Raw genomic sequence first — 243,793 nt, 5'->3', positions numbered from 1 at the left:
AGTTCTTTTATTACTAGCAAAAAGTGATGGGCCAACAGCAGCACAAGGGGGAAAGCTCAGCTAATTGTTTTATGTGTGGGCTCCATAGCATAGGGTCTATGATGAACGTCCATTTTTGCATCCGATTTGCAGCCACCCTGTAACATGTAACAGAGAAAGGTCTCTCTGTGTGTATCTCCATCAATGCACAAAGGTTGCCTGCTCTTAAATAAATAATCCCATTAATGTTTCCCCGTGACATCTAACATCTATCAATCTGCCTTCTTCCTTTTTCATCCTCTTAGCTGCTCATTTTCCTAAAGCATTGTCCATTTTAATGTCATGTCTAATCTCCGAATCCATCTGAGATGGTCAGTAGTTGGAAGATGAGGCCTATATAATTTGATGCTGCTTCTCATTTCTGCAGGAGTTAGAATTGCTCTCAGATGCGACATTTATTTAACTGAAGAACTTTTACCCACTTTTCAGTCAAAAAAGGCTTCCAGAATGGGTTGCAAAGATGATGACAATGAATTAAACACACACACACACACCTCTCAATATAATGCATGGGATACAATAAAACAGCTGAAAAACAACAGGTAGAACAAAAGGTAGAACAGTTGTGTTTTTGTGCAGCTCTGAATCTGTTAGCTATCTACTATGACTTACACTAAAGTTCCTTAAAGAAGGCCGATGACTTTTCAAACCTTTTACTAAGGAGGGTTTTTTTAAAAGTGTGCTTTCAGAAGGGCATATCTTACCCATGAGTGACCAACTTCTATGGACCCCCACAAATATTTAGACCCCTTTATCCGCAGAGGGGAGAAAAAAGTTCCCTGCAGCAGCCCAATGCTGTCCACGTTTACTCGGAAGTAAACCCCACTTACTTTAACGGAACTTTATTGAAAGTAGGCGTGTAGAGGAATTGCAGCCATAGGCTGTATTAATCCTAGACGCTTACGCACTTACTAAGGAATAAGCCCCATTGACTACAGGGCGACTTAATTCAGAGCAGCCTTGCCCAGGATTGTGCTATACGTAATAAGAGCTAAACGGAGGTAGTTTCAAGCCGCGGAGCTCAAAGGAAACGAACGTGGCTTGAGTGGATGGGAGACTTCATTTCCCATGGTGCACCGAGGCTAGTTTCTCTAGACCACGGTTCCCACGAGGCAAGGCGGGAGCGGAGCGGCGCGTTGCCTGATGGGAGTTGTAGTCAAGAGCGGGGAGGCGTTAAAAGGCCTTTTAGGCTGCCGTCGGAGTTTGGGTAATGATGAAATCCGACGGGGACGTTTCCCAGGAACTGCGTTTGCTTTGGGCTTTATGGGCAAAAAGAAACATGGCTTGCATTGGACGGAGCGGCTGAGCGACAGCTTAGGGGAAGAGGGGGGGGGGTGGATAAACAGCATTTGGGGAAAGGGAGAAGATGTGGATGTAGGATTTTGGGGCGGGAGTTTTGGTCGAGGCAGAGAGAGAGAGCGAGCGAGGAGCAGAGGGGCTGGGAGCCCTTCGGCGGGGCTTAGAGCATTGGGGTGGCGCCCCATTTTGTGAGTGAGAAGCATGAAGAGCCCCCCGGGGAATTGAAGAGGATCGGGCAGTGGTCAGAGAGTAAACCCCACTTTGGACGGTAGGAAAACCAAGCGAGGATCTCGCGGCCTCTTAAGCACCTGGCAGAAATCTCTTGTCCAATAAAAGTGCATGCCACAATAATCCACAATACCCTTTCCAGAGAAGGGGCTGTCCCAAGTCTCTTGCAGCAACAACAGCGGGAGAGTGCTGTGGCACTTTAAAGGCTAACAAATTTGCACTGGACTTTTAGTTGTTATTAGCTGCAATAGTTTATCACAGCTGCTCCTCTTTGGAATGAGTTGTTGGGTGGCTGAAGTCTTAAGAGGTTCAGAACTCGTTTCTGCCTGAGCCCACTGGCAGGCGTGACCATCTGGTATTTGTGTCAAGGTGGTATTTGTGTCAAGAAGCTCTGCGCTTCAGTGGGTGAAATGTTTTGACTTTTAAAGCCTTCTGACTTAGACTGGAGACAGATGTTCTGTTTTTTTTCCGGAAAGCCGAAGTGGCTTGAAAGAGGGATGTCAGCTAAGAACTATTGGATGTCAGTAGCATTAGCATTGGCTTTTTTTTCAGTTGGAGCCTCTCAGGTGGGTGCCATTGCCATTCTAAGAGAACGAGGGAGGTGTTCATGGTGTTCATTGGCATCTCTTAGCACTGATTACGGGACGCGGGTGGTGCTGTGGGTTAAACCTCAGAGCCTAGGACTTGCCGATCAGAAGGTTGGCGGTTCGAATCCCCGCGACGGGGTGAGCTCCCGTTGCTCTGTCCCAGCTCCTGCCAACCTAGCAGTTTGAAAGCACATCAAAGTGCAAGTAGATAAATAGGTACCGCTCCGGCGGGAAGGTAAAACGGTGTTTCTGTGCGCTGCTCTGGTTCACCAGAAGCGGCTTAGTCATGCTGGCCACATGACCCAGAAGCTGTCTGCAGACAAACGCTGGCTCCCTTGGCCAATAAAGCGAGATGAGCACCGCAACCCCAGAGTAGGTCACGACTGGGTCAGCACTGATTAGCTAAAAGGTCGTACCTTGCGAAAACCCTGTTTGTGTCACCTGAATTGGATACTTTGTTGTTCTTATCTGTAAAAAGTTGTAGATAGCACTTTTGGGGTTGGCTAGCTGAAGTTGATGGTGGTGAATGGTGGGAAGCCACCTACAGTAAATTTTGCTTCTATTTGAGGCAGCCATCAGTGTTTCCAGTGCCTTTTGTCTCTAGCTAAGTCTTGTTGTCTCTAGTCTAATCCATCTGGAGCTATTGTTTAAGAAGCACCTGGATTCAGTGCTTCTTCTGTTGTTGTATCTTGTTTGGCACTTTAGGAAAGAGGTTTGGTTCATATTCCCCCTTTTTGAATTTGTTTCAATCTGTGAAAACTTTTTTCTTTAAAGGGCTGCATGATTTGATTTGGCATCTGAACAGATTGTGTGAAGAGGTTTGCCACGTATCCAAATGATGTCTCATTTCAATTGTTGTGTGTGGAAAGGTATGCAGTATTGATGGGGATGCTGGGAAATTTACATGCCAGGTCATTGTGAGAGATAATCCAGATTAGGTTGGCCAAGGGAAAATCAACCAGGTCTGATCTGACACGAAACCAATCACAACATTGTATGACTCAGCCCAGCATTTGGAGATAGAATTTAAGTAACTGTGCAAAGGATAACCAAGTACTTGAAACAAAACTTGGCAAGCACATACCTTACTTGTTTGAGCAGAAGAGGTAGAAACAACATGCTTATTGAATTACCTGGTTGGTGTGATTTCTGCCCATATTGTTTTCTGCTGAACATTATGAATGAATAATTCCCTTTCTTCACCTGGTATAAGTTTCAATATGCTAGTGTAGTACTCACACCTGTTCATGTACATGGCCAGTGTAGGTGACAGTTTAGGTTCATGTTTAGGCTTGCAGACCTCATGTGTCAGACTCCTTAAACTAGTGTTAAGATGCATCCCAGTGCTTGATTTCTATCATGGGAGTTCTAGTCTGCTCAGAAGTAAAATGTTCAGAACTAGGGGCCTTTTTCCTAATCTAAGATTCATGTGAAAAAGATAGTTGCGTTACTCAGGTTAGGCCAGATGTAATTATATCAGTTGTACCTGCAAGATGTGTTAAAATACAGATACATTTGAGTCCATCTTGGGCCCTTGGAATAGGAAAGGGAAGAAATGGAAATATATGATAAAATCTCATGAAATAGCTAAGTACCGTATTTTTCCATCTATAAGATGCCCCCATGTATAAGGCGCCACTTATTTTTGCGACAACAACCAATCGCCAGTCTACCCTCGGCACTATCTGTGTATAAGACGCCCCCTATTTTTTTGACATTATTTTTCAGGGGAAAAACCTAGTCCTATACACGGAAAAATACGGTATATCCTGTGTGTGTAGCTAAAAATTAAGTGGTCTTTGGTGGAACAAAAATGTTTAATTGCTTTTAGATTAATTGATTAAAATCCCCTCTTTTCAATCCTTTAGCAAGATTTCCCTAATTGATCTGTAGAGCTTTTTGTTGTTGTTGTTGTTAAAACAAAACGCCAACAACTGAGTTGGTTAGAACATGGTGCTGATAACACCAAGGTTGCAGTTTGATCCCCATATGGGACAGCTGCATATTCCAACTCTACAATTCTATGATTTATTATTTATTTCCTGCATTTATACCCTCTCTTTCCTCCAGGAAGCTCAAGGCATTTTACATGGTTCTCCTCCCCTTCATTTTATCCCCACAACAACCCTGAGAGATAGATTAGGTTAAGTGTAATGACTTGCTCAATATCACAGAGGGAGTATGGACTCTGGTCTCCCTGTTTCTAGTCCAGCACTTTTCTTACTATGACATACTGACTGTTTAATACAAGAATTTATAAGTATAGCAGATGGCAGGTACTTTCTGGGAAGAGGCACCTCCCATTTCTCTCACAAGCAAGAAGGGAATGACTCTTCTATGATTAGGTCTAGTATAATAACACACACACACACATTATCTAAAAGCCGCAAAATTTTTATTTCAGTGCAACTTTTAAACTTACCAGCCAGCTATAACTCCTTTGTTTTCCCCCACCCCCATCTCCAGGCAGTTATATAGACTTCCAGTGACTTCTTAACAGAAGATGTCATCTGGGCTCACAGAAGAACAGAAAAGGAAGATTGAGGAGAATAGGAAGAAGGCTTTGGCAAGGAGAGCAGAACGACTAGCAGCTCAGCAGGGTGTCGTTGCTAAGAAGCTGCCTGACCTGCAGGCGCTTGCTAGCTGTCAAGGAAAACTGCAGCAGCCTTTGAAGAAGGAAAACCACCACACCAGCCATCACCTTCAGGTTTCTGGCAACCATGCGGTGCTGGGGAATCTTCAAGTGCCACACAGTGTCTGTAGCTCAGACCCCCAGGCACCCATTTTGTGTGGTGCCCAGCTGAGGGGTTGTTCAGAGGACTCCAGCCAAAATCTAGACAGGCAGCTGAACAGTGCTAAGCAGCTCTCACCAGTGGGGAAAGACTCTCTGAGTCACCCTCATGGGCATTATTCTGGCCTGAGTGCTCAGGAGCAAGGTCAACCCATCCAGTGTAGTTCTGGCACATTGCAGCCACCAAAACATTGTGCAGAACAGCTTCAGTCTACATTAGACGCTAGTAGGACGCTTTGCAAAAATGAAGGCACCCTGATTCGGAAAATATCTCCCAGTGGCATTAAACATATGCCACCAGTGGACACCAGTGGCATTGTCACCAGTGGCAGTGAAATGCAGGCAAGTGCCAGAAATCCAGCCTGCGAACTCATTGCTGAAAAAGAAGGTAGTAGCACGCTGCTGTTCTATGGCACAAAAAACCTCCTAACTCCTGTCAGTCAACGGAAACTGCCCGTTTCGGAGGACACAAGCAACGTAGCTGAGACACAGAAAAAAGCGCATGATGGCCTCAGAGGGAAATGTGTCAAGCACTCTGATGACCGTTTCCGGGTTGAAATAGGATATAATGCCAAGCTGATTGAATTGTTCAGGAGTTTGCCAAGCAAAAAATACGGTAAGGCGACTGATTATTTCCTGTGCCTCTTGGGGTTGTGCTAGATCTTGTGGATAATGCAGAATTGCCTTTATTTGTATGTTCTGTCTCTCTTAAAAACAGCAAGGACCCTAGCCCTCGTGTGTGTGAGGAAGAACCTGAATGAACTGCAAGAATCAGGGAGACGTGAGGTTAGGGTGGGCTTCTGAAGTAACATCTGAATCCAGGAGCGTGTAAAGTAGGGCTGCCATAACCTTTGAGAGGTCTCTAGTCTCTGTAGGCCCATTGCTTCTCAGTTTCTCATTCGGTACTTATCTGGTCCTGATACTCCTTTAGACAACCCCCCACTCCCAATAGTGGAGTAGAGAAGAGTGGAGCTGGAACTTATTGTCCCTCTCCTTGCATGCTGAGTGAGAAAAGAACACAGGGGTTCAAGCTGGGAAGACAGCCTTTTCACCTTATCTGCCCCTTTCTCCAACGTTTTCTTCACTCAAGGGGACAGGCTGCAAATGGTGGTGGAGGAGGAAGCAGGAGCACCTTCAGATAATGGGTATGATCCCAGACTATTCCATCAGGACAGAGTTTTGGGAGCCATAGAATCCTGGGTTCAGTTCCAGTCTAGGCCACAGAGCTCTGCAGGTTCCTTAATGGGTTTCTTTCCCTAGAAAGTTCAAGGCATTTTTATTTCAACTGGCTTGTAATGTGTGACACCTAGTTTTATTGCTGCCAGTTTTGATGTGTAATATTGTTTACCCCTGCTGCTGCTGTCAGGTTATTGGTGTGCGTGTATGCGTTGAGTATTGATCGTATTGTATGTTCTTTGTAATCCTTTTAGAAATGGTTTGTCAGTTGTACTTGTATTGATTATATAACAATTTTCTTTTATTATGTTGTACAGTGCCCCGAGAACATCTAGTAGAAGAGCAAGTTATTATTTACTTATTTTTGGGTTCTGCCTGACGAAGTCATGCTTGGAACAGATCCACTGTAATAAACATAAATGGCTAACTTATATTCCAGTGGGTCTACTCATAGTATGAGTTTGTTGGATAGCAGGCTTCTCGGCCTTTTGCCTAAGGTCATGCAAAAAACATTCAACTTGTTAATTAATCTCTTAAGGCCATGGTGACGATGAATTTGATGTGGGGTGGCCATCACAAACCACTGAATTTGGGTGTCATGAAATGCCAGAATAGATTTATTATTACTTGTCTTCTTAATGCCAGAGAAGGGCAGAGGGGCTTGTGGGATGTTATGCCGCAGGTGGCAAAATGACTCCCATCAGACTTGGGTACTCTGCTTATGTGCCTTGCCTTGGTGAGAGGCAGGGAGGGCAACCTTTTACTGCTTTTCACAAGCAGTAAAATGTCTTGCGCCAACCCTGATTAGAACTCCTGTTTGAACATGAAAGAGAAATTGTTTCCCATTGCATTTGAAATCCCAGATCTTCTTTGGCTGTCACAGGCACGCATAGGCTATCATTCTGTGCTGTGTTGTGCACATGCTAAGTCTCCTTGGTGGTCTTGGCCTGCTGTAGTTCTGCTACAATTGTTTCCGCATGCAGAATCCCATGTATATCCTACCTCATGCTCCACATATGGTTCTCAGCCTGACCTGATCCTCCACATGTCAGCACTGCCAATGGGGCCAAAAAAATGAAACTTCTCAGTGGTGGTGTCAAGGATAGAACTTTGGGGCAGAGGTCCAGGATCTGACTCAGTAGAATGAGCAGGAGGGACTCAAAATGCAGCAAGACTAGCCTTCTCACAATTTGCAATAAGTGAAGTAATACAGTGGTACCGTGGTTCTCAAACTTAATCCGTTCTGGAAGTCTGTTTCAAAACCAAGGCACGCTTTCCCATAGAAAGCAATGCAAAATGGATTAATCCATTCCAGACTTTTAAAAACAACCCCTAAAACAGCAATTTAACATGAATTTTACTATCCAACGAGATCATTGATCCATAAAATGAAAGCAATAAACAATGTACTGCAGTCACACAATCAATCAGTAGCTGCACTGGTGACACAGTCACAAAAACAACAAAAAAGGAGCCACAAAAATGCAAAATAAATAGCAAAAACAGACAGCCCTCAGTGTAACACTCAAAATGGAAGTGTGGCACTCAAAATGGAAGTGTAACACTCAAAACGGAGCATGTTCGGCATCTGAAAAAAGTTTGCAAAGTGGAACACTTTCAGGTTTGCAGTGTTTGGGTTCCAAGTTGTTTGAGTACCAAGGTATTTGAGAACCAAGGTACCACTGTATACATTGCCATCTAAACAGGATATTCCCTGTCAGGCCATTAAGTCCTGGGGGTTAAATCACTTGACTGGACCAGTGGAAGTGCTGCATAGTGCAACATGTGCTGCTATGCTAGTGTTGGAATTCTGTGCGCAGGTGCGACTTGCCATTTCTGAATACATTAACAGAGCCATTTCTTCTCCAAAACGACTCTCTAAATCCTGCTTTGTTTTAGATCCTGCAACAAAGATGTGGAACTTCAGTCTGGAAGACTATAGCCATCTCAGTAAGTCATAAGAGAATTGACATGCATGTTGGGTACAGAATGAGTCGGCACAAAATCTGGGCCACAGAGCCTATGGCTTCTTTCTTAATATGATTTGCTTAATTCATAGCAGAGAAAAAGTAGTTTATATTAAAAATTTGGGCTCTAGATGTACAACAAGTGCATTATTATACTAAGTTCATTATTCAAAGCTAGTCCTACGCACAGTAGACCCACTGAAATTAATGGGCATTACTAACTTAGATTCCTTAATTTCAATGGATCTACTCAGAGTAGGATTTAGATAAGTACAACCCTAGATCTTTCTCATAAAAGAATTGTTCAAGAGCTGTTTGAAGAAAATTATTATTTCGAAAAGAAAAACATTGTTTACTAGAGTGCAGTTTGGGATTATTATTTTTTAAAGAAGTTTTTGTAGCACATCGGTAATTGAAATTTCAGAATGTCAGCAAAGTCTTTGCTCTCCAAGTGTAACTCAACTCACAGAGGGAACAGTCCCTGCTGAGTTAGGAGTAGGGAGAATAACTGAATGTCTTCTGAGCTTCCTGCTCTGCTTTTCTTCCGCATTTGAAAGTCTCTGGTGCTTTTTCTCTCAGCTGTCTTCGATTTTCTGCTTTCCACAGGCAGTTGATTCACCCCGTCCCATTATCCATTTGTTCTTTTTTTCTTTGGTCAACCTGTTTTCTCTATAGTGGAACAAGCAGAGCAACTTCCCTCTGTGACTTTGACACCCCTGGAAGGAATGAAAGCAACCTCGCGGGCCACTGAGTCATCTTCTGTTGGTAGAAGTCCTCCACTGAGGTCCCTCTTGCAGACATGCAGTGGCTGGCAGAAACCATCGGCAACCATCAGAGGGAAATGTGTGCTGATTTCATACTCTCGGTTTGAAGTAGACATTGGCTATGCTGACAGCGCCATAGGGGTGTTCAAGCAATTGAATTCCAGGAATTATGGTGAGTGATCTAAGCTGATGCCTTCACTTCAACAGTGTAGCCATGGTCGCTGAAGCTTGCACCTTGTCTTTCCAGGTGCTATTTTTCCCCTTATTACCTTCCCTACATAATTTGTCTCATGTACCGCTTGTAATAAAAGCAGGGAGCTAGCAGACATAGATACAGGATTGAATTAAAGCCATATGAAAGTATTAGGCAAGACATGTCAAATAGGGTATATTTTATACATGAATTATTTTTTAAAAATATACATTTTGTTGAAATCTGGTTGCTTTTTATGCAGTTCCTTTGGCTGTTCTTGATTAATTGCGTTTTGTTACTCACATTTATTCATAAGTCATTTTTAGTTTAATTGCAATGAAAATATAAAAAGCAAAGAACCAGGAGTTCTTAGGTTGATGGCATTTTCAAATAGCATGTTTGTATGCGGCCTCATTTACTCATCTGTAATCCTGGTTGTTGATGCCAGTGTTTTAAAGCCCTACCTTTGTGATCAGGTCAGCATCCAGGTTCCTTCTCTGTATCTCCTGTGTACAAAACTGAGGGATGAGAAATGGGGCTTTTTTGGTCATGGTGCTGTGACTGTCAAATGCCCTGTCTCCCAAGGGAAGCCTGCTTGTCTCAGTATCTACTTTATTTGGAGAGGACTGTTTTGCATGATGGTTTAGCATAACAAGGGTGAGACAGAGCTAGCCCAGATTCCACCACCCCTTTCTTATCTGGCCCAGCTACAAGGCGATCAGAAGTTTCTGTTTCTGTTTTTGATTAGCCACAGCTTAGTATGTTGCCCATACCCTAAAATACAGTGGTACCTTGGTACTCAAACAGCTTGGCTTCTGAACAAATCGGCTCCCGAAAGCTGCAAACCCGGAAGTGAGTGTTTCGGTTTGTGAATTCTATTCGGAAGCCGAATGTCCGATGTGGCTTCTGCAGCTTCTGATTGAGTGCAGGAAGCTCCTGCAGCCAATTGGAAGCTGTGCCTTGGTTTTCTAACCGTTTCGGGAGTCGAACGGACTCCCAGAATGGATTAAGTTCAAGAACCAAGGCACCCCTGTACGCTTATTTTTAAATACATTTAGTCGAGATCTTCAAACTGATTTATGAAGTTGCCCTGTCTCCATTAAAACATTTTTTTAAAAAGTCAGGACAAGAATTGTAAGTTGTACTAAAATTTATCCAAATGTGCCAAATATGCATATAAAATAGAACAAGGACTATGTAATAATAACACGAGGGGGGGGAATGACAGCCGAATGCATATAGCATTGTCCAGTTGTCAAAGTGAAAAATGAATCATCCTGTAAATAACAGGATATCAAATATTACACACAGTGAATATGGAGGACAGAAAAAAGAAATTTGGCATTGTAACCGATTTAAAAGAATCCACCTGCTTAGTCGTCACGAACAATTTGATGCTGGTGAATATATTCTTGATTGCTAGAATTTCATATAAGGTTGATGCACTTCGTACTTGCTTATTTCCATATTATGACTTACAGATATGAAGACTAGAAAATGGAATTTTCTCCTGGAGGACTATCTAAGACTAAGTAAGAAGCTGCCTCTCAGCAGGTTTTATTCTTTTGGAGGGGGGTTACTCACTTAAAACTAGGTTCTTAGAAATGGTCTCTTAAAGGTACTTGACATGGTCACGAGTTTCACTTTTGCCTCTTCTGATGCTTTGCAATGGGGATAATGCACTCACATTGAAACTTACTTATTGACTGTGTGAAAAGTAGACATGTTTATTAGTATTTGCAGCCTAATCTTTTGAGTATCTTCTACATTTGGAAAGGAGAATCTGTGGTCCTCCAGATGCTGCTGGCCTCCAACTCCCATCAGCTCTAACCAACAAAGTCAGCAGTCAGGGATAGCAACATCTAGAGGGCCACAGTTTCCCCATCCTTTTTGCACACCTTCAGTACTGAAGGCAGGTGCATCTAGTAGAGCAGCTGTTGTTCCTCTGTAGTAGCTCTCATGGGTAATTTGGCGCAGATTTATTCAGAGGTAGGAAAACTTCCATCCTCTTTGCTGGGGTGAAAGTGTTTGTGTGTATTTTAAAGCCATCCTATCAGGGTTTTCTCCTGGCCCAGAAAGATAGGAAGCTGTGCATCATCCTAAAACAAGTCTGGAAACAGAGAATGCAGTCAGATATTTCCTGTACCTTCGGACAAATGTTCAAGTTCTTAATGGATTAGTTGCAAGGAAATAGCAAGCAGGCCTTTGTAGATGGTCTCTTAGATGCTCTCAGCTCTGGTCTAAAAATCCAAGGCTCTACAGTGTGTGAATGAAGTAGCTGGCTCCATGCAAGCGGAGGCCTGCAAAATAGTGTGCCATCATGAAGGGTGCATTGCTTGGGTAACTGGGGGTGGGGGAGATTGCTTGGTGGGGGGCTGAATTCAACACTGCACTCTACCCCTGCTCACTATCTCCTGAACTATCTCACTATCTCTGCAATTACTTAGTTATTTACTTTTTCTATATGTCTCTGTGCATGTTGCTGGATTGTGCTGTGGAATGGGGGTGTGAAATGCCTATCTGGGCGCTCTTTTTCTTTTATTAAACCAGCTAGGGGTACAAATACAGAAGCTGGATTCCATGTGCATGGCTCTTGGTTTCATTAGTACTACTGTCACAAGGAGTCTTCAATCCCCTAATATGGACTTTTCTACCATAGCACAATTTCCTTTAAAAAAAGGATCTTGCTCCTTGTATCTTAACAGTTTTACCTGTTTACACACTTGCTCAGCTGTCTTAAGATAAAAGGTCACTTGGGGACAAGGGAGCGGGGGAAACGTTTTTTGGATGAATCACTCAAACTACTGAGACATCCTGATTTTCCAAGCTTGTCTGCAAAACAGCAGCGATGGCATAATTGCAGCAATTTGCTAGTTTATAATTCCAGCAAGTAACTTTCTGAGCGTAACAACAGGGTAGGACTCTGTTTCAGCAGGGAGAGGTTTCTTTCCTTGCTGGAGGAGCACAGATTAAACCAAAGGGTGCATACTGAATAGCCTATCCTACAAGCACAAATAGAAATTCTTTCACATATTTATATGCTTTCAGAATGAAGGATTTTGCCTGGGTAGCAGGGGTCTAATCTGCTGCCTCCGTTCTAGAGATAACCGAAATTAACTGTAGTTTGCAGTCAGTACCCAGGCTCTTATAACGCGAGTGCAAATCTGAGTCTGCTGAGTGTTTTGTTTTCACTGTCAGAATTATGTTCCAGTCTGTTGATTTCCATATTTTAGTGATTTTAGTTTTCTTTGAAAGGAAAGGCTGCTTGCAGGATTTTGTGTCTTTTTATTTGTTGCAGTGTCTAATACATCGTGGCAACATTTTGATTGCTGTGTCAAGAAAAAAATTAGTGTCATTGCTAGTTTAAGATGAACAGACAGTGCTTAATCCAGAGTCATTATATTCAGCATTTTTGAAATGAATCATTTCGTCATTTTATTTTTAGAAGAGGAATCATTTTAAGATATATAAACACTTGGTAATTCTCACTATTGTCCACTCCTGATATGATTCTGCTTAAAAAAAAAAAGTCTGAGAAAACGGTGGGAAGCAAAGGATGTAGGGGACTCTTTCTATTAGTGGGTTGCAGACTGAGATACTAGTGAATTATATTTCAGACTATTTCACTTTAGTACTGTGTTCAGTTCAAATAATTAGCTATATAGGTGTTTCGTAATATTTTTTTCTCTTTCACACTTGTGCGTGCAGTTCCGCACAAGTGAAATGTAATTATGAAGTTTGGTGCTCTGCATGGAGTTCAACATTATAGCGGGAGCCATTTTAGAAAATTGAAAGTTTCCAGTCCTTATTCATGTGAAGTTATGGGCAGTGACCTGTTAAATCTCAGCAGTCGGTGGAATGGATCAATAAGATTTCCAGTGATCGGTGTGTGCAGATTCAATAGCATAACTTTTCTGCATGCCAGAAAAATAATAAACTTTGCAAACTAAGCAAAGCTGTGCAAACATGCTTGATTTGCATAACAAACAACTTTGTTTTGTTATAGAACTTGCCAAAATAAACCTGAGCATTTTCTGAAAGTACTGCATCACTTTCTTTCTTTTCCTAGCTCTCTGTTTATATTATGTACTTGTACATGTGTCTATGCGCCTTGCTTAGATTGGCACAATTGTCAATTCTTTATTGGCTGATCGACTGCAATAAAGCATTTGATTGAAGAAGTCATTCTTGGGAAAAGTTGTCTTTTTCTGTCTCAAAATGAAAAAACCATAAAATATGTAAGTAAACGTGCAAAGGAGGGTGGTCTAGGACTCTGCATAAACAAGGCTTCTGTTTGTGTGCTTGTTCAAACTTAAGTGAAGGTGGTTTACAAATGCTCCTAGGGACACAAATCCTTCTTGTGTGTGTTCCTTTTAGTTGAACTGTTAAGGAGCCTTCCAGCAGTGGAAGTGGAGCCATTGCCTAAGCCAGTAATACAAGCCTTTGCTGCTCAGTTTGAGAAGTCTGCCTCGAAGGTTCCTGATATTCCAGAAGCAGACCTTTCAGGACTGGATCCTAAACTTGTGGCCAGCCTCATGCCATTTCAGAGAGAAGGTGTGAAGTAAGTCAAGCCCTGGGTCTTCTGAAAAACACACACCATTTATTTAAAATGTTGGCACTTGTATTTAGTTTGAGAGTTGTTCTCCATCGCTCCCCCACTTCCTTTGCTTTCTTGCTTTGCCAACACAATCTGGAAGAAGTAACTTGTATTTCTTGCTGTTGGACCCACATTGGCCCAACGGGGAGGCAGGGACTTCCAGGGATCCATAAAACGACACATGCACACACACACACAAAAAAGCCGTGAATGGCTGGTTTCCCCCTTGCTAATTCACCCCTGCTTTTATTACTTGAAGAGGATCCTTTGAGATATCGAAAGCTGACATTCTCAGGGAACAGACTCTTGTACCAGGAATGTGTGGAAGGCACATAACCTTGATTGCTAACTATTCTTGCTAGCTCCTCCTTCCCCCGTGTAGAGAGAACAGAGTCTGCTTCCTTTTCCACTCCTTGAGAAACAGGCTTACTAGAAACTGCAGTTGGGATCTTTTTCAAGGCACAAAGTAGTGGACTCGTTTGAGGCAAAGGCTTCTGCTAATCAGCTTGACATATATTTACAAGCTGTGGCTAGACTACAGTTCTCATCATCCCCGACTGCTGGTCCTGCTAGCTAGGCATGGTGGAAGTTGTAGTCCAACAACAGCTGGGGACCCAAGTTTGAGAAACACTGATTGAGATGGAAACTGTATTTCTGCTTGAATTAGAAGAATCTGGGATAAGAAAGTGGGTTTTTGGGGGGGTTTCTGGTATTTAACTTGCAACTAGATTATAGAACAGGGAGCAGGGAGCTGTGGCCCTTCAGATGTTGCTGGGATACAATCCCCATTATCCTTGAAGACTGGTGATGCTGGATGGGGATGGTATGAGTTGGAGTCAGCAACATCTGGAGAACCACAAGTACCTCAACCTTGTCTTAGAATTGAAGGAATGGGTTTCCCAAACCCAAAAACTGACTGTGCAGTCAATCTGAAATGGGCCTCCAAAATCCCCATTTTTCCTCCTCCAAGGGAGCATTTCTAAAATGCATTAACTTGAGCTTTTCAAGCTCGGGAAGCTTGAGCTTGAGTCAATGTATAAACAGATAGCCAGCTGTATAAACAAGTGCTCAAAGCCCTCTCCTTTATCAGTCCGTGACGGCAATGGATGGCTTTGTCCATTCCAAAGTGGAACAGGGATGGTACATCTGGGTCTTATCTTACGTCCTGACCACACTGATGTACAGACCTTGTCAGCTACCTGGGAATGGCGCCAGGAGAGCTCTTAGAGTTGGTGACCTCTTGCTCCAAGATAAGAGCATAGGAATAGGAACAGGAACAACCTTTTATGGTCAAGAGTGCTGGAACAGGAACAACTGTTTATGTTCAGGGATGTCAACTTACGTGTATAAGCTGACATGGTTAGATTCCTGGGGAAGGGGGGAGAGGGTGCCTGGAGGATATATATACTGCATGAAATTTCTCTTTTCTTTGGACTTGCTGTGGACTGACCATGCAAGTGGCTTCTGCTATCCGGAGAGCAGAATAAACTCTTTCTCTGAACCAAACCTCGGTTTCATTTGATTTCCTTTCTCCCTCCCGGGAGCAAAGCAGACCCCACCAGTCGGTATAGTCTAATAAGGCTACTGAATAACTGAATTCACTGTGGAAATGGAAAAAATAACCCATTGGTCTCTTTCCCTCCCTTCTCTTTCAGTTTTGCAATTGCCAAAGAAGGTCGTTTGCTCCTTGCAGATGACATGGGCTTAGGGAAAACAATCCAGGCAATCTGTATTGCTGAATACTATCGAAAAGAGTGGCCTCTGCTGGTGGTCACTCCTTCTTCAGTGAGATATACATGGGCGGAGGTAATGCCTGCATTTTCTCAACTCCTTTTTAGTCTTCTGTCTTGCTTGTCTTTCACATTCTGAGAGAGCCACCGCAGTCATTGGTGCCGATGAAAAATGAGACAGTGGGGGCAGAAAGGAATGGTTCTTCATGTTAGTCCTCAGCTTTGAGGAGTTACAGCAGTCCTGTCACTTGGCATCCCTCCTTCACTGTTGTTTGCGATTCTCATTCATAATTCCAAAAGGAGTCTTCAGAATGGAGATCATGGAGCTAAGAGCCCAGTTTAGGGGTGAAAATGGGCATATGGAAATACATGGAGATTCTTTAGTCTCTTAGACTATTGCATAAAACTCTTTACCTGCCAAATGCAGGGAGAACACTTATTTCCATCTTTATATATGAAAAGAGCAGCACAGGGATTCTGTTCAAATAGTTGCCTTGGCCTACTTTGTCTTGAAGTGGGTAGTAAAAGCCAGTCTGTGTTTTAATTTCAGAATAAATTGTGTTTGCATATTCAGTATATTTTTAAGCAGACTGATTTTGACCATTGCTTTGGATGTTTTGAGGCTTTTTTTGGGGGGGGAGATTCAGATAGCTGGGCTTAAATAGCTAAATATAATCATTTATAATCCTGGCAGGAGATAAGGATTGAGAAAGCCAACAGCTTTGTGAGATGCCTCTGGTCTGAGAATCAGGCTAATACTAATGTTCATTTATGATCTCATCATAGCTGTATTTATCTTAGTAGTGAAATGAATAGAACAGAACAGGGCTGTTTGAGTGGAAAGACTGCTGCGCACCATAATCGGCGGAAGCCATAAAGTACAACCGCTGTTTGTGGGTGAGCACCATAGCCAAGCCAACTGGACTGCAACTTCTTCAGGGACCTTGACAGGCTGGGCTCCAGCATGCTTTGTGCTTAAAATTCACCTGCCTGTGAATGCGTCCACCCACAACTTCGCTCCCTGTTTTGTCATTATGAGATAGGTGTCCATGGGGGGGACCATTCCTAGCATGACACCCATCCAGATGTCAACCTAGCTCTCTGTGAAGTGCTCATCCTTGTGGTTGTACCACCTCAGACTGCAGAGATGGATCACATAAAAGACTGCTTTGAAAGAAAGGAAAGGGGGAAAGACTGTTTTCTCTGAAACAAGGCTAAGTTGGGAATGCTCTAGTTTTTCTGTATGCTGGGGTTTGATTTTTTACGGATGAACTCGTACTTGCAGTCCAATGTCCCTTCAGCCCAAGCACAGACCACTTCATTGAAAATTCGGTTTCGGCAAGGAACATAATAGGGCGGGTGGATACCTTTTTATTTAGATACTTTCTTTTGGGGGTAGGGTGGGATCTGGAATTGAGTCCCCAATTGGGAAAGGCCTTAGCTCAGTGGCAGAGCATCTTCTTTGATGCAGAGCGTTCCAGGTTCAATCCCCTGCAACTCCAGGTAGGGCTGGGAGGGAACCACTCTTTGAACTATGGTGAGTTCCTGCCAACCAGTGGGTGCAATAGGGAGCTAGATGGATCAATGATCTGACTTGGTATAAGCAAAAGAAAACAGATTGCTGTAAGTCAAACACATGTTTCTTGGCACAAATGGCAACAGAATGCCTTTCAGGTATCTTTCAGGTCCAGCCAATTAACTTTGTGTGCTATTATAACTGAGATACAGTAGGATTTGGCATTAAGATCAGGGCACCAGGAAAGATTTTTTTTTTCTCCCAGTGAGGCTTGTATGATCACAAGATTGGTAAGCAATAATTATTCATGTGCTTTATTATCTCAAGCGATTATATTACAGCAATAGTAGCTTTTGGAGTATTTTTGATATAACTTTTATTGTATTAATGGAACTGATAATTTTAGCATAACCTTATGGTTTTAACATGTCTATAGACGGTATATTGAACAGATACTAATTATTGTTTCATGTGTTTGGCCTTAACTGGAATATGCATAGACACTGATGAAGAATGTATTTGGTAACGGGTCTCCGTCTGTTTTTGCTCATTAACATTTGATGCTGAATACACGACTTTTCACATAAATTGAATTTTAAAATCGGCCTTTTCGTGCACGTTTTGGTTTTCTTTTGCACGCCTTGTTTTTTTGTGCATTCTGACTTGGTATAAGGCAACTTCTTGTGTCTGTATCAGGCATATTACCTGAGATACAACGCAGGCTGACTAGTCCTTTGTGGAACTCATGTGAAAAACAGCAGATGCAATGTTTCCACAGAAAAACATTTCAAATGATGTGTGCTGGGGGGATGAATACAGTTAAGGATTGTATATCACTTAGCAAACTTTTCAAAAAGTGCCGTATGAGCGGTGTCAACTGTTTTTGAAAGGTGGCTGTAAGCTTTAGGCCATTTAGATATAAAAAGAATTTTTTCAGCTCACGTCGTTTTCTGTCTTCGTTCTTTTCGCTGCTTGAGGCTTTCCACAGGTGGCTTCCTTCCTTGAGCCCAGATGCCATCAGTGTCATAGCAACGGGCAAGGACTGCCTGTCGGCAAGATTGATAAACGTTGTCAGTTTTGACCTTCTCAGCAAGATGGAGAAGCAACTCAAAACCACCTTCCGAGTTGTGATTGTTGTAAGTAGGGCATCCTGTTGGGGGAGGCAGGTGGCACAGTTTCCCTGGGCCAGAAAAAGACAGAGATGGGGGGCGTGTTCACTGCAGGCGTGAGGGCATATTAGACGGTCTCAAGACATGGAAGGCTCTTAAGCTGTAAATAAAGCTTGTCTGAATTGAAAGTTGGTTCATGTTATGCTGCCATTTGCACAGTATGAAATTAGAAGTGGCTGCTTTTCTAATGCTTTCTAATAGCGACTGTGTCCTCTTAATTGCCATTTCATTTTACACTGTTCAGCAATTATAGCATACATTTGCTTCCAAAATGTATTGTTTAGGGCACCACTTAGTTGCAAGAGATTCTTCCTGTATTTCTGGAAATGTGGATGTTCTTGTCTGCTCTGATGGGTGACCAAGAGCTCTCTTACCTTTCTGATTCCCTGTATTTAAAGTAATGAGCAGCTTTTCAGGGCCAAGGAATGGGACCTGGAAACCCTACTTTCCAATCTCATGATTTATGTATCCATCTCATGGTCCAGAAGGACCAACTCATGCCAAATTCTGATTTGTTTTTTGTTTTGAGGTTTTAGGACAAGCTGTCATCACGATTTTCTCATGCCTTTCTGGGCAACAGTGAGTTCTAAGGGGCTTTATTATTTTTAATGAAATACTTTCTTCTGATTGCAGTAAGACCTTACTGAAGACTCCAGTGACCACATACTGTTTACCACTGCCTGGGGAAATTTGACCTTTTAGTTTCCGGAATTTGTACATGCAATTGGCTGGGGCAACCCAGTCAGATGGAAATAAATAATAAAAAATAATAAAAAAATAAAAAATAAAAAATAAAAATAAATAAAGGCAGTGACCTGGTAGTTCTAAACTATGAATCAGCATTATGGGAACAAACTGTGGAGAGCCTTGGCCTTATGTGTTCCTCCCCCCACCTCACTTGATGGACACAGGGAGAAGATTGAAAACTTCTCTCTTTTGGTTTCTGAGTAAACTAGAGATTCAATGTATGACCAAACTCAGAATCTGACATATTCAAAGCATGGTCATTTTAAACAAACCATGGTCAAACTGTGGTTTTGAATCCTGATTTGCTAGCTAACACAGTTAGAATAAACCAAAGCCAAGCCATCGTTTTCCCAGAAAAGACATTTTCCTAAGAGAATTTCTAAGAACATTCTTGTTGGCCACTGTTCCCTCTCCTTCCCCAGATGCCCCAGATGCTAGGTTTGTGGCATTATGGGGAATGTAAAATGGTGGCCAGGCTGCTGTTTCTACTTGAAAGCTTAACAGAGAAAACTATTTCAAACAAGGAAGGAGAATTAGCCATTGCTAATCCTGAGCTTCACCCCTGCTGAACTGTTGAAGAATTTCTCCTTCCGCTGGAGATGTTTGGTGAAGTGGTCCGCCCAATTTCTCTACACACAAATAGGGTGGAGAATTCCAGGGAGGCATTTTTGTGCACAGCTCTAAAACAAAACACAGTTTCCTCAGTTCAGTCGTACAACAGGAAACTGTGGTTTTTGCAAAATGAAAAGTGGAAGCTTTCAATCTTCCCTCATTCTTATGCACAAAGAAACAGGGAGAGTATGAGCCTGAGACTTGCCGCAGCTCGTTCTCATAATACTAAACCGCAGTTTAGTTATATTTCTTCAAGGCTGCTCTGGAATCTCAGTTCTTATTATTGTTTCTTAATGAGTCTTGTTGAAGTCATCATAACCCACAGTTCTAACACTTCAACTCTCTGTACTTATTTGGACATATCCTTTTCATCTCATCAGAAATTCCCTTTCAAGTAAATGTGTTCTGGGCTGCAGCCAAAGAATTTTCTGCACAGTTGAGTGCATCTGATGCTGAGAGGTCAGCAGATACCCAGATCACCTGCATCAATTAAGGTCCTGGAGCCAAGCAGCTTCTTAGATCTCATCCTTGCAGTTAAAAATATGTATATCGAGCTGCTAGGGTTTACTCTTCAGGAATAGTGCCCCTCAGGAATCCCTTGTACAAGTGTGCAATCTCTTGTCAAAGTGCCAGAGGTGAAAGTGCCATAATCCCAACACTTCCATTTCTGGTTGTCTACAAGGTACTAGTCTGTGAGGTCTTTTAAAAGTCTGCTGGGCTTATTCATATAGAGCAGGGGTGGGGAATCTCTGGCCAGTCTTGTCCTGCAACACTTTGCTCCCAAACCACACCCACCCACCCATCAGCTGATGTCACTGGTGACTTGCGTGGCTTGTGCAGTTTCTCAGTTTGTGTGTGGGACTTAAGAGGGATCTTTTCCCTTTCCCTGCCACTATGGGCAGCCCTGCGGCTATTGCAGCACTCAGTATCTTCACTGGTCATTCTGATGTTGCAATATTGTATTTAGATGCAATGCTAAACGATTCTCTGCTCCACTCCCTTCCTCTTGCACAACTGCGAGGAGGAAATCTGAAGCACCCGTTTCCATTTTCAACTAATTTCAGTTTGTCATTTTGTCTGAAGCAGGCTAGGCTCTTAATATAATAATAATAATAATATAATATTTTTGTATTTATACCCTGCCCATCTGGCTGGGTTTCCCTAGCCACTCTGGGCGGCTTCCAACAAAGATTAAAAATACATTAAAACATCAGTCATTAAAAACTTCCCTAAACAGGGCTGCCTTCAGATGTCTTCTAAACGTCAGATACAGTGGATCCTCCGGATACGAACTTAATTCGTTCCACGGGTCCGTTCACACCCCGAAAATTATGTAAATAGAGGCGCACTTCAGCACATTCATGCGGCGCGATTGAGTGCTTCTGCACATGCGCCTGTGGCGAAACCCGGAAGTATAAACTTCTGGGTTTGCCATGGCCGAAACCCAAAGATTCCGTATCCAGAGGGATATGTAAGTAGAGGTATGACTGTAGTTGTTTATCTCTTTGACATCTGATGGGAGGGCGTTCCACAGGGTGGGCGCTACTACTGAGAAGGCCCTCTGCCTGGTTCCCTGTAACCTTACTTCTCGCAGTGTGGGAACCGCCAGAAGGCCCTTGGACCTGGACCTCAGTGTCTGGGCAATATGTGGGATTTTTGGAAAATGCTGAAGGGGGCAGGGGGAATAGAATAATTCACTATGGAAACAATTCTGATGTCTTAGAGAGTGATCTAATTTACCACATTTTACTTGTGCTTAGTAAACACAGCTAACTTTGAAACTGCCAAGTTTGCCTAATATTTGAACCCATTCATTGTCACTAATGAACTTATGAAATGGGAAATTTTCTGCAGAAAAATAAAACACTGGAGTAAAAAAAAATCAAGGAAGTCCCATTTTAGAAAAAAATCCGCCTCACATCCCAAGGCCTAACCATGCTATGCTTTACATGGGAGAGGTAGGGGTGGATTTTCCTTACTGTGGATGTTGTTTATTGAAATACAGCAGAGAGGCTACCAAGTGCTTGGAGGGACAGTATCGATGAGTGGGCCATTCTTCCTAATCACCTTGTCCCTGTTTGCTGCGCAGGTGGAAAATACACCTTTAGTGTTTCCTCCATGGGGCAAACGGCAGCTATTTGTGTACACGTGCCAATTTGACTGAGAAGAATGGTATGACAGGACTGGGTAAAACCCCTCCCCTGCCATTGCTCCAAAGAAATAGGCAACTCCCTCACTCCTCAGTGGCTGTATTTTCGTTAAAAAAACCCACACACACAAAACCCATTGCGGATAATCACAGTCATTGATTTCCCACTTAGTGTGGTTTGGCCCTCATTCACGTTCTTACTAGATATGTTGTAGAATTCAGGTCCTGCGTTTTGCATCCAATAGCCTCTGCAGCGTGTTGTGCTTCCTCGCTTCCCTCTTCAATCCTCCCTCTGCTGGTGGCTGTTATTAGCATAACCTTATTGCTAACCAAGATTGAGAAAGCAGTTCCTTCCAGTTGAAGGGGGTATATTATCCTTTCTGTGCATGGCTGCTTACTCGTCCAAATATGACAAGATGAGCACATTCCCTGGGAGGGTGCCAATTTCCTTAGTGTCCCGAAGCTCGGTGTTGTAACAGCAATGGCAATAGAGCTCATTCCAGGAGGGGAAATTCTCAAATGGTAGGTCTGTTTCCTACCTGGCGAGCCTTTTAACAGCAAACCGGTTGGCTCCTAATTAGATTTTCTCCTTTCTGGTGGTTTTTCATTAACCCCTTCCTTTGGGGGAATCCGTGCAGGGCAGACTCGCAATTATCTGCATTTAAGAGGAAGCTGTGCAGCGGCAAAAAGAATATTAATAGTGAGAATCGTTTCTTCCCTTCCCTTTACTGGCTTGGTTATGGTTGTTGATAGATCAACAACGAAAGGATGTGCTTTCCTTTCACAGTGACTTCAGTTTCAAGCAAGCAATCCTACCTTACGTTGTGGAGGTTTGACATTCAGAGCGGTGCTGTACCCATCTAGGATTATCTAAGATAATCACACAAAATATCAGAACACCTTAATTTGGCCTTCCCCAGCCTTGGGTCTCCTGATGATGTTGGACTACAACTGCTGATATCTGTGAAAATCGGCCTTGCTGGCTGGGGTTGATAGGAGTTGTAGTCCAACAATATTTGGGGACCCACATTTGGAGGAATGCTGATATAAACTGCTTTTTGGTTGTTTGGCTATTGCTCTGGGTTTCACGTACTCTCCCCTTCTTCTGTTTCAGGATGAGTCCCACTTTCTGAAGAATGGGAAAACTGCTCGATGCCGGGCTGCGATGCCTCTTCTGAAGGTGAGCATACCAGGGATTTCAAAATTGGGCATTTGACTTTTAGGAGCTGTGTATTCAAGATGCCTGGTATACAGGCAAGAGCCAAAATAATTTTGCTAGGCTGCTACCAGTGCTGTAGTGACAAGTTGGGAGCCATACGAAATCCCAATATGAGGGACGTAATTAAATTCTGTGCTTTTTCACCTACCTATGATGCAGATTGGGCAATTTTGGTTTATCAGTTAAACTCTACAGCAGAATGCATGCAATAAGTTCAGAAATCCTAAGTGTAGTACAAGATTGAGTATTTAAATACAGAACAAATGCATAATCATTCCAAAGTATCTGAGATTTTGAGTATTTTAGGATTATATAAATGAATTTCAGGTCACAGAGTTGGCTTCAAAGTAATATTTCCAAGTGAAGCTGCCCTGAGAAATAATGATCTGTCTTTTATTTGCTATAAATTTTGATGTGTCAGTAACCACCAATTAAATTGATTTATCCCAAAGCTGATAGAGTCTTCCATAAGTATTTCACACAGACCTCATAAATCTGTTTTTCTGGTATGTAACCTGAAAATCCTTAAAGTGGCTTGGATGAAGGATATAGAATCAATAATGGATTAATAAGGAGCCTTTAAGTTTCATATTTATTCTGAAATTCTGTTGAAGAACAGGTCTGAATATAATACTTTTGAGAAAAAATAGGCATAATTATAATATTAAAAGCGTAATCTTTGATATCACTTAGGCATTGATTGCTTCTGAAGATAAAGTAGCATTTCTTAATATCCATTTTTTTGCTTCCTTATAAAAATTTCTGAGGAAATCGCTTTAAGGCAGTGATGTATGGAATCTTCAAGTAGGCCCATGTATAAAACATGGAGCTGAAGTTTGAAACTCCATGAGTTTTCAGAAGTAATTATTCATAGTAATGTACCTTGCGTCTTTACTGAGGAACCCTAAATTCTGCACAAAACGCTGTTGTTGCTCTGCAACCAGGTGTTGAGGATTGTGTAGGGGCACTTTTTGAACCTATAAAATGAATCAAGAAGTTTAATTTACATGATATTTAGATTAGCCTGATTTTCCAGGTGAACCTTTAACATCAGGTGTGCATTGGAACTGGCAGAATCTGGCACTGTCCTTTTTTATTATTATTTTAAAAAATGGAAATATGAATGCTGTTGGAAATATGAATCAGAATGAGCATGAATATGAAATATGGAAATATAAATCAGTTTGCTTTTGAGGAATGAATATAGTTGTAAAAGGTATTCTAGTCCTTAAGGTCTTCCAGAATTCTTCCTTTCTATGCTTAAGAATTTTTGAAAGCTCCGTTTTCCTAAAGGGTGGGTGTAGGAGCTCTGCTACTATCTAATGTCAAAACACTGCCATTTTCAAATTGTTCCCTTTTGGGTGTAATTTGAATGTCCCAGGTGTGATGGATATACTTTAGGTTGTTTGCATCCGTGATATTTAGTTAGATCCTAACCTTATTCCAAAGTTGCAGCAGGCATGAGTTATAATACTGTTTTATGACAGAAATGAAATTTCCCCAAACGTGCAGATGTTGTCTCCCCTCCAGTCCCATTTCATTCTCTCCCAAGAAGCAAACTTCTGCATTGAAATTACCATCAGATATTTCCATTTCGTGTCAGGCAGGGCAACACACACTTTAAATGTTAAACAGCTGACAAGGGCAGAATAAGAAGGAATCGGAAGGATGGTTATAATTGTATATCCAGCACAATGAGCATTTAAATAGTATCCATAATGCAAAGCATGCCAGGCCGCGTGCTGTAGGCCACAAGCTGTGAACATCATTAAAAATCCAGTAAATCACTGTAGGAGAATAAGACACTTTTGCATGTTGAATCATTTTTATTTTCTGGTATTTCCCCATCCTTCCTCCTGCTCTTTGAAGCCTTTTGATACCCAGTGCAGGGATCTGGCTATTGTATCATTGGCTCTGCATTTGAATATGCCTATGATTCTTGAATTTCTCTTTGGGGAAAGGTCTTCTCGGTGTCACCTTTTATCATACAAAGAACATTCTCATTGTGCTGCTGATGCTCATGGCGCCCCATAGCAGTTGGCTGGGTGGAACTGTACCACTTACCTGGCTTCCAGATGTCAGGAACATGGCTGGTCACTGGGAGGGAGGGGGGTGAGGTGGTAGGAGGCTGCCCTGGGGTCGGCAGAGCGGCAAAGCCAATCCAAAACTCTTGCTGGTGTGTCCACATTGCACCAACCTTGTGTATACCATACACAAATCCAGAGTGGAGTCCCTAAGATGGTTGGATGGTACAATGTACGCCTCCTTCTGGTGACTCCTGCAGCCATGTTGATGCCATACGTATTGCTCTGATTTCCTTTGGACCACATCAGCGAGGCCAAGAGGGGGGTCCAGCTGAGGATCCATACACACTACCCAGGCTTGCACCCAGGGGAGGTCACACATTGGTTTTACTTCACCCCAGGGGCACACTTCATTGTCTCTTGAGACAGATGGATATCAATCACCACCACCACTATGAGTGTCATCTAACAAAGCAAAATGGGAATGATTGTGTTACTTCTAATTACAATACAGTGGTACCTCTGGTTAAGAACTTAATTCGTTCTGGAGGTCCGTTCTTAACCTGAAACTGTTCTTAACCTGAGGTACCACTTTAGCTAATGGGGCCTCCCGCAGCTGCCGCCGCGCGATTTCTATTCTCATCCTGAAGCAAAGTTCTTAACCTGAGATACTACTTCTGGGTTAGCGGAGTCTGTAACCTAAAGCGTCTGTAACCCAAGGTACCACTGTACATGTTAGCATTTATACCGTGCTTTATTTGAGTGCTCCAAGTATGCCCTCTTCAGAGGGCTTCAACAACTCTTTCAGATAAACCATTATTGTTATCTCTACTACACTTGATCTTAGCCAAAAGGTCGAGGTTGTTGCTGATTTCTTGTTGTCTGATCTTGTGGTGTTTAGTGTCACTGGCTTTGGCCGCAATAAAACTTGACTTGATTGTTATCTCTGCATTGCAGATATAGGAGCTGAGGCCGAGAGCAACATGCCTAAGACCACCTAGTTAGTTGACAGCAGAGGCAAGAGTCTAACAGGGGACTTCTTGGGTCAGGCCAAGACATTTTGCTCCTTGAGGCGGAACAGCATATTTAACACCCATCACCACTATCACCAAATCAAGGTGTATGGTATCCAAGGCCAGCCAAGTTATTTTTGCCCCTGGAAGCCTCATAAGCATCTCTCCCTGGCAGAAAAACACACACAATCATAACACACTGTTGCTCTTTCTTGATACTCAAAATCTGCCGTCTGAGGAAGCCATGTCAGTCTGCCTAGCGGTGGGGTCTGCTAACCCACTGTGCTGTGTTAGCTCTGCTAGTTAGAGCCATGTTTACCTTTTTGGGTGTCCTCGAATCTCTATGTGTGATAGCAGCCACGTAATTAACCTTTTGCAACATTTATATCCCCAGGCTGCCAAACGAGTCATCTTGTTGTCCGGAACCCCTGCCATGTCCCGCCCTGCAGAGCTTTATACGCAGATTGCAGCTGTCAGACCATCCTTCTTCTCTCAGTTCCATGCCTTCGGGCTCCGCTACTGTGATGCTAAGCAGGTAACATGAGTCTCTATCCCTGGCAAAGCAGAAGCCACGAAATTATTATTTGGGAATAATAATAACCTTCCATTCCTTGAAGCGTTTTGTGCACTGCCATTCCCTTTACAATCTCTCAGTGAAGTCTTGCTGCGAAAGGGCAGATTTCTGTAGTGACAATTGGCCATAGCTCCATGGTTACTGTAAGATTTTCTGCTATTTCTCAAGCATCTCCAGTTAAAAGGCTCCTAGCCAAGTGTTAGGGCTGGGATTGACTTTTACCTGAGGCCTTGGATAGCTTTTGCCTAGCCTAGTTGTTCACCAACTAGATTGTTCACCAACTAAGAAAACCTGACTGAACTTGACCTCTGTGATTACCAATTAACTCATTAAATTGATCAGTGTGCAATGTCATAAATAGTGTTGTCATCAATCATATTGATAACTGGCCCCATATTATGAGGTGTAATATTGACAAGGAAAAAAATATGGAATTGGACATTACTATGAATCCATTAGTTCTGTATTCTTAAATGGAAAAAGGATTCAGTCTCCAATATGCTTTTTGATTAATGAGTTTTAAGCTACCAAAAATATGAGCATGATTAAATACTATTCTTTTTTCCTTTATATTTACCACTAAATCAGATGTTACAATGTGGTATGAAACAGAAGGTATAATTCTTCTAATTATGCTTATGATGTTTGCAAATATCAACAAGCTGTAACATCTCAAGGGATAATGCTTGCTTTTGCAGTGCATTCGTGATTGTATCATGTCTGCTTCTTTGCCTGCATTTATACCTTCATTAAAATTCCCTCCAGTTGCTATTTCACTTTCCCCTAAACAGAGTAGATCTTCAATTAGTTGATAAGAAACACTCATCTGACGACTGAGTGCTACATAAATATACACTGATATTAAACTCATCTGTCCAAGCTTCCTTTTATCATAATATATTGACCTTCTTTGTCTTTCCTGCTCTGAATAACTTCACACAAACACACTCCTTTCACTTTTGTACATGCGCCAGGCCCAGTCCTAATGGGTAATATCTATTTTGCTCAAATATAGACCCATTGAAATAAACGGGCAATGTTAACAGTTATTTCTAATGTTTCTCCTTGATGTGCATTTCCTGCATATACATAATATCACCTTGCCATTTTTTTCAGAAATTGTGGTACTTTTCTTGTTTTTAATGGGAGGCAAAAGGTTAACGGGCAAATACATACATACATACATACATACATACATACATACTTGATTATTGTTCTGGCCAAAGGCCATGACAAACCCCAGTTCTTTCAGACTTAGTATTTTACTTTCAGCCTTAAATTTCTTTCATATATATATATATATATATATATATATATATATATATATATATTCATCTTTATAATGCTATCTTATAATGGAAAGACATTGATTCTCTCTGCTTTATGGCATTCCTAATGTCTGAGCTACATGTGGTTATCACCATTCCTTCTTTACTGTTTTTTTCTTCCTTCTAACTTTTTCTTCATTCCTTTCTGTTGTGAATTCCCCTGTTTCAGGCCATCCTTCAAGGATTCTGTGGGCGCTCAACCCTTCTTGCACCACCAACGCTTCCCACAAACACCCTCCCCTTGCTGTTCCCCCCATTACCAGGCTTTCTCCAGCCCAGCTGATAGAGGTGCAGGATGGGAAGAGGAATTGGTGGGCAAGTGAAGGGTTAAAGTTCTTCTCCTACCTGCTCCCCTCCCCCTTTGCCAATGTTCCTTTCCCTGTTGTCTTTGTGATGTGTAATTCTTCCTTGAGTTGCTCAAAAATATGATTAAACATTGCTCTGGGATCCATAAGGATAGAAATTGCTATAATAAAAGTAGGATATAGTCTTAATATAAATTGTATTGTCTGGGTTAAACAGCAACAAGAAAATCTCAAACCTGAATACCTCAGTTTAAAAAAATAAGACCCCGAAAAATACTCCATTTTAAACGGAATTGATTTAGCTTCACGGCAGAAGACCACAAATCTCTGGCAGATGCAATAAGCAAAGATGGAATTAGTTTATTGGTTTATGATCCACAACTCCTTGGCACTTCTTGCTCATAAAAAAGTGCAACAAATGAAACGTCACCTGTTTTTATTTATGAGCCAAATTTTATAGTTGCCATCGAGCCATTTTTCAAAGCAGGTGATGTGAATAGTGAGCATTAAAAGACAGAAAAGTGCACGTAGGTTGTCACAGATGCTCAGCAAGAAAAAGTTCGGGAGCTTTGCTGAAACATGCGACTGAGAAATTTCTTCCACTGAGAATGGCCCAGGTCAAAACAAGCGGCTTCTTAACTTTGCTGTTTGATATCCTAGGAATCCAGGGCATGCGTGTTTTTAGCGGATGTAGTTTTACAAGGCCGTTGAAAGTTGTCAATATGATGATTATGCTTTGAGGCTCTCTTTAATTGCCAACAGGGTTCTGAATAAGCCGAAAGAGTGCAGATAATGAATGCGCTGCTAGCTGCAGAGTTTTATTTTCTGAAGATCTCCGCTTTCATTTAACTACCAAGCTCTTGTGGGATTCAAATATATATTTGAAAGTGCATGGGCCATGCTTGCTGAAACCTCACAAGCCACAAAGGGGGTGGACTAGTGGCTGGGGAAGGGCTTCAGTGCCCTGCCAAACAGAGACTATTTGTTTGGCTCATCTCTTGATTGCCAAGTTGATCATCCCTCAGTTGCTATGCCGAGAAGACTGTAAACACACTTTAGAGTTCCGTTGCAACTAGAGTTCCGTTGCAACGCTAGAAAGAAAGGGGGTTGATACAATTTTCATGATTCAGAGCTCCTTAGAAAAATAATTTATAAAATGCTCATGGATCATGGATTGGATGCACCTTAGTTGTCTTCACTGAAAAGTGCTGAAAAAGACTTGTGCTGATTGCTCTTATTCAGGCTTCCTCAACCTTGGCCCTCCTGATGTTTTGAGACTACAATTCCCATCATCCCTGACCACTGGCCCTGCTAGCTAGGGATCATGGGAGTTGTAGGCCAAAAACATCTGGAGGGCCGAGGTTGAGGAAGCCTGCTCTTATTTATTACTGACATACTGTCGGAAATCAAGCCTTTATCAGGAGAAACCGGCAACTCTCCCAGGCACCCGGCTTGGTCTCCTGGTGACCTCCCTGTCTGCTTTCCCGGCAAGATCCAGGCAGAGGTCGCGATAGGCGATCCTTCTCAGCGTGAGAAGAACACACCCCTCTTTCCTGCCTCCCCGGCAGGGGAAAGAGATAGACAGAAAACGTATTTACATGCCTTTATTTCTGTCTTTGCAGCGTTACAAAAAACATGACTGCTCTCTTCAAACTCCAGCAGTCGAGAGAGAAACACTTCCTGCACTTCTTGTACAGGAACAAAAGGAAGAGCTCATATTACACTCTGAGCTAATTCCGGTGCTTCGCCCTGTGAATTGACTGTTCCTCTGTTTCCCGCGGACAGTCCCAACATTCCCATCATGTTTTGTTTTCAAGCTAGCACTTTGCAGCCGCATTGCATCCATATCGTAACACATACCTGAGAAACAGACTCCAGATGTGTGCTCCTAAATGTCTCGTGCTGACATGCCCATGATTTGCTTTACTCCTCTAAGCAGACATCCTCCGGCAATATCTTCAACCCAGATACCTTCCTCTGCTCTGCTTCTGCTGTTGTTTCTTTCTCTGCTTCTACATTGTTCGTTTCAGCCATAGTAGATAATTGAGACTAACGTAATTCATGTAATAAAATAAATAAAATTTTAAAAAGGCATTTCAGTGGATGGGGAACATTAAAAAAATGCAGAAAACAACGTAATTATTTACATACCGGCATCTTTTGTGGACTAAAACAACCAAAAATAGTGAACACTTCTCATTCGCTTGTGTGATTTCTGTTCCTGACCTCAGATGAACATACAAATTACAGCACAGTTACAGTTGGAAAGGATGACAGGGATTAAAATCTTTGGGGAATTCTCTTTGCATATTGGTTATCACACTAATGCTCAGCCTGGAACTCCATTTGGTTTTTGGATCACTAGAACGCTTTTCCAAATGTTTCTTAGCACTCGTATAAGCTCAAACCTTCCTATTAGTATTATTTTAAAATTTCAAGTTCTGTTCTGTATCAGAATCCCAGTGCATAGATGTGCAGTATACTCACAGCTTCTTGCATGAGTGATGATGCTACTGATGATGTTTTAAAGTTTTTGCTTCCTCTTGTGTGTCTATTCCACCCAGCGGCCTTGGGGGTGGGATTATTCTGGTTCATCCAACCTTGGTGAACTGAAGCTTCTGCTGGAAGAATCCGTCATGATCCGTCGCCTGAAGTCTGACGTGCTCTCTCAGCTCCCTGCAAAGCAGCGCAGAATGGTGGTGGTAGCTCCTGAAGGCATTAATGCAAGGACGAAGGCCGAGCTGGCAGTGGCTGCAAAAGAAATGGCCAAGGGCTATAAGAGTGTGAGTCTGAAATATTGTTGGGCGAGAACATGGCTGCATTCCATCACAATGACGAACGGTTGCTTGAAAATCTAAATATACAGTGTGCTGTTTACATCTGAACCCTGTGCCAGTTTACAAACCTGGGTTTCCAAAGGGTTGCAAAGTCATAATATCAAACCGCAGTTTGTGCTCTGGTTTGCCATTCTACAAACTGTTGACAAAGCACAGTTATGGTTGTTGCTGTGCCCTGTCTCTAGAGGTTGCTGAACCATGGAGATTGGAGAGAGCAACAAATTTCTGAAGCTGCATGCTGAAGAGAGAGGAAACAAAAACAGACAATTGGCTGTAAACTGGCTGTACATTTGAAAGCTCAAACCATGTTACTGGTTCTTAACTGTGGTTAGTAAAACCATGGCTTGCTGTGATGTCTGAACTGAGTCTCTGTCTACATAGTTTGAGATACGATAGACAGGAGAAGGGTAGCTCTGTCTCCACTGCTTAGCTCTTGGTCCAGGCAGGTGGCAGGGACCAACTTTGGAACCTGTGTTGTTGACTCTGCATGTCCTCAGGGGAGAGGGAAAAGCGCCAACCTAGTGTTTGCTGGGGTAACTTCCATCAAGACCTAGCAAGGAACAGATGGTAGCTACCTCCTAATAAAACCTGCATATCCGTCAGTAAAGTTCTTCAGCAATGGCAACAAAAGTCAGAAGCCTGCAGGTTAGGTCCATTTCACACGTTATTGAAAGGGGAATCTGTCTTTGTCATTATGTGCATGCTTATCAGAGAGCTGGACATCCTCATAACTCCAATGACAGTACCTGTATGAAATATGTATGTTGCATTCACACAAGACATTTTTAGAGTTGCACTTAGTGGCCCAAGTCTGCTTTATACATTAGGCCTGTGCTAGATTTAGGATAAAAAGTTTAATCAAATAACAACACGTTGAGCTAGAGGGGGAATTCTCATTCCTACTCCTACTCCTGATAGAGCTGATTAAAGGTCCTTGCACCTCTTTTGGTTTCCATAGGGTGTTTATTTCTCACTTCACTTTTAATAATGGCACCTTTAATAATTTCACAGCAGAACAAATTATCCAGGTTTGGCAAAGCAAACAAAACATATGCAGGGGGAAGGGAGGTTTGTACTTGTATAAATATATTTTTAAAATTCAAGCATGTCATCTTTTAGAATTGTGGCTGCAGAAATCTGCCACATGTGAGTCCACTAGTCATTGAGCTGCTAGCTACAACCTTCTGGACCTAACTGACGGCTTTTTCAAATATCTGTTTGCAGAAACAAGAACAGAAGGAAGCTCTCTTTCTCTTTTACAACAGGACTGCTGAAGCCAAAATTCACTGTATCATGTAAGTTGCTGTTTCACAGTATCACACAAACCTACCTGACTAGGCGATTCTTGCTACAGTGGAAAGGAAACTGCAAGACAAGATTGGCAGCGAAATCAAGTTTGGGAAAAATGTTAATTAAAACATTTAAGCACTGTAGCATTGGCCTCGGTATTGAACCAGCCTGGCAAATATTTTACAGAAATGTTATCCTTAAAGTTATCCATTGTGCAGAAGGCTGAGATAAGATTTTCTGGTTCTGCTGAAAATAAGCAAATTGAGTCCTAATTGCTTTCATTTCAAATGTATTAAACCTATTTTGTACAAGGTGACGTGCAGATAGATCTTCAGTAGAAAACAACTGATCATATTTTGACGCAGAGATTTTGACGTAATATATTTGTTGCAGTTGGGAAAAGTCCTGGCCTTTATAGTCTTAAAAAATGGTCCGTAGTTTCAACTACATGTGAGAAACAGGTCCTTGGAACTGGGATTTGGCTGAATTGCCAGTTCTCGGAATAAAATAAAAGTTGAGGATCACTGATCTAGGACCATACACTGATTGCTTCTGGAACAACAATCAATGTGTATCTTCTGAGCCTCCTATCCCCCACTTCTCGTTCACTGTAGAGAATATATCTTTGATTTATTGGAAAGTGGAAGAGAAAAGTTTCTGGTATTTGCTCATCACAAACTCATCCTGGACACAATCAGTGAGAAACTGGAGAAAAAGGTAAATTGATCTGCATTTATTACTACTCCTTTTCCAGGACTTGGAGATCCTGGTAAACTATTGTATCATTGGCACAATACAAAGCTGCCTGGAACCTATTCACAATGGTGTATAAAAACCCACTGCGTACATTTTCTTACTGCCACCTTGTCTAGTGTTTTCCAGAATTCACAAAATACAAACCTGGCCACTGGGATTAATAACCTTGAAGTAAACCAGTCAACATCAGGAGGGATTAAATGTGTTAAAGATAATCTTCTGGCTGTCAGTTCTCATATTTCAAATCAATAGCATGTCATGAACTAAAGCTTTAAACCCCCCCCCCCCGACTTGTTAAAACGAAGCAGGCATGAAAAGTTGACCTGTATAAAGTTTAAACAGTATGAAGAGTATAAATAATTACATGTAAAACTGACTCATTAGCATTCCTCCCTGCCAACTGAATAGCCATCTGGCATAATCTCTGTAGCAAAATTCCCTGTAGCCAAAAATTCCCTGTGTGTTTGCTATTGACCCTGCCATTCCCCTGACTTGGAGTTTTGTTTCTGACATCCCAGTGAGCTTCAGAGAAGTCCCACTGGCTCTGGGTGCTTCCAAGTCTCAGAGCTAGGCCAGAGAGCAGCTCCTACCTTCTCCATAAATTGTGCTGGGGAGACGCTAATCAAATTGAAAGGTGTGGTCATCACTGGCGACCTGGCAGTGACATTTGTGGCACGCCTGTCCCTCATAAATACCACAGCTCACAGGCCTTCCCTGTACTGCATGTTCTAGCCTTCGTTGGAAGGGAAAGCATTTGGTTCCAGAAAGATAATAACCTTCCTCATCCGTGGCATCTGTATTTAGCCAAGATTTAATGCAGCTCTCCCAGATTCAAGTTCACTCAATGTCCTTGGTATCTATGGCCTTCATATGTCAGGGCTGCCTTAAATATGTGCTAAGGCAATTTAAAATAGGTTTTCCTAGATAATGTTCGTGCTCTTCAAAGATATCAGAAATTGTTTATTATAGTACTGGGCTAAGTGTCAGGATGAGAATCTTGTTACCTGTTCCAAGCAGAGGGGAGAAGGGTCAGAGAGAATGAAGGGCCAGATGGCATGAGGGAGCATTTGGGGGTAAATTACCGTATTTTTCGCTCTATAACACGCACGCGACCATAACACGCACGTAGTTTTTATTTTATTTTATTTTATTTTTATAAAATTTTTATTGGTTTTACAAAATTTTATAGAACAAACAAACACTTAAAAAGACAAACATACACGTATAATTTCATATCATAATTTCATAAACCTCTTTTCTGGGACTTCCCCATACCCCCCCTTTCTGCATCCCAATGTCCATAATTTTATAGCAACTCCCATTTGTTACTTTCCAACCTCTGTCATCTTAGTCATCTCCATATTCTGACCTTATATCACTGTATCCCTTTGTTCCTGAAAACCACAACACTCTAACATTCATTAAGTTTATAATAGTCCTTAAGATAACTTTAAAATTTTCTCCATTCTTCTTCCGCCGTCTCTTTTCCTTGGTCACGGATTCTGCCTGTCATCTCGGCCAATGTCATATAGTCCATCACTTTCATCTGCCATTCTTCCAGAGTGGGTAGATCTTGTGTCTTCCAATACTTTCCGATGTGTATTCTTGCTGCTGTTGTCGCGTACATAAAAAAAGTTCTATCCCTCTTTGACACCAATTGGCCGACAATGCCCAAGAGAAAGGCCTCTGGTTTTTTAGGAAAAGTACATTTAAGTACCTTTTTCATTTCATTATAGATCATTTCCCAGAAAGCCTTAATCTTCGGGCATGTCCACCAAAGGTGGTAGAAGGTACCTTCAATCTCTTTACATTTCCAACATTTGTTATCGGGCAAATGATAAATTTTTGCCAGCTTGACTGGGGTCATGTACCACCTATAGACCATTTTCATAATATTTTCCTTTAAGGCATTACATGCCGTGAATTTAATACCGGTGTTCCATAACCATTCCCAGTCAGCTGACATAATGTTATGACCAACATCCTGTGCCCACTTAATCATAGCCGATTTGACTGTTTCATCCTGTGTATTCCATTTCAGCAACAAGTTATACATTCTGGATAAATTCTTAGTATTGGGTTCTAACAGTTCAGTCTCTAGTTTTGATTTTTCCATCTGAAAGCCAATTTTCCTGTCCTGTTTGAAAAACTCCATTATTTGATGGTATTGAAACCAATTTTGTACTTTATGTTTCAATTTCTCATGACTTTGTAATTTCAACTTATCTCCATCCTGTTCCAAAATTTCCCAATACTTCGGCCATCCGACCTCCATATTGAGTTTCTTCACTGCCTTGGCCTCCACTGGTGACACCCATCTAGGGGTTTTGTTTTTAGAGGAGGAAAACGAGAAAAAAAATATTCTAAACGAAACAGTGGATGTATGATTTTTGTGGTTCATGCTGTGGCCACAGACATGTGATCTGACGGTGAGTTTGGGGTAGCCCAATGCAAAAATCCTGAGGATCCATGTGGATCCATGCTTTGTAACCACGTTTTTGCACCACTGCAGTCCCAGGCAACAGTAGGTGCGTGCTATATGATCTGATGGTGAGTTTGGGGTGACCCAGTGCAAAAATCCTGTGGATCCGTGCTTTGTAACCATGTTTTAAGTGGGGAGGGAAGGAAAAGCACTCAAGGGACAAGAAGCACGCGTGGGGTGTGTGGAGAAGGATGCTGCTAATAATGCAGAAGAGGGGTATAAGAGGAGAAGGCTCCTCTCCTCTCCCACTTTGCTCCTTTAAAGAAAGCAGGCTCTGCTTCTCTCCCTCCTCCCTGGCTCACTGAAAAACTGCTGCTATTTAGCCAGCTGAGTGGGGAGGAGAGAGGGACAGAGAGCCTGCTTGCTTTAAAGAAGCCAACCAGACAGGAGCCGCTTACACTCGTGTAAGCGGCTCCTCTCCTCTCCTCTCCTGCTTTGCTCCTTTAAAGCAAGCAGGCTTTCTGTCCCTCTCTCCTCCCCACTCAGCGGCTCTTCTCCCGCTTTGCTGTTTCAAAGCGAGCCACGGAGGAGGGAAGGAAGGGGAACCATGGATCCTCTGCTCACGACTGCAGCAGATCCCCCCCCCGCCATCCGTAGGCATTCGCTCCATAACACGCACAGACATTTCCCCTTACTTTCTAGGAGGAAAAAAGTGAGTGTTATGGAGCAAAAAATATGGTAGCTAACCAGCCAACAACTCCTGTTTATTGGGATTGGCTGGCAGGTATGAGATAACTGACGGCCAGCAAGCCTGGACAAGCACAACTACCTAGCAACTCTAACCTGCTTGGAGCAAGGCAGGTCAAAAATATAACAAATGTAAGTTAAATCATCTCCTTCGCAACTTGACTAGTGAAGGAGTGGGATCCCAGTGCTCCATTTGGCATGGCTCCAGTTTTCAGCCAAGTGAGGAGAGAGGAGCAAGCCCTGATGATAAGTGACCCCTTGTTTCCTCACCTTCCCTTTCAGCATATTGGGTACATTCGCATTGACGGCTCCACACCCTCAGCTGAGCGCCAGTCCCTCTGCCAAGAGTTCCAGTTCTCTGACAAGCACTCTGTGGCTGTCCTCTCCTTAACGGCAGCTAACATGGGGCTCACCTTATCGTCCGCTGATTTGGTTGTGTTTGCAGAGCTGTTCTGGAACCCTGGGGTAAGACAGCTTGGATACTGCCTGGGGTGCTCCTCCTGAAAGGACGCTGTTCAGAGTTTAAGATAAAACCATAAGAGGCTATTTGTGAGGGAACTGGATTGTGTACTTTATGTGTTACAGCACAATGACTTTGTAGCTATGGTTGTTAGACGAAACCTATAAAAATGAGTATCTGTCTGGTGGTGATACCTGTTTTGCATATAGTATTTAATGCTACTGCTGATCACTCAGCTCCCATTACAAATAAACATTGCTGATAGCCTGCTTGACTTGGCTCTGTTGAACCAAAACACACTCTTGCACCCTAATGACTACAAAACTGTTCAGTCAACTCTCCCTCCTGCTCCATTTCAGGTGTTTGCATGGCTAAGGTTTCCCTTTAACAATTACACCTATTTATCGTTTGTCAAGTCCTCTACAATCTTTACTGAGCAAAACCTAGTTAAAAAATGATGACATGGATGCAGCTAAGCTCCAGTTAACTGGATTTAGTCACGACTAACCTTTTTGGGATTTTGCCGATTGGGTTACACCAAGCACTATCACTTTGTTTGTACGACAGACCTCATCTGAACTCTCACCTTCCTCTGTTCTCCCTTCAGTGCCCCCCCATCACCCCTACCCCCCAATCTTCTCCTAAGGGTTGGGGGATCCTCAGGAGCAGGAGGGAGAGCAGAAGAAGTCATTTTTGTATGTGTGTAACTCTGTGTTCACTACTGTATGCAAGCCATTGTCCTTAAAGTCACAACTCGTGTGAGGTACACCACTCTTGCCCCTCTTTTGAAGATGGGTAGCTGGGGGTGAGAGAGAGAGTGGCTTTCCCTTAGTCACTTGTGCATCTATGTAAGAGGTTGAGCTTTAATTTGGGATTCCATTTTTACAGTCCAGCAGCCCCATCCCCAATTTTCTCCTCTCAGAATGAAGTTGGCAAGAATGCAGTAGAAGGCCTTTGCTCAAATAACCACATACTGAAATACATTGCAGTGCTTAGGTTAATATCATGATCTATACATTGTAAGTGCTCCATTGTCTCCCAAGACAGACAGATGCCAGCAACTTTGGTATCATAACTGTAATTTGGAATAAACTTTGTACACTTTTGTGCTGTTTTAATGGAACATCCTGACTCATTTCATGGAGGATTAGGTTTGCAGTGGTTACTGGCCATGAGTGTTATTGCAGTCTTATCTAGGCGTCTAGTTGACTACTGTGGGAACAGAATCCCATATGGGAATCTGGCCTGATTCTGCCGGGCTCTTCATTTGTTCTTACCATTGTGAAAATAGAAGTACACAAAGTGACAAGCATTTTGAGTCACCTTGTGAATGTTAGCTCCCTCTTGGATCCTCAGTGTTTCCTTTTTGTAAAATGCTTTCTTTTCAGTCCTTCGTTTTTTACATTTTAATAATTCTTGTCAGCAAGGAGAGGGCCACCTGCTCTGTGCCAAGCATAATGATTCATTGGTTTATTGCTAGGGGTTGTAGCAACAGTAATTGCTCTCCTCTCTCTCTTTTTGTTTTCTAATTCGCATATTTGGTTTTTAAATGCAGGTTTTGATCCAAGCAGAAGATCGGGCGCACCGAATTGGGCAAACAAATTCTGTGGATATTCACTACTTGGTAGCAAAAGGCACAGCTGATGATTACTTGTGGTAGGAAGCTGGTTGAGCATGAGACTGTTATTCTCGGGGTCATGGGTAGGGCTGGACTATACCTGGTTTTCAACATTGCAAAATATCACCAGCTAAACATTGCGATATACTTATATATCACAGTGCCCAAAATAAGGAATGGAACTATTTAGAGGCATTGACCGGCTTCACGGTTTTCCCCACATTGTGATTTTTGTACAGTGCAAAACCACCCACCCCCACCCCCACCCACCATGATTTGTAATATATTGTCAGGTCAAAAATTAGGAAACTGATATCATGATATGGACCTCAAACTCATTTTGGATGACAGATCTATATATCACCCAGCCGTAATCATGGGGTTGAGTTGGGCAAAAGATTCCCGCATTGTTGGAGGTTGGACTAGGTGACCCTCATGTTGTTGTTGTTTAGTCGTTTAGTCGTGTCTGATTCTTCGTGACCCCATGGACCAGAGCACACCAGGCACTTCTGTCTTCCACTGCCTCCCGCAGTTTAGTCAAACTCATGCTGGTAGCTTCGAGAACACTGTCCTCTGTCGTCCCCTTCTCCTTGTGCCCTCCATCTTTCCCAACATCAGGGTCTTTTCCAGGGAGTCTTCTCTTCTCATGAGGTGGCCAAAGTATTGGAGCCTCAGCTTCAGGATCTGTCCTTCCAATGAGCACTCAGGGCTGATTTCCTTAAGAATGGATAGGTTTGATCTTCTTGCAGTCCATGGGACAGGTGACCCTCATGGTCACTTCCAACTCTACAATTCTATGATTCTATTGGTCCTCTCCATCTCCCCCTTCCATGCTGTGGTTTATAACTTTGATCGTGAGAGGATGAAGGTCACCCAGTTAGAACCCTTTGATTGCACTTGGGGTCTATGAGTAGGGGTCCAAATGTTACGTCAGCACTGCTCAATGACTTTCCCCACAACCTGAGCATGCTAGACTATTACAAAAGCACCTGGAGCCAGGAAGCGCTCTGCTCTTGCAATCAGAATCAGTTTTGGAAAATCAGCATCTTTCCTGTTTATCACAAGTGTCATTCAAGTGCATGATGACTGGTACTTGATAGTTCCTTGGTTTTCAGCATTTTGCAAGGGTTTAAGTGAAGAAATGCAAGCCACCTCAGGTTATTGCCCACTCTGAGCTTGCAATGCACTCAAGAGGGGGTTTTTGGGGTGGAGGATCTGAAGACCAGAGCCAAGTAGTCGGGTTGGGTCTAGTCATGCTTAGCTGGCATCTTCCTTCTGTAACTTCTGTTACACCTCTCCAGCAGTCTGCATTCATGACTGAGAAGAAAAGTAGGATGAAGCGAGGAACGCCTATAGGCTTGGGAGGATTGTGTTACAAGGTGGAGGTGGGAAAATGGCCCACCGGCAGCAAGACAAGGCAAATCATCAGATGTTTTGTACTCCCTGGAGTCCTGAATATCAGCTTTGCAAATAATTATACCCTTCCCTCAGAAGAAACTAGGAGATGACATATCGCCCACACATGAAAGAAAGCTAATGACAGTCATTTCCCCATTTTACTTGTAAATTTCTGTCCACAAAATGGTTAGTGCGAGAGTGGAAGAAAATGTGCTGTTTGCCAGGGTGGGGGTTGTTCCCCTGTCTCTTTCCACGAGGCTCTGTGAGAACACTTGGGTAGCGGAAAGTTTGTGTTGTCGTATGAAGTGTTGCCTTCCGTTGAAAAGAAGCGATGTTCTGGGTTTTTTTTATCTTGAGGCTGATTTGCAGGACCGTATTTATTGCATAGCAATTGCAGCTGTCACAAATGAGCTGCTGCCTTATGTGAACATGGTGCTCGCCAGTGGGAGTGAGCTAAGTGAGCAGCGGCAAACTTGCTGCGTAGCAGAGCTCGCTTGGGCTGATGGTGGCAGCTAGGCTTTTCATGGGCATCACCTTAGCCACAGTGATAATAAGCATTAGATTACTGTAATGAGCTCTACATGGGGCTGCGTTTGAAAAGTGCTCAGAAATTTCATGTGGCTGGTTGACTGGGGCTGGTTATAGGAAGGTTATAGAGAGTGTGTCCATTGACAGAAAAAGAAGGACCCCTTGCTCTGTGCAGAATGTTTAAATATTTTCATAACACTTTTACTTAAAAACAAATTATTTTCTTTTTAATTAGTTGCACATTTTTTGTTTTTGTTTTGCTCCTTGTTGAATAGGCTGCAATCTTGTACAGTCAATGGGACTTACTCTTACACTTATAAGTTTGCACTGTTAATTGCTAGTCTCCCAACTTGGGCACTTTGCATATGGTCTTCTATCCACACACAGGCCTTATGTTCTTCCCTTAGCTGTAAAATCTGTCCATCTTCCTTTCATTTACATCTTTGCACCATCTGGGTTTCACTGCCTTTAATTTCTCCCGTATAGTCTGTTGCCTATCTGTGGTGTTAACCTTTCACCCCCAGTCTCAGAAATTTTCACGGCTTTAGACTATAATAATTTAATCTTTGCTGAAATCTACCCACTACCTTTTTGTTGTTGTTCTAAGCATGTCTTCATGTTTCTCTTCTCTGCTTCCAGCTCTCAGCCTGTGCATGTTCAAAAATTCAGACATACACACAGTGTATTTTCAGATAATGTTGTTCTTTCTTTCTGTCTCTAATCAGAAAACTTATCAGGTTGCATTATCATACCACACCCTGACTTTCATGAAATTAGAGTTTCAGGAGCTGACTAAGTAGAACACAGACTTTGCTTGTATTCCTTACAACAGGAGTAAATAATCCTGGATCCTCCATTGTTGGACTACAATTCCCATGATCCCTCACTATTGGCCATGCTAGCTGGGACTGATGGAAGTTGGAGTACAGCGACATCTGGAGGGCCCAGAGGTTCCTCATTCCTGTCTTACAGCCACTCTCTCCCCTTCAGATTGTTCACTGGGGTGGAGTTTAGTGCAAGTGAAGCTTGTTCATCTGGCACTGATGGTCATCTGAAGACTTTGGCTGTGCATGCAGACCCCAACAGTTTCCCCAGTGTTTGTTTTCTAAATGGCATGGGGGTTCATTCATTTTCAAAGCAATATTTCCCTGCAGGATTCTCCCCTCTCTCCCCCACCCCTCTCAGCAGGGATCCAGGCTTGCCCTCTTGCTAAGCCCATATTGGCAGCCAGCTTGTCTACACATGGGAATTAGTTTTTAACTTTAGGGATATGCGCAGCTGCAGTAATATACCAAACTGCTATTTTTCCAGAGCTCTTGGTATTTTCTATAGGTGCAAGTTCCCAGTCCTCCTAGGCTAGAAGGTGAGATGTGTCTATATAGCGATGTTTTGAAACCACAGAGGCAGAGGATGGACTTTGCTGGGCAGCACAAATGCTTGTCTCTATCTTTCCTGATATCCCTGTTACTCCTTGGTGTTTCCCACATTCCTACACTTCCAAGCAAAATATCCCAAATTCATTGTGAAGGAATTGGTATTTGGGGGGGATGGGGAGGGCGTGGAATTTAAAATGCAGATCTTTGACATCTTCACATAGAAATCTGAGAAGACATATAGGGAACTAGTGTGCAGCAAAGTAATGGAAAAAAATCCTCAGCTGTGATGTCCTCTGCTTACTGGCTGAGTAGTTCAATGCTTATAGTTAGTTCAGTGCTTTCACTAAGAAAGATGCTTGCTTGACTCTTCTTTGTAATTGTAATGCCTGTATTCTCCACTAGGCCAATGATTCAAGAGAAGATCAGAGTCTTAGGTGAAGCTGGCCTGTCTGAAGCCAAGTTCTCTGAGACAGCCGAAGCTAAAGATTACTTCTTCTACAAGGTAACTTTTAACATTCCTGGAGGTGCTTAGTTTCTCTCCAAGGTGCATGGTCTTTCGTGCAATAAAGCTGGGGTAGGAAACATGAGTCCCTCCAGATGGTGTTGGATTACAATTCCCATCATTCCATTACTGATGCTGGCAGGTGCTGATAGGCGTTGTAGTCCACCAGCATCTGGAGAGCCACAGATTCCCCACCCCTGCAATAAAAGAATAAAAAGGCAATTATTCAAGCATCTCCAAGCATGACTTATCACGTTCTGATTCCTTCTGTGGACAGCAGCCATGCCTGAATCAAAGGCACCTATTGGATGGTGTCACTCACTGCAATGACTTTGATAGAGAAGCTCCATCCTTTGCTCTTGAGAGATCCTCCTCCTATTTCAGGGTGTCCCATTTCTCTTTACCACTCAAATAGCAGGGAGAGGAAGGAAGGCTGATGGTCCAGTCTGCATCTTATTAACTTGGGGGACGCCTCCCTCCATCTCTCCTCTATTGACTGTTTTCTTAGTCTGTTCTCTGTTGACTAGCAGAGCTCTTTTGCCTGCTTGCCAGTGATGTCCCTCTTTAATTTCCCAGCAGGACCAAAATCAGGAGACCATCTTAAACCTTTTCCAGAGGACCTTCTCGCAGGATGCAGATGATATGGATGAAGCCCTGCTTGTGGAAATGGTTGATGCCTGTGAAGGTTCTGGACCACAGACTCCATCGAGTGAAACGGAATCAAGTCTGTGCAAGAAACGGCGTGTTGATGAATATTTTTGCAGACAGTAAACTCAGAAAATGTTGCGCTTTTTTTGTTAACTAAGATTGTATTTAAAGGAGGGCAAAAAGAATAATCAGTGAAAATTGCTTTGATTGTTAAAATAAATATCTATTTTTAAGATGGGTTAGCCTGTTTGCTGATTTGAACAGCTTTAGATGCCTTCTTTTTATTGCTTCTCTAGCTGGGAAATCAAGAATCTGTGGCTCTATCCCGACTCCAATAAAATCTGCAGTGATACAGATGAGTTTTACTACTTGAATCTTTGCTGCAGCTCTGCGTTTAATACCTCTCCACAGGATTTCTTGAGAGATGGAATACTCCTCCTCATGCAGCAAATAAATCCTGTTTGGCGAGTTTAGAGGCTTTCAACAATTCTATTCTCGTGGGACAGATTTAAATAATTAAGCAAGAAACTGCTAGAAAGAACTGTGGGATGCCTATTTTGAGGGCAGGCCTGTAAAATTCTATGAGAAAGGGAACACACCTGGTTACATTTTCTAAAATAAATATTTGTTTGTTTGCATAGTGGTATTGAAAAAGAAGGCATGCTTTAATTGTTTGTTTTCGTTGAATCCGTAAGTTACAACAAACTAGAACCAGATATAAGACTTGTTAGAGGTTCAGGGTGAGGTCGGTGGTTCGAATCCATGCAACAGGGTAAGCTCCTGTTGCTCTGTTCCAGCTTCTGCCAGCCTAGCAATTCGAAAGCACACCAGTGCAAGTAGATAAATAGGTACTGCTGTGGAGGGAAGGTAAACAGCTTTTCTGTGTGCTCTGGCTTCCGTCAGTATTCCGTTGCGCCAGAAGTGGTCTAGTCATGCTGGCCACAACTTGGAAAGCTGTGGACAAATGCCAGCTCCCTCAGTCTGAAAGTGAGATGAGTGCCGCAACCCCAGTCGCCTTTGACTGGACTTAACCGTCTAGGGGTCCTTTACCTTTACCTAAGGGTGAGAAACCCATGGTCTTCCAGGAGTTGCTGGACTGCAGCTCCCATAATCCATGACCATTGGCCATGCTGGTGGGGCTGATGGGAGCTGGAGTCCAACAACATCTGGAGTCCAGCAACATCTGGAGGGCCACAGGTTTTCCACCCTTGTCATAGATGGTGGGTAATTCCTTGTGGGGGAAGAGACTTGGCAACCTTCAGATTCTATTCCAGGTAGGCAACAGGAAACCTGTAGAGCATACTTTGCTCTTCCACCCATCCTCTGTCATTTAGCATCTTTGCTTTTACTCGAGCCCAGCAAGCCTTTTCTTACAGCCCTGTTTAGGGAAGCTTTTAATGTTTGATGTATTACAGTATTTTAATATTTTTTTGGAAGCTGCCCAGAGTGGCTGGGGAGGCCCAGCCAGATGGGCGGGGTATAAATTATTATTATTATTATTATTATTATTATTATTATTATTATTATTATTATTATTACAAGCACCAAAGCACAAGTCCAGGCCACATCTATATAGGGGATGGGATTTGCTCACACTTGGGTAAGGATGGAGCTTCTGCACTGACCAATTTGAATAGCGAGCCTATGTTGATTCCGTCCTTCCTGCATAACTTGGTTTAGAAAATAGGAAGCTGCCTTATACAGAATCAAAGCACTGGTCTGCTTGGTGTATTGTCTACAACTGACTTGGTAGCAGCTAGGGTTTTGGCAGTTGTCTTTTCTTGCCCCACCTGGAGGTGGTGGGAATTGAACAGACCTTTTCGCATGCAATTCATATACCCTTCCACCAAGCTACCTTTGTTTACCATTCATTGAACTGAGTCAGCTGCAGAATCAGGTTGTCTACACAGGCAGGACTCAGTGGATCTATATTCAAGGATTTTATTTGTTTCCTCCAGGCGATTTCACTTTGATTGAAAGAAACAAAATTATAAAACATTTTGAAATTGACCTTTATTGTATATGACTTTAATTCAAAACCTCATTCTCCCATAGAAGTAGTCCCATTTGCAGCTAATTTTCCAAGGCCCTTCTCTCTGTCCTCATCCCATCTGATGTGCAGTGGTGTAGCTGTGGAGACAGGACCTTTTTGGTAATGGTGCTTGAATTGGGAAATTGCCTTCAATGGGAGAGTTCCTTGGCCGTTTCATTTATGCTTTTGGGTTAAGATTTGGGATTATAGCAGCTAATTAATAGTGAAACTGGCATAAAAGTGGAATTACACTCCATACAACCGGCTCTGGTTAGTATGATTGGAGCTACATTTTGTGCCAGCTGACATTTCTGGATGTTCTTTGGAGGCAGCTCAATACAGCAGCCCAGTCTGGCTGTAACAAATCTCTGTGTGCATCACAACTGCATTTTCCTGCCAAAGCTGCCCAAAGGCATTCCTTTATACTGATGCTAAACTGCCCTGTGGATCCTTTAAGGCAGTTGTCTTCAGGAGCTACTTTTAACCCAAGCCTGCATATGGGCACCCATGTCTTAAGTATTTTAACCACATACAGTGGTACCTCGGGTTACATACGCTTCAGGTTACAGACTCCGCTAACCCAGAAATATTACCTCAGGTTAAGAACTTTGCTTCAGGATGAGAACAGAAATCATGCAGCGGCAGTGGGAGGCCCCATTAGCTAAAGTGGTGCTTCAGGTTAAGAACAGACCTCCAGAACGAATTAAGTTCTTAACCCGAGGTACCACTGTATTTCTTTAGTAATGCTGTTGCTGTGACCCGCCTTGCATCAGACCATTACCTAGTGGTAAGTCCCAGGCCTGTACAGGGGCGAGGGCACCCTGGGTACACTTGCCCTGGAGTTTGGAGGGTTAAGCGGGCTGGGGGCCCCCACCAGGGACCAGCTGCTTTTTTGTTTTGAGTTTGTAACTTTATTCTAACAAGACTCACGCCCAGACCCTCAGACAAGCTCTGCATGGACCTGGTAGGTCCTGACTCACCAGTTCAGGACTGATGCACACGTATTAAAAATGAATATAGCACATTGCATTTTCATATTATTTAGCCATTGCCCAGTGTCCCAGCCTTTTGACTCTGACCTCCCCTAGTATACTGACTTATTTTCTATTATGCTTGGGTCACAATGCAAGATTAGTATCCAAAGGGAGTTACTGTACGGTGCCTTAAGCACGATGCAGTTAGTGTAAGTAAGTCGTTCAGAGTCGTCGCGTCTACTAAGGCGGCTGCTACTCTCTATTCGAGGCAACAACTGAAAAGCTAAAGCGACGAGGAAGGCTTGACCATAGAGTCGCAGTACCTCCTGGCGCGCAGACAATCCTACTATCGCTTCCTCGGTCTCAATGGTTGCGTCACACGCTGATTTTTTTTGCCCCTTCCTGGCCGGGTGGGACATTGCGCGTGCGCAGAGGGCACTTCCTTCTCTCTCCCTGCGGCCTGCAGCGGTAACAAGATGGTGAGCAACCGCTCTTTTCCTTTGGTACTCGGGTTTTATCCGCCGCCATCCTCTCCGTCGCTCGCCTCTCCCGCTCGGGATTCGCCGGGAGTGGGAAACATGGGGACAGGCTAATCCAGGCAGCCGAGTATTGGGAGCAGTTTTGATCAGCACCGGCGCTTGGGGAAGCCGGCTTGGAGGAAGGGGCGCTCGCTGCCTGCGGGCTGGAGGCGAGGGAGAGGGATGGTGGTCGCGGCGGGCTGAGTTCCCTTGCTTGCGCTCTGCTGCTGCTGCGAGGCCTCGCTTGACTCTAGGCGCGGCGGCCAGCTGGAGAGTGTTTTCCTTTCCCTCCTCCTCCAGTTTAAATTAAACGATGGAAAGTAGAGAGGGGTTGTCAGCTTCGTCTTAAGCAGGCATCCTTAAACTCGGCCCTCCAGCTGTTTTGGGACTACAACTCCCATCATCCCTAGCTAACAGGACTAGTGGTCAAGGATGATGGGAATTGTAGTCCCAAAACAGCTGGCAGGCCGAGTTTGGGGCTGCCTGGTCTTAAGCAGTTGCTGCAGGAGGTGGCTAAGGAATCCTGAAAGGTCCTCTTGAAAGCTATGCTTTGCATGGACCCGGTAGGTCCTGACCCACCAGCTTAGGACTGATGCTGCAATGCATGCACACGTATTAAAAATGAGTATAGCACAGGGATTGGCGGCCCTCTGCTGCCTGGTTACCTGCAAGAAAAGCTTAACCGGTTCTTAAATTAGGTCGGCTGACCCGTCATCCTTGGTTACTGCTCCTTTCCTTCCTTTTGTCTGCATTCACGCTTTCCTCCCTTCCAAGATCAAAGGTGCTCAGATCTCCTGGACTGTTTCAGTGAGAGGAAATTGTATTGTTTCTAGGAATAATTAGAACAGGGTTTATCCTCTTAAGCGTGTGTTTGAAATGCTTTGGCAAAAAAAGTCTGCCAAGGATTTTTCACCACCTTGTGGGTCTCGCCAGCCTCTGATCCTAGATCTGGAATAAAAAAGCTAAAGGCCTTTTTGACAGAACCTTTAGAAGAGGAAAGGGTCTGTAATTTGCATTGGGTGGGTTGAGCAGATCTCTTACCTGTGCCCAGGGTTGCTCTAAGGCAGGTGATGGGAATCTGGCCCTCTGTTGGGCCCTTATAGGCCACAGCCAGCATTGCCAGTGGTTAGGTGTGGTGGGAATGGTTGACCAGCAACACCCGGAGGGCCCAAGTTTCCCTGTTCGTGCTCTAGGGTAATTGATTGTGGGAGCTTGCCTGAACAGGGGGATAATGTTTTGTGCAATTTGTACTAAAAGGGCCGGTATGAAAGTTCTGTTTGTGGTGTCACACATAGCATGTTGTTTTAACTTTATCTGGGGAGGCCTCAGGCTGTAAAGCTGGAGGGGTGAGGGCTCTGCCTACTACTGTCAGCAGTTGTTGTGAGAATCAAATAAGAAAACCTCATCCTCATAGGTTCTTGAAAAAAGAGCGTGTGTGTGTGTATATATACACACGAGAAAAAAATAGGTTCCATCCCCATCACATTTAGGATTATGTATCCTGGTCACTATGCCAGTTCAGTATCTATTACAAGTTGTTAGTCGTTACTACACTGGAAATAAATGGTTTTAACTTGGAATTTGTGTTTTTCTGAGTTCATCATGTCTTCTGAGTAAACATGCATTGAGTCAGACTGTTAATTGTTGTAAGTGTGGGTATAGTTGCAAATAACCTTGCCGGAAATGAAAGTTTAATGTGCTTCTCCCCCCCCCCCAATGGTAACAGGCCAAACGAACCAAGAAGGTTGGGATTGTGGGTAAATATGGTACCCGATATGGAGCTTCCCTGAGGAAAATGGTGAAGAAGATTGAAATTAGCCAGCATGCTAAATACACTTGCTCCTTCTGTGGCAAGGTAAGTGCACCCTCTGTTACTGCAGAGCTCCCAGTTCATAATTTCATTTTTTCCAAAACTCCACTTAATACTCATAGTTTACCTTTTGCCTTTTGTGCTAACTAAACTGCTCAGGTATAGTATTCTTGGTAATAATCAACTTAAAGAGGCTTGAAAGCAACCATCATTTACAATGAAATTCATGAGAGTATAGAGTAGGTATGAGGAACCTGTGCCCCTCCAGGTGTTGTAGATTCAACAGTATTCAGCCCCAGCTGGCATGACCAATAGTTAGAAATGGTGGGAATTATAGTCCAACAGCACTAGAGTGCCATAAATGTTGTAGATCAGTGGTTAGTTAAATACTGTGGACTCCTTGGTTTTTTAATAATTAAGCCATGAGCCGCCTACTTTTGAAAATTTTCATAGAATCGTAGAGTTGAAAGGGACTCTATACAGTAATACCTCCGTGAACGTCTGCCTCGTCTAGCATACATTCCGGCGAATGTCTGCAGCAAACCTGGAAGTACCGGAATGGGTTTGCCACTCACGCTAAATCATGCTTTGCGCAGACATGGTACTTTGCCCTGTGTCCTTTTCGGCTAGCGGCCGGGGCTCCAGAATGGATCCCGGTCGCAAAACAAGGTACGACTGTAGTAGTTTTTGTTATGTGAATGGTGCCAGGCACCGATTCAGCACATCCATGGCCTCAGCTGCTGCTGATGAAGAATAGAGCTGCATCATAACAACAGCAGGCTACAAAACTCTTGAGTGACCACACCACCATTTCAAGTAGAGGTTAAATGGAGGATTGATAGAACTGACCCGCTGTGGAAGCACATAGTAAGAGAATCCATGGGGCTAAACCAGGGGTCGGCAAGGTTTACCTCATCTGGGCTGGTTCACTCCAGGGAGATCCCTCCATGGGCCGGGTTGTGTGTGTGCCTGCGATTTCCAGTGTTTGCTTCTGCACAGATGCAATTTCTGGTGGCGCGGAAGCGAGTCCCCGCGCCGGTTTAGTGCAGTGCGCGGGGACTCGCTGAGTGGGCGGCTTGGCTCGTGGACCGGTTAAATGACCCTTGTGGGCCGCTTGTGGCCCATGGGCTTTAGCTTGCCCACCCCTGGGCTAAACAGTTCTCCCAATATGTGCTTGCTGTTTCAGAACATGTTGTGGCATTTCTTAGTGTGTGGTCCTGAGTTTACATTTGCTCAGACCTGATTCTATGCAAATTCATGTGTGTAGGGTTAAAAACATGCATTATTATCACTTTTTTAAAAAAAACAACAACCCCACCATACTCTGTGTATTGTGTTTTTAAAGTGTTGAGTAGATGTTGAGATGCATTTTGATTGAAGTGACATGGTATGGTAGATGCTCCCGTGGAAGTAAGTAGCTTTTGTGTTTTTCTTACAGACCAAAATGAAGAGGAAAGCTGTGGGTATCTGGCACTGTGGCTCTTGTATGAAAACAGTAGCTGGTGGTGCCTGGACATACAAGTAAGGGAAATTATATTGGTTGAGGGGTATGCACGCCTGGGGGGAATGTTCCATTTTCATCTGTGGTGGGTGCTGTGTGGCGTTTGGTATGCTGGTGGAAAGTAAATGAAGAAGAGCCCTGCTGAATCAGACCAAGGGCCCATCTAGTCCAGGATTCTGCTTTTGCAGTGGTGTGGTTAACTTGAACCCTATGATACACTCAAAACAGGACCTGTAGAAGTGCATTTATGCTCTTGACTCCCAGCAGCTGGTATTTAGAGGCATACTTCCTCTGACACAGGAGATAGTACATAACCGCAATGACTAGGTAGTCTTCTCTAATTCATTTGTCTAATGCCCTTGAAAAATGGTTCATGGTTGTATATCAAACATTTTCTCTTCAACTTCACAGTGATCAGTGTTTGGGAGTGAAAGGGAAGGTAGAAGTTACAGTGGTGCCCCGCAAGACGAATGCCTCGCAAGACGAAAAGCTCGCTAGACGAAAGGGTTTTTCGGTTTTGCGTTGCATCGCTAGACGAATTTCCCTATGGGCTTGCTTCGCAAGACGAAAACGTCTTGCGCTTTTTTTTTAAAGCCGCTTGAAGAGGCACAGTTGCGACGGACCGTGCTTTGCAAGACGAGAAACATCGCAAGACGAAAAGACTCGCGGAACGAATTATTTTCGTCTTGCGAGGCACCACTGTACTTAAATAGAGCAGGGATGTGCAGCTTACAAGAGACTGTGATCTACTCCCACTATAACAAAAACTGGTAGTGATCTATCCATTGGATTGACAAAAGTTGTGAGCTTTTTTGGGGGGGGGGGTGTCAGCAGCGATTTACCATGGACCCCTGCCATCGACCAGTAGATCGCCATCGACCTGTTGGGCTTCCCTGAAATAGAGTATTCTAACCACATCTTCTCTAAAACCCTAACTACATGTGGCATTAACAATGTGATTATCAAACATGTACAATGGAACCTCTACCTGCGACCATAATCTGTTCCTGAGGTCGAAATGGGTCGCTGGGCAAGGCGCCATTGTGCGCAGGCATGGGCTTCAATTGCCGCTTCTGCGCATGCGCGAATGGTGGCAGACCCGCCGTTACTTCTGGGTTTGCCGCGGACACTGGGCGAAATGGATACAAGCGGAGGCGGATGTAAGAGGTTTGACTGTATTTGTTTAAAAAATAATACTAGGTGCAAGGGGAGGGGGCACTCCTCATGGTTGCTACTTTTCGGTAGTGGCGCCTGCCCTGTGGAACACCCTCCCATCAGATGTCAAGGAAATAAACAACTACAAGTATCTGACTTTTAGAAGACATCTGAAGGCAGCCCTGTTTAGGGAAGTTTTTAATGTCTGATGTTTTATTGTATTTTTAATATTTTGTTGGAAGTCACTCAGAGTGGCTGGGGAAATCCAGCCAGATGGGCAGAGTATAAATAATAAATTATTATTATTATTATTATCTAAAGTAAAGAAGAAAAACCCCAACATTTTGTATGCACTATTAAACATTTCATTTAGCTGACTCTTGTTAGCTCTAAAAAAAAGTTTAAAAGCTTATTACAGAAACTGCTAATGGTTTGTCTCATTTGAAATAATAGTGATACTTTTTGTTTCTTCCAGCACCACTTCAGCGGTGACAGTGAAATCTGCCATCAGAAGACTGAAGGAGTTAAAAGACCAGTAGAAGCATATTTTTGTTCCACTGTTGCTCTTCCTCTACAGTTCATGTCCTTATTGTCAATTAAAGGTGGTTGTGAACATTGAACCCTGTTGGATATTTTGTGCAAGAACAGTCCTATAGGCAGTGTACCTTTTTGATCTTGCTTTTTCCCTTTCTGCACAAAATATCAGTTGGTTTATGTAAGAGTAGCAATAATGTGCTGTACATGTAGATTCCAAATCAGGTCAATTTAAAATAGAATGTAGACATATTTGCCAAGCACTAACATCTCAATAAAAGTATAATGGAACAAATTAAAGCATGCAAAATGAAGTGCTTGTAAGTCATGCTGATTTTGGTAGGAGAGTTAAGCACATAATCACTCAGTTTGAAATTGATCCCACTTAACTGATATTTTTGCCAGCATGTGATCTCTATCTGTCTGTAAATCTTTAACCAAAAGTTACTCATCTAAATGGAGCTAAGGTACAGAACAAAAAATGCTATTAAGGCCTCATGAATACTTATAGAATTCTATTTTTGGAAAACGGAGCGATCCTAATTGGAAGGATGGGGAGCAGCAGATTCCCTCCTGACTGGGGCAGTGAATGGGTGGATGGTTTTGTTCCACCAGCTCCAGGCTGCTATGGCATCAGGGCAAAAATCAGCTGTCTCCAAGAGTTGGGCTACCTTTTCATCAGTGGATCTAGTACCAGCATTGCTCTGTTCCATGTGCCACCCAAAATAGCTTTGCCAGAGGTAATGTGTCCTCACTGCACCTGGCGGGGACAACAGGCCCTCCACACTGGTAGAGGGGCACTTTTGCCAAATCCTGATCCCTAGCAGGCGTGCCAAAATTGGGACTGAGGATTACTCTGCCCTACATTTTCCACATTTTTCTAATGGGATGCTAGTATTTTGCCAGTGCAGTGAGTGAGACACTTTCTACACAGATAACTGGCTGAGTTCAAAGCATTTGGGAATCTCATTTTTGTAGAGTTGAATGGGACCCAAGGGTTGTCTAGTCCAACCCCATACAATGCAGAAATCTCGGCTAAACATTGTTGCCATATTTAAACTTTAACTTGGAACATAACAAAAACTCATAAAATCAGCACCATATACATCCAACAATTGTTTTTGTCTGAAATCATTTTTTTTAAAAATTGATGTCTATTCAAATCATTTTTTAAAAAAATCTGATGTGTTCTTTTGTCTTGAATCTCAAGATACTGAGCACATCTCCTAAACAATGTAGTTTAGAAGGTAGTTTTATCAGTTAGCAATTTCCTTTCTTTTAGAAGTAAGTAAGATGGAAAGCCTCACTGCAGTAGCGGATATTTTCCAGCAAAGGAACTTTCTAGCTGTGGTGGATCTCATGGAGGCTTATAGTCTTTTTTTTTACCGAAGCTGCTGATAATTCAAGTGGGCTTTGCTCGGAGAGTTCCTGCAATAGCGGATTGCCTCACCTGCAGGCATTAACCTATATTTGCCTTACCACCGCAATTCTTTCAAGAGGGACTGAAGAGAAGGAGGTACTTGTGGTTTCCCTGCAAAGTGGTAAGATGTGTCAGTTCCCATGTCCATTGTACAGGGAAAAGTAAAGTCTTCCACTGATTGCAAATTAGTGAATCTTACGCACTTAATGCAGAGTTAAGAGTGGCATAACCTCTGGACCAGATTTCACTCTTAATTGGTTGTAAAATCCACAATAGTGTTTTTAGACACACAATTGTGAGCAGATATGGTCATCTGGGCAAACTGTCTTCAGCCATCTTAAAGGTGAGCAGGGTTTTTTCTCCAGGTTCTGTTTGAAAGGATGCACACGTCTGGCCAAGGGGAATGTGTACATATTTCTATGCATAGGGTTACTGGGTATGTGCAGAGATGGAAGTACAGTGGTGCCTCGCAAGACGAAATTAATTCGTTCCGCGAGTTGTGTCGTCTTGCGATTTTTTTCGTCTTGCGAAGCACGGTGTTGGGAAAGTTTTGGAAAAGCTTCAAAAATCACCAAAGTCTTTAAAAACCTCAAAAAAGGCTACCACACCGCGTTTCTATGAGTTGCTCCTCGAAGTCAAGTCGCAACTGTATTAACGGTGTTAAGAAAAAGGAAACAAACTTGCAAGATGTTTCCGTCTTGCGAAGCAAGCCCATAGGGAAAATCGTCTTGCGAAGCAGCTCGCAAAACAAAAAACCCTTTCGTCTTGCGAGTTTTTTGTCTTGCGAGGCATTCGTCTTGCGAGGTACCTCTGTACTGTTTCTTACTATCTTCTAGCCGTATAGGGTCTGGTTTGCCAACCTGATCATTACAGTTCAGGAGTGTCCATGGGCCTTTCCAGTACAGTCATACCTCATGTTGCGTCCGCTTCAGGTTGCGTGGTTTCATCTTGCGTCCTGCGGCATCCCGGAAGTACCGGAACGGGTTCCGCCGCTTGCGCATATGCAGAAGCACTAAATCACGCTTCGTGCATGCACAGAAGTACTAAATTGCGCCGTGCGCAGATGCAGCACTTCTGGATGCGAACACTTTGAATTGCGGACGTGTCTCTGGGATGGATTATGTCCACAACACGAGGTTCCACTGCACAGCTCTCATGCAGGGTCATGGTCTTGTAATTGTGGCTTCACATCTGGCAGAGGAGCATAGTATTGTTATGGAAGGATAGAGATTGCCATCTTGGCCTCTTGTAGATCTTGCACGTGCATATATGAGGGAACCCGGAAGGTGATGTGGTGCAAGAGGAAGGTGAAAATTTCTTACATGCACACGTTAAGGGGATAACAGAGCCTGAAACCTAGTACCTAGTACCTTAAAGAGGCAAGTGGCTGTTTTCCCATTCAGTCATGGAACAAAAGGGTCCAAGCCCTCATATTGAAATTATCACGAGCCATTCTGTTGATACCTCCCACAGTGCATAAATGTTTTCAGCTGGGACCAGCACAGATGGAAGACACCAAATCACCCCTCAAGCCCATACAAATTATAGCCCAGGGGTCAGCAACCTTTTTTAGCCGTGGGCCAGTCCACCGTCCCTCGGTGCATGTTGTGGGCCGGACTATATATATATATATATATATATATATGTTTTGGTGTCTTCGGGTGTCTTCCCGTGTAAGAGTTGGGGTGTCTAGGCGACGTTTCGACGAGGTCTCACTCGTCATCTTCAGGCTGGTGCTTTCGGCTTCTTGTTACTAGAACAGAGCAGGATCTCAGTGTTTGAGTTCCTATAAATACTGTTGAGGGGGTGTGGTGTATAGCCTCCAACGTTCTGGGCAGATAGGAAGTTCCTAGGTTAATGTGCCTTTTCTTCTTTTGTTCATTAATTACTAATTAATTAATTAATTACCTCTCTTTACCAACACATGAAAGAAACAGGACACGAAATTAATTTTGCAGATTCCAAATTGCTCTTTAACATGGAACATCACCACAAGAGAATAATCATGGAAGCCATCGAGATAGAGAAACACCCTCACAACATGAACAAGCGTGACGACACGTCCCGCCTGCCAGACATCTGGAAATTAGCCCTCCCCACAAAAACCGACACCAGAACCAGAGACACACAGAACGCCATCTCCAATCAACCACACCAGACCCAAACCCAGACCCTCTCCACAGATAAAGTACAGACACCATCCAGTAGCCAAACCATATTGGCACCTCCGGATGCTGCACCCCCCTGCAATCCCTACACTGATCTGGCTGGCACAGGGCACAAAACCACAGCTCGCCCCTATACACGAAGCCAAGCCAGAGCACAACTAAGTGCAGTACAGCCATCTTCTCAGAAAAACTTTTCACAAGCTCAAGAGGTCAAGACACGAAAGCTTTAGCAACTAATCCACACCTAATGACCCTCCTAAGTGGTACTCAGAATATCACTCAAGAAATCACTCAAGATATCCCTCAAGTAATTAAGGAACAAAAGAAGAAAAGGCACACTAATCTGGGAACTCCCTCTCTGCCCAGAACGTTGGAGGCCATACACCACACCCCCTCAACAGTATTTATAGGAACTCAAACACTGAGATCCTGCTCTGTTCTAGTAACAAGAAGCCGAAAGCACCAGCCTGAAGATGACGAGTGAGACCTCGTTGAAACGTCGCCTAGACACCCCAACTCTTACACGGGAAGACACCCGAAGACACCAAAACCTGCATTCCTGTACCCGTGAAAATCTACGAAAGCATATATATATATATATATATATATATATATACCGGGGGGGGGGGGGATGAACGAATTCCTATGCCCCATAAATAACCCAGAGATGCATTTTAAATAAAAGCACACATCCTACTCATGTAAAAACACCAGGCAGGCCCCACAAATAACCCAGAGACGCATTTTAAATAAAAGGACACATTCTACTCATGTAAAAACACGCTGATTCCCAGACCATCCACAGGCCAGATTGAGAAGGCGATTGGGCCGCATCCAGCACTTAAGTTGCCTACCCGTTATAACCTGAAGGATCAGGGCTGGGAACTGTTTTTCTTCGTGGCTATTACTGCAGTTTGAAGGATTTCTGAGTCCTTGACAGGGCTACTGTAGCCTCCTTAGCAGATGTTTTCACATACTTCAACACCCTCAACACCAAGCCTTCAAGGTAGTGATATGAATATTTTTTGCATTGAAGATTAGATTGAGGCAGTGATTTAAAAACTATGGCTTTGAGCAAGCCAGGTAGAAGGTAGTAGCCTCACTAACATCCTAACACGAGACATTTCTGGAGGCCACTGACGAAGAATTGATACCAGAAGGCAAACATGACATTACTAGGCACCTGCATAATTTAGGACTAGCTTCAGAGATGACTTCCCTGCACCAAATCCTGAAAACTCATGGATAAGGAATCCTTTTGAATGTGGTGATATACAACTAACAGCTCTCATCTACATAAAAGCAAGATGCACTTCTTGACATGACTTGTGATGGTTCATTGAAATCATTCAAAGAATGTAGACTGGACCAATTCTGGGTGAAAGTTTTTGCTGATTATAAGAAGTTAGCTTCGAAACATCTAGTTCCCTTTTGTTCCACATATCTTTGTGAACAAACATTTTCAACATTTTGTTACATGAAGAACAAGCATAGAAATTGGCCTGATGTTGAATCAGATTTGAGAATAAAAGTAGGAAATATTGAACCGGATGTGGAAGAGATTGTTCGAGACAAAAAGAAGCATGATTTCTCCCATCACATTTAGGTTTAGTGTGTTTTGAACATTTTGTTGGGAGCTGCCCAGAGTGGCTTGGGCAACCCAGACAGATGTGTGGCTGGTAAGTAAGTAAGTAAGTAAGTAAGTAAGTAAGTAAGTACCATCATCATCATCATCATCATCATCATCATTATTTAGTAGCTAATAGACATATCTTAATTTGTTCACTTGTACTATTCATTAATAACATTAAATATGTCTGTCTCCCAAATGAACTACTGTGATTTTTGCACGGCAATATAATGAATTTTATGGTCTGTTTTTTTTTTTAGTATACCTAAAAGCCATTGCTTATTATGGGCTACCCCACATTTTCTTCAAAAATTAGGTTTGCACAGGCAACTACTATAGAGTTATCAAAATTTCCAAGAGTAGGGGGTCTGTGGTTTGGCTTTTGAAAAAATAGGGGGTCCTCAGTAATTAGCTAATTGGGAACTACTGCTCTACAGTACAGGGTGAGATGGGGTTATCATTGAGGAGATTTGACCTAGATTGGAGCCAACTTTGTCATTTCTTCTGATCTCTTCCATTACATGGTTATTTTTCTGTTTATTGTGCTGCAAGGTGGTAGGGTTGTTTTTTGTTTTTTTTGTTTTTTTGTTTCGTTAGCTATAGTGCACTTTGGAACAGAAACAGAATCTGACTGATCCTGCCCAGAGGAGCAAGTGGGAGGAGCAACACATCCAGGACTCCCCTCCATACTCTGCAGAAAAGAAACTCTATGGTTAAATCCAACATTGTATTCAACCACAAGAAAATATTTGCATAAAATGGTGAGGGCATTTTGACACAAGTAACATGTAGTCCTGCTCTGTCACTGACCACACAATAATGGTATATCAATAATAAGTTTGTAAGAATTAAATTAAAAGCATGCACGGGGAATGTTGCATTTATATGGGAAATAAACACATCTCTTCTCTGCTGGGTTGCTGTGATATTTGAGCTTCAGTTTTACAAATGGCCTCATGTGGGAGCTGCAGTTCCACTAGTTCCATTTCCCTCCTGGCCACTGTTATATTTGATCTTGCCTTTTCATTTTATAAATGAGCTGAGACAACTTTATTCAAGAGCATGCAACTCCTTCTGTAGTTACCTAGTTGTCCTTAGCCCCCAGCTTCTTGGAAAGATGCTGAAAGAGGCTCAAGACATATTTGGCCTGGGTTTTTTTTTTTAATGTGTACATGGCTTCCCCAGACAAAAGAGGCTATTTCCATTTTGGCAGTGGAATTTTAGCTTGAAGTTCTATCAATCCCCTTCATTTTATTTACCTTGCCAATTTTTTGTGATGCACTTTCAAATGTATGTGTCAAGATGTGTCTGGTCTTTTCTGGACAGATGCTGCTAAATTTGTAGAGCTATCCACTGTTTTTCAAGGGAGATGTACCTTACCAAGACTGTCCCTGACAGTCCTACCAATTAGAAAAGTGTTTGCACCTGGGAGCAAAGTGACACACTCCTGATATGTGGATGCTAACTCATCCAGATCAAACAGAAAGCTGGTCATGAACAACAACGCCTCTTACTGAGCAGACAAATAGGATCAACAGCTGAAGATGTGTACAGTCATACCTCGGGTTAAAGTTGCTTCAGGTTGAGCATTTTCGGGTTGCACTCTGCGGCGACTCGGAAGTAACGGAATGCATTACTTCTCGGTTTCACCGCATGCGCAGATGCTCAAAATGACGTCGCGCGCATGTGCTGAAGGGGCAAATCATGACCCATGCATGCGCAGACGTGGGTTGCGTTCACTTCAGGATGCGAACAGGGCTCCGGAACGGATCCTGATCGCATCCAGAGGTATGTAATGCCTAATGAAAGTAGCTTTTGTAATTTACAGGGGTACCTTGGTTCTCAAATGCCTTGGTACTCAAACAACTTGGAACCCAAATACTGCAAACCTTGAAGTGTTCCGGTTTGCGAATTTTTTTGGGAATCCAAACATGCTCTGTTTGGAGTGTCACACTTCTGTTTTGAGTGTTACGCTGAGGTCTGTCTGTTTTTTGTTATTTATTTTGCATTTTTTGTATTTGCGGCTCTTTTTGTTTCATTTTTGTGACTGTGTGGAACCCAGTTCAGCTACTGCTTGATTGACTGATTGATTCTGTGGCTGCAGTACATTGGTTATTGCTTTCATTTTATGGATCAATGGTCTTTTTAGATAGTAAAATTGCTGTTTTGGGGGTTGTTTTAAAAAGTCTGGAACGGATTAATCCATTTTGCATTACTTTCTATGGGAAAGCGCACCTTGGTTTTGGAACGGACTTCCGGAATGGATTAAGTTTGAGAACCAAGGTACCACTGTATCATTAAGCTGGCTCACCTGGTGAGTGCTGATGCTCTCACCCACAATACAATAAACTGCAGGACAACACATGTTTTGTTTGGCATCCCATTTAATTTATTCCAACTTTCTCACAATTTAGCAATCAAAACAAAATAGAAAAAAAGCATTGTGATTTCTAAACAGGAGTACAAATTTCAGTCGTGAGCTGATGCTTCTGATGTTCAAATTCCTCTTCAATGTGTATCAACCACAAAGAGCACCATCTGCCCCCTTATAATTACTAGGTGTTGCAGTACGGAATCTGGATGCCTCTCAGAGGGGGAAAACCCAACAAAAACAGAAACATACATTTATGCCCCCAGAACGTGGAGGTGCTTTGATGTCCTTACTGATGCTGAATGCTCCACCGTTCTAGGTTTGTACTTAAAAAGAACCTAAAGGTAGCTAAAGGTAAGTTTGAGAGGCAGCTGATGTTCCCCACCAAGGCACTAATACTAATGTTCGTGGGTGCTAAATAGATTGAAAATGGGAAGCAGTAATGAGATTTTTTTTTCCTTTTTGCTGTGTGGGGAATCCCCAAAACAATACCACTTTCTGTTTTATGAGCCTATGGGTTGGGGAAATGCCAGGCAAAATTGCCTTGTACTAAAAAAGATAATCTCATCACCATATTAACACTCTTCATTTCATCCATCCATCATTACAGCAGGCTAGAATGTGCCATATTTTTTATCCAAATGGTCTAATGGGATGGTCATTGAACAATGTCCACTCCTAAAAAGTCTCCAGTGTACTTGAGATCCGTTTCCATCATAACCACTTGCATTGTTGCCCTTGTTCTGTACTTCCTCACAGAGCAGGCACCCTCATTCCACAAACACTTACCTAGCATTTTGCCACACCGCTGTTTTCTCTATCCTGCATAACCCAGCAAACTACTCAATGACTGCTCACACTGTTTCGCATTAAACATTTAAATTTCACCTCATTTCTTCCATCTAAACTCTGCCTTGGGGGTGGGGTGGGGAAACCCAACTAAGAAAGTCAATCTCTATGAGTCATTTATTTTAGGGTGGTGTGTGGTGGGGTTTTCACACTGTTCATTTACCACCTCATTTTCACAATGGATGTGAGAGGGAATAAGAAGAGTAGTTGAAATCACCTCCGATTACTAACTGCTGCATAATGGTTCAAGACACTTCTCTTCCAAGATGGCGGCTAGGACAAGGAAATTGCTCCACTTGTGAAAACGTGGTGGTAAAGTAAAGCACCTGCTGCACACTCATGACATTTGCAGAAAAGGGGGGGGACTATATTGCTTGGGTTTCCCCCCCTCAAAATACTGTATTTCAAAAAACAAAAGCACCCAACCTCCAATGATTATACTAAGTACATGAACCTAGCAGTTGTCCTGTAAATATAAATTGGTATATATAATAAAAGAAAATCTAATTGATCATGCATTTGCTAAATCAGTTTTCAGCATTTGCATGATCCACACAAAAGCCAAATCAAGAGTGTCTGAAACAATATCAGAGAAGCACAATCTATTCTTGAGAACAGCATATTCAACACCACGTCACCCCAGCTCCCAGATATTAATTATTATTCTGTACATGTGTATATATGCATGTGTGTCCATCATCTTCTCAGTCTGCATTTCGGGGGATTACCACACACTGTATAAAGTGTTGTTTACATATTGCATTGCTCACCTGGGTCCCATGCAAAAGGAAGGAGGGACATTGGCAGCAGCTTAAAATGTGGGTTTTAAATGGGTTTTTGCTTCTTGGGCGGGGGGAATAACAACAACTGAATTCTAAGCTTCTTCCCCCAATCTCTGACCCCTCTCTTCCCTGCTTTTGAGTTTAACTCTTGTTATAACCTGATCTGAAAGAGCTGACTGCCTAGCATTGACATTTTCTGTGTATTACTGTTTCTTAGGATGCATCAAGACTGAATGCAATACAAGGTCCTACCTAACAGAAAGTTGCCCAGAACTGCAAAATTCTTAAAGAATAAGGCTCCCAGGGCAGGGGAAGAGAAGGGGTTGAACTTCTATGTCAAGTGCAATGCCTTGTGGAAGAAATTAGTGTCAGGAAGTATCTCCCTCCCACTCTTTATGCTTTCTGTGTAGCAATTCCAACTGAGTATGTGCTGGACAAGGGTTCTCTTTACCCCCTCTCAGTCTATGCTACAACCCACACAATAACAGGGGAACAGGTTGTCAGGGCTGTGTGTAGCAGGCAACATGCAGTATTTACAATCTTTGGTCTTTGGTGTGTGTGTATGGCGGGTGGGGGCTGGGGCAATTATTTTCCCATCCAGCATGATCACCCGGGTTCTTTGGAGAGGCCTGGGTAAGCAATTCAACAGCCAAGAGGGAAGGTCAGCTCCCTTGTTTCTCCTGCTTGTTTGCTGCAAGGCTACAAGTGGTCTAATAATCGTGAAACCTCTTAGGCAAAAGATTTTTTTAAAGGTTTAGAAACCAGTCCCCGTCCCCCCCCCCTGCCACCAAGCCCCTTTGCAATTCTTCCCCAAGGATTTAAAGGCAAGCAACTGGGAGGCACACGAAGCCCAGAAAATGTCGGGACCTTCTGGAATACAAGAAAAGAGAGAGAGAGATAAAAATAAGATGCATCGAAACCCATGTAAAATCCAGCGCTGCGGCGAGAGGCCAAGCTGCCTGCCTGCCAGCGAGTGAGAAAGAGAGAGAACACGTCCATCTATTGCACATGCAAAGCATGCGCTCCCCGGTCCTCTTGCTCATGCACAGGGTAGAAGAGGTGGCACTCAGGATCTCCACGGACAGTGGGCGACCCCTGGATGATTTTCCCAGTGTTAGGGTTAACACACCAGCATTCTCCTCGCTGGCCATTCACCGACATCTTGCACTAAAGGTGGAGAAGGGGTGGGGAAGAGAGAGAAGAAGAGAACACCATTGGCTTAGGCAGACTACATGAAATGGAGCACATGGAAAACAAAGCTCTCGACTTTTGTTATGCAGACATTATAGCTGCCGGGTAGTGGAAGCTACACCAGGTGTTTTAGAGCAGCCTGCTGTCTAAACAAAAAGCGAAACGGCCCGCGTCACACAATGTTTCTTCCTTCACAGACAGGGAAGGGAAGGAGCAGTTTACAACATTCACCTCTAAGAGCAGCAGCAATGGGCTGGAGGTGCTGCAAGAATGCAAGGGAAATCGCTGCCTGCAACTGTTGTGCAGTGAGAGCATTGAAGTTTCACTGTAACACTCCATCAATACATCCCATCAAAATATACAACCACCTCTTGTGGTTTTTTTTAAAGGGACCAACATCATATTTAGGGAAAGTCTGAGAAGATGCAAATGTTCTAGTAGGGGCTTTCTCATCTGGTGCAGGTGTGCACTAGGAACAGGTGGGCAAGAGATACACTGCTTCTGCACCCACCCACGCACCCACGCACCCACCCACGCACCCACCCACCCACTACTTCTACAATGGATTTAACTTGTGGCTAGGATTCATAAGCGTCAGGGATCCTGGAGTGTTCACAGATGTCACCATATGCAGAGCCATAGCTAGGTGATCTTGCACCCCTGGCAGAATCGTCCAGATTGCACCCCCTAGCTATGGACAAATTAGTTTTTCTTTCTGCCTCTCCTCCAACCCCCTCCCCATTCAATTCACCCTCTATTTAAAACCATCTATTATGAGGCAATAAGCAATATTTATATTTATGGACATATTTTAAAGCCGATTTTGCGCCCCCCCCAATTGTCTGTACCCCTGGTGGGGGCCCACCTTGCCACCCCCTAGCTATGGCCCCAACCCCATGTAAGGTTTAAATTGGCTTTCCTAATAAGCAGCTGCGATACCAGTTTCCTGGTGGGAAACAGGAGAGGAACATGTGTAGCAAAGGAAAGAGGGAGGGGGAGCTTCATGGAAAGGGGTGGGAAAGAGTGGTCTGGAAAGGAAAAACTCTGCTAACAGTATATTTTAGCAAAGATCACTCTTTTCACATGCTACCATGCATCAACTGCAAAAATGTGACAACAGTGGGGAGTTATGTCATTAGCACTTGACATTTCAAAAGAGAAATTCAGCAGTAAAGTGTTTAGCAGTGGAGTTAATGCATACATAACAAGGTTGAGGCCACAGAAAGATCTCAGCGTATGGAATGCAGAAAACGATGAGCAATTCTTATACTCATTGGCTAGGACAACTTACAGGCCTCTGACATTTCAATTTAATGCATAAGGGAACTGAGACTCAGAGACTGGGACTTGTCCTGAAGGTCCTTAGCAGATTCATTGCTAAGAAGGATTTGACTATCCTAGCTCTTGAACCAGTAAGCATAGCGCTAATAGAAAGCAAATGAACAAGGCATCTATAAATACATGTGTCTGTAATACCAGTGTGAGCAACCAAACTTCAGGCAATACTGTTTTTCTTTTTCTCTTTGTGGCAGGGATGAACATGACGGGCAAGGGCTGTACAGGTCCGAACTATGTATGTACCTGCCTGCTTCCTGAGTCGATGGAAAATGTTGGTGCAAGACAAGGCAGTGTGAAAAGCAAATTTCACTCAGCACAGCTAAATCCCTTTAGGGAACTAATTCATTTATGGGGGATTAGCCACAGCTGTGGGGTGTGGGCCTTGCAAGGTAATTAGAACCTTGGGGGAATCAAGGTTGCTGCTTTCATCTCCCCCAAATGGGGAAAGTTCCATCAAAGCAACCACACCCTACATTTAGGTCCACACCCAGCTTGTCCAGCAGGACTAATAAATAAAAAAAATTATGCTTGCTAGCCTTAGAAAGGGAAAAAGCAGAGATATACATCTGCCAAGTCAACCTTTAGAGAATAACAGGTAAGAGACACCGGATTGGACCAGAAACAGGGGTGGAGGAAGGGGGCATGCAGTGGATGTGGGCCACCCTGGGTGTCACCACTGAGGGGGTGTGTGACAAAATGCCGGGCAGCACTCACCGTGGGGCCTGCAACGTGCCTGAGCCATGCATCTCTCCTGGGAGAGACGTAGTGGCTTGAGCACATGCAGGCTCCGTGCTGCCCAAATGGCCCACTTGCTGCCTCCCCCCAGCTATAGGGCAGCTGAGTGGGAGGAGGTAGGCAGACTCCAGAGGCCCCACCCTCACCCTGCCCCTATGAATGGCTCGCCCCGTCCCTGGGCGCACTGCCCCAGGTGCCTGAGCAGCTTCCTCCGTCGCTGACCAGAAGTTTACTCCTGGCTCCATATTCCTGAGAGCTGCTGCTGTGCTTATGCCTTATTGCTTGGGTCAGCAGGATTCAGGGTCCAGAAAGCCCTTAGAGCTTGATCCACACAGAATTGCCTGCAAACTCAAAACTTTGTGAGCTGAAGTCCCCTCAAATGCCGTTTCAAAGAACTGGCGGGCATATTTTTGGTGTGCTTTATCTCCAACCAAAAGTTGAGGTTCTGGATTGAACATGGGATGTGGTACAAGGTCAGCTGCTAACCTAGAAGTACAGTTCCTGCCTGCTGACCAGGAGAGCCCCATTACCTTCAGAAGGTTGCCATTGTTGTCACAGTCCCATGCCCAAGTGATTACATAGAATCATTGCCACAAGGCTTCCTAAGGCCTGCTTGGCGTCTTGACCTCTCACCCCCTGATAAACTTCAACCAAGATGTCAACTGAACTCTTATTTCATTCCTGCTCATGAGTGGACAATGAGTTTCCGAACAAGGTTTGTAAGTGAAATATGCTTGTTGTTGAGTGGCACATAGGCTGAAAGGAAGACTGGTAGATGTATCTACCAGATTTAGGATTCATACAACCATTCTGTATTCCAGATACAGTACATCCTTGGGACCTGTAAGACTGGATGCAGGAAAGCAGGCAATTTCTGCCACTTGGCAAACAAACAACAGGAAAAGTGGGGCTTTCTCTCGCACCATTACGATTTCCCCATGAGCTTTAAGAGCAGCAATAGCCAATGTGGTGCCCTCCAAATGTTGTTGGGACTCCTAACCCCATCAGCCTCAGCCAACATGGCCAATGGCCATGGATTATGGGAATTGTAGGTTCTGAAGAACACTGTGTTGGCTGCTAGAGAGCATATCCGAAAGGATATTCATATGGTATTCAAACATGCCAAGAGTCCTGTGCTGCCCATGCTGATCTCTGTTTAGACATGCTGACCTGCAGAAACCGGAACCGGCTGAACCACCCTGCGTACCTTGATCAGCACTGGTGATCCCTCAAATGACAGTTGTCTGAAGAACCCTGCCCCCAATCACCCTCTGCACTTGCCTGTTTGAGATTGTAAAGGCCTTGCTTGTCGCAGTTTGGGATATTTAGGGAATAGAGGTGCTCCAACGGACCGCGTTCATCTGGCAGGCGCATGGTTGAGATGCGTTCCAAGACTTGATCTAATTCCTGTTGGCAGGGGGTCTGCAAATGGTCAAGAAAGCAGAAGAAAAACAAATGAGGAAATCAGGCAGGGCCCAGTTGGCACAATGGAGACAACAATGGCTTTCGCCTTATGACACATGCAGGATTTAAGTTCTTGCTTAGGGTAGCTATGCAGGTTCCGCCCCAAAACCCACACCCGACTCCTTTTCATCCTAAAGCATCAGAAAAAGTATTCTAGCACACCTCACTCCGCCTGTAGTCATACTGTCTCAAGGCTGTTGAACATTTGCCAGAAAGGATCAAAGTGTTATGACCCAATGGTGATTTGCCCAAGGCCCAAAGACACAACACACTTGGTATATATGCAGCTCATGTCACTCAGTGTCAATTGATTTGAAATAACTGGCTTGCATCATCTTTGATTAATGGATATGAAAACAAAAACGATACAAGGGGATAATGTAACAAGGATGATTTTCTGGTGTTCTGAATATACTTCTTTTTAGACAGGGCTGGGAAGAAGAACTATTGAGAGCTCTTTGCAAATATTTGTGCTTTAAGACAGTTTTCTACCATTTCTTTCTTAGAAGAATCATAGAAGGGTAGTTACATGCCCAATTTCCATGGAGATTATCCCTGTGCCAGTAAAATTGCAAACTTAAGTTGATCAAATTCAACCTCTTCTCAGGGGGAACTTTGATTTATAGCCCCAAAACAAAGTTCAAACACTGGATAGAAATCTACATCCACTACACTTATTAAAAAGCACCAATGAGTAGCTCCTCGAACTATGGGAATAAAAAGATAGTTTTTTGTTTTATAAAAAAATGAAACCCACAAACCCCAATCTTCATGTTCCACCAATTTTGGACAAATCATTGTCTCCTTAAAACCTTCTAAAATAGTAATGGGGCCAGGCTGATCATCCCTCCTGTGATTTGAACACTATTCTGAAGAGTGACTGGAGAGGGAGAAAGAGAACCTACAGCTTCATATTAACTGGCTAAATTTTGAGTTTAGCGCTACTATAGGGAATATGCCACTGGTGGCATTAACCCACCAACTGCCTGTATACACTGGGAAGAATGGAAATACTTATAAGAACCACAGTGCTACGATGGGAATATGGTGCCCTTCAGACATTAGAGGGTTGTTCTCCATAGCAGAGAACCTCTTATGACGCTTCTATGATGGATTTATTTCTATACCGCTATATCTTAGAATGTCAGGGAAGTGTGCAATGCTAACATATAAAACACCAATTTTTTAAAAAAACCAAAAAATACAGATAGTCTTTAAGGCAGCTGGCTAATCAAATATAAAAATTATACAGCTGCAACCGACTGTCTGCATTAAGAAGTTTTCAAGAGATGCCCAAGGATGCCTGTGGAATTTCTGCTTCATCTTGTGGGACTAATCACAGTAAATGCCCGACTTTAGCTGAAGTTGGTCAGGGCTCTGTAACACAGGGGGACAACTAACAGGGATCCTCTGGATGATTGGGCTGGGATAGAAGGGCTCAGGCTATCAGCCCTCCCTGCATGGAGACGCTTGATCACATGGGTCTTTCCAAGGTTGATCATATGTGATTGCAGCCTTTTAAATGCTAGGGGGCACATAGGGAGAACCCATGGCAAAACACCCCCCAACTAGGCTCCTGTACAGTTTTAAGAAGGGCACCGGTGTTCTGGGATTCTTAGAATCAGAAGAGTTGGAAGGGACCCCAAGGGTCATCTAGTCCAACCGTCTGCAATGCAGGAATATGCAGCTGTCCCTTATGAGGCTCGAACCTGCGACCTTGGTATTATCAGCACCATGCTCGAACCAACTGAGCTATCCTTGTGATCATACGATATAGCCTTGCTATTTGCCACAGAGTTCAGCTCTCTGAGATCTTTCAACTTTTATTTTCTTAACAACAATGGTAACATGTTCCTGACTCTTTGGGCTGTGGAAAAATAGGAACTGAATGGGGAAACAACTGATGAAATCAAAAGAGGCAGAGGGTGCTGTAAAGAGTTTCCAATAGTTAGGAAGCAAAGTTATGGCACTGTGTGTTACTCTTTACCCTTTTATCCCATGGCTAATGGTAGCCTCTGAAGAAATGCTGCAGAAAAAGAAAATCCACGTAACGTGTTCCTGCTCTGCATAAGTGATGTACAGACAGCAGAATTCAGCTCCTCTTGGCTTGGATGTTAGGTTATAGTGCGGCCCAAAAATTGGGATATTTTTAGCACACAGTTTATATATACACATATCCCTGGCTATGCTGCTGGTGGTAATGTGACATTTTATATTGCCTCAGGTTGTAATATCCAGTCCGGGAGTGTGCACAAAATCAGTTCCTCCAGTTATCATGGAGGGCAAACATTACCATTTTGTATACGTCTTGATTCGCTGCTCTGCAAGCTAATATGCATGTACTGTGAGAGACTAAGCTCCCCCACCACCCCGATGCTACCTTCTAATTCCCAGTGGCATTTGGTCATGTACTATATATGGGATCCTCTTCAGCTACCATGGCTCTCTTATGGTATCAACCATGCCCAGGAAGTTGCTGCTTCAGCTGCAATGTTTAACACTACCTGGCATACATAGTGCAATCATCCTATTGAGACACTCCATAATCCCGCCAATAGACCCCAGACCAGGAAACACATTGTATGATGGTTGGGATACATTGCTGTTCAAGGTTTAAAATTTTACAGCGTATATAAAGAATGCAAACTTTCAGAACACTCCTAAGCATGCTTACTCAGACATGTTCAGTGGGGCTTACTCCTTAATACTCCAGCCATCTTCATATCAGTGGTAGATCTTGTTCTGGGCAATTAGCTGGGCAAGGAATCTTTCACAGATGAATTGCCACGGTTCTTTTCCCTGTTCTGGGTGGGTGGTTTTATTTAGCTTATCGACTCGTGACACGTGTCTTATCTGATTGGGCCACCAGTACTCTGTCCTTATCTTTTGATTTTCAAGATTGCAAAGGCCACCAACAAGCTGACAGCATGCCAGGTCCCTAAATGCAGCCCGCAGTTGCTTTGAAGAGACTCTGAAAACCAATTTTAACACTGGTTTACCAGTTTCTGTCCAAGAAAGCATCCTGAGTACCTTTCAGCCACTCGGACTCTGCCTGGAACCCAGCCCGTCAGGGAACAGTGAAGCCAACTAGACCAGCGTGAGTGCGGTAATTAAAAGCACAGAGCAGGAGAATGGAAAACCCCAGGAAAAGCAGTAGTAGTAGTAGCAGCAGCAGCAGCAGCAGCAGCAGCACCAAGACTGCTCTGGAGGCATCAAAGCAATGCTGCTCTGGGAGCCTCCAAGAGTTGTGGCTATAAGACCAAAAGCTTATGTAGCATCAGTCCCACCCGACAAGTGGGGGGAGAGGATCCAAAGCTAAATTAGAAAAGCTATTGATAGGAATTATCCCTGCACTCTGGTTAATGATGCCAGCTGTAATCCTGAATGACAACTGTGTGGCAAAGTCCTCCTCCTGGGCCCTGCCAAAATCCATCAATCTCATGAAGAGGTATCTCGTGTTCTGTTTGTTTGGCTCTATTTTCCTCCTCGCTGTGCTGTCTCATCTCTTCCCATGGCCTGGCCCCGATGTAACCTTCAGCACTGTTTACGACGGGAGAGGTGAGTAGAATTCAGTCTCACACAATGAACTTTATTCATTTGACAATCAGAAACTCTGTGGCTCAACCTCTGGGTTCTCACTCAGGCTCCAAAGAAACTCTCAGCTAGCCCACAAAAGTCTCACAATGAGAAGAGTTCCTGGAAACAGCGGACACCACCCTAGTTTCTCACTCTAGACTTGCTTTTTACAGGCAGGCTCAAAGTGGCTGGTACTTTCTCAGGTAGCCCAACAGCTGTGTCCCATTCAGCTGCACTCTCCACACCCAGTTCCAGCAGGTTTGTTGAGTTTCCTAGGGGGTCCAGATGATGGGAAAAGCTCCCACTCCTCTACTCACAGCACATTCTTCACTCTCTGCGTCTCATCCAGCTACTAATGGAGACTAGGGGCAGGGGTGCCTCTGACAGCTAGAGAAAAAGCTCATCAAGTGATCATCTTCAAACTACATATAGTCCCACCCCCCTCAAAGAAGAATAACATGTTGCACCCTTTCGAGGGATTTGAAGACCATCTCCCACACCCATTGTTTACCTCACTCACCCTGACTGATGGCGAGTGGAGGTGGTGCTTGGTAGGCTTGCCCAGCTGTTTTTGCTGCTCATTCACCTTCTCACGGATGACGGCGAACTCCTTGCCATTTTTAGGGGGCTTTATCCGTCCACCGCCACTCACCACACTGGAGGCGGCATCCACCACATTCTCTGCAATAGATACTTCAGTATGTTCCTCATCTACACAGACAAAAAAAGAAAAGGAGGGTGGGAGAAGAAAGAAAAGGGGCATCAGCAAGGCTTCTTTCCAGCTGGAACCCAGTTCCGGCACCTCTCAGGTGGGCGCCAATGCCATTATAAGAGAACAAGGGTGAGTTCATGGTGAGTTCTGGCACCTCTTTTTCTAGAAAAAATAGCACTGGTGTATTAGTTATGTTAGCCGCAGAACCCAAATGCTCTGCCCAGAGATGCCCACAACAGAACAAATGGGGGAAATCCACACAGGCCCACAGTGAGGAGAAGAAGAAGAAGAAGAAGAGTTTGGACTTGATATCCCACCTTTCACTCCCCTTAAGGAGTCTCAAAGCGGCTAACAATCTCCTTTCCCTTCCTCCCCCACAACAAACACTCTGTGAGGTGAGTGAGGCTGAGAGACTTCAGAGAAGTGTGACTAGCCCAAGGTCACCCAGCAGCTGCATGTGGAGGAGCAGGGAAGCGAACCCGGTTCACCAGATTACGAGTCCACCGCTCTTAACTACTACACCACGCTGGCTCTCAGCGTGGGATATGAACTCCAGTCACAGCTATGTGGAAGTGGCATCCCAGCTGTGTGAGATTCCAAAAAACTCTCCCCCCCCCCCATTCCAGCCTTTAAATGCTTGGTTACACAAATTGTCAAAAGTATTTAATAATGCATTTATTTCAAATCAGAAGTCGCACATGTCTGAACTGCAGGAGACAATTTGGCTAAGTGTGCAGAACATCATGTCCCATTTATACTGTAAAGAGAAAGAATTTTTTTTTTAATGGATAAGCTAAGCATCTTGGTCTTTTAGCAACACCCGATCCTTTGATTATCCTCTCCCCCCCGCCCCCCAGTTCAGATACTGTGGGCCAAGTTCATTCCTGACCTGTCACCCTCAGGCTTTCAAGAGGTTCCAAAGCAGAATCTGAGCTGAACTTAGCCAAGTGGCTCAAGGGGATTGGGGGGGGGTGTTTGAGGGTCAAATAATTGCCCCTAAGGACTCTAATTAAATAATAATAAAAAAGAGGCCCATTTTGGAAAATAAGTAAAGAGAACCAAAAAAGGGAGAAAGCAACTAGATGAGAAATCATGCCAAGAATACAAAAAGAAAGCAACATAACAAAGCAGGCTTTGTATTGTTTATAAACAAATTCCCTATCTCATCATGTAACTGAAATCAAATATACAAGATTGTATAACAAATGTAAAGCTCCCCTACAAGATTTTAATGAAAGGCCAGGAAAGGGAGGATGGGTCATCATTCAAGTCATGGCTGAGCTGAAAATATTCACGATTTTAATGACTAGGGGTGGGGGGCAGCGTGGAAAATGGTCTCTTGTTCTGGTACCTTCATCAACACTTCCAAGCAAAAATTTCCACTGTTTCTTCAATGTGTCAAAATGTGAACTTTTTTTTTCTTTTGCCCAACAGACAAATCTGATTGGCTATGTCATGAGTTAGTTCTATTTCACTGAAGCTGCTATTTCTGACCCAGAAAGATCAGAGCCAGTGAACATTTAGCCTAGTCCATTCTGCCTTAACCAGCAACCTATGGCATCTAGTTTTGATTTCAACAGAAGTCAGCTGAATTTGGACCAGTAGGTATTTGGATGTCGCCAACTCCAGACCAGACTTTTTACAGGCTGTTTCTATGTGTTTCTATGATCAGGCTCAGTACAGATTGGCTGCCAAAGCCTGACCTCACCTGGCTGGTGTAGGAGCATGCATGGAAACATCAAAAATTCACGGACAACTGTTGACTGTGATTTGGCAAAGATCCAGCTGTTCCAAATCTCTTATGCAGAACCTCAACTGTCTTTCTGGCCCATATGACCCCTAAATATGGCACAGTTGGAAAATATGGCTAGCAGTGCTGCCCAATTTTTCACAATTAGCGTGACAAATTCAGCTGCATTTTCACAGTTCTCCCAGGGCTGAGCTGGAGGCATACCAGGAATCCGACCTGGAGTATGTGTTCTCCAACCCAAAATCCCTGCAGTCTGTTGCTGGAATTTGGAGATTGGCCTGGCATGCAACTGGCATAGTTCCTTTGATCAAGTCTTCATAGAAGATCAGGGTCCAATTTTGTTGCACTTTAATGCCTGGGCTGTCCAATCCAATGGTATCATATGGCTCACCTGTCCACCAGGGTCAACATTTCAAATTATTACCACCATCTAGCCTAAAATGGGGATGTGGGTGGCGCTGTGGGTTAAACCACAGAGCCTAGGACTTGCTGATCAGAAGGTCGGCGGTTCGAATCCCCGCGACGGGCTGAGCTCCCATTGCTCAGTCCCTGCTCCTGCCAACCTAGCAGTTCGAAAGCACGAAGTGCAAGTAGATAAATAGGTACCGCTCCAGTGGGAAGGTAAACAGCGTTTCCATGTGCTGCTTTGGTTCACCATGCTGGCTTAGTCATGCTGGCCACATGACCTGGAAGCTGTACGCCAGCTCCCTCGGCCAATAAAGCGAGATGAGCGCCGCAACCCCAGAGTAGGTCACGACTGGACCTAATGGTCAAGGGTCCCTTTACCTTTTTAGCCTAAAATAGTCTGCTGGGTACTTATCAAGGTAGCTTCCTTCCAGTCCAAGATCACGAAGTCCCTTGTATATATGTATATTTATTGTATCACGTTGAGTTTGTTTTGTTTAAAAATACAATCAAGCAGTCCACTGGAACCTTGGTTCTTGAACAGCTTAGTTGATGCTCCCAAACCCCGAAACCCTGGAAGTAAGTGTTCCAGTTTTCGAACGTTTTTTGGTAGCCGAACGTCCAATGCAGCTTCTGCTGGAGTGCAGGAAGCTCCTGCAGCCAATTGGAAGCCGCGCCTTGGTTTTCAAATGTTTCAGAAGTCAAACGGACATCCAGAATGGATTAAGTTTGAGAACCATGGTTCCACTGTATATAAATTATATGATTTGGGAAGCGATTAAAAAACCGAAGAGTAGAATCCAATGCAGCACTAAGTGGATGTTCCATCAGCGCAAGGATTTCTGATTGTCCAACAGATCGTTCATCCCCTCTCCTCCCATTGCTTGCCCCTAAATTTGTTCTAGGGGTTACCCACAACCCATGGAGCAAGCAGAGGCACCAACTTGCACCAAAGATTGAGGGAGCCATGTGACATTTTGACAGGGGCCAGGGGACAGAGCTGAATGCATTGGCGATCAGCTCCTCCTCTCTTGGGCTCGGCAGCCTTCCATGGCAGGAGGAGGAAGAGGAGGAGCCAGACACTGAAGCCATGCTTGGCTCTGCACTTGGCCTCCACCACCTGATGGTAGAAGACACTGGGGGGACCACTCCCCAAAAGTATTGGGGCGCCAAAACTGCTCAGTCCTCTGAAGTTGGCACCCCTGGGAGCAGAGGTGGAAACTCTCATGGCACAAGTCAAAGTCCTTATGTTGACAGAATAGGGCAGGTGAATAATGCCTCAAATAAATTAATGAACTCTCCCTCCCAGCATGCCCTGCTGCCAAGATCCATAATGGGGTTTGACCACTTGTGGCCCTCTAAATAGAGCTGCTCTGCAGCTCCCATAAATCCTGACCGAATGGGTCATCTTGGGTAAATCTTGTCAAATGGGGCTGACGGCAGGTGGAGTTCAACAAGATATGGAAGGCCACAAATCTATAGCATCAACCTGCTCCAACAGCTTGCATCAGGGGATGATACTTCCCTACTAATGCATGACATTGGCACATATTTTTTTTAAAAAAAGGACAATCACCTGATGATCCAGCCATCATTTCATGGTTGGATTTGTGCTTAGCTCAAAGCGTTAAGAACTATGCAAAAGCTGAAGATCTGGAACTCAAGACTGGTCAAGAGCCTTCCAGATAAGTGATGCAATATTAACCCCACTCTGCCTCCTCCCCCAATGCATTATCTTCCACTGCTGTCCGGTCTTTTCAGCATAACTGTGAGAGTAGAAAAGGGATTGCTAAGCAGGAGAATGAACAGTATGTTCCAATGGGTGGTTGCTTAGCAAGTTCCTCTGGTTGTCCCGGACGGCTGCTGGCACAGGGATGATCCAAATGGGCATCCCGTGGCCTCCTTTGGCTGTCACCTCCCCCCAGGAAGTGCTTTCAAGCCCTTCAAAGGCACATGGAAACGGCAGCTTTGACAATCCCTCTTCAGCACGAGCAAATCCAGCTTTTAGCAGCATGCCCTACTTGCCCGTTTTGCTCGCTTTCCATCGCTGAAGGTACATATTGGGGGCCTGAACAATGCACTCATTCTTCCCATCCTTCCCCGAGCTGGTGTGATGCAGTCTTCCCCATTCACTCAATTTATAGCCCAGAATACATGTCCCAGCCCTGATGCTTTGCGGCACCATTCCCGCACCAACCTTTTCTGAACTTCTGCTGGGATCCTTGGGCAGCAAAAGTCTCAAGTCCGTATGGAGAGAGCAAGATTAGGGAGGATCTCTCCTGCTTTTGCAATGTCTGCTCTGATGACTATTTAAATGCACTGGCAGAAGTTGAACTTGGCACTGAATCACTGTGGAGGCAACCTGCTTTGCCCTGGATATGACCGCAATGGGACTCTGAGTCCCATTAGTCCCATAGCAAGAAAGCTATGTTTATTGCAGGAAATACATGCTTGATAGGGGAAAGATCCTAGTTCAGGTAACTAAGGAGGAGAATGCAAAAATCTACACTTGCTCTTGCATCTTAGATGGAGAGAGAGCCAAAACAGACATCACTCCCCTAAGGCAAGGCATGCAGAAGAAAGAAGTAGCAAAATGAGGTTAGCAGCCCTAAGAGTATCGTTCTAGCCCTCAAGGAGGGTTAGCAAAGGTTAAAGAACAGTCTAGGAAGCATGGAGGCCCCCCTCTCTATCTGCTCTTTCCCATGCAGATATATCAGCCTCCAGTGCAAGCCCAGTTGCATCCCAACACTTCCAGCATGTTTTAGTCCAGTATAGTGGTCACCTTTAAGCAAACAACATTCCTGTGCCTCACAGTTGTTCTCAAATCTTGTCATAGCAAAATCACCCATAAACCAAAAGAAAAAATGGAGGCACTGTGGGTGAGTAGCTCCCATGTCCAAGAAATTGGTCAGTGCCTACCATGGATGGGGTTGCACTTCCCCACAGGAGCAGGAGGGGGTTGCTTCTGAATTCAGCTCTGGCATTGTAGACTCAGGTAGCCTCAGTGACTAGAAATGCCTTTTACCAACTGTGACTTGTTCAACAGCTATGGGCATTCCTGGACTGGGAAAGCCTACTCACAGTAGTTAATGCAATGGTTACTTCAAGACTGGATTACTGCAATGCCCTCCATGTGGAGATTCCCTTGCACTTGATCCGGGAGCTTCAGCTAGTGAAGAAGACTGCAGCATGATTGGTGACGGGAGCGAGGCCTTGTCAGCATAAAACACCTGTGCTCAGAGGTCTGCACTGGCTGCAGATTTGACACCAGGCCAAGTTCAAGGTGTTAATATTAGCATTTTCATTTTTGTATCCTACAAAGGAAGGGTCGTGAGTTTTTCTTGATTTTATCTTTTTGCAAACTGCCTTGATATTTTTGATCAAGTGGTGCATAAATTTTATTAAATAAATAAAATTAACACACACTTTTTGAGACTATTTGGGCATCACATCCTTTTGAGTGAGATTGGTTCTCACCCTGGCAGGCAGGAAGTAGGAATACCTCAGCTAAACCATCGTTTAGTTCTGAAAACTGTCTTAAAGAGCAGGACTCAGCTCCTAAGGGGTCACCACTAAGGGCTGCTTTGCACATTACAGAATGCTGTGGGGGCCAAGACGCTTGCTCTCCCACCCCACCCAAATTTCCACAAACACCCCCTCTAGATACATTTCCCACCACACCACATCCACCCTGCTTGTCCTGGAGTGTTCTGCTTTTCAAGGGACAGAAGTGAACAAAATGGGGCAGGAAAAAGTCTTTGTGTAAAGAGTCACACACTCACATTCCTTTGGATCCAAGCCATAAGTCTCCCCCACCCCACCCTCACCAGGATGTGTACATAGTATATACACAAGCACACACAAAGGGAATTTGTGGCTGCTCATGATTTCCTAGCAACCATGTGTGAAGTGGCCACTAACTAAACACAGCTAGCGCCCACCCCTCATTTGGGAGATATGAGACGAGAGAGAGAGAGAGAGAGAGAGAGAGAGAGAGAGAGAGAGAGAGAGAGAGGATTTTGCAGCCAATGGGGTAGCGCTTCCAACAGACACGTCCAAGTTACAGGCTATGTATGTTTGCTGCCTATCTAACCTCTGCTGACAGGAGGTGGAATATGGCAGCTATGTGCTTCCACAAAAGTGACAAAAAGAGAGGTCCCTATGCCTTCAGTGATACAATTTGACCTCAGGAACCCACAACTGAATATTTTAGTATAGGTTTTGGGAAGGACAGAGTGTAGTATGGCGAGAAGTCTGACTTTCCACTCAAGAAATTGAAGCCAGAGGGGGGGGGATTCCACATATAATACTTTTTCCCCCCAAGACGTACATACACCAAAAGATCAAATAAGTGCTCCACCCTACCCTTTTATTTCTGTCTGCGTGTCCATCTTTGATTTTGTCCACTTTACCTCCTCAGCCACACTGGCTTCAGCAGAATGTATTTAAATATTGTTCGCTTTGAAACCACATCACACTTTTCCACTGTCTATTTTCCAGACAGTGGTTCTGCCCAGGGCGTTACCCTCCACTCCCCCTTTTCCTTTCCCCATTTCACTTTGCATTTTCTCCGTCTGCCTTTTCTTAAGGTCACTCATGAGGAACTTTTAATCAGTGATTCTATGTCCCATATAGACCAAATCAAATCTGGTTCCATCCACTTGCAGGGCACTCCACTTAGATTGTTTACTTTAAGCTTAAGGAGGAGCTGCAGATCTCAGACTATGAGAAAAGGAAAAGGAAATATCCATTTGCCACATCTGATAAAGTGGGCTGTGTCTCACTACTCAACCTGCCCAAATGGCCTCTCCAAAACGAACTCTGACCTCTAGAGCAAAATTTGCAATCACTAGAATGCCAGTTGTCATTCTTTTAAGAAAGCAAGTTCTTGTGATGTTCCATTTTAGGTAATAAAAGACTTGGAAACATATGGGCAGCATCTGGTGAGGGTTTGGAGACGATAGAGGAGGCTCCATAGATTTCAGGAAAATTGAGAAGGGGGTCACAATTAGCCCCAGTTTGGCTCAATCTAGAGCTTGGAATATATGGCAACCCATGATTCGGGTGCATGGAAGAATCATGAAATCAATCCTCATGCCAAACATCATTTAAAAAATCAGCTAGAAGCAGACCACAGAGCCTAGGACTTGTCGATCAGAAGGTCGGAGGTTCGAATCCCCATGATGGGGTGAGCTCCCGTTGCTTGGTTCCAGCTCCTGCCAACCTAGCGGTTCAAAAGCACCTCAAAGTGCAAGTAGATAAATAGGTACCGCTCCGGCGGGAAGGTAAATGGCATTTCCGTGTGCTGCTCTGGTTCACCAGAAGCGGCTTAGTCATGCTGACCACATGACCTGGAAGCTGTATGCCGGCTCCCTCGGCCAATAAAGCGGGATGTGTGCTGCAACCCCAGGGTCGGCCATGACTGGACCTAATGGTCAGGGGTCTCTTTAGCTTTAAGCTCCCCGCAAATAAATAAGGATGACTGTTAAATGATCAGGGCATCCAGAAGTATCCTCATCCTGGTGTCCTTTTCACCTGCTCTGTTGCTCTTAAAGTCACAGTGGGGTTCTACTGCCATGAATTTGCATGGACCTGTTTGAATGCCACAGAGTGCCTTAGCTTAGGTTTATTGCACACTCTTTAAAGCTTGTTGCCATCTCCTGCTTTATTCCTTCAACATCGGCCCATTCCCTTTTCTCTGCCTGCTGGCTTCCTATCTCAACATTCCCCAGCATCTTCTGCAATTGATTTCCACACCTAGGAAAGCAGCCTTGAATTTCAGTTGGGTGAAAGTTGCTTGATTAGCAAAATACCTATTTGAGAAGCATCAGCTACAAAAAACCAAAATGCCTTGCAATTCATACTCATAAAAGCCAGTGCAGCCCAATGACATTTGTCCAAATCCTTCTTCCATCACACTCTGGCCTTAAAGTCACAATCTTTCAATCTTCATAAAACAGGAATAATAAGGACCTTCTGCACAGGACCAAGACTGTGAAGCACTTGGCCCATTAAAAACAAAACAAGAAGTTATTAATAACACAGCTTTCCTTTCTTCCATTCCTTCATTTTCCATACTCAAAACATCAATGGAACCAGTAATGTGATACAGAATGGAAAGAATGCTCTGTAACCATTACCATTTCCTTTTCATGATTTACTCACAAAGAACAAAGTCACCCCAATAGTTTCCTCATATTTTTTTTAAAACAGAATTGTTTGTGGGTTCCTCCAGTATGTGCACAGGACAATTCAGTCTTGGATAAAGAAGACAAGACATCCCAGTGCTTATGCCTAGAAGACAGCAGGACCATCACTAATTTTTTAAAAAGCCAGAATTTAAAAAAAAATAGTTTAATTTTTTAAAAAATTATTTTAAAATTAACAACCACCACCTTGCACCTGCTAATCTCCAAGTCTGAGGGAGTGGGACTTCTCTAAAGGGCACAGGCAGCTGCTAGCAGAAGGAAACACTCAATTGGGTTTCCCCAAGCTTGCTATTTTGTGTGTTGCTTATGTGCCACTGTTTCATTTGTCCTTCTAAAAATAAATGGACATCATTTATTTCTCAAGACCCCATTCTTTCCCTGGGTTCTTCAGACCACAGACTTAATTCCCAAGTGGGCCTACTCTCATTTTTCCCCTATATGACACATTTGCTCAGCGTTATTTGGGTCTCTGGTTAGATTCCCCATGTTCCACAACATGGCAAGCTATAATAGGTTGTAAAGTCCACAGTGTGGGCATGCAAACCTCTTCTTTTGTCCCGGTTTCTTACATATCCAGCTGGAGTACTAAGAGAAAGCAAAGCCCTCTTGTGGTCAATGCCCTCCAGCTGGAACTAAGTATTCAGGTAAATATGAGGCTGTTACTTCAAAATAGCAACTCTGTCTCTCTTACTGCATAATATTGCTATCAGTTTGTGGGGTGCCTAGACTCCCCTTCTAATTCTTGGGTGCCAGACACTGGATTTAGCATGTGGAAATACAAGCCAGGAGACAGCCTGGTGATGATCCACTAAAGATAAGTCTTTAGGAGGACAAAGAGAGTGGCTCTGTGCCAGAGAGCAAGTGGGAGCCCCCCTCCCCAATTCAGAATTAGTTAGAAAGACAAAAGCCTTTGAAGTAGAGTTCTAAAGCAGTGGTTTTTAGGATTGCTGCTGGGGATGATGTGGGCTGGAGGCAAAATAGCTGCAGTCAGTTAAAGGCAGCAGACAGGAGAAGAGGGACAGAGGGCAATGGCTAATTTCCACCAGAATCCAAGACTGTGGCCATGGGAGAAGCAATAACCTCTTGAAGCACAATGCTGTGAGCTCCTCTATCATAGGTACAGGTTGTATATATGTATAAATAATCCCCATATCATAAAGACACCACAGTCTCCAGTGGACGCCTAGAATCTCGCACTGCTCAGAGATTGAGATGGTGAGTAACAATATTAGAAACATGCAACACATGACATTGAGTTATGGGTCAGAATGAAACACAAGGTTGTTTTTAAGGTATTGGGCATGTCTAGGTTTAGCCCTGGGTTGCTAGTTCTTAGTCTAACAAATGAGTATCACACACAGATGCTGCGAAGGACAGTGAATGTAACTTAGGTTTGCATTTCCACTTATACCAACTAATTAACTCCAGTAAATTCTTGCTGAGTAGTGAGGTGTTTGTAGAAAAAAGTAGGGCATCTAAAATCTGCTGGATCAGTGTTCTGGAGCCTTAGGGTTTAAGACATCCCTGGACTACAAATCCCATCATCCCCAGTCAGCTTACCCAATGGTCAGGAGTGATAGGAGCTGTAGTCCACAGCAACAAAGGACAATGGAGAAGAAGAGGTAGGACATAGCTCAGTTGGTAGAGCATGAGCCTCTTAATCTCAGGGTCGTGGGTTTGAGCCCAGATTCCTGCATTGCAAGGAGTTGGACTAGATGACATTTGTGGTCCCTTCCAACTCTACAATTCTATGATTCTAAGAGAGAGGAGGCAGGGACAGAGGCATCTAAGGTGCATCCTTTTGCATAGACACTAAAAAAGGACTGGCACGTCACAGCCAGCACCACCAGCTTCCTTTGCTTTCCACACCTTTAGCTAAACCAAACAATATATTGGTCTCCCTTGCAATGTTTTGGAAAGAGCCAGAGAGTGAAACACACATTTAAAAACTGTTGGGAAATAGGATGAACTATGCCTAATTTCACATCATCTGAACCTCAACCTGAAATATATAGAAAGCCTTTACAAACTCTTTGGGATTGGAAATGGTGCATTCCTATGAGGCTTCTCAACAGAACTTACAGGCTCTTTAATTCCCCTTGAGACCCTCACAAGACAACCTCTCCCCTACCTCTTCGCCTAAAGATAAAGCACATCAGCTGACTGAGAGCAAGCCGGTTAACAGCAAAATCGCTGAATAAAGCTGCCTGCTATGCTCTAGGCACTGGAAGCAAAAGCTGAAGTACGAGCACCTGCAGCTAGTATATAAAATTTCATAGCTCCTAAAAATAAATCCATGCTCTAAAACACTCAGAACCATCCACCGCCCTCAGTTAATAAAAAGGCTGTATTGTGTTACAGCTGTTACAGCTACTACTACATCTGCTAGTGTTTCAAAAGCAGATACGTCTGGCTCAATTGTACTCAGTTTATAGCTACTTTATTTCCATCTCCCGGACAGGTTTATTTTCCCTTTTCTAGTGGAAAACTCCACCTAAGGCGGGCATGAAAAGCACAAGCTGTGATCGTTTGTATGCCTTGAACCGGCATTAAAAGCAAGTCCCTTACCCCATCTGAGCTCTGAAACAGATCCTAAATAACCTGGCAGTGTATGCTCCAAATTGGGGACATTTCAAAACACTGACTCTTAACTCCCTAGAGGGGAGGAGCCCAGGCCAACAGTCTTCCAACCAAATGCTGTGAACATAAGTCCCCCGGCTCACCTCACCCAAAGCTTCTGATTTTGCGAAAGTCACAGCACAAAAGAAAACCCAAATTTTGGATTTTTTAAAAAAGGAATTAAGCTAGCATGGCTAGGAAAGTCCCTTGTCCAAAACCCTGAAGAACCCCTTGCTAGCTGGAGAGGGCAACAGTGGGTCAAATGAACCATAAGGTATAAAGCAGTTTCACTTGTTTTAATGCTGCCTTGTTCTTCCCTTTCATACACATCCATGAAACTGGATAGCCTTAGACTGTGGAATTGATTCTGGCTTCAACTTTCAAATGTATTTACAGAATTGCTCCAGTGCGTCCTCTCTTGTAGCCACAGCAAAATCCCTGGCAACCTGCAGGAGAGAGAAGAGCCACAGTAAAACAGGCATGGAGGACCCTTGGCCCCCCAGATGTCACACCAGCCAGCATGGCCAATGAGTAAAGGCTATTAAAGTCCAGCAACATCTGGATGGCCACAGGTTCTCCATCACTGCAGTAAAGGCTTCACATAAATCCAGGGAGTCCATACTCGAGGGGTAGAGAAGCAGGAAGCTAAACTGGAGAGAGACACCTCAAGTTTTCAGGAAACATTAGGAATCAGCTATATTACATTTGAAGTGCTCAGTCTTCTCCAAGGGGATCACACATATAAAATAATGTTAAAAAATGAACGGCACAAGTTAATAAACATCGATCTTCAAAATAGAAGGAATATAGGATATGGCCACAGCACCAACAATTACATCATTTGCTGAGGCTATGTGTCAATAACCTAAATTGCAATACAAGATTCAATTAGGTTGAGTGCTGCACCTCATTACCGCTATTCAAATTTCACACACATCGCTGTCACGCTGCTGAGAACTGCTGCACACCCAATTCCTGGGCTCCGGGCCAAGGCTCCCCTCCATTAGAAACAACAAAACAAAAACACCCTCAAATTATGCTTCCAAGGGTCCTGCCCTTTACCCAACATGTGAAGGTCCCTGGAGGAGGTGGCAGGCGTAGAAAGGGAGCCAGACCACAGAGAGGGGACCCGAGGCGGCCTGCTGCTTGCCTGGTCTAGTGGCCTGGACGTTAACCCAGCCAGAGACAAAAAGGTGGTGTGATAAATAAGCCTGTGCAAACTGCCCTCATTACAATTTGAAACCAGCATTCCCAAACCACTTTTGACTGCTTTGAGAGCCACAGGCCAGTCAAGGTTTTCTTTGTCCCCAGCTAGGTTGCTCTGTTCAAAAACTTGCAAAGCGATGCTAGCTACACACCCATAAAGTATCGTCTAATACATGGGTAGGCAAACTAAGGCCCGGGGGCCGGCCCCAGCCCAATCGTCTTCTAAATCCGGCCCACGAATGGTCCAGGAATCAATGTGTTTTTACATGAGTAGAATGTGTGTGTGCTTTTATTTAAAATGCATTTCATTATTTATACCATGCCCATTTGCCTGGGTTGCCCCAGCCACTCTGGGCACCTTCCAACATATATAAAAACATAATAAAAGATTAAACATTTTTTTTAAAAACCTTCCCTATACAGGGCTGCCATCAGATGTCTTCTAAAGGTTGCATAGTGACTTATCTCCTTGGCTCCTGGGTTGCATAACTCCATACCCTCCAACATTTAACCGATAAAAACAGGGACATCTAAGGAAAAGCGGGACATTCAGGGATCAAATCAGAAACTGGGACAGCTTCTGTAAATCTGGGACTGTCCTTGAAAAATAGGGACGCTTGGAGGGTCTGTCAAGGGAGCCGTGGGCTCAAAATGGTTGAAAACCTCTGCCCTAATCATCTTCCTTAAAACAGTTCTCAAGACCATTGCTCCTGTGGGCAGTGGCGGAACTTCATGCTCTAGCACCGGGGGCGGGGGGGGGGGAGAGCAGGTGGGGGCGGGGCTGGTGCGCATCCTGGGGGTGGTGTGCTCCCCCTGCACTCCTCTTCCTCCGCCAGTGCTTGTGGGGCTGTGTGAAAAATGTGCAGTGGCAGCAGGCCTCATCGGGCCTTGTGGCATCTCCCGACGGGAATGACATAATAAGTGTTTGTCGCACGTGTAACATCGCATGCACTTGACGAACCTCTCCACCAATGTTGTGCAGAACTTGGTGCCAGTGCTCCTGGGCATTTTTGAATGTGAGCTGCCTTCTTTCAAACAGGCACTTCCGCAGAGCCTCATCATGTAAGCCCCAGACCAGGTGATCATGCAGCATCTCTTCGAGGTTCGGGAAATTGCAATGCTGGGTCTAGCGTCTAAGTTCAATAGGGCCAGTACACTACAGGAAAAGTGAGAGAGGTGCAGGCAAACCGAAGACTCTGTATGGTTTGCCCTTGCAACATTGCCCTTGATTGCTAGTGGGAGTTAAAAGTTAAGTATTCAAAATATTAGCATAAAATATTGCATTATGTCACCATATGAAGGCAGCCCTGTTTAGGGAAGTTTTTAATGTGTGATATTTTAATGTATTTTTAATCTTTGTTGGAAACCACCCAGAGTTGCTGGGAGACCCAGCCAGATGGGCGGGGTACATTATTATTATTATTTGCACTGAAATATTTTAAGGTGGATTTTAAAGCAGAACAAAAAGGAGCATCCGTGCTCCATCCAGCTACCATAATTCACTAACCTGAACATTTATGCTAACAATAGCTTCTTTTTATATGAATTACAGTAACCAGTTGCAGTGTGTGGATGTTGCTGCAGTTAAATGTACTAGACTGCCCTTTGGACTGAACTCCCAATTGCTAAATGACATTCTTTTTTTAATCAGTGGACGAATACTGGACTTTGAAATTCCATTTTATATGCCAAAAGTTACTTTTGTAAAGGAGGGAAAACAAGAATGACATAGTCCAAAACTGAGTACTGACAAGGTAAGCTCCTGAAAGGCCATAATAAGTATTATGGGTTTGCAAGTTGTGAAACCAAACATGAGATTGCACTCCTCTCCCCACACCCCAAATTCTCATGGAAACCACACAATTATTCCTTGGTAAAATGTACGGTACCTAGGATCAGAATGCCATCTCCATTTCAGAGTTGATGTTGCTTTCCTTAAAAAGTTTATATCTTAATCCTGTCTGAATACTTACATTTGTTGTTCTTGGTTCTTCATTTCTTGGTTCTTCAATCACAGAGCACTTCAGAAGAAAAATTATCTGACCTCAGTGGGCATGCTGAAAGTTGTGCTCTCTTATGTCAACACATTTCTCTCTCACTCGCTCAGACACACATCTTGACCCCCTATTACTGAGTTGCACTCTGGTGTACAATAATAATTTTCAAAACTGATGTGCCTACAATTACAGAAGTCTTATGAGAATCTCAGCACTCTGTTTACCAGCACATTTTACTAGAACTGTGAAAAGCATATGTGCTAACTTCCCCAAATACCAGATAGCAGATAGACTATTTGTCCATCTGTCCTCTCTGATGCGGCCAGAATCAAACAAAGTAGAATAACTCCTGACCACTTAAGACTAAAAGGGGACAGCATGAAAAGTCAGGATAAAAATCCCTGCTTTACTAAAAATATTTGTGGATATATATTTGCAATGAAATAAAATTTCTGAATACATCAGATAGAGGTGAATACAACTAAACAGTCTAATGCAGCCAAACTGACACTTTCAGTTGCCAAATATTAAGATAAATCATCTTCTAAACACCATAATGGCATTCAATATACATAATAAGGCAAAGGAAAATGAATATCTCCTATTGCAAATAAAATATTTTCAGTTGCTAAAATGAGTTTTTGGCTATATTGAAATGAAAAATTACCGCTTTAAAGTAGATTCAGAACTCACAGTGTCCCCATTTTTTTAAATCTGAAAACACATGCTTTTAAAAAATGTAAAATATATATTTTTTCATCTTTCTTTCATTGCCCACTTATTTTTTCGTGGGGGCTCTTAGCAGGCATAAGATAGATCTGGGTGGGGAATGTGTGGTCATCCAGATGTTGGACTGCAGCTGGCCATTGGTCACTTGGTTTGCAGCACTCTTGCCTTCTCTGAAAAAGTGAGGTGTTGAGAAAAGACCCCACCACTCTTAAGAGTATGGCAAGAAGGCTGTGGAAGAGGGATTGGGGTCTTGCTGTATTTTTGCAATGGACACAGGGGCAGCCAAGATGATGCTGGACATTCTCCTTCCGCAGAAAACACCAGTGACGGAGAAACATTTCCATTCATGGGGAACAAAAGGACAATAGCCAGCTGCACAGTCAGAGGCTTAGGGTACCCTAAAGCAGCATGTTAGTAGTTAAAAGCTGGCTGGGGAATAAACCACAGCAGAGGCCCTTCCTGCAGCCTACTCCCACCTGCTACCTTTGGCTATAAAAAGGGGTAGCATGGTTCATTCATTAGAGGGTCATAAAAGTCTGTAAGAGGAAGCAAGCGTTGACCTGAAGATCATTCCTTAACTTTTCAGAAAAGGAAAATAAACATGGAACTATGGAGACAGGCAAATATGTTTCACAGCGGGCTTTTTGTTTTGTTTTTTGGAAGCACAGTGTTGCCAGCCTATCCATTCTCAATCACTTAAGAACGTACCGGTAATTAGAGCCCGATGGGTCTATTTAGTTCAGGATACTGCTCTCATACTGGACAACCAGATGTCCAGGGGATACTCACAAGTAGGATGTGGGTGCAACAGGAGTCTCCCCTTTCCTTGTGCTCTGGCAGCAGAGACTGGGCAGTCTGGATCCTTCAAGTCTTATCCCACCCTCAAGGAACCAAGCTATGAAATATACACAAGAAGTCGGCACAAGAAATATACACAAGAACTTTTGCCATCTAGCCTGGTATGGTCTTAACTTGATAGGCGCTGGCTCTTGAGGGTCTTGGGCATCATCTGCTATGTGATCCTTTTACCTGAGGATTTGAACACAGAACCTTCCAGAATGCAAGGCATGTGCTCCATCCACACAGGAGGAAAGAAAGTGGGATTGCTGGGCTTTTTGCTACCTTCCTACACAATGCCGCTTCCCCCACCCCCAGGATACGTCCTCCTCCCAAGCAAAAGCATTTCCACATTTTCCACAATTTTGTCAGTGCGCCCACATGGGGAATCCCCACTGGCTTGGCAGCTCCAGGAGGGAGGGAATGCAAAGCAAAATAATCCCGTACCTCATGAATAAATGTGCGTGTGATTTCATTAACGAAACAAAAAGCTAATTGAAAGTGGAGTGCTGACGAGGCCCAGCTTGACGCCACGGGCAGAATGACGTGATCCTGGGGACAGTCTCTGCATGCAAGGAGCTGCTCCCTCCAATCAGGCGCTTGTGAAAAGGGCAAATATCGCCCTGTCCAGACACATTTACCCGGGAGGCCGTCAAGCCAGGCGGCATATCTAATGCTCCATGAAGTTTTCCACTCTACTGCTGGGGCAGTTTCCAACAGACACCGTCAAGGTTGACAGGCCTAAAATCTGTCACGCCTCCAGCCTGAACCCTTATAAAAGAGGAGAAGAAAGGAAAGAGCTGCGTCAGGATGAGGACAGCACACAAAAGACGCAAGGAGAGGCACGTCAGCAGCCCTTGCGCAGGGGGCAGGGAGGTTGCAGCACAGTCTGAGTGATGCTCAGCAGCTGGGGTTCCAATGCTGGTTATAGCTTGTGCTGGAGAGGGGTTGACAACAGAAGGGGTTTAAAATTCAACAGGACATATCACATCGGGGAGAAATAAGGGGTGTCCTTTGTAGATGTCGTGCTGCCCAATCGTCTGCTAAATTAGGCACATCAAAGCCCACTGGAAGCCGATCAGCCTAGGCGACTGCAGTTCTACGTAAAATCGGACTATTAAAATTACTGGGCAGCAGAGTTTAAAGACACTATTCAAAACTAAGTACGCTCTCTACACTTCACAGTGGATACTTTTCTCTTGCAAGCTGATTTCAAATAGTTCTCAGAAATTTGCTTCCTCTGCAGTTTGTCCAAGAATGTGAGGCTTTTTTAAAGTAAAAGAACTGATAGCATGTAGGCTAAATACCTTGCTCTGCTGACTTTTCTATTTCCTGACTATAGCATTTATATAAATACTTTCTTCTTGTACTTGAGATTAGGGACCTCTTTTCCCAAAGTGCTAAGCCCAGTGGGTACTGCTGTCAAACCTCAAGCTACTGGCAGGGGTGAAATTCTACTACCTGTTAGCTTATCAAATTATTTCAGAGGGGGTTTCTGAAAGTGGGAATGCTCCCCAAGGATCAACTAAAAGCAGTACAGTGGTACCTCGGGTCAAGAACTTAATTCGTTCCAGAGGTTCATTCTTAACCTGAAACTGTTCTTAACCTGAGGTACCACTTCAGCTAATGGGGCCTCCTGCTGCCACCACGCCACCGGAGCACAATTTCTGTTCTCTTCCTGAAGCAAAGTTCTTAACCCGAGGTACTATTTCTGGGTTAGCGGAGTCTGTAACCCGAAGTGTCTGTAACCTGAGGTACCACTTACATATATTCTTGGCATTTGGGGTTTGGGGTTCAGAGCACCCAGCAGAACAGGCATTGGAAAGATTAAGTTCTAGGTCTTATCTACACACTGAAGTTGACAAATTGTAGTGTCCGAACTTCATCTGCTTAAGAATTCTTGGAAAACTCAAACGTGAAATTTCTGATCTAACGAAAGCCATATTACTTGTTCCTAAAATCAGCCTCCATACCAGAGGGCTAGAAAAAAACAACAACAAGAAGAAAAGGGATTGGTTGAAGGAACGCAGGAAATTGCAGATCAGCTATCTACCGTTCTGGTCTTCTCACCTCAAAAAGGGTACTGCAGAGTTGAAAAAGGACCAGAAAAGGGCAACCAAAATGATCAAGGGGATGGAATGAAGAAAAGTTGCAGCATTTGGGGCTTTTTAGTTTAGAGAAAAGATGAGTAGGAGGTGACATGGTCGTAGTTCATAAAATTATGCTTGGTGTGGAGAAAATGAATGGAGGGAAGCTTTTCTTCCTGTCATAACACTAGAACTTGTGGTCACTCCCTGAATGTAGGGAGAAAAGTACTCCTTCACGCAGCACATAGTTAGACTGTGGAACTCGCTTCCACTGGAGGCAGTGATGGCCACCTTCTGGGGTGGCTTTAAAAGAAGAACAACGGTGGCTCTGCTCTGCCTCCACAGCTGGAGGCAGTAATGGCTCTGAATACCAGTTGCTGGTAACCACAGTTGTGTCTCTGTGTGTGGGGAGAGCATTCTTGTGTGCAGGTCCTGCTTATGGGTTTCGGGCAGGCATCTGGTTGGCCACTGTGAGCACAGGATGCTGAGCCAGATGGGTCCCGATCCAGCAGCCTCTTCTTAAGTGCTTAATTTTTTTAGCAGTAGACAACCTGCAGAAGCTACACTGGAAACTGGTGAAGTCACCAGATAATGCTGTGTCCATGTAGATTTGGTAGCATCATTTTTAAGTGCAAATGTGGGAGTGCAAATGTGGGAGAATTGAAAAGGGCACCCCAGTTTTCACCCCATTTATACATATTTCAGCTGACATGTTGACCAAGTTGGTCTTACCTATTTTCATGCATTCTCTTGAAGCATAAACCTTGACTGGACAGCGTCCGTTTTTTAACTTGGTTTATTTGTATACTTTCAAACATAAATGAAACCTGATCTTTGGATTGCTGATTATCTAAACTTTACAAGGTTCATGGGCTATGTGTGTCTTTTTTGGGGGAAGAAATAGCAAGGAAACCCAAGGGCAGCCTAGTCCACTGATATGCAAGCACATAATTCAGAAGCATTTTAAGAGCACAGGTTTAGATCACTGGTCTTGAACAGGTGAGAACCAACTTACAACTGGGTCATAACCTGGCTTGAAGGACTGCCCAGGGGCGGAGCAAGCTGATTGGGTACCTGGGGAGGCGCCCATGGGTGGGGCCAGCCACCCGCTGGGGTGGGGCCAGCCAGGGCAGGATGCTCTGTGGGGCCTCCGGGGAGTCTGCCTGCCTCCTCCCACCCAGCCGCCCTACAGCTGAGGGGCAGGCAGCAGGTGGACCATTTGGGCAGCACGGAGCCTGCGTGCACCAAAGCCACTTCGTCTCTTCCAGGAGAGACGCATGGCTTGGGCGCGCTACAGGCACCGCAGTGAGTGCCACCCGGCATTTAGTCACCCCCCTCAGTGGTGACACCTGGGGCGGTCCACCCCCACCAGACTCCCTTGCTCTGCCACTGGGACTGCCTCCTCTCTGCTTCCCACAATAAATAAATTACATACATACATACATACATACATACATACATACATGAGTTTCTTAGGTAGAGATACATTCTATACTCATGTCTGAAGCTTACAACATGGCAATAAGGTCTTCCTCAAATTAGCTAGTCCTCATCATTGAAAAGACTGCAGGTATGACCCCCAAAACACCTCACCCACAGATGTCCACTATATCCAATTTCTGGCTATAACAGAGGTCTTATTTTTCAAAACCATATTGAAGCAGGGAACAAGGACCACTTCTTATTGAGCGCTGCTGCTGGTTTCTGCACACAGAGTCAGGGGAGAGAGGGAGGGAGGGAGCCACGATGCCAGGCAACTGTGTGAACTGGGACAAGAATTCGCGATAGAAAGCAATTTCAGTTTGGCTAACATTTGCTTTCTTGATTTGCCACCATAGTTGTTGCTCACATGGAGAATTCCCAATCAAATTGTGCCCATGGATCATTATTGCGTCTAAAGCCTATCAATAGGAAAAGTGACTCAGTAGAAGTCTACTTGAGCTGGCAAACAAAAGGGAAAGGGACACTGTGACAAATTAAACATTCAGCATGGATTGCGTAATGGCATGAATAATTCTTTTCAAAATAAAGAGGTTTCTGCAAAAGAACCATAGCTTCCCTCAACCCCTAAGACCTCAGCTAAGAAACAGGAGCCCTTAGACACTATTTTAAATTGAACACTTCCTAACTCTGTTAAGCTCTCACAATGGAGGGATATATTTATAAAAGACTGAATTGCCCACTTATCTGTGACTTTTCTCTGCGATCCTGGGGAAGAAGCAGCTTTTCTTTGGGGAATATCATTACTGTCACTTTAAATAAAAAGACATGTGTGATTAATTTTGAAACAGTAGCTATAGTAGATGGGAAATTCCTGATAAAATCACTCTGAGAAAGTTCAGAAAACCCTCCAGGCCCATTTCATCTTTCCATCTGATGCTTTGCTAGCTTCCCAGTGGCTATACAAACTTTGCCTCAGCCTGCCATTGGCCTCATTCTAAGGCCAAGCCATTCAGGTAACCAACTCCCGCCCCCCTTTAAAAATAGGTGCTGGTACTCACCATGAAGTTGTTACAGTAAGTGCCACACTTTTTAACAACAACAAAAAGAGGTGCCGGAAGTGCGTACCCTTCAGTACTCCCTGGAAAAAAGCACTGCAAGTAACTGATTCAAAGGGATTTGGGAGATAAGGAATTAAACTCATAGGAAAGTGGGTGAATACACTGGGAGAATCATGTTAGGCTCCTACGCTTCTATTCAAGGAGTATTCTATGCTGCTTGAACTGGCCAGGTTGAACTGATTGACCCTGTCTTCACATCCCATTTACAAACTTTTCATGAAATGAGTGGCACTGATTTCTCCATAGGTGATGCAAACTCTTCCCAAGGAAACGGATTTGGTTTCTCAGAGGACTGATGGGACCTCTGTTCAAACTGATGTCCATTCAGATTAATTCATATACTTTATTTAGTTCATTTAGATTAGCTCAATAATATTTTAGATTCTTTAAGACTTTGCTTCTGGTATCGATAACATCAGCTAGGATGTTAGAGCTAGGGGGTCCAAAATAGTACCTCCCATTCTGCATACAGAAACCAGTCCGCCTGGCTATTGAACGACCAACACAACTGGTCACTTGCTGTCACCCTTTCCTCATTTTATTTGTACAAATCCTACTTGTGCTCATTGCTGGGAATACTGAGGCTATGTCTGCACCAATGCAGATCAATGGGAACTGTGCTTGATCAGATGCCAACAGTCCTATGCACTAAAGACAAAGGCACTGGTATCATAGGAACAGAGGAATCTGACTTATACTCAGGGCATTGGTCCATTTAGTTCAGGATTGTCTAGGCCAATCTTTCTCTACATGCTGCCTTCCAGGTGCTGTTGGACAACTCTCATCAACCCCAGCATGGCCTGGGAGGATGGGGATTGTAGTCCAACAATGTTTGAAAGGCACCTGAATGGAGAAGGCTAGTCTCACTGGCAGTGGCTCTCTACCATTGAGCTATAGAGCTCTTCTCTTTTATAGGCTTAGCATCTGCATGCTCTCAGGAACACTGGGAAAGGAGACCATCAATTCTCTTCAAACAGGTGGTCTTGAACATGGTATAATTCAGCTTGGTGCAACAGCTGATACAGCTAGGGAAATCACACTGCTAATTAGTGACACTCCCATTGGCTCTCTCACACAGCTGGGTTTTCTATACAAGCCCTTAAAAAATCTCCAGGCATCATTACATCTGTAGGTTAAACCACAGAGCCTAGGGCTTGCAGGTCAGAAGGTTGGCAGTTTGAATTCCCACGACGGGGTGAGCTCCCATTGCTTGGTCCCTGCTCCTGCCAACCTAGCAGTTCGAAAGCATGAAGTGCAAGTAGATAAATAGGTACCGCTCCAATGGGAAGGTAAATGGTGTTTCCGTGCGCTGCTCTGGTTTGCCAGAAGCGGCTTAGTCATGCTGGCCACATGACCCGGAAGCTGTATGCCAGCTCCCTTGGCCAGTAAAGTGAGATGAGCACTGCAACCCCAGAGTCGTCCATGACTGGACCTAATGGTCAGGGGTCCCTTTACCTTTACCTTTAAAGTAAAAAATGTCACAAGTGGCAAATCTGTGGCAACAACTGGAGAAATGTATCTCTCCTATCTGAGTGGACAGTGTAGAGCAGTGATGGCCAAACTTGGCCCTCCATCTGTTTTGGGACTACAGTTCCCACCATCCCTGACCACTGGTCCTGTTAACTAGGGATGATGGGAGTTGTAATCCCAAAACAGATGGAGGGCCAAGTTTGGCCATCACTGGTGTATTAGTGGAGCAGCAGGTAGAAAAAGACTGGAGTGCACTTCGGATTAGAAAAAGTGTTCCAGTGCCATTTTTTGCATAATTCATAATGCAGTCTTCTTCACCCCAGAAGACATTTATTAAGCATTACTTTCAAAACAATCTTTTGTGAGTCATATTCTTCTCGCCCATCCCTGTAGACATTTCAGCAATGATCCTAAAACCCCATGCCATGCTACTCCTGCTCCCGCTCCCAAACAGAATTACATAACTTGCTTTTTTCTTCCAAGCCCTGATGGCAATAATAAAAAAGGCTTCTTTTTTGTCTCCTCACTCCTCACTTCTTGCCCTTTCCACTGTTCAAGAAGCAAGACATGATGGCAATGTATATCTTTATGGTGGTTGTCTATTGAATAGATCGATTATTGGGAAGAAACCCTGGCATGTCAACTATGTAATGAAGACGTTCATTTCACACAAATTGCAGAGTTTCAACCCATGAAATCACCTTCAGAACTGGGGGAAATGTTTGGAACTGGGGAAAATGTATAGGCAGGTGCATCTTGGGAGTGAATAAGCAACCCAAATGTGCTCTTTGCAGTTATCCTAGGTTCTTGCCTTACATATAACCATCATGTTCTCAGATGATTTCATGCTTCTGATCAACTTAGCACTTGCCCACAGAAGCTCATGTCACAATAAGGCATTTAATCTTCAAGGTGCCATCAAACACCTTCCCTCAAATTGAGATGTATGCATCAGCTTTTGTCTTGGCAAAGCAAAACAAACTCTGCTGGGAAGGATGTAGACAGAAACATAGCACCCAAGATCCATGACCACAATGCCAGGCACACAGTAAAATGGAAGCAGGAGTATGACTGAAAAAGGGCAAGTTACATGCAGATCAGGGATGGGGATTCTGTGGCCTTTCAGATGTTGCTGAACTACAGCTCCCATCATTTCCCATGATCCTAGCTGATGGGACCAGGAAGTGTAGCCAGCATATGGAGGAGGGACCATACGTTTCCCAATCCAATGTACCTATGGATGCTAAGAGTCTTGGCAAGATGATGGGGTGGGAATGAGAGAAGAGGAAGCCCAAACAGTCAGGGACGCCTCACACAGGAGAACTGTCAGACTTAAGCATCACAATTCCAACACTCTGAAACTTCCCTATAAAATGCCTTCCCAGATCTTGCATTAACATTCTGAGATAAACAGAGGTTCAGGAACTGCCCTCAAAAAGCAGACTCCAAGCCACGGCTGTGTATGTAGGGGACAGAATGCTGGGGCTGAGATGGGAGGGGGACCCCACTTCATTATGATGCTCGCTTACGCAAATGACTACCTCTCAGTCTAATGATGGGAATATAATGGGATAGCTCAGTAAAGCCAACGTGCAACTTACACACATTTAACTTGTGAGCATTCAGCTTTACACACTTGGACAATTAAAAAAAAAATCAAACTAAAAGGGGGTGTTAAGGGGGTGGGCATCCAGGAAAAAAGAGTTTGGCAATCCCACCTGCCATTGACCCCTATGTATTTTGACTAAATATTATTTTGGCTTAGGCGCTATCCCCGGAACGTAACCCCAGCATAAGTTGAGTTGCCTGTATACACTTCCTTGGCTGTGGAAGGGTGTGGTACAACTTGTTCATTTCTTTAGAAAAGATAGCTTTCACACATTCAGAAGAACTACATTAAGATTTGAACTTAGCTATTCCAATCCCTCAAAGGGCTGGCAGAAATGGTTTGGGGCTAGATCAGGGGTAGCCAATGTTGTTAGATTCCAGCTCCCATCAGCTCCTTCCAGTATGGGCAATGATCAGAAATGATGGGAATTATAGTCCAGCAACACCTGGAGGGCCCCACACAGGTTATCCCTGGAATAGATGATACTAGAGGTCATTTCCAACTCATGAATTTTTACTTGCCAGCTCCCAAGCCCCTGTAGAACTCTATACATTTCTTTCTGGCTTAGCAGAAAGAAATGTGCCAGAATAAATCACAAAGCATATCATACAAGTTCTTACTTGACCCATCAGTCACCACAGAATGGGGAAAGAAATTATAGACACAGATCCTAATTAGAGGTGTAGCCATCGCCTTCAGTAGGCAGGTTTAGTTCTGTGATCAGTCTGGGCACGTTCACCTTCGTAAGTCAAGCCCCAAGACATACCATCTCCCGATGCAAAACAAAAGCTTAATTTTTAAACAAGTGTCTTGCTGAAATGGCCAATTGCCCTGCTGAAACAGCTGCTCCTCCACCTCCTACCGTAACGTTTATGGAATGCAATAGTGGATGCTCCTGGCCTTGTGACATTGACCCATGGACGAGAGGCCCCACTACAAAGCTGATAGCTGAAGAAAGTCAAAAGCAAACTTATTCATCAGCTGACGGGTCTTCTTGGGCAATTGCGTGGGAGTAGAGGGTGAAGGTGAGGTCATGAATTGGATGGAGAGCAAAGCGGCAAACAGAACCACCGGAGCTCTTCTTCAGTGGCATTCTGATAGCATTAAAACTTCATTTACCAGCCAAAATAAAGCTCTTTTCTTTCAACCCTCTGGCTGTGTACACATTATCATTTACTCTGACTCCACTGCTGGTATTTGAAGCTGTGTGCATGTGATGTACATTAGGGACACGGGTGGCGCTGTGGTCTAAACCACTGAGCCTCTTGGGCTTGCTGATCAGAAGGTTGGCAATTCGAATCCCTGCGACGGACTGAGCTTCCATTGCTCTGTCCCAGCTTCTGCTAACCTAGCAGTTCGAAAGCATGCAAGTAGATAAATAGGTACCACTGTGGTGGGAAGGTAAATGGCATTTCCGTGTGCTCTGGCACTCTTCACTGTGTCCCGTTGTGCCACAAGTGGTTTAGTCATGCTGGCCACTTGACCCAGAAAGCTGTCTGTGGACAAACACCGGCTCCCTCAGCCTGAAGCAAGATGAGCACCGCAACCCCATAGTCGCCTTTGACTGGATTTAACCATCCGGGATCCTTTATCTTTTTCCCTACACATGATGTTAGCCACAATCTATATCTATTCTGTAGTTTCTTGAGAAATACTGCTGTTTAATGGTTTCCCCCCTCATTCCAGCTTCCATTCCATTTGAAAATGTAAGCCACATTCACTTTTCACTTAAGCTGAGGTGTGTACCTTTGAGACAGCCATTGCACATGTGCAGGTGAGAGATTTGTGAATAGGAGTTTGCAGGGATTGCAAGCATGGGGAAACCAAACAGGTAGTGCAAAGGGCATAGAGGGTGTCCAGAGGGGGAGAGGGAAGTCCTGTTGTGCAAGTCGAAGTCCTTGTGCAGGACTTCCACTGATGAGACTCACTAGATGAACCCTGCCCAACATGCATGGTTTCAAAAGATGGTTTAAAGATTGATGCAACATGGAAGTACAAAAGTTTCACAAATATATAATTTCCTCATGGCTACTATGCAGATTTAGTATTTCAGATGAGAAATGAGATACTTCAAGTTAAATTTCACATACATTTTCAGGGTGAAATTACTGTTTGCATTTGTTTTACACAAGAAATATGAGCGTACTTGTAAATGAATTTTTAAAAGCCACATGATTTTTAGAGAGAGAGAGAAAATATTATTTCAACAAATTACTCTTGTAAAATTTGGATTCATTCTAGAGAAACATTCATTAGAATACTTAACCCTCTTACTTCAAGGGCAATACTACAGTAGAAAGATCAGCACAAATCAAGAGTGCAGAGAGAATTTAGAAAATATATTGTGTCACAGCAGCTTCTTATACAGAGGGAGAGAAGCACCTTGAATATAAATAAGTGTGCAAAATAGGTCAGCATGTATTTCCTTTGCCAGTGAAGGTTGATTTCCGCCTCCCGCTCCCCTTATACTTAGTTTGGATGGTGGTGGAACACAAATTGCACTCAAAACTGATGCTCTACATCTAAAAATAGTTCACTTGTAACATTTAAATAAGGTGGTAGTTTAAGAGTTTGCCATAACTTATTAAGAGGACTTGCTCTTAACTTTGAACTATTTAGCGTGTCAGATAAGTTTAGTACAAGTGCAGCCTTAATTGCTATGCAAGAGAAATAAATGTACTATAAAAAGTAAGGGAATGGGTGTCTTTATCAGATCAACTTTGTGCTAGCTCAAAGAGCATCAGATCCAAAAGTTGCTCCACTGAGTTTCCTAATTTGTGATCAGATTTTCCTAAAAAAATCAAGGTAAAACAAAGAGGATGTTCCACACTGCCTGCCTATTCTGTCTCCTTCAGAGGCTGTTCGCGTGCCAGAGGGCTGTGGCTGTAGTGTTTAATATGAGTTTGGTGACATCTCATCATGTTTATATCGGTGGATGTTCAGTAAGTTAGCACAACAATTCAAAGCTTCTTTATCAATACTGATTTTATTGCAATCCACATTTACAATAGGGCTTTTAATAATAACAAAACTACTTTTACATTCATTGCCATATGTATGGTGTAGAATGTTTTAAATTTTACATATGTAAATTGATATTTATATAGGGCTGCCATATGTCTGGATTTCCCCAGATGTTCCTCGAGGTGGGGGAGATTTCTGAAAGGCGGCGCTTTGTCCTGGATCTTAGGCAAGTCAATCAAAAAATCGGGGTGTCCTGGTTTTTACTTTTTGAAATATGGCAAACCTATATTTACGCATGTTATATTCCAGTTCTGACCAAACACACACACACACCAGATAGATAGTTATAGATGAAAACTTTTAAGTATGAAATCTAGATCCCATTTCCAACATTGGTCAATCCCTGTGTGAATATCTAATGATGGAAACTGGGGGAGGTCATACTGCAACAGAGCAGGAAAGGACCTCGGTCAACAACAGACAACCCCCTTGGACTTTTTTTTTAAGGTGTATGGGGAGGGCATAAAACCACCCCCGTTGGATTTTACAGAATTCTTACCTTTCACTGAAAGAACACTTAAAACCTGCCAGCAATGTTCTGGAATATCCGTGGGGTGGGTGGGAGTGGGGAGAGAGGATGAGGAGGAGAATTGCGGTGCTAATCCCTGCCACTGCCACAAAGAAGAAAACAGCACAATCCTAGAGCTAGTGGGAACTTTTCTCCATATGACTAATTGCTATGTGAGGTAATTTAGTGGAAGAGATCCTGGCTGGAGAAGGAATCCTTCCAATAAAAATTGTCCCCCAACTTAACAACCCACCTGATATGATTAGCAGACATTTGCTTTAATGTGCAGGCAAGGCCTGAGACCAGGGCCAGCCCTATCATTAGGCAGAGTGAGGCAGCTGCCTCAGGCAGATGCTGGGAAGTAATGAGGATGGAGCTGTGTGTGCTACAGAGCTTACCCAGGGTCCTCTAAGCAAGCCTGCTGACCTCAGGTGTGCTGTCCCATTGTCAGTGTTGAAGACTGTTTACGCACCACACACGCCTTCCCCCAAAGAATTCTGGGAACTGTGGCTTATGGGTGCTGAGAATTATTGCTTTCTCTGTGTGGGGAAACGATGATTCCCAGGATTCTTTTGGGGAAAAGTTGTGTGCTTTAAATGTAGGGTGCGTAGTATGCCACAGTAAGATTTAATTTCTGATCAATTTCCATCAGTGATGCTTTGTCACAGAAGTAACTGATGCTTTGAATTTATTTGCAATAGCTTTAGTGCCTCTTAGTTTGAAAACAGAGCAATCCAACTTTACCATAAAATTGATTTCCTTTTTACTTTACTTGTTTATAAAGTTGCTATTTATAAAAGTTTTTTTTTTTTTAAAAAAAAATGCTGTTCAGTACCATGGGGTGATTACATATCATTTGCACCATTGCTAATTTGCTCTGAGTTTGTGGACACAACTTATGCCATTTATCCCCAAACTTAATACAGTGGAACCTCAGTTGTCAAAAGCTTCAGAGGCTGAACAATTTGGAACCAGAATGCCGACAACCCAGAAGTGAATGCTTCCATTTCTGAATGTGCCTTGGAAGTTGAATAGCTTCCATGTTTTCCAGTTTTTAAAAGGAATTTCCAGACCGGCAATTGCACCTTGGTTGTCGAACGTTTTGGAAGTTGAACTGTCTTCCAGAACAGATTGCATTCGACCACCAAGGTTCCACTGTATACAAACACTCTAGAATCTGAAATTCTGACAAAATTAAGGGGTTGGAATATGTTGCTATCACAGTCACACACAATCATTTTCAAATCGCATCACAGCTTCCCAAGAAAGTGCTGAACGAACGCACAAACATTAACTGGGTACAAGGGCAGCGGCAGAATAATATGAGCATGTTCTCGGTCACCGACACAACCGCTGCAGAGATTATGCAAGTCTGCTGTCCTCTGAAAATTGCACAATCCTAGGAAATGTTGTGAATCCCAAAGGCAATGCTGCCATTTGCCCTTGAACTGAAAACAGTCTTCTGCAAATAAAAAACACATCAGCCAAGAGATCTGAACTCTGGGGATTTTACATAACCCTATAGACATGCAGGGGAAGGAAAATCGACAGCTGGGCACCCCCAGTGACCTAACAAAACTTTTTCTGAGGGAAAAGGTCATCATGCTGGCCACTCTTAGATTTTTTTAAAAAACCTATTCAAAAAAGTAAGTGGAGCAGGAGTGCCTTGTTTGCACTCACTGTTTTATCTATAAAATAAAGAGTGCTGTGATACTTTGCTATTAGGGAAATGCTTGGCCACTAAGGAAGTTTCAGCTAAAATTGTGCAAGCACTTTGGAAGTTGGCATCTCACATCACTAATGGCAGAAGCTCCACCCAATAGGTACCTCAAGGATTTCACAGAGCTAGCTCTGTCTCCTTCCTCACAAAGCCGAGAAAACTGGTTTTGATAAAAGCAACTTAGGAGATAGCCCGTTACATAAAATAATAAAGATTATTCCCATGGAAAATAGAAGAAATATGAAATGAGAATGTTACAGCCCACCATGGAACTGTGAGCCACGTCTGCTTAACCCAGACTATCTATGTTTTATGGCTACTTTTACTATAAAAAGGAAGTTTAGTGGGACAATTCTACTGGCTTCAGTTGAATTTCAGTAGAAGAACTGCCTTGTGGTTTACAAGGCCTAAGAACATCTCTGTTGGATCAGGCTCACCTAGTCTGGCATCCTGTTCTCACACAGCCAGCCAGATGCTGATGGGGACAAGCAGGACCTGACTGCAGCAGCACTCTTCTGTGCTTGTGACTCCCAGCAGCTGGCATTTAGAGGCACACCACTTACAATGGTGGAGGGCAGAACATAGCCTTCTCTTCCATGAGGTTTCTCTCCCAATGCAGTGTGTGTGTGTGGGGGGGCACTGGTGTGAGAAAGAAGAGAGTGAATGAGGGAGGGAGGGAGAAAGTGTGTGCAAATTTTTGTTGGGACGAGGAGAAAAGGGCTACACCTCTCCTCACCTGCACTTCCACTGCTGTTCTCTCCCCTTCCCCACTTTCCCCTGCAACTAGCCATTGACATTCTGGTGTGAAGAGTAAGGTACAGTGGTACCTCAGGTTACATACGCTTCAGGTTACATACGCTTCAGGTTACAGACTCCGCTAACCCAGAAATAGTGCTTCAGGTTAAGAACTTTGCTTCAGGATAAGAACAGAAATCGTGCTCCGGCAGCACGGCGGCAGCAGCCGGAGGCCCCATTAGCTAAAGTGGTGCTTCAGGTTAAGAACAGTTTCAGGTTAAGAACAGACCTCCGGAACGAATTAAGTACTTAACCCGAGGTACCACTGTACACACAAAAGGTGACCTACAGCAGAAAAGCAGAGTGCCATGTCTGTACAGTGGTACCTCGGTTAAGAACTTAATTCGTTCTGGAGGTCTGTTCTTAACCTGAAACTGTTCTTAACCTGAAGCACCACTTTAGCTAATGGGGCCTCCTGCTGCCGCCACTGCCGCGCTGATGCTCCAGGATTTCTGTTCTCATCCTGAAGCAAAGTTCTTAACCCGAGGTAATATTTCTTGGTTAGCGGAGTCTGTAACCTGAAGCGTATGTAATCCAAGGTACCACTGTAAACACACTGCACAGACTCAAGTCTAAGGACCTCTGCAGATTCCCTTTTTATGGCATGCTCAAGGTTATTTGTGGAACGAGGCAGTTTTATGCAATCCTGCTTTCAATATCGTTTGTACCTACATTAGTTTTATGGTGGTCATATTGCTTTGCTTCCAACCAGTGCATGCCCCATAGCGACCTGTGGAAATACTATAACTTTTGTTCCACAAATTATTATTATTTATTATATGAACAAATGTCACTATTTATTGACTGTTCCACTTCTGTTGCACTATAGTGCACGAGTGTCCCTCTGGATGATAATAATTCAACAATACTGGGGAAGCATCACAGAGCAAAATGGAATGTTGTGTGGACAGTCAAGTATAAATCCAGTACTAATGCACTATTGTTGCATCACTGGCAGGCTTCAGAATACACCCACAGAAAACCACCAGTCTGAAGGAGCCCTAATTTTCTTTTATTGATACCTTTTGGGAGGGGGTGGGGTGGAGAACAGCGAATGGGGTCCCCCTCTAAGAATGGCTCTTCCAGATGGTGGGCATCATGTGCCCATATGGAAGCAGGAGAAACTCCTCATTTCCTCCTCAATTTTCTTTTTACTGTTTCCTGGTTTTGTTTAGCACCAGAGGGGGAAATTCATTATCCTTTTTTTCAAGCACAAGGAAAACCATCATCTGCCCCACTCCCCTAAATCCCTTGCCACCAGTAAAAGGGCACCACTTCGCCAGACAAAAGATTCTGAGCAGGAAAGCAACACACACAAGATTGTAAACAAGCTAAACACAAAAGGCTGGAGTCTTATCTGGCATGGGCAGGTGCTACTTTGCAGCGATGTTTAAGCCAAGTGAACCAGAGACGTTCTAACAAACAAGGAAATAGAACTTGCACCAGTTTATAACCATTTTAATATCTTCCCACCAAGGAGTTCAGGGTCCTATACAAGGGTTCACCCCCTTCCTCTTTTATCTTTGCAACAACCCTTGTGGGAGCTAGGCTAGGCACATGCTTCATGTGCGACCAGGTATTTAAACCCATATCAGCCCAGTTCAATGTTCTATTCCATGGGTAGGCAAACTAAGGCCCAGGGGCTGGATCCGGCCCAGTCGCCTTCTAAATCTGGCTCGCGGACGGTCCGGGAATCAGCATGAGTAGAATGTGTGCTTTTATTTAAAATGCATCTCTGGGTTATTTGTGGGGCATAGGAATTCGTTCATTCCCCACGCCCCCAGTATAGTCCGGCCCCCCACAAGGTCTGAGGGACAGTGGACTGGTCCCCTGCTGAAAAGGTTTGCTGACCCCTGCTCTGTTCACTACTCTGCACAAGTTCCCCAAAGTTATATCTTCAAGATATAAAAACCAAACATGTTCTACATAACACAGAAAAGTGAACAGAGCAAAATGGCTCAAGGTCTCCCTTGCCTGCTTATTTTATGGCCTGGTTTGCATGACACAAAGTATGCCTTAGCACAGATATGTGGGCTCCTGGAGAAGAGCTCACTGCCATTTTGCTCCTCCCTGGTCCTTTTTACTGCTGCACTGCACTCACTGCATTAATTCAAGGTTTGGCTTGGTGTGTCATCTGATCTGGAACTTGTGGTTAAGAGATCTCCGCACTAACCATGAGTTGCATCTAAGGTTAGTGAAGAGGGAGCTTAACCACAAGCCATAGAAAGGAACAAAGCTTGGCTGCAGCTTGTGGTTATGGTGAGGAGAGAGCTGAATCACAAGTCCTGGTTCAGACAACACACCAAGCGAAATCTTGCCTTAGCTCAGCAGGACTCAGGAGCCAAAGAGACTGGGGAGAAGCAAAGCAGCTGCAACTTCCTTTCTGAGAATCCACACATTCATGCAGGCCTTAAAAGCCATAGTTTGATTAATTTTGTTGTGAAAACATGAAATGGATTTGTGTTATTCTGTATATTTGCACCATTAGGGACTCCTGGCAGATTAAGATTATACATAAGAAAGGAATCACACATGTAGAGTTGCTTTCAAAATTTCTACCCATATTCAAATGGCTGTGGAATATATTTGCTATCAAGTCTCAGAACTAACACAAACTGCATTCAAAAAGAGCCTAGTGTTCCAATCAGATTTTCTTGCAACTCCACCACCATATTGAGCTCATAGAAATTAAAAATAAGACTTTCTCCCTTAAGGGCACATACATAACTAACTTGACTTTCTGGATATGAAAAGTGCTGCCAGCTCAGACTTACATCATGCTACAAAACGAGCAGGTATGTTGCTTATACACATAGCATACCCAGTAGGGTTCTGCAGATAAAAGTACACAGCGTGCTCTTATAATGATTGTACACACCAAAAGAGAATGGAGGCCAGTCACAAGCTAGCTCTTTAAGGCCAGTACATATTAGCACATGTAGTTAAAAGAAGGAACAAGCTTGCTTTATGCACCCTGTAAGGTACAACACAGATGTATCTACTGATTTTGAGGTGGTGAAGTGGCCCTAGGAGGCTCTATAGAATATATTTCCAAGGAAGCATGTGATCATCACACTTGTTTTTCACCAAGCCCATTTATGGAAACTCACTTAAGGGAAGACATCTGTTTCAAACACATAAGTAAAACCCTTTCTGAACACCACCCCTGCTAGAACACTTTGAGCATGGGTATAACAATTTATCTGCAGTATAAGAAAATTGAAGCATATGTAATATAACCTCATTAGCCCCGTGTATTTAAAACATGCGAGTAATAAGACAGGATAAAACAAGAATGCTACTGTATACCTAGGCTTATAGTGGCACAAGAAATTCATGGAACATGACCTTCCAAATAACTGAGGTTTGGATACAATGGTTTCTATAGAGGTTGGAAACAGATGGCAGTTTTAAAGCCAAAAGTATTATTTCCCATGCTGTGCTTGTGTGTGTCACACTTCTTTTTACCTGTGATCAATTAGGTTTTGAACCACTGGAAAAAAATCCCATCAAACCTGTTTGCCTAGATGTAGGACAGGTGTGCACACAATGGCCCTTTTTTCCAGCTGCCTTCAGCATTCTGGGGGTACAATACTTATTTGATTCCAGCCCAAAAGGTGGGCTGCATATAATACGTCTGGCATAAGAGGCAAGATGTAGAGACAAAGATGTTTAAACTAATATTACACACAAATAGTGAGTACAAGCCAGTTCACTTGTAATGCCAACCATGGTTGGGTAACACATAAGTGATTGGGTATTGCATCCTCTCCCATCCTGTGCTCCAATCTGCTTACTTCATGCTTAGTACAAACCATCATTTGCTGTTACAGAAGAAACTGACAAACAATGGTTTGTACTTCCCTCCAAACCAGCAATAGAAACATGTTCTAGACTGGAGTGCAATCTTGAATCACAGCTTGCTGGTTCAGATAGTGTTCATGGAAGACAATCTTACTCGACTACGAGTGATTGCCAAAGAAGAAGACTATAGTTTGCACTAATCAGGAAGCTAACTGGAGCACAGAAAAGGAAGGGATGAGTGCAAACCAATCTTAGGTACATGGCTCCCTTATACCTTCTCCACCATGCAACCACCTTTTGACATTCCAAATACAGTCATACCTTGATTCTCGAACGCCTTGGTACTTGTAGGTTTCGGCTCCCGAATGCTGAAAACCCGGAACTAAGTTTTCGAATGTTTTCTGGAAGCCAAACGTCTGACACAACTTCCACTTGAGTGCAGGAAGCTGCTGCAGCCAATCGGAAGCTGTGCCTTGGTTTTCGAAAATTTCAGAAGTCGAACGGCCCTCTAGAACGGAATATGTTCGAGAACCAAGGTACGACGGTATACACTTTATGCTTTAGACAAGGAGCATGTTTAACCAATGAGTATAGACATGTTCAGTTCATGTGATGTCCTACCAATTAGAATTGGTTGTACACTTTCAGCCTACTCCACAACCCAGAACAACTCACAAATGAAAGTGCCGTTTATGCTGAAAGCCCCCTCCAGGCGTTGATGCTTAAAAATGCAGGAAGATTTCAGATTTTTGTGCATTTATTATTTTAGTGAGCCCATAGGATAGATTCTAGAGTACTGTAATTGGAAACATGGCAGAGGTTTATAAAGTGATGAAAGAGGGGAAAGAAGATAGAGATAAGCCCCCCTTTCTGAATTCTAGAATGCAGGGCTATCCAACAAACATCCATGGTGGCAGATACAGGAAAGATGAAAGGAGGTATTTCTTCACACAGTGCATAGTTAAAGCTATGGAATTTGCCATCACAGAACAGATAAACTCATGAAGGATAACGCTATCAGCAGCTACTGGTTATGACAGCTAGATGCTACCTCCAGAATCAGAGACATTGTGTCTCTGAACGCCAGTTGCTGCAAAACAGCAGCAGGTGAGGCAATTGCCCTCCTCACGTCCTGCTTGTGGGCTTCCCATAGGCATCTGGCTGGTCACTGTGGGTAATAGGAGTCTGAGATAGATAAGCCTTTGGTCTGTTGTAGTAGGACTCTTACTTGTGCTCCTTTAATACACTTTATGTTGTCGGCATATTTGAAAATGGGATGCTTAAACTTGGCCTCTTCGTTTGAGGAAAAAGCAGCTGCAGAGCTCTGATCTGGAACATGTTCTGGATCTGGATCAGGGCCCCAAGGGCTGTTTCCTGCTGAAATATCACCTTTTCCCTGGTCTCTATATGCCCCTGAAGATGCTGTTTGGAGCAAATTGTACTTTTACAGAGGTTCTCTCCCCCTGTTTTTAGTATTAAAGTGTCAGGGTCACATCCTAGATTGGGATCCAGTGCCAGCTTTGCAAGTACTTCGTCCCCAAGCTTGAGCACGCTGCAGAAACATGAAGGGAAGTTGGGGCAATCCTCAAAATTTCCTAAATCCTACCCAGAGTAGACCTGCTGAAATTAGTGGATGGAACTTAGTTGTGAATTCCACTATGTCTGCTCTGAGGACTGGCATTGGTGCCATCCAGTGTTTCCTTAGCCGTCGCAGGGTGGCTGATACTGAGTGAAAACACAAACACAACAAGGCTCTTTTACCATGTAAAAATTACAGCCAACATATATGAAAGCCTTCTTCATTAGACCTAGATGAAGGCCATTTGCCTTTGCAATAAGCCCACTTGATGGTATTTTGTGGAGGATTGTTATAGCGATGTCTGCATCAGAAGCTGATGTTTCTCAAGAGCCTCGTCCGCTTTTCCATAGGGAGCAGCAGTTCATTATATGAGAGAAGGGGAACGGCTGTCATTTAAGTTAACATCCTACCCTGTTTTGTTACTGAAGAAATGAAAGTTAAACATTTACCCTCTTTCTCTCTCTTTACCCCTGTGCTGTTTTCAAAGTCAGCTGGAACATTTTTGCTGCTCAAAGACAAGCTGTTGCTCTGGAGGGGAGGGAGAAATCTCCCAGTTTAAACACCCCCCCATCACCCCTTGGAGATGATAATTCAAAAGTTTCAACAACTGAAAAGATTTGGAAACCCACAATGGGCCATAAAATTATGAAAGTTAAATCAGATAAGTCACTTAATGCGGTTACTGTCAGCAGGGGTGGACTTTGGTAATATGGCACCCTGAGGAAGGGCACAATTTACTGTGTTCCCCCTCACTTTGAGTAGGCACCCATATAAATATAGGTATTATTATTATTATTATTATTATTATTATTATTATTATTATTAGTCCCCCTCGGCTCAATGCCCTGTGCAGGGAAATTTCCCAAGCTGTTCAAAGAACACAGAATGCCATCTTATACAGAGGCAGACCATTAGCCAATCAAACGCAGTATTGTCTACACAGACTGACAACAGATCTCCAGCATTTCAGGCCTGGGACAGTCCAAGACCTACCTGCACTGAACCTGGCATAATTCCCTCCTAGGTGCAGAAGTACTCTACAGTAACATATATACGCTATTGCCCATGGGCTGTTTCTCACCCCCATCAGCCTCTAAAGTAATTGCACCTCCAAGATAAAACAAAACAAAACAGCCCTCTCTTTTATTAGAGACATAACTTTACACTGAATCATGGCTCTGAGCTGCAGATTCACAAGGAAGACACTCAGCTCGCTCGTCGACATCAAGGCAAGATGTTGCCCGAAGGGTAGGTGAAGCCGCTCTCACCTTTGCTATAAATTAAGCACATATAAGCTAAGAGCTTCACCGATTGTATCTTCCCGCAGGATGGGCAGTCATGCAGTACTGACTAAACTCTTTCAAAGTCCTGTTCCAACATGTGTTGGGAGAATAAAAGGATCAATTAAAGGTTTATGGGAGAGCAGCTTCTTTTCTTTTTTTAGCATGCCTGCAACCGCGGTCAGGAACATCTGGAGAGAGATCCCCCAGGATGCAACAGGAGTGCTAAATTGTAAAGAGCTTGTAATTTTATGTTGTCTGGAAAGGGAGGGCTGAGGGAAAGCAAGTGAGAAAAGACTCATTTTCCTTTTTAATTAAAGAAACAGCCCAACATAGATTACAGTGGTTAAAATGAGTTCTGTGGTCTAAGGCGTAAACAATTTCCCGATAAATTTAACCGGATGCGCATCACTTGGTTGTTGTTATCATCACCATCACCATTATAATTAATTAATTGATTGATTGGTTGATTAAATTTGTATACTGTCTTTCATCTGAAGATCACAGGGCTATTGACAATATAAAAATGCAAAATGGGAATGCAAAATACATAATGGAAACAAGCACGAGTCAGGGAAGTCCAGGCAAGTCGGGGAAATCATCAGGGCTTCTCTCTGTTCCCTAAACCCAAAAGAATTTAGTTTAAAATATTACTGTTCTTTAAAAGAAATTATTTTCACTGGACTTGCAATCCTAAACACTGTTTCTTAGGAGCAAGTCCCACTGGCTTACTAGCAAGTAAGCACACAAGTAGGATTGGGTTGCCTCTCTTATGATACACACGCAAACAAACAAACAAATACCATACTATAAACTAGACTATTTGCCAAAGGTAGACTCACCATACTCTTTGGATAGCAGGGTTTGACCCAGAATCTAGACATACTGTGCATCACCCATTGAGGGAATTAACTGGCCCACTGGTACTTCGCTCTCTTTCGTAGGGGGGGGGGAGAGATAAGTCCACAAGTCTGTAGTTCTACAGACAGTAGAGAAAATGTGTGGTGCTTAATTCTATAGTTCTGTAAGTAGCAGAGCTGCTTCTGCCTCCCTCTGTTCTAGTGGATGAGTGAGAGCCACACTGTGTGAAGTTGACCAATGAAGAATGAATAACTATTAGCTCCTCAGGTTGGCCAAAATTCTGCTGGGTAGAAACTGGATCACGTTATATGGAGTGGGATAACATTCCAGATGATGTCTTGCCATAATCAGTGATAATTCTGCCCCCTGCCCCAAATTATGATCACTAGAAATACTTTTCTCTGAGAGACCCTTGCCATTTACTAACCCTATATGATGACATGCTGCGGTCTCCGGACTGTGCAACTTTAGTCCGATTCAGATGCAATTGCTATTGAAATTGTGGCTTGGCCTCTGTGAATAGGTATTGTGCTTCGATTCTCTCCCCCTTCTTCTTCTGCAGCCACCCTCAGTAGAAAGCAGCTTCATAGTTATAATGGTGCAGCCAATTCCACAATCCTCTTATGAAGGAGTTCTTATTGTAGTGGGTGTGTCTTTGCAACACAGGCATGCCTACTACATGGAGAATTCAGCCACAAATTCACCTTCATGTGATTTGTTAGTACAGAGACATGCACAAGGTCAGCTCGTGTACATGACTAACAATAAGAACAGCTGGAGAAATTAAGCTGGATTTCTGTTGATCTTGACACCAAGATCTAGTCTCAACAAGGTCAGGCAAGTCTAAAAAGGTCCACCCAAAGTGTTCTTTAGTTGACACCACTCTTTAATATCAGAATTGGAGTTGAAGGCATTTATTTATGCCAGTCCGTCACTATGTGCTAAGGGATAAGAAAACCCTATTGCGGGTATAGACTCATGAGTATAAGGCGGTATACAAAATAAAAAAATAATATTGGGCTGGCTCACACTCTGATATTGCATAGGGTCCCAACCAAATCACACTCTTGTCATGTTGCATCAAGATTCCTACCAGGAAGAAGTGTTGACATTACAGTGGTACCTTGGTTGTCAAACTTAATCTGTTCTGGAAGTCTGTTTGACTCCCAGAACCGTTCAAAAACCAAGGTGTAGCTTCCGATTGGCTGCAAGAGCTTCCTGCACTCAGTCGGAAGCCACAGAAGCCTCGTTGGACATTCGGCTTCCAAAGAACGTTTGAAAACCAGGACACTTACCGTACTCCCAGGTTTTCAGTGTTCGGGAGCCAAAACATATGTGTACCAAGGCGTTCGAGAACCAAGGTATGACTATATCTCTAGGTCTGCAAAATTATTGGAATTGGTTCTTAGGATTCTGGTCACCCCACAAGCTTGAAATCTGCTATTCAGTTCTGGTAGCTCAATCCAATTCTGCAGTAATGCTTACTGATTCAGCACTGTTGTGTTCAGGTCCTGCATTTGGCTTTTGATAGGCCCCAGGACAACACAGAAACATAGACAGTGTCTTCTGCAGGATCAGACCATTGGCCCATCTGGCTCACCGTTGTTGACAGAGTGGCAACAACACCTGAAGGTTTCCAGCATGGGATATTCCCAGTCTCACTTGGAGATGATGGGAACTGGAGCTGGGACCTTGTGTATTCTACCCAACCCAGGATGCTGGGTTAAATGTGGCCTTGGCTTGACCCAGTAGGACTCTGCTTGCAATCTCAATGGTCTAACATTATTCTGAAACCACTTTGATAAGGCATGTGCTAGGGATCTCCCATTTCCTGTTCCCACATGCCTTAATGGAAACCAAAGGTGGGAAGAAGTTACAGTAGTCTAGATTGCCTGATTTTACAAGAACAATTTGGGGGTGTTGTTAAAGAAGTCTTTTTATACATTCGTTTTCTGTTGCTATGGGTTGCCTTTTTTGTTTTTCAGTGGCCCTGTGCCAGGCTCTGAATAGAAAAGCACCAGATGGAGGGGAACTGCGGAAAGCCAGCTACACGGAGTAAGGTGTGAGCACATCCTTTCAGGAGGAGGGGGCATGTGGGAGGCTTGTCATGTGTTCCATAAATGCAAAGTCACTTTCCTTCTTCACTCGCTTGAGCTCTGAGATAGATTGCACCAAGATAGCTCAGAGGCGGGGAAACAGGATCCGGCTAGCAGGCAGGATCCTGAGCTCTTTTGGCCGGGGGGGGGGGGCAGGTGAAATAACTTCAGAAGAGAAATCAGGAGTGCACTTTCTTCCTTTGCAGGAGCAGCTTGAATCAAGCAGCACATGCAAAGGAAGATTCCTACAGAAAGTGGGGGTGGCATTTGGCACTGATTATTCCATAACAACCACAACATTACTTAGTCTGCATCAGTCAACAGGTGCAAGGCAGGTGGATGTGGCTGGGATAAAATGGTCATGCTGGACACACACACACACACACACACACACACACACACACACACACACACACACGTGTGGGCTACCTGTGCCAGAAATGAAGCACTATCTGCTTGTCTGTCTATCTGTCTATCTATCTATCTATCTATCTATCTATCTATCTATCTATCTATCTATCTATCATCTATCTATCTAAGCTCTATAAGCTCACATTACTTGGGAATCAGTATATTCAAATCTTGCTCTGTGGTGTTGGTAGAACCAGTTATTTATATCAAGCAGCAACAGTGTAAGATGGAAAACAGTCTTTATGTCATAATTTGTGAGCCTTAAGGCAAAAGGTGTGTGCAGAGCTATCATCACAAGTTATATATGCAGGTACAGTGGTACCTCAGTTTACGAACTTAATCCGTTCCAGAAGTCCATTCTTAAACCAAAACCGTTCTTAAACCGAGGTGCACTTTCCCTAATGAGGCCTCACACCGCCAGTGCCCTTCTACCATTCAGATTCAAGTTCTCAAACCAAGACACTATTTCCAGTTTTGCGGAGTTTGTAAACCAAATCGTTCTTAAACTGGACTGTTCTTAAACTGAGGTACCACTGCATATTGTTTGAATTCTTTAAAAAGGACCACCAAGATTCAGTCACAGGACAGATGACTGGAACTGTCTTTCGATGCCAGAGCTCAGTTCAATGTAAGATTTTTTTTCAGAGAGAGAAAAAGAGAGAGACATTTGCCCCAACTTTCCCAATATTAAAATGTTTCTGCTCATAGGAACAATTCTATAAAGGAAGCTTAACTGAACTGCCAATGAGTTCAGAAATGCATCAGCACAGGAACAAACTTGTATGCAATTGTGAGAGACTGCTGCAAACTCAAGGATATAATTAGAACTGGGTGAGTATGTCATGTCATTGGGTAAATGCTGCAGGAATCTCTCTTTTATCTGAAATCTCAATGGATGACATTTTTAGTGATCAGACTAGAGCCTGGCTCCCTCAAAGTTGATGGAAATTCAAGACGGCATACCCAGGAGGACATTAGTGCTACCTTACAGAAAGGGGCCTTTGTAACACCTTTACATATGTGCAAGATGTTAGAAAAAAGGAAAGGTCCTGACTTCCTTTGTCTCCTCAGCTTGGTCCTCGGACCCTTGTTGGCATAAAACAGTCCACGAGGAGCGTGTCCTTGCAGAGTATTTTCTGCTTTTATTCTTCAAAGTCTTTGTCTGCAAAACGACCGACCAACTGTACACACATCAACACTACCAACTTTCTCTAACCAAGCAACCAACCCACACCACAACACTAACATTGACCACTATATATATACAGGAACAATTAGGTGAAAGCTTGCATGAGTCATTGTAGGCCGCTGACTCATGCTGACTTAGTTCTTTTAGCATTAAAGAAACAGCGGCCAATTTTTAGCCGTGACACCCCTTCTGTTTCTTAAATGCAAAAAACCCCAACAGAAACAAAACATACTTACACTATATACATAAACCCAGTTTTGTCATCATATCCCATATTCTGCCTCACAGGATGAGGTCACAACAAATCCTTGTTTCTTTGACCTCCATCCAATTATGGAATTGGCAAACATCATAACCATTCCACTTGCAGATTTTCTGGTAGCTACACAGCTTCCCCAGTCCGCATCAACAAATACTTCTAGTTTTTCATCTTGTGTACTAGATATCTTCAAACATACCGTATTTTTTGCACCATAACACTCACTTTTTTCCTCCTAGAAAGTAAGGGGAAATGTCTGTGCGTGTTATGGAGGAAATGCCTACGGGTGGCATGCCTACGGATTTTCCTCCTCTAAAAACTACGTGCGTGTTATGGTCGGGTGCGTGTTATAGAGCGAAAAATACGGTACATTTAATGTCCCCTTTAGATATCTGATAAGCCTTTTCAAAGAACACCAATCAGCAGTCCTGGGTTTAGATACACATTGGCTCAGAACATTTGTAGCACATGCAATGTCTTGCTTTGACCACTAGCTTAAATACAAGTGATCCTTTTTTTGAGTGATACAACTCAGGCTGATCAAATTCATCATCACACAGTGTCTTTGGGAAATCTGGTGTCATGGGAGTCTGAACTGGCTTGCAGTTTTCCATGCCAAACTGCTTTATCAAATGAATAATTTTCTCCTTCTGGCTCAATAGGAAGCTTCCATCAGCTTCCCGCCTTACTTCTACTCCCAAGTAATTGCTTACAGGCCCTAAGGCTTTAAGCTTAAACCTCTTTTCCAGCTGACTTGTGAGCTTCTGGATCTCATCCATGGAACTCCTTGCTACAAGCAAATCATCAACAAAGACTAAGAGCATTAGATATTTGTTGCCTGTCCCCTTGGTGTACAGGCATGGATCAGCCACACTCCTTTTAAAACCAAGTTTTACAAGGGCTTCATTCAAACACTGGTTCCAACACCTTCCACTTCGTTTGAGACCATAGACAGCCTTTTTCAAAAGCCAAACTGCACCATTCCCCTCTTCAAACCCAGGGGGTTGTCTCATTAAAACTTCATGGCCTAAATTTGCATGCAGATATGCAGCATCAACATCAAAATGGTGCACTGCTAATTGTCTTACAGCAGCAATGGAAAGCATTAAACGGGGCGAGTGAATAGCTTTTCGGCTTGGGCAACCCATTCTCTGAATGTGGGGAAACACTCTGATTTCTGCTTTAACAAAAACAACCAACTAAAACATGATTTATTATCTATTACCAGAAAAGCATATCTGGCGCCCCTTCAGTCTTCTGTGGAAAAGGGCCTATCACGTCACAATGGACAAGTTCTAAAACCTCTTTAGATACTCTGTCACTTTTAGAAGCCACAGGTTTCATCTTAGATTTGGCCATTTTACATACATTGCAATCTAGGAAACAGTTATAGCTATTTACTTTTAGGTTCTTGCATACCTTTGGCATCTCTGAAAGCACATGAAAATTTGCATGGCCCAGTTTTCTATGTAGTTCATGTATACACCCCTTATGAACCGGCAAATTCTCCTGAACCACCTGGGCTGTTTAACAGACTTGTCCTGCATTACACATAACCCATTTCCCATCTTTGCATGGCCACATACCTGTGTTCCATTCTTTATCAGACAGCCATCCTGCGTGAACTTAACACTATACCCTGCATTAATCAAACAGCTTACAGACAGTAAACAATAGTCCAAACTGCTGATAAACAGAGTCTCTGGTAGAGTAGCGTTCAAGCACTGCAGGAAACATGTTCCGTGGCCATCAATCTTGCTTCTAGGACCATCAGCAAGACAGTTCGAGTCTTTTCCTTTGACTGGCTTCTCCAGGGTCTTAAAGTCCTCCCGACTGTTGCAGATAATCCTGCTGCTGCCAGAGTTCAGCAACCACGTTCCTCAAGGTTCCTCTCCTCTCGAGAAAATGCAGACACAAGCTGAGCAGAATGAGTGTTCTTCTTCCTTGAAGAGAACCCCTTCTGCTTACATTTCTGTGTTGATTGCTGTCTCTGCTCCACGTCGTCTCCTGGAAGTCTTGCCCTGTATTGACGCTGGAGATGCCTGGGTTGGTTGCATCTATAGTATCTCCTCACTGTCATGGCCAAGTCCAAACCTTGGCATTGCTCCATTGGCAGGTTCTGCTGCTGGCCCCCTCGGCTGTAACTCCTCCACTCTTGGAGTTCAGCCTGTCTATCTGACCTTCTTTCTGCTTCTTCGGTCAATCTTCCAATCACATACTCAAGGGTCAGATCTCAGGGACGCATGCTCTCCATGCTGTTAATCATGGGCAACCAGCTTTCAGGCAAACTTGAAAAGATAATGTATGTTTGGTCATTCTCATCATAACGCTTACCTCTCTGCTGTAGTTGAAGAAAGAGCGTTTGAAGATGAGTTGCCAAACTCTCACCTTCTTTCATAACAGTCCTGAACAGCCTTCTGGTCAGAGAAATTATGGTTCCAGCAGTTTCTCTGACATGCATTGCCCTTAATAAATTCCAGCACTCAAACGCTGTGCTGGCATATGCTACATGCAATAACTGAGAGTTGCTCAAACACAGCATAATTTGGGCACGAGCCCTTTCATCCAACTGTCTTTTCTCAGCAGAGTCTGTTATGAAAACCTCAATCTCAACACAGTCCCATAGTCCATCTCTCCTTAGTAACTACTGCATTCTTATCGACCAACTCAGCCAGTTGCTTTCTGAGAAGTAAAAAAAAAAAAATGCCTCCCCCAATATTTACAACTTGGGAAGACTGGAAATCTGCCATCTCTGCTGGTGCTTGCTGAGCCTCTTCAGTGGGGCTTCCAGCAATCTCTCGTGACTCTCTCTTTAGAGTCTGACCGGACTTTCCTGGCTGTCACTCACTGGCTTCTAGCTGCCACCTCTGTCAACCGTCAGGTCCCGCCTGGCTCTGCAACCGGTGTAGCTGCTCTGTGAGTCACCTACTGTGGTCCTCTAGCAGTTCAAACTGTTCTAGTAGCTGACGCTGAGAGCTTTCCTGATCCTCAGATACTAGCCACTCCAGCGTCACTGCAGGCAGTTACAGCTTGCCACCAACTGCTCCAACGCACAGCCACTGGCTCCATACACCACCAGGACTCACCAGCTCCCTACTGAGATGCTGTCAGTTGTTTTGTACTCTGCATATGCTCAGAAACTCTGGGCCCATAACCTATCAGTGTTTGGAAAAAAAACAAGGGTCCTGACTTCCTTTGTCTCCTCAGCCTGGTTCTCGGACCCTTGTCGGCATAAAAGAGAGTATCCTTGCAGAGTATTTTCTACTTTTATTCTTAAAAGTCTTTATCTGCAAAATGACCGACCAACAGTACACACATCAACACTACCAGCTGAGTTCTTTTAGCATTAAAGAAACAGCGGCCAATTTTTAGCTGTGACATATATAATTGTTGTTCAATAGCCAACTGAATGAGTCATTCATACAAAGGCAAGGTCATTAATAATGAAAACCTGTCTCTAGCTAGAATGGGTGGTTCAGACATATTGTTAGATTCTAAGAAAATGTTTATTAAAAAAAATCACAAAATTTCTGCAATGTAGAGATTTTGTATGAATGGAAACCTCCAAAACCAAACAGGCACACACATCAGCATTGATCCGGTTCAAGCGAAAGCTTCTGGGAACAAAGAATCATGTTTCTTGTGGATTATAAAACTGCACTAGATAGGGAAAACAAAGATGCATAGCAAGAATAGAAAGGTTAAAGGTAAATAAGTATTGTCAAGACAGGATGAAGAACCCCACAACAGGCACAAAACTTCTCTCTCTGTACTCCATGTTTAGGTCCAGGAAAAACATCCAAACCTTTTGCAACTGTACTGCTAGGTATCAAAGTACTGGTCTCTGTGAAGTGCCACCACGTGTGTTAAATCTGAGCAGGGCATTATAAAATGAAGCAACATCTATTCTATCTATGTTTTTCTAGTGTCACATTTCGGCATCAATTTCAAATTCTATTTTTAAAAAAGGCACTTTGCTTTTCAGATTTTCTCTCATGCCTGAAAAGTCTTTCTCGTTTCAAAGAGAAGGATGATCCTGTGCCTCCTCCTAGCCCAAACATGCTCGTGTAACATGAACCCCATGGATCAGGGCACTGCAATTACTGAAATCTCCATTAGCAGAACTTGTAAAACCGTCTGTACTGAACTAATGTTGCATCAGGCCAAAGGCTAAATTCCAGGCAAGGTCACAAGTCTTCTTAACTCCTCTTCATACCACAGGAGAGCTAAACTCTACACATACACTAAGTAAAAGAATATAAGTTTGACCATCCCACCCCCCCCTCTCCTTCCCCAACCTTATACTGTGTATAACAATAATGTCTCAAAAGAAATATAACTGATCTGTAGAAAATACAACCTGAAAAAAGAGACAATGCATGTACTTTTATAAACCAAGAAAAGTGCAGAACCCATTGCTTAGGACAGCAATAACTGATCAATAAGATGCCATAGATCCTAAGCATCTTGTGCTATAATATTGCTTGGGATTAGACAAACTCATGGAAGGATGAGACAGGTGCAATAGCTATGACAGATAAATGCAACATCCATAATCAGCTATATCTCTAGTGACCAGATGCTGGAGACAAACTATCAGGAAGTGGCTGTTTTTTTATTGCCCTGTACTTGTATCCCCCCCCCCCAATATTTATTAGTTTTCCATTTCAATAAAAAGAACATCAACACTTCTTATCCTCACATATATTCTGACTCTTTCGAGTCCACTCCTTCCTCCCTTCCCCCTAGATGGCTTTCTAATTACATTTCCTATCTTCTTTGCATTTCTATTTCCTCTTATTTACTTTGTATTACTTAAATCCACATACTATGCAATATTGCCCTGTACTTGTAAGCTTCCCAAGCTCAGCAACTGCTGGAGATAAGAGTACTGGACTAAATGGAATTATGGCGCTAACACACCTGGATAAAAATTCCAGCATAGTCATGGAAACACTGGGTAACTTTGGACCATCACTTACAGCAGGGGTGGCTAACCTGCGGTCCTCACAATATTGCTGGCCTTCAGACTCCTATCAACCCCAGCCTGAATGGTCTATGAGCAGGAATTATAGGAGTCCAACGACAGATTCCCCATCCCTGACAAGTCATGTTATAGGTCTGGCAAGGAAAACTGATATAGCTGTTCCAAACTCTGTGCTAGCACAGATTGGCAGGTTTTATTATTACAGAATTTTATTTTATTTAATTTTAAATGCATTCTGTATCTCACACTCCTCACAAACACATCCCAAATAGTTAGTCTGTACTCAAGCCCCATCAAACTGCTTAAGGTTTTCCACAGTCCTGAAGCTCCAACAGCCTCCTTTGGCAATATCAGGTTCAGTTAACACCCACCTCCAATCTAGAAGAAAAGGAAGAAAGGCATGTTTGAAACAAGGAGAGAGCAGAACATCTGCTAAAAGGCAAGAAAAAAGTTTAAAGTCTTGCAAAATATTTTCCCGAAGTCCACAGTTATATAGCACCCACACAGAAAGACTGCCACATGAATCAAAAGCCTCTATTTATTTCAGTTAGTTGCTTGCTTGATATTTATTAGCTGCGCTAGTAGTTTTAAATAACCAGCATTGTAATTCTTTCTGCCTTTGCAAAATCAAGGAGCATCTGAATTGTCTTTCTAAGGATAGTCTCTGTGGAATTATCAGAAATGGTTCTAGGTCTTCCCACCACTCCAAAATTCTGTTGCACCAGTGCTACTCCTGGAAAAGTGCAAAACAGGCTGTGATAGCGGCAATTTCAGTGACAGCTCCAATAGAAATAAAATACTGCCAGGATCTTGACCGGTTAGCAGTGCTCCATAACTTGGGAAACACTGAAAGCAGAGGCAGAACAGCAACTCAAAAACACCCTACAAACGAAAAGCTGTATCACCCAATCCACTCCACAGAAATACTGTGCATTAGGAGGTGATGGTCCTATGATCTCTTGGGGACTAGCTGATTTATTGCCTCTGGAACATCTGCAGCAACAGTTTATTACATCAGATGTGTAAAAGCACACTAAGAAGGTGCTCGAGGGAGGAACAGAGGATGATCAATCAAGTTAACAAGGTGAGAGAACAGGAAAGGGGGGGGGACCTAACAAGAATACTTCCGCAACAAATGGAAGGAAGTGTGGGGTTGGGGATTGGGGGGTTACAATAAAATTGCCACATACAATCCTTTTATTCAAACCTTGAGAAATTCTGTCAAATAGGTTTATGGAGCCCAGTTCTGTAGCATCCAATATCAACGGCTAATAACTGAAGAGTTCAGGATCCCTGAAGTGCTCCCCTGCTGATGTGCACATTCCTCATTTTCAACGTTAAGTTCGCTGATGATCTTTTGTGGGAACTGGCTTGTGTAAACGGCATTAACTTTAGTTCTCACCCAGTTGCCTTGCAGAGCAATCCTAAGTGAGATGGAGATTTAAGCGGCGAAACATAAATCACTTTTAAATCATAAATCACTTGGCAGGGGGTTGGACTTGATGGCCCTTGTGGTCTATTCCAACTCTATGATTCTATGATTCTATGACTTCCAAAGCTCTGTTGACCTGCTCTGGCCAAAGAAGAAGTGGGGGGCACTTTCTATTCCCCCCCCCCTTGCAGGCAGTTGGTTTTTTTTTTAAAAAAAATGTCCACTGAGAGAAAAATTAACTACACCAGCTTCAGGATGTTGTAGTTAAGAATCCTGAGCCAGGGCACTGACAAGGAAACAAGGCAGCTTTTGATCAAGGAGTTTCAAGACCACCCAAAAGACACCCCGGATTAGACCATGACACTTCCCATGGACAGACTAGGGACCTCTGGGACGGACAGACTGACCACCTGGTTGGGTTTCTCTCCACCCACAGAGCTAAACTTCTTTTCTCATCCTATCCCTACTCATTCATCCTTTGGCAAGGGTTTAGACACTGCCCATTGACTTTCTGCTGTTCCTCAGTTCTATGTCTATGTTCCAATTCTGTACGTCATGGCTTTAACTTTTGTGAATCACCCAGAGAACACCCGTTAATGGGTGGTACAGAAACATTGTGAATACATAAATAAGCAACATCTTCATTTTTCGCAAGTCTGTTGAAAGTACAAGAGGAGTTGGCTGTGGATTGCAAAGTTAGTCCCTTCCACAGCCACAAAGGTGACTCAGGGTTTTTCAAGTTCACTGGGGCTAACTCCCAGGTAGCATTCACCTTTGCTGTTGCTATAGAGACTATTGTAGCCAAACTTATCATTATTGTTTGAAGATACCAAAAATGGTCATTGCATAAAGGTAGCCAGTGTGGTGCACTGGTTAAGAGTAGTAGTCTCGTAATCTGGGGAACCAGGTTCACGTCTCCGCTCCTCCACATGCAGCTGCTGGGTAACCTTGGGCTAGTCACACTTCTCTGAAGTCTCTCACCCCACTCACCTCACAGAGTGTTTGTTGTGGGGGAGGAAGGGAAAGGAGAATGTTAGCCGCTTTGAGACTCCTTCGGGTAGTGATAAAGCAGGATATCAAATCCAAAATCTTCTTCTTCTTCTTCTAATGAAAATGATCTACCCCCCAACTGCACAAATGAATCCTCAAGGCTAATTGAGAATAATCACATGCTTATCCAAGATATGAGTGACAAGTGTGGCCCCCTCTGCCCAGTAAAGGTCTAGCCCTTGCAGCTCTTCCCAGGCTACACAGCTTCCTCAGTTCCTGGTTCCTCCTGGTTCCTGGTTGCTCTCTCCAGGAACCAGGTGCATGTATCCTGGTTATCACAACATATTTTAGTCTATTTTCAGAAATGAGTATTCTCCCACATTGATGAGTTAACATAATAATCAGTCAGCAGCCTTTAGCCTCTGAAACTTCAAATAAAATATTGCCGGGTCCTCATTCAGCAAGTTGTGTTTATGTCAGTAAGGATGAGAGTTACAGACAGTCTTTTGAGGTCTGGGGTCAATTGCCAAATGGATATTTATCATTCAGGAGCTTAGAATGAACCCATGGACTCATTACACATAGAATTTGGAAGGCTATACAGTGGTAACTCGGGTTAAGAACTTAATTCGTTCTGGAGGTCCATTCTTAACCTGAAACTGTTCTTAACTTGAGGTACCACTTTAGCTAATGGGGCCTCCCACTGCCGCCGCAGGGTGATTTCTGTTCTCATCCTGAAGCAAAGTTCTTAACCCGAGGTACTATTTCTGGGTTAGCGGAGTCTGTAACCTGAAGCATCTGTAACCCGAGGTACCACTGTACTGAAAACAGTTGGCAGCGACTCTTGGTTGCATCTACCCATGCCTGCAATGGATGGAATGCAGTTGCTTGTTAGCAGAAGTGAGGAAGGAAATCCACTCAAAATAGCATCGAGACACTACCTCAGTCAATCTAATTGGCACTGATTAACTTTATGGGGAGAAGTGAAGGTTTAAGACTTTATAAAACTGGACCCCAAAAGGGTACAGCTCTATTTGGCCTGTCAGTTTGATTTGCACAGACTTGATATTTTCATTCCAACATTCCCCAGAATACCCACAGCCTTTTTTGCAATCAGCAACAGCATCCGTTTCTTGCTGTGGATTATTTGTATTTCTTTCTGCCTACAGCCTTTTCTGGATTGGCAGCCCAGACCTCAGTGGAAGATTAAACAATACCGAAGCCCACAGCAGGAGAATTCTCAGTCTTATTCCTTGTTTCACTTGGGCAACCTTCCTGACTCTCATCAGGGACAAAATAAAAGTTGCCAACCCCTTAATTTAGGAATTGCATACAAGTTTTGCATTCCAATCCCCAGTCAAGAGAAGGGTTTTTCTACCCCAACCTGCTCTGTGCAAATAAATGCAGTCCGTGGAATTTGCACGTAAAACAGAAATATATATTTTTTAATCAGCTCTTTGACAGATGAGAACATGCCAGAGTATGTTTCAGAATAATTTCACATGCGCTCCTGAGAATGATCTTAAGCTATCCCCCCCTCTCTCCACACTTGAATTCAGCAAAGACCAATTGCCCCAGTTAGCCATCTCTGTTTATCATGGAAAACCTCCTATCACACACTCATTTTTTATTGTATTGGAATGCAATACTGAACAAACAACATTATGTGAAGTTTTTTTTCCCCCGGTTGAAAAGTTAACTTAATTAAATGAAGATTAAAACCATTTCCAAAAACTCACTACAATCTTAGCCTATCTGATGGGAGTCCTGCTTTCTGTGGTTCAATGGTTTGAGCTTGTTTTGCTGCTTTCCTAGACCTCTCTGGTTTTAAATATCAGAGTTCCTCACTTTTATCATTACACTATTATGTTCTGCATTTCCATCTGCCATGTCTCAGGACAATATTGAGGTGCATGGAGAAAGCTGTCAGTGTGCTTTTTGAAAGTGTTATCAGGGAAACTGCTACAAAAGGATTTAAGAAGCTGATTCGAGCAACACCAATGAAACAAAGTGTTAAGGTGAACCATTTATTATAGCTGAAAAGTAGTCCAATCCAAAATCGCAGGGCCCAGGTAGAAAAGTTTCATTTTGTTTCATGCTGCAATCCTAAGTACATAGCATAAGGGAGCTTCCTGTGTTCCCGAGTAAGACCATTGGTTCATCCATCTAGTTCAATACTGTCTACTCTGGCTTGCAGAGGCTCTCCTGGGTTTCTGGCAGCTCTACTTTGAGACACCAGGGATTCAACCTGAGAACTTCTAAACACAAGTCAGATCCCCTAGCACTCAGCTATGATAATTTACCCTCAGTGAGTCCTGCTGAATTTAAAGTTTACTTTTCCAACAGGAAGGCTTGTGAGTGTACTGTATGTGTGCGAAAAGTTAAGTGAGTCCACACACATATATTCAGAAACGTCTGAGATAATTATACAGTCAACAACTCATTATGGAAACAGATTACGACAAAGTACTTATTGTAGGTGAAGATGGCCTATGTCAGACAGAAGCTGTGTGTTTATACCTATATTTTACACACTGGTTTTTAAGAGAGTTTCTTCCCACCTCAAACCATAATATGAGAGATACAGACCCACACATGCAACCGTTCATTCTCTACCTTGGTCAGTGTGAGTTAAAATGTCATTGCAACTAGCTGCTTATGCCAAGGGGTAGGAGCTACCACAATCAACTGATAAGCAATCAATTGATAAGCAATCAATTTTCAATCAGATGTCAAAGAGATAAATAATTACCTGACATTCAGAAGACATCTTAAGGCAGCCCTGTTCAGGGAAGTTTTTAATATGTAACGCTGTACTGTTTTTAACACTGATTGGGAGCCGCCCAGAGTGGCTGGGGAAACTCAGCCAGATGGGCGGGGTGTAAATAATAAATTATTATTATTATTATTATTATTATTATTATTGTTGTTGTTGTTGTTGTTGTTGTTGTTGTTGTTGTTGTTGTTGTTGTTGTTGTTGTTGCAGGACCCCCCAGGACATAATGGGTGATATCCAACTCAGTCATACTCAGAAGTAGACCCATTCAAACCCGTGGACTTAAGTTATTCCACTGATTTCAGTGGGTCTACTCTGAGAATGGCTAAACATTGGGTTTCATTCTATAGAAGAAAGGGGGAGCCTTTGTCCCTCCAATTGAGGAACTCCCATCTTCTCTAACCATTGGTCATGCTGACTGTAGTTGGTGGAGTGGTTTCCCTTTCCTGGTCTATAGCTTTAGCTGCTTAGACAATGGAAGTTAATACAGTAGTAGATGACCAAAGAAAGTTAAACTCAGGCAGTGTTGCCTCCGGCTGCTTCATATGTCTGCCACAGGTACATCACAAACATCTAAACGGCAAATCATGTTCTTAAACATTCCCAAGGACATGAGTCAGGGTGCCACAGGAGGACAGCTCTTAAACACATGTCCACTGCATGGAAAAAGATATATAATTTTCATTCACACTTCACATATTACTCTGCAAGACACAGCCGAGTAATATCTGTGCACTCACAGCGGCCAGGGCTGCAATTTAAGACTGTAAAGTAGCTCTTGAGAATCTTTGTGCCACAGAACCAACAGGCAGAATTGTGATGGACCATATTTTTGAATGTTGCTGCTGCTGCTCTCTCCCCACTATCCTGCCTTTAAAAAGCAGCGTGCTTTGTTGGAAAGTTTGACGAAGCCTTTTGTGAGCACACTTGCTTATTGCATGCAACTTTTCACACAGGAAAGTACTGTAGTTAAATAGAAGGCATCTCACTTACAGTCTTGATAGGGCAAGTTTATATGTGTTAAAAATGTTTCCAAGTGGTGTATGAAACACCGAAGCAACAATGTACATCTTAAACAGTTACACAAACACAGTCACATATTAAAATGTTACATCAATATGAAGTTACTAATAGTTCAGAACTCTATTGCCGTATCTTCATTTTTGCATAATACACACCGCACATTGGCTCTTTTAATTTTGCATGCAATAGGAAGTCTATTCCTCAGATCCAGCCCCACACCTGTCAAATTTACCCAAACTACCTATGACCCACCTCAAGATCCTTATGCATGAGGCCTTCCTCTCCCACTCACCCCACATCAAATTCCCCAATGTTTGTGTTCACCCATTGCTACCCATGCCTTCCTCCCTTCCCATCCCTGCACAATAATGCCTCTGCTCACTAGTTCAACTCTTGACTCCTGATATCCTTTTACACCAGATTCTTCTTCTGCTTGCTGCCCCAACAGCTAGTTTACCCTCGGCAGCCAATTTCCCACACGGGATCCTCAGAGATGACAAAAGCACTCACTTAAATACATTGTTATTAGGTCGATTCATAACAATACCTCGGATACCCCTTGTTCGAAGTAAGCCCTAGTAAGCCTAGTGGTTAGAGTGTCAGGTAGGAATACGGCTTGACTCCCCACTCAGCTCAAATGAAGGGTGATCTGGGGCCAGTCTCCGCCCTTCTGCCTAACCTACCCCACAGGGTTGTTGGGGGGACTAAACCACAGGGTTGTTGGGGAGGGGGAGAGTCGTGCGCGCCGCCCTGAGCTCTTCGGGGGGAAAGGTGGGAGATAGCAGCAATAAAATAGATCTCTACAATGAACTGGAAAGAGGGGGAGCACACTGCACATGCTCAGAGGGCGGGAGTTCATTTGACGCCCTAGTTGCCCCCCAAGCCCCCCGCGCGGAACCGGCGCCCCGTCCACTCACCGGTCGCTCGGTGCTCGGCGCTGGCGGCGCCGTACTCGGCGGCGTCGCTCCGTCGGGCGCAGGTGCCCTGGCCCTGCACTAGCGCCTGCAGGGGCAGCTCGGCGCCGGGACGCGGGTAGCAGCGGAGCCCCGAGGCGCAGCGCGGCGTGTAGACCCCGCACGGCTCCCCCTCGAGGCGGGCGCACACCCGGCAGCAGCCGCAGCCGGGCTCCCGCACCAGCTCCGGGCACGCGTCGCCCTCGGATCCCGACGAGACGGGCGGCGACGGCGCGCAAGCGGCCAGGCGCTCGGCGGTGCACGGCGAGCACATGAACAGCACCTCGGGCAGCGCCACGCGGGCCGCCGGCAGGGACGCCCACAGTGCCAGCCCCAAGCCCAGCCACAAGGAGCAGCGCCCGGCGCGCGGCTGCAACAGCAACTGCACCATCGTGGCGGCAGAGCTTCGCGGAGTGAGCGAGCCAGCCAGCTTGCCAGAGAGCGCCCGCCGGCCGGGCAGGTGCTGCGGGGCGAGAGAGGGGCGGGCGCGCCGGCGCCGCTGGGTCCTAAAGGCTGGCGCGCTCAGGGAGGGAGCTGGGCTCTGCTCTGCTCCACCCCCCCCCTCTCTCTCTCTTTCACACACACACACACACACACACACTCTCTCTCTCTCTCACACGTTCTCTCTCTCTCTCTCTCTCTCTCTCTCTCTCTCTCTCTCTCTCTCTTACACACACACACACACACACACACACACACACACACACACACATTCTCTCTCTCTCTCACTTACTCACTCCCACACATTCTTTCTCTTTCTCACACACTCACAGTCCCCCCTTTTTCTCTCTTACTCTCTCTCTCTCTCTCTCTCTCTCTTACACACACACACACACACATTCTCTCTCTCACTCACTCACTCCCACACATTCTTTCTCTTTCTCACACACTCACAGTCCCCCCTTTTTCTCTCTTACTCTCTCTCTCTCTCTCTCTCTCACACACACACACACACACACACACACACACACACACACAAAAGGTGACGCGTTCTGCCCTGCCTGCCTCGACGGAGACCACAGACTTCCTTCGGAGTAAAAAAAATCATATAAGCACCCCAACTTCTAGAGGATGAGATCCCTTTGCCGCCCCCCAAATAAAATATTTGAGGGGTATGGCAAGGCTTCCTTTGCGCTTAACGGTTGCGTGACAGGCAACAATTCAACAGGTGCAGCTTTCTTCCGGCAGCAGTTTGTATCTTGGCTTTCCTCTCCAAAGAGCTCGCGAAGAGAGGGCCACTTTGAGTTTGGGTGTGATGGCCTTGACAACGAGGGGCAGGATCTCAGGGCCGACCTCACAGGGTTGTTGTGCTATAATAAAGGGAGATAACCCTGTGAATCCCTGAACAGCAAATTTACAATAGGTACTCAACCTTTACTCAATGAAAATCATGGGGTGCGTGCAGTGGCGTAGCGTGGGTTGTCAGCACCCGGGCCAAGGCAAGTAATTTGCGCCCCCTAACCCCCAGATGTTGCGCCCGGTGTGGCCGGCCCCCCCTGCACCCCCCACGCTACGCCACTGGGTGCGTGCCTGGGGGAGGGGGAGCAAACCAAGAGGGCAAGTGAGAATGAAGCTTTATCCACTTCATGCACCAACCTTGGCTAGAAGCTGAATCAGGAGGCTGGCAGTATTCACCCCTCTGCTATTATAGATGTGATTACCAATGTTTCTCCATGTCCTGTTATTTTAAAGAAGCATTAAAATTATTGATTTCTTTCTTGCTAAATTTATATCCTGCTTGTTCTCCCAAAGGAGCATGGGGCAGAGTTCTGGTTTGATCAACTGTATTTTGTTTTATTTTCTGTGGGTTCCTTTTTTATTATTGTACACCTGCTTTGGACTAAATTGGTACAAAAATAAACATACCATATATTAAGGGATATATCAACACAGTAATAATTGCTTGTAAAATGACACTCTAATTTCGCAGATGATTTCTTGGGGAAATTTCCTGGGTGGTTTTTTTTTTTTTAAGTTGATTCTAAAAAGTGGGTGTTTAAAAAGCCTGCTAGACTCAACTTTTCTTCTTCCTTCTAGAAATCAAGTTTTGAAGGTAATAGCAAAGATAATACAAATCTGTGAAATATTGATTGTGTTTGATCTTTGATAATCCAAAGTGAAAATTGGTGGTTGCATTTAAAATGAGTGTGTATGAGATGCTCGTTAATGCACTTATTGCACTCTTGTAATTGGAAAAAAATATCTTTAAATAAATTTATGGTTCTCCTTAAGGCTGAAATCCTACTTGAGAGTAATTTAAATTAAAACCAGTGAGAATTGTTTCTGCTTAGACATGGGTGAGATTGGGGTGAACTTGTTGCCTCAAATGCAGGGAGAGAATTATGAGTAAATGTATTCATCCTAAATATCATGATGCTGTATTTGTCTGTGATGACATCATAACATGACACTAGCATAATAGCTGTCTTAACCTTCCATCCCCCCCTTGTGCTTCAGCAGATGGGCCTCTAAAGCCTTGATATGGTAATGGAGTGAGGTTTACCTTCCATCATGGAACCAAAGTGGGTGATACATGGAGTTTCTAGGAAGTCACAAGTTCAGGCACTGACCAGACCCAAACTTGCTTAGCTGCAGCAAGAGAGTGGACTTCAGACCATAGCCATGGTCTTGACCGAGATCCCTGATGACACCATTCACTCTATATACCTCAACAATCTTCCACTCACTTGAAATATTCCAAGTCTGTCTCTACATAACTCAGAAGTTCAGAATGTGCTGCACACAGATGACCTAATCACAGTATCAGCAACATGAAGGATTAGAAATAAAATGTTAGCTTCTGAAAGATCTTTGCAATATCTGGGCACTGAAAGCAAACTTGGCAGATATTATGGTCATGATTTTTCAAAAAGAATATGAAAAGCAAACACAACAATATTCTATGACCACCCCCCCAAAGTAACTAGGGAAAATCATCTGAAAAGGAATATTTCTGAGCCTTATAATTAATGTATCAGACACCTGCAGTTTATCTATTAAAGCCCTATTAGAGAACTAAGAAAATCCCAACAACTCACCAGCTATAAATATGCTATATTTATATATAGGTAAATAATTCTACAAATTCCACCTTACTGGTGTGAATGATGGCTTGGAAGCATTCTTAAAATTAATAGTACAATTCTTAGCACACACACACACAGCAAACAGAAGGCTTGCAATTCTCACACACTAGTTCTCCAGGAGGGATATAGGACTTTTCCCAGTATGTAAACACACATAGCAAATGGTAGATGCTTCTTTCTACTATTAAGTGTACAGAAACCAATTTGAGCTCCCGGTACCGCTGGAAGCAGCCCATGTTCCCTCAGTTATAGACCAAAGGGTTAATTCAAATGCAGGGGAAAGAGGGAGAGAAAAAGCCCTGCCTATATATTATCATTAACTGAGTTCAATGACCTTTGGACAAGCGAAGCAAAAAGAAAAGAAAAAGGGGGTGGGAGAAACCTTAACAAAATGGTACTGAAGCAGCTGGGTCAAGTGCTAAGACAACAATGCACACAGTTTGGTGGAACGAAGAGGACTACATTAGTATTAGATCTGCCTGCTGCAGATTCTGGGGCAGAAAGTAGTGCTTTATGAGTGGATACAGATAGCCATTAGCCCTGTGATTTGTGGTCCTATGCAAACTCATTGTGGGATGACTGAAATGTTGAAGAATCATTGTTTCGACACTAGTGATCTTTGCTTCTTCCAGTACACTGGCATTAGTTCGCTTGACTTTCTTCTGTCCAAGGTACCATGTATGCACCTCTCTGCCTCTGCTCTTCTTCTTCAACATGTCCATAAATAAATGAAAGTATAATAGTTTTATGTATCAGGTGAACAACAAACAGAAAGACACTATTGTCTCTGTGACACTCTCTTGTTTGATATAATGTCCTGCCTGCTTCTTTGGTAGTAATAAATCAAGTTTGCCTTCACTATTGGTGTTCTGCTTAAAAAACTCCCACCCAAACTCACACTTTGATTGCAACCCTGTGCACACTTATAGCACAAGCCTAACCGTCTCTACTCAGAAGTAAATCCATCAACTCTTTACTTTTCTAATTGGTTAATTCAGTGCTGTAATCAATCAAACTTTGCCGTCCTGGTCCCTTGAGACAGAAGCTGACTCTCATTCCCTGCCTTTTCCTTGCACCAGTAAGCTGACCAAGTTGAACAAGCAAGGAGAACAGAAGGAAGAGGTGTCTGTGTTCTATGGAAGAGTTATAGACAAACATCAGGGCATACACATATATATATGAAAGGCTGCAAATAATTCAGGTGGGTGAGCTTTGAATGGCTCATTGCTTTGACCTCACATTCTGCAGGAGGCAAGAACAGGCTTGTATGGGCTCAGGGAAAGAGGACTTCAAGAGATGGCGTGATTATGAGCAATTCTAGTGTTCCTTTTTTCACCATAATTTTTTTAAAAAACCCACAGTGGTATTTTCCTCCACCCCTACAACTTTTTTTGGCCTGTTATTTTCTGACTTGATCTCAGCTCACAGAGGGCAAGGGTTGTTAGACAGTGAATGACTTTAATGAGTGGGGTGTGGCATCTCTTCAGCCGCCATTCACTTTGCAGCCTTGATGTCCCCAGAACACCCTGGGGAGTATTTGGCTAGGTGTCTGAATGATAAAGGGAGCAGTTCCTGTTAAATGGTTTCTTAAAAATGATCTTATAAAATAAAAAAATTCCTTCCAGTAGCACCTTAAAGACCAACTAAGTTAGTTCTTGGTATGAGCTTTCGTGTGCATGCACACTTCTTCAGATACACACACATGCACACGAAAGCTCATACCAAGAACTAACTTAGTTGGTCTTTAAGGTGCTACTGGAAGGAATTTTTTTATTTTGACTATGGCAGACCAACACGGCTACCTATCTGTAACTGGAACCTATAAAATAAGTCCCTTTGAGTTCAGTGGGGCTTAGTGCTGAATATAGGAATGGGTATAGGAATGCAGTCCAAAATCATGCAAATACTGCTTAGATGAGACCTTAGGAGCTATTGAGTGATGTCTCCTGGGGGACAGGGTGACTCTACAGTTTCAGAGCCTTTTGCTGTTGGTATATCTGACAATGGTTTTCATTTGCAAAGAGTTTTATCCCTGTTGGTGCTTGTAAGGTAAAGGTAAAGGTAAAGGTAAAGGTAAAGGTAAAGGTAAAGGTAAAGGTAAAGGTAAAGGTAAAGGTAAAGGTAAAGGTACCCCTGACCATTAAGTCCAGTTGTGACCGACTTTGGGGTTGCGCTCATCTCGCTTTATTGGCCGAGGGAGCTGGCGTACAGCTTCTGGGTCATGTGGCCAGCATGACTTAGCCGCTTCTGGCGAACCAGAGCAGCGCACGGAAACGCCATTTACCTTCCCGCTGGAGCGGTACCTATTTATCTACTTGCACTTTGAGGTGCTTTCGAACTGCTAGGTTGGCAGGAGCAGGGACCGAGCAATGGGAGCTCACCCTGTCGCAGAGATTCGAACCACCGACTTTCTGATCGGCAAGTCCTAGGCTCTGTGGTTTAACCCACAGCACCACCCACGTCCTGCTTGTAAGGTACTATCATCATTTTTGGGTGGGCAATGGAAGATGAAGGGCAGTGGCTGGTGAGGTAGGATGGGAGACAATGACCAACCACCTTTAGCAGGGACTGCTGCTTCGTGAAAGTGGAGGAGGTAGGGAGAAGCTAAGGAGGCCCCTTTCAGGTGTGCAGTAGGCGAATTTCATTTCACTTTTAATTACTATACACAGGGCAGTTTACAAGCTGAAGAAACAACAAAATAGACAGCAAAGATCACACACCTAATAACAATCTGATCCAATAAAAAGAAGCAATATTCATTAGAATATAACAGTAAAGGGCAAATTAAATATCAGCAAATAATAATTAAACAGGTTACGCTTAACAATTACAATAAAGAATTACAAAACGAGAATCAATAAAAAGTCATGATGCATAAAATACCACAAAACATACATAGGCCAACGATGTCCTCACTGTGCTGGGTGCTGCAGCCATTCACTAGCATTGCGACTGCTGTCCTCTGGCCCATTATGCGAGGGGTGGGGAACCTTTGGTCCCCCAGGTGCTGCTGAACTACAGCTTCCATCAGCCTCAGCAAGCACAGCTAATGGGCAGGAACGATGGGAGTTGTATTTCAGCAACATCTGCTGAGCCAAAGGTTCCCTACATTCCATCACGGTGCCCTATTGCGCCATATGCAGTTTAGTCATGCTGGCCACATGACCCGGAAAGCTGTCTGTGGACAAACGCTAGCTCCCTTGGCCTGAAGGGAGATGAGCGCTGCACCCCATAGCTGCCTTTGACTGGATGTAACTGTCCAGGGGCCCTTTACCTTTACCTTACATGTGTCCTGCACCATTGTGCAGTATATCATTGCCTATATCAGGGTTGGGGAACCTTCAGCCCACCAGCTGGAACCTGTCCACCAAGCCCTACACTACGAAAAGTTCCTGTGCCATTAAGACTTCTGCATGTCCTCAGATTCACAGGAATGGGAGTCTGAGCCAAATAAACTGATGACAAGGAAACAGTTTATTTAAAACTCTTGCCTAAACCTTCAATATGATGCCCTCTTACCTGGAAGTAAATCCCCTTGAGCTCAGTGGAGTTTATATCTGAGGAGGCACATATAGAATTGAGCTGTTACACTGTGTGGCATCTTTACAACCGGCTCTAAAGTCTCATTTTTCAAAAGCAACTGTTGCATTTTTACACTATTGCTAGAGTGACCAGGTTGTTCACTGAGGGCAGGAATTGCTCAGCTTTTCATTTCCTTCCTTAGGGCCTATCCATTGTTCTGACTTTGTGCCTTAGCTCAGGAGTTAAGGTCACTTTTCTTTCTTTTTGCAATTGAATATCGTTCTGTGGTGGGAAGGAAGGGCAATCTTTGTTCAGAGGCTCTCGGTGCTTGCCTGAGCCATTGTCTGCTGCTCTTATTCATTTGAGGTTCTTTGTTTCCAGCTGAAACCATAATAGTGGATGCAAATTAGACAGATTCAGATGACATATGTGTTGCTTCTCTGCAGATATGCAAAAATGGAAAGGAGCCCCTGTTTCTAAAGCACAGTCATTCCTGATTTGTTGGGTGGGGGGAATTACAGCTGTTCCGAGTTTCTTTCTCCCTGGGATGTGTAGAAAGCAGGATGCAGTTCATGTGAGAGGCAGGCTGCAATTACTCCCAAGGGGTGGTGAGGAGAATGGCAGGTTTCTGACAGATTTAAGCTTTAACAAGCAGGGCTCTGTTCCTAAGCAGTTACCCTCCATATATAAGTCGAGCTGTTTGTTGTCAGGGTTTTATTTTACCCCAGAAAATGTGGCATTGCCAAACAGATGTAGGCTTGTTCAGGCGGGGAGGGGAGTTCTGCTTTTGTTAAAAAAAGGAGGGAGGGCTGCGATTGCACCTCCTCCCAGAGGCATGAGGTCTTGCAATTGTCTGTTAAAAAGTATTCTCTTTCAAAGCAGCACTTTCCCACAGACATCTACCATTGATTATTTTACAGCTCTGTTTTGTCAATGAAGCACTATGCAAAATAAATGGGCAAAGCAAAAAAGAGACGCCAAGAACTGGGATGTCCTTACCTTATTGTGTTGTTGTTTTTAAAGGAGGTGGGGAGAGATATAACTTAGCAGAACTTGGATGTGTGTTATTCTCTTAATGCCCCATAGAGCAGAACTAGATATGAAATTGATTGATTGCATTTACATCCCACCTTTTTCTCCAAAAAGCTGAAGGTGACATATATGGTTCCCTCCTTCATTTAATCCCCACAACGAGCCTGTGAGGTAGGTTAGACTGAGAGTCAGTGACTGGCCAAAAATCACCCAGTGAGCTTCATGGTTGAGTGGGGATTTGAACCCTGCTCTCCTAGTTCCTAGTCTGACACTCTATCTACTACATCACACTTCTTGTCAAGTTATGGGCTTCTCCCCTGTAACATTTAGCCATGCCTGTGGGGTAGCTCAGTTTGTAGAGTTGGCAACTCTTAATCCCAGGGTTATGGGTTTGAGCCCCATGTCAGGCAACAAGATTTTTATATTGCAGGGCTTTGGCTTAGATGACCCTTATGGTCCCTGCCAACTCTACAATTCTATGATTTTATAGTGCTGTCATGTCTGATTATCAGCACATATTTGGACCCAATTCAAAGTGCTGTTTTCTTTTTAAACCTTTAGAGTCTTAATCCATCTTTCCCTAACCTGGTGCCCTTCAGATGTTTGGGATTACTACTCACAGCAGCTTGTGGAAAGCTGGCAGCTTGGAGGCTGATGGGTTTAACAGCTGCACCCACATGAGCCTATGCCTGCCTTCAGAGGCCCGGCTCAGTGACCCACCTGGAAGATGGGCAGGTGCTAGAAAGAGCCTTCTCTGTAGTAGCCCTCAAGTGATGGAACTTCCCCAAGGATGTGTGGGTGGCCCTTGGAGCTGGCGTATTTTAAAAGGCTTTTGAAAACCAGCACATTTAGAAAGGCTTTCAGTTGGAGTGTTGTATTGGTCATGCTGTTGCTTTATTGTTTATGGTTTTTATCAGCACTGACTTTTATTTTAATGTAATTTCTCTATAGTCTTGTGGTTTTTTAATGCCTTGCCCCTTGGACCCGAGATCCCTTCCCCTGCTTTAGATGGAGGCAGCATGCCACTGAATGCCAGTTGTAAGGTAAATGGTAAAGGACCCCTGTATTGCTAAGTCCAGTCAAAGGTGACTATGGGGTGCAGCGCTCATCTCACTTCAGGCTGAGGGAGCCAGTGTTCATCCACAGACAGCTTTCCGGGTCATGAGGTCAGCATGACTAAACCACTTCTGGTGCAACGGGACACCGTGACGGAAGCCAGAGCGCACAGAAACGCTGTTTACCTTCCTGCTGCAGTGGTACCCATTTATCTACTTGCCTTGGTGTGCTTTCGAACTGCTACGTTGGCAGGAACTGGGACAGAACAATGGGAGCTCACCCCGTTGCAGGGATTCAAACTGCCGACCTTCCAATCAGCCAGTTGTAGGGGAGCAGTATCAGCTATTGTCTTTATGACCTGACTTGCTGGCTTTCTTTCAAAGGCATCATCATTGTGGTTGTTGTCATTTCTCTATACCACCTTTCATCTGAATATCACAGGGCAGTTTACAATATAAAACCCCAAAAATGCATACCATAATAATAATAAAGGAAAACAATACCCCTCAATTTAGAAGGTTTAATTAGCCAAAGACCTGGGAGAAGAGGAGTTGTTTTTTTGCCTGGCATCTAAAGATATATAACAAGGGTGAGCCTATCTGGCCAGAGCACGCCACGTGTGGGGAGCCATTGCAGAAAAGGCCCGTTCTCATATTGCCGCCCTCCAGACCTCTCACAGAGGAGGCACACAAAGAAGGGCCTCAGATGCTGGCACCTCATTGGTCACCCTGAAGAAGCAGGGTGCAGGATGAGATGTATATATGAATTGTATGTATTCCTCCAAGGAGTTCAAGGCGGTGACACACATTGTTTGCCCCTCCTCATTTCCTCCCCTCACAATAACCCTGTGAAGTAGGGTGGGCTAAGAGACAGTGACTGGCCCAATGTCACCCAGTGAGCTTCATGGCTGAATGGGAATTTGAACCCTGGTCTCCCAGGTCCTAGTCCAACACTCTAACCATTACACCACATTGGCTCTCAGATGAGCCTTTGACGCTCTTGTTCTTGAACAGTTACACCCCTCTGAAAATGCAGATGCATGTCATCACCAAATCACAGCTTCCTACATCTTTCTAGTGGTCTAATTCGGACCAAGAAATGTGGCCGGGGGTGATGTTGAGGTTGGGGTGGAGATATGCATCTAAAGGCTGTTTGAATTGACTGCAATGTGGAACACAATTGAGAAGGGTCAGCTTTACCCCTGACCTGTGGTGACAGCAGTGTCCTGGGGGTGGGGGTGGGGGGAAGGCAAGATTGGCTTCCTGTCAACTCTGCCTTTGATTTAAGCCTCAAGGGCACATCTCTAACTTTTGACTCACTGGATCCTCCTGAAAGCACTGTGGTTCACTTCATGCAACTTGCTTTCAAAACACTTTCTAATAAAAGATCAAGGGCTTCTTTTCTTTTTTGGAAATGCCATCTGTTTGGGTGTGCAAGTTTGACAGCCCAGGGAAAATTAAATAAAAGAAATATCCACAAAAATAGCATCTGAATCCCAAAGAAAATAGGATGGAATGAAAAAGTAATGGCTGAGATAGCTCATAAATAACAATTTGTTCTCAATAAAAGTACTTTTTCCAAAAAAAAGCAATAGCAACAACACAGTTTTTTCTCCCTGGTGTAAAAGCTTCCTCATTCCCAAACCTTTAAAACAAGCCTCTCTTTGCACAGGATAGGTTGCTCAAGTATAAAGAATGAAACTTCACCCATAGCACAACCTTTTCCTCATTGCTCCCATTCTCAGGTGGCATTCTTAAATATTTTCGCTCCCTTGTCCCATGTTGTAAATAGATAGAATAGTCAAATTGCACACAACACACAACACAAAAACATGGATGGAGTCCCAAGATACTCCCCCCACCATCTGTCTATCTAGTATATCTATCTTTTTGTTGTTGCTGTTGTTGTTGTTTACTCGTGTCTGACTCTTCGTGACCCCATGGACCAGAGCACGCTAGGCACTCCTGTCTTCCACTGCCTCCTGCAGCTTGGTCAAACTCATGTTGGTAGCTTTGAGAACACTGTCCAACCATCTTGTCCTCTGTTGTCCCCTTCTCCTTGTGCCCTCCATCTTTCCCAACATCAGGGTCTTTTCCAGGGAGTCTTCTCTTCTCATGAGGTGGCCAAAGTATTGGAGCCTCAGCTTCAGGATCTGTCCTTCCAGTGAGCACTCAGGGCTGATTTCCTTAAGAATGGAGAGGTTTGATCTTCTTGCAGTCCATGGGACTCTCAAGAGTCTCCTTCAGCACCATAATTCAAAAGCATCAATTCTTCGGCGATCAGCCTTCTTTATGGTCCAGCTCTCACTTCCATACATCACTACTGGGAAAACCATAGCTTTTACTATATGGACCTTTGTCGGCAAGGTAATGTCTCTGCTTTTTAAGATGCTGTCTAGGTTTGTCATCGCTTTTCTCCCAAGAAGCAGGTATCTTTTAATTTCATGACTGCTGTCACCATCTGCAGTGATCATGGAACCCAAGAAAGTAAAATCTCTCACTGCCTGCATTTCTTCCTCTTCTATTTGCCAGGAGGTGAGGGGACCAGTGGCCATGATCTTAGGTTTTTTTGATGTTGAGCGTCAGACCATATTTTGCACTCTCCTCTTTCACCCTCATTAAGAGGTTCTTTAATTCCTCCTCACTTTCTGTCATCAAGGTTGTGTCATCTGCATATCTGAGGTTGTTGATATTTCTTCTGGCAATCTTAATTCCGGCTTGAGATTCATCCAGCCCAGCCTTTCATATGATGAATTCTGCATATAAGTTAAATAAGCAGGGAGACAATTGTCGTACTCCTTTCCTTTATCTGTCTTACCTACAATATCTAATTAATTACATCCATTGGAGCGGATGAGACCAATAGTGGGTTTAATGGTCAAGAAGGCGGTTTCTACCCATGATGTGGAGGGAAGCCCAGGACCTCCATACACACTGCCAAGGCTTGCGCTCTGGGAAGGTCATTTAGGTGCTGCCATAGCCGTGGTATGACTTCACCCCTGGAGGCTTCCTGCATTGTCTTTCTAGACAGATGGATGCCAACAGCAACCAATTCCCATGCTTTGTCAACTACTGCTTAGAAGGTGGTACCTGGGGACATTTCCATCGTGGAGCCCGTTGAAACTTGGGTGCTGTTAACAAAGGGCCTGCTATTTTCACATTGCACTCTTGCAATATTTCCTTTCTCCAAGCAACGCAATAGAATGGTAAGTGGGTTCCGTGGGATCATATTCCTTTGTAATTATGTAGCTGGGGATCCCTGTTTTGGATATGGCCATTTTATAATCATCACCATCAACATCCGAGGAGCACAGGGTGGTTTACAATGTAAAAACAAAAAAATACATAACACAATAACAAACAAAAATAATTGCACCTTCCCCCTTACCCCCGTCCCAGTTTAAAAGATTTAATTAGCCAAAGGTCTGGGAAAAGAGGACTGTTTTTCCCTGGCACTTAATGATATGTAATGAAAAACTTCCAATAAAAACTATTTTTAAAAATCTGATATGTAATGACAGTGCTAGGTAAGCCTCCCTGGGGAGAGCATTCCAGAATCAGGGAGCCACCACAGAAAAGGCCCATTCTTGTGTTGCCACCCTCTGGACCTCACACGGATGAAGCACACGAAGAAGGGCCTCAGATGATGATTGCCGGGGCCAATTTGGTTCACATAGAGAGAGGCATCCTTGAGGTATTGTGGTCCTGAGCTTATTTAAGGCTTTATAGGTGAAAACCAGCACTTCAAATTTGGCCTGGGAGCTCATTGGCAGCCTGTGCAGTCGAGCCAACAATTGGTGTTATATGCTCAAACCTGACCAATATGTATGTGTCTATGTTCCTCTGCTAACACACCTTTTCTGACATTTATTCTCATATCCTGGGAAGTGTATTTTGTTAAGGATGCCAGGAACTGAAACTCTGTGAGGGGGTAAACTACAATTCCCAGGAATCATTGGGGGAAGCAACGACTGTTAAAGTGGTAGAAATGTGTTTTAACTCTGTGGTTAACCTTGCTGTGTTCTGTGTCCACACTCTCAGCTACTGTGCTACATCTGCTAAACTTAGGAGACCAATATTTTTAGTTATTTATTTTTATTTTTAATAAGATTTGTATACTGCCCTTCATCATAAGGTCTCAGGGCGGTAAGGCAGTGCATTTCCAGTGCATAATGCTGCTTTGGGATTCCAGCCATGCCCCATGGACTTGAGCTCATATTTAAGCTGACTTTTGAGGCCTCCTCCCTCCTCTCCTTACCAAAACACAAACAAAACCTTTGGCTCCCTGTTAGCCTGTCCCGCTCAGCCTTGCCAAATGATAAAAGGTCCCCTAATAAATAGCTTCTCCATCTTCTAATTCCGGGGGACGGATCAGGGTGGGGGTCAGCTGTTCCCAGCATGTGGTGGGCATAGGAAGGAACAAGGGTCTCTGTGTACATATAATAAAGGGAGTCTACACAATGCTCTCTCCCTCCTCCCCTCCCTGCCCCATTAGATTTAAGTCATGGCCTTAGGAAAACACTGGCTTTTCTAGCAGAGCTATTCAGTCCAAAACAATGCCTCCGACAAGCAGCCAGAGAAGGCAAGGCAGGCACATTCCACATATGAAGCAATTAGTTAACAGGCTCCATCATCCCTCAACCTCATTTGGGCACAAAATCAAAGAAACTGCCTTGATATCATAGAATCATAGAACAGTAGTTTGGTGATGACTTCAAAGGTCACCTAGCATAACCTTCTTTTGGTGGGGAAAGATCCACCACAACAAAGAGTGTGAGTGAGCAGCAGAATCAGGGGCTCAAAGGTTGCCTGTGTGCCTTGGGCAATTTCAAATGAGGCCAGCGTCTGATGTCAGTCCTGACTATGCCAGCCTTGTCCACACAACAGTATACATACCTGTTGTTGTCTTTTGTAGGCAACTGGCAGCTGAAGTATTTGGTCCAGCCCCAACATAGGTCCTAACAGTAAGTAATGATTTGATATGCATCTCAACTGCCCTGGGACGCGGGTGGCACTGTGGTCTAAAACACGAATCCTCTTGGGCTTGCCGATCAGAAGGTTGGTGGTTTGAATCCCCGCAACAGGGTGAGCTCCTGCTGCTCTGTCCCATCTCCTGCCAACCTAGCAGTTTGAAAGCACGCCAGTGCAAGTAGATAAATAGGTACTTCTGCGGTGGGAAGGTAAACGGCATTTCTGTGCACTCTGGTTTCTGTCACAGTGTCCTGTTGCTCCAATAGCAGTTTAGTCATGCTGGCCACATGACCCAGAAAGGTGTCTGTGGACAAACGCCGGCTCCCTCGGCCTGAAAGTGAGATGAGTGCCACACCCCATAGTCGCCTTTGACTGGACTTACTCATCCAGGGGTTCTTTACCTTTACCTTTTTACCTTGTCCCCCACTAACTAACATGCAGGCCCTGCATAGATGTTGTTGGGGTACCACTTTCATCTTCCCTGATCATTGGCCATGCTGGCTGGAACTGATGTCAAACAACCTCTGAAGAGGGGAGTCATGTCGGCTGCTCCTTGATAAATAAAGGGCCTCTAACCTCTTGTTCTTCATTCTTATAAAGCAGCTGAGGCTTTGTCAGAGACCTCCTCTTCTTATGCGCATCAGTTGCCTGTTCACATTTGCTGGTGTCTCTGCTAATGCAGGAGTGAGTCAGGGTGCAGATCCAGGCTTGCGCAGATAAACCCCCTGCTGAAGAAATAGCTGCTGACCAGATTTCCATACATTTTCAAATGTTCCCTCTCTCTCCTCAGAAACAGACTTGCAATGCTTCAAAATATGAACAGATTTCTTATGACATTGTTCATGGGCTCAGATCCACTGCATCAGACACAAGACTCAAGTCCACAAAAGCTGATGCCATAATACATTTGTTAGCCTTTAAGACTTTGAGTCTTTAGTCTGTTTCAGCAAAAACAGTAGATGTGGGTGTTGGACTAGGCCCTGGGAGACCAGGGTTCAAATCTCCACTCAGCCATGAAGCTCGCCGGGTGACCTTGGGCTGGTCAGTGCCTCTCAGCCTAACTTCCCTCACCAAGTGGTTGTGAAGATAAAATGGAGGAGAGGAGAATCATGTAGTTGCCTTCAGCTCCTTGGGGATATACATGGTATATACATGTAATAAATAAATGACTGAATGAAATGAAATAAATTGTGGCACCTCTTTGCTAGCTTTGCATAACAATGGCACAAGTGGCCTTTTTGAACCTTCCTCCCCTGGAAGGGCCTGGAAGTTGGGATACAAACAATTTCAGCAAGGAAAAACAAAACAAAACGGTGGGATGTGTGGTGTCATGTGTAAAGTAAAAATGTAAATGAAACATTTGCCAGAGACAGTCAACGGCATGTGGACAGCAATGATCACATTACAGTAATACTATAGCCACTGGTTTAGAATGATGTGGAACTGAGAAAAACTCAAAGCATAGAGATTGCTATGGGCGTTACACAGTTTTCACTGAAATATTTCGGGGTGGGGGTGGGGTTGATGTCTTTGCAAGATTGGAACTGGCATTCCTTGGAGGATTGTCTCCCTTTTGAGTGGAGCTGGTCAGCACAAGATCATTGTGGTGGCCATTTACTTAGATGGCTTTAATAGGGGATTACAGAAATTCATGAATAGCAGACCTATCAGTGACCATTAGCCAACATAGTTAAATGAAGCCTCCTTTGTCCAGAGGCTGTGAATAAAAATAGCTGGTGTGGGTGAGACTAGTCTAACAATGGTAAAATACAGTAATAATAATAATAATAATAATAATAATAATAATAATAATAATAATAATAATAATAATTGTCCAGTGGCACCTTAGAGACCAACTAAGTTTGTTCTTGGTATAAGCTTCCGTGAGCATGTACACTTCTTCAGATTCACTGGTAAAATACAGTTGTTTGCCTTGACCTCAATGTGAACTTCGTAAACCGTGACATTGACCTTCCAGTGCCAAAATTTTGAACTGTTTTGCACCGTGATCTCTGCGTTTTGCTCCGTCCTACAAACTGAAGAACAGATACTCAAACCAAGAGTCACAGGTATTGCCCAAAACAAAACCCCACCCAAGAGTAGTCATACAAATTGCGGAGAGGCCTGTAGCTTTCACAATGCTTACTCATGAACCCTCGCTCCACCCAATTTCCTGGGAGCAACAGACTGCAAAGCTGAAAGGAAGACTGAAACAGGTATGTCAAGCACCTCTATAATATTAAACTGAGATAAAATCTTCAGAATATTTTGCAGGGGCAATAAGCACTTTGAAACAGTTGTGGGGGTGGGGGTGCCTCTCATTCACCATGAATAAACAAACAACAAATAGTCTGTGGGACTTTAAGAACTGTTTTTAGTATATCATAAACTTTTGTCAGCCAGAGCCTACTTCATATGTATTGTGAGTCTGTGTAAATATATGGGTGTGTAAATATGTGTGTCTATTTTGTGTGTGTATGTGTGTTTCATATAATAGCAGCAGATTTTACAACAAACAATTATAAGCAAGCACATTGCTGATATTCTTTTTAGTCTAACTGGAGTCCTGTACCATCCTGAGTTTTTTTTTTTAAGTTATGCTTTTGTATTCCTGGTGTTTATGACTTTAAGATCTGTAACTAAATGGACAGGAAGTTGAGTTGGCTATGGTTGCATTCACACGTGGCGTTAATTCACTTAGTTTTACTGATTGTAAAGCTTGCACATCTGTTGTGTTTTCTAATTATCTTTTCTAACATCAGAATCTTTAATAATGTTATGCTATTTTTAATTTCAAACACACCAGTAGTCTGTACTCCAATGTGAAAGGAAAGTCAGAAATTGGAATCCTGCCTCATTTAGCTTGGCCTACATTTTGGAACTCCTTGCCTAATGGGATCAAGTAGGTGCCTTCATAGAATCATATAATTGTAAAGTTTTAAGGGATCCTGAGGGTCATCTAGTCCAACCTCTTGCAATTCAGGAATCTCAACTAGATCATACATGACAGATGGCCATTCATCCTCTGTACACTTTTTGGTGCCTGCTTAAAAAATTCTTGTTTAGGCAAGTCTACCCAGATGCTCAGAAAGTTGAGGGAATTTTAATATGCTTTAAGTATTATTTTTTTGTATGTTTGGAAGTAGAGGTATGATTCCCCCCCCCTTGATTTTACTGTTTTATCTTTTGTAAACTACTTTGAGGTGTGTTGTTTTTTTTTACAGTCAAACAGTGTATAAATTTTATGAAATAAATTAATGCTATGCTTCTCATATATTTCAGATAGTACATGAAACGATGCCGAGACCATGCACATTTCCTGTTTCTGAGGTTAGGCCTTTACTCATTGAAGAACGGGAAGCAATAGTGCAAGATAATGGAAAGATTTCTGGGAAAAAAGACATGGTTTGGAGAAGACTTAGTGACAAACTTGCAAAGAAGGAAATCAAAATTTCTCCCTGCAACCTTTATTTGACTGTGATCGGTAATCGCTATGAGTTCCACAGCGCATTGGGAATTTGTACAGAACCTGCAGATTCTGACAGGGTAAATCATGAGCGTTCACCAACTTTATCCTCTGCTGAGTCCAAAGACTACAAAACAGAGGGAAACCTTGAAGAAAGTAAAGAGGATGAATACTTTTGGAGCAAACAAACAAATGTGGATGAAACTCTAGAGAGAAAGGAATTCACAATCATATTTTCTAAAGAGGAATGGGCTGAGATTTGCATCTTAAATGTGCCGAAACCTCATGTATGGACGCACAAGCTAAACTTTTGTGTGCAGCCTCATTTGAAATGGCCATGTAAAATAAGATACAGGGAAGGAAAGGACACTAGGTCAGACCCGGCGCAGCAGTATTTGAAAGTGGAAGGAGAATGCACATTTTGCAAGTCACAGTTCATAGGACGCGTTACAGAAGCACCGTCAGCAGAAGCACCAGTAATAATGCAATGCTCTTACAAGGGCCGCTTCAGTGATTCTCACCCACCAGATCTGAAAAGAAAGCTGTCTGCAGATGCCACTATGACATTTGGTGATCTTGGAGCTAGTTATCTGCCTTTGACAAATCTCTCGAGTGTGGCAAAGTGCAACGCTCTGAAGGGAACTCGCTTGCATGAAGATCCCATCCTTGCTGTTGCACTTGCAATGAACATACCGCCATATGAGGGTATTATCTGGCAGGTGTCCTATGATTACCTGTTTGTAAGATATCACAGCTCAGCACAGCTCCAGGTTTACCATCGGTATATGAACACTGCCAGGCATCCAAGACTGAGCATTGGTGCAACAGGAGGATTGGTCCAAATGGTTGATAGGGGTGGAAAGCGTGAAAAATCTGGGCACATACTTCTGTATAGTGCTGTTGTTCAAAACCTGGAGACCAAAAAAATCTATCCGGTGTGCAGCATGGTGTCTGAACAACATGATGCAGAGACCGTCCAATATTGGTTGAAAATGTGGCTCCGAGATGTTGCAGAGAAGCCTAAGGAGGTTGTTGTGAGCACATCTCAAACTCTCATGTCGGCATGCATTCAGGCATTCACACCATTTCCTTCGTTGTCAGACTACCTGGATGAGTGTGCAAAGATTTTGAATGACAACCGGGGATTGAAGAATTTGCCCTATAGCTACATCAGGAATGATGTAGGGCACATGATGAACTTGGTGGCAAGTTGGCCTAGTCTGTGGGGAAAGAATCTCCTAACTCGTGAATTCTACATAAAGTCTATGGGTCTGGTGGCGCAAGCAGGGGATATAAAAGATGTGAAGTCTCTGCTGAGACACATCATCACTGTTGCTGTGAGTGAAACTGAGGGAGAAGGCAAGGATACAGGCCAGCCAACAAATTGTGAGCTAAGCAAACACATCCTTCTACAAAGGATTGAAGGTTTTCGTGCTCCAGGAGATGCAAGGGAAGAAGAATGGAGTGAAGTATGTCCTCCTGCTGGTCCCATAGAAAAGTGCAATGGTAATGCTTTCACACTCATGGTGGAGGAAATAAGGCATACTGTCACCACCAGTGTTGTTCCTGGAACTAGGCCTAACTGTCACATGCTTCCAGACCTAGTAAGAGACATACTTAAAATTTCCCATTTGATTCCACTGTGGACAGCTGTGATGGTTCCATTCTATGGATATGGTGGTGTTACAGACAGCAGCGCTTCCAGTAAGGCTTATTTCAAGGACTTGAAACACGCACACTTTAAACATCTAACCCTACCCATGCGCCTGGATGACTTCATATTTGAGCACATCCAGTCATTGGAAGGCATCATGAAGCTTGCTGTTGCAGCTCAAATGACAACTGCGGTCAATGAGGATTGCATGGGGGAAACACCTCAAGAAAAGGTGACTGCTCAGTGTGCCAATGAGACGGTGCTCAAGACAAGAGCAAAATCGGCAGCAATACCCAGGTAAGAAATGCAGACAAAATGTACAAAATGCATTTTCTGGGAAGGGCGACAAGTAGAGCATGATCCATGGATGCCACAGACTCATCACTGGGCCAGATGGGGCTTTTCTGAAAAAGGATGCTGAACTAGGGATAGCCAATGCTCCAAAGGGCATTGACTATGCTGATTCAGGGATGGGAGTTAAAGTGGAGGGCACCCTTGGCCTGGTTCAGCAGTGCTGTTCTTAGGCAGCGTAAATCCCACAATGAGGCTACTGGCTTCATCAAAAGGAAAAGTTATCATTGGGGGTGGTTGGGAGGAGAAGCCATGAAGGATGGAAAGGAGCACAGGCAGCAAAATGAGATTGCAGCTGTCTTTTGAACATCACTTCCACTGTCTTTTGAACATTGCTTCCACACACAAAAAGACTCAAAATGTATCTCAGAAGGCCAAGTTGTTAAAAGTTGCATGGTAATCTTAAAAAGACAAGGGTGTGGGAGGAAACTCCTATGAGGCCATCTTAATAGAAAGGGGATCTTAAGAGAAAGGAGATTGGACAGGCAAGCACTGCCACCTTCTGGCCATCCAAACTGATATGCTCCAGTTAGACCTGATACATTGGTGATGGGCTCAAGTCATTAACCCTTTCTTTACCTGTTTTATGCTGCTTGATGTTTTTTTACAAATTCTGTTGTCTGCTTTTATACGCCTCTTATGTTTAGCTATTTTAATGTTCTTGTTTTTCATGTTTTTTGTTTGTTTTTTAATTTTAAACTTGTTGAGAGCTGCCCTGGAAACCTACGTGTGTGTGTGTGTGTGTGTGTGTGTGTGTGTTTAAATAGACATTTCTTTTATTTTCTTTGCAGCAACATTCCTCCTGCTTTTAAGTGATCAGCAGCATCTCTCTGTCTCCGTTCTCATTTCCCAACTTGATAATGCCACTGAGGGACTTCACAAATTCCATCTGGAATCTTCAGGGTCTTCTTTGAGGCCAGAGTGGATGACCTGCAGCCAGTTCAGCGGTGGAGGCAAAGTGAGATTCTCCCGGGTTCATTGCGCTTCCTGGCTTGTGATGTGAAATGAGCAGGGACTGGCTCTCTAGCAGCTGCTGTTGCTGGACGAAACAAGAGTGCCACATTTCAATCTCCTTCACACAGCCAGACAAGCCTTGGTTAAAAACAATAGTGACCCCATGGGAATCTTTCATCAGTACTGGCCAGAAAGTCTCGGATTTTTGATCCCCTCCCACAGTTCAATCCAACACCCTGCTCCTTTGCCATTTCCCCCAAAATCTGGCTTCTCGTATTCTAGGATCCTTACTGCATGTGATGGGAGATAACTACCAATGCCTTCGGTGCTCTCTCACAAGGAGTTTGCCAAGACAGGCTTTCCAGCCTCACTGGGGCCAACAAAGAGGATCTTCACCTTTGGCATCTTCCCTTGGACTAGCCCACATAGCCTTGATCTCACATCTAAAGCCAACCTGAGCAAACAGCTGAAAGGGCAGCTCCAATCCCCTGGAAACACGTTGAAGAATGGAATATAAATCAGTGTGAGGTGTTTGTGATTCTTTTATATATAAAATAAGACTTGACTGAATGGGGATCTTGGGTGCATTCTGAAGTAATATTTTAATTTTAAAACTGTAGATATTCCCCCACTCTGTAAACAACAATGTATAACAATTTATCCTCATCTCTCTTTTTTGTGTGTGTGGGGGTGTTATTGGGTTGTTGTTGTTTTTTATTTTGAGTATGTGCTTTGTGGTTTTATATTCTGATTTTATCTTGTGAACCGTCCTGAGACCTGTGAGTATAGTGTGGTATAATAATAATAATAATAATAATAATAATAATAATAATAATAGGAGCATCCACCTGTCCTTTGTCAACCAAGCTGGAAGAGAGAAGGTTTTCTGCAGTAATTCTGTTCTTTTTACAAGTGCTATAAACATTGAACAAGTTCATCTACTCAGGAGCAATTTAGAGAGAGGCCATGTTCCAGAGCTTTCGCAGTTCCACTTTCCACCCACACATAATTCCCTCACTCCATCACTAATGTCTGAGCAAGGTTTCAGGACAGTTCTCCATTTCCAAACCTATCCATGCTGCACTGTTCCAAAGTTTCAAGATAACATTGGAAAATGTTCTGGTCTAGAGGCGATCCAGCAGGTGGACTCATATTCTGACCTGGTTAAAGGCAGTTTCCTATGAATGGAATTCAGTTTCCATCCTCTCCCAACCCAAAAACTTTGCTTGGAAGGTAAGTGTGCCTCTTGAACTCCTCTCATTCGTATGCAGGAGAGAGTGAGAAGGCACTGGAAGCATATTAAAACCCTCAAGTGGCCTATAGGGGCAGACACTGATCCCAACCATGAGACCCCAAATGTCAGTATTCCGAGTTATGTAGTTATGTATTTTACTTTACACAGGAATGAGTGACAGTTTATTTGGGAGAAAGTAAAGGCACGCCTTCAGGGTCACCCCTGGGGTAGCCCCTGTTTATGAGAAACACATTCTGCCTCCTTTCAACACTGCCCTAGACTGCAACATGGTAGTTTGTCCCATAAAAGTCAACTAGCGGGACTTACAAAAACAAGGAAATGATGAAGTGTGGAGAACTCCTGTCCAGGATTCCAGCAAGCCAAGCAGCCAGCAATGCTCTCTTTCAGGAAACTCCATTCCACCCTCTCTGTGCTCTTCTGTTCCATCCTAGCCCCAGCAGTCAGCCAGCATTCGGTGTCTACTGAGCATGCTCAGTAGGTTGTGTTGGAGTTGCCACCCTTTTAGGGTTTTCCTCCCTAAATATTCGTTGTACTTCTGCAAACGTTGGGGTTCTCCCAAGTCTACTTGTGCTTGGATAGTGCCATTTTGGCTGCATAAGGATACACACTCAGTTGGAATATATATAGGAGCAACCCAGAACTGAGCCACGCACCGTCTTTTTTACATACCCCCAATCATTTGACTGCAGAGCTACACTCTGGATTTGTTTTGTTAATCATGCTAACAGGGATGATAGCATGTTGAGAAAACTGTATGGAAGGGAATGCTGAGATTTGGCTGTAATAACTATATATCTATGCTATGCTCTAATTGATCATATTTAAAACTAGTTATGCTACAGATGTCTATTCTGTAGATCTATCAGAGCTATCTAGTTGTGGCATTCTATGCTATAGACAATGTTTTTGAACTGCATTTCTTTAAAAACTGCTTTTCATCCATTGCAATCTGTAGGGAAATAATCTGTTTTCTGGCAGGCTAATCTACCATAAAAGGAATGGATCATTTTTGTGGGTTTTTTTGGTGGGGAAGTGACTCTAGTTAGTGGATCATAGAGCTTGCCAAAGGTGGAAAAGATATCTCCTGTTTTGGGGGCTGGCCTAAAAATGGTTGGTTTTCCTATTACTCTGGGTTTTCTTTGAGTCAGTTTGGCTGTGCTTTGGGACTGGCTTTCTGTTCAGATTTTTTAAATATTTGGGTTGGTGGTTTCTGTGCTCTGCTTAGGTACTTTGTAAAATTCACCTAATAAATTGATTAAATCCACATAAAATGCTATTTTAATTCTTCCTTTCATGTGTTTTTCTTCCTTTGTATTATTAAAAATCCCACCTTGCCATTCCTATAATTGTTGTGTGCTGCTAGTATTGCTGTGTGTCATGCTTTCCTCTTAAGTGTTAGTTAATATGTCCTGTTCATTGTTGGAGATCAGTTGATACTAGTGGACAATTTGTCTGCCTTTTGTCTAAAGCTACTTTTGAAATGTATCTTGGCTCAGACTTACTAACAGGAAGGTAGGGGGCTGACATGGGATAGAATATTATGCTTGAAAGCAACCATAATTTTATTATTTTGATGAATTATGTAATTATGAAAGTCATGGGGATTTTTCTAATTTATATCATTAATCCTAGTTGCACAAGCATTTTTTATATGTGTAAAGTTTTATTTGTGTTCATTTATTAGAAAACCTGCTAAGAGTTGGAGGACGCCATAGAAGCTCTCTGACTTTGTCTTAATTGCCCTATTATATGATTTGTGGACAGAGTTGTATAGATTCTTTCTTCACTTTGCCATGTGGGTGAGAAGGGATATGATTCTTTTCTCTTTTAAGAGTCATTACAATAGGAGTAAAAAGAAATATCCATTTAGGGAAGAGTAAATGGTGCATTGAAGGCCTAATAAGTGTGTGTGTGTGTGCGCGCACACACACGCACGCGCGCAATAAACAACAAAATGTCACAAAATCTCAAGACACCATCTCTTCTCTGGTGCTCTGAATCAATAATGATAATGATGATAAGAATGGTGATAAGAATTTATTTCTTGCACCCTGCCCATCTGTCTGGGTTTGCCCTGGTACTCTGGGGGACTTCAAACAGAATATGTATAAAGAAACACAACAGAGTACCAAACATTAACCAAGTCTTCTTATTTTATATGCCTGAGAGCTTTTGCTATAACTCTGAATAAATCTTAAGGCATTTTAAAAGTGTATTTCAAGGTGCTGAGAGAGACCCCTATTCCCCTCACAGAGCTACAATTCTCAAAGTTCCCTGGGAAGAGGCAATGCAGCCCTTTGAGGGAAAAGGGCTCTCCTGCTAACAACTCTCAGTACCCTTAACAGACTACATTCCCCAGGATACTTTGAGGGAAACAACGACTGTTTAAAGTGGTATGATACTGCTTTAAATATATAGAGCAGATGGGGCACTCCTGTGTGATTTTAAGCAGTTAAGATTGTGGTTGTAGTAACAGGATATCAAGGCACTCTATAGATCAGGGATTTTCAACCCTTTTACAGCTGAGGAACCCCCAAAAGGTATATTAATATTTTGCAGAAACCAAGTCCTTGCTTCTGCCCTTTAACAAAGTGAAAGAATGAAACTAAAATGGGGGTTAAGAAATTCATTATTTGATAACAGAAGAGGAGGAAGTGAAGTGCCTTAGGTGGAAAGTAGCAAAACTTTGTGTCATCTCTGGGGAATGGTTGCCGAACCAGAAGGTTCCATGGAACAAAGACACAAGTTTTGATTGCTGGAAACAGTGCCCTCAAATGATTTGCAAATGTCAGGCCAAAAATGACTGGCAGGTCATACTTTTTCCCAGACCCTGCCCTCAAGAACCTGCTGTTTTAACATTTTGGACAATCAGTGTTCCGGAAGAGAGACCTTTGGGGTACCTCCTTTATTCGTTACTTGTGTCTGGATGTTTGAATATACCGGTATTTTCTGTTTGTTTTGTCAAAGGGAATGGCCATTTCCCACCCTGTCCCAGGTAGTGTAAGGTCACTTGCAGACAAGCTGTTTATTAAGACTGCATTCTGATTTGTTGGGCAAAGGTTTTCAGGGAGGCTAGAGGATGTCAGCATTAATTGTGATTTGTATGTGGGGAGGTTATACAAAGGAAGGTAAAGGTAAAGGGACCCCTGACAATTAGGTCCAGTCGTGACCGACTCTGGGGTTGCGACACTCATCTCGCTTTATTGGCCGAGGGAGCCGGCGTACAGCTTCCGGGTCATGTGGCCAGCATGACTAAGCCGCTTCTGGCGAACCAGAGCAGCGCACAGAAAGACCATTTACCTTTCCGCCAGAGCGGTACCTATTTATCTACTTGCACTTTGAGGTGCTTTCAAACTGCTAGGTTGGCAGGAGCAGGGACCGAGCAACGGGAGCTCACCCCGCCGTGGGGATTCGAACTGCCGACCTTCTGATCGGCAAGTGCTAGGCTCTGTGGTTTAACCCACAGCGCCACCCGCGTCCCCTTATACAAAGTAGCATCACTCAAATTGTTATCCCACACTTGCCAGTCACTTTCTTCATAGCAAAGTCTATGATTCTGCAGGGCAACCAGGTCACTGCTCCCATCTCCTCAGACATGCTGGCTGGGGGCTGATGGGTGATGTAGTTCAGCAATATCCACAGGGCCTCAGGTAAGACACCCCTGTGTTACTGTGGGGGTGGATGGGTAGTAGATGCCTTTGCCTAAGAAGTTAGACAAGGCTAGATGACTGTACTCCTTTGCTCAACACAAGATGCTGTGTAGTGTGGTACTGCAGGCCAATGTTTGTAACACAGCTGCACCATAGCTGTCAACTTTTCCCTTTTCTTGTGAGGAATCCTGTTTGGAATAAGGGAATTTCCCTTAAAAAAAGGGAAACGTTGACAGCTATGAGCTGCATATGAAGACACTTCATAGCATTGCCTTGTGAGTGCATATCCACATGGCATACTTATTGCATACATATCTACACTGCATACTCATTCCCCTTCTACAATATTCTTGGGAACTGTAGTTCTTTTTCTGAGTGCGGCCCAAATCTTGCTGAGAATTCTTAGCACCTTCACCAAACTACAATTCCCAGAATATTTTAGTGGTTTAACTGGTATAAAACCATTGAATGTTTACGGTGCAAATAGGCCTTACTGACTTCCACCCCATAGAACAGAGGCCTTTCTCTATAAAGTGGAAGATGATTATAAAAATGATACAAATAATAGCTGCTAATTCTACTTCTACTTCTGCGAACAGCAGCAGCAACAACAACGACAACTACAAACCAGAACGTCCTCCAGTCAAATTGTAAATCATCTATACAGGCAGCCAGGAACACTCTGATTAACTTGCTAAGATAAACACAGGGAGCCTTCAGACAGCTGCTATTTTGGGGTAGGATTGAATCACATAATAGAAAATTAGGGCTGTACAATCGGAGCTGATTTGGCACTCTTCCTCAACAGACCTGCCCCCCCCCCATTAGACTTTATATGATGAGGAACATGATGAGGAACACTGGAAAGTGTTGAATAATGATTGCTTGATGCAACATCATGTAATATCCCTGTAAACAATTAGAATGAATGCCCAATAAGTAGCCAACATCGTCTAAGCTCCCTGCAAACTTTGTGCAAGTAAACCAAGATGAATGCTCAATAAACAGTTCCACTGGAAGCAACCTTTGGTGATAAATACTATATGAAGTGAAGGAAACCCATTCATTGAGTGCTATTTGTTTTATGATTACAACCTCATATTTCTACGTTTAGGAAACAGGTGTGCAGAAAAGATTGTGCATTTATAGTGCAGAAATTTCAACCAACTTTGTTGGTTTTAAACCTCAGACCTTAGGAGTTGGCTCCTATGCGTGGCAGTGCCATATGTACGCAAGAGAAAGCAGTAGCTGCTCTTACTTTCTCTTGCTCACCCTTTCAGCAGGGAAGATTGGGTTCACAGTGCTACCTAGAGGGAAATTGAGAGCAACTGCCTCTCTGGGTGGTGCTGCATAGAGGGGTGGTCATGGGAAGAGGAGCCACTTCATACAATGGTGAACAGGACTGGGCTCCATCTTCCTTTCCATGCCATCAAGTGAGAGAGGCTGAGTGAGAAGCAGCAATGCCTCCTCGCTTCTTCCTATTGAGGTCAACAGCAAAGACAGGACAAGTGATGTTTGCTGTTGCTGCCTCTGGTCCCTCACTTGTCCTCTGCCTCTAGAAGACGTCAAGTACTCATGTACCCTCTCTCTCCTTGGATGGTTCAGAAGCAAAAAGTGGGGACAGCAGGTAGCTATTTAACTATTTAGCTAACTTAAACATCTGCTAGGGGCAGTGTAATCCTGAGGACAAGATTCTGGGGACAAACAATCAGGGAAAGTAATCTGTTAGTGAGCTTTCATAGGCATCTGGCTGATCAGTGCTGGAGGCACAACACAGAACTAGCTGGACCTTCATGGCAAGGCAGTTCTTATATATGTACGGATGGAGCCTCAACAGTAAGGTTTGGAAATGGAAAGGCTTGGTCACTTTAAGAATTGCAAGAGGAGGCCCAGCTCTTTTAATAGTGAAATTGCTAGCCAACAAACTCTGCAGCGTGGTCTAGCATACAAGGAGTTGTAACCCACAGGGAGGGTGACCTTCCCTAGAACTTTAAACCTTTGTTGGTTGGTTATTGTTGCTTTTACACGCTCTCTTTTTCTTTTCAATGTTGCCGTTCACCAATTGTGCTGCGCTACTAGCTAACTGCAAATTAATAATTAGATCCCGGCTGGTACGTGCGTGGCTGCACACAGGGTGGGGGTTCCTGTGTACTACATTGTAAAATCAATGAACCAGCTTGGAGACTGGTTTGCTGCCCAGGAGGATAATTTAGCAAATATCTCCGCTCTCTGCTCTTAGCTTAAATTCTAATGAATCAAAGAGTTGTACAGTCAGTAAGAAGACACCAAGGGTAGTGTTTAACTGAGATTTAGGCTGAGTAGAACCACTGAAATTAATGGAGCTAACTTAGACATGTTCATTAACATCAATGTGTCTATTCTGAGTAAAACTTTGTTGAATACCACCCCAGGATTTCCTGTTAGGCTCCCCACCCCCACCCCTGTAAAGCTGTTTGCTGTTTGAATGGATTAAGGTATAAGGGAAAATGCCATTAAATGCCATTATGGCAAAACAGGGATACTGGATCTGTGATTTTGCTCCTATGAAGGAGCCAAGATTATGGCATTCTACTTGCCAAGTTCCAAAGCAGCATGTCTGTTTCTGCTGTGCAGCCACTCCTTTAAGGTAAAGTTAAAGGCACCCCTGACCATTAGGTTCAGTCGTGGCCGACTCTTGGGTTGCGGTGCTCATCTTGCTTTATTGGCCGAGGGAGCCGGCATACAGCTTCCGGGTCATGTGGCCAGCATGACTAAGCCACTTCTGGCAAACCAGAGCAGTGCACGGAAACGCCATTTACCTTCTCGCCAGAGTGGCACCTATTTATCTACTTGCACTTTGACGTGCTTTCGAACTGCTAAGTTGGCAGGAGCAGGGACCAAACAACGGGAGCTCACCCCGTCGCGGGGATTCGAACCTCCGACCTTCTGATCGGCAAGTGCTAGGCTCTGTGGTTTAACCCACAGCACCACCTGCGTCCCTAATGCCTATCTTTCTAGGGATGTGTCTGGAGAGAGTCAATTCTGTCCTATCAATGCTGGAGCTGTTCTGGATTCAGTTCTTAGGCTATATACACATTAGTATACCAATGTTGCTTTACACCTCCCCTGCTGCGTTTCAAGTCACATTTTTATGTTGCCCCATGTACCAGAGAGGGGGTGGGGATGCCTTCACCCAATGAACATTACCCTATTTGTTTCTCTGTGCCTGCAAGCCCTCTGAGCTCCTATTCAATGAAGTTGCCATCTGTATATGCACACGAGCAATGGATGTTTCAGGTGTACAACCCTCAGCTTAACTGCTGCTTACATTTTCAAATTGTAAGCTGGATTGCCATTTGTTATTCATCAGCCATATGGCCCATATATTATACCTGTTTCTTTGGAGGCAATTTAAGTCTTTAAAGTCTATTTGCAGTGTGAGGGATTATTTCACCCATGGGAACACAGCTGGGCTGGGGAATGTTAACTCTCCCCTGACCAGGAGTGACTCTCCTGCAGAAAATGTCCTCCTTGTACATCTTAGGGTAGAAAGATGGAAATTCTCTTTGCAGCTGAGGAGGGGCAATTATTTGTGGGGTTGGGGTTGGGTGGATGCAGCTAGGAAGCCTTTATTCTTCGCTCCCCATCTGCAACTCCCCCCCTTTCCCCCCCTCTTCCTTGCTGCAATTAGACTTGAAAGAAACTTCCTTTTGGCTCCAATAGATATGTCGGTTGTTTTTGGTGGTATCCCATGGCAAATATAACGCCTTTAGAAGAAGTCTATCACAGGAACACTGCAGAAAAGTTATAATTGATTGCAAACTCTTGGACTTTTCGCATTTGCATTCCTGTTCATGTGCCTGCTGGAATAGGTACATGGATATATTATAACTCCTACAGACTTAAATGAAGTAGTGAAAGAGAATAAAGCTAAATGCCTCAGGACTGGGGTGGATGGTCTCTCTCCAGTCCTGCCCAGGGTTATGGAAAGACTTGCTCAGCCCAGACCATAGCAAACCTTGGAGACACACAGATTTCAGAGTTATGTGAAATATTTTCCCCACTTCAAGACTTGGCACACACAATTTTATAAGGAAAAATGGAATTTATTAACTGAAAATGTTTATCAAGGGCATTCCCTTCCATCTTTTGGAGGGTGGAGGACCTAACTTACAAAGGAACATTTCATCTTCCATTGCTTCTTGGATGTTAAAACATTGCTAGTGTTTGAAATACAACAGATGGGGAAGCTGGCGCTTTTAATGGAACCCATTTACCCACAAGTGGAGGGCTTGCTTTTCAAAGGTCACTCTGTTCCCATTTCCTGCGCTGGGCTGTTCTGCAGTGAAATGGGCCTAGCTGAGCAGGGCCAAGGCATGAGGCTGGTTGCTTCACCCCAGTGGATACAGCATCCCATGTGCTGACCCACCCAACCTCCTTCCCAAGAATAATCCAAATGTCCTGCCTGAGGATGGCTTTGACTTGGTATATAGTGGAAAAAGTAAAAAGGGGAACTGGTGACGGATCAGATTTGCAGGTTTGTCACTTGATGGGTGCAGCATTAAGTGGCAACTTGCAGTTGTGCATGAATACACTTTAAATCATTCACAACACCACAAGCCTTATTGAAAATATCTGAAGAGGTGCCTCTTACCTTTGGTGCACATGCAATATACCTAAGGGTCTGTGAACATGCCAGACAAAATGTAGCACAGAACCCAGCATTGTACTAGCTATGGCTGAAACTGTATGTGGCATATGATGTGCAGTTCGGTGCGTATTTCCATGGACTTTTTTTTTTAAAAAAGAAACCGCTATAGGACGCTGCAAACTTTAGTGGTTGGGCCACATTTCCCTTTGGTATGGTGTCCCCATGTTCTTGAGTAAGCACGAGCAGACTGTCTCCAGAGATGTCTAACCCAAGCAGAGCACTGCAGATTTCTCACTCTGTCATTTTGTCATTTTGTAATCTCAGAAACATTTAATGTTTCCAGCTCAAAATAAAATGCATTAATGCAGGAAGCTGCATTATTCTCAGCACTATTTTAAAAAAATTAAATTTTTATTAAAGATTTCTTAATTTACAAAAGTATGTGCAATGTTTCTCTCCCCCCCCCAATTGTGTTTTCTACTGATCAGTTTCATTTGTTGAGACGTTAGTGTTACATTAGGAAGAAAAGGGGGAAAGAGGGGGAGGGGGAATGGTGATTGGGGTTGGGTGGCAATGCTTCTACAGTATTCTACTAAGTGTATGTGTGGGGTCTTGTGTCAGCGTCACTTGTGTCGGTTCTCTTTATTATTCACTTTCTTTCTTTGGGGGGTGAGAGAGGTTGGGGGTGGCCTAGGGTTGTCTTTGGTTGGCTGTAGTGAGAATTGTTTTTTCTTTGAGCGGGGTATGAGTGTGTATTTTTGAATCAGGTTAGTCAGATTGATTTGTATGCTGTTGGTGGATTCTGGTTGTTGTCTTGCTGGGCTGTGTATGTGATAAAGGGGAACCATGCTGGGTGAAGGCATCTTCTTCTATTTGTCCCTGTGTCAGTTTCAGTTTATTGGTTAGGTTTTCTAATAAGGCTGTTTCCCATACTATTTGATACCACTGGTCCATGCTTACTCCTGACAGGTCTCTCCAGTGTCTGGCTATGATGCTTCTAGCTGCTGAGAGTAATAAATAATAATAATAATAATAATAATAATAATAATAATAATAATAATAATAATTTATTATTTATACCCCTCCCATCTGCCTGGGTTATGAGCTCTTTGTGATGTGAGTGGGCATTATTGTCTTGGAAGATGTTTAGTAGGACCAGTTCTGGGGTGACGTCTAATATTTGCTTAGTTATTTTGTGTATTTCTTGTATGGTTGATGCCCAGAAGGGTTGGCTTTTAGGATATACTCAGTACTATTGACAACTGAGTGGCAGTGGCTCTGCAGGGGGTCAGGCAAGAGTCTTTTCTAGACCAACCTGGAGATGTCAGGATTGAACCTGGGACCTTCTGCCTGCTGCTGAGCTACCACCCTTCTTTCATCAATCACTTTGACTGCAACACCATACAGCTATAGGCAGCATGAAGAAATCAGGGGTAGTCATTGGAGACTTCTTCTCCCCATTCCCATCAATGTCTGGATCTAGACTCTTGAGCATGCTTCCACCTTATTTATAGCTAGTTGCTGAAGGTCAAGTGAGAGGCAAATCAGCAGGTGGCAATTTCTGTGGCATTTATATCATGGAACAACCAAGTTCCTGAAACATCCAGTGGAGGACTTTTTAATATCAATGTTGGGTGTTTTTTTGGGGGGTGGGGTGGGGGTGGGGGGTAGATGGGTAGATGTTTCCCCATTTGTGTATGTCATGTATTTAGTCTTGATGTTTTTATTGATGCTTTTTATGATGTTCTTCTTGTGGATGGCTTTGGGATGTTGCACAGGAAACGATTCAGAAACAAAGTGGAATGGAATGGAATGGAATGAATGGATATAGTCTGTTTTCTGGATTCCTAGGTAGTGGAGCAGCTACCAGGCAGAATCTAGGTAGGTCTCTCAGAATGGCAGTGAAACAGATTGTTTTATGGCTGTTGTAAGGAGAAGAAAATGTTCTTCTCTTGATACTATAACTTAATCAAAGGAATAGAGAGGGGTCATGGAGCAAATTCTTGAAACCAAATGCACGAGTTATAAATAAATATGCCTTGGCAAGCACAGAAGTGCCTTTGGAAAAGCCTAAAAAGGCTAGAATGAAATATTCCATTATTTTGAGTACTTTTTAAATAAAAAAAGTCCTTGTTATTAACCTGAAATATTTGAGAACAAGCTCTGCCATGGTCCTGTCTCCACTGTCTGGCTTGACAACTCTGTCCTCCCACCCAAACACACAGACGCACACACAGTCCAGGACACACAAAACAATGTCTTCAGGAATGTAGAGAGAGATTTCAGCTGGAAAGGGTTGCCAGCATTTTTGTTCTTGCCTTAGTCAAAGGGCTGAGCTGGTGTTACGATCAGGACACCCCTTCGCTGTGCTTCTGCTGTGATCACTTGGCAGGGTTTATTGAGAGTCACCCAGTGCCAATTTGCTCAGATGCATCAATTACAGCACCCATCGCTCTGGAGCCTTTTTCTGTCCTTCTGTCCTAATTGTCAGATCCTGCGGGTAGCAATGCAAGCTGCTCTGGAGGAGGTGGGCTCCTGTGTATTGTTTGGGTTGTAGTGGTGTTCTCCTGTTGCCTGAGAGCATGTAGACAAAGGGGGGGGGGAGAGTTCTAGTTCACTTATCCAAGTTCACTTATCTTGAAACAATGACCATTTGATTTAATACTTCCTGGCTGCTTCCACACATGCTTCCTCAGAAGTAAATCCCACTAGATTCAGGGAGAGGTATTCTTGGCAACCAGGCATACTTTGGACAGTGGCAGCCTTTGTATGGAACACATTTCTTTGAGAGGGGCCATAGCTCATGCTTTGCATGTGAAAGATCCCAGGTTCAACTCCCAGTATCTGCAGTTAAAGAATCCCTATCCAAGGCCTTCGGCAGAGGTCTGATGCTGCCTTAGATGAAGTTGACTCCTCTGGGTGAGTGCGAAGGACTGGGAAGAGACCCTGTGCCAGGGCCCTCTGATATCTCAAGCAGAGGTCTTGATGGGTTACAGGGCTAGATGTCTCAATGGTCTGACTCCCAGGGTGTGGACTGAGGGCTGGAAACATCTCAGTCCTTTGGCGCTTCAGTGTTGCTGGACTAATGCATGGCTAATGGCCAAGGAGTCATAGTTCAGCAACATCGGGAGGGTCAAAGGTTCCCCATCCCTGGGCTAGACTCACTACATCACTTTCTTGATAAAAGAAAACCCAGGCATACCGGGGAGTTTCTCACAATGCCTCCTGTGTGCTGTTTTTCGGATGAGATGTTGGAAGATAACTTCAGAACATCACGTAACTGTTTACAAGGTTTCCATCTTTATATAAGGCTTTTGATGCACCAGTGCAATACAGAGTCCCTGCCTTATTGCCGTTTTTGGCCACAAACATTTCAGGTGTTTTTCCCCCAAAGTAGCTCTGGTCTGTGCTTCCCTCGTGTGGTGAGAATTAATATAGCAGCTTCTGCCATTTTTAATTTTCTTTTAACATGGGATGCATCAACAAGGTGTGCTTTATTTTACCCACCACGCGCTCCTGACCCTTTTAAAGAATGGCACCAAGTTGCACAGTGTTGGAGATTCTATGGGCTTCTTTGCACCTCTTCAGTGCAACAAAATGCAGTGACTTATGCCAGCAACAGTGACATGGAAAGATTTGTTAGGACCAGCCAAAGAACTCATAAAGTGAGCAAGTTTTAAAGTTCACTTTCTTTCATGCAGAAAGGTGGGAGGGAGAACAAAGGGCAATATTCAACAAGGTTTTTTTGTGCTAGTGCAAGTATTGGTGCTAGTGCAAGGCGATTGCCACCTCTCCTTCCCCTGTGCTATCCCCAAATCTGCTCTGGAGGGTTGGACTAACCCTTAGAACAGTTGCAGGGGCAGGAGAGGGATGGATATGTTCTGTTGCAACAGGAAATAGCCTTACATAGAATACAACCCAAAGAGGTTTAACCCCTTGTATACTATATTGCTGTATTATAGTGTAAGTCACTTGGAGGCTGTTTCATTTTAGTAGCTGGCATCTAACGACTCCAGTCAATTAGCCAATATTGCAATGGGATGGAGAATGTGGCCTACAGTCTCAACAGCACAATCCTATATATGTCTGTCAGAAGTAAGCTCCATGTTCTTCTATGGGGCTTACTCTCAGATATAGGATTGCAGCCTCAATTAGACAGAGCTTTCTTTCCCCATGAACCTTCCATATGTTCTGGGCTACAGATCCCATACGCCTTTATGTTAGCCAAGCCGGCTGGAGTTTATGGGAGCTGTAGCCCCCAACAACATCTGGAGGGAGCCAGGTTGTGGAACATCATGTCTAGTGCAAAATAGATCTTGCATGCTAGGTGAAGGAAAAATGGGTGTTCTTCCATTGAAACCAGGAGAACCACCAGATCCATCTCTAGGACTAATTTAAAAGCACATGTCCCTTGTGAGAGCAAAAATGAAGAAAAAGTGGTAGGTTGTTTGTTTTTAATAGGGACAAAATGAGAAATGCTCCCCTACTGATAAGTGTGTGGACAGCAACATTGTACTTTCCATTGTGTTGGCAGGCGTGGCACTTCTCCTGCAGTTGCCATCCCTGCTTCCTGATTTTAGGATACATTTGCATCTTTTGTGCAAAACAGAAGTACTTTATTTCAGAAATAGCAAAAACCACTGCTCTTCATGGAGAGGGGAAGAGGGGAGGGATAACATTTGCCAGGCATAAAAACGCTGCTGATAAATGTGAGTTCCCTACATCAGAATTCAGAGTAGGGCTGAATGAACACGGTCTCTGACTGAAGTGGTTCGTGTGTTGCACATCACAAACTTGATTCTCAGTGTCTGGCTCATCATGAAGTAGATTTAGCTCTCACCTAGTCATATATGCAGCTGTGCCCTTCCCCATTCCCTTTGTAAGTGAATGGACACCATTGTCTCCTCTGCAGAAAAGTAAAGTGCTGCAGTGAGGACGAAACCTGCCCGGAACACCACATCTCCTTGCAATCTGCAAGGCTTCTGTTCACACGATGGGCATTCTGCTACTTTCAAGTAAAGTCAAAAGTTTCTCAGCTGGCTCCCTTAATAGAAGATGGGCAAATCACATTCATTCAGCACAAGTGCACAAGTGCACTACACAGACATTCCCCAAGCCATGCACACAGGCTAACTGAATGCATAACTTTATTAAATAAATGCTTTGTCATAAGAAAAGACAAAGATCAAAGAGTAACATAAATTATAAGTTGAATAAATAGTATACAGCAATCTTCACTTTTTAATAAAATGTGAGATTCTTTTTTTTTAAAGTACAAAATGCTAAACAGAGCAATTACACTCCTCATCCATTGTCAGTTTTTTCACAAACTGCTCCCCCCCGCCCCCCACCGGTAAGAGTATGAATATTTTTTGTTTACTGCAAAAGAAAAAAAAATATTCACAGAGCTACTGTATGTATGTAAAGCTATTAAAAGCTACCGTAAAATGTGTAGTGAATAATTCTGCGTAATGATTAAAAACCAGGCAGGATACTCGGAATCATGTGTGTATTGTTAACTGTGCTACTGAGGGCAATAACTGCATTGTAGAAGAACTGTCCCAGTGGTGTTGTGGGAGGGGCTGAGAGTGGATGGAGTTGGAAGTTGGGAGTGCTGCAAGCCCCCCTTCCTCCCTGGGCATTATCTGGGATGCTCATACCAGGAAGGTGGCCTGGGACTGCAGTGACCTGTCAACTGCTGAAGTTATAGATGCTCTGTTGAAAGACAGAAAGAGAGAGAGAGAGAGAGAGAGAGAGAGAGAGAGAGAGAGAGAGAGAGAGAGAGAGATGAAGTGGAGAAATAGTGCAATATGCTCTTGTACTAGTGGTTTCAAAATAAAACTGTCCTCTGCAACAGTGACAAGGAATATCTCAGCTTGAAAGGAGGTCTTTGCTCCCCTGGATATTGTCGTTCATAGGCTATGATGACATCCACACCGTATATTTAAACCATGTCTAAAGCCTGTGGTTTCCTCCCCACCCCCCAAGAGAGTTGAGTGCTAGGAATTGCAGCTCTGAGAGCAAGAAACTCTCATTCCCAGGATTGCAGGAAGCCATGTGATTCAAACATAGGATATGCATGTGATCTGCATCAGCTGCAGTGGGACCTTCTAAGACTTTAAAGATCTCTATATGCTCCTGAATCCCACTCACAAAGGTCGAAAGTGAAAGCTGCTTTGGAGATGAAAGGTATCTCACCAATTGCCTCCAAAACGTTCTCCACACTTTCCCTGTGCACAGTCTCTGAGATCAATGTCTCTGAAGGGGACTCCCCCACTGCGTTGTCTTTTAAATCTTTTTTCTCATCACCTCCCACCCTAATTCACTACTCTGGATGGAAAGCTCTTTCTTAAATGAAGTAAACTGGGCGAGCCTTTTCTCCTTGGTCAACAATGGAGACAGTATCCTCCTCTTGAGGTGGCATAACTTTCATCTCCTACCAATGGCAGCTGGAGTCTTTATGGGGGATCATGGGTAACTGAAGAGGAAAAGCGATTCAGGCACAGAGTCGCCAGCCAAAGGGAAGGAGGGAAATCTGTGCATTCAATGGCAAATATGCCACCTTTAAAGCTTATAACATAATGGAATTGAGCACGCGTCAAAAACATGGCGGGTTGTGTGAGTCACTCACCAGTAGCTTATGGTTGGGGGAGATTATTGAGAATGGCTTGCCAGAAGTTGGCACTGTAACCAATGTAACACAAAAGGCTAATAGAAATGAAGGACTAGTAGGAGGGGTAAAGAACAAAGACTTATTCTAATAGCAGGTGCTATTAGAGTAATGAGATTCAGGACTTTTCTTCTAAAGCCGGCATCAGTTCTAACAGGTTTTGTTTCCCCATAGTCTCTTATGCTATAGTGCCTTGGTTGGAAAGAGGTTCCTCTGCCTTTGACAGTTATAGGATCGTGAAGGTTTGTTAGGTATGAATGAATGAATATGATGAATAAAGTAGCCCAAGTTCTCAGTCCTATTTCTAGCCATGTTCTACAGACTTTGGTCTTCCCAAATGTTGTCACCAGCCTGTTTGCAAACACAGTTTCCCCTCTGCTCTTAGGAGGTGATCATGCAAAGGTGATCATACAAACTCTGCAAAGGTCATGCCAGTGGTTAGCTCGAGGCCTCTTGAGGGCACATAAAAATGTCAACCCACTTTTAAGGTCCAGGGTGGCAAGTTTAGCACTTTTGATGGGAGCATGGCTCTTGGGGAGCTCTCCCTTTGATGGAAGTGACACTCAGGTTTGGGAAGATTCCCTAGTCTGCTCTGCAGGGCCTGTCAGGAAAAGGGGTTGTGTTATTTTTAAAAACCCTTCCTCCCGGAGAACACTGTGAACTTTTTGTGACAGTATTCACTAGTACAGAGTACTGACACCTTTTTTTTGGGGGGGCTGCCCATGGACTTTTATCTATGTATGGGTACTAGCACCTCATTTTTTTTAACCAAAAAGAAAAGCACTGGCTTTGTAGGATTGAGACTGGGGCAGCTGCTTCCCTGCCTTTCAGCTGAGATTTTGAGTGCTGCTTTAAGAAATCCATGGTTGATCTTCTAATGGTGAAAGTGTACATCAGCTTTGGGTTCTCCATACTTAAGCAGCAAGGATGAAAGATGTGCTCTCTCCTGGAAAATCAGCTATGGCCAATGCACTTGGAATGGTTTCTGCTACTGCAGTAGCCAGCAAAGTTTGCAACCAGGTAATGGAACTGTCCTCAAAGGCATCCTTTGAGCTTATGAGAAAATCCTTTTACAATATGAGTTGGCAGTTAGGTGGGAATATTATGTACTCCAAACCCCCTCACCTGCTTGCAATATCTGTACTCTGTGACTGTGTGTGTGTGTGTGTGTGTGTCCAAGAGAAGTGGGAGATGAAGTGGCTATCTCCATGCCCTGTTTACGAAGTAAGAAGGGATCTTATTTTCTATATAGGGAAAGGTTTTCAAGTTTCAGGAAATAATAAAAAAATACATATCAAGAAGGAAGGAAGGAAGGAAGGAAGGAAGGAAGGAAGGAAGGAAGGAAGGAAGGAAGGAAGGAAGGAAGGATAAAAGATGGTTTTGGTTGAAACCAGTCCAGGAGTGCCAAGAGACTGACTCTACCAATTGGGGAGAGAAAAGGATTTTAGCAACATTCTTTCATCTTATGCAACTAAGGCTGCAATCCTTTACCCATTTACCTGGGAATAGGTCCCTCTGATCTCAATGAGACTTCTTCCTGAGTAGACATGTTACGGATTGCCCTGTAAATTTACACCACACACTTACACTGATTTAGGAATCACTCCCTCCTTTTAGGGAACCTTAGGGACTGTGGAAAAGAACAGTCCTTAGGCTTCTTTGGCAAAAGCCATGACAATTAAATTGGTACAAAATCAGCATAACTTTGTAGTGTAAATTTCCCATAATTTCTTATGTGCCCAGCACATCTCCTGCCCCTTTATATGCTATGTAGATTATATGTGCACTCTGCTCCACTGCCCTTTCCTCCTTGTAAATCTTCTTTTGACAATAGAGATTTGTTTTTAAATCCAAAGGGATTAAGTTCATCAGCCTCTTTGCAGCCCATAGTCATTCTACCATGGACCTTTCCCATGTATTCTTTAGACCTAGAGAAAGTGCACCATACGTGCCCTGGAGCAAGCAAAATGGATTCAGTTCTCACTTTTGGAAGATGACAGAATTCCCTCTTGCCTTTGTTCATACTGAACCTCATTTTTTCCAAAGAGATAAGAAGCCAATGCTGAGCTTTGCTGTAGCATAGATATCACCAGGTTTCATAGGACCACTTTGTCCCTCTCTGTAATGGCTAGAATGGAGAAGTCTCCTGTATGAATTACCCCTGGAAATGTCAGGACCAGATTAAAGCCTTATATAATCTGTTGCAATGACAGGGACCATGCAGCCCTCCAGTTGCTGCTGGCCTCCAGTTCCCATTAGCTTCAGCCAGCCTGGCCAACAGTCAGAGATGACTGGAGTTGTAGTCCAGCAACATCTGGATAGCCCCAGGTTCCCCATTTCTGATCTACTGGCTTGGCCATTATGGTAGTTCGTTCTCAAGATACACTTTATTTTTGGTGCTACCTTAGGTCTCCCCCTTTTGGAATACTGGCCATAATCACAAGTGTGAACACCTAAGGGACCAATGCCCACCACTGGGGCTGTCCACACAATCTTCTATGGGGAAGGACAGATGCGGTCAGGACCTTTCGTTTACCAACCAAGTTCCAATACAAGTGATTTATCAGCCCAAAGAAATGAACCACGTTGAAAGCCTGAGAATAAATGCTTAAACAATTTCTGTCCTTCTACTTCGTAGAAGACATCAGGGAAAGCCCAAATGTTGCACACGGGTGTCTTTCATGGAGATCAGGATTACGGCCATTGCTGGGGGCGGGGGAGCATCTCAGGTCGCCTATAGCAAGGCAACAAGGGCACTGCCCCTCCTTTCCATCATTACCACAGATTTGCTCCCTTACCCAGTTTACACACTTGTTGACACAGAAGCACAATTATACCACCTTGGTAAGTACAGAATTTCTGAAAGGGACCATGATTCTCCTTCTGTCCTACAAGCTCTCTTGACTGACATAGATAATCTTGTTGCCAGGGAACTGGGAAAGAGCTACCTAACTAGGGGAATATTGGTCAGGTTGCATTGTCAGCAGAGCATCCAAGGACTTATCCAGTTTAGGAAAGAGGCACAGCCAAATAATCCAACCCAAATGCAGGTAGTAAACAACAAGGCATTTCTACCTTTCCACATGCTAAATCAGGGTTGTGGGGGAAATGGGACTTAGGCTCACCCATTGTGATAACAAATGTTCCAGTCAAAGCACAGTTCGGCCTTCTGTTACACAGGAGCTTGTGGTAGGTTTAGCTTTGATTCGGAGGAGAAAGGGTAAAAGTCTCAGCACTGCTGCCAAAGCCCAGGGGAGGGGATAACTGGAATATCTAGCAGTCATTTACACTTTCCAGAAAATCTGGATCAAAGATGGAGCTGAAAGGATGGAGTGGGCTTTGTTTGCAATGTTGAATTTTGGGGCAGGAATTCCACCCAGATGATTAGACTTTTTACCTTGGAAGGATGTGTGTGTGTGATTCCATCTCCATATTTCCTTGTCTCTACACAAAAGAATGGGTGTTTGCACACAGAAATGTGGAGAAATCTCCCCACCCTGCTCTCTTCTATAGAAGACAAATCAAATCTCCATAGAGCCAATCTGTGGATTCCCTGATCCAGATTTTCTTGGCCAGTTCTCACATCTCTGGGAAGACCCCAATGGTTTGTTGGCTTTCATCTTTGTTCTGGAGCTGATCTGAACACTGCTGGGAGTGAAGGGGGTGATAGAAGAAAAACCCACCACAGTCACTTTCCTGCTGTAGCCATTCTGCCAGGACGATTCCTCATTTCCCTTTCTTCTGTGCTTAGTAGTGCATGTAGCATGTTGTGGGTGTCCTCATGGTTCTCCTACCAACAGCGCTCTTTTCTGACGCTCAGCAGGCAGTGGGGCCTTTCTCATCTGCCTGCAAGCAAAACCCCCGGTCCTCTCTCTGTCTCTCTCCATGCTTCTGATTAGCATGTTGTCCAGAAGTGCTTGCAGCCCACCACACCAGTGTCCTCGACTCCTTTGTGTCCTCCTCCAGGAAATCACCATGGGTTCCATTTCTTTTGCACCCTCAAGTGGATTGCATGTTTCTGAATGGCTACTATTTTCGTGATTTTCCCCTAATGCTAGTGACTTTGGATGGGTAATCCTTTCTCTCTCTCCCTCTTGTCATTTTCTTGCATTCTCATTCACCATCCTGAGTATAGGAAAGATCCTTGTCATGGCAATGTCCATGGAGACATACTGAGGAGCTTAAAAAATGTTAAACAATATATATTTTTTAAAATGGCTTTAGTGGCATGCCCAAGCTTGGACGTGAAAGTTGTCAAATTATTGTATTCTGCAGGTGATTTTTTTATTTGTTTGCATAGCTTCTTCTTTCCTGGCGGAGACTGACAGCAGCACAACAGGCAGAAATTAAGCAGGTGCAGCTTTTTTTCCAGCACAAAAGATGTACTTATGGGGACAAATTAATATGTACTGAATTTCTGCCCGCCATGCAGCAATTTCAGAGTCTCTTTCAGGAAAAAAAGGTCTCAACCTACTCTCAGTCACTTCATAGACATTGAAGGATGGCAAAATAGTTTCCTTATCTGTGGACTAGATTTACAAATCTAGTGTGCATGATTTTATGAATCATGTTTTAACTCCTTCGTATTGTCCTTGCTCTGGGCAATGATTGCTCAGCATTGTGTGGATATCCACAGGTCGGTTTACATAACTGACAACAAGAAAAATATGCTTTAAGTGCCTGCAGGATACCTGACATGCTATTGCTTCAGCTTGGGTCATGATCCTGCAGATACACAAACCTGAATGCCTTTGACTTACACAAGAAACTGCATAGAGGTTTGTGGGGCTTCTTACATGATTGGAGGTCAAAGGACTCTTCTTGGAAGAAAGGGGACTTGTTCAACAAAGAGTAAACATGTGCACCACAGCTGTATTTACACAGGAGAGGGATGGACAATGACACCTCAAATAATCAGGTCAAACCTCTTACTTAACTGCCCAGGGAAACAGTCCCAACAGGACCTGAAGAATTTTGATTTTTAACCAATGGTTTCACTTCACCCTGCTGTAGGTTCTGATGTTCTCTGATCCATTTGATTTTTATTTGAAAATAAAATAAGGGAGAGAGAGCAAATAAAACCTTAGCCCTGGGGGAAGGAGTAGAGAAATGACAACATTGAAAAAAGAACCTTGACAGAATATATGTATTATGTGTGTGTGGCTTGAAATAGTGAGTGGCCTGCTTGTCCTAGGATTCTGCTGGTTAAACTAAGTACTTCCCAAAATCTTAAGGTTTCAAACCCACCATAGTAAAAAAGGGGGGAGGGGAAGAAAACAAAAACAAAATTCAAGTGCTTCTGAGAGCTTCCTACATTGGTGCTGTCTGGGCGGCTGGATGACAATACTTTCAAGCATGGCGGCCTACAGAGTTATCTTAGAGCCATGTCCCAAGGGAGGTGGTGGCTGCCTTGTCATCTTCATCTTCTGCCTCCTTCCTTCCTTCTCTATTTATCCATTTATTTGGCTTCAAAGTGTTGCCTTTTCTTCTTTAGTCTCTGCCGTTGCCATTGAGAGAAGTTGATGATAATAACCGTAGATTCCGAGGTCCTCAGTTTCTTAAAATGAGATGAAAGGAATCAGTCTCCTGGGCACGTCATGAGGTGTGGGTGGGTAATGGGTGGGTGGGTGGGGGAAAGGGCTCTGGCAGGGAGAGGCAAAGAAGGATAATTCACTCAGTGTTGCCACTGTCAAAGTTGTGACACTGGAGGTCTCCAGCTACGTAATCCGTTCCCGGCAGCTTCAGTCCGTACTTATCCACGCACCAACACAGTCCACGTTTTCGGCCCCGAGATGGCTTGCACTGGAGAGAGGGGGACGGAAAGGGTGGAGAGTGAGTGGAGGGCATCTGGGATGGTCACGCCTCCCCTGAGAGGAAGACATCCCCTGCCCACCTTGGAGGAAGTTAACCTTGGAATTAACCAGCTGGCCTGCTGGTTAAGGCCTTAACTAGACTAGAACCCCAAATAAGCACTTCTGGGTAAAGGAGTGGGAGAGGTGGAAACCAGCCTAGCCTGCTCCTTTAACTGCAGCTTAATCTGAAGAAATAAACTTTTTCCAGCATGGAGATGATGAGCATCATCACTTGCAAATTTTGGTGGATCAAGATGTAGGTTAAGGCAATTAAATGTGGGCAATTGTCCTGGGTCTGCTGTTGGGTTCCTAACTACACATGATGCTAATGGTGTCACTTGCAATCGTATTTTTTTTTATTCATTTAATCACCTCCTGCGCCACATAATGCTTGGCTCATACAGAGCATAAATCCATCCTTGGTTCAGACCAGTGTTCTTCAACTTTGGATCCTCAGACATTGTTGGACTACAACTCCCATCATTCAAAGCTCACAACAACACCTCCTGCCACCCCTAATGGGTAAGTGAGCTTTGAATGATGGGAGTTGTTGCCCAACAACACCTTGAGGGCCCAAGGTTGAGGAACACCAGTTTAGATTTTGTGGTGAAATAACTGTTAGGAGACTGGGTCAATTGACTCGAAGCTGTTTGATGGGGAAGAGCCCCTGCTGTCTGTACCCCTGGACCACAAAGCAGAGCTTGACTCCAAGCAGAGCTTCTACCTGTTTCCTCTTGTAGAAGCCTTTCCTGTCACAGTTGGGAAGGTGGACGGCACGGGGGATCATGCGCTGGCTTGATTTGAGCTCCTGCAGCGATGCCTCCATCTGTCTACGGCAAGGGCCCTGAAAGAAGAGGAGAGAAAGCAATCAGGTGCTGAGGAGGATGAAGCACTGAACTCCCAAGATAAGGTCAGATTAAGCAGAATTCATTAAGATTAGTAGTGTTTTCTGCATGCTTATCTCAGTGAGGATGTGCAGATTGAGCCAAGAGGCAAGCACATGGGCAGTGGTAAAAGTGGTGAGTTAATGGGCACACACACAGAGCATCTTAGCCTGGCAAAACCTGGAACTGGCACTGCTTGGAGGAAACCAGCTTCACTATGTGGTGGGCGGCTGAGCACATGAAGGTGGGTGGAGGGAAGAGTCACTATGCAGAGTGGGCTTTAAACTAGCAGCTAGAATTGTGCCCGCCAGCTCCATGTTTTCCACTTATCAATATCCCTCTCTAACCATTGGCATGGCAGTTATGGTGGGAACATAGATGGTAGGAAGAGGGGAGGAGACAAGACATGGAGCGAGAGAATGAAGGGCAAGAGCACATGTGATACAGGGAAGGACCACACTTACCAGTTCAAACTCTGGCCTCAGCTCAGGGGCAGCAACGCGAGGGTGTGCCGTGTTTTCTGCCCCACCAACGAACTTGGATGAAGTCAGCTTCTTCCTGCGATCCTTCCTCAGGGCCTCTACCTTGGACTCAGGGAGGCGCACGTGTCCCTTGTTCCTGTGCGGTTTGGAAGGGTAGGTCTCCTCTGCCATTTCTGAGGTGGTTGGGTCCTCATGCTCTCGGGATTCTCTTTCTGAATGGGAGAAAGCAAGAAAAAGAGTTGCTTCTTGGACTTTCATCCATTTCCTTGAGCCACAGCGTCCTTCTTTGCTCATTGCTTTCGTAACAGCAGTCTCAAGATCCATAAAATGCACCATCTGTATTTGTGGAATACATGAAGCCCACATTCTGAGAAACCTCACATATTGTCAGGGACTGGACAGAAGGGAAATGGTGGGAAGTGCCTCCTCAGCCTGGCCCTTCTAGAGAAGAGGAGGACAGTATAGATTTACAACGGTGGTTTGTGGGAGGTCATAGCTCAGAGGCAGATGAGGTGAAAAGCTGGTAAATAATGGGAGAGGAGCAGGAAGAGGAAGAAGCATCAGGGGAGAGACAGTTGACAGACTCAGCGTCTTTAGAAAACATTCCAGATCCCTCTTCTCCCAGAACCTGGCGGGCATTGAAAGAAGAAGAGTTTTCATGGGCTAGCTGGTAGAATCCACTTTGGCAGGTGCATGAAATGTTATCTTTAGTTGGAGCATGTGGGTGAAAAGTGGAGAAATATGTGAAGAGTGGGATCATATGGCAATGAGATGCAAAAAGGGAGGAAAAATGGGGGGGGGGAATAAGGATGATATGTTTCTGGATAATATGTTTCGTTTTAATTTTGAATAAAAAAGTTATTTTTTAAAAAGGAAACTGTTTAAATGATATTATAACAGCCCAACCTGCTATAATCCAAGGTTGCTGAACACAGTGTTGCTTTTCTAGGGTGACTAAACTACAGCGCATTGTACCACAATCCTGTTGCCAGAATAGGAATCAGACAGCAGAAGACAGGATAATCTGGGTTCCCAGGGTTATTTTTTGGGAGGTGGAGTGTGCTAAATTTGATAAATTCCCAACTCTTGCTACTGCCACAGTTATTAGTGGAAAGGTTATATTAAGTGCCAAACTGAATGCATCCAAACGAAGAACTCTCCAGCTGTTGCATGGCAGGAATATAGCCTACTGTACCAAGAGAAGAGCCACACCCATTATTCCACCCCCTTGCCTCTGGCCCTGCCCACCCCTAGCATGTGCTGCCCACCCCTCAGATGGTTGCCAGTGCAGGAATATGGCCCCCAGGTTGAAAAAGTTCCCTACACATTCAGGCTTGTTCACAAGAAAAGTTTCCCTGGCATATGCCCTGGGAGAAGCAAGCGTCATTTGCTTTTCAGTGGGCAGCAACACTGCTCTGCTTCTGGATCTTAATGTGGAAGAGTGAGGCCCTCATTAAAGAAAAGCATGTGGTGCTCCATACAAGGTCAAAAGACAAGGTATAGTCCCCTGAGTGAAGAGATGGAGCAGATTTGTTGCCTGGCAAGGACTCTCCAAGGGGTGGGTTGGAATCCTCTCAGTAACAGCGGATCTTCTCAGCTCTCAGCAGTAAACACTCTGGCAGACTGTGTGAGGGGCCAAAACATAGCCAGGGGCAGCAAGTGTCCTGCTGTTCGCATGCAGCAGACTATACTGAAATCTGTCACTAAGCCTGATGGCAGTCAAATGTCTTGACATTTGTAGTCTCCTCCTCACATGCAGACATACATTAAGCAGCTGAGTGGGAGGGGGAAATCTCCCCCTCTCCTTTCCAATCAAGCAGTTTGCTAGCATTTCAAATATATCTGAATTTCACCAGAATTTTGAAATATATGTACAGGGGTCAAGTGAAAATTCCCACTTTTGTGTGTGTGTGTGGGGGGGGGGGGTTGAGACATCCCCTTAAGTTTTTATTTTTTTAAAAAAATATTTGTACACCTTCAAACGTCAGTGTTCAAACATGCTAATATTTTCTTGTCTTGGTGGCCCCATTTTGGCTGCAATCTTATTTGCACACCCCACTCAAGTTTGCTATTAAAGGAGCAATGGTCAAGAGTCATCAGTGCTATCAAGAAACATTGAAGGTGATGGTGGCCAATCTGATGTCTCACAAAGTTTACAAGCAGGCAAAATGCTGGTACCCATCCCCTATTAATCCTCAGTGTCAGATCACAAAAGGTGATGAATGTTACCTTTCAGGGTATCTTGGGCCTGGGTAGCAGCCACTCATTTATCCTCCATTTATTTATTTAATCCTTGCAGACATCAATTTATGCATGTGGCCTTTTCCACCTTCTTGTGGCAGTGCATTCCCCAGAGAAAATCCACCCTGCCTCCTAAACTCTGTGTGTGTTCAAACTCTCTGATCCTAGCCAATATGATCTTATTAACAGATGGTCGCTTTTAGAGCTCCAGCACAGTTATATATAGGAACGACTTGGTGACAGCCTATACTTAGCTCACTTGTGACCTTTAATACAGCCCTTAGAGCAAAAGAAGGCTATTTTTAGCTCCAAATTTCAATAAAGTCCTAACCCCACAGAGACTATGGAATCCTGCACTGCCCATTTCTACCAGGCCACCCAGGGCAGCTGAGAGATTAGGGTGGTCACAGGAAAACGATTAAAAGGAACCACAGAGTGGAAGAGAGGAAGGGCAGAAGCTTGGCTTTGTCTGCACCCAGGATGCACCCAGTCTCCTTAAAGCTTCCAACAACCTCAAATCACCCTGGAATCTGAGCTGTCACAGATGACCCACTTGGTGCTAAGCTTGTGTTGGCAAGCTTGCTGGAGAAGGTAGTCCACTAATTCACCTCTTCCAAGAAGACCCTCTCTCCAGTCTCCATCTATGGGCACTTAATCTAGAACAGATCTCTCTCACCATATTTAAGAGGCCAATCCTAAAAATCCTTCTCTAGATATAGAAGTGAAGTGTCATTGGTTAAAGACAGGGCTTCCTGGAAAGTACTCCACACTTTACCATGCAGTCCTAAACATAAGGACTAGGGAATACTGTGGTACCTCGGGTTACATACGCTTCAGGTTACATACGCTTCAGGTTACAGACTCCACTAACCCAGAAACAATGCTTCAGGTTAAGAACTTTGCTTCAGGATGAGAACAGAAATTGTGCTCCGGCGGTGCGGCAGCAGCAGGAGGCCCCATTAGCTAAAGTGGTGCTTCAGGTTAAGAACAGTTTCAGGTTAAGAACAGACCTCCGGAACGAATTAAGTACTTAACCTGAGGTACCACTGTAAGTCCTTGAAGGGGTACCAAGTTGCTATCCTGAGAACACAAATGCACCCTGATAGAGCAGAGGAGGCAGCTGCATGCAAACATCATCACCTGCCCTTTCCCCACTGCTGTACCGTGAACCCCAGGTCCTGCTTGTGAGATGAGAGGTGACAGGTGTGAGGGTGGAGCAGGCAGCTCTCCCATCTCCTGTTGCATATGGGGACATGGAGGTTCAGCCATGTTCTCCAGCTTGAGATTTGACAGCTTGCAGCTCAGTTGAACTCAATGGGAATGAGCTTTTGAACAATTACCTAGAATTAGGCTATTAATCTTTTTGTTGCTTCACACCAATCACACCAATTTTTGTTCCTAGCACACCAAATAGAGGTTCTGACTCTTCTGCAAATTTGAGATGTTCCTTTTGGTTGGCTGTGTAGAGATGGGCAACCTGTTGGGTGCTGTTGGACTCCCAAGCTCCTATCAGCCTCAGCCAGCAGGGCCGGCAGTCAGAGTTGATGGGAGTGGTGGTCCAACCACACCTGGAGAGCCACACCTCTTGCTTCTTCGCTCACCTATTCAATACAATCCATACCATCTCCTGTATGGACCCTATGCATGCTGCTTCAGTAGACAACACTGCTTTGGTTACATAGAGATGAAGCTCAGGCCAAGACATGTAACATTAGAGGCTTAATACTCAGTGAGGTCATTTCATCCACTGCTGCATTTTAAGCCACATTTCTACATTGCTGCAGAGAGAGGGATGGGGATGTCTTTACTCGATGCTCATTAACTGTTTTTTTAAAACCCACACCTGCAACTCCCTCCCAAACACCTATTCATGAAGCTGTCATCTGCACACGTGCAATGGCTGCCAAAAATGTGCACACCGCGGCTTAAGAGCAAAGTGAATATTGTGTTCATTTTCAAACCAGATGGAAGCTGGTTTGAAGAAAAACGCATCAAAAAGGATAGATATGGATTGTGGCTAAGGTCATGTGCACCTGACTTCAAACACCAGTGGTGGGAGCGAGCTGGAGCCAGAGTAAGTGGGTGGGAATGCTGTTGAAGCATCATGATCCAAAGATCTGTCGTCAGGTCTGCAGAAACACTACTCAGGGCAACAGGTGTGCATCCTGCTTTGGTGAAATAGGTACCTTTGCCTGGCTTCCTCCCCACTTTGTCCTATGAAGGATACATATCAAAATCCTCTACCCCTTAACCCAGGGATGGGAGATGTTGCTGGACTACCGCTCCAGCCCTGACTACTGGCCATGCTGACTGGGGCTGATGGGAGTTGGAGGCTAGCAGCTTCTGAAGGGATCAGGGGTTTCCTTCGAACCTCTCTTAACTTCACCACTCACTTCAATATCAGCACTAGGCCCGAGATTCTTGTCAGTTCCTGTCTCCAGAGGACAAAGGACCAATCAAAAGTACTGGTTCAGTGTATTATTCTGCTTTTCTGCTTAACGTATGGACATGTGTTTTTAAAAAGCCTCAGGTCACATCTGAGGGGGGAAATACTTAAGGCTCCTTGTTGCATGTCTGTACAGTGGTACCTCAGGTTAAGAACTTAATTTGTTCTGGAGGTCCATTCTTAACCTGAAACTGTTCTTAACCTGAGGTACCACTTTAGCTAATGGGGCCTCCTTCTGCCGCCACCGCATGATTTCTGTTCTCATCGTGAAGCAAAGTTCTTAACCCAAGGTACTATTTCTGGGTTAGCGGAGTCTGTAACCTGAAGTGTCTGTAACCTGAAGCGTCTGTAAGCCAAGGTACCACTGTAGAGGAAGGGTGGCTGATCTGTGGCTCTCCAGATATTGTCGAACTATGATTCTCGTCAGCCCCAACCAGCATGGCTGATGGTCAGGAATGGTGGGCAACTTTTGGAGGCCCAAAAGTTAGGCTTTTTATTTTGTCATGGGTGTGGCATAGGAATAGTGAACCACAGCTATAAGCACCACCTCCTTTATGCAGAGCTGTGGTGTGTCTATGGTCACATTCCTTCACCAAGTAAGTCCTTTTCTAGTGCCTAGAAGCAATCTCTCCACCTTGGCTGCAATATTATCCATTGCCCCGAAGAGGGCACCAGCAGCGCACGTATCAGACCGGGAAATAGAATCTGGGCACACAGTTAACTTATAAATTACAGAAAGTGTAAACATTTCTTTAAACCTGGAATTTGTCAGCAAGCCAGGGCAGGAAAGTGCTGGCCAGGTTCTAACTCCTTTTGGTAATCAGAGGGGAGATATGAGCAGCCACAGGGGCGGTCAGTGGGTGGGGAGAAGATCAGAAAGGGGGTGCTAGTGTGGTGGGGAGAAGGTTACTAACGCCCTGAACTATATAGCACACTATCTCTCATTCACCCCTCGTGTGTCTTAGATCTTCCTTCACTTTCCCCATGCTCAGGTGGCAAGTCATAGAGTCCAGCATGCAGCCAGGTGACCATAAACATAAGAACACAAGACTGGCCCTGCTGGTGCAGATCAAAGATCCACCTACTCCAGCATCTCATTGCAACAATGGCTAGGCAGATGCTTCTTTCCCCACATCCAAAAACTTGATCTCTGGCTGTGCAAGGAGGAAATTATTTAGCCCAGTGGTTGCCTTGTGAGTGTAGCTACAGTACAACCAGGTGTAGCCAATATGGTGCCTGAGATGTAGTTAGACTGCAGCTCCCTCCAACCCTGGTTACTCGCCATGTTGGATGGGGCTGGTGGAAGTGGAGCCCACCAATATCTAGGCAGCACCATTTTAGCTAGCTCTGCAGGAGAAGTCATACCCACAGCAGCTACCAAGAAAGCCACCACTGGGAAAACCCACAGTGGCTTTGGGCTGGTCTTAAAATTCAGAATGAAATGGTAGAAAGCTGAGGCAGAAGAATGTAGTGTATACTGCTCATTGCAGGTGGCAAATATATCACCTGCCATGTAAAAACTCCCCACAAGTAGAAAATTATTACATCAAGGACAGCAGTTCTAACTTGCTGTGGTGCTGAGTGTTGATGACTCAGACGTGATCCTTCAGCGGAATTCCATTCCATTCTACCATTCCGATGCCCCTTCACGTCATTCTGCTGCATGGGTAGACCCAGTCCTTTATCTAGACCCTGCAATATTACAATTGCCTCATCCAGGCTGGATATGGAAGAGATGCAAACTCATGGTTTTTCACATAGTAAATGCAATTAGCACACAACAGCCTGTTCATTTTAAATCTCCCCATGCAGTGGTGCTAGGGGTGGCCAGATGCAAAAAGAAGGCAAAGCTCCTGCACCTTTACTAGTTGTGCAGAAAAGAGAATTGCAGGAAATTCTATTAAAGATGCAGGAGTTCTGTTCTCTTCTGCATTTCAGCACCCTAAAGACAGGGAAAGGTTGTAGATACTTTTTTAGAAAATGCATTTCAGAAAGAGAAATATGGGGAAGCATAGAGATTTGCAAGAATAGAGGTTTCCAACCTGATCAAGCTGTTTTTTTCCCAGTTGTAAGAAAAGCCCTGCTAGATCAGACCAAAGGCCTATCTGTCTCCAGCACCTCGTATTCACAGTAGCCAACTAGACACACATGGAATGCCCACAAGGAGGATGTGAGCACAATGGCCACCTCCCACTTGCACCCCCCAGCAACTGGTATTGAAAGGCAAGATCTTGAAAGTAGCACATAGTCACCTTATGCCGAAGCATTAGATTTGGATTCAATGGCAACTTTAGTTGCTATTGCTAGGAGTATATGTGTGTGCATCTGCACATGCATTGGTGATGCCAAAATTCAGTTTCAACCTTTCTTTTGGATCCCTGCCTCACACAGCTTGCCAGTGGAGGGGGAAAATCACAAGCAAAGGACATCCTGCAGTTTTCCATGGATCTCTGTGCATACGCTGAGCAGGCGTCAGCTTTTCAAAGCAAGAAGAAACCTCAGCCAGGTGGCAGGCTTAGCTGCAAACTGGTTCGACTGGTTGAAATTTAGCCGGCTTAGCAACCCTTGGTGGTCTCTGTCTGTAGGAAAATCTATGAGACATCTATCAGTTATAGTGGAAATGGGGTGGTGGTGGGGGAGGAGGAAAATGGTAGCGGTGATGGTGGTGAGGAGAAACTCAGATATTAAAGGCTGCCTGGAGTTGAGGGAACGGAGAGCTGGAATTCTGAAGGGCAGAGGTCTCTTCTCCTTTCCTCTCCCTGCACAGAAGCTTGGTAGGATTATGCAGGGATCGTATGTCCCTTGGCTAGAATGCAGAGGAGCGGGTTGCATCCGGTGGAGCACACACACTCGGCCTGGACTGTGTCACCGATACCGCATTGCGCTGATACCTGATTCCCCGGCTGGTTCTCGAGGCTCACTCAAACTGCCTGAACCTGAGCTGCCCCTCCAGCTGGGCTTTTGCGCGACGCTCACTTGATGCAATCAGGATCCACCACCTACGTCAACCACACATTAGTGTTTTCTAAACAATCTATGAGGTCCCCCTCTCCTTTGGTACTTTGATGTTAATCTCCATGTACCACCAACCTCTTGCCTTTCCAGCCTGGATGGAAGAAGAGTCCCTAGGAAATCTGCAATGGCTTTGAGGGGTGCATAAAAAGGCAACATGGGTTTTATTATTCAGCGCTGCAGGCAAAAGAAGAGGGGATGCCTCTGAGGTGGGACAGAAATGGTGCCTCTCCCCGCCTGGACAAGGCTCATACGTGACTCAAGTCTGATCAAGTTCTTTGGCATCTGGGGCAAAAAACGCTCCCTGGGTGTGGACAAGATGCTAAACCTATTGAATTTGGTATATATATTGCAGTTGACTGCAGGAATAAATAGTTTGGTAAGACCACTTAAGGTTTATGATCCCTGGCAAACAAAGCCATTCTGAGAAGTTAATATGTGGCTTTCATGGAGTCATGAGGTTAACAAAAAGGAACGTAATACTAATGCAACAACAAGAAGGAAGAAGTAAAGTCTGAGGAGACACACTCAACATGACAGTGAGTGGTTACTCAAGAAGGAATAAACAAGGCGACAAATAGGTTGCATTTCTGTCTATCACCCACCCACTAAATCAAGTTGCTTTACACCAGGGATGTCCAACAGGCTGATCGCGATCTACTGGTAACTCCCTGGGAGGTTTTGGTAGATCGTGGTCGATCGCTGGGTAAAATAGAATCTGTCCCCCTCGCACCACCTTCCATTGTTGCACGCTCTGTAGAACAGAAGGACAGAAGGCGGAGTTTACTCATTGAGGCTATTTGTTTCCCCAGTGATCTGTTGGTGAGTGGCTGTTCCTCTTTCTTCCCCGAAACCCTTAAAAACAGGGCTTTCCTCCTCCTTCCTAAAAAAGCTCAACAACTTTGACCTGAACCCCCAAAAAACAGGGGTAGATCACTGCCAGTTTTTAATTCTGTAAGTAGATTGCAGTCTCTTGGGAGTTGGCCACCCCTGCTTTACACCAAGCCAAGCCAAGCCAAGCCAAACCACAGTCCATCAGCAGAATGACTTGGGAGAAGCAAGGCAGCCATGATCACCTTTCTCAGAGGGCATACATTTGTGCTAAGCTGTGATGCATGAACCAGGCCATTATCAATCAAAGAGGGCTCCCCATAAGGCAATTAAGTCCAGAGACTAAGTTTACATAATTGTGCCACAACGTAGACTACGATATTCCTCATGAGTTTCTGATCTGTGGGTTATTACTCCACGTCCTATGCAGATACATAAGAAAACTTTATGCCTAAATGGGTCATCAGAATCACCTGCTCATAGATATCCCTTGAGCTCAGATTGCCTCCCTGGAGAGTTGTGATTGATGGGCTAATTTCTGAGCAAACTGCTTAAATGTCCTGCTAGGGATGATATTTCTCCATACTCACAAAGACTATTACAGTTACCCACAGGGCCATGCAGAATAACATGCTGAAATTGACAATATTAAGGTGAAAGCAATCTTTCTTCCTTGGATGAGATGGAGCTAGAAGCTCTACCCAGCTCAAGCAAGAACTGTGACTATGTGATGTAAGGACCTTCACCTTGTTACCAAATATGCCAAGTTAATTCATTTAAATTACATGCAATATTTTGCCTGAGAAGGTGCGTCATCGTTTTTGTTTTTTAATATATATTTTAAAAACCCACCTTTACTTTCGTCCTTGAATTAACTGGGAAGCAGTATAAGTGGTTGAAATTTGCAGTCCCTTTGGACTCCAAGAAAGGGAGCCTTTACAGCTGGATAATAATACCTTCAAACAAAAGGCCTTATTCTCTAGACAGTCTGAAAAGTGAGACGAAGCCCTTAAGGCAGTAAGGGGTGAAGCAAGGATTCCGGTTGCCATTGAGTTGGAGGCAAGAAGAGAAAGCCCATGTAGAGACAGCGGGAGGCTGAATATGGATCAGTTAGAACATGAAGAACCATCACATCTTAGGATCATGCTTGGGACCCACACCCTGATGATGTCAGCTGGTGATGTCAATGCCTCTGAATTTCCAAAAGAGCATCAGTGTCAGTTTCCAGCTTGCCAAGCCAAGGCTGAATTCACTGCCAAGCCATAGCTCACGAGGCCAAAGAATGAGTTATGGTCAAGTCCCAGGGACTTTTTGGCTTCTAAGTGAGGGCAGCAGCTCATACCCAAAGGGTTGGAAAATGCTTTGGGTGCTAGTCATATTTTCACATGTTGGTTGTCAACGCTTGTTAAGAGCTTGTGAAGCAGGGATTGGTGGAACTTGGTATGAACTTGGTGTGTAAAATGGTGTCCTGAACATGTATACTGACTTTCATTCTGGTTATCTCAGTCTTGAAAGCAGCGATCACATTACAGTGTATTTTCTATTTACCTTCATGGTTTTGAAAAACAGGTTTGGAAGTTGAGCTGGTACCAGAGCCTGAAACAAAGAAGTGTGTCCTCAACACTTACACTAAATTTCGTTCTGATATCTCTGTGTTCAAGAAGGTTGAACAAGCTGTTGCACTGAACAAACTGTTGAATGGACCAGTGGCTAAACCAAAGGTCTTGTTTCCATTACTTAGGCCAATGAACAACACTTGCAGAGGCAAGTAACACTGAACTGGGAGGAATCACACAACATACCGCAAGGAAGCACAAACAAGCAATGCACTAGGAACAATATCATTTTAAAAACACACACCATGAAATTCAATGAGAAGAGAACAATCCTCTTGTTTGTGGCAGTTTTGACAGAGCTGCGGGAAAGGTCAAAGCAATTCTTGGTCATGCATGATAAAAAAACTAACCATAAAATGATATAAAAGGGGGATCAAAAATTTCCATCTGCAAGCTTGAACTTGTAAGGCTTGGGATAAATTATTGGAGCCCAACTGTAATACTTATAACAACTAGGATGTTTAGTTCATGTTGCACCTAGTAGAAAAAATGCTGCGTTTTAAATGAAATTATGTCAAAGGAGCCTGGAACAACATTCACACTTAATTTTCTACTGTGCAACTCACTATAACCCCTTAGCAGGGGGAAAGACTGCTATTGTAGGCTTCAATTTTCTACCCCTTCCCCACCCCCAGCTCAAGGGGCGCTTTAATTCCCACTATCAATGAACCTATTGTTTATAATATAAAAGACATTGATTCACTTAGAGGAGGTTAAGAGGAAAACCAATGAATATTCTTAATGAGCTTGAAATATTGGCAGGTTGTAGGCACAAAGTGAGATTACTCACAGGTGCTCAGAGGAGTTTTAGAAATAGAAGTGAGAGGTGAAGTCAGAAAAAATAGAGAATATGGGGGGGACGGGACCTTCCACCAGACTATTTCATTTGTCAGCCCAACAGTCAAAGTGTTACAAGATGTGCAATTGGGATGTCTTTGATTCTGCTCGAAGGAACACTTTTAGCATAGCAATCGGTAGGCAATTGGTCTTTTGCAGAGAAGCACTGCTTGCAGTGCCATCCTATGCATGTTTTCCCATAAGTAAGTCACACTGTGTCCAAGGAGGCTTGCTTCCTAGTAAATGGGTTTTGAATTTCAGCCTTAACTTGCTCCTGGGTATCTCTCAGGATCTGGGCCCCACCCAGCAGGAGCAACATGTACCAATCTAATGTACTGTTCGATTGTTTTCATCTTTAATTTTAAGAATCCTTTACTGTTGTAATATTGAAATAAAGAAAGATAGTCATTCATCAATGGACTCCAGTCATTAGATAAAAACGTCCATCATTAATTGATAGGTTCTGCAAAGCCAGTGTTCCAGTTACTAACAAAAGGATTTCCTCAGGCCTATACTCTCTTCAAATTATCTGAAGTCAACTTGTTCATATACATGATGTCCCATGTCTTGTTCAGTCCATTCAAAATGCTGGTTGGTCTAGATTAGTTTAATAACACCCCCATAGATCTGGTGTGGCCATTGTAAGGTTGCAACTGCCTTCGCTGACTGCTTAATGTGTTCTTGGCAAGCTCCAGAGATTAGGATTGCCAACTCTTAAAATCAAAAATTCTGCTACTGGGTGAGACCTGGGGGTGGAACCCTGAGCAAATCTAGTGGCAGAGCCAACCTGCGGGTGGTGGAACATAACACAAAAGTTGTCTGTTCACATGTGTCCCCCTTCTTCTAAGGGGGAAGGACTGAAGGAGGAGGCAGGGGAGGTTGGCCTTGCAACTAACTTTCACTGGTCTGGAAATAAATCTAGCCAGGTAGCTTTCTCCTCCCCACCCACTGTTGGTTGGCAGTCCTATTGGAGACTCAGTGTTGACATTTAATAATTGCTTAAGACTGCACCTGGAGCCCTCCAGATGTTTTTTGGACTCCCAACTCCCATCAGCCTCAGCCAGCTTGGCCTGATGTGCAGGAATGCTGGGAGTTGTAGTCCAACAATGTTGGGAGGGTACCAGGTTGGGGAAGGACGTGTTAGGATTGCATTCTTGCATTCCACAGCTCAGCTACCTGTCATTATCTTGCTCTCTTGTTCTTGAATTTAGCATCCCTCCTCCTCCTGGGAACTGCCAGGCCAGCTTGACGAGATTACATCACTACGATCCTCCCCTGTGATCTCCATGCTGCCTCAGTGCTTCCATGGTACTGCAATAATGTCCTATGCATGCTCCCCAGAAAGAAAAAGGAACAGCAACCCCACTTTCCCTGTTAGGATTTTCAGTATAGATTATCAACAACTCTCTAGACTTGGAAGCATGTATTCCATGGAATGGGATCCCCACCAGAAGTGTCTCTCTGCTAGCTAAAAATGGCTGGGTGAGGGGAGGAGGAGAAGACATGCATGTTTAGAATCAGCTCCAAGGGGTGGTAATTGGATAGGGATCTTTTGCTTCTAAGGCTCTGGTTTGGGCTCCCAGCCATGCGAGTGGTGAGTGAAAGCTGTTATCGGGGGACAGCTGTTTGGTGTCCAGCTAAGGGGAAAAGGGTATGGGAATTCATCACAGTTCAGTTCCTAGAGGTCAAGTGTCTGTGTAGCAAACTGCACCCCCTCTCTGCTTATACCTTCTAGGTGCACACGGGAGACAAGAGATGTGATCTTAAGAAAGTGCTGTGTCTCCTGATTGAAGGAGAAGCACAAAAGACTGAAGACAAAATCCCTTCTGGGCATGTGTTCACTCCAATATGCTGATTTTACAGGACCTGTCCCCTGCAGTCCTCATACCACAGAGACCCTATGTAACAGCAGATATTGATCCCCAGGTTATCAGACCGAAAAAGGCCAGTCATGCAAATACCTCTTGACCTGCAAAGTGGAATTAAGAAGGATTTATGCAATAGGAGGGGGAGGAGAAGGAGCTGAAACTTTACAAAAGGAGGCACTGCCATGAGGATTTGCTATGCACACAAGTGGAAATTCAGCATAGCAATGTCTGAAAGAAGAATCTAAAGGAGGGAAGACACACGCTACACTTGACAATGTCTGTGAAGCAAAATGTTCCTAGAATCAGAGAGCTGGAAGAGACACTGTTGGGTCATCCTACTACCCAAGGGCAGAATATCCCACACCTAAAAGCATCCTTTGATTGATGCCTCGCTGATGAATGCCAGCCCTCCAACTGATTAAGATTCTGTTTTCCCTGTAGGCTGCTTATCTTACCACAGATCTAGTCATCTCTTCTTAAACTCCAACCCATTAAAAAAAATCCTTAAAAATGTAAAGCAATGCAAAATCATACTTGCGTAGAAGATTTTTAAAAAGTAAGTAAGTCAAGAACCGCAAATCTCAATCAAGGAAAGCATTGCTTCCATGTACACTGAAAGATAATAAACTGTCTTGTAATAACAACTGTACACAGGATAGGATTGGAGAGAATCCAAGCAAAGTTCATTTGGAACTCTCAAACTTTGCTCCCACTTCCAGAATAGATAGCGCTTTTAAATCTAGGTAGCACTGTAATGCAGTTATCTGCAATGGCCAGATATTGCTGGACTCTCAGTGCTCATCAGCACCAGATGATGGAAGTTTTAATCCATCCACATCTGGAGGGCCAGAGGTTCCTCACTTTTCCATAATGTAAAGCTATATAAAGACTTAACCTATTAACTCTTTATAGGTTATCTACAAGCTTGTAGGTTTATCTACAAGCCCCACCCTCTGACACCCCTCCCCATTTTAGCCAAACCATGCTACTTCTGCGATCCTTGAAAACAGCAGCTGTAGGAGCCATTATAAAAAGACCCCAAAAGGGCATAGCCAGCCCCACTAGCCATCTATAATTTGAGCACCAAGTTAGCCTATTTCTCCTGGTTTACCTCATGAATTTGATCTTCTCATCTTGACTTTATAAAAACCTATGAGACCCACTTCCTCATACTGTGTTTTGTGAGGATTTAGTGGCCACTACCGGACAATGTGATAGACCCATTGCATACCGAAGTTTGAAGACATTATGGCACCAATCAAGTAACTGACACAACTCAGGTTCACCTCACCCCTCCCCATTTTCTAGTCAGAAGTCTTGTGCCTTTAACAGCTGTCTGAAAAGCAGAAATTCAACAAGTGTAGTTCCCCTACATGGGAAAAAGATATACCTGTTGAACTTTGACCGTAATACAACTGTTAAAGACACAGATTCTGCTGGGATGTGAGCTTGGGGAAGCGGTGACCCACTTTATAATAATTCAAAGCCAGCCAAACAAATCCCACAATGCACTTCACCGCCTGTGCTGTGCTATATTGAGTACCAAAAGCGTTCCTGACATTCTAACGGGACCACTTAGGCTCTGAAGAATCTGCTTGGTTTATGCTGAGTCACTTTGGCGTGTTGTGAAGAATGCAGTATGTGAAGTGTAGGGTTGCCAACTTCTCTCTCTCTCTCATTTGGCAGAGCCCCGGTGACTCCTGACAGCTGTGTGACAAGCAGAAATGTAGCTTATTTCCACCACTGCTTCTTCAGGATTTTGTTTTGTTTGTTTTGATTTGATTAATTCTACCACATTATGGATTTGCATTATTGCTGTACTTTATATACATAATATACATACATACATACATATATATATATATATATATATATATATGATTTCGTAGATTTTCACGGGTACAGGAATGCATATATATATATATATATATATATATATATATGTACATATATCATGTTATTTTAATTTTGTCCTTGTTAGATGCCTTGAATACTTTGTAGAAAGCTTGGGGAGATTACACACACACACACACACACACACACACACACACACACGCTCCTCACAGCACCAGAAAAAGTACATTTTTCCATGCCTGAAGCAATAATACAGAGCTCTCACTCCACACACACACCACATTCCAAAATGAAGTAAAAAATGTGAAGTACAATTTAGCTGACAAAACACTCAGCAAACAACACATACTCTCTGGCAAGTGAAGGGTGCCAACAACTGCGATTCCCTTTTGACCTCACCACAACTCCCATCCCTCTGCAAAGTTTGCTCTTGGCTTGCTGTACAATGTAGTATTTTAATTGCCAGCAGTAGATGATACAGCAGAATCTTACAGCCATAAAGTTGCACCATGTGTTATGAATGTTATGGGTCTATCACTCTTAAGTCAATGGTGACAAACCAAGCGATGCCAACCATCTGCTAAATAGGTGGGCAAGCACTCAGCCCATGAAACAGGATTGCTCACTTGCATATTGATTGCTTTTCCTCCAGTGTCTCATGCTACAGATTATATTTCAACAATACTGGCTCCATATTTTTATTTGGTGATGGCAGGCAAGATACCCTTACTGAGCCTCTCTCCCTTGCCACAGACACTACAGGCCATTTGCTTGCTCCATCCTTTTGGGTCCAATCTGCACCACTGCCCAGAAACATAGAAACATAGGCAGCTGCCCTATATCAAGTTAGACCATTGGTCCCTTCACCTCAGGACTGTCTACACCAGGGATGGGGAACCTGTGGCCCTCCAGATGTTGTGGGACTCCAGCCCCCATCATTCTTGACTATTGACTGTGATGCTGGGGCTGATGGGAGTTGGAGTCCAACAACAGCACCTGTGAAGAAATGTCAAAGGCAGAAGGTTTAGTGAGACCTTGTGGAGCTGTTGTAAGATCTTAGGGAACACATGAGATTGCAGCAAGATCTTGTCGGAAGTTGTTGCTACTGCTGCTTCTCCACTAGTGGAGGACAAGGAGTGCATGGGGTGGGGTGGGGTGCTGCCTGTTGTGGTTCTGCTGCCTGAGGTGGCTGCTTCAGCCCACCTTGTAGGCCAGCCCTGCATTGGACTCTATAGGCCTCACTTCTGAGACAAACTGTTCAGTCATTCTTCTCCAACCAAGTGCCTTCCAAATGTTTTTTGAATTGCACTTCCCACCCTCCTTGACAAGTACCCATGCTGGCTGGGGCTGATGGCAGTTGTTGTCCAAAATATCTGTGGTTGGGTCAGTGGGTTGGAGAAGGCTGTCCTAGACTTAGACCATATTCACACCATGCATTCAAAGCACTATGATACCACAATAGACAGTCATGGTTTCTCTCTCCCAAAGAGTTCTAGTTTGCAGGTTGGCTAAGGGTGCTGAGAGGAGGCCCCTATTCTCCTCACAGAGTTACATTTCCAGAGTTCTCTGTGAGGAGGGATTGATTGTTAAAGCACCCTGAGAATTGGAAATTGGAACTCTTTGCAGGGAATCAGGGTCTCCTAATAACTCTCAGCACTCTTAGCAGGCTACAGCTTCCAGAATTATTTGGGGGAAGCCGTTGCTGTTTAAAGTCACATACTAGCACTTTAAATATATGGTGTGCATATGGGATTACACTGTTGCACCAAAAGTTGAAGCTTGTACTCTTGTAACATTATTTCTGAAATAGATATGTTGGATTTGAAAATGGGGAGGATGTAAAACGTGACATCGATTTCAGCTGTTTTTATAAGAAACCTCCCATTGCAAGCAGAAAAGGCTCTTTTAAACCAGTGCCCACCCCCACATTAGCAGCTCCCTTGATAACCTCCACCTGGGTTGCTTTGCTACCTTCAGTGGCAAACACAGACTGGCTGTCTCCATCAACAACCCTACAGCTAAAACAAATCAAACAAGGCAGCCCAGGATCCAACATAACAACATCTCAATCACACAAGGTTTCTGAGCTCCCTCAATGCCCCCCCCCTGCTTCTTAACATTGCTTCTCAGTGCTCAGCAGGACTGGTCCCCCAGGGCAGCTGCTTGGAGGACAAACACCTGGTGACTTAGGGAAACCCATTCACAATGTTATTTGCTCTGTTTGTTTACACAATGTATTTCTGTCCTTGTGTTTTGGCTGAAAGGGGGGATTTCAACAAGATCCCTGAAAGGCATAACACTGGAAAGGGGTGGGGGGTGGGGGGGTTGAGTGATGGATAGGTGGGTACTTGAAACAGTAAGCTCCTTAGAAAGCGTGGCCTGGTCTCAAAGGAATAGCAGAATCATTATTTCCTTCTCCTTTACCCAACTGAAAGCTGAAGAATTGCCTCGATTGGCTGGGGGAGGGGGAGGGAGGTGGGTGGGGTGGCAGAGGGGGAGCCAGACAGGTTTCCAAGCCATCCATCAATCAGAAATTGCCAGGTCTAAAAGCATTACTTTGATTAATCAGCACAATTAACCTATCAATGGATCAGGGGCAATTAATTAAAAATATTGGTTGGATTTGCCAGAGCCATCTGGTCACTCTAACAGCAAAGCTCCTTTCTATGGTGTATATGGTAAGAATTGCCTACCGAGGTGTATGTGTGTTAGGACAAGTGAGCACACACAGAAAAAAACCACTATTATGGATGTTTCCCCTTGGGTAACTTTGGTAAAAAAATTGAACTCTGACTCTGTTTTAAGCTCATTCAACCTTGGGAGCCCTCCAGCCAAGCAGCATTAATCAGTTCTGTAGGTGAGCCCTACACACACACACACACACACACACACACACACACACACACACACACAACACATTGGACTTCAACTCCCACCAGCCCCAGCCAATGGCCAGGAATGATGGTAATTGCTGTTACCAAGATGCTCAGTTCAACTGGATGTCTGCACATGTCCCAGAATTATGTGCTTCATATTACTTTTGCTCTGAGACCATTGCCAGGAACTGGAGGAGGCTTACAGTAGTGTAAACTTAAGTAAAGAGTAGCTCAAGTGATGTCCCTTGAGAGTGGTGAATTGAACTTGTGTGTGTGTGTTCACATTGTAGTATTTTTGAGCACAAATAAATAAGAGAAAACAGCATCTAAATCTGCTTTAAGTATGTAACTGGTCCACAGCCTAGAAATTACTCATTAGAAACAAGCAGTTGCGGCACCTCCCAACATCAACTCCTTTGGCTTGTGTTTGCAATTAGAAAAATGTAAGGGAACAGAAACTCTGGATTCTTCAGAGCATCTTCAGAAGCTTGCCAAACAAATAAATTGTTTTTCCTGGACCCTGTTTCCCACCCACCCTTTTCCAAATTCTTCCCTAACCCCACCCTTCTCTCCACCTCTGGATAGACTGGTCCGACAAAGCCACAAAGTGCTGTTGAATAATTTGCCCTGGCAGGGTTCACAACCAGGTGCCACATTCTGCAGAAGCCTCCCTTCTTCCTCTAGGAGGAGAATTCACAAAAAGAGTCCTCACAAATTGTAAGGGCCATGTTGCCAGCATTATTCCCACTCACAGATGAAGGTTCTGCATCTGGAACAGTTCACACGGCAGCCGGGAAACAGGCACCATTGGATTTCCATGTTTTTCGATGGATTTTTAACTGATCGTACTTATAGCTCACTCACAATTGCTTCCCATCCGGGGGACTGACCAAGACCACACTCATGCAGGACCAAGCTAGACATGATGTGGGAGATCTATGTTTAGAGTCTCCTTTAAAACACCCCACACATACTGTGCTCTAGGGCCCCTTAACTGGTGCTGGAGAAGGGCAGTCTAATCCTGCCCACACTTGATGCCAAAGTTAGTGTTTAGCCTACAGAGGAAAATTTATTGGTGCCTAAGTGACCCCTGGAAGCAGTCCCTCCCTCCTAGTGTAAACAGCAGCTTGGGGGGTGGGATTTTAATCAGCAAAATGGCACAAGGGGGAAAGGGGGTTAATTTTCCTTCCACTCTGTTGTGATCCTGTCTAATCCTGTGTAATCCTTCCCCCCTGTAGCTGCTATTATGGGTGGGGAGATGGTTTGCAGGGACATGGTACTGAATCTTGCTAAAGTCAGTGCTTGGATGGGTGACCCCTTGGGAACACCACACTAGGCTGCAAGGTATAACTGAAGGAAAAGAAAGAATCAAAATAAAACACACAGTGGGTAGATGGGAGGGATTGTCTAATCGAGTCCAGTTCCTAATGGGTTAAATTCTCAAGCCAACCACCGACACCTGCATCCTTTGGAAAGTCTAGGGTGGTACTTATTTGCACATGCAAACACCTACAGCTTGCATACACAAACTGGAGGACCTAGATGCAAATTGGGGAGCCTTGGAGAGTGAACTTTTGCAGTATTTGGTGGGCAGATCCTACCTATACCAATAGTGAATGTCTTCTCTGATTGCTGATCTGGTATGTATCCAGAACAACACCATTAGGCACAAAAGGGAAGGCTTAGGTCTGGCAGCAGCTAGGAACCCTGTTGATGAACTGCAACTCTCATCAGCGCCAGCAAGCATGGCCAATGGGCCAAGCATCCTGAGGGCCAAAGGTTCCCCACATTTGGCTTAGGGGAATCCCAAGGTTTATGCAAGAGCAAAGGGAGGGAAACAATTTTAGGGGGGAAATTATTGCGAGGGACCCCAAAACAACACAGTGAGGAGTCCTGAGTGCTGTTGGGGGAAAAATACAAACATACAGGGTGAGGGGAAGGGGAAAAACAGAATGGAATACCCTCAAAGCAGGCAAGGTTGGCTGGCGTTTCATAATGCAACATTTTGTTGCATTCTGTTCTTCTAATGCCTGTGTGAGCTGCTTGGCTTTTATTCACTTCTAATCCTAACAATTAATATGACTCCCTTGCAACCTAGTGTACTTAAATATTTTACAACAGGGGGCACTGTTGAAACGCACAAATTTACATATGCTAATTTAGATGCAGAAGTGCAAATTTAAAACGACTCAAATTTACATTTCCCAGAAGGCAAGCCAATCAGTTTCTTCTTCAAATTACCCTAAATAATTTTTTTGAATTCATCTGCTCCCCACTCAGTTCAGTTGCATGAATTTTACCCATAACTCCTGATTAACTTCCCACCCAGACGATCCAAGTCATGCTCTAAAAATTGGCTTCTCCCCAGCTGCTCCCACTTATTTACCACATCAACATTACCCTTTCTAAATTAAAAAAATATGAGACAAGGTTGCTGGTGATGTTCTTTCTTTTGGGGTGGTGGCAGAGTTGCTTTAAAAGCCAAGAGCTGATCTGCCCCTGCTCTCCACATTGGGAGAGTCAGTGACCATGGGCCAGACACTCTCTTTTAGCCTAACCTACCTCATAGGGTTGTAGTGAGGATACCATGGGGAAAGGAAAACCACCTTGAGTTTCATGGAGGAAAAGGTGGGATAGAAATGCAATGTAATGCAATAAAATAAATTTGTGAAATGCATATTTCCACTTTCCTTCCAGGGATATTGTGCAGAAGGAAGCTATTTCTTTCCCCATACATATAGTGCCCTGCAAAGGAAATGGAATCTTAATTTCCCTTCTTCCCATGGTCATTTGTGCTGTCATTCCATAACACAGTGCGCTGTGCAAAGAAGTACCAGTACAACTGCAGTACAATTTGCTTATGCTCAGGAGTCAGAAAAAGAGCCACCTTCATTACACAGCTGATGAGTAGTGCTGTCAGTGGTGCTGACACTTGGCTCCCTCCTCTCAAAAGCAGGAACCACATGCAGATCAAAAGCCAGGCTCAAAATTCCCAGAGTTCCACCTCCTGCCGCCCCCAGTGATGTAGTGGAAGGGCAATACGTGGGAACACAGCTCATGGGGGTAGGGGTCCTTTTATCATCTGTCAGAGCACCAGAGTAATTGCCAGACTTTCTTTCTCTCTCTCCCTCTCTGGCAAGTGAACAAGGTGATATTCTGACAGATTAGGAGAGGAAATGGAAAAATGAGAAATTACTCAATTTCTTCCTTTCGTCTTCAAGGCCATATCACTTTGATCAGCAATTAATTTTGGAAGAAGGCTGCCGCCAGCAAGGAAATTGGTGAGGGGGTGGGGAGCAGCAAGCCTGCCCACCCTAAGAGCCTGCTATTCAGTCCATTGGCCATATAGAACAGCTCTGGTATGCTTATCTGTTGTCCAGTGTTGGTAACCATGAGGCCAAAGAGGTCTAGATTTGACCCAGAAGGCCCCTAAGGCAGGTGGGGACCCTCACATTTTTTATATTTTTTGCAATGGAAGAGCATTAGACATCTTCTAGGTCTGCCTTTGCTGGCTGAACATGACACCTCTGCCTCTTTATGCCACCTTCAATAACTATCCAGAAAACCAAACAGCCTGGCCTGCTCTTCTTCTTCTTCTTTTTTAAAAAATATTTTATTAAGGATTTTCTTGTTTTACAGAAGTAAGTGTACTGGCAGAGGTTTGATCTGTAGGAATCAGCAGTGAGGCTTTTCAGAGCATGGAGTCAAGCATTATCAGCTGCTCATTGCTGTAGATAAGACTGTTTTTAAAGGGAGAGCTACAGAAGCTGCTTCAAGAGTTGGCAAGGAACCTGGTCACTGAAACTCTCGATGTGAACTCTTCTTCCATAGCAAAGCTGATCAGGTTCACTGCTGGGTTTCAGGGAACCTCACCTAGCCTTTTGCTTTTTCCCCTTTCTTTCTTTTTTTAAAAAAAATGTTTTGCTAATCACAACTTCTGCAAAGAGAAGTTGTGAATCTCAGTTTGTTCAGGCAGAATGACGGAATCACAGAAATGATAGCAGCAATCGTGAAACTATGGGACTGGGAAACCTCTGATGATGGCCAACTATTCTTCTAGGTTCTGCACTAAGCCAGGACCCCCAGCAGCCATTCCTAACTATCAGATCAACCCCACCCAGAACAATAATAATGCAGAAAAATACAGCCTAGGATGATTCAAAGGCTTGCAAACAGTGGAAATGCCAGAGATGCTTGGATTACAATGATTAAGTTTAGTAGAGACTATGCAGGTGGATTTTGCATGCAGAGGATGGGCTAATAATAATACCTTTATTGTCAATGTACAACCTGTGTACAATGAAATTAAGGAAAGGCAATTCCTAGGATATTCCGATGAGCATACATGCACACACCCATCTGAGTGGGAAGGATTCCTTATATAGGTCAACTTCTCAGTGTTGGTGGTCTTCAGTTAACACTAAACATTAATGCTGTGAATCCTTATGTAACAACTGTTGGACCCTCTTTGTGGGCATGTATGCACTACATATATAAACCTCTTTAAGTTTTATATGGTCCTTATTTAAAACATCAACAGCCAAGGAACAGAGGAGGATGGAAGTTGAGCTTGGAGATGAGCCTCATCATTGACCAATATGTCCAAGTCATACTGGTATTAAAAACACAGGAAGTGCAAACAAAGTGGGGGTAGAAGTTTGCATCTCTCTTTAGTGATTCCTTAGCAGATTCTACTTGAAGAGAAGGAAACATGTTTAAGACAGGCTTCCTCAATCTCGGGCCTCCAGATGTTTTTGGCCTACAACTCCCATGATCCCTAGCTAGCAGGACCAGTGGTCAGGGATGATGGGAATTGTAGTCTCAAAACATCTGGAGGGTCAAGGTTGAGGAAGCCTGGTTTAAGGCTACAGCCTTAGCACACATCCTTGGTAGCATGCCCTATTGAAATCAGTGGGTATTTAATTTTAACTGAACCTGCACAGGATTGGGCTGTAATCCTAAACCCTCTTACTAGGAACTAAGTCTTGTTGAATCCAGATCTGCTACTCATGTGGCAAGGAGGAGGCAGAATTCTGACGTCACTCAACAAGGGTGGGGAATTGCCAGATGTGTCCCACCACAAGTCCCAATTTGGCCTGTGAGGCCAAGATCACCTGCTCCACACCTGATAACATATGCAACAGGGCAGGTGAAAGTGTGGCTGAGTTGGCCACGCGACTGAGTTCCCCATGGAGAACTTGGTTGTGCAGGTGATGCCTATGGAAAGCACAGTTCAAGTCACTGTCCATCAGTCATGCATTGCTGAAAAAAGGTCCCCCACCCCTGTGTCGCTCCAGACTGCAGAAAGGTTGGTGTCACAGGTTTGAAAAACTGGAAGTAGAAAAGTAGCAGAGTGAGGAGCATTCCAGAAAGTACTGTAACTTTTTCTTGGCTATGTCACAATTTTACTCGGAATGGAATGCAAGAGCATTCTAAAGTGACATACTTCCCTTATAGCCTGAAGTGGTAACGTCCATTCTGTCCCTTCAGTATTCTGCCACCCCATTTTGCCACATGTACAGAGCAGGCCTCATTAGGGCTTACTTCTGGATAAGCTAAGCATGGCCAGGAGGATGCTGCCAAAATCCCCAGGCTCTGCTTGAAAAGAAAGCTGCTCATGTTCTGCTGCTCTGCTTCTTCGGAAGGCAACAAAAGAGAGGGTCAAGAGGAATGCCGACATCCCTATGTACTTACTAAGCAACCTATTGCTGCAGTCAAGGAATGCTTTCCAAGGCTATGTACACTTTGGGGGTTTAAAACACAATGAGTTGTTTTACAAGAACTACAAGAAAGAAGATTCCACCTAAACATTAGGAAGAACTTCCTGACAGTAAGAGCTGTTCGACAGTGGAATTTGCTGCCAAGAAGTGTGGTGGAGTCTCCTTCTTTGGAGGTCTTTAAGCAGAGGCTTGACAACCATATGTCAGGAGTGCTCTGATGGTGTTTCCTGCTTGGCAGGGGGTTGGACTCGATGGCCCTTGTGGTCTATTCCAACTCTATGATTCTATTCTATGATTCCTCCCCTGCTGCATTTTAAGTTCCATTTGCATGCTGTTGTACACAGCAGAGACGATAGCTTCACCTGATGTGCATTACCTGCTTGGTTTCCCTGCCCCTGCTACCCCAGCACCTCCTGTTCATGAAACTGTCATCTGCACATGTGCAATGGCTGTCTCAAATGAACACACCTCCGCTTAACTCTGAAGTGAATGTGGCTTATGCTGGTTCAAGGCAAAATGCTCCAAATAGCGGTACAGTCACACCTCGAGTTACAGATGCTTCGGATTGCGGTTTTTTGGGTTACGGACGCACTAGAACCCGGAAGTACTGGAACAGGTTACTTCTGGGTTTCGGCGGTCATGCATGTGCAGAAGCGCTAAATTGCACTTTGCGCATAAGCGCTGAATCGCAACCTGTGCATGCGCAGACGCGGCGCTGCAGGTTGCGAACGCTGTGGGTTGCGAACGTGCCTCCCGCATGGATCACTTTCGCAACCCGAGCGTCTACTTTATTTCTCAAAGAAAAAAACGACCTACTACAGGGTAGCTCTGCATTGTGGGTAACCAGTGCAAATGGATACAAAAGTTAGCAGTGGGAGTGCACTGAAGCCAGAGTAAATGGTAATTGCTAGGACTGCCTTTCATAAATTGTGTCAAAATCCTGCAATGCTGTAGTGGATCAAATCACATGCAGACCAAAGGATAGCTCAGTCGGTAGAGCATGAGGCTCTTAATCTCAGGGTCGTGGGTTCCACATGTGAGGGGTTGGACCAGATGACCCTCCTCATGGTCTCTTCCAACTCTACAATTCTATGATTCTATATTGTTGTGGGTTTTGGGGGGTGGGGTGGGGTCAGTCTGGATGATGCTTGGTGTCCCTTCCAGCCTATGGTCTCCTTTTTTGATGGCCCTGCCTTTTAAGCATGTTATCATATGTGGACAATTGGGACACGTCTTCATACAAATGATGAGGGGAGCATCAAACATAAAGCACATGGACAAATGATACTCAGCTTCAATTCAGTAAACACTATACATGTATGGGGCCAGGTCAGATAATACTGGCCCATATCATATGGAAGGGAGCAAGGTGACATGCCTGTCACCTCTGCTCATTCAGTGCACCTATCCTGCCTCCAATGTCCCTCGATGTTCCTGTGGGGGTGTGGTGTTAGAATACAGCTTTATGTATGTAAAATCCAACACATGAATCAGCTAATTTTGACTGCTCAGCTTTGTGGATAAAATTCTGCCTCCATTGTACAGATCCTTCCTCTCAGGAGGGGGCCATGGCACAGTGGTAGAGACAATCAGGAAGTTCCCAGGTCCAAACCCTGGCTTCTCAAGAGAAAAAGGATCAGACAGAAGGTGATGTAAAAGTCCTCTGCTCAACACCAGTCAAAGCCAGCCAGAAGAGATAAAGCCAGGATAGATGAAAAGGTAACCTGACTTCAGAAAGTAAGTTTCCTGTACTCCTCTTTTTCACACACACCCTTTTGCAAATCTGAGTTTCTCTGGAGTTTGACTTGCTTCTCTTCCTGAAACCCATTCCCACTTCAAAATCCACATGCCGCCTTTTCCCTCTGAAGCACTCTGCCGTCTTCCCCCAAAGTTCACAGAAACTCAGCTTTCTTGCTTGGGCCTGACATTTTAAAAATCTTCCTCTCCCTCCACCCTTTCCCCCTATCCCTGTAGATCGGGGGGGGGGGGGAGCAAGAAAAAAGAATGGCGTTTTTCCAGTTTCTGAGCGAGCCACAGACCTGTTGCTACTAGCCTTGGCTTTAACGTCTGGAGGGGGTTTTTTTATGTTGTCTTGGCTTCATGCAGGGAAAGGAAGAGAGGGAGAGAACAGTTCACCAAGGGTTGCCAGTTACACCCTGGGATGGACAGCGCATCCTGGCAATTGTCAAAGGCGCACACAGCTGGCTGCTCCCATGACCCTTGCCCCAACCCTCACCCCCCTAACCCCAGTTCACCCAGGGCCTCCCTCCTCCATTCCTAGCTGTGCACCTGCCCCCCTTTTATATCCCAGACACCCTGCTGCAGCTGTTGTGTGTCTGTTATATACCCAGCCCCATGTTAAACTCATTTGAGTGGGGAGTGCAAGGGAAAGCATGTCAAAGGAATGATAAAATATTAAATCTACTACTAGCCGCAGGAAACTTAAGCTCAAGTCGACGCTTCTCTCCTGTCTTGTGAAAGCTGATACAGCAAAAACTTTTTTTTTTTAAAAAAAATCCAGCCTCTGAGACTCTCTCCTCCTCCCTAGTAACAGCTGTCATTGGCTCATGGTTTCATAAGAAAGCCTATCAGTAGTTTATCAACTCATTCCTCATTACTTCAGCACAGATTTTTTTAAACGGGCATGAGGGAAGGGAAGAACAGAGAACTTTGGAGCAACATTAGAAGAACAACATAAAAACATTAGGCGATCCCTGCCAGACCCTCCAAGTGTCCCTATTTTCCAGGGACAGTTTGGATTTACAATCATCCTGGTTTCTGATTTGATCCTGGAATGTCCTGCTTTTCCTTAGGATGTCCCTATTTTCATCAGAGAAATGTTGGAGGGCATGCTGGGCTGGATCCGGCCAAAAGATCACCTGGTCCAGCATCCTGCTTCCACTAATGGAATCAAGTAGTTGAAACCAGTCCCATAGATTTGTCTAATCCTCTTCTAAAGCCATCCAAGTTGGCGACCATCACTACTCTTGTGGGGGCAAATGTCATAGTTTTACTTTGCACTGTGTGAAGAAGTACTTCTCTTTCATTTGGGTTCTAGGAAATGTGTCACCTTCCAGTGGGTTTGGGGATCTGGGTAGCAAACACTAATTGGCCCCCCTGAACTCTGCAGTCCCTTGCCTGCTTTTCAAATCATGAGTCCTATTCATCTCCGGGATGCTTCACACATCGCAGCCACCAAATACATGAAGTCAGAAGATGTGGCGTGGAGTCTTGAGCAAAGACTGAGTCAGATCTCTCTAACTCTGCGTGGTCTATTCTGAGGCTAGGGTGACCTCTCCAAGGATACAGGCAGGCCCCTTTCCAACACTGTGCTGCCTGTCATCTTTCTTTGGGTGAAGATGCAGGGAGCAGGGAGAGAATTAGCTGACCACGTGACCTTCTACATGCCAAGGATGTACTCAGGCCCAGAGCCACAGTCCCTTCTCTTTTGATGTGCATGCACATATGAAAAATGTAATGTGCAAATTGTCTGGAAAATTATAAGTGAATGAGTGCCACTTTTGTGTTGCATTAAATAGCAATTAATAAAAAAGTGAGGGAAATGTAATGTGCGAAAGGAGCCCGCAGTGGGTCTTCTGGTGGAGAAACATGCCTAGGAAAGAGTGGGCTGCTAATTGCCTTCTCTCAGAAAAATAAAAACGCCTGTGTGATGTGGTGAGGGAAAAAAGTGGTGGAAAAAAGTGGTCACATTTCTAAAATAAAAACGGATAAATCCGGAACAGCCATATTAAATATGATTGCCATTTCATTTCTTCACTGTTGCATCAATTCCCCTGCAAGTCAGTCACAGGGCCAAAGTCTCCCTTGGGAGGTTGTGGACTCTTCTTCCTAGGAAGCTTTTAAGCAGAGGTTGGATGGCCATCTGTCAAGGATGCTGTAGTGGAGATTCCTACATTGCAGGGGGTTGGACTAGATGTCCCCTGGGGTCCCTTCCAACTCTACAATCCTATGATTCAAATATTTGCTAGGAATATGACCACTCATCTGTATATGAAGGATATACTGATCCTAGGAATATATGTGTGATACTGGCATGAATTATAAACAGCACTCCTCATTTTCTCTTTGTAGGTGATTTCATTGGCCTCTTTGAGAAAATGAATTCATGTTGGTTGGCTGTAGGTTTCTGAAGTAGGCATGCAAATATCCAGTAGCCTGTTCACCCCAAGCAACTACCATATTTTCTCAGTGACCAAGAAGCGTATCTGCTGGCATTCTGTTCTCAAAAACATTGACTTTAATTGAGAAATAAAAATGGAAAATACCTTGGCCATTTTGTTCCTGTTGCTTGGTTCCTTAGGAAATCACACCAACGATATAATTGTTATCACACAACCCATCTTTCTGTTAGTCATTATTTTCTACAATGCCGCTGTTGTTTCTGCATGTGGCCACCAGGGGATGCTTCTGTGGCAGCTGGATATTGCTCTGCAAGCCTTCATTACTCAGGTAGGGCTGTGAGGGTGTGGCTGGTGTCTGAGGTTAGCAACTGTGTTCATTGGAATGACACAAGGAAGCTCGGTGGGAATTATACTACTTCAAAAAGCTGGCAGGGAATGAGATGACTGGATGCCCTTCTTAAGAACTTCCAGCAGGTTAGTGTACCATTCAAAACACAGGTGGCGGAATCAAATGATTGAATGCTCTCCCACCTTAAAAGAAGAACCACAAAGGCTAGCATATCAGGAAGAAGGTGTATAACTCAGTCTTCTTCCTGATCTGCCAATGTTCTGCATGCAGGAAAGGCCTTTGAAACTAAACAGAACATGGGTAAGTATTCAATTATATGAACACCCCCTTCCAGCATTCCAATTTGGTTTGGTCCCAGGAAGACTGGGCCCTATGATCTTTCTGCTGCATGATTTTCTGGAAGGACTCTGCCCCACCAACCTCATTCTGCGGTCTGCCAGCGCCTACCTGCCTACTTTGGGGGAAAGGGCCACAGCTCAGAGCATCTGCTTTGTATGCAGGAAGGTTCACATCTCCAAGTAGGGCTGAGAGAGACCTCCATCTGAAATCTTAGAGAGTCACAGCCAGTCAGTATAGATATATAGACAATACAGAGCTAGATAGACCAACGGCCTGACCTGGCATATGGGAGCTCCCTATGACTATGCTATGACTGGATGCCTACAGATGATGGAAGCATAAACATAAGCATGTAACCAAATGATCAGAAAGGTAGCTGGGAAATGACTGGCCGAAAAACAAATAGCTAAATAAAAGCATCATAGTTCTTCAGGTAGGGTTGCTGTTTAATGGCTGGCAGAAGTTGAGCATGCGGTTCAGTGTGGGCACTCAGCATGTAAGTGGTCAAGTTGCCTTGGGCACAGGATGCTGCACTACCCTGGACCAGGTGTGTGGGTATTAACAACAGCATCCAGTGGCATGCAGTGCCAATTAGAATAAGCAGGCACTTTCAGTGGGCTTAACCACTGCTTCACTCTACCTGACTTGCCAGTCATGCAATTTTATCAGTGGGCAAGGACAAGCAGAGGTATAGTGATTAGCCCCTGTTTCCAAAAGGATGTCTATTAGACAATTGTAGCCCATCTAGAAGAGGAAACAGGGGAGAGAGAGAGAGAGAGGAAACCCTACTTTAAAAGCAATAAGGGCAGAAGAACATTTAAGAACAGGGAAGAATCAACCATCTCTCCCCACCAGTGCTTAATTTATTGTATACAGGCCTGACTTCCCCCCACTCTCTTCAGTTTCCAGCTCTGGGACAATTTTGGTCATTGCTGGGACTGGCTTCCTAAGCGATTGCTCCTTGGATTTCTGGCCAACCTGGCAGAAGCCTTCAAGTTCAAGTCAAACTTCATTTTTCCTTTTCACCAGTTGCTTAGAAACATGCCTATGAAAATATACTTCTCCGTTCTCACACTCTACTGTTCTGGTGCCAAGAGCTTTTATTTTCCCTATGCCTTGCCCTCAGAAATTCTCATATATATATATATATATATATATATATATATATATGCTTTCGTAGATTTTCACGGGTACAGGAATGTAGGTTTTGGTGTCTTCGGGTGTCTTTTTAACTTTTAACTCTTACACGGGAAGACACCCGAAGACACCAAAACCTACATATATATATATATATATATATATATATGAAGCTCCTGCAGGCACAAAGTTATGCCTGCAAGTCATCTGTTCCCAGCACATGCCCATCTCCAGAAAAAGGTGACTTTGGTATTATTTTCAACGGCTGCTTTTTACATTATTGGATTAAAGTTTAACTAAGGAGCAAATGAGGCTCCTTGAAATTCACTGGCAGGTCTTGGAAACAGGAATGAGGTGGACAGCAAGGAAATGTCATTGAAGCCCCATCAGAGTGCTAGAGCAACACTTCCGCAGTACGACACACACCTAGGATCCACAGCATCCACCATCTCTGAAACTTTTAACTTAACGGCAAAAATACTATTTACCAGTCATGCCAACAGTTCTGGATAATTTTACTCAGAGCTTTTTCCCCCAGCCAGAGCTCACCAGAACTCAGTTCTGGCACCTCTCAGGTAGGTGCCATTGCCATTATTAGAGAACAAGGGAGGTGTTCATAGTGAGTTCTGGCACCTCTTTTTCCAGAAAAACAGCACTGATTTTACTGAGAACTAACAAAGGTCTGTTTCTGATCAGTGTCCACCTTCTGACCCCAAAGTCCTCAAAAATTGTCACCCTTTAACCTACAAGCCTCCAGCAGCCTAATAAATAGGTTCATGGCCAATCCACTGGGAGTAGTTGAGCTGCCATTTTTAGACCTCTCTCTCCCTTTTTCTCTTCTTCTCCTTTTGATTCCACCCATTTTTAGAGACAAAATTTGCAAGAAAATTTAAGAAAAGTTTTAAAAAACAGTAGTCCATTCATATTGACTATGAATGGCCTGCTATAAATGTGTAGACTGGACACGACCCACCAATCATCATGCTTCCTTGCTGGTCTCCAGGAGATCAACTTCTGGATGGCAAGGACTTTAGCCCTCCCCCCTCCCCAGGAAACAAAAATAATTATATAATGGCTGCATGCATGAGAGGGAGAGGCCACATTTAGATTCAACACTCTTTGGGTTTTTGTGCTGCTGATGGCTTATCTGAGACTTTATAACAATGCCCAACAACCCCTGGTTTATTTGTGCATCAAGCTACATACTTTGAGCCCCAGGACTGCTGTCTGAAGAGCAGAGTGGCCCCCAAGAATTAAGAAGTTGGCTATTCCTCTTACAGACAATTTTGGAGCACCTGCTGTACAGCTGGATCCGAAAGCGTGAGAGAAAGGGGGATGGAAAGAGAAAAACGCTCAGGCACGTTCAAACTAAATGAAAAAGTCAAACTGTTGCTGGTCTCATCTGTCTGTAAGTGGCACTGTTGCAACTCCAAAGGAAGATCAGAGTGTATTGCTCTGCAGGCTGTCATATTTGCACTGAACCATATTGTTCGTATTACTGACCAAACACAGACACACACACACACACACACACACACACACACACACACACACACACTGTAGATGACGTGCAATGGGGATATTCCACATAGTTTTAGTGTGAGTGGATTGTTACAGAGTTTACTGGGTTCCAAGACAGGAAATCAAGTCGTATCTTCTGCTCCTCCTCCTCCTCCTCCTCCTCGCCTAACAGACTAGTTCCACTTTATGGAATGATCCAAGCAAAATGCCTTCGCCTTTCACCTCTTCCAAATGAAGCACCTGACATTTTGGAAACTTGTTTTTGTTTTCTTAAGGATATTTTCACTCCGCTGGATGAGATGACAACCCAAAGCCAGCAAATGCTTTCAAGCAGCAGCAGGAAAAGGAAAAGGCTCTCTGTGTGTGTGGGGAGGGGGGGGTGGAGTTGTCATAAAAGCAGGAAGATTTATGGGGTGTTGGGAAGGAGAAGTTGTAACTGCAAATCTTCACTGTATGGATGCAACAGGCATGCTGGCAGAAAGCAGATGCCTGGTGTGTTTTGGGGTTTGTTTTTTTTGCAGAAGATGGAAAGAGGAGGGGGGCAAATCAGTGGCTGTTTTGGGAGAGAGAATGCTCTTTTGCATCCAGGTGTGCAAAAAAGAAGAAATGGCTCAAATGGAATATGGGTTAGGAAATGCTGGCTTCTTCACCCCCCTAAAACGTATATCAAAGTTCCCTGTTCAAAAGTATTCTTTTCTTCGGCATTTTTTTGTTACTGTATTGCACCTGCTCCTTTCTATGTCCCATCAAAACATTCAGATGCATCACAAGGAAAAAGCCACTCTCAAGTTTGGACAGAGATGGGACTGGGCTGCACTCACAAGGTATGGAGCCTGAACTGAACGGGACTTAATGGGGTGTATCTGTCTGAGTGCTCTTGCCAAATAGATGCAGATCATTAAAAATAAAAACCAGAGAAGACAGACTGCTACTAAAATGTGACAGGATCGTGGAGGGACCAAAGGAGGAGGTGGGAGTGTAAAAGGTGTGACTCGATGGTCAAGGAGGCAACAGGTGGGGTGTAAAATTCATCTGAGTGAGAAACCAGGCATGCAATAATAAGGATGGGGGGAAAGTTATGCAATGGGAGATAAGGAGCCCAGGCTTGGGGAGGGGAAGAGTGACCAGGTGAGAGTTGGGTAAAGAAGGAAAACACACTTGCAGGTGAAGCAAGGTTAAGATGCGCTGCAAGGGAGGAACATAGGGCAGCACTGTGGAGGTTGCACAGGTTTATGTGTCATGGAAGGTAAAGGAGGTGCAAGTGAGCGGGGTGGGGTGGGGGTGACCTGGGCGTAATCGGATTGGAAAGGTGACCTGATGGGATAGGTGGTGCATCCGAGGAGACAGAAGGGGAAGATGTTCAGAGGGCGCTTAGAGAGCATGGCAGGTGGTAGACAGGGATGTGCGGAGGCAAGAGAGTGGAGCGAAATGAAGGGGTGCCCCGTGACCCTCCCCTCAAGAGCCAAGGCCCAGGGGCAGGACTCACCGTTCTTGGCTTGCTCCCTGTAGCTCTTCTCGTTGAGGCAGACCCCTCGGCCGTGCAGCAGGGCGTGCAAGGGCTTCTCCTCACCTTGGCGCGGCAGGCAGCGCATGCCCTGGGCACAGCGCTCGGTGTACACCCCGCAAGACTGCCCTTCAGCCAGGGCGCAGGTCATGCAGCATCCGCAGCCGGGCTCCTTCACCAACTCGCAGCCCACCGGGCTGGGAGGGCACATGGAAAGGGCTTTTTCATCGCAAAGTTCACAGTGCACAAAGGAGCCCAGCCCTTGGGACAGCCCCAGGCAGAGGCAGAGGAGCAAAACTTGGGTCACGAGCATCTTCAAGGCACAGGCAGGCATGCAGCGTGGCAGGCACCCAAGGCAATATTGATTGTCCTCTTTTTATTTCTTTTGCAAAAAAAAAAAAAAAAATTTCTATATAAAAAAATAGGAAAATAATCTTTTTCAAAAAGAACGAACGAAAAAAAGTGTCTCCTTCCTTAGATTCCAAAAGAGCTTTTCCACCTCAGAAATGATTCAGGATCGGAATGCAAAAACAAAACCTGGCTGTCAAAATCTGCAGTTGCAAGAATTACGCATGCAACAGGTTGGAAATGGGGAGGGTGGGTTGGGGAGTCAAGGGGGGGGGGAGAGAAGAGCCAGGAGAGCTTTGGTGAAGCTGCACACCGAGAGGTACAATAATAATAATAATAATCCACAGGCTTCACTCAAAAAAGCAACGTCTGCAAGAGAGGCTGAGGAGGAAGCAGAGAAGGGAATCAGCTTCTTTTCGACTGTCCTGATATTATCTGCAGCAAATGAAAAAACGCCTGGAGAGAAGTAGCATTAAAGCAGGTAGAGCTGGGCTTTGTCAAGAAGAGATTTAGCATGGGACTGGCTGCAATTTTTTTCCTCCCCCCTTATCCTCCTCTTCCTAGATTGGGTTAAGAACAACAAAGAGGTTTTCTGTAAAAGTTGGAGGATTTCTACAAAGTCGGCAGTAGAAAGAGAACGAAGGAGGGGGGAAAAAAAGGAGAAAAAAAAAAAGAATTCCACTTTGTAGATCTCCCAACACTTTTCCCCTGGAGAAGTTTCTAAAGAGACTGAATAGTGCCGAGCAGGCATGTCTTTTAAATAGACTGCCCCTGGCTGCCTGCCAGCCCCTCGCTGCAATCTGAGATCCCAATGACACCTCAGCCTGAATGGGTGCCAGGAACCAGGGCAAGATCAGTGCACACTCCAAATGTGTGTGGGGGTGGGCTGTGCAGCTTCTGACTTCTAGGCTTCCAAAGCCCTTGGCAATGATCAGCCACATTATTGTTCGCAGGCACACACACACACACACACACACACACACACACACACACACGCCACCCCAAAGGCATCCAATTGCCTCATTTATACCGGACAAGAAGGAATAAAGTTCTCTATGCTCCAGACTGCAGGGAAGAGTGGAAAAAGCTCAGAGTTTCTGGGCTAAATTGGTGTCATGTTTTTGTTTTATTAAATGCCCAAGGCTAGAATCATGTGCGCACACCATGATTTGGGAGCAAGCCTCAGTGGGGCTTCGGATCTGAGTAACTCTGCATAGGCACAAGGGTACATGTGGAGTTGCCAACTTTTTTATTGATCCCTGCTCCTGTGCACTTAACAGCAGCTCAGTATGGAATTGCTGCTGCCTAGCAGACCCCGTCAAAAATCTTTACCTGGTGATTGCTGAATGGTAGCCAGCCAGGCATCGTTTCTGCTCAGCTGGCAACACTCACTACACGAGTGTTGCCTTGTGGTAGCTCCCATCACCTTAATCACCATGGTCTGCTCCATGCCAAAGAGTGTTCATGAAATCAGGCTTGTATACAGAATGTGGGTTATCGCAGCCTAGCGTGGCTCCTTTTGTGTATAATCTGACATTTCGCAGTTGAGAGGCATCGTTCCAGGCCCCAGGAGCTGTTTGCAGGATTAGGCTGACAATTCCGTTACTGTGCACCGCGCCTGCAGGTTTTAACATGGCAGGTGCCCATTTGCATGACATCACCGCTGCAGGGCGATAACCTGCGTGGAGTTGCAGCGCTTGGTTTGTTCAGCGAGGCTCTCCGCCAGCGTGTATGTGTGTGTGTGTGTGTGTGTGTGTGTGTGTGTGTGTCTGACAAAAGCTCCTTACCTCTCAAATACCAATTGCTTAAGCAAACCCAGAGCATGAGCAAAGCCAAACAAACGAGCAAAAGCAGGGAACCTAAACAGAAACCAGAAACAAAGTTAGCTGCATCATCAGAGGGCTTTTGCCACATCAAAGAGCCACATCAAATAAGCATCCTTATTTCTTCTACCCTTCCCAGTGCTCTTCTGACCTGTTACCTTGAAACACATTTAAAAAAAACATGTCTGGAAAGAAAAGGTTTTTTCTCTTGCGTGTTATAGAACCAATGACCTTCTCTTATTTTCATGGGCGCTGAAAGGCCACAAACTGTCAAGATGCCAGTAGCTGGGATGGGCATGTCTACCGCCACCCTTCCCAGTAGGCTCAAACGCAAACATGGCTTCTGAAGAAAACACAGGAGATATGGAACCACAGCCTGGCGTTCTGAAATTTCCCCTTCTGCATATAGTAACCACTAAGAAGTCGGTGTTTCCTTCCAACAAAGGGTAGGGTGGGTGGGAGAGGGGGCTATGACTGAGAGCAACCGGTCAATTTTCATTGGAGATTCTCAAGGAGCGGCCGGGCCTCTCCTCTTCCTCTTCCAGGTGGATTTCAGTTCTCCCGACTGTGCTGAAAATGCCTGCATTGCATTGCTTTTGCCACTAGAATGCACCCTTATCTATGATAAGTCCTTGGGCCTGCTTCTTGAAAAAAATATTAACCCCTTTCTGGCGTTGCTTGAATGTTTTTAGTGCTGGCTACTTAATGTCTTACATTTTCTTTCTTGACACCAAACAGAGGGATGATTGGAGTCCAGAGACAGACAGACAGAGAGAGAGACCCTAGAGAGATCTGTTTCTCAAATGTCCAAGAGCTGTCAGCATCATGAAATACTCTTTTAAGTAAAGAATCTGAATGCTGGGAAATTTGCAGAAGCTCATTGAATACTCTCCCCGTTGATGGTTAACTTAAATTTGGGATTCACAGCCTTTTTTCTCCGCTGGTGAGTCTTTAGCCACTGTGTGACAGGTGGAAATCCAACAGATACAACTTTCTCCAAGGATGCATTGCAATGTTTGTGTATGGGAACTGTATTGGGGGCAAAATGCACCCTCCACCCTGGACATTGGCTGGGTTAGTTCTCACTAACAAATCTCCTACAGAGCTTATTTTACAACCCTTAATTTCACCCCCTAATTTATAGTATGCAATACCTGCCTCTACACATGCTCCACTAGTAGTCCTGCTGCGCACCATGTTCTGTCTCCTCAGAAGTATGCCCCACTTGTGGGCAGATCTACACCATACGTTGAAAGCATACTTAATGCACACTTAAATCACACTGTTTCCCGCAAAGGATCCTGGGAACTGTAGCTCACTCCTCACAGAGCTCTAGTTCCCAGCATTCTTAACAAACTGCAACTTCCTGGATTCTTTGACGGAAGCCATGTGCTTTAGATGTATGTTGTGGATGTGACCAACAGAGCCTACTTCTCGGGAAGTGTGTTTGGACTTGAAGCTTCATTTATCCTCATAAAATCCTGGAAGATTATTCATATTCCATTATTTGCAGATGTGGCTGACTGTAACTTTTTCAAAGCCAGCAAAAGAGTTCCTGGATGAGTAGAGATTTGAAAAAGCCTTCCCTTTACCTGGCACTAGGAAGGACCAGCCTGGTCTGCTCTTGTGTCTCTAATGCAGAAACCAGCAAAAGAAACGTTTCATGGCATAACATGACCATTTACTAATGTCTGCAAATCAAGCTGCTTGAGAAAGGCACAGGAGCAGGGGCCATTTTAAAAGTTGGCAGTCCTGCCTTGGTCCTAGGCTTTTGCAATTGACTTGACCCATGTTTTTAAAACAAAGTGACCTTAATTTGCACTTCTAATAAATGGATTGGAATGTAACTACTCCATGGATTTCATGCTTCTCCAAATTTTGTGTCATGACTCTTGCCCTAAAAGCTGCATCTTAGGATAGAATACATTCAGAAAATGTGTGCATTGAGATAAAATATGTTTTAAAATGCATATTATTTTGAGTTATACAGTGGTACCTTGGTTTATGAACTTAACCTGTTCCAGAAGTCCGTTCTTAAACCAAAGCATTCTTAAACCAAGGCGTGCTTTCCCATAGCAGCGGGGGACTCAATTTACAAATGGAACACACTCAACAGGAAGCGAAACATGTTCTTATTCCAAGGCAAAGTTCACAGACCAAAACACCTACTTCTGGGTTTGCAGCTTTCTTAATCCAAGTTGTTCATAAACCAAGCTGTTCTTAAACCAAGGTACCACTGTATATGTGTGTGTTTATGTACAACTCTAAATATATATTTCAGTCTGACTTCTCATACAGAGCTTTTTTTAAACACACACACACACACGAACAACAGAACAGACTTGGGAATATCACACTTGGGAATATCACATTGAGATGGACTGGAAGAAATAGACCCGAGTACAATTTGTGGCTAAGTGATCCTGCTCACCACTAATGATGGAAACGAGCCCATCAGTGCCCATTTGCTCTCTTTGTCAAATTTGCTTCTCTCACCTGTAGCAAAGAAGCAGTTTTGCTTTAAAACAGCAGAAACCAGAAACTGGTTTGCAACCAATTAGCTTCTGTTAGCTGTAATAGAATTTACTCCTAACAAGGATCTTATTTTTCTGGCATTGCTTGTATTCTCTTCGTACCAGCTGCTAAATGATTGTCTTAAGTTCTCTCTCATGCCATTTCCAAAAGGGAGGGAGGGAGCAACAGAGAGGAACTATCCAGCTACCACTTTGTTTCCAAATTTCTTCCTCGGGTAAGTTACAGGAGCCTCTGGTGTGGTCCAGATTCAGAACCTCCTGGATGACCCTGAGCATCTGGATACATTTCAGCCTGGGTTCCAACCAGCTTGAAGGACTGTCTTGGTTGCCCCAGTGTCAGGCTTCAGGGAATTGGTTTCCTCCCTGCTTTGGCAGTAAATATGCAGAACAAAGGGAAAGGAGTCCTCTTACCAGTTAGAAACTTTAACGATCACAGTGAGAGAACAAAGAATCCATTTCCTAGGAATGAAGGTGCTCCCAATTAAGGGTTCCACCCACTTCCTCCCTAGTCACCCACGTCACTTCCGCATTTTGCAACCTGATCTGCAACCACTGTGCTTTCTGTGTTGCCACCTTATCTGCTCTTCTTGACCTTGGGCTCAGTGGATTAACACTTTCTAGAGAAAGTGAGTCTGTTAACTCTCTCTCTCCCAGTTCTTCTTCTCTTCTCCATCCAGTACTTCCCAGCTTCTGCCTTCTGAACTATGTCCTCTGCAAACCACTAGCCCAAATCTATACTGTCCTCCTGCTCCTGGGAAGATTCAGGATCCTGATCAGGAGCAGGGGGAGGGGGAGGCTCCCACCATTCCTCCTCAGTGCAGCCCTCCTCAGCACAGTCCCTGACACCCGGTGAATGACCTAAGGCAGCAGAAAGGCATGGGGAATGTGACACTCTTCATGCTCCGGCTTTCAACAGCACTGTCCGTGGCATCTGTGGACAGCTTTCTGGGATGGTTGTCTGGGCTTAGAACTGAAGGCACCATATTGTGTTGGTTCTGTTTCTAGTACCTAGGGGATTTTTCAGAATGCAATGCTGAAATTCTTTTGCTTCACCTGACAGCAATTGCTATGTGGCTGTGCCCACATGGTTTCACTTTGCCTCCCATGCTGTTTGAGATTTATATCCAACCACTGAGGGAAGCTCATCAACGATCCTCAGCACCCTCTTCATCTAATCAAGGTGAGGAAATAGATGTTCTGGAAATGATCAGTAATAGGCAGGGTGAGGGCTACGAAACTGAAATGCATTCCATAGAAGATTGAGGTGTTGTTGCTGCAGTTTACTCTGGAGTTGGTGCTTGGCTTGTCCTAGGTGGAAGTGCACTCTGCTTCCTCTAGAGATCAGGTGGGCAGTCTAGGCATTCCTTTTGGCTCTGCTCCTAGATTCTCAGGTGCCACCCATGATCAGAAGCACCATGATCCACAATCCGCTTTGGTAAGTGTTCCAGTTGAGCCCATACCTGCAGAAGGATGATCATTTGCCAACATCCATGCATCCATAATAGACAGTAGGCTTTCCATGGGACTCTCTTTGAAAAGTGTTCAGAAACTACAGCTCATCCAGTGTGAGGCAACCAGATAGCTACCTGCGGCTTATCTCAATGAACACAATATGTCTGTGATTAAGAACATCACTGAATTCCATTTGCTTTCTGGGTGCATTTCAGGATGCCTACAGGATAGTCTGCTTGAATATGAATACTCTAATCTGCTGAGATCACCATCAGGTGTAGTACCTGTTCTAGGTTCTCCCACTCATAATAAGAATTTTTCCATACTGGCTTGGGGGTAGGATACCTGAAATATTGCCCGTCCATCTGTATATATCTGCCCAGACCATGAGATGAGGCCCTTCTCCAGGTGTAAAGCAGGTGGTTACTAAGGAGAAGACTTTTTTGGTGGTGGCCCCCTCATAATGGAATGCCTTTCCCAATGATACCCACTTGGTGCCTTCACTAAGAATCTTTATTCACCAGATAAAGTCCCTGTGTTCGCATATTGTTTTGATAAACACAAATTAGGTGAGTTTGCCTATAAATGTGAAGTTAGTCTAATTTCTCCTCCATACTTTTTCACTCTTCAGTGGCCTTTGGTCCAAAAGAGGTATATAAATAAACCATAATGTACCATGAACCACTCAGAGGTCTTGGTTAATTTGGCAGCCAACAAATATTCTCCATAAATACATGGGATTATCTATGCAAAGGGGGCCACATTCTCTTCTTCTTTTTCTCTAGGCAAAAGTGCCAACTATCTTGTTTCTGCAACTGCCTTTGAAGGAGGCAGCAGATAGATGGCTTTCAGAGGTTGTTTGCTGCTTTATATTTCTGTGTTTTCATTTATTATATTTCTGATTGGTATATTCTACTTCTGTGATTTGAATGTTTGGCTTCTGCTAGCTAATATGGTCACATTTTAAGTGAGAATTTAGAACAGAAATATTTTGATGACATAGGCAGATAGATGAAATGCCCATGTTGTGGATAGCCAGTATGTTTTAAATCGGCGTTCTGCTGCAGCTGGCTTCTAATATACCATGCTAGTGCACTGTTGTCTTTTAATAGTTTGTTTTAATTGCACGCTGCTTCAAGCATTTCTTTTAATAGAAACGTTGCCCATAAGGTTTTTAAAAATAAAAGATGATGGGTGGGTTTTTTGTTTGTTTGTTCTTGTTGTAAGATAGGCACTTACATTCATATAATCACTGTATGCCATGGCAGCTTGGTCTTAGCAGACAGCAGCCGAATCGGATGCAATTTAGGGCACCCAATATTTTGCAGTTAGCCCCCTCCCCCTGCTGCAAAAGCTGTTCCTGAGCTTTGGGTGGTCACTTAAACATCACCTCCCTCTAAAGAGGTGCAGTGGCTGCCTATTAGCTACCAAGTGAAGATCAATGTTTTTGTTGATATTTAAATCTGTATACAGTTTCAGACCAAGATGCCCAGCAGGCTGTTTCCCAGTACAGAACAAGCTGATCTAAACTCTTCCCAGGAGGCCTCACAGGTTGTCCCAGCAGGACCAGCCAATGACAGTGCAGAAGCAGACCTTCTCAGCAATAGCACCCACCTTCGGGGATGCCTCCACCGTTGTAACTTGTGAGGCAGAGGCAGTAATGACATTTAAATACCTCTGAAAAACTCTTTCCCCCCCTGGACTCTGACTCTTAATTTTAATGGATTTTTATTTTTTGCTTTAGTTTAATTTGCAATATAATGTTGGATTTTGTTTTTAATGTCGTTTTTGGTTGGGTATTGTAATGAATATAGGGGTTGCTCGTGCGTACGTTGCCACCACTCCTGGCTATGTTGCCTTGTTAAACCTTTTCTGTCTGGACAGCCCTTCACTTCGTGGCTGCCTCAGTCGCTAGCAGAATCCGTCAGTGGGCGTTTCTTAAACCTTTTCCAGCATAAAAGCTGTTTGACGCCAAGTCTCCTCCTACTCTCCCTGCGCGGAAGTCTTCTGCGCAGGGAAGGTGTGGGTAGCGGAGGACCCGTGCTCTCCCCACTGGTGTCCGGCGAGGAAATTGTACTGAATGTTGTGTTTTTATTGTTTTTATGTAAACCACAGATATTTTTTTAAAAAAGTATTAAGCAGTATATATATATTTTAAAAAACAACAACATCACCATGCTATAAATAGAAATGCACCACTTCTCACCATAGTGGGGGGAGACTGTGGCTGGGTGACCCACATGCCTGCTCAGTCCTCTGTCTAAGTACCACCTGTGGATGGAGAACTTCAAGGCCCCTGCACTTTTATCTTTAAACCAGACTTTGACCAGATAGCCTTTCAAAATGGAGGACCGCTTTCCAAAGGAGGACACAGGGCCACACTGACAATGACCCACTTTTGTGTTATGAGACCCTCCCCTCCTTAGCCCACCCAAGCAGCTGAACGCCAGCAGGGATGGGGTGAGTCACCCCATGGCTCAGAAACCATGGAGATGCCACTGTCATTGTTGCCATCATTTGGTCTGAAAGGTCCTGCCTCTCCCTCTCTGAGAGTTCTTTATACCAGATTTGGACCAGCCCACCTTCCAAACTGAAGACTGTTCTCCATAAAGTGGGAAGGACACGTGGTCACTCTGCTGAGGCTGGGCTGTGTGTGTCTCCCTCCAGAATAGCATGGATATGGCATGGAGGGCAGCAGTAGGGGTAGAGCATATATCTTCCAAGCAGTTTAGCTTGACATGTGCATTCTGGCGCCACTTGACACATCACAGTTATGTCAGGTATCCAGAAAGGCTAATGGATGACTCATGGATCAGTGAATGCTAAAAAGAAGGAGGTGTGTGTGTGCCCTGACTTGTATAAGCAGAAGCACTTTCCACTAAGGCAAAGCCACCTCTGGATACAGTCCAAAGGCAACCTTGGCTCCTACTTTTGTTATATTCCCTGCGCCCCTCTCTATCTCTATCTAATTTCCCAGGGGAGAGCATATGGAGTTTGTGTTCAAATTAGCCACAGGCTTCAAGTGCAGCCTAGATGCTTCCACAATTCTTAACCTTGCTTGCCACCTTGACAAGCATGAGCAAGGGAGGCAGGACTCTCTCTGCAAGGGACCAGAGGGAATGTTGAGGTGGTGGTGGAAAGGGTGCACAGTGCAGAGGGCTACAGACCAATCCAGAATTTGTCTCATTTTAAATCGGTTCAATTTTGAAATCCTAACTGCGAGCCCATTCTTCCACCCAGATGCCTGAGCTCCACCACCTAGGTCATAAGTCCAGATGCTGTGTACCTAAATACAGCTCTGAACTCACTCTCTATCTATCTATCTATCTATCTATCTATCTATCTATCTATCTAGGAACTGGGAAGGAAGTGAGAGATATCCTGTTTGTTGAAGCACCTATTGTCCATTGACTGTTTCCAGTTTATAGAAAGTTGAAACTGCTAATATGGGCTGCATACACAAGTAATATGGGCTGCATACACAAGTAATGAAACCCAAGGCTGCTGGTCCAGGGTGCTGGTGTGCACAGTCCCACTTCGACCTTCCTGAGCAGAAGAAACAAGCTAGAAAGCCACAATTAAGCTCAGCTTGCTGTGATCTCCAAAGGAGGGCTTGTGCTTGCCAAACAAGCCAGGATCCATAAGCCAGCAACAAACCATGGTGACCTGGGCTTGTTAGGGAGAAACAACCCAGGATCCTAGGCTGGGATGTCACAACAAGCCATGTTTAATTGCTGCTTCTCATTTTGCTTCCCCCATTCACTCTGTGGAAGGAACAAATCTGGAGTAAGCAGGCTGCAACCATCAGTACGCTGCTCTTTCCTGATATACGGTGATAAGCCAGCAACACAAGGCTATAGTGACATGAGAATGTGGCCTCCGTTCACCATTATTTTCCCCTTGACTACAATTTATTCCTCTTGTGACCATAAAAAGGTAGATTCGTGAGGTTCCTGGGACAAGGTATGAGATTCTGCATTTGATATCACATGCAGCATACGCTGTATCACAGATGGTCTGTTCATTGCTGTAGCTATGGGTAAATGGCTGATGTTCAGTACACCTCATCTGCTCTGGGCTCCACAACTAACTCCAGGCTGTAATGCATGAAAGTGTCAGCTTTCCAAACTTGAGATGAAGGGCTAGAGCATATGTCTTCTAGACTGTTTGGCCTGGTTTGTGTACTCTGCTGCCACTGGACACATCACACTCATTGCGGGGCACCCAGACAGGCCAATGGATGACTCACGGATAAAGAACTGGCTTTATCTGGAAGGGATTCTGTCCAGTTAGCTTGGTAAAGGGAAAAAAATAATAATAAATCCATATTTTAAAAGGTTTTGCTAAGGAAACTTAAATTTTACAAGCTCAAAGAAAAAGAAAGAATAAGTTTTCGTGCAATTAGAAAGAATGGCAAGGATTAAAGTTCCCTGGGGATTTATATTTCTCCACCCTGAAATGCCAGAGCAGAATGCCAGTGTGTGCTGGTGAAAGAGGGGATGAGGATAGGAGAAAATAAATAAGAAAATGGCTTGGCCAACTGGAATCAGTTAGCTAAGCTTGATGAATGGGCAAAAAGAAAGCAAGCAAAATGGTATTTAATTTCTTTCCTTTTGGGATGCTTAGTGAATGTTTTAAGGTGTTTCATATATAGAGCATCCTCCTTTTACCCAGAGATGAGCAACAGCTGGAAGGCAGTGTGTTGGCTAGTATCCCTGACCAGTGGCCATGCTGGCAGTGGCTGATGGGAGTTGGAGTCTAGCAACATCTGTAGAGCATCACGACGGCCCCTCTTGTTCTTACCAGTGAATGCATATTGTGAGAGATGTAGCCAAAATATAAAGGTCATTCGGTCCATGCCATATTTAAAGGATATCAAATTAATGTGACCCCGCCACCTGCAAACTAAGGAACACAAATCATTTATTGTTTTGAAGGTCATCAGAAGTGTATGCAGACAGTTATTTATATGAAGCAATGGGAGCAATTTCCTCCTTATCACTACACTGATTGCTGTGATCCAGCATTAGCAGTTGTTTATAACTTTACAAGAGTCATGGAAAGGGTGAGGAAATTATATAATTTCCCTGATTGCAGCCACTTCCCCATGTCTCTTGCAAGTCAAGGGAAGGGTGAAGATATTTGAACCAGATCACACAAGCAGCTTCTGGCCTAGTCCAGTTGAACTCCTAAATGAAAATCTAACAGGGACAACAGCAGATTGGAGCATGGCTGAAAATGAAAGGTAGCTTTGCATTGTTTATATGGACCACCTGAAAGGGTTAACTTGAGGCTTGCGTCAATATGTGAATAATGTCTTACCGCAGTGTACACATGTCTATTGCAAGGCAGACAGCCATGCTTCTTAGGGGCTACTTTTGACTTTCTGGTTATTGCTTCAAGCGCCACAAAAACTGGTTTGACCAGAGATTATAATGGGATTTATACACACAAATGAATGTGTGCTGTTGGCAACGACTGCTCTGCAACGCTGTGTCCAGATCTCTGAAAATGCTTCAGGCTAAGCCATCTGATTAAGAGTGAATAGCTAGTCCTGTTCTAGGAGGAGTAACGGGATGGGAATGTGGGGAGGTGAGAGTCTTGCTGCCAATAGCATGGGATAGTAACTCAGGGAAGAGCTGCATTTCCCAGGTATGCAAATATTACGCATCCAGTCCTGGGAAACTGGAGTGTCAATGCAACAGAAACATAGCTCAGAGGGAAAGACCTCTAGACATACAGATGGTTAACACCTTTGCATTTATTGATTGTCTAGAAAGGTCTTAAAATGCATTCTTTGAATTGCACAGATGCACAGAGCAATTTATATGGGCTGTGATGCAAAGCTGAAGAGATTTTCTGATATGTGCATGGTGCTCCAGGTGTGCAGGGATAACCCTTTGATCTGCACACTTGTTCCAAAATGCATCCTGAGTGAGGGGAGCTACTTCTGCTTCTTTGGAGCTCTGGGTCCACATATTGTGCCCTTATGTAGGTACCAACCTGCAGGATTGGTACAAACATCTCCTAAAACTATCATCAGGAATGAGCCTGTTCTTTGCAGAGGGAAAAAAAAAGAGAGAGATAGTTCTACAATTTAGATATGGGATCAATTAAACAATTGCAAAGATGTCTCCAATAATCCTCTTTACACCCTGGTTGAAAAAGCAGCATGCAATTTCCCTGACCATACACATTTTGCTTGCTGTTTAAAAGAGCATAAAGCATTCTTGCATTCTAGAAAGGACAGTGCCTTTCACTGTTCCCCCCTCTTCCTATTATATGCTTGAAGCAAACTTGAAAATATCTGCCTTCTGCAAGCCTTCCCTTTGCAACACTGGAGCATGAATAGGACTTTCTTAGTGCAATGGTGATGCTGAGAGCTAGGGGGCATAGTGGATTCACAACTGCTGCAGCTGCAGCCCAGTTCTCCTTCAACCTCCCTGCACTATGGTAAATCCAATTAGGTCTCCACAAAGCTGTGTTCTGCATGGCTACAAGCAAACGCAGCAGAGCAAGCTGTGATGAAGACAGCAACAGTGCTTGGGTTACTTAATGTGTCTCCTGAGAGGTGTCAGCTTTATTGCTACATGCATAATTAGATTCCTCCAATATTCGATCAATGTGTACACACTGATGTTTGTGCTTACTTGCACCATGGGATCACTTCACCCACTGTTCACTGTGGAGTTTGGACACTCACGCAAGTAAAGAAAACAAGCAAACCAGTGGGAGTTATTTTATTTCTCTTTTAACTCGTTCTTAGAACAAAAGATAGGAAACTGGGATTCTTCTGACCCAGTGCTCTGTTGGTAGAATGTGAGACAGTAACCGTATGCTTCACTGAGGAAAGAGAATACCCATCTTTTCTTGGAGACAATGCCACCATCTTTACTAGATCTATTGTTCAACACACCTATTCCCAATATTACGTCACAGTGTTGTCTTTACTGTGCAAGGGAATCAAAGCATGCTTAAACACAAAGGGTGGTAGACAACTAAGGTTTACTCAGAGTTCCTCCCAATGTTTAGTAAGAATCTCCTTTCTTGTAATTTTGGTTTAAGCCCTACCCTCCAGAGCAGGAGAAAACAAGCTTCCTCCAAGCCCTTCAGAACTTTAAAGATGCCTGTCATATCTCTCTTCTCAGTCTCTTTTCCAGACCACATGTTCCCCAACTCTGATTTAGCTTATTATCATCTCCACCAGGAATGAAGAGCTACTGGCCCATTGGCCCAATTAGGCCCACCAGGACTCCCCATTTGGCCGGAGAGGCCATTTCAGCTCAGCCACGCCCACCTGCTTTACACCAGACATAATATATGATGTCAGGTATGGGGCAGGCAAAGACCTGACTCAGCAGAAAGGAATTTGTAGGCTCTGCCAATCGGCTGATCTGTGCTTGCAAACCTTTCTACCAAAGGCTTTGTAACACTCAGCAATCGGCTGATTGTCACATCTTACAGACTGCTTTGCAATGGACTTTGCAGGACCCGAATGGTCAACTTATTAAGTCCCTTGCTAGTACTTTGTAAGAAACAGCAAGTATCTGGATTATTGGGTATTGTGGAGTGCTTTGAAAGGTGTTTTGTGGGCTGTGCATTTGCCTACACAGTTTGATTTCAACCCCGTATGTAAAAAACGATCTCACTCGATATTATGATGTCAGGTGACTGATGGGTGGGTGGCTCTGCTCACTTGACAGATTTGGGTGGGGGACGGGGAGGCATCCAGTTTACACTGATCAGCAGTGGCTCTCCATATTTTCAGAAGGGGGCCTTTTCCAGCCCTACTTCAGGATACTGGAGATTGAATTTGGGATGCAAAGTTCTCTGCCACTGTGTTGCAATCCTGTCTCCTTTTCAAGGCACTTCGCTAAAAAAGACACACAGAGAGCGGGGGGGGGGGGGAATCTGCTTATCTGTATCTCCACTAGGGATGGTAACAAAGTTCATTAAAAGTGAGTAGAAGACTGAGCTTCCATGGACCTTGTACGTTTGTGCATAAACTGGTCACTTGTCTCACATGTGAGAACTTGTGAGCAATTTTTGACATAGATTTGTTTGATAAACTTTTCACCCCCAAATTCTTGTCACTGTTCTCAATCTCCAGGTTTAAGCTTGTAACTCCTCTTGACTCACTGACGGTTTCTGCTGTTCCTGTACAATACGATGTGATTAAATGTGTATTGGGACTGTCTGTGCTCAGCCTGTTACATTTAGGTGATGATTTATTATCCTGTGCCTTGCACTGGCATTACTCTGGCATTTTTTAAATGCAGATCTCTCCACTGCTGATGTGACTGTCAGCAATCAGCAGCATGCATTGTTAAAGGCAGAAAATAAATGAGATAAGCAAATTGTCTGAGCAGGAGAGATGGGGTAGGGGCAGTGGGTGGGGTTGATTTGCCATGTAATCCTATCAAAGAAGAAAAGGCAAAATTGAGGAAGAATGAATGCTCTTTGTTCTGATGTCTGTGCCCAGTAGGCAAAGGAAGGATCTGCTGGTGAGGTGGCTGGTTGAGGTGAAGGGGACTGGAGAGGCAGGGAATAAAAATAATATACAAATATTGAGTCACATGATCACTTGGTGCTATCAGTATATGCAAATGTCTGGCTCTTTTAAGGCTGTATAGAATCTTTATTCTCTATAATGATGGAACTCACGGGTGGAGAATACTTTAAATTTTATAAATCTTTATTATTTGTAAAGGAAATCTTTTTATGATATAATATAATACTTTATTATCCCTTTGGAACTGCACTGTACCTTTGTCCTTCCAGGTTGTGATGCTTTATGGTTTAAATTTTTCATTCTTTGTTTTCTTTCTTTTTGTTTGGTTTTCACTTTTGTGATTGTTAACAAATCAATAACATTAAATAGGTAGATGATAGATAGATAGATAGATAGATAGATGATAGATAGATGATAGATAGATAGATAGATGGATAGATGATAGTGTGGGGGTGACAATAAAACAATACAATTCATTTTGTAGAGGAGATATTAACAGCCTTAAAGCAACTCAATATCATATTATAGAATATACAATATAGAATGAAAATTTAAAAACACACACCATTTGCCTCTGTGCCATTCTAGTGTGCCCTGGGGTTGCATTAGAGTCAAAATCAGTCACTATATTTTTGAGCTAAAGCCTGACATTTTTGGATCGCTCAGCAGCAAGGTCAAGTTTGCAGTCAACATACCTGCTGTGGACCAAGCCCATACTGGTAAAGCAGATTAATAAATTTAGATGGTGGGACAAGAACCACCAGCGCTAAACAAGCAGAGTCATAGTGCAGAGTCCCATCCCTAATCTCCACCTCCTTTTCCCACCATTAATTAGTTCTCTCTTGATTGCTCTCCAAGCCCAGGCAGAAGTGCTCCTTATGTTTTCAACTGGTGGGGAGGGGCTGGGAGAGGCAAAAGCCAGGCAGGTTGAGCGCATCTGCTGAAGCCGCAAAAATCTCCATCATTCTCCACATCATATTCCAAAAGGTGACCAAGGCACAAACCGGGGTTGGAATTGGCAGGGAAAAAGGGAAAGCGCTTGCAGCTGAAGAACAGAAAACACCTGCAGCTAATAAAAGCAAATGAAAGCCATCATCATCAGCAAACAACAAAGAATTCCAGTAAAAGGGAGGGGGGGGAGAGAAGTATAAATCCAGTGTTGTCTCATGGAAACACGCTGAGCAGCTGCTGTGCAGTCTTGAATCCTGTAGCTGCTGTGCAATTATTTGCTTTGCAATGCAGTGAAAATACAAGGGACTGGGCATGGGCATGGATCCGGTTGGTTTCTGGTCTAGCTACAGGAGAATGGGATATGAGAGGAGGAGAACTGCAGAAACACCAGGATTGACAATGAGTTACTGATTGAGCCACTGGTAAATGAATAAAGAACCTTCTGGCTCATACAGTGGGCTCCTTTGGCTTCTCAACATTGCTCATTCTTTCTTCACAACCTCAATACCTGCCTATCCTGGAGGGATGTAAGACTGGAACAAGGGCAATGTGAAATGCATTTGTTAACCTGAGATCGAAGTGGAATCAATCACACGTGCCATTTTAAAATGCTTTGGGGATTAAAAATAACAACTCACAGCATTTTGGTGATTTGAAACTTAACTCCCTCTCTCCCAATATTATATTTATAATATTTATTTACAAAGCAGCTCTCACCACATTAAGGACACAGTACAGTCCACATGATGCAATAAAAGCAATGAAATCTATAAAGCTTAATTTCACAAACTTTTGATTCCTCCAAGGCAAAGTGTCCTAACAGTTTGGTTGCACTTGGGAAAATGAAAACCATTAAGTGTGTGTGTGTGTGTGTGTGTGTGTCACACTTAGGTATACATATAGTTCCATATACTTGAATGACATTAACCGTATTCTACTATATCTTATTTCATTAGTTCTGTAAAAACATTTTTTTAAAAAAATAGTCACATGAGCAAACATGAGGCCTCTGCTCCAAGGAGCTCACAATTATATTTCAAACGTGAGGGGAAGAAACAGAGAGAGAGAGATGAATCACATGAGTTTGGGCTATGGGGATGAGGACTAAGCTGTGATCTTCTTTGGCGATCACTCATAGCTGAGTAAGATTGTATTGGGGTTTGAGTTTGGGTTGGGTTTTTGGAAGATGCCTGTGCATGAATTTGTTTTATATGTGTAGATCAGTGCGCACTGACCAACACACAGTCTTTGCAGTAAGGCTCTGTTCCAATGGGATGAGTAGTCACTACGACTGGTAGATTCTTATCTGCTGCAGCCTTCATCTGCCTTCACAGCCGTTGTAACATACTGCTTGTTATCATCCACTTGTTCTGCCACTGATGACTTCTTGGCTCACTCTTTGTCTAGCTCCTTCCTTTTGACCTTACCGCCTTGGGTGACCCTGCTGGGAGTGCGAGATTCTGGACGGCTTTGCTTACAAGGGACATAGGAACGTGCAAGCCCACTCACCACAACAAGGTGATGATCCAGCAAGTGATAAGCCATGATAAGAAGGACTCCTGTAAGGCATGGTGTATGCTATGAAAGTCACAAGTCATTGGAACCTTCTTGTTTGTGAAGACATCTGTAAATAGTGAATATTCCAGGGCAATGCCCAGAATTGCTTTGTCACCTCACACATTGTTACTTCTTTCCTCCTGATGGATAAAGGAAGTGAAGCAAAGGAAATGTAATGCCTTGATTATTTGCTTAATTTCTGCATCCCAAAAATCTTACTATTTTCCATTACATTCCAGTCATAATAATAATCCCTTATACAACAACTGCAATATTAATAACTTCTATTCATGTTGACACATTAAATGATTTATAAAACTACAAGTGCGGAACTCAAACGATATCCTTGTTCTTCCTGTGTGTGGCAATTATTCTGTCTGCGATGTTTCTTCCTGTCCTTGTAAGATGTTATGCCTTTCTTTCCCCTGGTTGTTGCCCCTCCCTGGGGCGGGAGAGGGGGAGGAAATCCTAAAGGAAGAGTAAATCTCCAGACAGTGAATTGAGGCCAGAGTGTACTCAGTGTCCATTATCCTTTTGCCTATATTCCTCATATAATGACAAATATATTTGGGGGAGGGATCAGTTTTGAGCTGATTCATATGCATCTTGGCCTCCACCCTGCCCAGTAACCGGACAAAATTATGTAAGTATAGAAAAGGAGAGTGCAGGGAAAGTGGTATAACAAAAGCCAGCTTTTGAATATTTGTGGTCAACCTGCTGAAGTGGTGTTGCTATCACAGCATGGACTGAAATCTCTCTTGATAAGCATTCCTAACTGCATACTTGTGTCAATCCAGCTGCATAAACATCTGTCCATCAAGTTTTATAAGGAAGGATGATCTTTCCAGGAACCAGTGAAAGTGAGACTTTAGGCAAAAGAAATGTGTACAGTAAAAATGTATGGTTGCCCATTTGGAGGCATCCATGTCCACAATGTGGATGACCGGGTCGGTCACATTATTGCATGCATGGCCAAAAGGGTATGGTCCTGCACGTTAGCCCTGCACATGGAGAATAATTTATGGATAGGACCAGTGCTATTATGGATAGGACCAGTGCTCTCATCCGAGAGGAGCCGGAACTGAGTTCTAGTGAGTTCCCACTGGAGAAAATCTCTGGATAGGGCCAAGTTGACACCTCCTTTATGGGATGAAAGCATCCAAAATACTAATCAAAGGGTTAATGCTCACAATGATGTCATACACCTCCTGCCAGAGGTAGTTATGTCCGTTGGTACAGTCAGAGCAGGCATTAACAGTCTTTTGTGTTAGAGCAGCTGAGCAGTATGTCTGTTCTGCTGTGCTGCTGCCTGCCTCAGAGTTGGTTGGTCTGTAACAGTTTTTGTCTTAGATATAATCAGGCCTTTTTTTCCATCTGGAACTCACCAGAACTCAGTTCTGGCACCTCTCAGGTGAGTGCCATTGCCATTAGAAGAGAACAAGGGAAGCGTTCATGGTGAATTCCAGCACCTCTTTTTCTAGAAAAACAGCACTGGATACAACTCTATGTAATATGTATTCGTAACATAAGTAACACCTTTCTGTCTTGTATGTTTAATCTAACACGTGCAAGTACACTGAGTAAAAGTTATTTGTTATTTAAACTTTAAAAGAGAGTGTCTTGCATAATTTTTATAGGAGGCAAAGGGGAACTAATTAAAGGGTTAAATGACCCTGTCTCTTCATTTTGCATAGCTCTGTAAATGGGAACTAGAGTCTAATTTCCACACTTTCAAGGTGTATAACCCCATCAGTTCTGGAAACTTTCCCACCACAAGCTGAAATCAGTGTGTCCCACATTTGAAGTTCCCCTTTGGCCATAACAATACATATGGAAATATGTCAGCACTGCATCCACAAGGAGTTTTGTTAACTGGAAACCTAGAGATTCCAGAATCTGTTGGTAAACGTCACTTAAACATGCAGGTCTGCAGCAAGCGAAGGACCTGTGTGGTCATATGGTAGGTTCAAACGTCACTCCCTCCCCTTCTGAACTGGGCTTATGGGGTTAGCAATGGCCCAGCTTTGTGGAGTCATAGAGCCTTCAAGAGTTTAGGCAAGAAGCCATAAGCCTGTAACGTCAACCTGTCATAAAACTGTTTACAGCTACAATCTTTCTTTACTGTAAACCTGCCATGAAGACTTGGCAATTTGGCAGGATAACAAGTGTGGAGGCAGATGTGAAACATCTGCAGCTTTATGCAATATAATAATGTACATGTCTGGTGCTTTGCACTTGTTGAGGAATCTAGAGAGTTGACTTCTGGATGGATGAATATATAAAAGTGAATGGGGAGAAATGACAAATGGGAAGAATGGGAAAGACCTGGATCAAAAGTGAGCAGTAAAGGAGTAAGGAAGAGGGCACCATCCAGAAAACTGCATTTCTGAACCAACCAAAGGAACACACCTAAAGCAACATCGCACATGGCTCTTCTCTGTTTAGGCTCCTGGGATGTTGATACAGTGGTACCTTGGGTAACACATGCTTCAGGTTAGAGACCCTGCTAACCCAGAAATATTACCTTGGGTTAAGAACTTTGCTTCAGGATGAGATCAGAAATCGTGTGGCGGCGGCGCAGCGGCAACAGGAGGCCCCATTAGCTAAAGTGGTGTTTCAGATTAAGAACAGTTTCGGGTTAAGAACAGACCTCCAGAACGAATTAAGTTCTTAACCCGAGGTACCAATGTAGTTATCTAGCCCATGCCTTCAAGACTGCCAGTTGGTGATGACTAAGGACCTGGGCATTAGGGAGACATGCCCTTACATTTGAGAGTGGTGCTTTGCAGCTAGGAGAGTGGTGTAGTTTTTATTTAATAAAAAAGATTTATTTAATCAAAAAGAAATGCATTGACTATTAAACATATGTTTACTAGGAAGTAAGTCCCACTATGTTCAATGGAACTTACTCACCAGTTAAGTGTGTTCCGGATCAGAGTCTTTGAGTACAGTAGTATGCATGTCTATTGAGAAGAATGTCTCACTGAGTCCAATGGGGCTTACCCTTATGAATAGAATTGCAGTCTTAGAGAGCCTCAGCAGTGGACTGATCTTCCAGTTTCAATGTATGCCAACTGGCTTTGTCATATAGAAAGATTACACACACACACACACACACACACACACACACACACACACACACTGTGGCAAAAAGGTAGAGCATCTTTAAGAGTTCCTGGATGACACAAATTATCTAAATTCACTTCAGTCTGGATTTAGGACTGGTTTCAGAATGGAATTAGTCTTAGAATCATGGAATTGTAGGGTTGGAAGGGATTCCAGGGGTCATCTAGTCCAACCCACTGCAGTGAAGGAACTGATTGCCCTGATGATGATCTTATGAAGTGAAGACAGGGGAAGTGTGACCATGTTACTCATATCGGATCTTTCACTGGCCTTTGATACTACTGACCCTGCAATTCTCCAAGATTGACTGTGTTTGATGGGTATTAGAGCGATCCCCTTCCCACCTTTGCTTTTGACTTCCAGGTGTCTCTTGAAGACTTTGTATATGCCGACAGGCCTGTGGAGTTGTTCAAAACACTCCTGATTAGCCAGTCACTTTAATGATTATTTTCAACTGTTTTCAACTGTGTTTTATGTTTATCATTGCACACCACCACAATGCTTTATGGCAGTGTATAAATACTTTTTCTCAATCAATCAGTCAGTCAAAAAGCTCAATGAAATGCTGGCCCAGAAATCTAGCAGATGATTTTATTTTATTTTTTAAAAGGAAAAGAATAGTATCAATTCAAAACTACTGTTCCAAGAATCTGTTCAACATACGTTAACTCTTTTAGTGTGGGAGTGAAGTGGGCCTCCTCCAGTTTTAATAAACTAAAATAAACATATCAAGAACTTGTTCAAAAGTTTGCGAAATACAACTTCTGGCACCTAGCAGGGAGCAAGATGACATGGAAGCAGGAACAGTGTCTAGGAAAGGTAAGAAATGAGGATGGTGCCAAGCAGAGCTTCCAGAAAACAGTGATTTCAGAGTTGTGCACAGCCCACTCTCCCACTCTCAAGGCTGCTATTCTCTCTCTCTGCCTCTAGAAAGGTGTTTGTGTGGTTTTTTTTAATACCATGGAACTGATTATCCTCATGCATGCAATTTTTTTACAGCATCCTAACAACACCACTGGCATTAAAATGCCAGGTGATATACCCCCTTCTCAATTTATTTCAGATTTACCCTGTCTGGGCAAATTTTTGTTAAATTAAAAAACAACAAACAGTTGTGAATGACGATTTCGCAACACCTGAATGTCTCATTTGCAATATTAAGCCTATGTCTGGAAGCACACTCCCTGACTGTGGGCACGTTTTGCTGCTTAAAAACACAGCTAGGCCATTCTTTCTCTCAGTCTGAATTGAAGTTGATGGGGGGGGGAATGGCATACATCCTGCTGATCAAAATCAGGATGCTCATTTTGTAGTCCCGAGCTTTCACAGGAGCCAGCTGATTTGTGCATGAGCGCAAGACCAAAAACTAAGCGTCTTTTGTTCTGGTGCTCCAGTGCAAGCTAGCCGGCTTGAGCCAGAGCACTGGACCAAAAAACACTACATTCCAGGATCCAATCAGAATTCAGAATGGCTTCTGTAATTCTGGGATGTCCCACTAAAGATGCACTGGCAGAGGAAGAGGAGTGCAGGGGGAGCGCATCGCCCCTGGCAGCACGATCCCAGTGGGGTGCCATCGTGGCTGCCCCCCCACCCGTGCTGGGTGCCCCGCCCCCAAGATTCCTGCCCCGCCCCACCCCCGTCTGCTCTCTGCCCCCCAGTGCTGGGACAGTTGAGGGGTATGAAACTGGAGTATTTCATAAGAAATAGCAAGACATGCACAGGGCAGATATGGTTTGTGGCTAACCTTGTCTTGTATGCTGTTTTGCAAATGAGCTGTGGGAGTACATTGCAGTGGCGTTGCGTGGGGGGTGCAGGGGGGGCCGACCGCACCAGGCGCAACATCTGGGTGTTAGGGTTAGGGGGCGCAAATCCACGGGTTAGGGGGCGCAAATTACTTGCCTTGCCCCGGGTGCTGACAACCCACGCTACGCCACTGGTACATTGGGCCTGCAGACCCCCTCTTACACCACCAGATGCAGCACACACTTGCCTCTCCACTGGCCTCTTAACCAAACTTCATTCCCTTCTCTCCCAGTCTTCCAGCTGCATCAGACATTTCCGTCCAAATTAATTCTATCTTCCTTTAAAGCCCCAGCTTTAGGAAAGCAGAATAGAATATGCAGAAATTTAAACATGACTGCAAATTGATATTATCTGGAGTCTTCCCTCTGCTACTACTCTGGGTGCAGAATTTGGCCCACTTTTGATGCTGTGTACACACGTCCTGTAGCTGTGGTTGATCCACCTTCCCCTTCTGCATGCTTAAGAGCCCTGCGTAACTCAAAGGCTTGCATGGACTTATAACACTATAAGAAGCCAATGTCTCCATTTTGAGTGTCTCACCATGCTGAATTTGGTCATTTGTGAGATGGTCTGCTCCTCCCTGACTTGCCTTGCTGCTTCTCTGAGAAAGTCTCTTGTCCTTTTCTCCTACCTGAGGGGCTTTTCCCTCTATAAAAATATTTCCTCTTACTTTCTCCCCCGCCCTTCTGCGATGGTGAAAAGGACGGGGGCTGTATTAGAACACACTGTAACAAACAGAACAGGGCACCAGCTGAACTCCGGCATAACTGTGAGCTTGTCAGCACCTTCGGCTGTAAGCCCAGCGCCAACAGGACCCTGCCTTTGGAAAGAGCCAAGCCAGCTCCTAAAAATCTTTTTGTTGCTTCATTTCATATTTGAGAAAGGTAGAAGTAATTGAACTGAAAAGCAATGCAAGAGGAACCCTGTGCCAAGCTGAGGAACAGTGGGGCATTAAACACACAATTGCCTCTTAAATTCCAAGACTCTGAGCACACATCAAAGCCTAGAGCTTTGGCTAAGCTGTCATTTGTCTTTTTCCAACTACGCTGCAGAGGCCTACAGAAATAGAGAATTTCACAACCCGGGATGAGCCCATTGCTTTTTAAAGCTGACTTCTGGGATGCAATAAATTGCTGCCATTCCTTGAACCAGTGCTATTTTTGTAGAAAAGAGGTTCCGGAACTCACCATGAATTATTATCTTATTATCTTAGAATGGCAATGGAACCCACCTGAGAGGTGCCAGAACTGAGGTCCGGCGAGTTCCCACTGAAAAAAGCCCGGTCTTGGACAAATGTACACATGTGAATGGTGAGCCTGGTGGAGCTACAGAATGAGATTTCATGTAGACTTTATAAATGTTGGTAGATAGGGGGAAAGGGGTCATGTCTTTTGTATATTTCAGTAGAGGAAGGGATGTAGTAGGGCATCTGCTTTGCACACAAAGGTCCCATGTTTAAAAGATAAAGGCCAGAGTTGAGAGTTTTGTGTGTGAGCTAGAAGCTGGCAGGAAGCATGGGAGAGTCAGAGCCGTGCATGATTTATGCTGGAAGCCAAGGCTGTGGGTGTAGGCTCAAGTTGTATATATGTGTAAATAAGCCATATAGCCTGAAGACACCACAGTCTCTGTCGTCCCTCATTCTGAACTCTAGACTCTCACACCACTGGGAAATTGGGGTGGAGTGCAACATTATGTGGGCAATGCAATTGGCTACCAAGGGCACAAACTGTATTGGCTCATCAACAGCACGAAGGAGGAGCACCACTTATCTTCCCAAGTAATTTGGCAATTTTAGTCATACCAGCAAAATTGGCCAGCTTTCTTTTGCTGCTTTAGTTAGCATTAACGGTGTGGGGGTGGAGGCACCTTCGCACAAAATGCCTTTCCACATAGTTACTGTAAGTGTATGGTGGCCAGACGCAAAAGACAAGGTAAAGCAGAGGAGGAAGGAGGACATCAATATGAAATCAACCACAGAGGAAGTCTCCATGGTGAACTGTTGTTTATTAGGCCCAGCACATTTGCAGCACAGACCGGCCATCAAGCATTAAGCCCTCATAGAGTGTAATTAAATAAATATACAGTTTTGTTCCAGAAGTGCCACCACATACTTTGAATCTCTGGGTGGGGAGTGAATGGACACTGGACAGCACTCACAGAAATGGAATACCTTGCTGCTGTTAAACACTACCAACACACAGTTAATGCTAGACCTCTTCTGTGCAATAATAAGTAGATATTTATCTAGTAGCACACTCATTATATTGATCACATCACCCATCACCTATCTTCAGTGGGGGTATCTGTCACAGGCACCTCCAAATTCTCACTATTTTGCAGGTGGGATTCATACACTTACCAGAACTTTAGGCGTCCATATTTGATAGTGGATTCAAGTGTTCTGTTGCCTTTGCACAACAAATCCACTTTTAAAAGAACCAGACTTTTTGCGGTTTGGAACGTGACAGGGAAATACATTAAAGAGTGTAGGAAGAATGAATGAGTAACAGAGTAACTGGCTTCACCAGCCAGTCAGGATGAATGTGGAGTGAATGCTCATTTTCAAATAACCACCCTGTAAACAAATCAGAACAAATGCTCAGGAAAGACCGGACATAGGCTAATGACCAAAAAACTTTGTGCAAACACATCAGTATGAATGTTCAGTAAATAGGTCAACCGGAAGGGCCCAAAGAATCATTACTCAAAATGTGTTCGTCATAATAAACATTTCTCTTCCTTAGCAAACATGGGGCAGCCATATCTCTACTGCAAAAGAGGGGAATTTGGCTGATTTAACTTGTCATGCTGGAAAAAACTGATACCCAAACCCCCTCACCCACTCCATACAACTTTTAAAGTTACCAGAATCTTATTTTTCTTTACCTCTTATCACCCTGTGTGATGAGTAAAAAAAAGAAAGAAGGATCTCATTGTATGATGACAGACTGCCCATACAGCCACACCATCAGAGGAGCATGGAATGCATTTGCTATGTGCTGATTTTTGACCATGTGGTTCAGTCTTGACAGGTTAACATGGAACCGGCAAATTGGGTGGGATGCGTGTCTCTTTATATAGGGAAGGGCAGCAGAAGGCGTGTGCCACAATTGGTTAGAGCTGCATGGAGTTTCAGCCGCTGAATTTGGCTCCCAGTTCACCTGGCACCCCCTTGTCTTTTAACGCAGCACCACTATTCCCCAACGCATCACGCTGCAATTTCCGCATGTTCTGAGATGACATAACCACATCCCAAATGAGTTCCGGATTACATTTCATCCAGCAAATGCTTCAGAGACTGAGAACATTGTGTGCATTTCATTAAAGGGAAGGACTGCCTTTTCAAGACCACCGTCACCCTCACACATTGTATTCCCTGTCTCCTTCCAAGTGACTCCATTGAGCTGGACTCTGTACAACATAACACATTGCAGTCACGTTAGAATGCAAAACATATGAGGAGATACTGGAGGAATTAGGCATCTTTAGCCTAGAGGAGAGATTATGAAGGGTGGGGTGGTGATGGGACATGTGATAACAGCTTTCAGATGCTGACAAAGCTGCTATGCCCAGGAGAGAGAACACCTCTTCTCTGCTGAGAACTTCTCTGCAACAAGCAAGGGACAGGGCTGGACTGGAATGGTTTTTGATCTATGCCTCAGACATAGAAGAGGACCAAGTGTCTATAAGGGTTGCTTTGCCAGCCCATCTATACCAGAGGGGCAAAACTGTGTGTGATGTTTCTCACTTTTTAAAGACCTTGTATGACTGCTGTTCTTTTTAATTAAACTGTGGTCATTTAAGAAAAGAAAAGAAAGTGAATATGTGGTACAGCCTCTTTTGGCAAGTTTAACTTTGTATGCTTCCCTGAGTATACATTATTGAACTTACTTCTGGATAAATGTGAAATAGGCTTGAATTGAAAGTGGTTTAGTAGAAATACATTATTCATATGTGTACTTGAATGCACAATGGCAAGACTGAAGTGTAACAAAGATTCTGGACTTCCAGTGTCATAAATGCACATGTAAAATCTGCCCAGATCGCCTACAGAGCTGTGAAGATCCAGGTGAATTAACATGAAATGCTCCACAGAAGTTTTCATCAGAGTAAGGAAGGAATGCATAAGAACTACACCTATTAAAAATGGAAAAAGAAGAATTCACAATGCTTTTCTTACTAAGCATCTAGCTGAAACTGAAGGGAGATAGGAGAGAAGGCTGCCCCAAAACTCTGAATTATTCTCTACTATCTAGGCAAGTTAATGACCACTTTCATTGGACTTTAACAAAACAAAACCAGATGAAATGTGCATAGAATTGCAGCAGCCTGAGTCTTCTTTGCTTTCTCTAGTTCAGTTAGACACCAGCAAAAAAAGGAAAGCATTTGCTAATGAGATACTTTCTAGTATCTGCTAATGTGGACAGGAACTTCTTTTTGGAGAGAATATCTCATAAGGGGCAGAGCTCTGAAGGCCACAAACTTTTTCATGATAATGCAGCATATCCTACTGCCAAGGTCAGTGACTTCATTCGGGTTGCGAATTCTGACCAGGTTTTGCAAGAGCTAAGGGTTTTACTTTTCTTTTTAATTTTTCTATGGTAGAAGAACAAAGAATTATTTTATAAAATAAAATATAAAATAAAATATAAAATAAAATAAAATAAAAACATATATGGCTTTTGCAGCTTGCTTCCCCACCCCTCTAGCCAAGTCTTAGGTCAAAGCAAATTCATTTTTCCTTTGCTAGTTGGAGGCCTTCTTGTCACCCATAGAAGTGACACTAGCAGTGATGGTGCTGGGGTCTTAGGTGGATGGTTGGGACCCCCGTACCCCTCTCTACTTGAGTCCAGAATTCTCTGAAGTTCAGGTATGATTTGGAATGGCCCTGTTTTTAGCCTCCCATTGTGTGCCTCTCCTGCTGTCTCTTTCCCCAAGCTTACAGAGGAAGTGGTCTTGTAGAAACCACAAGCCTCAGGCTGGATGCTTGTTAAGTTTGAAATGAGGTACTGGTAGCAGAGGAGCTGGTCCACTCATGAGGCAGACTGAGGCAGCTGCCTCAGGCAGCAGAATCCAGGGGGTCGCAGCTATGGGCACCACCACTGGAGAAGCAAGGCAAAGAGGTAGCAGCTTCTGGGTTGTGGTGGGATAGCACGATAGCCCCACGGAATCTTGTGAAATTTTGGGGGGATCTTGCAGGCTCTCATGGGACTCTTGCAAGATCATGGTGGAACCCTGAAGTCACCACCACACAAGCTAGGTAAGCGGGGCTTTAGCAGGGACACAGGTCAGCACTTACCCATTTTGCCTCAGGTGGTAAAATAGGCTGGCCCACCCCTGAGCTGCTCGCAATACATGCATGCAGGATAGGCTCTGATGCTGCTATAAGGATGGTGGTCACTTATTCATATTACATATGAATCAAGGGTTTGAAGCGATAGAAATAGGAGCCCTTTCGTTCCACATGCAGAATGAATGTGTGAGGGGTGAGGCCGAAAAAGAGCGCCTGGCCCTTTGCACATAGCCAGTGTCCAAGGAATAAAATATTATTTGTAATAACAATCATAACTAGATCTGTGCAAGATTGTTGTCATGTCCCCAGAACTGTTTTGCATCGCACTTACTTTATCCATTCAGCAAATTTATGAAATTCCTTACACTCTGCCATGAAAAATGTCGTATCTTGCAAAATGCTGACAAACAGGGAATTCGGAGCCATGCAGCCCAGCCCTTAGGCAAAGCCCATCACCATATAAAATGGAACTATATTAACGCAAGTAACAAGGACAGCTGGGTTTGTATTATAGTCATTTAGATGTGGTGTGCATAAAAAAAATTAAAATGAAGCGTCAGGGCCTTTCCAACAGAAATCAAACTGAAATAAAAACATTCTATAAGAAAAAGTGTGACAATAGCCTCCAAGTGTAAAATACAAACAAAGAACAGACAACCACACAAGTTTGGCTCCCAACTCCCCAAACTGATGTACAACATGGATCTAAGCATACTTACTCAAGAAGTGAGTCCCGTTGAGTTCAGAGGGGCTTACCCCACCAGTAAGCAGGCTTAAGATTGTAGCCTATGCTTGTTTAACTTGGAAATAAGTTATACATTAGCCCATCTCATACACAGATGATTTGTGATCATGAAGGAAATTAACCCCTTCCTCCATGTCCAGTTCCTCTAACAGCAAAGTTCTGCAAAGTCTTTATATGTTCAGGGGAAGGAACACAAATTGGGTTGGATGACAGGAGATGCCATGATGAGATCAGTGTTGATGGCAGAGCTGTTGTTTCACAGGTATGGTTGGGGGAGTGCAAGTAACTGTGGCTATGCGTTCAAGTCTTTGGGCTGTTGTTGCCCATGAGAGAGGCTGCAAACATCAATACATATGAACCCAGCAGTAGATTTGAGATCACTGCATATACGGGTCATCCTGTGATTCATTTCTTAGTAGCTATTCCTTAGAATATTAGCAAGTTTAGGAAAGGTGGTGTGTGTGTGTGTGTGTGAGAGAGAGAGAGAGAGAGAGAGAGAGAGAAGGAGGCTTTGTGTATGGTTTTGTTAGAGGAGCTTAACTGAAGACAGTAGTCATAGGCGTGAGACTGAATGGCCTGAGTCAATAAAGAGGCACAGAATGCCTTGAGACAGGTATATAAAAAGCCAATTTATTTCCTGGTTTCCTGGTTTTAACCTGTTCATATTGCACAACCCTTTTGTTTTCATGATGTTTGAATTGCCTATTACTGTAATTAATTGTTTTTGAAGCCTGTTTTTAGTGGGACTTACTCCAGGGAAGGGTGCAAAGGACTGCAGCCTAGAAAAGCATCAGATCCAGGCAATCATCTCTCTCCATCCCCTCCCTTTCTGGGTTGCACATGAGGAACCTGTGGCCCTACGCATGTTGTGGGTCTCCATCAGCTTCAGCCTGTCCAACAACATCTGGCAGTCCATGTATACCATTTCCCCATGCCTGTTTCAGACCAGCCACAGTATGGGTGAGCAGAGTTGCAGGTCAGATCACCTGTGCCATTAAGTTTAGATTTATATGTACACTGATTTAGTTATTTATTTAAGTGTGTGTGTATACAGCCTTTCAGTAGACAACTCTGTCATGGCGGCTTGCATAATAACAATATAAAATTACAGCTTCAACAATGGTAAAATGAAAAATAGAATAAAATTAATGGAATAAACATACAAAACAGAACAGTTTCTCTACAACATCAACAGCATTAATAAGGCAACAATACTGAAGAGCTCACACCCAGCCCTGAATCATTAGCTAAAAGAAATACAAAGAAGAAAATATTCTTCATGCACAGATCACCTGAAACAATAAATATGTCTATAAGGGTCTTCTAAAGGGCTGGTGTGTGGTAGCTTTCCAGAGATCAGTAGACAATGAATTCCATAGTCATGGGGCCACCACAGAAAAGGCCCTCTCCCCAGCAGTTCTGCTGATCAGGATGCAGAGCAAACAAAGAGGGGTGATATTAATGTGTGGGTGGGCCTGCACTCCTTCATATAACTCAGACATAGGGATGTGCAAACCTGATATTTGAAAAGGGAAACATCACGAAAGCAATGGCCCTTTTGCCACAACTGTCTGAGCTCGCAGCATTCAAGACACCAGCTGCCTCGACAGAGTTAAGGCAGTTCCAGATAAGTTCATTGCCATCTGCGTGGCTCCAAAGAGTGGCTTTAAATATTTCTAATGATACGGAGTGCCAGACTCGCTGGAGCCAGCTTTTCCAGAAAATCCTGCTGCATGCAGACTGCATGAACTATATAATTTGCTACTAGTCTTTTTTAATCTGAAGTCAATATCTATAAAGCTAGTGGCGTGGGGCGTGGGGGGGGAGAAGAGGGAGTGGGAAGGAAGTCCTTTGGAGTCAATATGAAATCAGTTGGCTTGCTTGAACTGCCACTTTAAAGAACAGATTTCTAAAGAATAAAGGTCAGAAGGGAAGAAACAGCCTGAACGTTCAGAATTAATTTTATTAGTTTAACAGAATTTGTACAGCGCTTCACTGTAAATAAAACCTTTAAGTGGTTTGCAAAGGACAGAATGACCCTACTGATGAGGCTGCAACGATCCTCTCCTAGCCCCACATCTTTTAACATTTGATAGTAGTTGGATGCTGGGAATATTTGGGTATATTTATGTGGGTTTTTATTTACATTATTCCCCCCCCCCCGGCACACTTGAATAGGAAAAGAACCCAGCATGGAAATAATAGGGCATTTGCAAAACCATTGCTTTGTTGGCTCTGAAAGTGTGCTGGATCCATATGGTCCCAGGAGAACCGCAGAGATAAGCTTGAAACCACTGCTCTTGGAGAAGAAAATAATGGCATCCCTGCAGAGGGTGGCCTGCCTTGATTATAGGGCTCAAAACATCCCCTTAACAGAGAATGATTCTTGCACCAAGTTCAGAGTTGTTGAATTCAGTGTAAGGAACAGGATTCTTCTGTTTTAAATGGCTGGGAGAAGTCTGGCAGGCATAGTCCTTTCTGCCTCTGTGCCAGAAAATAAAGGGGTTTCAGAAAGCTCAGGCTTTGTCCCCTCACTCTCAATACCTGCAACCATGCTACCAAAGGGAAAGGAGGATCCAGTTTAATTTTTGGTTTTCAGCTACTTCAGGATACCCACCCCTTGCCCACACCTGGTGCAGCAAGTTGCCCATCCCTGTGTGATTGGTGTCCAGGACTTGGACTAAAAATATCCATATTAAAAACCTGTGTTTTGCACACGTGAAAAATCTCTTCTCCATTCCAAGCCACAGAGGAGCTTTGAAGGGAATAATTTCAATTCGTATTGCTTCTGAGCCAGGCGGATTGGTATTCAGAATACCATAATTAAGAGTTTGGGCATCATGACTGTTACAGATCCATATACACAATGCCATTCTCATCAGCAATGCATACAGGAGGCTGCTTATACCTGTTGACCTCTCTTGCTGAACTGATGCAAGATACAGGTAGGTAGCTATGTTGGTCTACCGTAGTCAAAACAAAATAAAAAAAATCCTTCCAGTATCACCTTAGAGACCAACTAAGTTTGTTATTGGTATGAGCTTTTGTGTGCATGCACACTTCTTCAGATACCTTGCACACGAAAGCTCATACCAATAACTAACTTAGTTGGTCTCTAAGGTGCTACTGGAAGGAATTTTTTTTTATTTTGATGCAAAATAGTCATTAAAAGCCAGTAGCGCTTATTTCCTATCTTTTTAAATTTAAATAATGAGGTCATCATAAAAATCTGGAAAACCTTAAAATTCAGCCCTCTTCTTAATTCAGGTTTGTAGAAAAGAATTAGTGCATCCATTTCAATATATGTTTTCATGTACATTTTGGATGATTAGCCTACATTTTCTCAAGCACCCACAGTATTGTAAGGAGCAAAGAGGGCTGCACCACCATGCTGTCACAGAGGTACTGATCACATGCTTGCAGAATATGTAACCAATATATGTAAACCAATATTTGCCCCACTGCTTTTCTCTGGGAAAACTAGCTCTGAATTGGAACAAGCTGCAGTTGAGTTAAACCTATTAAATCATAGGTTTTTCTGGGGAAAGTGGTGAGGCAAAGGGAATACCACTCAGACCTGTGCCTAAAAAGCAGGGGGGGAAGCAGAAAACTACTAGAGAAGTTTCTAGAGAGGTAAGGGTGAGCCCTAAGTTATTAATGAATAATGTAGCAAGAGTATGAGTCTGACAAAACTGTGGGAGGCAGTGGAAGACAGGCGTGCCTGGCGTGCTCTGGTCCATGGGGTCACGAAGAGTCGGACACGACTAAACGACTAAACAACAACAGCAAGAGTATCCAATGCATTTCAAGCCAACCAAAAAGACTCTCCATCATCAGGGCATTTTAGAATGTGTACAATAGCTATGAGACTTCTGAACAGTTGAGATGTACATTTCGTCACAGTCATTCTTATTTTTATTTTATGTTAGCGGTTTTCCCCAGTTCTGCTACTTGAGACCCTTTTAAATTGAGATGTTAGGGTCTGAACCTGAAGCTTCCTACATCTAGGCACATTGAGCAGATCTGCACCACACATTTAAAGTACTGTATCTTATTCCCCCACCCCACCCTGAATCCTGGGAATGGTAGTTTGTTAAGAATGCTGGGAATCATAGCCCTGTGAGAAGAAAACTACAGCTCCCAAGGTTCTTGCAAGGGAAGTCAGGTGCTTTAAATGTGCACAGGATGTGCTTTCAATGTATGGTGTGGCTCTGCTCTGAGTTATGGGTCCTGCTGCCCTTCCATATTTTCCTTCTCTCCATTTGTTCTTGATAAACGATTCCAAATGTTATCAAAAGCACAGGCCATGGTGAATGGTGCAAACGAAATGAAGTTGTGTCAGTTGCCACAATTTGGCCCAGAAAGCCATATTCGAAACCTTATGCAGTATGGTAGAACACACTGAATTTTTCCTGAATGACTAGCTTTCTTTCTTTCTTTCTTTCTTTCTTTCTTTCTTTCTTTCTTTCTTTCTTTCTTTCTTTCTTTCTGGCAAGGGCATATAAATGCATCAGCCAAAGCAAAACCAGAACTCAGATGCACAGAGTAAGCTTCCGAAAGCCTGTCTCCGTTGCCGCCATTGGCGGTGTGGGCCATGTGTTTATTAATGGTATTGATCTTGGCAGGATCTGGGAAGACGCCCTTGTGAAGAAATGATGTGGCTGGGGCCTTGCACCTGGGACTATAACAAGTCACAGTTGGATGGCCTTGTGCTTTCAAAACCAGCCTGCTGAAAGCCAGTTAAACACATCCTCCAGGCAATTTAAATGTTCCTGGAAAGTTCTCCCAATAACAATCACATCATCCAGATAAACCCAACATGTGGCCCACTGAATATCTGCCAAAATCAAATCCATTAGCCTTTGAAAAGTGCAGGGGGAATTGCGGAGACTGAAAGGCGTCATGCTGAACTCGCAGAACGAGACAAGGAATCTTTGGACAACCCTTTGGATGTCTCTCTACTTTCCGGAAGCCAATGGCTAAGTCCAAGGTAAAATAATCACACATCTATATAACTGAGCGTGTGTCATAGATGCAGAGTAATGGGGCATGCAGCTCCCTGGTGAGTATGTCACTATTTGTATGGCTTTTGCATGGATCCTATTTAACATTCTGTGCAAACCTTAGGTATAGTCTAGCAACAGCAGTGCACATGCTCTTTACATTATTAAGCCATTTTATTTGAGACATTAAACTAGGCTAATCAAAAGGGTAAACCCTATGGATATTTTCACTTAAAGATGCAAATTGATACATGTTTATTGTTTGGAAAGTATTAATACAGTGGTACCTCAGGTTACAGACACTTCAGGTTACAAACTCCTCTAATCCGGAAGTAGTATCTCAGGATGAGAACGGAAATCATGCGGCAGCAGGAGGCCCCATCAGCTAAAGTGGTACCTCAGGTTAAGAACGGTTTCAGGTTAAGGACAGACCTCTGGAACGAATTAAGTTCTTAACCCAAGGTACCACTGCAATTTCATGTAATATTGAGGTCACATACAAATGGTCTCTCCACGAATATTTCCATTACCCTCTCATCTGGTTTTCCAGATGAGTTTAGTGCATTCATCAAGAATGTGGCTTCTTATAAATAATGGTATTGGTGAAGCTAATAATCTTCTTTCCAATTCTAAAAGAGCCATCTTTCCTTGTATTGTAGCACCTACATGGAATGTTTGGGGTACTGTGATGGCTCTAACACTATGATATTCAGGGTGGAGCCCTCTCAGGCTAGGAATGGGGGGCGGGGAATATGATTGCATAAATTTGTTTCTTTGTTTCAGTTCTCCCAATTACATTTAAACTCAGACTTGAACCGGCATTCTCATAGGGGGAGCGGAATCTGCAGAGTGAGTCATAACTCATCAGATGACTCAGGCTACCTGGTCTCCCCTTAGAATGTAGTCAAACAAGTTCCTCATCCTCCCTCATATTTATTTCTTTAAAACTGTTGAATACCACTTTCCATCACTAGCTGACCTCCAAAGCAATTTCCTTCTATCAACAAAGCAATAATAAAAAGACATAGTAATTCAATTTAAATAATAAAATGAAATGACGATGATATTATAGTTAGAGTTCAACAAGCAATACAACTAACTATATGGGAAGGAAGCCCAAACGTTGTCCTTGGAATTCCAGCTACCTATTGGCTGCTGGTAGACCCTCCCCTCTCTTCCTGCAAGGGAAAAAGCCAGTAGCTGCCTCATGGCTGAGAGAAGGTAGTCCACCATGTTGCAATGTGAAAGGGAAGCTACTTGAGTTTTTCTCCTGCCCAGGCTTGTGAGGACTTATCTCAGGCTGGCTGGGTGGTTTGGACCTGTGCTCCATTATACACAGGCACTGAAAGTTCAAATTCTCACTGCTCTTCCTATTCTCTTCTCATTGTAGCCCAAAGTTAATATATAGCCAAGTAAATAAAGGATTATTTATTGCTTATTTAACCATCCAATTACTCAAACCTTGGGAAATTTGGAATGCCCCCAGGGAATTTGGATGAGAGTGTTCAAAGCCTGTTAAGTGGCACATAATGTCCTCCATCTCATATAGTTTATGAATCTGTTGCCCCACACAGGTTATTAAAAAAGGAGAAATGCTAATGTACCTAACTTTCTAAAGCACATCACATTTGCAATAAATTTTAAATAATGGCATATATAGCACAACAAAAGCCCTTTGAACAAGCAGCCTTTCCACCTCCTTCCATTTTGGTAGCAATGATTTGAAAACTTTCACTATGTTTTGAGAAAAACAAACTACCCAAAAAGCAACCACACACATACTCACCTGACAGTTCTCTGTAATAACTTACCTGATAAAAATCTCCCTCTGTCGCCAGCTTGTCAGGCATTCAAACACAACGGAATGTTGGCACAACTAAAAATGGACAAGATGTCATTCTCCATGCCCTCCCTCCTTCTCTCCCTCCCTCCTACATCTTTTCTAATATCTGCCAGTGCAAGGAAGCTGGTTTCAGAGAAAATGAAATGCTGCTCTCTGCCAGTCAACTGACCGTTAGGGGAGCCATGATCAAGCACACACAAAGGAATACTTGACAGCAGCTTCAAAACTGGTTCCAGTACAGACTTCATGATAGCAGACCTCATGTGGTGGTTCCTGATTTCAGCACAAGGGATGGGACGTTCTGTCCAGAAATTCCATCATGTCATATTTTGAGCTCCCGCCACATGCCTTTGTCTTGTGTGCATTTGAGAGTTTTACACATCCTAAGTCAGGTGTAGGGAAGCTGTGACCCTCTAGATGTTGTCACACTACAGCACCCCCAGCCCTAACACCCTCATGCTGACAGTGGGTGTTGGGAGCTGGAGTTTATGAATCCGTTACAGCTTAGCCCACACAGGTTATTAAAAAAGGAGAAATGCTAATGTTGGGAGCTGAAGTTCCCAACAGCGCTTGGAGGACCAGCAGGCGTACATTGATAGGATTGCCTTAGGAAGGGCCATAGCTTAGTGGTGCAGCAAAAGGCCTCCAGGTAGGTCAAGGAAAGTCTTTTGAAGACACTGCCAGTCAGGGTAGACAATGCTGAGTTAGAAGGACCATTTTTATTCGACTGAGTATAAGGCAGGAAACATTGTGGAGAACATTTAACCCAGAGTAAGTGAGGCTACTGGCTACCTAAATCCATTAGAAGTGGTGAAATAAAGCAATACATCAATGGCTCTCATTTGATGACTTACTGTGTTGTTTGTTAATTTTGGAACCCCAGAAACCATTTGAATAGTACTAATATTGTTCAATGTTAATACATCATCATCAAAGGTAAAATCCTCTACTGCTGACTGGAGATTCATTGGAAAGTGTGAGGTCAGTGAAGGTCTTCACAAAGTTGGATTTGAGAGGGCCATAGAACTTAACCCACATCAGAGAGGGAGGTATGGCAGCTTTGAGTTCCAAACCTTCATCAACTACATACTCAGAGGCCTGGTAGACGGTTTCATGGTGGTTTTCCTCAATAATAATAATAATAATAATAATAATAATAATAATAATAATAATAATAATTTATTTGTACCCCGCCCATCTGGCTGGGTTTCCCCAGCCACTCTGGGCAGCTTCCATAGAAACCAAAAATACACTAAAATATCACACATTAAAACCTTCCCAGAACAGGGCTGCCTTAAGATGTCTTCTGAATGTCAGGTAGTTATTTATCGCTTTGACATCTGATGGGAGGGCGTTCTTGATGACGTCTTGATGTATTCAGACGTCTTGATGTCTTGACGTCTTGATGACGTCTTGATGTAGTCAGAGAACCAAGAACAGCATGTATGTCACATGAAAATGGTGCTGAAGAGGTTGTGAGAACAACAGCTGTATGCCAAGTTGAAAAAATGTTGGTTCTGCATCTCAATGGTAGATTTCCTGGGTTGCTGCCTCATGCCTGGGGGGCGGGGTTCAGATGGATCCTGCTAAGGTGCAGAGCGTAGTTTCATGGCAGGCACCCAAGATGAAGAAAGATCTGCAGAGATTCAAAGGGTTCGCCAACTATTACCACAAGTTTGTGTTGGCCTATTCGAGACTCATTATGCCCCTCACAGATTCTTGGAAGGGCAAGAAGCCATTCCAGTGGACTGCAGAGGCGCAAAAGGCATTTGGGCATCTCAAAACACACAGGCCTGGCCAGGACGGTTTTCCTGTTATACCTTCTGGGCTTGATGAGGCATGTGACCCTCACCTGTCCCGACCCTACTCCAGCTGACGAATCACACGCCTTCTCCCTGAGCTAGCGAGCCACACCTGAGCTGTGGATCATTGCCTGCCTTCCCTTAGAGCTTGGCAGCTGTAAGTTCTGGAATCCTGATTTCAGGGACTGGGCAGGGGAGGAGGAGTGGTGGTGGAGACCGCCTCCCCATCCTGACCCTTCCAGGGAGGAGGAAGAGGAAGACAGTATAGATTTACAACAGGGATTTGTGGGAGGTCACAGCACACAGGCAGATAAGTGGAAAAGTTGGGAAATAATGGGAGACCCAGAGCAGCTGGCTGACACTTTGTCAACAGAAAACATTCCAGACCCTCCATTTCCCAGAACCTGGTGAGCCTTAAAGGTAGGAGAGCAAAGAGCTCCAAGACAGAGGGTACTTAGCGTCACCCGTGGAGGAGATGAGGACGATGAATGAAGAAGTGGGAGAGACGGGGAGGGGTGGAGATTCACTCGGGACAACGTCATTATCCAAGAGGCTGGGTTCCATAGACTCCCCCTTAGTGACTCAGCATGAGGCTTTGCCAGAAAACGTCTGTGGCAGGGTGACATGTTGAAAATAAAGCCCTTTCAAACATCTAAGCTATTTTCACTCTTCCATTTTTTAAGAAGCCAGGAGAGAATATCCACAGTGCATTCCACCAGTAAAAATCACGGCCCAGGCCTCTCAGATTTAAAGCATTTAGCTGTCTGCTTCCTTAATCTAGTCTAATATAACATAGCGTGGCCTCTACCAAAGGCCCACATGGGGAAAGGAGAGGGGGAGTGAGAGGGAAGTATTAAGAAATATTGTTCCCAGTTTGTTTGTAACTCTGGTGCAGTACATCAGTTGATCACTATCATGTTTGGCATACCTGCCCTGTAAAGAACACATGTAGAGTGTTAGACTGGCAGAAGGTGCAATAACATTGGGCTGTGTGCAGGAGAGCTGGAAGCTTTTAACTCTTTCACTCCTCCTCACCTTGTTGTATCTTGCCTACCTTGCCACTCTTTTTAGCACTGTATTGAAAAACATCAATAGACACTAAATGGAGCATCTCCTGGCAAGTATTTAAGTGCTCAGTGGCCATACTAAACCTGTGTACCTTGATTTGGCAAGACCAGTTTGATCTGTAGACCTGAAGTGGTAACAAAGTGACAGTCTCTTGCAATCTATGGTGGATATGCAGGGATGCAGAACTTGGAAGCAGAGGAATGGAATATATAAATATACTATTTGTGTGGGTCATAAGCTGGAGTCTGTAGATGTAGAGGAGAGGAGAGAGTGAGGGAGGATGGGGACATCTTTTAACTGCTGTTTGCCTCTCATTCTATTTTCTAGCCTGCTTCAGTTTAGAGAATAGAACAGTTTGTGGCTATTTAATGAGTGGTCTTGTACACTGTGCTTTCCACTCATGGATTTCAAAACGCTCTTGGATGGAATGATGTCTTTTACTGTATGAGCATCTTTCTGATTTGACAAATGCAAGGGGCCAAAGCTGATCTCACACTGATTTATCTGTATCAATAAACTCACTTCCACTTTATCATTACCAGAGATAAAGGAGATAAACCCTTCAAAGTGCATTCTATAATGAGGACGGGGGTGGGGTGGGGTGGGGAGAGGAAGGCTGTTCTGATCGCAATCAAATTCAGTATACATAGTACCAGATATAATCCGGTTCACATTCTCCATCATGATAACTGAAAATCTGTGCCTGGGAATGCCAGATTCAGTTATTATAATGAATTAAGCAAAGTGGGCAATTTGTAGATTATGACAACATTTTATAACTATCTCACCAAGTTTTAATGGTACCTAAACTATTTGACAGACTGGTGTGTATGGCCTGCATTTTCTCTATGAGTTATTTAACCCCATTTCTAATCATTCTTGAATATCTTGAAGAGGTGCCACTTCCTGCATCTCAGTGCACAGGCTGCACTCCTATCTACACATCCCCCTTGCTTGAGTTCCTGCCTACTCATTTGAACCTTGAGGTAATGTCAGAAGTCACTCCTGAGTTCTTGGGTCATCCTTAAGATACGATATGATAAAATGGGAATGATAGGTATCTCGTTAGAGCCTTGAAGTGTGAGGGACAATATGTCTGTTTGTGGGCTGATGGTGGTTATACAGTGGTAAAGGGAAGTCTTCTTCTGCACATAACTGTTGGATTATGGGAAGCCTTGCTTCTTTCCTCTTGCATTCTGGGAAGTCTTGCTTATAATCTTTGCTTATAATCTTTTCTCTCCTTGCTGCAAATTGTTCCATTCCAACACAGTGGTACCTCGGGTTACAAACGCTTCAGGTTACAGATGCTTCAGGTTACAGACTCCGCTAACCTGGAAGTAGTTGTCGGGATCTCCGCTTGGCCAAGCTGATAAAGCTCATCTTCCTCCGAGAATCACCCTCCTGACGAATAATTAATGACCTGAGCCTTTGATGAGGCTTTCAGGCACGTTCCCCCATTCAGTACAGTTTCCAACAGCATGCGGAAGGATGAGATAGTATGAGCTACATGGATAAAGAGTTTTATTATCTTCTACGCAGACACCAAAGAAAAATACATCCTTTCTCTATGAGAGCAGAGAGCAACTGAAACAAAGGAACAAAGGAACAGAGAAACCAGTAACGTCAATCCCGTCTCCCATCTTCTGTGAGACTTCCAACAGTCTGGACTGTCTCTGGAATATAAACAGAGCCTTGTGACTCTAAGCAGCTGCTCAGTGGCAAACAGAAACTAACAGTAGTACCTCAGGTTAAGAACTTTACTTCAGGATGAGAACAGAAATCATGCTCTGGTGGCGCGGCAGCAGCAGGAGGCCCCATGCTACCTCAGGTTAAGAACAGTTTCAGGTTAAGAACAGACCTCCGGAACGAATTAAGTTCTTAACCCGAGGTACCACTGTATAGTATTTCCAGTGCTTTACTTCTAGAAATGCTGATACATGAAGTTGTTACAGTAGGTGCCACACTTTTAACCAGAACTTTCCTTCTAAAAAAGGAGGAATGTGCCAGTACTGAGTACCCCTGAGTACCCCCGGAAAAAGCACTGATATTTCAATGTGCAGATTGTTTTACATGTGTTGTTGTTTTGTCCATCCCATTTGTGATCTCCAGATGGCCCTATGAAGCGAATTAGATTCCCCCTGGCAGTACAGTGAGCTTCATGGAAGTGAGACTTTGACGGTCTTCCCACAATGAACCTACTACATCAGCTGTTAACCTCTTTGTAAAGACGGCAGTGGCTTTTCTACAACTCAGAAATATCCCAAGACTTGATGATTGGGACAGAAAGCTAAAGTGGTGAGGGGAATATTGACAATTCTTTCCCTTTAAAGGTACCCACAAATCTGCCATCTGAGGGGTGACAGATCCTGCTACTCCAACTGCACTCACAAATAAAAGGAATTGTTGTTTCTGAATTGCTTTTTTCCTAGAAGTTCGAGACCACAAAACAGATCCATTAGTGTGATCCTTCTCTCTTCCCTGCATGGAACAACTTAGGAGAGAATGAGGCCTGTGAGGGAGGGGTAGTCTTTCTCTTGCTTACTTCCATTGCTCAGTTTTTATAGGACCTCTTTCAGGAACTCTTTACTCTGACTCAGCCAGATTAGGTTATAGAGTCTCTGAGGGGATGAGATGAGGTATTTGGTCAGTGACAGACAATATTGACGCAGAAAGTTTTAAAATAATACAATCAATCTCTCTGACTTAGGCTGTGCACACACTTACTTGGAAGTAAGCTCCAATGAAATCAACGACATTTACTTCCAAGTAAATGTTGCCAAGGTTCAGGGTATTAAAGTATATAATATATATATATGCACACATCCAATTGGCACTACCCGTGGATACCTTTCCAGCCATCCACAACAGGACCCAAATAAAAACCTCTCCCTGTACCTTATTGTTTCTACAGACTTATGGATTTTTACATGGATCATTAAGACTGAGTCAGTTCGTGGAAGCCTATTATGATGATTAGGGGGAATGCTGGCTTTTCGACAGAATCATATGAGAAATGGGGTGTACCACATTTTTTTTTTTAAAAAAAAATCTTCCAGCAATGTCAGCTCAGATGACCAGGAGGCTGAGCTATTTTCTCTATTAATAAAGGCAAAAGCATTTGGGATTTCTTTTAGCTTAGGTGGAGAAATGTTGTCTAAGATCACACACACAAAAAATTATGGGAGTACCAACAGTATGGAGACAGGAGAGAGCATTCCTGTCTTGGAGTACTGTAATAGCATCATTCAATAAAGGTGATTGGTGGTAGGTTGAACCATTGGCGGAGGAAGAGGAGTGTGGGGGGAGCACACTGCCCCCGGCAGTGCAATCCTGGTGGAGTGGCATCGTGGCTGCCCCTCTGCCTGCACTGGGCGCCATGCCCCCAGGATGCAAGCCAGCCCCGCCCCACCTGCTCTCCGCCCCCCAGTGCCAGAGCATGAAGCTCCACCACTGGGTTCAACACCAATGCAAGTGGGTCTGCTGCCAGAGTTCAGCAAGGTTGGGCACTAGTTGAAGGCCCCAGGGACTCAGGAAGGTTCATAACTTGTTTGACTCAGCCATGCTGCCACTCGCCATTGGACGCACGGCTTGCCATTTTAGTGGTGGACATTCCTATCTATATATAATTTCATAGAAAACCCAGCCTATAGATATATGAAATCTATGGACTACACAGATCTATAAGCTGTGTCACTGTATTTGGGGCACATTAAGAAGATGGGTGGGCACTGCAGATGGGAGCCATATTTGGATTCTTTTCAAAAAGGGCTCTTGTGCTCCTCTATGGCAAAAATGACATCCAGGGGGCTGGCAAAGAGGGCACTGAGTGCTTTTGCTATTGGGGCTGCAGAAGTAACAAAAAACGTTGTGCAATCATAGCTGTGGGAAGGGAGCCCATTGGTAGCCCCATGCTGAAGGTTCCCTGAAGTCGGCGACTGATCCAGAACATAAGCTAGCATTCTTCAAGCAATGCTTAATTAAATTAAAGAATTCATTGTCCCAAGGTGTGTTCCCATGAACCCTGGTCCCGTTTGCCTGCATCCATTGTTGTGTGTGAACTGCTTCCTTGTGATGTTAGTCTACACAGTGGAGGTATGAGTGCCAGGTTTTCTCCATTTAATTACTGACCTTTGGGCAGTAGCATTATCAGGCCCAACAACACAACAAAGCCAGGAGGCTGCTTGGAGACAGCAGTGCTACAGGGGCACCAGAGAGGCTGTGTCAGATATTAAGATTTACCCCCAAGTTCCTTGAAATATTTCGATGGATGCTGGGGCCAGAGTGCTATACTTCAGCATTCTACCCACATGCCATCTCAAGCGACCCTGGTTGAATTGCAATGCACAGCACATCTTGTTTGGGTGGGAGAGGGCAACAGAATGTGAAGGGCCAGCCCTGGTGATCAACTTTGCTCGCTTGGTTGTGGAATTCATGCACACATGGAATACCCTATGTCATGCCTTCCACTCAGCAGTGAGCATGTGTAAAGGGGATTTCAGTATCCTTAAGAGAGGAGTGGAGAAATCAATGAAGGACAGCTCAGTTTCGTGACTATGAGCTGCCAAAAGAGATCATCCATCTACAGAAGGCAGCATGCTTCTGAGTATCAGGTAATTCCGATGAATATATGGGGACAGCAAAGCATCACATTCATGACCTATTTGAGAGCTTCCAGGGGCACTGGCTCACAACTGTTGAAAACTGATTGCTGGACTAAATGAGCCAGCATTTCTTGGGTCAGGGATGGGGAAATTTTTGGGCCCTCCGGACTCTGCAGGACTGCAACAACCACTGTCCTTACCCATTGGCCCTACTGGCTGGGGCTGATGGGAGTTGAAGTCCAACAACACCTGGAGGGCCACCAACTTTCCCTGTCTTAAGTCAGTTTGTTGTTTCCTTTTCAAACACCCTAGTTCTAATCTGATTATATTGGGGGGGGGAATACGTCTTTGCTGTAGATGGTAATGTGTTTTTCAGACCTACTGTTAGGTGACCCAGGTACGTGACTGTTTTGCAGCCAAGCCAGAAAGAAACAAGGGTGTGGAGGAAAAAGAAAGAGTAATGTTTGTTCAATAGAAAACAATGCTAAAAACCCCTGAGGAGGTGGAATGTAAATATAGCTGACTGGATATCATTGCACTGACATCATGAGATTCCTTCGTTCAAGTGCTTTGCTCCCAAATAGATAAATTAATTAAAATAACTTTAGGCATCCCTCCCAATCACCCTTACTATTTAATTAAAATTGGGTGGCTATTGCCTTCTGGAGAGGCTTCAGCTGAACATTAGAGAAGTGATCTAAACACTTGCGTACAAAGGAAAGGTGATGTGGGGTGCTGCTGCAGTCAAAGTTTCACAGGCAGGGAAGAAGAGAGAGAGAGAAGGAGGTAGTGTCAATTTCTTTTTGCAGTGAGTTCGCGGGACACTTTTGGCTAATCCCGAAAAGACTCCAACCAGAATGTCGTCAACACATGGGTCATCTGAGCATGTGAGTAGCTGATGCGTAAGTCAGCCAAATTGCACATTCTGGTTTGTTTGTTTGGGACTGGGGCGGTTGTTTTTCCCCAGCCTTTCTGTTCTTGGCATAGTGGTTTTGATTTTCTCCTTTTTGTTGCTGTCTGTGGCACCTGTCTTTGTAATAAATTAAGTGCCCAGCCGCCTCTGATGAACCCCAGGGGAAGGAGTTGGAAGGTTATTGTATGATGACATGCCCTTTTGACAACAGCTATGCGCATGAAACAGGCACTCATTAAAATCTATTAGTTTTTATGGTGAAAACTGATCCATGATTCCCAGCCAGTGCTTTTCTCTCTCTTTTAAACAGATCTTTGCATTTTCCATACAGGCACATACAAAATAAAATTTAAGGGAGTTCAGGGAATCACAAAACCCCCACTGTACAGGAGCAGGTCTGTAAAAGCATAAATACATTTTTATTTCAATATTTTTATACCACCTTTCAGGGCCAAAGCAACTGTCTCAGAAGGCAGTTTGCAACATAAAATCATTATACAACAGGTTAAAAGTCAAATACAAAATTCACAATAATAACCATCTGAAACCATTTCCTTCTGAAATCAGCACTAAGATTGCAGCAACAGTTAAAACTATGACTGAGCAGCAGAAAGCAGAATCATAATCAGTTCAAAGTGGGTGTAAAGAGTCAGGTCTTTGGAGCTTGTTTACAATCCGTCACCAAGGGAGCCAATTGAACCTTCTATGGGAAGGAGTTAAGAACAGAAGAGTCTAAGTCCTGCTGGATCAGGCCAGAGACCTATTTAGTCCAGCATTCTGTTCTCCCAGTGGCCCACTAGAGTTACACAATGATGGGGTTGCTACTGAGAAGGCCCTTTTGTGTCTACCAGCCTGAAGGATTCATGGCCCAGGCCTTTGCACTCAATTTTAGCTTACTAAATGACTTATGCTTATGAAACTGAAAACAAATTTCAAGTGTCCTGCTATGGTCATCTCCACTGCAGAAAGTCTCCCAATTTCCATTTTTTCACATTTCTACATCCAAAAAGCCACAGTTCATTTTCTATTTCTGGAAAAGTTTAAATGACAGATTTCTGCTGGGGTAGGAATGAATAAGGGGTTCACAGTTCACGAATGAAGTGGCAAAAGGGTCTCAACAGTTTTGCAATGAAAATAGGAGGTACAAGAACAAAAAAATTTGTTCTGGAATAGCCACGCATCATCTGCTTCCATTAATTATGTAATTGGAACGTGTGGCTTGATAAAATAGTGCTCAAAAAAGACAAAAATGGCTGGGAATGAGAAGAGATCCCCCCCTTTGTAACCTTTCTCTTTTGCCTTTCAAGCCATCCTCAGGGTGCCTTAAACTTTGCAATTGCTTCCCCGTTGTTCTCAAGTGTTTGCTTGAACTCTGTGAACCACATCACGTGTGCTCGTGTTTATATTTACACAGGCTGCTCTGCAAGTTCTCTGTTTGTCTTGCCACCACATCTATATGGCTTGGCAGGAGCCCGGGCAGCTTGGTTTCGACTGCATATAAATCAGCTCCCCCTCTCTGCCACCCCAATCCATCAGTGTTTCCATGAGCTGATCTTTCCTGATTTTAATTTCTTTTCTTTTCTGAAGAGCCTAGGGGCACACCAGTGTCTATCTGCTATTGAACTTTTGCTTCCTAGGATGTCATAGGCTCCTTGCCAGTCTCACAAGTTATTAGTCATGCTTCATAATGCAGTCCAGAGTTCAGCAAAGCTTGCTCCCAAGTAAGTGTGCATAGGAGTGTCTCCTAACTGTGTAATGGGACTTACATCCAGGCCAGGTAAGTGTGCAGTCTAAGGATGTTTGGACACAAAGGGGTCATTCAGATAAGAACGTTGGAGGATTCCGTTGAAAATGGACAATCAAGCCGATTTCCTTCTACAGTATCTGACTTCTATTTGACTTCCATCATGGCACAGACTCTTGCTATGAGTGTTTTCTGCCTTAGTTTTCTGTAAGTTTTTTAGTTTGTTTATTTTTTTAAAGAAAGAAATATGCATGCAATGGGGCATATACAACTTACCCATGGTGCTGAAGCCAAAGACTGAAAGTAAAGTTTCATATATTGACGGGAATCTTA

General features: G+C 43.9%; 4 protein-coding genes, 4 long non-coding RNA genes and 1 pseudogene across 19 annotated transcripts; 5 read left to right on the top strand and 4 right to left on the bottom strand.

Moving 5' to 3' along the window:
- The first annotated feature begins 1,142 nt into the window (after window positions 1-1,142).
- On the top strand, window positions 1,143-42,988 carry SMARCAL1 (SNF2 related chromatin remodeling annealing helicase 1). Of its 8 annotated transcripts, none has more exons than XM_081196932.1 (18): window positions 1,143-1,246; window positions 2,928-3,022; window positions 4,620-5,560; window positions 8,020-8,070; window positions 8,763-9,023; window positions 10,526-10,576; window positions 13,422-13,605; window positions 15,297-15,447; window positions 17,865-18,023; window positions 22,679-22,744; window positions 26,215-26,355; window positions 30,592-30,810; window positions 32,089-32,159; window positions 32,769-32,871; window positions 36,362-36,544; window positions 38,095-38,195; window positions 41,862-41,961; window positions 42,538-42,988. In XM_081196932.1, the coding sequence occupies exons 3-18, from the start codon at window positions 4,657-4,659 to the stop codon at window positions 42,730-42,732; spliced, it is 2,940 nt and encodes a 979-aa protein (XP_081053058.1). In that variant the 5' UTR covers window positions 1,143-1,246; window positions 2,928-3,022; window positions 4,620-4,656; the 3' UTR covers window positions 42,733-42,988. The 8 variants fall into 8 exon arrangements, with proteins under 8 accessions (XP_081053058.1, XP_081053061.1, XP_081053064.1 ...); XM_081196938.1 differs by lacking the exon at window positions 1,143-1,246 and adding an exon at window positions 1,262-1,606 and having other exon boundaries at window positions 42,541-42,988; XM_081196931.1 differs by lacking the exon at window positions 1,143-1,246 and adding an exon at window positions 1,262-1,606.
- Window positions 42,989-45,942: 2,954 nt separating this feature from the next.
- On the top strand, window positions 45,943-51,219 carry RPL37A (ribosomal protein L37a). The gene is made up of 4 exons (XM_081197428.1): window positions 45,943-46,094; window positions 47,860-47,988; window positions 49,382-49,464; window positions 51,075-51,219. Exons 1-4 carry the CDS (start codon window positions 46,092-46,094, stop codon window positions 51,136-51,138), a joined length of 279 nt encoding a protein of 92 aa, XP_081053554.1. The 5' UTR covers window positions 45,943-46,091; the 3' UTR covers window positions 51,139-51,219.
- A 7,498-nt stretch (window positions 51,220-58,717) lies between these two features.
- On the bottom strand, window positions 58,718-122,956 carry IGFBP2 (insulin like growth factor binding protein 2). Of its 2 annotated transcripts, none has more exons than XM_081197331.1 (4): window positions 122,500-122,956; window positions 69,169-69,368; window positions 64,899-65,039; window positions 58,718-61,520 (listed from the first exon to the last, which is right to left on the bottom strand). In XM_081197331.1, the coding sequence occupies exons 1-4, from the start codon at window positions 122,924-122,926 to the stop codon at window positions 61,353-61,355; spliced, it is 936 nt and encodes a 311-aa protein (XP_081053457.1). In that variant the 5' UTR covers window positions 122,927-122,956; the 3' UTR covers window positions 58,718-61,352. The 2 variants fall into 2 exon arrangements, with proteins under 2 accessions (XP_081053457.1, XP_081053458.1); XM_081197332.1 differs by having other exon boundaries at window positions 69,178-69,368; window positions 122,500-122,947.
- LOC308588834 lies at window positions 61,570-63,731 on the bottom strand. Its single transcript, XR_014008909.1, has 3 exons — window positions 63,661-63,731; window positions 62,072-63,628; window positions 61,570-62,039 (listed from the first exon to the last, which is right to left on the bottom strand). It is a non-coding gene; the product is annotated as an uncharacterized lncRNA (long non-coding RNA).
- A 19,524-nt stretch (window positions 122,957-142,480) lies between the features above and the next one.
- On the bottom strand, window positions 142,481-145,624 carry LOC308593736 (intraflagellar transport protein 22 homolog pseudogene; annotated as a pseudogene). Its single transcript has one exon. The product of its transcript is annotated as an intraflagellar transport protein 22 homolog pseudogene (transcript).
- A 6,883-nt stretch (window positions 145,625-152,507) lies between these two features.
- Window positions 152,508-158,861, top strand: LOC308588784. The gene is made up of 2 exons (XR_014008890.1): window positions 152,508-157,878; window positions 157,915-158,861. It is a non-coding gene; the product is annotated as an uncharacterized lncRNA (long non-coding RNA).
- Window positions 157,292-199,436, bottom strand: IGFBP5 (insulin like growth factor binding protein 5). Its single transcript, XM_081197377.1, has 4 exons — window positions 198,325-199,436; window positions 166,032-166,261; window positions 165,408-165,527; window positions 157,292-164,633 (listed from the first exon to the last, which is right to left on the bottom strand). Exons 1-4 carry the CDS (start codon window positions 198,674-198,676, stop codon window positions 164,502-164,504), a joined length of 834 nt encoding a protein of 277 aa, XP_081053503.1. The 5' UTR covers window positions 198,677-199,436; the 3' UTR covers window positions 157,292-164,501.
- LOC308588773 lies at window positions 189,067-193,640 on the top strand. 3 transcript variants are annotated; one of them, XR_014008887.1, is made up of 3 exons: window positions 189,067-189,316; window positions 190,896-191,069; window positions 193,443-193,640. It is a non-coding gene; the product is annotated as an uncharacterized lncRNA (long non-coding RNA). The 3 variants fall into 3 exon arrangements; XR_014008888.1 differs by having other exon boundaries at window positions 190,896-191,087; XR_014008889.1 differs by lacking the exon at window positions 189,067-189,316 and adding an exon at window positions 189,649-189,881.
- LOC308588812 lies at window positions 196,606-206,285 on the top strand. The gene is made up of 3 exons (XR_014008897.1): window positions 196,606-197,662; window positions 204,108-204,227; window positions 205,973-206,285. It is a non-coding gene; the product is annotated as an uncharacterized lncRNA (long non-coding RNA).
- The last annotated feature ends 37,508 nt before the right edge of the window (window positions 206,286-243,793 follow it).

Source organism: Podarcis bocagei, assembly GCF_964188305.1.
Source record: "Podarcis bocagei genome assembly, chromosome: 1".
NCBI classification, from domain to species: domain Eukaryota; kingdom Metazoa; phylum Chordata; class Lepidosauria; order Squamata; family Lacertidae; genus Podarcis; species Podarcis bocagei.
Note: the sequence above shows the minus strand (reverse complement) of the source record. Positions and strands in the feature narration are given on the sequence as shown.

Excerpts from the sequence above, each read along its gene's own strand:
- SMARCAL1 (XM_081196932.1), top strand. The coding sequence starts at position 4,657 with ATGTCATCTGGGCTCACAGAAGAACAGAAAAGGAAGATTGAGGAGAAT. Across the intron at positions 13,606-15,296 it reads TTTCAGAGAGAAGGTGTGAA|TTTTGCAATTGCCAAAGAAG; the intron begins GTAAGTCAAGCC and ends CTTCTCTTTCAG. Across the intron at positions 26,356-30,591 it reads GCTACTGTGATGCTAAGCAG|CGGCCTTGGGGGTGGGATTA; the intron begins GTAACATGAGTC and ends TATTCCACCCAG.
- RPL37A (XM_081197428.1), top strand. Across the intron at positions 47,989-49,381 it reads CTTGCTCCTTCTGTGGCAAG|ACCAAAATGAAGAGGAAAGC; the intron begins GTAAGTGCACCC and ends TTTTTCTTACAG. Across the intron at positions 49,465-51,074 it reads GGTGGTGCCTGGACATACAA|CACCACTTCAGCGGTGACAG; the intron begins GTAAGGGAAATT and ends TGTTTCTTCCAG.
- IGFBP2 (XM_081197331.1), bottom strand. The coding sequence starts at position 122,926 with ATGGTGCAGTTGCTGTTGCAGCCGCGCGCCGGGCGCTGCTCCTTGTGG. Across the intron at positions 69,369-122,499 it reads CGCCGAGCACCGAGCGACCG|ATGAGGAACATACTGAAGTA; the intron begins GTGAGTGGACGG and ends TTGTCTGTGTAG. Across the intron at positions 61,521-64,898 it reads GCCTTTACAATCTCAAACAG|TGCAAGATGTCGGTGAATGG; the intron begins GCAAGTGCAGAG and ends CTCCACCTTTAG.
- IGFBP5 (XM_081197377.1), bottom strand. The coding sequence starts at position 198,676 with ATGCCTGCCTGTGCCTTGAAGATGCTCGTGACCCAAGTTTTGCTCCTC. Across the intron at positions 166,262-198,324 it reads CAGGGAGCAAGCCAAGAACG|AAAGAGAATCCCGAGAGCAT; the intron begins GTGAGTCCTGCC and ends TCTCCCATTCAG. Across the intron at positions 164,634-165,407 it reads GCTTCTACAAGAGGAAACAG|TGCAAGCCATCTCGGGGCCG; the intron begins GTAGAAGCTCTG and ends CCCTCTCTCCAG.